This window comes from Neofelis nebulosa, chromosome 18, assembly GCF_028018385.1.
Source record: "Neofelis nebulosa isolate mNeoNeb1 chromosome 18, mNeoNeb1.pri, whole genome shotgun sequence".
NCBI lineage: Eukaryota > Metazoa > Chordata > Mammalia > Carnivora > Felidae > Neofelis > Neofelis nebulosa.
The window spans coordinates 24,559,724-24,846,879 of NC_080799.1; the positions used below are offsets into that span (position 1 = coordinate 24,559,724).

At 46.9% G+C, this 287,156-nt stretch overlaps 3 protein-coding genes, 5 long non-coding RNA genes and 1 other non-coding gene across 16 annotated transcripts in view; 3 read left to right on the forward strand and 6 right to left on the reverse strand.

Annotated features, from left to right (window-relative positions):
- Nucleotides 1–2,201: 2,201 nt before the first annotated feature.
- On the reverse strand, nt 2,202–4,100 carry LOC131501058 (uncharacterized). Its single transcript, XR_009256615.1, has 2 exons — nt 3,364–4,100; nt 2,202–2,781 (listed from the first exon to the last, which is right to left on the reverse strand). It is a non-coding gene; the product is annotated as an uncharacterized LOC131501058 (long non-coding RNA).
- Nucleotides 2,696–5,193, forward strand: LOC131501059 (uncharacterized). The gene is made up of 2 exons (XR_009256616.1): nt 2,696–2,796; nt 2,984–5,193. It is a non-coding gene; the product is annotated as an uncharacterized LOC131501059 (long non-coding RNA).
- A 116-nt stretch (nt 5,194–5,309) lies between these two features.
- On the reverse strand, nt 5,310–137,439 carry LOC131501056 (uncharacterized). 5 transcript variants are annotated; one of them, XR_009256606.1, is made up of 6 exons: nt 137,331–137,433; nt 130,117–130,644; nt 94,306–94,369; nt 9,899–9,958; nt 8,230–8,321; nt 5,310–5,647 (listed from the first exon to the last, which is right to left on the reverse strand). It is a non-coding gene; the product is annotated as an uncharacterized LOC131501056 (long non-coding RNA). The 5 variants fall into 5 exon arrangements; XR_009256608.1 differs by lacking the exon at nt 130,117–130,644 and having other exon boundaries at nt 5,315–5,647; nt 137,331–137,439; XR_009256609.1 differs by lacking the exons at nt 5,310–5,647; nt 8,230–8,321; nt 9,899–9,958 and adding an exon at nt 91,929–92,338 and having other exon boundaries at nt 130,117–130,294; nt 130,369–130,644.
- On the reverse strand, nt 85,382–85,466 carry TRNAQ-UUG (transfer RNA glutamine (anticodon UUG)). Its single transcript has one exon. It is a non-coding gene; the product is annotated as a tRNA-Gln (tRNA).
- Nucleotides 137,440–137,670: 231 nt separating the features above from the next.
- Nucleotides 137,671–157,149, forward strand: ZKSCAN2 (zinc finger with KRAB and SCAN domains 2). The gene is made up of 7 exons (XM_058710755.1): nt 137,671–138,727; nt 139,807–139,993; nt 143,389–143,480; nt 143,831–143,957; nt 146,821–147,504; nt 149,493–149,984; nt 152,522–157,149. The coding sequence occupies exons 1-7, from the start codon at nt 138,323–138,325 to the stop codon at nt 153,442–153,444; spliced, it is 2,910 nt and encodes a 969-aa protein (XP_058566738.1). The 5' UTR covers nt 137,671–138,322; the 3' UTR covers nt 153,445–157,149.
- Nucleotides 157,150–163,031: 5,882 nt separating this feature from the next.
- Nucleotides 163,032–170,542, reverse strand: AQP8 (aquaporin 8; the record flags this gene model as incomplete). Its single annotated transcript, XM_058710757.1, is given in 9 exon segments — nt 163,032–163,482; nt 164,708–164,842; nt 166,658–166,797; nt 166,799–166,873; nt 168,461–168,492; nt 168,495–168,586; nt 170,082–170,208; nt 170,211–170,313; nt 170,456–170,542. Coding segments are annotated over 9 exon segments (840 nt in total), but the record flags the coding sequence as incomplete, so codon positions are not given.
- Nucleotides 170,543–171,463: 921 nt separating this feature from the next.
- LOC131501057 (uncharacterized) lies at nt 171,464–186,227 on the reverse strand. 4 transcript variants are annotated; one of them, XR_009256613.1, is made up of 4 exons: nt 181,629–186,227; nt 180,686–180,825; nt 172,774–174,979; nt 171,464–171,560 (listed from the first exon to the last, which is right to left on the reverse strand). It is a non-coding gene; the product is annotated as an uncharacterized LOC131501057 (long non-coding RNA). The 4 variants fall into 4 exon arrangements; XR_009256614.1 differs by lacking the exon at nt 171,464–171,560 and adding an exon at nt 171,993–172,072; XR_009256612.1 differs by lacking the exon at nt 171,464–171,560 and having other exon boundaries at nt 172,121–172,930.
- Nucleotides 186,228–195,148: 8,921 nt separating this feature from the next.
- Nucleotides 195,149–237,167, reverse strand: LCMT1 (leucine carboxyl methyltransferase 1). The gene is made up of 11 exons (XM_058710756.1): nt 236,973–237,167; nt 220,366–220,457; nt 217,823–217,944; nt 212,805–212,881; nt 210,243–210,304; nt 208,997–209,099; nt 204,903–205,023; nt 201,020–201,121; nt 199,832–199,923; nt 197,542–197,639; nt 195,149–195,361 (listed from the first exon to the last, which is right to left on the reverse strand). The coding sequence occupies exons 1-11, from the start codon at nt 237,080–237,082 to the stop codon at nt 195,339–195,341; spliced, it is 1,002 nt and encodes a 333-aa protein (XP_058566739.1). The 5' UTR covers nt 237,083–237,167; the 3' UTR covers nt 195,149–195,338.
- A 37,817-nt stretch (nt 237,168–274,984) lies between these two features.
- LOC131501055 (uncharacterized) overlaps nt 274,985–287,156 on the forward strand; it is a 14,216-nt gene continuing 2,044 nt past the window's right edge. The window contains exon 1 of the long non-coding RNA XR_009256605.1: nt 274,985–275,097. This is a non-coding gene — a long non-coding RNA (uncharacterized LOC131501055). The remainder of the gene's footprint in view (nt 275,098–287,156) is intronic.

The window sequence follows — 287,156 nt, forward strand, 5'->3', positions numbered from 1 at the left end:
AATCTGGGGAAGGTCAGCCTCGGGTGAATTTGCTGATTTATTATCGGATTCTTGTTCCTCATGAATTGCTGCATTTCAGTATCCCTGCTCTGTATGTATGCCTGTTTTCAAATAATGGTCCATTACAGGTGTACATTAGATAATCTATGATGGGGGGGGGGGTGCAAAGAGCCAATGTGTCCCAACAGCTTACCCTGGCTGGTTTGGACAAAGGGTCATCAGATTCCCCGGTCTCCAGTCGGGTCTTCCCCAACCTTGCCAGAAGATACTGCAACTTTGCACGGGTCCCAAGGTCTTCAAGCACGAGAGCTGGCCTTGCCGGACAAACTCTTGCCAACGGCTGGACTTCATTAGTCTGTTCATTCCCCCCACACTGATGCGTCTGCCTTCCAAAAACAGGAAAGGGCAAGGGAATGGATCCGTCCCCCAGAGCGTAAGCTCACATGGCGAGTCTAGAACCATCTGGCCCCGTACACTTCTCCACAGGTTGAGGAGAGCACAGGGGGACCCCAACTTCTCCTGCTGTTTCCTTCCACTGACAAAGACTCTGTCCTTACCTACGCCGTAGGACAGTGAGATTGTCTCGAATTCCAGTACCCGTGGTGACAGCTGGTGATGCTGAAAGGGCCCCCCACCCCCACCCTGCCAGCGTGATGACAAAGCATAAAAACAACTTAAAAGTGTAGAATAGCCCTAATGAGGGGCAGACAAAAAACAGTGGGCAGGAAGTGGTTCATCAGGAGAATTCAGGCCCTTGCCCCCAATGACGTCTGTAGGTAAAGCTGATTATCTGCAATGACTCAGGGGCAAAGCGTGGCTGAAAAGAGCAGGAACTAAAGCCTGTTGAGAGCCCGTGACTGAGCTGGGTTGAAAGGGGAAGATAAATATGTTCTGAGAGCCACACAAGAAGGGGAAAAGGCCTGCAGAGGACACAAGCCACACAGGGGCGTTCTGTGGGGGGTCTCTCTGACCTCTAGCTGCCTGGGTCCCGGAAGGGAAGCGAGTCACTTTCTGATAACTCATAATCGATTGAGGTCCGTCAAGATTTTTAAAAACTATTTTGTAATTTTTTTTTTTTTTGAGAGAGAGAGAGAGAGAGAGAGAGAGAGAATGCATGTGAGCAGGGGAAGGGCAGAGAGAGAGGGAGACACAGAATCCGAAGCAGGCTCCAGGCGCTGAGCTGCCAGTACGGAGCCCGACGTGGGGCTCGAACCCACAAACCGTGAGATCATGACCTGAGCCGGAGTCGGACGCTTAACTGACTGAGCCACCCAGGCGCCCCTAGGTTACTCCCAGGGTCTCATATTTAGGCTTTTGACTTTCTCTCCAAATAAGGTTAATATACACAGTCTGACACATAAGTAGATATGGTGCAATGATATTTTTTACCTTGAAATTAAAATTTTACCTTTAAAATTAAAACGGTTTACCTTAGAATTTGAAACATTCCCTGTGCTGGATTTCTTCCTCATGCTGCTTGGGACTCCCTCTCCCCTCTTCCCCCTCACCACCACTGCAAGAGGCAAAGCTGTACACACCTCACTACAGACTCCCAAGCCTATGGCCAGGACCAGGGAGAGCTGAACAAGACAGTGAAGGTGCAAATTTTAGGGAGACCCTCGGTCCCAGGTCGGTACAAGGTCTCCCAGGCCCCAATTCTACACTTGCACGGCCCCGAGAGTGAGGCCTTCCTTCGTGTGGATCTCCGGATACCTCGCTTGCCTGGCCCTAGTCCCAGCCCTGCCGGTGCACTCAGCTTTCCAAGCTGAGTTCTGCCCGTGGGGATTCCTGGCAGGAAGTCAGAGAGAGGAAGGACAGGGAGGCCCGGTCATTTATCCCTTGGATCCCCCCCTTCGAGGTCACCTTGGCACAGCTGTTGCCCCTGACAACAGGGTGCAGATGAGGTGGCTTGCTCTACACAGCTCTGTCTCCTTCCATGTGTCCCTTGGAGCCTAGAGGTGGTGACAACTGGCTGCCACCAGCCCAAATTACTGCACTGTCTATTGTGGTTCTCCTACATCAGCACATCTGCAAAGAATCCCTTCATAAATAAGCCTGCCTTGAATAACGCTATTCTGTCACCTTCCTGTGGAGCCCCTGTCGAACACAGGGGCCTCATTAAGGCTCTGACTCTGATAGCACTCTGAATTAATATTTTAGGAGTCCTGTAATTACCTTGTGAATAACCCAACGACACCGCATTGTACCTTTTTACCTTAAAAGCATTACTTATGTAGGTGGGAACATTCCTTTTAAATGCCAAATTTTTGCATGGCTGTTTTGGCCTTGAAAAACGAAAGCTGGCCTGGATTTGCCTTATCCTCATGAGACCGTGATGTCCCCCAAACTTGATTCAGCGGCAGTGAGGTACCATGACCAGGAAAACAGGCTTTGCAGTTCGACAGACTTAGATGCAAAACCCCGGCTCGTCTTCCTTGGCTGTGTGACCTTCGGCAGGTCACTTACCCTGGCGGCCGCAGAGGCTCCCGGTGGTCCTTCCACATGTGGACTCTGGCTCCGAAAACATTTCCCGTCTCAGCGTGTGCGCCCAACACCTATTCCGGGCCACGGCCCCAACCGGGACAGCACCCCACTAGTCGGCATACGGGTATCTTGCACACCAAGCCTGGTCTCTTTAAACGCAAGCTCTTGGTGCCTGGGAAAATCATGTGCCATCAGCTTCCATATTCGTTAGCTCGCACCTTTCCTTGCCAGCACGTAGCAAATTGTGTACATCTGGGGGAAGCAAAGCTGGAGACCCACTCCGTAGGGGCAGGATGTCTGAAACAACAAAACGTGAGTTATTTTTGAAATGTTTCCTTTTCGGGCCCTCCTACTCACCGTAATATCTGGCTGAGGTGTGAATGGCTGACTCCAGCAGGTATCGGGAACAGATGGAAGCGCCTAATTATGTCTCTTACATGGGAGGAGAGATAAAGCTGTTAATCGCTAATTGTACACCTCTCCTGTTTCCCCACCGCAGGGCCGTGGGGCAGAGGCCACCTCCCAAACCGAACACAAACATGGCCTGGGCCCGTGGCTGAAAAAAGAAGTGTTTAAAGCTGTCGCAGCACGTCTCCGAGGCTGCCGGCTCGCTTCCAGGGCTGGCGAGGAAGGGGGTCCAGGAGTGAGGAGGCAGGCGGTCTTGGCGGTCTCCGGCTCCCCGTGCCCTGAGCCAGCGAGGACCCCGCCATTGAAGGCTCGGCCAACGAAAGCTCAGCATGGAGGGTAGCAAAGCGATGCTTCCCCACCAGGAAGTGACATCCGGTAATTGCATCCAGCGTGCTTTGGGGTGAACTGGTGACACCGGAGAATGCATGTGATCACACCGAGGTCTGCAGGCACCAGCTTGCATGCACCTACCTCCTCAGTGGACACGGGTAGTGCTGCCATCTAGAATCTTCCTCCATCTTCCAAGCCGTCAGCCGGTGGCGGGGGGGGGGGGGTCAGAGGCCCCCCCATCTTGCAGGGAGGCACGCCGGCGCAATTCTTGTTACGTGCGAGGCAGCGACGTGGCCGGGTCGTACCTTCCAGGGTGACGAGACACTCCGTTCCCGCAGGCACAGTGATTGGCTCACGGGTGGTCATGTGACACGAGCCTGGCCAATCAGAAGGCTGAGCCTGAAATTCCTGAGAAGGAGGCGTTCTCTGGAATGGTTATCCTACCGGGGATTGTAAGCCGCTGGGGGCCCCGCCTCGTGTTCATCCCGAGTGTAGCAGAAGCTGCTGACGCCGCGCCCACCTGAGTTCGGCTACGGCGGTGCCAGGCTGTTCCCAGCTCAGCCACCTGCTTCTCTTGTTCTCTGCCTGAAGGCTTCCGCTGGCGCCCAGGACCCTCCTCTCAAGCTTGAAGTGAGAGAGAGCTGATAGACTCAGACAACCTTCGCCAACAGGAAACGGAAAGCAGCGGCTTAACGCTAGGGTGCCCCTGCTCTCTGATGGGATGCTCTCTGATGGGACGGTCCTGAGCGCGCCCTACGCGGTCTCTAAGAACATCCCAGGGTGACTCGCCCACAGTGGTCACCGGCTCACCAGTGCCTCGTGGATCGCCGTTTCTCCCACCTCAGTCCCACCTCCCCCGCTTCCTCCCTTGTGCTTCTCTTGCCGGCAGGAGAGTCTGCGCCGTGTGTAGGGAGGTCTCGGTTATTGGATTCCCCAAGAAAAGGTCTGCGGAGGGATCTGTGTTCCCGTAAAGACAGCCGGAAGGAAAGCAGCTAGCATACGGCAGTTTGTTAAGGATAGTATGCTCTCAGGACAGGAGGCTGGGCAGGCCCAGAGGTGGAAACTGCCCTGTGGCTGCAGGGGTCTTGGGTCATGGCCATGGTGACATGGTGGTCTCTAATAGAGGCTGCTTCCAATCATTTGGGGGACTCCTCCCCCTGGTCAGGAGGGGGAGTTTTTGACCCTTTAAGGTTTGTACCAGAACCGACATGGTAGCCTTCCTCCATTGGGGGGCCGGGCGGCGAGGGTAAAACCACAATGCAGATGCATCATAAAGAGTCTAGGGATTACCGCAGGGCAGAGGTGAAGAGAAGAGAGCGTGTTCTGCACCTGTAGCTCTTGGTCTGTCAATCCCGCGGTGCTGGAAGCCATCAGGCCAGGATGTTGAGAGCCACAAAGTCAGGCTGCTGTGCCCCCAAGCTTCTAATGTATAACCTACTTATCACCGCCCTTGCCTCCGGCTCACCTCTAACTAACTGCCTACTCTATCACTTCCTGGGGTCACCTCCTGTGTTAGTTTGGTGCCCCCGAGAAGCACGTGCCCAGATGAGATTAGACATGCAAGGAGTTTATTGGGAGAAGTATTCGTAAAGGCAAACAGGGGAGGAGCTGGCGAAGGCGGGTCTCGTCCTGCAAAGGGGAGAGAAGGGGAGAAGGATGGAGGGGGTAACCAGGCAGGCAGCCACGGGCAGCGGTGCAGTTCCAAGACAAGTTTGGCCAGGCCAAGGAGGGGCTCTCCAGCCAAAGCCATGTCAGGGGAGTCCCGCATCTACCACACGCATGGGCCGGTTTCAGTGGCCTGACGGTGCTCAGGCATTCGCTGGGAGGGGCCCATGGGAAGCGTGGCTTTCACGTGCACATGATGGTGGATCAGGAAGTGTATCCTGATGCAACTGTACTTCCTGCAGCATCGGATCTGAGTGGTGCATTTGCATGGTCACTACATCTCCCAAATAAACTACCTGCACCAGAGTCTGATTTTTTTTTTAATTTATTTTTGAGAGAGAGAGAAACAGAGCACGAGTGGGGGAGGGGCAGAGACAGAGGGAGACACAGACTCCGAAGCGGGCTCCAGGCTCCGAGCTGTCAGCACAGAGCCCGATGACCGGCTTGAACCCACCAACTATGAGATCGTGACCTGAGCAGAAGTTGGAGGCTTCACCGACGGAGCCACCCAGGCACCCCCAGAGTCTGCTTTTAGTGGTGGGAGTGGTGGTAGGTTAACTCAAACTATGATGATAAGAAGGCCTGAGAAGGAACCATATATAGAAGAAAACAAAGCACCTGGATCATTTGGACACCTGGATCCAGCCATTCCTGATGTGAGATAATCCATCGAATGTTGCCGTTACATAAGTCATTACGTTGCCTTTGTTTGTTGTTTTGATCTTTGTACTTGATGTTTCAGCCGGTTGGTGTTGGGTTTCTGTCAATTGCAATCAAAAGGATATTGTCTATATAGACAAGACTCTTAAATTCTGAGAACAAACTGAGGGTTGATGGGGGATGGGGGAGAGGAGAAAGTGGATGATGGGCATTGAGGAGGGCACCTGTCGGGATGAGCACTGGGTATTGTATGAAAGCCAATTTGACGATAACTTATATCTAATATAAAACAATAATAAAAAAAGGATACTGCCTAATACAGATAGCTAGATATCAGTTTTGACTAGTATTGCTCTGAAATTCATTTTGTTTCCTTTGGATTTAGTAAGCCAGCCATGTGAAGATTTTCTTCCCTAAGCCTTCTCTATGGCAATCCTTGGCCCTCTCCCTTCTCTCCGCTCAGAACATTATGGCACAGGGGACCCTAGAACCCGCCATCTGATGCTTAGTTTAGTTCCTTTTCTTGTACTGGGCCTGTCCGGGGCTCTGTGCTGTGTGGGGACAGGAAATGCTGGTTGAATTGAATGAAAGTATTTAAATGTGACTCCCCATAAATTGTTACTGACCCTGGACAAATGGACCTACTGGCAAAGCTGCTAATTAATCCAACAATAATTCTGAGGCAATCAGGCTTCATTAACATGGGTTCTGGCCTCATTTTCAGAAGTGCTTTGGATTGACAACTGTGGCCTGGCAGCTAGAGCAGGTATGTCTAGCCAATGAATCGTGATGCCTTCTGTCACCTCCACTCCCTGGGAATTTAGACAGATCAATCGATCCCTCTTTCGAACCAGCCATCTCTACTGGCAAAGGAAATAGTCTGCGCCAGGGTTTCTGACTCCTTCAGCAGCTTCCTCACCCAGCCGGCTTCTCCTGCAATTTCATGGATAAAGGGAGGCCCTAAGGCCTGAGCGTTTCAGTTCCTTACCACCAATTGCGAAATCCGACGGCAAAGAGTTCTGTGCAAAAGACAGCCAGATGCCTTTGGACACAAAAATTAATCACTTACAGTTCAAAATAAGCGATCTTTATTTTTCAAAGATACAGATGAATTTGAATAAAGAGCATACAGGCATTTTGGGGGGACTTTTCTTGCAATTTTTTGATAAGATTAAAATAAAGAACATGTTTTGAATACTGGAGAAAGTAAGGTGCTTTAAATTTGTCATTTGGCTAAGGTACAAATTTGGGGAACCATTGCTCTGTCTTGTAGAAAGCCCTTATCTGAGCATATGAATAGCACGAATAGCATTTTTCCTTGATTCCTGTTACTCACAGAGATTTTCTCCCATTTTTTAAAACACTTATTAGATGGGGTGCCTGGGTGGCTCAGTTCAGTTGAGCGTCAGACTTCAGCTCAGCTCATAATCTTGTGGTTCGTGGATTCGAGCTCTGTGTCGGGCTCCGTGCTGACAGCTCGGAGCCTGCTTTGGGTTCTGTGACGCACTCCCTCTCTTTCTGCCCCTTCCCTACTTGTACTCTCTCTCTCTCTCTCTCTCAAAATAAATAAACATTAAAAAAAATTTTTTTAACATCTATTTGGCCATTTCAATTACTTGAGCTATCTTGAACTGCGATCTCCCAATGAACAGTTTAGAAAGTGGAGTCTACCGATTAGTAAGATTTAGTTTCTTATCTAGACTAGAATCTGGGATCCATTCTTACCTCTAGGCGTATGGTTCCCGTGAAGATTTTCACTCCAAGAACTTCTTGACCTACTTTTGGCTTCTTGCCACAGCTGAACAGAATGGCTTCCCTCTCTCCATTTTGAAGGATGCACCACCAAACGGGCCACTTGTTAAAAAATAAACATTTCCGCCCAGTGGGACTGATTCAGAGCCTGTGAATGACCACGCGTTTTCCGGCAGTCCGAGCAAAAACACTCTGCCGACCTCCAACCTCCCCAGGTACTCAGGAACAATGTATCTTCCAAGATGCCCTTCTTGTCCCTTCTCCCAAAGTGATTTTGCAGAAGTGACAGTAATTTTAGAATGTCAAAATGCATGACCTGGGCAGAAAATAACAAAGACAGATATAGCTAGCGAACACGGTCTTCCCACGAGAAGAGCTCGTCACCTTAGGCAGCAAAGAGAGGAAGGGTCGCCTTGCCTTCCCTTCATAATTTGTTGAAATATGTATTAGGAACCTGCACTCTGACAAAAATTGTGCCAGGCACATGGGATACAAAGATAATAACATTCATCTCCATCTCCGTCTTTGATAAACACAGTCTGCCAGGTCAGAATCTCCCACAAATCGGTGACAGGTGTGCAGAAAGTTTAATCCCATCAGCCACTGGGGCAGCCAGGAGGGTCTCGGGGTGGGTAAGTCCCTCCGTGTGGTCAAAGCACATGGCAGGCTCCTCCATTGCTCCCAATGTGCCCTTGAAATCACACCATCGTTCATGTGTACCATCACATGGCAGAGATCAGGAAGCACTAGAAGAGTCCGACAACTCGAGAAATAATGACAACTTTCGCCAGTGCTTACCGTGTGTTTGTTTCTGTTCTAAGTGCTTCACACACAGGGCCTCATCATCTCCTCACGACAAACTTCATACGTTAGGTAACAGCATTTTCATTGTTCAGATAAGGAAGCTATGGCAAAGGGTAAGGCACTTACTCAAGCTCACTCCAGACAGTAAAGGACAACCCAGGTTCAAAGCCAGGCTTTCCGGTTCTAGATGCGTTCTTCATCACGACGCCGTGCTGCCTCTTGAAGACGTAACCACGAGTACGTTATGGTAAATCCTGTAACTTTCATATGTAGAAAACACTGTGGGTATCCAGAGGAGGGGGTAACCCTGTCTTCCTGGGAGAACCGAAGCCCTCACCTAAATACCGGCTGATAGGAGATAGCCCTGAACAACATTTCCCGGACTTCAAAACAATATTTGGGGAAACAATTAAAAGTCTTGTCTTCAATTAGAGATCACTGTGATGTGATGGTAACCAAGAATCAGAGTGAGTGAGGTGGAAATAACAGCAGGACCACAAGGCCAGAACGTCAACAGGATAAAGGCTCTCGGGTCCTGGGAGTCAACCTGTGCGCTTGGTTCAGTCCTGAGCTGGTGATGGTGGGCTGCTGGCTTTTCACGAGGAGTGTAGTCTGCATTTGATCTGGGGGATTCTGGGACGTGGGCTGGTTGATTTTGTGCTGGCCTGTTCTCAAGAACTTGTTGGAAATTTTGGCCAGGATTTGGCAAATGGAAAGGATAAGGAATAACTTGCCCCAATTTCTTATTGAATTTATCCATTCTTCACTGTCATTTACGGTAATTTCCTAATTTGAACAGGTTACGCAACGGCAAAACCCTGCAACAGCCCCTCACAATCCACAGGGCGAGGCCCAAGCTCTATTCTTCAGTCTGATGTGAAGGACCCCGTGTGAGCCCTGGTTATCTGGCCAGCTCGATTTATCATCATCTCCTCCGGTCTTCAGCCACACCACATTCCCATTCTTCTCCAACATCACAGGCTACATTCTTACAAGTTTCTATAACAATTTGTATGTTATTTCTTCTGCTTGGAATATCTTTCTTCTGCAAATACAGCTGAATAAAACCTATCAACTATTCATACATTCATACAGAGCTCTAAAGAAAAGTTTTTCAGGATCCCCTTACTCAACGTCTTGAATAAGTTTCTATTAGATTTTCTCTATGCTTCCTTGCACAGTATCTATCTATCTATCTATCTATCTATCTATCTATATCTATACCTATCTATCTGTAAGTCTGTATCAATGTCTTTATTTCTATCTATCTTTCTATCTAGGTAGATAGATCTAGACAGATATAGGGAGAGATCTACACAGGTATCTATAGGATAGATGGATAGATAGATAATTGATAGATAGGTAGATAGATAATGATTGATAGATAATTGATAGGTAGATAGGTGATAGATGATAGATAGATAGATAGATGATAGATAGATGATAGATAGATAGATAGATAGATAATTTTTAGAACATGATATTTGCAGATTGTGAGTTCTTCCTGGAAAAAACTTCCCACACGTCACCATCTCTTAGCACAGAGGTTGATCTGGAGAGAGCATCGATCAATGTCGGTTGAATTAACATTCTATGAAAGCACAAACACAACAGGAAGAAAAAATATACATTACTCTCAGATTAAAAAAAGGGGGCTTAAGGCCTGAGCATTGGGGGTGGGTGGCAGGTGGGCATAAAAACATAAACTAAAATGGAAGAATTCCCTCAAAGCACAAACAGCTGCCCAGTGGAAAGAGGCTGCGAGGGCAGAGAGAGGAAGGCTGGTTTTACTTACCTGAATGCAAGCCTTGGGCAGGAGGAAAACGGCTTGGGGTGCTGGGGAGAAGGCACAATTCTAGGAAGAAAGGAAAAGAAATCTGGCTTTGAAACAAGGGATCCAGAGCGAAAGAAGAGTTAAAATATTTATAACAAGAAAAGCACATGGTACCTTATACGTTAACCAACAGGCCTTGCAGCCTTTGAGCAAATCTCTGGAGAGCAATTTTTGAAGTTCTCTGTGCAAAGGCAGAGTGTACACATCTCCAGGTTGATGCGCAATCTCTCTCCCCAACAAAACTGAAAACTCGCCTCGAACATGGTACATATTTGTCCTTGCCGTATGCAGCAAGGCCTTTTGCTGCGGAGCTAAAGAAAAAAAAAAAAAAAAAGAATGGAAAAGAAAAAGAAATCCTATTTAACCAACTCACAGAGGTTATCTCCTGATAATTGAGCTTGGAAAGAGGCAAGATGCCTCCTCTTTGCCAAGGTCACGGATGACTCTTGGCTAGATATCGGGCAAGGGGGCGGGGGGAGGTTTGGGGGGTTGTGCAATGCAGGAGAAGTGGCTTTCCTCAATCATGGCTGTTTCAGAACCATTTTAAAGAGAATGCCTTCCTTGTGGAATGCTTAATAATCTTCGGAGCCAAGGGGATGACAGCTAAGATTACAAACTCAAAAAAGAAGCCAAGAAAAACCAGCCTGCCCCGGCCCTCGTGTTTCTGTAGCCATTAATCGCAGAGACACCACCTGGGGAAGGCTGGTGCTTGACAGAACAAAAAGAGAAAACCAGGCCCTCGAGTCACTTATTGGAGGGAATGGATGCATGTCAATGAGGCAAATCTGGAGTAAAATTGCAGAAGATCCAGCCCAATGATCTGGTACCTTCCACACAACACTGTGCCCATCCCCCCTCTGTACATGGGTTAACGTGAAAAGAAGGGAAATAATGTTCTTTCAATGTTTACAAAAAGTCTCAGGGACTTCTATATATTTTGTTTCATTTCATTCTTACAAGAACCCTGTCGGGCAGGCATGATTATCGTCAGCGTCTAGTTGAGAAAAATAAGTCTTAGAAAGATTTCCTTCTCAATGCCACGCAAGTAGGACGGAGGGGGCCTGGATGGAAACGCAGACTTCTTCGTTCAAGAAATACTTCTTATTTATCTATATTACACCGTCCTGGGTTCGATTATAAGGATTCAAAATCAGAAAGATGCCATTTGAAAGACTCAGGGAACTAAATAGTCTGGAAGAGACACAGACACATAAAGAATTACGGGCAATGTAATATATTGAGTTAAAATTGAGGTCAGCACGAAGTCCGGGAAACGAGCCTACTTTCCGACAGTGAGGTACCAAAATGGCCTCCTAAGATGCCTCCACCCCACCGTTACGTTCTAACCTAAGTCTTGGGTCTTTCAGTCGAGTATGCACAGAAGCAAACGAGTGCACCGAGTATTTGTTGAGCACTTACTATGAACAGATCCAGACGGGAGGGTGGAATCAAAAAGAGAGAGGACCAAACAGTTGGATCCCATCCTATGTAAGCACGGGCCTGGGATTCACTGCAGAAGAGAGAGAAGGGACAACGCCTCCACGTGCATAACATCTTAGAACGGCCACGCACACTGGTACCAGCCACCCGATCAGATGTAGGGACGCTCAGCAAGAGGAGTATGTCCACTCTTTAAAGGTGGCAGAGCACAGGGCAAATGCCAGGACTGGGAGTAGACTTGCCATCTCCCAAAGTACCCCCAAAATGGAAGCTGGGAGAGGTTCTGTTGTTTGGGAGGGGAGAAGTTCAGGAGCCCTAACACGCTGGGGAAGGTGAAATTTAACAAATGGGGGCAGGAGGCAAAGTTTCAGCAGTGCTAACAGGGAATCACATGGAGTTTCCTCGATGAATTCTTGGGTCCACACCAGCTCCCCGTGCCTTCCTTTTTTCCGGTCTCAGAGCTGCAAACCCCTTCCTCCTGAGGAACAATGACCTCAGACGTGGCCCTTGCTACCAGTGAAGACAGCCCCCACAGGACTCTCTCATTCAAAGGACCTTCCCGATAACTAAATGGAAAACGAACAGCATGAAACTGAGCACCCCCCTCACCAGGGCTTTCCTCAACTCCAGCTGAGCCTTGCCCCAGCTACTCTGCCCTCCTTGTCTCGTTTAACTCCTGTCCTTCGTCCCACCAAACGTGTCTCCCCAACTTATGCCCGAGTACTGTGAACCTGGGATGAAGTAGCTTGTTTCCCGGTGCTATCACGTGCTGGCTGCGTGGCCACAGAAACGGATTCAACCTCTTGGAACCCGGCGCGTCCTCATCCATAGAAGGGAATTGTTTCAACGTAGCCTTTTCTCTATCCTCGATAAAATACTCCAAAACACGGTGGCTTAAAGCAACCGCCATTTCTTAATTCATGGGTATGAGCTGGCAGTTGGGGTTATGCTCATCTGGGCAATTCTTCTGGTCTTAGAGGAGCTCATTCATCCATCCAGGGTCAGCTGCCAGCTGTTTGGGATTGGCAGGCAGTCAGCGAGGACAGCCAGGGGCAGCCGAGCTATGAATATCTCATCATCTGGCAGGCTGGCCTGGGCTGGTTCACATGATAACCCAGGTTTCCAAGAGGAGCAAAAAGACAGGTCCTGGTGGATGAGGACTTTTCGAGTCCCTGCGTGCATCCAGCCTGTTAGTATCCCATTGCTGGAAACAGTCACGTGACTTAACCCAGAGTCTGTGGGAGAGGGCACCACCCTATGGCAGGGGCAATAGACAAAGGCCAATTTTGCACGCACCCCCACCGCCAGGAAATACGTGATAACGTTTGGAGACGTTTATAGTTATCGCAACGGGCGGGAGGGTAGTGCTACCGGCATCTAGCGGGTAGAGACCAGAGACGCTGCTAAGCATCCTACAATGCACAGGGCAGCCCCCACAGTGAAGAATTATCTGCCCCAAGATGTCAATGGTGCCGGAGTTAAGAAATTCTGCTCTAGTGAGTATTGTAGGTGCAATTCAGTATGATGGTTGGTACATGGTAGGTTAGATTCCTAAACGACACTGCTTGACTCCACTCGTGTCACTTTTCATCCCCATGGGCCAGTCCCTCACCTCTGAAACAGAGCTAACAATGGCTCCCACCTCATAGGATCCCTGTGAAGGTGAAAAAAAAAAGTCACTACATATAAAATATTTAGGAAAGTGCTTGGCATTTAGCAAAAGCGCTATAAATGAGCCATTGATGTATTAAGAAGCCACGTGCATTGTAACCGCGCTCTCCAGCCCGTCTCTGAAAACCTTCCCAGCCCCGCTCATACTTCGCGCCCATGATGATCAACCACTGTGACGCCAGAGAGCTTGGGTTCCTCGGCCTGAATCCTGACTGCCAGTTTGGTGGCTTAGGTGACCGGATGCTAGGTGATTAAGGAGAGACGCGGTACATTAATCGTTTCATATTTAGAAGAACCTTATGAACCCGGTACCACTATTTCTCGGGCGAAGCTTTAGAGGGTTCATGCACTTGCCCAAAGTCCCAGCCGGGAAGCAGAGAGTCACAATTCGCACCAGGCCCCGAAGCCTGTGCCTGACACGTCTTAAGGAGCTACCACCTCTCAGCACCATCGCTAATGGATTCGGCTCATCAACCCCTGCCCTTCCATCTATGAAAAGTGAATTCGCAGGCGGGCGTGAAATGCCATGCTACCACTTAGGGGTGGGGGGAATCTGAGAACAGAGCGCAATCCCTCTGAGCCATCATATATAAAAAGACCCTCAACTTCGCTGATTGTCGACATCCAACAATATCTAAAGACCCTGTAACATGGAGGAGGTCCAGCACCTAAATTTCGGGGAGTGAAGATCTCCTTAGAATGCCTTAGAAAAATCCATACGTGAAGCTGGACGTAGTGACTGTGAATAATGTACAAAGGGTCGCTTGGGCATCCTTGAAATTCCTCCCTTTCTAGTCTGACCTTGCCCAGTTATGGGGGTTTACGGAGCAGGGTTGATGGCCAGGTATGTATCTGCAAACTGCCAGGTGGACATCCACGAACCATTCGGCTGTGTCTGGGTCACAGCGCGCGAACGTGAGAGGAGAGAAAAGGTCATTTAATAGGGCTATTGCCCTCTCAGCTCCGCTGGTTCAATACGTTCCTCAGCATTCTCAAGAAGCTAATATTCCCCTGCTTGCTCTCTGCGCTGAACTCTTTGGGCAGCTATGACCTCTTAACTGTTTCTTGGTAGCTGCAGGGGAACCTCACTTCTTCCTACCGTCTTCCCTGGGAGCCTTTCACTTCTCTTTGATTCTCCAGAACCGTGCTGATGTAGAGGAAGCCCTGCTCTCAAAGTAAGAATTCCTGGGTGTAGATGAGCCCTAACGGGGCAACTCTGGAAAATTACTAAAATCCTCTGCGCGATGGTTTCCTCATTCGGAAAACGGGAAGCTCATAATATCAATGTCAAGAGCCAATTTGAGAATAAAATTGGTTTAGGTCGTATTAAAGCGCATTATAATGTATATAATATATAATGTGCTGTTGTCATTCCTTACCTAGGTATCGCTTTGGGGGTCCTTTGTTAAGCCTCTCTGAGGTACTGTGAACGGATAAAGAACGTACATGCATTATCCCATCTCACAAACGACCCTGGGACACAGGACCCATTATTGGCCCCATTTTAGGGCGAAGGAGACTGAGGCTCGCAGAGGTTGAGTAGTCTCCCAAAGCCAGTAAATGGCAGAGCCAGTGCGTGAACATGGGTGTACCTCAGTGTCCAACACCACATTCTTACACCACGATATGGTCTCCCCCAAACAGAAAAGAGGGTGAAAAAAGTCAAGGAGGGAACCAAAGTTATTAGCATTGAGATGACGGTGCCTTCTATCGGGTTTTAGAAAAATGATATACGGTAAGCAAGACAGCGACTGCATAGAGTCTATCAAATTGAAAGGTATTTATAATCTTCACAACAACTCTATGAGGTAAATATTTTATCTCCTTTGGACAGCTGGGAAATCGAGGCTCAGGGGTTTATGAAATATACCTCCAAATAGCAGCACTAGTAAATAAAGGAATCGAGCCTTGAACCCAAGTCTTCTGGGACCAATTCCCTCCATCTTTTCCACTGCTCTGGTATGAATTTGAAGCTTGCCAGCTGTGTGACCTTGGACAAGCTACTTAGCCTCTCTGGGGCTCAATCACCTCCTATTTAAAAGAAAGGCATTTTTAAAAAAAGTTTATTTATTTACTTTGCAAGAGAGAGAAAGAGAGAGAGCGTGAGTGGGGGAGGGACAGAGAGAGGGGGGGGAGACAGAGAGAATCTGTCAGCTCAGAACCCAACGTGGGACTCGATCTTAGGAATCGTGAGATCATGACCTGAGCCGAAACCAAGAGTCGCTTAACCAGCTGAGCCACCCAGGCGCCCCAGGAAGGCATATTTTAAGGAGGATGTCCAGGAAGATAAAGTAAAATGAAGCATGGAAAGTTCCCAAACACAGCAAGCACTCAACAATTGACAGTTGGGATTATTATACCGTGTCATCCCAGTGTGTTAATACCTCGTTTTCGTAACATGATCCTAATGAAAAAATTCAGCTTTTTCCCCTTCCTGTGTAGGCAAACCCCCAGTTCGTTCTTCCCTACTACGACTCTCTTGAGTGTCTCCTTTACCACTAACACAGAACACTTCACTTCTGACACTCCTGGTCGTAAATGATACAGATGAACACCCAGGTGGAAGAGATACGTAGGTCAAGGTCTGGGTCCCGAGGGCAGGAGCTTCTGTCTCTGTGGAGTTGGGGTGCATCTTCCTCCTGGTGTGGATGTGTTCCCAACCTGGATGCTCCCCCAAACCCAACATTATTGGGATTTTATGAAGGCTTCCTCATGTAGGCATAATCAATTATTAGCTAATATCTAGCCCCTCTCTCCTCTCTGGAGGATGGGGGTGGGACTGAAAATTCCAAGCTTCTAATCATGGCTTAGTCTTTCTGGTGACCAGCGCCATCCAGGGACCATCCAGGAGCCCACCCAGAGTCACTTCATTAGAACAAAAGATGTCCCTAGTGCTCCTATCACTTGGGAATTTACAAGAGTTTTAGGAGTCCTGTGCTAGGAACTGGGGGCAGGGACCAATATATATATATATATTTTTTTTCTATTATCTCATAGCAATTAACATCTTACACATTGTGCTTAATTTTTTTCCTAAAGTCTGATTTTTAAAATTTTTAATAGTTACCACCTTCATATGGTTCAAACTTCAAAGGAGTAAAAATGTTCTTTTTCTAGTTTTATTGAGATGTAATTGACATATAACATTGTGTAAGCTTAAGGTATATAGTGTAATGAGTTAATATGTATATATTGTGAATTTTGATTGCTGCAATACGGCTAGTGAACACATCCATCACCTAACAAAGTTACATTCTGTGTATGTGTGTGTGGTGAGAACTTTCAAGATCTACTCCCCTACCTGCTTTCAAGTATACGATACAGTATTGTTAGCTACAGTCACCATGCTAGCTATTACGTCCCCATAACTTATACATTTCGTAACTGGAAGTTTGTGCCCTTCGACCGCTGTGGAGGAAAAAATTTTTTCCCTTTACCCTTCAATTAAATTTAAAACATTTTTTAAAAAGTGGGGGGCACGTGGGGGACTCAGTCAGTTAAGCCTCCAACTCTTGATTTAGGTTCGGGTCATGATCTTATGGTTCATGAGATTGAGTCCCAAGTAGGGCTCTGCACTGACAGCACAGAGCTTGCTTGGGGTCCTCTCTCTCCCTCTCTCCCTGCCCCTTCATTGCTCTCTCGCTCTCTGTCAAAGTAAACAAATAAATATTTTTTAAAGAATCAAATTGACATGAGACAGAATAACAGAAGAAGAAAAAAAAAAACTTTTAATTGTATATGCATGGATGCCCAATAATGAAATTGAGATCCAAAGAAATGACCAAGGCAGGCAGTGTTTAAACTTTTTAGACAAAGAGGCAGCACATCTGTGAGGCTTTGACAGGACAGAGAAAACTTATGCTTGGGAGCTTCAATTAGTCAGGAATGCGAAATAGAATTGGGGCTAGGGTAGAAAATCGGTAAAAGTAACAAGGTTTGTTTATACAGCCTTCTTGGCTCCGAATTCCCTATCTCCCACGAAAAGGAAATATCTTTACCTCCTGGTACGGGGAGCGGCGAGGGGCGGTGGAGGGGAGGTATTTTTCCAATGGGAGGTTTGTATCCTGCTTTCTGGAGACAGAGGGGAGTCACAATGCTTTTCTTGCACCGGCTGGTCCTGAAGTAACTTCAGTTCAAAATAAACAACTTGCCAAAGTGGCACATTTTGGGGTGTCCCTGCTCTTGGCCCCCATACGACTTGCATCCTTTTCTCCCACATACCCCTGCCCCTGGCGACCACCAATCTGTTCTGTTTCTATGAACTGGGGTTTTTAGATTCCACATATAAGTGAGGTCATGCAGTTTTATCATTGTCTGTCTGATTTGTTTCACTTAGTATAATGCCTCGTCAAATATTACTTGACCATATATTCGTGGGTTTATATATAGGCTCTTGATTCTGTTCCACTGGTCTATGTGCCTGTTTTTATGCCAGTACCATACTGTTTTGATTACTATAGCTTTTAATATAGTTTTAAATCAGGAAGTGTGATGCCTCCAGCTTTGTTCTTCTTTTTCAGGATTGCTCTGGCTATTCAGGTTCTTTTGTGGTTCCGTACTGATTTTAGGATTTTTTTTTTCTATTTCTATAAAATACATCATTGGAATATTCATAGGGTTTGCATAAAATCTATAAGATGACTTTGGGTAGTATGGATACTTGGATGACATTAATTTTTTTCAATCCATGAATAAGAGATGTCTTTCAATTTTTTTCATCAATGTCTTATAATTTTCAGTGTAGAGATTTTTCACTTCCTTGGTTAAATTTATTCCTAAGCATTTTATTGTTTTTGATGCTATTGTAAGTGGGATTATTTTCTTTATTTCTTTTTCAAATAATTCGCTTTTAGAATATAGAAAAAAAAAAAACTGATTTCTGTATGTTGATTTTGTATCCCGCAACTTTACTGACTTTGTTTATCAGTTCTAAGAAATTTTTGGTGGAGTGTTTAGGATTTTCTATATATAACATCATGTCTTCTGCAAACAGACAATTTTACTTCTTCCTTCCTGATTTGGATGTCTTTTATTTCTTTTTCTTGCCTAATTTTCTGGCCAGGACTTCCAATACTATGTTAAGCAGGAGTAGTGAGAGTGGGCACTTTTATTTTGTTCCTGATCTTAGAGGAAAAGCTTTCACTTTCACCATCGAGTATGATGTGAGCTGTGGGCTTGTCATATAGGGCCTTTATTAGAATGAGGTATGTTCCTTCTACACCCAGTTAGTTAGGTGGGGCTTTTTAATGTATAAAACGAATGGCTATTGAATTTTGTCAAATGCTTTTCCTGTATCTATTGAGATGATTTTTATCCTTCATTTAATTGTGATGTATCACATTTATCAATTTCCCTATGTTGAATCATCCTTTCATCTCAGGGATGAATTCCACTTGATCATGGTGGATAATCTTTTCAATGTGCTGTTGAATTTAGTTTAATAGTATTTTGTTGAAAGTGTTTACAACTATATTCACCAGGGATGTTGGCCTATAGGCTGTTTGTTTGTTTGTTTGTTTTTATTTGAAACATTCTTACCTAACTTTGGTAACAGGGTAATTTTGGTCTATCAAGTGAATTTAGAAGTGTTCCCTCCTCTTCTATTTTTTAAAAAGAATTTGAGAAAGATTTTTATTAATTCTTTGTTAAATGATTGGTAGAATTTACCAGTGAAACCATCTGGCTCCTGGGCTTTTCTTTAGTGGGGGTTTTTGATTACTCATTCAACCTCCTTATATGATATTGGTCTGTTCAGACTTTTTTTTTTTTATTTCTTCCTGATCCAGTCTTGGTATGTTGTATATCTATTTCTTCTAGATTCACCAGTTGGTTGGCCTATAATTGTTTATAGTGGCCTCACGATCCTTTGTTTGTCTGTGGCATCAGTTGGAATGTCTTCATTTTCATTTATAATTTTATGTATTGGCTTCTCTCTCTTTTTTTCTTGGTTAGTCTAGATAAGCATTTATCAATTTTGTCTCTTTTCAAAAAACCAACTTTTCGTTTTGTTAATCGTTTCTATTGTTTTCCTATTCTCTAGGTTCATTTACTTCTGTTCCAATCTTTATTAGCTTCTCCCTTTGACTAACTTTGGGCTTAGGGGGTTGTTTTTCTATTTCCTTGAAACGTAAAGTTGCTGGGGTCGGCAATCATTCTTGGTAGGGTGCGGTATCAGACTGTGCTCTCCCACCAGATGGTGCCACTGGCTGGACTCTGGGTTCAGACAGGGCTGAAGACAGAGCTTTGCTGTCAGATGAGATTACAGGCTATGCTCTGCAATCGGGCAGGCTTATAGGCTGGGCTCCACTGCAGGGCAGGACTATAGGCTGGATTCCAAGGCTGCCCAAGGTCACTCTTAAAGCTCCCTGGTTAGACAGGGCCAAAGCTTATTCTTAACAGTTGGGCAGGGCTTCTGGCTCGGATTTCTCCCCAAGTGTGGTTGAACCAGGGGCTCCATGGCCTTTGGCAAGGCCTCCTGGATGGCAGCACTGGAGGCTATACTCAGCAATTGGCGGAGGCTGCAAACTCACTTCCCTATCTGGGTGAGGCTCTAGAATGGGCCCCGTAGCCAGTATGGCTCATTGAGGGCTCATGTCAGGCACAACTACCAACTGAGTTCCCCCACCAGAAGGGGTCACCGGCTAGACTACAAAAGAGCAAAACCACTGGCTGGGATCTCTGCTTGGGTTCCACTGCAAACAGAAATGCATTCCACTAAGACCTGAACACTGGTTGCTATAAGTCCCATCTCCCTTCTCTGTTTCTATCTGATTCCGAGTAGTCAAGCCCTGCCAGTGATCCCCATGAAGTGACACCCAAGTGGGCCTCCTGGGAAGTGTTCCACGATGCTGGGGAAGCTGCACCTCCACCTTGGGCTCTTGGTTTTCCCACTGGAAAAACCATAGGCCCAGAGGGGCCCTTTTGGTGTGGTACTGTGCAGGCCTGGGCGAAGGGTGATGTGGTCAGAGTGTAAACACCCTTCTCACCCTTCAAATGTGGTCCTTCTCCCTCCCTGTGGTCTAGGGGGGGTGCTTCAGCCTCACCTCCAGGTTCTAGGGCTTTTGCAGTGGTGATGTCTGTTGTCTTATCTATGGATAGTTGCTAGTTGGTCTTCTTGTGGGGAAGGCCAAAGTCGGAAACCTCCTGTGTCACCATCTTGGTTATGTGACTTACACATTGTGTTTAAAGATGTCATTTCAGCAAGCCTATGACACAAGCAGGGGTTACGGTCCCTTGTTTCCGATGATGACATCGAGATGATGGAGAATAATCACACTTGCTCAGATCACATAAGTAGGAAGTAAAGGATTCACTTACCACTCTTTTGATGTCAGATGAAGGATCATTTCCATGGCACGGTGCCAGACGTTGAACACAATACACATTACCTCTTCGTTCACTTATTTATTCAGTACTTGTGGAGTTATCCCTCAGGTTTGAGAGTGAAAGTTGGGCTCAACTTTCTTCTCACTTAGGGGTCACCTTCTTAGCCAGAAAATGGAGTTTCTTACTGGTGATTGAAGACGCCTCCCCAAGAGGCAAGAAAACCACTGATTAATTTAACAGACATTTATTGAGCACCTACTATAATGCCGAGAAATAATACTAAGTGTGGGAGAAACAGCAAACATGGCCCTTGTGCTCTTGGAAAGCATCCAAGTGCAATGACGTGTCATACCTGCCTCCACACAAGTGCTAGGAAGGAAAAATGAGTCACCAAACTCCACCTAGAGGGTATGGGAAAACATCCAATTCAAATGATGTCTGAGCTGACAGGTGAGTGATAAGTCGATGTCAACCAGGTAGTAGTTGTCCGAGCAAAAGAGAGTATATGCAAGGGAGAGGTGTGGCACAGAGGAAGGGTAGAAAGAATCACTGGAAAGCCAGAGTACCGAAGCAGGGAATGCAGAAAGTTGGCCTAGAAAGGGAAGTAGGGGAGAATACCGCATACTGTATAAGCTGTGCCAAGTTCTAACTTTATCTGAAATCCTTGAGGAATCATTCAGAAATTCTAAGAAAGAGGCAACCAAATCAGGATAGTGGTTGGCTTATGGGTATTATAGGAATATCACCATGGTTGGCCAGAGGACGGATGCACTGGGGTATGGAAAAGACTAGAAAGAGTAAGACAAATTAGTGTTATTTGCAACAATTGAGGCCAGAGTTGACGGTGGCCTGGAGGTGGTGGTGAGGAAGGAAAAAAAAAAAAAAAAAAAAAGGATGGATTCCTGAGATATTTAGGGAAAGACAAGAATAATGACCCGTGAGTTACGCTGGTCACATTTTCATCTCTGCTGCTGCCCCAATATTTGCACGGGGCAAATGAACAGAGTTCAGTCCTTCGCAGAGCTGACTTGGAATTTGGAGAGCCACCAGAAGATGGGTGTCGAGGTCGGCTCCGAGGATCCTTCAAAAAGATGAGCTGTGACTGTCGAGCCGCTTTCCCACCAACCTACTGACAAGCATCCTAGCAAAGGGGCTGGTGGAAAAAGTGTGTAACAGACGCAAGGTCTCTATACACGGATGACAATTGACACATCGGCACCGTTGTAGCAACAGGGCCAGCGGTGGTCCATAGCAAACACCTCGAGCCTGGAATTGGGTAAATTGGACTCCTGACAGCTTCAGACGCAGAGGCAAAGCCTGCATCTCAAACAGAAGAGGGAGAATTGTCTAAATGCTTCGATTCTTGTAATTGAAGCAATCGCACATCATTTTGCATGCCAGCTTCCTGACAGGATAACCAGTTTGAGCTGAGTGTGGGAATTCAATTATGTATCTTCTGTCTGAATCTTTGAAAGAAAACCACCCGACTGGCCTGTCAAATACCCAGCGTGTTTGCCTGTTGGAAATTGCTATCTCCTCCTGACACAGAAAATGTCTCTGCAGAAGAAAAACCTATTATATTTTACAAAGCTAGCATAACCCTATCACAAAACTTGACAAAAAAGCATAAAGAAAGAAAAGCACGGACCAATTTTATCTATGAATATAAATGCAAAATTCCTAAATAAAATATAAGCATATGAAATGTAGCAGGGTAACACGAGAGGCTTTTCCATTAAAAATTGAAACAAAGTAGTATGCCCACTATGACCCTAATTATTTAATATCACTCTAAATGTCTGGCCAATGCAATAAGACAAGAAACATAAATAAATAAAGGACGCAATTGTTGAAGAGGAAATGGCAACGTTTTTCATTATTTGCATTATCTACCTAAAAAATCCAAGCAAATTAACTGGAAGAAAAATCTTAGCACCCATAAGAGTTCATTCATTCCTCTTCTAGGAATCTAACCTGAAGAAATATTCAGAAAGTCAAAGATTTATGATAGAGTCTCATCCCAGTGTTATTTTTATTAGTGAAAAAAAAACTGAATATAATCCAAATATCTAACGATAAGGGCCTGATCAAATATATAACTTTAGATCCAGATGATGAAATATAAAACAATTAAAATATATGTTAAAGAATATTTAAGGGGCGCCTGGGTGGCTCAGTCAGTTAAGCGTCAGACTTCGGCTCAGGTCACGATCTCACTGTTTGTGAGTTCGAGCCCCACATCGGGCTCTGTGCTGACAGCTACTTCAGAGCCTGGAGCCGGTCTTTGGATTCTGTGTCTCCCTCTCTCTCTGCCCCTCCCCTGCTAGTGTGCTCTCTCTCACTCTTTCTCTCCCTCTCTCGCTCTCAAAAATAATAAATAAAACACTTAAAGAATATTTAATAACATAAGAAAATGTTCATACATCCTGGGAATAAGCACAAAATACAAATCTAAATACAGTATGATTACTTTTTTGGAAAATAAACAAATAAATATGTATATGCATGTATTTGCATTGAAAACAGGCTGGAAGGAAGGAACGTGAAATGGTATCACTGTTATCACAGGGGTTTTTCAACTTTTCAACTTTTAGAGAATTTACATGCACCAGTCGTACAAATTACACTATAAATATACAATACGATACACAGTAAAAATTTGGAGGATATTACCAGATGATGTCTGAGATCCCTATCAATCTGCTTCTGGCATAAAAATGACAATGTCTATAAAAATTTGACACTTTAAAACGGAAGAGGATTGGGGCGCCTGGGTGGCCCAGTTGGTTCAGCGTCCGACTTCAGCTCAGGTCATGATCTCGCGGTTCATGAGTTCAAGCCCGGCGTCAGGCAACTGTGCTGATGGCTCAGAGCCTGGAGCCTGTTTCAGATTCTGTGTCTCCCTCTCTCTCTGACCCTCCCCGATTCATACTCTGTCTCTCTCTGTCTCAAAAATAAATAAACCTTAAAAAAAAATGAAAAATAAAATAAAATAAAATAAAACGGAAGAGGATCTGTGATACTATTACCCCCTGTCGATCTGTGTTGGGTTGCCCCATAATGGTAGCAAGTACTTCACTAAGAGATTTTGGGGAGGTTGGCTTCCTGAACACAGACTCTCTCCTTCAACCTTATCATCCAATAAAACCTTTTTCTTTCTGGGCCCCAGCTGGAGCCCAGTTTGTCACCCAACTCCTTGTTGGCCTTACTTGCTGTCTCCCCTGGGCCCCTTTAGGCAACCCTTATCAAAACCAGATAGCAGGACTCCATCTGAGATGAGCTTCCCAGGTGGCTTATCTTCCAGCAGCACTATATCAAAAACCACTTGGATGCCTGGTTCAGGTCTCTCCCTGGGGACATCCACCAAGGGTAGGGTCTTAGATTTACACGAGTCCTCCCTTAATAGGTTCCTTGTCTGAATTTTGCCTTGTGGTGGACCCACAGCAGACTCAACCCAGTCACCAACCAACCTAGCAGACAACACTTAAGTCCCAAGGAGCTAAATTCAAGCAGAATATTTTACCTCCCGAACTGGCCTGGAATGGGAAGACACTGGGGGTTTACTGAGCCCAGAGACTTTGGGAAGAACTAAGAGTCAAATTCAGAGACAGCAGCTGTGAAGTCCCATCCATAAAATGAGAGCAAAACCATAAACCAGAAATGAAATCTAGGATATGGAAAAGTCAGAAATGCAGAGAAGCTTGAACACAGCTATAGAATCTCCAGGATGGCCAGGACTCAGCTTCAGGGATCGGTTGTGGACATATTGTGAACGATTAAAACAGGGGACCCAGGAACACAAGCTCAAATGCCTGAAGAGCCCAGGTAATTAAAAGAGAAGATGGACGGCCAGCAGGAGAGTGCCTGCCTCATGCAAAGAGAGGCAGTCGCTACTCAGGAACGCCGATCCCCTGCTGCCAGATCTGTTCGTTATTTTATTTTTTAAAGTAGGCTCCCTGCCCAGTGTGGGGCTTCAACTTTCGATCCTGAGATTAAGAGCCATGTGCTCTACTGACTGAGCCAGCCTGGCGCCCCCAAATCCCTCAATCTTGAAATGTTGCCATTTCATGTTTTGAATGGTATTCACGCCAAACAAAACGTAGTTGCAGGCTTGATTCACGCAATGGACAGCAATTCATGACTTCTGAGGAAAAGTTACAAAGTTGGAAAAGGAGGAAGAATTAATTGACTCTTACCAGACTGACCCACCCTCAACCTTCCCCAACAGGCTTCCCTTTACAGGAATGGGAGAAAGAAAGAATTATGCTTTCATTGCTCCACAGAGCGACCCATCCGACCCCAGGGTGAGGGCAAGGATGACATGGCCACCCACTGACGCTAGCCCCCGCCTATTTCCCCACACCTAGGAGTCTGTGGGGACAGACCGGAAACCAGCACAGTTCCAGAAACCAGCTGTGAGGCACTCAGAGGCTCAATAGTAATGAGTGTGGAAATCTGAATGCCATTGTCACTTCTATGGGGTCCCACCCACCGATAGCTCCTTTGATGTGTTTCTACTTCAGGATACTTCTGACAAGAGAGTAGGGTTTTTTCTTACACCAATAACCAAATCTCCAACTCTCCAGACACCAGCTAGATGTCCCACAACGTAATTCAATTCTGACACCGTCTATCTGGACATCCACTGGTTAAGGGCAGATGCCAGTTACACCGGGACTTTGGATGCTCTGACTATAAACTCAGGGAGTTCCCCCAAACCCCTCTTCCGGTTCAGGAATTTTCTGAAACAGTTCACAGAACTCAGGAGAGCACTTTACTTACTTTTACTAAGTACGGAAGTTCATTATAAAGGATACAGGCAAACAGCCAGATGAAGAGGTATGTAGGGCAAGATCTGGAAGGGGTCTGAGCAGAGGACTTTCTGTCCCATGGGGTTGGCTGTGCTACCCTGCCAGCAACTGTGTTCACTAACACCGAGACTCCCCAAACCCCGCAGTTTAGGGGTCTCTGATGGAAGTTTCATTACACAGGCGTGGTTGATTAAATCATCGGTTACTCGTAGTTAACTCGGTCACCAGCCCCTCTCCCCTCTCCCAGAGGTCAGGGGGTAGGGCTGAAAGTCTGGAACCTCTAATGATGCCTGGTCTTTCAGGTGACCAGCCCATCTCCCCTCACACCCTCACCGGAGTCCTCAATCTACCTAGGATCCCACCCACTGGTCACCTCATTAGCATACCAAGGACCCTGGGGACAAAGACTAAGTATATTTCTTTCTTTTTTAATGTTTGTGGGTTTTTTTTTGAGAGAGAGACAGAGCACAAGTGGAGGAGGGGCAGAGAGAGAGGGAGACACAGAATCCAAAGTAGGCTCCAGGCTCTGAGCTGGTGGCACAGAGCCGGACATGGGGCTCCAACCCATGAACCATGAGATCACGACCTGAGCCGAAGTCGGACGCTTACCCGACAGAGCCACCCAGGTGTTCCCTAAATGTATATTTCTTACTATACAGGTATCACCCACTCTTCAAAAGTTCACATTTCAACACTTTGCTTTTTACAGAAGACCTACGTTGGTATCTGCTTTTGGTAACCAAAAGAAATCCGAAGAATATTTTTGCTTTTATGGGAAAGAAAAAAAAAAAAACCAGAAAGCAAAAATAGCATTCAGCATTTGTTCGGTGGCAAGTCGTTATAGAGGCAGTGCACATCCCAAGCAGCTAGAGCGGCGAAGCCAAGTCCTTGGTCGGGGAAGGCTGCTATTTTCCCATCTTTTCTACTTTTCATATACAGCCTTCTTCAGTCTCTTGTTTAGACACTGGTGTTCTGTTCTCCGTTTCCCCTCGGGCAATTTTATCCATTTTCCCCCATCTTTGTGTAAGGTAAGAAAAATCCAAGCCAGAACCTTGGATCAATTTCTCTCTGCAACCATATGAAGGCAGGGAGAAGGAAAGTATCATGACCATGAACTTTCGGCTTAATGTACAATGAGCTGCTCACCTGTAAACACGACCTAAACTCTAACCAGTCGGACTACTCTCCCTCCCTCATCTGGGAAGGAATTAAGGACGGGATGTCCGAAGAGAAATGCAAAATAGAACCAGCTAGGCAAACTGACCAGAATGCCAGTTCAGCTTAACAACAGTCACGTCAAGGGAGGTGGAATAAAACTATAGCAGAGCTTGCTGGTTGCCAAAAGTATCCATTCGCCCCTCCTTTGCTAGTAGAACACCGTTTTATTTGGTGTGGCAATGCATTCATAAAACACTACTTTGGGGCGCCTGGGTGGCTCAGTCAGTTAAGCATCTGACTTGGGTTGAGGTCACGATCTCAGGGTTTGTGAGTTCCAGTCCCCCATCAGATGAGCACAAGCCCCGCATTGGGCAAGTAAGACTACTTTGCCCCACCTCCCATGAGGTCACATGTGACCCTCTGATTGGGTTCTGGTCAATGACATGTAAATGAAGTGTTGACTGAACTTCCAGCAAGATCCCTCAAAGGAACTTCTCTCAGTTGGGACATCTGCCCATTTCCTTTCTCTTCTCCTCCTTCTTCCCTAAAATCCAGGCATGGTGTTGAGACATCCAGCAGGCATCTTTGACCATGTGGTGGCCTTGATGATAAAGGTCACACACTTGAACGGCTTACGTGTACCAGGAAGGTAAAAGGAGGTAGTCAATACTAAAGAAGCCTTCCCGGACTTCTGTGCTGGCCTCCAAACTTCTTGCACGGGGGAGAGAAATAAACTTCTCCTTTAAATCAGTTTTAACTTTAGTTTCCTGATACAGGCAGCCAAACCTAATCCTAACTGATACAGAAATTACATAAAGTGTATGTTTAAATCAGCTATAAATGTCTCTAAAGGAATTGTATTCCTTTAAGAAATGTATTTCTAGGGGCGCCTGGGTGGCGCAGTCGGTTAAGCGTCCGACTTCAGCCAGGTCACGATCTAGCGGTCCGTGAGTTCGAGCCCCGCGTCGGGCTCTGGGCCGATGGCTCGGAGCCTGGAGCCTGTTTCCGATTCTGTGTCTCCCTCTCTCTCTGCCCCTCCCCCGTTCATGCTCTGTCTCTCTCTGTCCCAAAAATAAATAAAAAACGTTGAAAAAAAAAATTAAAAAAAAAAAAAAAAGAAATGTATTTCTAAATAAATCTTCCTGGAAGGATCGCAATATGTGAACTGAAATCTGCTAAGAAAAAACGATCATAGAAATATACAAGGTATAAACAATCTCTTCTGTGAATACTAAGTTTGCTGGAAAAGGTGAACGGAGAAGGGGGAAAGGCAGCCAAGGAAGGGGCAAAATTCTCATCAGATAGGTTAAAGAAAAGAAAAGAAAAGAAAAGAAAGAGAGAAAGAAACAAAGCTCCTGCAAGGGGAGGAGATGCTTTGCTCTGCATAAGCAGGGGCTCTTCTATTTTTCTTTCTCCTGAAAGCTTTGATCTTGTGGTCTCTGAAAAGAGATTAGAGAAGAAAAGACAGATACCGCAAGTGTCAGGATCTGCTGAGTGAGGCGCGGTGGGGGGAGGTGAAAGCAGTGAGAGGGGAAAATCTCACCAGTGTGCTCAAAGCTGTGAACAGCCAAGGAGGGGGGTAAAAACCCTAAGAAGGGTGCTGATGAAGATTTTTGGGAGGTTTTGGTGGCAACCTAGCCTGTTTGATGGAAATCTGAGTTAACCCTCAGAGGCCTGGCTACCCAGTTAGGATTCAGTGAGCTTCTCTATTAGGATTGCCCGACTTCAGATCAAACAGACCGGCCCACTATCATGACTTGGTGGTATTACCAAGTATATCCAGGTATACCTGGATTACAGGAGCAAATCTGGTGCAAAGGATTAATTTACAGAGTACGTTGTTTTGTTTTGTTTCCATTTTCTTAAACTGCTCTCAAATAGCGTGCTTGGGGCGACGTGGCAACCAAATTCTGCTCTTGTCTGTCCGGATACCAACATTCATTTCATTTAAATCGTGTTTATTTTTCTTACACTGATGACACGATTACAACTTACGAAGAGCTGTACACACATTATCTTTTCCAATTAGCACAGCATACGTATAAAGTGATCAGGGCAAGTGTAGAGATCTAAGGTGCAGAGAGGTTAAACGACGAGCTAACATCCTTTTATAAAAAACAGTACACCTTATATTTATAAGTTTGTGGCATGGAACTTAGCATTCCCACTAATCCATGCTGAGTCAGGATTAAATGTGGAGGATTTTGATTCTATGTTTCATTGATCATGAATCAGTTTTCCTCCAAAGTCATCTACAGGGATGAACCAGGAGAGAGAACAAACCCCATCAAAGGTGACCTTCTTGGGACATCAGTGATAACAAAGCATAGGCTTCATAAGTGATAGGTTGGTGCTGGGTGAGAAAAGCGAACGTGATATTTCCACCTGCTGTCACTGACCTCATGGTTCCTTCTACAACACATCCATAATACCAGTTAAATCCTCAGACTAGTCTCCTTTTCTTTACCCTTTTAGTCTAAGATTGTTGTTTTTATAAAAATGAGAGATGCCTTTTCCATCACTGCTCACAGAGAAGCTACTGAAATTTCTACTCATTTCCAAACCCTTTTGACTACTTGTTGAACCCTCATCCAAGCCAGAGATTAGCTTCCACTGCCAGAGATTAGCAGAAGCTAATCTCTGAAGGACTGACCATCCAGATTACATTTAGAGCAAGTTACATACATCACAGTTTATAACGCAACTTCGTGTGCTGTGTAACTGAATCCTTGCAATAATCTAGCATCCCAGCCATGAGCATTATCCTCAGTCTGTATCTAAGAAAACCGAAGTGGAGAAAGTTAAAAATCTTACTCAGAACAGAAAGGGATGGAGTTGGAAATTAAATGCAGGAATGTTTTTACCCCACTGCAAATTTATTCTACAATACCCCACTGAATTAAAATTTCTAACTGGCTCCTATACACATCAGAGTTACCACAGGCCGATTAACAAGGAAACAGACAAGGGATACTTTTTTACTTTAGAGTTGACTTCCCCCTGTTTTATAAATTGTTTCAGAGACAAAAATGAATCGTTAAAGGCTAGAATCACCATGAAATACATAGGGTTACTAGTTTTCCTGTATAAAGAGCTTTTTAAAGATCATTAAGAAAACATCTGGGGCACTTGGTGGACTCAGTACAGCAGGCAACTTGATCTCAGGGTCATGAGTTCAAGCCCCATGTTAGTTCAAATAAATAAATATGTAATATATACATAAAGTCATTAAGAAAACATCCTAATCCCGTAATGGAGGGGAAAAAAGATCACGAATAGGCAATTTATATAAAAAGAAATGTAAGTAATATGAATATTCAATGACACTAAAAATCAAAGATATTTTAGGGAGACGTACTCATCTTTCACTTTTAGACTCAAGTGCTGATTGGTTGACTCTCCAGAAAGTCAGCAATGGACAAGGTCTATTAACCCAGCAGATGCTTGGCATAGGAAGGTACAAGTCCTTCTTCTATGAACTATTTGTGGAAGTGGAAATTGGCACAATGGTTCTGGAAATATGTGATAATACGGGTCAAAAGAGTCCAAAAACATTCCTATCAAGGACTTCTGGATTAAAATTAAACAGCCCAATACAAACCCCCCAGGAAAATGTTAGCACTCAACAAAACACCCGAACTAGGATTGACAATTAGGTTAATATCGTTGTAAGGGAAAGTTTTACTGGCCGGTAAGTGTTAGACCCACAAATCTGGATTAAAAAAAACAACTCGTGGCCCCACTGTTCTACGCTAGCAACAGAGACTCTAAACCTTAACTGACAATTAAGCTAGAAAGTTCACAAAGACTCCGAAGGATGCTGGCACACACAGGTGAGAAGACACAGCCCTGAGTTAGGGGTTATGTTAGGGAAGGGTTAAGTCTGGAGAAGAGTTAGAAGACATTTACCAGGAATATTCTAAAAATGGATTACAAGGGGGGCGCCTGGGTGGCGCAGTCGGTTAAGCGTCCGACTTCAGCCAGGTCACGATCTCGCGGTCCGTGGGTTCGAGCCCCGCGTCAGGCTCTGGGCTGATGGCTCGGAGCCTGGAGCCTGTTTCCGATTCTGTGTCTCCCTCTCTCTCTGCCCCTCCCCCGTTCATGCTCTGTCTCTCTCTGTCCCAAAAAAAAAAAAAAAAAAAAAAATGTTGAAAAAAAAAATAAAAATGGATTACAAGGGATGGAGGTGAAGGTCCATTCTTAGCAGATTTATACTTGTTCCATACCTTATGATCATGGGTTGTGCCCTGGCTACTTTGCTTGTCAGACGTTCCCCCAGAGACATCGTGATTTCAAAGCTGATCTTGTTTCAAAAGTAACCCTAATCCTGAGGCCATGTACACATTCACTTTAGGAAATGTTTTTGCCATAACATTCATTCTGTGAAAAGTTTATTCATCCGATGCACATATTATAATAGTAAACTCACTCCCTATGACCTCCTTGACTTTCTTCAGAACATCACTTGCGTTAAGTGCCTTAATTTGACTTATAGATCAGAAACCATCAAGACTTATTGTGTTTCTTTCTCCCATACACCTAGCTGGAGAGAGTGAGGGTGGGGAGAAATTCTCCTTCTATTTCTGGAAAAGACAGGGGAATTTAAGTTTTTCCCATATATTAGAAAAAATGTGGGAAGTTTCCGAAAAAGGTGCCCTACGGTTGTCACAAGAAAACTTCGGAAAATATTAATCAACTTGAAAGTGGCTAGGAAGGCTGTTCTGGAGCCACAGAAACAAGGGTAGCTGGGCAGGAGGGAGCAGGTGGCCAAATAACCCATCAGTCTCTGCAAATGTACAGCTAGAAGCTGATCGCACACTTAAGTTTAATACGTGGTATTGCTACCTAAGTTCGAATCACTGTATTACAACCGAGGTAAGCTTCATCTGCTTTAGGAGATGCTCTGGTGACCAAAGAAATAAAGTCCTGTTCCATTGGGGAATTTGCTTTGGTGTCTTCTAGGTACTCCTTACCAAATTACCTCACATTTTCACATGATTATAATAAAAGTCCCCCTGTAAATGAGGCTGCCCCCGTCTTAGCCACAATTTATTGCTTCACATCTGAGCACTTGATCTAACTGTGTCAATCAAGATCCTTCCTTTTGGAAATGAGACTAAGACTCTTCTCTCTGATGACTGCTCTCTAAATGAGGACAATATTGGCAGGGATTATTTCCAGTCTTATATTTATTACCTATTGTTACAGACAATATTTTTTTTAATTGTTAAACATTTATTTATTTGTGAGAGACAGAGAGAGACAAAGCACAAGCAGGGTAGGGGCAGAGAGAGAGGGAGACACAGAAGCCGAAGCAGGCTCCAGGCTCTGAGCTGTCAGCACAAAGCCCAACGCAGGGCATGAACCCATGAACCGTGAGATCATGACCTGAGTCAAAGTCAGATGCTTAACCAACGGAGCCACCAGGCACCCCAGTTGCTGTGTAAAATATTAGCCCAAAACTTAGTGAATTAAACTGTAAACACGTTATCTCACAGTTTCTGGGGATCAAGAATTCAGAAGGGGCTTGGCTGTATGGTTCTGGCCCAGGCTCTCTTGCAAGGTTGCAGTCAGGATGCTGGCTGAGCCTGTAGCATCTGAACATTTGGTTGGGGCTGAAGAATCCACTTCCAAGATGGCTTCCTCACACGGATATTGGCAGGAGGTGTGAGTGCCTCACCACACGGACCTCTCCGCAGGGCAATGTGAGTGTCCTCGTGACATGGCTTCCCCAGAACAAGTGATCCAAGAAAGAGAGTAGGGAGGAAGCCACAGCACCCTTTATGCCCCGGTTTCAGAGGTCACAAACCCTCATTCTGCCACATTGTATTCATTAAAAGTGAGACAGGAAGTCCAGCCCGTGCTCAGTGAGAGGGGAATTAGACTCCAATTGGAGGAAGGAATCGCCAAAGAATTTGAGGACATATTTTCAAAAGTGCCAGAGAGCATATATACAGAGAGAAACAGAAGTGAGTCAACGAGTCTGCTTGTGTTTCCTGAGGTGGGCTGCATCCCTGCCCTTGGGTTTTGTAAAACACCACTGCGTTCTTAAAAAGAAATCTTCTTCCCTAAGCTGTCTTGAGTTGGTTTAATTACTTTTCAACTAACAGAATCTTAATCACTACATGACTTCCTTCAGTTAAAATCTTTGGCTCTTCTGATGATTTCTGCTCAGCCACTTTGCTCAGAGATCCGGGCACTGATTTTTACACTCGATATCCTCCAGTCTTTTATCCCTCTCCCAGATGATCCTACCTGCCCAAAACTATTGCCATAATCTTGGGTCCCCTCTTACCTCTTTTTCCAGTCCGCCTCAGCCTTCCCTGTTCTGGACACCGCTTGGTAGTATCAGAAGAGAGAAAACACAAAACCAAACAAGAAGCCAAAAGAGAAAATCCTCCTGAGCACATGTGGTCTGGATAGTAAGTATACATGACTTCTGAGAGGCTCCTTCCCATCGCTTCTCGGCCTTTTGGCCAAGATCAAGTGTACTATTAGAGGCTCCTTCCCTGAAAGTTTGAGTTCAAAGTCAAGAAAATGTGACCTTCTGCTTCTGAAGTCAATAAAAAAACCAACGTCCAACGTCGCTGACCTGAGCAATACTTCATAGAATATACTGCCCAGGAGGGGCATCTGGATGGCTCAGTCGATTAAGCGTCCGACTCTCGGTTTCGGCCCAGGTCATGGTCCCACAGTTCATGAGTTTGAGCCCCAAGTCGGGCTCTGTGCTGACAGCGTGGAGCCTGCTTGGGATTCTCTCTCTCCCTCTCTCTCTCTGCCCCGCCCCTGCTCAAGCCCGCTCTCTCTCGCTCCCTCTCAAAATAAATAAATAAACTGAAAAACAAAAAGAAGGGCTCCTGGGTGGCTCAGTCCGTTAAGCGTCCAACTGCAGCTCAGGTCATGATCTCACCATCCGTGAGTTCAAGCCCCGCATCGAGGTCTGTGCTGACAGATCAGAGCTTGGATCCTGCTTCAGATTCTGTGTCTCCCTCTCTCTCTGCCCCTCCCCCACTCACACTCTGTGCCTCTCTCTCTCAAAAATAAATAAAAACACTAAACAAAACCAAAACCAAAATACTGCTCAGGATACGAAAGAGTCTCCAAAATCTCCAACCAGAAAAAAATGTGAGAAAAAATGGCAGTATGTAAATGGTATATGAACAGACCCTCTCCTGATTACCTACCTGTCAAGAGGCTATGGGTCCTGTAGTGACAGATAAAGCAAAGCCGAGGTGAAGGCTTTGTTAGTGTTCATTTTGCACTGCGCAAGGCAAAGAGAGATTTCCAGGGGGTGCAGGGGTTTTGGCTACCAGGAAGGTCCAATAAAGGACGGAAGAGGAAAACCATCCCCATACTCTTCCAAAGTCATTGAGAACTATTTCTCAAGAGGGATAGATAGAAGAAATGCTACGTACTTTCTAGTCCCCTGCCCAAACCTGGAATATGGACGTGCAGTGGATCCCGGGAAGCAACACCAAGACCCCCGCCTCAAAGCCAGTGTAACCCTGCTGGGCATGCCGGCTGCTGGAGGCTCACAGCTCTGCCCCTCATTGGAGATTGCCCTCGGTTATGGGGAGCTACGCTGCCCAAGGTTATACACCCTCTCACGGGATGGCATATGGCCAATGACGGATTGGCTCAAGAGTTCAAAGGCTCAGCCTTTCTCTCAGTTTGCAAGGACTCTGAAGGGCTGTCCCAGATAGAGTTCCTGTCCAAATTCCAGCCCCATTTGCAGCCACATCCCATCTACGCCCTGCCCAGTCTTGCGGTTCTCACTTTCTTGCAAGTGTATCTTCCGGGAAACCTGTGCTCGGAACTCCCCATCTCAGAGTCTGTTTCCAGGGGTTCAGTCGAAAGCAGTACTATTATCTTCTTTATCCAGATGACAAAACCGAGCTTTGGGGAGTGATAGCAACATGCATCTGGCCACAGAGTGCGTGGTGGAGCTCTGATCTGACCCTGAGGCTGTCTCATTCTCAGGTCACACTGTTCCCAGATTAACCCTCCACCAAGCATGCATTCAATAGCTTGTCGATTTTCCAATTACCTTATTGGTTGGGAGAGCATCCTACGGATGGGACCTGAAAATTCTGACCCATTGCAACGCTTTACCCGCTTGCATGGTAACACTACAAATTTGGTTTGTAAATTAGCTTGTGTGTCTAGACAATGTGAGCCTGTGTCTAAAGGGACCTCATTCCAGGGGAATGGATAAAATAGTTTCTGTCACTTTGAGGTCTTGCCTGAGAGTCTGCCCGCCATCACCGGAGCTGACCCCAGCCTTCTAGATCATTTTGCTTTTCCAACGAGACAAAAGCAAACCTCTGATGGCGTTCTCCACTGCAGCAAGTTAACTCCGGGCACGTCATTTGGACTAAGAGGGAGGCGCAGCTCTAAAGAAGAAGGAGACATGTGGAGAGGAGGGCCCAGCTCCGAATTCTGTGAGCTCAGTCCCCCAAGGCTGTGGGCAACAGAGATCAAGACATAGTGGTATCTGGGGAGCCGTAGACACATTGAGATTTGCACCTCCAGACTTTGAATTTCTAATGCAGCCACCAGCAGAGTGATTTATTAGACTGACCCATGGATCTATATCAGACAAATCTCACCTTCGCATTAGGATCAACAATCCCAGGAATTGTTCTCCTATTAAAGAAAAAATATTACGTTTTATGGCCGTCTTTGTGACTCTCATACAACCCATGACAGAAAAACAGTAAGTTTTCTGTAATAGACAATGGAAGGACATTCTCTGGTTGGGCTAACCTCCATTTTAAAGTCTGTTGACTCCTTTGGTTTCATTTTCTTTTTGTTTTTAAATTACCAAAACAATAACGCTGACAGTAAATTTTGTAACAATACAGAAGAATATAAAATAATAAGTAAAACTTCCCTTTTAATCCTCTCCCGAAGCTGCTCTTCCGAGATCACCACTGGGCACGGTTTGAAGTGTGGTGTCTCAGCTTCTTCCCTATGCATTTTCTTTTCTTTTTAAAAAAAAAATTTTTTTTTTTTAATGCGTATTTATTCTTGAGAGACACAGAGAGCACAGGCAGGGGAGGAACGGAGAGAGAGGGAGACACAGAATCCGAAGCAGGCTCCAGGCTCTGAGCTTTCGGCCCAGAGCCTGACGTGGGGCTCAAACCCATGAACTGTGAGATCATGACCTGAGCCGAAGTCAGATGCTTAACCGACTGAGCCACCCGGGCACCCCTTCCCTCTGCATTTTCAAATGTGCATACATATGTGCATAGAAACACGGATGCCTACACACGTACACACGTAGTTGTAGCCTCAATATGATTCTGCTATACCAATTGTGCAGTGTCTTATGTTATTCAAAACAATAGAGTGGACTTTTCCTGTAACCAATGCAACCCAATACCACATAGTTATCAGCAACAATAAGAGTAATGCTGGCAATGAAGCATACTCTGAGCAGGCACTGTTTCAAGTGTTTTCTATCTAGTAACACATTTAGCCTCACGCTTGGCCTATAGATGAGAAAACTGAGGCCCCTGGAAAAGTTAGTAAACTCGCCCCACGGCACACAGCCAATGAGTGGTGAAGCTGGGATTTGAACCCAGGGAGTCTAGCGCCAGAAATCTACTCTCATCATAGAGTGGGGAACATTCTCTCATCAATCATATCAGGAAAGGTTGAGGAGGTGCCCTGGATTCTTCAAAAGCATGGGAGCGACTCACTGCGAAGTCTGTCATTGTATTCTGAGACTCCCAGATGCCCATTTCAGAGACCCGGGAGCCTGAATAGATGCCAGTTTCCCTTACCACGAGAGGGCTGATCCCTGAGGCTGAGTCACAGAAATAAAAGCTGAGAAACGGATTCCAATGTCTCCATATGTTTTCATCTTTATTTTCTTATTTTTTATGTATTTATTTTTTTAAGTAGACTTCAAGCCCAGCGCGGAGCCTAATGCGGAGCTTAAACTCATGACCCTGAGATCAGGACCTCGATGCTCTACTGACTGAGCCACCCAGGCGCCCCTCATCTTTTTTTTCTTAAAGATTTTATTATTTTTTTTAAGTAATCTCCACCCCCGACATGGGGCTCAAACTTACAACCCTGAGATCGAGAGTCACATGCTCTACTGACTAAGCCAGCCAGGTGCCCCCTATTTTCATCTTTAAAGACAAGCACTCCAGAATCTGAATGTTGCTTTGGATTTTATTATGATCTAGAGGAGGAGCAGAGTAAAATAAATTTTAACAATTGAAAACACAGTAGGCATTTAGCCAACGGTAGGTGGACGTCAGATGGATGTGTGAATGAACACGTGGACAGAAAAAGAAACAATGAGGAACCAAAGAGGCTGGCTTGGGTCCTAGAAATGAGCCCTAGTCTTAACGCCTGATAGATTGCTTGTTCCTGGCTCCAGATTCAGGGTGGTTTACTGTTCCAGCAACATTCGTGTATTTCTGATTTGGGAATTTGACTGGCACCACCCAGGCACCATGACCACCAAGCCCCAGACCATTTTTCTGCCAGCTGGTTTCTTGTTTCAACTTTCTCTTCTTCCCTGCTAGCCTTCTTTCTAGCTTCCTTCTGTTTCTTCAGTTTTCCATTATTATTTTTGTTTGAGTTCCTGCTTTTAATTCAAGATGTAGTATTTGCTCAATGTAGCCAGTGAAATAATGCAAAGACGTATAAAGAAATACCTTCTTGGGGAGCCTGGGTGGCTCAGTCGGTTAAGCCTCTGACTCTTGGTTTCAGCTGGGGTCCTGATCTCACAGTTTGTGAGTTCGAGCCCCACACGGGGCTCCGTGCTGCTGACTGCAGAGGAGAGATTCTATCTCTTCCTCTCTCTCTCTGCTCCTCCCCTGCTCACTCGTGCTCTCTCTTTCAAAGTAAATAAATAAGCATTAAAAAAAAAATACCTTCTTGGGGCGCCTGGGTGGCTCAGTCGGTTGAGCCTCCGACTTCGGCTCAGGTCATGATCTCATAGTCTGTGAGTTCGAGCCCCGCATACGGGCTCTGTGCTGATGGCTCAGAGCCTGAAGCCTGCTTCCGATTCTGTGTCTCCCTCTCTCTCTGTCCCTTCCCTGCTCATGCTCTGTCTCGCTCTGTCTCAAAAACAAATAAAAACATTAAGAAAAAAAAATTAAAACAAAAATACCTTGTAATGCTCCTCTTCCAGTCCTGCCTTCTTCAGATAACCACCCCACCAGCAGCCTGGTGTGTATTTTCCACCTCTTTCTCACGCTCACAGAAACATGCAAACATAGAATCATATGTAGAAAAGGTCTTCGGGGTATGTGCTTTTACAAAAATAGAAGCATATTATACACATGATTTTACAACTTTTTTCCCCCTAAGTATATCATGGAGATCCCTCCAGGCCGATAGACCGAATTATAACTTCTTTTTGTTGTTTTTGTGAAGCTTGCTTTTTAAGCAAATTATCACACAGTAGAATTGACCTTTGGGATTCTTTCATACATCTATTCATTCATACAACCACCACCACGATAAGAACACGTAACGTTGCCATCACCTCCAAAAGTTCCCCTGTGCACTTTTAAGATGTCCTTTGTTTTATTAATTTGCTTATTTTTAGAGAGAGCGAGAGAGAGAGAGGACAAGCAAGGGAGAGGATTAGTGGGGGCAGAGAGAGAGAGAGAGAGAGAGAGAGAGAGAGAGAGAATCTTAAGCAGGCTCCATGCTCAGGGTGGAGCCCAACACAGGGCTCGATCCCACAACCCTACGATCACGACCTGGGCTGAAATCAAGAATCGGACGTTCAACCGACTGAGCCACCCAGGCTCCCCGAGATTGGCTTCTTTAACTCAGCATAATGCCGTGGAGATACATCCAAGTTGTGTGCATCAACAGCTCTCTATTAGGGCTATTAATACTCTTACTGTCACACATGTTATAAAAAAATCATACGTGGGAAAGTTTGGCTTTTGATTTTGTTTTGTTCTTTTGCCGGATTTGGTGTTTGTTTTTTAATTTTTTTTAACGTTTTATTTATTTTTGAGAGAGGGCAAGCAGGGGAGGGGCAGTGAGAGGGGGACAGAGGATCTGAAGCGGGCTCTGCACTGACAGCAGCAAGCCCAATGTGGGGCTTGAACTCACAAACCGTGAGATCATGACGTGAGCCAAAGTCGGACACTCAACTGACTGAGTTGCCCCAGGTGCCCCAGGTTTTGTTTTTTTCATGTAGCCACATGTGTCTGTCTTTTCTTTGTGTATTCTGGGTTTACAGTCTTGTTTGATTGGAAAGTCACCCTCTGCCAAAGTTTTAAAAAAATGTTTCAACTGTCTTTCCCCCAAGATGTATTTCCCTTAACATGTCCAAACCCTCTGAGAGTTAACTATGATCATTTCCATCCCTCCTTTCCAGATGAGGAGCACACCAAGTCAGATGCCAAACTGTCCCTGTGCGGTGTTGTCCTTGATCTCCTACAGAGACTGAGCAAACAAAAAAAAAGTAACAATGCAAAAAGAGTGGGAATAAGGGTCTACTGCTTCTCTGGGGTGCATTCAGCATGGCGAGTGATGAGAAATGGGGGAGTCACTCCCTTGGGGGCTTTGTGGAAGCCAAGTACCCAGTGGAAACAGAATGAGACAGGCCTGGGAGAATGGAAATTCCGTGTCTTACTAGCTGAGTGACCTAAGGACAAGTTATTTAACCTCTCTGAGCTCTAAGTCTCTGACCGGTGGAATGGTAGTAACAATATCTGTCTCTTGGGGGTGTCGTTATGATCTTCAAAGAGGCATTTTTCACGACGCCTGGCATGATGAAGGGGGTTATAAAATGTGCTTTTCCCTTCCTTCCAATGCACACACCAAGTCAAGCCCAAGAGAGGGCAGCCGATCTTGCCAACCACGCGTTTCACAAGGTTAAGGAACCACAGTTGTGAATCCGAAAAGCACAGGGACCTATAATCCTTAAGAGGCATGTAGCTCTTTGGCATAATAATAGCTAATATTTACAGGGCTTGCCATCTGCCAGTTACCTTGTCAACTCATTTAATCTTTCCCACAATCCTATAACCTAGGTACTACCATTATTCACATTTACAGTGAAAGAAACGGAGTCCCAGAGAGACTCAGTAACTCATTTGAGAGGGTATATGGCAGAGCTGGGATTTGAACCTGCGGAGTCTGGCTTCAAAACCCATACCCTTAGGTAACGTGCCGTGCAGTGCTCCGCGATACGCACCACACTGTATCACGTGACACCACGCCATACCGCACTATGTTAAACGTCTAGCCAAACACAATACCCTCTGGTATTGTGATCGGCTGGTGGTTAGCTAAAGATAAATAGGGTAACTCTGGGGGAAATGGGCTAGCGGACACATGAGCCATGAGTGAGGGCGGGGTCCTGAGGCCTTCAGCAAACTGAAGCAAAGATTATTCCATGGCATGACACCCTGCCGAGAGGCATCTCCATTTCAAGCCCCGCAAAAGGCCACTTCTTCTGACAGCTTCCTATGGGGGACAGCCGGCACCGTCAGGATGTTTTGCATGCAAGAGGAAGAATCAGCCCTAGTTGATCTAGTAAAAAGGGAATTTGTTGCAGGGATTTATGGAGAAGTTCCAAAAATGGAAGGAGAACCTGGACAAGCAGAGAGAATGTGAACTGGGGCCACTCCGGGCATGAGGAAGCAGTGATGGGTCTCTTCTGGACCCCGCCACCAAGATGAACACATTCCAGGGATCTCCCGTCATCCACACTCCTCCAGATTCCAGAAAGAAGACATCTGATTGGATCAGCCTGGGGCTTGTGCTTATCCAAAGGAGGAAGTGACCCTAGGACAACTCAGGTGAGCGAGAACAGGCGGCCTATGTTCGCTTCTTAGTGTCACGTCCTCCAGCAGCCACCAGACTGCCACCTCTCACGGGTAGGTCTCAGCTTTCTGTATACAGACTTCCCAGTTTGGAATCATCACCCACAGCTTTGTCTGCCCAACAAAGTCAGTGTGAGTCAATTCCTCTTTGAAATCCCCGAGGCCAGAGCGGAGACGCTCAGACAAAAGAAAGTCCGACGCAGACACTCAAATGCGCAACGGGAAGGCCCTGGGGACTTATAAATCAGGTAACACTACTGCTCTCACGGACAGTAAATGGGAATGCATCTCTCCATCTCATCCTCCGTGACAAGCGGGCATCAGATTGGTCCTCATCACCATGCAGACCCTCGGATCATTCCGCAGCATGTCCTGGCAGCTTGGAGACTGTCTAGCCTTAGAGCCCTGGCCGATGGCCATTCAAAGCACAGAATACACTTAAGAATTCGTGACAATAAAAAAAGGACCGTAAAAAATCAGGACTGAAGGGACTGAACTCTGAAATCCTTAGGAATTCAGCAGGAATCTGCCTTGGCCCCTGTCTGATTGTCCAGTATGTGGGTGCTGAGGCTGCTAAGGAAGCTCCTGAGGAAACCTCAGACCCATTCCAAAGAGTGACCAAAGCGTCCACTACTAACCTGGAACACAGATGGCTCTCGGCGTCCAGAAACGTTAATGCCCCCAAACCCAAAAACTCAGACAGATCTAGAAACGAATAATTACGGTATAAGCCATACGCATTTATTCAACAAATATTTATTGAGTTACACTTCTGTTGTATTTATGTGAATTTCTTGCTCCCGTGTCACTGGGGCAGCTGCTTTTTAGCTAATCAAGGCCGGGCTGGACTCAGGTCTGCTGAACTTCCCTGGGATGAGCTCGACTATGATTAGGGCATTTGCATCCCACAGTAACGACAGGAGTGCACAAGAGTCAGCCCCACGACACAAGCACATTCTTTGCCTCTGCCCGTGTCTTGTCTGCTAACATCCCAACGGCCAGAGTAAGATCAAGAGGCAAGGAGGTGCACTCTACCCACGATGAGGCCATGACAGGTGGGTGGATAATACTATCAGAAAGGAGATGAGGATATAGGGCCAATAATTCAATAATGAGGAACAGGCAGTCTTGTGAAGATCAAACTTCTTCTTTCTTCTCCGATCACTGTCACACCTTGGATGACATTGGTGGCGGCCAAGGGAACAATCTCGGGGAAGCAAGACAACTGTTTCAGGTAGGGAGTGGAAGCAGAAACCAGGTCACAGGAATGAAAATCGTGAGGACGCTCTAATTTATTCTGGAATTTATTCCAGAATTTACTAGAAAGGAAACATTTATTCTGGAATTTACTAGAGATAAGAAAGGAGAAAAAGGAAGCGAAGGTTGAAGAATGTACCATTCCGACCTCAAGGCATTTGCCCATGCCTTTCCTTCTACCTGAAATGTTTTTCCATCAGATCTCACAGAGTTGACGCCTCCCTGCCATTCAGACCTCAATTCAACTGTCACCTCCTCAGAAAGACTTACCCTGGGACACCCATCTCCTCATCTAAAGCATTCCTGCTCCACCCCACATCATTCTCTAATATACACCATTATCTTCATTGCATTTATCTAGTCTCTAGATTTTTCTTTTTTCTTGTTGTTTGTTGACTTGTTCATTATCTGTCCTCCTCACTAGGGTGGGTTCGGGTACCTTTGTTCTGTCTTGTTTACTGTGTCCTCAGTGACTTCAATAGTTTCTGGAACATGGTGGGTGCTCAAAGCAATTGTTTTTTAAAAATTTTTTTAAATGTTTATTTCTTTTTGAGAGAGAGAGAGGGAGTGCGAGTGGGGGAAGGGGTGGAGAGAGGGGGACACCCAGAATCTGAAGCAGGCCGCAGGCCCTGAGCTGTCAGCACAGAGCCCGATGAGGGGCTCGAACTCATGAACCATGAGATCATGACGCTTAACTGACTGAGCCACCTGGGCACCCCCCAAAGTAATTGTTGAATAGATGAATTGATGGATGAATCAATGAGTAACTTTGAAAATAGTGAAAAAAAGCACAAACTAGAAATGATGAAAGAATACAGAAAAAAGAGAAGAAGGAAAGGGCGTCTGGGTGGCTCAGTCGGTTAAGTGTCTGACTTCGGCTCAGGTCATGATCTCGCAGTTCATGGGTCAGAGCCCCAAGCTGGGCTCTGTGCTGACAGCTCAGAGCCTGGAACCTGCTTCGGATTCTGTCTCCTCCTTTCTCTCTGCCCTTCCCCTGCTCATGTTCTGTCTCTCTCTCTCTCTCTCTCAAAAAATGAATAAATATTAAAAAATTAAGAGAGAAGGAAGAGTGATAAACCAAAACAATGTGGCAGTTTTGAGGAGAGCATAGGAAGCAGTTAGTGCAAGAGAAAATGAATTTCAGAAGGAAATTGCACCAGGAACAAAAGAGTTAAAATCTGCAGCCGCTGCCCTGATGCTCAGTGTCTGAAGGGGGCGATCAAGGGGAAGAGGGCTTAACAAGGGGCTTGCGGCTCATTTACATCCTTTGATCCATCAAAATCTGACCAGGAGGCATCGAGTTGGAAACTGCCACACACTTTGCATTCTTCCTTTGTGCTGAACACCAGCTCAGTACTAGCCCGGCAGGAATAGGAAGGTCAAAAGACAATCTGTTTCTTGTAAATAAATAATAATAAATTACCATGCTTGACTATACTCAGGAGTCCCACTGTGCTTGGAGTGCCACTTCGGATTAGAGTCCCTTGCTGACAGCCCAGGAGCTGGGGCCCTGAAGGCCCCTGCCATTCTCCCAAACTCCATCTCCCACTTTAGTTCTGGCAAATCACCGCTTCCTCTCCATTCATTCTTTCTTTCCCCCTCCTGACACTCCTACTGCAATTCTAATAAGTAACTTTACTCTCTTTTCTTCCAACGAGTCATCCCTCCCAATTGCTTTCCGGGAGGGTTCATCGACTGAATCCTTCAGCTCACTAATTCGCTCTTCAGCTGTATTCATTATGCCAGCCAGCTTCTCCTTGGACAATATACGTGGCTTTCATTTTTCACAGTATGTTTTTCACGCCCAATGTGGCCTTTATTTATTTATTTGCAGTATATTTTTCATGTCCCAGAGTCACCAAATGGCTCTTCAAAACTTCTTATTCCTATTTTTTGTTCCTAAAATCTTTGGATTTGGATATTCGTTTTCCTTGTTTTAACTTTAAGAAATTCGAACCCAGGGGGTGCCTGGGTGGGTCCGTTGGATAAGCATTTAACTCTTGATTTCAGCTCAGGTCGTGATCCCAGGGCCGTGGGATTGAGCCCCGATTCGGGCTCCATGCTGAGTGTGGAGCCTGCTTGAGATTCTCTCTCTCTCTCTCTCTCTCTCTCTCTCTCTCTCTCTCTCTCTCTCTCCTCTCTCTCTCGCTTTCTCTCTCTCTCCCCTTCTGCTCCCTCCCCCACTCATGCTCGACCTCTCTCTAAAACAAAAAATATATATATATCCACAATAGCCAAATTACGGAAAGAGCCTAAATGTCCATCGACTGATGAATGGATAAAGAAGATGTGGTATATAGATGTATAACAATGGAGTATTACTCGGCGATCAAAAAGATTGAAATGTTGCCATTTGCAACAACATGGATGGAACTAGAGGGTATTATGCCAAGCGAAGTAAGTCAGAGAAACATAAATATCATATGATTTCCCTCATATGTGGAACATAAGAAACAAAAACAGATGAACATAGGGGAAGGGAAGGAAAAAGAAGATAAAAACAGAGAGCGAGGCAAACCATAAGAGACTTTTAAATACAGAGGACAAACTGGGGGTTGCTGGAAGGGAGGGGGTTGGGGAGATGGGTAAATGGGTGAGGGGCATTAAGGACAGCCTTGGTGGAATGAACACTGGGGGTCATATGGACGTGATGAATCGCTGGACTCTACTCCCGAAACCATTATTACACTATATGTTCACCAACTTGGCTTATTTTATTTAAATATAAATAAACAAATTCGAATCCATTATTTCTGCTTCTTGCGGCATAGATTGTTTAAGTTGGTGTGTCGTATTTTCCTAGAACTCAGATTCCTTTGGGACTATTTGATGGCTTGGCTGTGATGATGAAGGCTGGGGGAACAGATGAGGTTGGAGGAAAGACCCTTGATCCACGTTCGTCCTCCTCCCGGTAGGGTTGTGCCGAGGGTTTCCAGGTGTAACAATTTGCCCGCAGTCACTTCCCTTTTTCACCCCTGTCCTTCTCCTCCTCTGGGAATGGGCCGGATTCTAGGCTGCAGACAGTGCTGCTCTTGGCCACCCTCTGCTGGGATTGTCCCAGGGCCAGCCAGCGTCAGTCAGTCCTTGTCACCCGCCCATGACCCCCACAGAACTCCAGGCCTGTCTTGCTCTGGATACAGCTGCCCCCAGTTTCCCTGCTCTGGGATCCATCACAAAGGGCGGGGGGGGGGGGGGGGGTCAGCCCTCAAGTTCTTGCCCCGCCTCTGCCACCTGTGACGCTCAGACCTCCTTTTACCCTGTCATATTGACACTCCAGCACTTTCTCCCTCTGGAAATGATGTGCCTAGTTTTAGTTACGCTCTAGGATCTCTGACTCTCTCTCTGTGTCTTTTGCAGCAGTTCCAGGGTTAGATGCAGGAAGGAGCCAAGAGACTTTATCAATTCTCCACCTCTGCGAGTCTGTTCATGCATCGACTAGCATGCATGCACGCACACAGACGCCCACAATGAAGCATAATACCGGGGACCTCATGTAGGCATATTTGCAGGACAAATTTTCTTTTCTTTTCCAATATATGAAATTTATTGTCAAATTGGTTTCCATACAACACCCAGTGCTCATCCCAACAGGTGCCCTCCTCCATACCCATCACCCACCCTCCCCTCCCTCCCACCCCCCATCAGCCCTCAGTTTGTTCTCAGTTTTTAAGATCTCTAATGCTTTGGCTTGAAATGCTACAACGGTGGATAGGCCAATCTGAAATTTTGATAAAAATTGTTTAAGTGCCCTTCAAAACACCGTACCAATTTGCACTGTCAATCTCGGTGCCGATTTCCCTGCAAAAACTGTATTCGTGGAGTATTACCAAACATTTCAATGTTCACAACAAAAATGTACAGGAAAAAAAATGCATTGTTCTTTCAATGTGCTAGACTTCCGTTATGAGGAACGTTCAATTATTTTTTTCATTTGTGTACTGTACCATTTCCTAAATTAGTGAAAAAGGGCGCTTGATCTGAATACCTACTATCAAAATGATTTGTGAAATAATTTGTGGAACATCCAGCTTACGGGGGGGGGGGCACAACGATTAATACACACAAGGAAAAATGCTGCCACTGCTATTTTTTAAAAATGTGAATTAAAGCAATACATATGATACCATTATTTTTAACTTTGTACAACTGGCAAAGAGCTAAAAATTTCCTAATTCCCATGGTTGGCAATGTCCCAGCACTGCTGTGGCTAGCACTAATCCAAATAAAAGTGATGATCTGTGTCATGTTCTTTTGCCCCAAATTCTGCCTTGCCTACTTTTTTAATTCTTCAAGCTACTCTAAAGGTAGCATTAAAATCTCTTGCTACCTTATTACTTCTCTTACTTCCTCTGAACTAGACACTCACCCTCTCTTAACTCTGGATGAGAAATAGGGAAGAGGGGGGTGCCTGGGGAAGTGGGGGCTGGGTCGGTTAAGCCTCCAACTCTTGATTTCGGCTCAGGTTACGATCTCACGGTTCAGGAGTTCGAGCCCCGCATCAGGCTCTGCGCTGGCAGCATGGAGCCTGCTTGGGATTCCCTCTCTCTCCCCCACTGTCTCTGTTTCTCCCTGCTTGTGCTCTCCCTCTTATAACAAATAAAGTTAAAAAAAAAAAAAAAAAAGATAAGGGGAGAGAGAAATCAGCTGGATTTCCAAGTGCCAGTGTTGACATTTGACACACGAGGGATCACTTGGTGTCTTAATTTGCGTTCCCCCAAAAGCACGCTCTGAGGATTTGGGTGCCGGCAGTTGATTTGGGGTGTGATACCAGGAAGCAACAGTAGGGGGCGGTGGGAGTGAGGCAGGGAAGGGGTCACCATCACTAAAGAGCGGTTCGGACCGGTGACCCCTTGAGAAACAGTACTGCATCTCAGAATTGCCCCTCTGAAGGACACGAGGCAGGGGTCTCCACTGACTCCCATCCCGCACCCCCCCACCCCCGAGCGTCACCTGGGGGTGTGCTAACCTCCCCGCCCCTCCAGGTTGTCCTTCAGAAAAACACACTGAGGTATGGAAGTGCAGCTATGTAGTAGGCACTTGAGCCACAATGCCACCCGCATCCACGGGGACTGTCCTCCAACACCCAAGCTCAAATAGAGGTGGATCGTGGGCACGCGCGGTGCACCCAACACATACACCCAGTCCTTACACCGGCCATCTTGTCTCGTCGCTGTCATGAAGGAAAAGCCTGGATTGACTCCAGTTCCCCCAGTTCTGATGAGGCCTTGCCTTTTCCAACATAGTATTTCCTAAAGTGGCTGAGAAAAATCTCCGCTGACCCCGAGAAAAATGTAAAAATCTCCAACCAAGGCAAGAATCTTGGCTTTTTTTTTTTTTTTTTTTTTAAAGCTCCTGGGAAAGTCTTCATGAGCCCCTCGGATGGATTTCTTCTCTTCCTAACCCAGGTCCTGTGTCTGAGGGGCACCAGGTGAGTTTCTGATGCCACAAATACATGACCCACACCTGCTGAAATCACCTGTAACTACAAAATTAGGTTCTGGAACCCAGGTTAAAGGCCTCTGATGTCCACACCGTAATAAAGTCTTACAATTCCTAGAAACTCCTGCTTCTAAGAGCTGATGGTGGCCTTTAGGGGCCCCATCAGTAACGTGTCCCCAACTGCAAGCCCTCGTGTGGGATTTTTAAGACCTCCCGGCCAACCCTCCGTGTGTTCAAAATCCGGGGACATCCGCCATGCCTTTCCTCCCCATACGGATTCTAACCAGTTTGATGAAAAGATCCAGGGAGCCAGAGGAGCAAAAGCAGAATGGGTTTTACTTAAACAGCTGGATGAGAGAACATTCAACGGCTGCCCTTACAAATTCGCGCTTCGAGAATAGCAGGATCCAGATATCCCCCCCAGGTACAGAAGAGCCTGCCTGGTGAAAGGGACACCAACCCTTCTTATACCTGAGAGGAGATAGGTGCAAGGGAGGAAGGGGGAGGGGGCGCGGAGCAGAAAGGGAGGGAGGGAAAGAGTAAATGAGGGAGAAATGCAGGGAGGAAGACCCCAGACAGAGAGAGGGGGGAAGAATGTAAGAGTGCCCACTGTTATGCCCAACGAGGAGGTAAGCGAAGCCTTGCCCAAGGGCAGAAATCCCCTCCCCTCACTTAGTAGAAAGCAGAAATGCTTACACAACCACCTTCTCTGTGGGCCAAAGTGACGACTAAGGAAAATAAAAACGATGCCTACTTAAAACCTGTTGCTAGTTTCTTTTAGACCTTGAACCTATCCTAACTGGGATGTCTCCTCCAGATGCTGAAGGGTATTACCAACTGTCATTGAAGGGTTTGTACCTAAAGCACCTATTTGTAGAGTTCTGAAATGCCAATAATCCCAGGTGTGAGGTCCCCGGCAACCCGTCTCCCCACGCCACTCCTGCATTCGTTAGAAGATGATGAAGTTTCCTCTCTTGGAAAAACCTAGGCCCACCTGGACATCTCCAGACATCGGGACCCAACTCTGGGCCCCAACTCTGAGCACCAAAGACTGGCTCTAAGAAATCATTATTTACTGCAAGCCTGCTCATGGGGGACATTTGTCACGGCTGCTGAGACACTTGTATTCTCGGCACACTCTCGTGCCTTTGGGAACCTGACCACAAAATGAGTTGATTTTAACTGTGTCTTGCAAGGAATGCACCTATTTTTAGCAATTATCTTTGGAGTCACTGAAATAAAAGCTTCTGAAAATTAATGATTCTCACCAAGGTGTTGGCTCCTTTGTATGCAGAGATGAGCTGCATAAGATTAGAGAAAAGCCAGGCAGAGGATATGAAGGCAAGAGTGGCCTTCCCAAGAAGGGAAATACAGACAGGGTAGTGGTGCAGGATACAGGGAGAGAGCTCCGGACCGACGTGACGTCAGGAAATCAGAGTCCGATTCAGGAGTATGGTGTGAAGTCAGCCAATGGAAGAGGGAAGAAATGCTCAGGAGAGAGGAAGGAATTTCAAGGAAGATAGGGAACTGCGTTAGAAAATAAGAGATGACTAAACAAAATAGCAGTGTAGGTCATGTTTGTCACTTCTAGGATGAAGCGGTGAAAAGCAGAAGCGGAATTATCTCCCCAGAACCGAGAAGGCTCCCTGTTTCCTTTAGAGCCTCCCAGAAGGCAGAGTGCCATCAGCTGGGGCCCCTGAGCCACCACATGGAGCTGGGTGTCACCAAGGTGCATGGCAGCGACACAAGTTTGTTGGATCCAGCAGGTGGAAGACGTGGAGGTTGTTGGTTATGGAGATGTCATCGTTTCTCCTGTTTCTCGCATGAATCCTCCCAAGAACTTTGAGAAAAACTGGGTTTTCTGTTGTACATGGGGTTGAGATTGGTGCCCGTTCCATACCACACTCGTCACTGCTCTCTGCTCGGCAGGGAGGGTAATAACCTCCCAGACTGAATCACCAGGTGTCCCTTACCTTCTGCCTCTTGGTTGGAGGTAGCCAATGGGAGGTGACAGCACTCAGAGCAGGAGGGGAGAGGAGGTGGGGGATTTGTTCCTGGGCCCGTGGCTGGCCCCCTCCTACTTCTAGGGCTCCTTCAGGCTCTGCTAACTCTTCTTCTCCCTCCCTGCCCTTCCCTCTTGGGCCTGAGGGGTGGTAATGGCTCCCCACTTCTGCTATTCCAGGGTGCTTCACCAACTGTCATGGCTCCTTCATCCTTCCCACACCTCTCGAAAGAGAGGATGCCGTGTCTTTTCTCCTGGAACTCATGTTCACAAGGCTACCACTGATTGTATTTAAATTTCAAAAGGCAAGACAAACCCAGCATGCCCCAGGTCGTAGAGGCACCCTGGCAGTTGGCATAAGGGGTACAAATAATTATTTCAAAAAACTGTTCTGGGACATAGGAAACATGGGGCACCTATGGATCTGAGTCTGAAAGCAAGCAAGCTTTTGTTTCAATGAGACACCCTGGCCCTTCACATCTGTCCATTTTCCACTTACTCTACTCTAAAGGAGCCAACTGTCCTCCTGCTGAATTGGGCCATAAATCAAGGCTACTGAGATACATTTGGAAACAAATCTCACAGATTTCATCCTTGCTTTAACAGAGGCTTTTCAGGATGGGTTGGAGGGAACGTGAGGTGACACTCAACTTCTGGGGACATTCTTTCTACTTTCCCTGGAAGTTCTCCCCCAGACTGATAGGGCAGGTGCCCCCCGGCCCCTCCCTCGCTGCCACCTGCCAGAGCCTCAGTGCTGCACGCAGAATCTGAGAATCTCAGAGCTCCCTTTTCTTCCCTTACCTGGAAACCTCTCAGACACAGAGTCAGGCATCCACACCGAGAGCTGGTGGCACCCAGTAGGCAAAGCCAAATCCCTCTGGTTTGATAGAAGCAGAAGTTTGATTTCAAATCCTATTTAAATTTTTGTTTTTAGTAACTTTAACGTAGAGGGAGAAAGAGAGCATAAGCAGGGGAGGGGGCAGAGAGAGAATCTTTTTTTTTTTTTTAATGTTAATTTATTTTTGAGACAGAACCAGAGAGCACATGTAAGCAGGGAGGGGAAGAGAGAGAGGGAGACAGAGAAACCCAAGCCAGCTCCACTCTGTCCACACAGAGCCCGATGAGGGCTTGAACTCGGGAACTGAGGTCGCGACCTGGGCTGAAATCAAGAGTCGGTTCCTTAACCGACGGAGCCACCCAGGCGCCCCGTCACATCCTGCTTGAAGAGGTAGACGGGGAAGTGAGCACCTCATCGGTACCAAGTTAACCCAAGAACTGATGTGAAATGGGAAGCTGGTGCTAATGGGTGAGAATGAGATTTCTCGGCACACAAAGTGATTCCAGGGCACACGGTTCACATGCAATGTGAGTCACGGCGTCCGGAGCTGGGCAAGGCGGGCACTTGTTCATCCAGAGTCCAGAAGCCGGCTGGGCAAAGACGAATCCTTGCAGTTTTTCAGAAAACCGTGGTGGCTGCCTCGGGGCCTCTCACAGACATTTCCCGGGTTGCTTTCAAGGCATGGCTCTGGGAGCCGGGCTTGGGATTCATGGGATTCTGCTGTAAAGCTGGACATTGTAACAGGAGCTGCTACAATTTCAGGTGGGTCGTCAGGCCAGGACACTTCAGCGGAGTTTGCTCAATCCTGTGTCTCTTCCCAATGAGACCAGACAGAGGAAAAGAGTGAAAGTCATTATCCTTTCTGAGATAAGTGACTTTCTGATGGAATTTACAAATATACAACCTAACGTCTCTTTGGACCCAGGGTTCAGATTATTCACTGGCTTTTGAGCATCAAGGGATGGCAAAACATAATGTCTAAGAGCCTGAGAGCTCAGGTCACAATCATGCACCTATCACTCGCTGGGGGACCGCTTCACTTGGACAAACCCCTTCACTCCCATGCCTCAGTTTCTCTATGAAGTAGGGATAATAGGAGTACCTTCTTCATAAGATGGCTGTATGCATTCAAAGACTTTGTAGGATTGGTGCCCAAAATAATGTGAAGCACATGGGAAGAGCCGTGTAGGCACTTTTTATTCTCATCTCTGTCTGGGTGGCCCGTAGGCCGTTCACACTCAAATGTTTGAAATGGAGCTCATCGGGGCACTTGGGTGGCTCAGTCGGGTAAGCGTCCAACTCTGGCTCAGGTCATGATCTCACAGTCTGTGAGTTGGAGCCCCACGTTGGGCTCACTGTTGTCAGCGTGGAGCCTGCTTCAGATCCTCTGTTCCCCTCTCCCTCTGCCCTTGCCCTGTTCATGCGTGTGTGTTCTCTCTCTCAAAAATAAAAAAATAAAATAAAATAATGAAATGAAATGAAATGAAACGAAACGAAACGAAACGAAACGAAACGAAACGAAACGAAACAAAACAAAACAAAACAAAACAAAACAAAATAAAATAAAATAAAATAAAATAAAATAAAATAAAATATAATGGAGCTCATCAATTCATTTCCCTCTGAAACACAAAATTTCCGTTAGGCATACTGAGTTACTGATCTCGTAAATAACTTCACCATTTCCTCAGGGACCAAAACCCAGCCTCTTTAAGACTTCTCCCCTTCTGCCTCTACATACTATAACTGATAACCAAGCACAGCTTTGAAACATCTCATATGCGTCCCTTCCTCTCTGTTACTCCTCTGCCATTGCCTCATTCAGACCCTGAGCTAGATCCCCTGAAACAACTTCAGGATTTATGGCCGCATTTTCGGCTTCGTCCTGCACCCTCATCCCCAACGCCTATCCCACCCTTTATGCTGCTGCCAAGATGACGTCCCTAAAACACAGGTCCCAGTGTGTGTGTCAGGCAGGCGACACTAGGCTATGTTACATAACAAACTCCAGATCTCAGGGGTTTACCACAACGAAGGTTCCGTTTTCTTTACGGTACAACCCAATGGGAATGGGATGACTCTTCTCCAAGCCGCTTCCTTATTTGTAGCTATGCCATCCACACCTCATGACCTGGTGCTCTCGAACTTTGATCTCAGGATCACTTCACAGTCCTAAAGAAATCTGCTTGTGTGGGTTATGACTAGCAACGTTTACCATGTTAGAAATTAAAACAGAAAAGGTTGAAAGCTTTGTCTATCTGGGGGGCGCCTGGGTGGCTCAGTTGGTTAAGCATCTGACTCTTGATCTCGGCTCAGGTCACGATCTAATGGTCGAGCCCCGGGTCGGGCTCTGTGACGAGATTCTTTCTCTCCTTCTCCCTCTGCCCTTTCCCCCTACTCATGCACACATGCTCTCTCTCTTTCTCAAAATAAATAAACATTGTTTTTAAAACCAGTAAAACATGATAATAACTCTTTACATGGTAATATATATGAAGAATAAAATAATAAAAGAAATAGGTAAATAGAATGTTTTGCTCCAAAACAAAAAATTCAGTGATGAGTGGTGTTGTGTTACATATTTTTGCAAATATTTTTAACATATGGCTTAAAAAAAAAAACAGCTGGATTCTCTTATCTGCTTCTGCTTTCAACCTATCGCGATACGTTGTTTGTTTGAAGTTACATGGAGAGTATATAGCCTTCACTGATGTGTGATTGAAAAGAGAACTGAGGGGCGCCTGGGTGGCTCAGTCGGTTAAGTGTCCGACTTCGGATCAGGTCATGATCTCGCGGTCCGTGGGTTTGAGGCCCACATCGGGCTCTATGCTGACAGCTCAGAGCCTGGAGCCTGCTTCAGATTCTGTGTCTCCCTCTCTCTCTGACCCTCCCTGTTCATGCTCTGTCTCTCTCTGTCTCAAAAATAAATAAACTTTAAAAAAAAAAAAGAAAAGAGAATTGAAACAAGAAAACATTGTAATAATGTTCTCAGATAATTGTGGATATTCTTTTTTGACACTATCCCAAAATTTGACAAGTGCTTATTTTCCTAAAGGTTATTTGCAATGTAGACTACGAGATCCTATCAATGAACTTTTCATACTCTGCTACATTAAAATACACCAGTCGATTGTACAGTTTGATGGATCTTTTACCTGCATGATTTTGCAACATCGTGCATGGATCGTTCGGAAAATACTCGTTCACTGACTTATAGAGATCTTCTGTATGTTGGCGCATTACATTATACATTTTTTAAAAATCACATCAATTAATATCACCAATTTCATCAGAAGCGTCTCCAAGAATTGGAAAGCTGTCAGGCTCACGGTAGCAGATACAAATTTTTCAGACTCTAATTTTCTCCTGGGAGATGTACTTTATTGGCTACAACGAATACTATCAGTTGCTTTCCTTAGAGTGATAGGCTCACTCCATTCATTCTCAAGAAAGTTTCAGCCAAATACCCAAATCCAAAGAACCATAGTTGGTCAGTCATTCTTTCAAGTAATCTCCGTCATTAAAAATTACCATATTTTCCACAACAAAAATTCAGTAAGATGAATGGCATCATTTTACACTTCGAAAAATCCATTTAATGTTGTGCCTGCAACTCAATTGCATTTTCTCAAGACAACCATCATATCTTGGTTTGCAGAACTGCTTAATGCATACATCCCCTTTGATCACACAAATTAATAATAAAAAGACGGGCGCCTGGGTGGCTCAGTCGGTTAAGTGTCTGACTTCAGCTCAGGTCATGATCTCACAGTCTGTGGGTTTGAGCCCCGTGTCTAGCTCTGTGCTGACAGCTTTGAGCCTGGAGCCTGCTTCGGATTCTGGGTCTCCCTCTCTCTCTCTGCTGCCCCCCCACTCACACTCTGTCTCTCAAAAATGAATAAATGTTAAAAAAAAAATTAATTAAAAAAATAAATAAAAAGACTTGTAGTCAAGGCTCAGGATCTAACAGAATTAATAATTTTTACTACCACATCAGGACATTTATAACTGAAGGTGGCATTCTCCTTTTTAATGCAAGTGTGTAGCAATGAAGAATAGAGTGACTATCGGCGTCATTTTGGTGCCATTGTCTTGATTCATGCTAAGTGCCAGTTTTATTAAGAAGTTGTTTTAGGTTTATTATGAGATAGGTTTTTTTAATTTTTTTAATGTTTATTTTTGAGAGAGAGAGAGAGAGAGAGTGTGTGTGTGTGTGTGTGTGTGTGTGTGTGTGTGTGTGTGAATGGGGGGGAGAGGCAGACAGAGGAGGAGACACAGAATCCAAAGCAGGCTGCTGGCTCTGAGCTGTCAGCACAGAGCCCAACGTGGGGCTCAAACTCACCAACTGTGAGATCATGACCTGAGCCGGAGTCAGATGCTTAGCAGACTGAGCCACCCAGGCGTCCCATTATGAAATAGTTTTGACTTCAGTTGGATTATGAAAATCGTTTTGTTTTGTAAAGTTTATTTACTTACTTTGAGAGAGAGAGAGTGCATGCACACGTGCATGGGGGAGGGACAGAGAGGGTGAGAGAGGGTCCTAAGCAGGCCCTGCACTGTCAGCACAGAGCCTAACGTGGGGCTCCAACCCCATGGCTCCAACCATGACCTGGGCCAAAAGCAGGAGTCGGACGCTTAACCAATGGAGCCACCCGGGTACCCCGAAAATAGTTTTGAATTTGCAGATCCCCTTCAAGCGTTCCAGGGATTCCCTGGAATCAGTTTTCCACACTTTGATTACCTACTGGCCCACACTCCTCTGATTAATACAGCATTTTGCACCCCTGCTTACTAAGCTGCCCATCCCCCAGGGCAGTGCTACACAACACTGCTCCAGCTCAACTGGTACCAGTCTACAATCCATCACAATATGTAGACATTGAGAGTGAGAACGTAGAAACGTTTATAGAAATTTTATGCCTGCGGAAACTGACAATAAAAGAATAAGGATTTTTTTATGTCTACGCTTTTTACTTCACTTTGTAAACACTATTTTTAAAGTTTATTTATTTTGAGAGAGACAGAGGAGGGGAGGGGCAGGGAGAAAGGGAGAGAGAGAATCCCAAGCAGGCTCCGTGCTGTGAGTACACAGCCCGACTCAGAGCTCGATCCCACAACCCCAAGATCATGACCTGGGCCAAAATCAAGAGTTGGACGCTTCAGCCACTTACCCCAGGTGCCCTGGTATTATAGTTTTAATTTCAGTGCGCACCTGTTCACTGCTGGTATACAATTTATTTTTTTATGTTTATTTTTAACCTTGGAACTTTGCTGATTCACTTATTAGTTCCAGGAGTTTTGTTTGTCTTATTGTAGGATTTCTTGGAAATTTCTATGTAGACTATCACTGTCACCTTCTTTTCCAACCTGTATGCGTTTTATTTCCTTTTCTTGCCATTGCACTAGCTAGAACTTTCAGCATTATGTTGGTTTGTAGTTTGATTCCATTGAAATTGGAGAATATGCTTTGTATTATTTCAGCTCTTTTAAATTTGTTGAGGTTTGTTTTATGGCTGAGGATATGGTCTATCTTGGTGTATGTTCCATGGGCACTTGAAAAGAATATTGAAAAGAGTGTTCTGTAAATGTTGATTAGGTCTCACTGACTGAGGTTACTGAGTTTTTCTATATCCTGGTTGATTTTCTTTCTAGTTTTCTATCAATTGTTAAGAGACAAATATTCAAGGTATCAACTGTAATTGTGAATTTGTCTATCGTTCCTTTCTTTTCAGTTTTTATGTCACATATTTTCCAGCCCTGTTGTTTAGTGCTTACACATTTAAGACCGTTAGGTCTTTTTGTGGATTAGTTCTTTTGTCATTATGTAATGACTTTCTCTGTATGTGGTAATTTTCTTTGCTGGGAAGTTTTCTTTTTTCTTTTATATTTATTTATTTGTTTATTTTGAGAGAATGAGAGAGAGAGAGCATGCGCAAATGGGGAGGGGCAGAGAGAGGGACAAAGAGAGAATCCCAAACAGGCTCCACACTGCCAGCACAGACCCAATGCGGGGCTTGAGCCCACAAACCGTGGGATCATGACCCTCTGAGCCAAGATCAAGAGTCAGACACTCAACGAGCTGAGCCACCAGGTGCCCTCTTATATTGCTATTTTGAAGTGAGGTTCTTATAGGCAGCACATAATTGAGTCATGTTTTTAAATCTACTCTGCCAATATCTTTCTTTTAGTTACTGTATTTAGATCGCTTACATTTAGTGTAATTATTGATATCTTAGGGCTAAGTCCCTTTTATTTGTTGCCTCCTGTTTGTTCTCTCAGTTTTTGTTTGTCAGTTTACTTTTTCCTGCCTTCCTGTGTGTTATTTGAGAATTTTAAATTCCATTTTTACTTATACATAGTGTCCTTTAGTGTATATCTCTTTGTATAGCTTTTTAGTGGTTGTTCTTGGTGTTACAGTGCATATAGATGCATATATACATAACCTACTACAGTCTACTGGGGTCATAATTTTACCCATTTAAGTGAAGTGTGGAAACCTTATTGACACTTTATGTTTCTTTACCTAGCAACAAACAATTTGTAATTGTTTTAAGTATTTCCGTTCCACATGTTTTAGAGCCACATCCCACAGTGTAATAATTTTTGCTTCAACTGTAAACCATGATTTAGAAAACTCAAGAGGAGAAAGAAAGTGTATGTATTTCCCGTATTTTTTCTAACTGGGTTCTTTCCTCCTTCCTGGTATTCCAAGATTTTTTTATCATGTTTTTTTCTGTTTAGAGAACTTCCTTTAGTCATTATTTTAGAACAGGTCTGTTCATTACAAATTCTTTTAGTTTTCCTTCATCCAAAATGTCTAATTTCTCCTTCATTTATCAAGGATATTTTCACTGGTATAGGATTCTGAGTCACCAGTTATTTTATTTCAGTACTTGAAAAATATTGCCGTACGTCTTTCTAACCTCCATGGTTTCTGACTAGAAGTCTACTGTCATTTGAATCCTTTTTCCCCTATAGATAAGTTTTCAGTTTTCTCTGGCTGTTTTCAGGATTTTTTCTATGTTTTTAAGTGTCAAAAGTTTAACAACCATGATATGTTTTGGTATAGATTTCTTCACTTTACCCTTTTGAGAGTTCATAAACCTTCTAGGTTTATGCCTTTTGCCAAATTGGGGAACTTTCAGCACACTATTTCTTCAAGTGCTTTTAAAAACTCTATCCTCAGGTGCCTGGGTGGCTTAGTTGGTTAAGCATCCAACTTTGGCCCAGGTCATGATTTCACAGTTCACGAGTTTGAGCCCTGCATCAGGTTCTCTGCTGTTCACACAGAGCCCACTTTGGATCCTCTGTCTCCCTCTCTCTCTGCCCCTTTCCCACTCGTGCTCTGTCTCTCTCCAACATAAATAAACATTTAAAAAAATTAAAAAATAAAAAGTCTATCCTCTTTTTCCTCTCTTCCTGGGTCTTTGATGACATGGCTATTAGATCTTTTTTATAGTTCTACAGGTCCTTGAGGCTCTGTTCATATTTTTCAGTCTATTTTTATCTATGTAATTCTTATTGTTCTATCTTCCAGTTCAGTTATTCTTTTTTCTGTCTCCTCCATTCTGCTGGTAAACCATTCACTGAGCTTTTTAGTTCAGTTATTGTTTTATAAAGTTCCATTATTTCCATTTGGTTCTCCTTTATGTCTTCTGTTCCTTTGCTAAGACTTTCCATTTTTTCACTTGCTTTGAGCCTTGTTTACCATTGCTCGTTGAAGCATTTTATCATGGCCACTTCAAAGTCTTCGTCAGACAATTCCAACACCAACAGCTCTGTCATTTCAATGTTGGCATCTATTGATTGTCTTTTTCGTTCAGTTTGAGACTTTACTGGTTCCTGGTTTGACGAGTGATTCTCAACTGAAAGCTGAACATTTTCATATTATGTTATGAGACTTCAGATCTTAATCAAACCTTTCGTATTATGGGTTTTTCTGATACCACACTGAAAGTAAAAGAGGGCATGCCACCTCATTCCTGCCAGACAGAGGTATGAGTGCAGGCTTCCCACTTGGTCTTTGTTAACATCCAAGTAGAGTTTTCCTCGTTACTGCAGAGGGTGGGAGTTCCTGTTCTTCATGGTCTCCATGGACATCTTGGTGGGAGTTGCCTGTACCTACCAAGTAATGGTGAAGTCAGGGTTCTGCCTGAGTCTCCTGTGGCATGCCCCAGAGGAGGAGGAGAGAGGCCCTCCATTATGCCCAGGTAAGGGTGAAAGTCCAGGCTCTCCACATGGTCTCCGTTGTTACTACAGGATAAGGATGGGGGAACTTGTTGGCACAGATGAAGTCCCAGCTTCCTCATCAGCGTTCTCTCACGCCACCCACTGGGAGAGCTGGGGTACCCTGCTAGATTCTCGAAAAAGTGGAAGTCTAGGCTTCCCACTCAGCCTTTGCTGATGGGTTGGGAGTGGGGCCACAGTTTCTGTGGTGTTTGGCTACAGTAGAGCGGCAATTAAAGTTTTGTCTCTATTAGGTTTTGCTCTTTTCCTGGTGCTTTGGCTACTGAGGTCAGGCTTTTATGGGGATGGTTTCTTTGTCTGCTCCGTTAGCATTCTGGGTGACTGGCTTCTTCAGCTCCAAGTCCAGAATAGGAAGCGAAGATGAAACCAAACGAGTTTACCAACGTTATCATTCCTTGGTCCCTAGCCTGTCTGCCTTCTTCTCTCCACCTTTCAGAGTCTGCTTATGCTCGTTTTATGTGCAGCGTCCAGGAGTTTTGGTTTGGCTCAGCAGGAAAAATAGGAAAAAGGATATCGACTCCATCTTCTCCAAAGCAGAAAATCCAAAACTAGTTTTTAGGGGGGGGAAAGCTTGGAAAGAAAACATAGTCACTCTTATCCTCTCTCTCCTTTCCTACCTTCTTTCCCACCGAGATTCTAAGTGTTAACAAGCTGGAGTGTCTCCTTCCACTTTTCTCCACACTTATTTAAACAATTACAGACACACACACACACACACACACACACACACACACACACACACTGGGTTTTCCTCATGGTGTTTTGCCAGAACAAAATCGTGTTATGTAAGCTTCTCCGCAACTTGCTATTTTCATTAATAATACATAATGAGCACCTTTGCAGGTCAATAGTCAATAGTCATAGATCTAACTCACACTTTTTATTAGCTACTTAATATTCCATAATATGGAAGGGCCACACTTAATTAAGTTGTTTTTAATTTTATCGCCTCAAAAAATAATTTTATTTATGTAGGCTAGATTACCAGAAGCAGGGCAGGTCAAAACAAACAATATGTGTATTTTGAAGCTGAATAAATACGGCTCGGCTATGCCCCCCAAATGACTCTGATGATTCACATTTCTACCAATGATATATGAGATTACATGTTTCTTCCAGCATCCTTTCCAGCTCTAGGCATTTCCCCTCATTTTTAATTTTTTCCAGTCTGCCAGGGGTAAAACAGTATTTTCTTTTGATTAATATATATCTATTGGCCACTTGGATGATCCCATTCATGCCTTTTTCCATTTTTCCTGTTGGGTGTTAGTATACTGCTCATCAGTTTGTGACAGCTCATTGTACAGTTTTATCTGTCACATGTATTACAAATATGTTTTCTCTGTCTAACTCCAACCTATTGCCAAAGCATTTTGTGAACATTTTCCTTATCACACTTACCATGTCGCATTGTCCTTTGCTGACAATTGCTGTCTCTGCAGAGGCCGTGTCCCTGAGGCTGGGGATCATTTGCTAAGCTCTGGAGCCCCAATCCCAAGCAGTAATTGGCACATAGTAGGTGTCCAAAGGGTGCTGAAATTGATTGCAGAATTTCCATCTCAATAAAAAGGTCCCTCCATGTTCCTTTTCCTTTGTGCCATCTGAGCGACGCATTAATTACAGATGTTCCATCAAATGTCAAGCTAACCTCAACAATTACAACTTGAAGCAAAGAGCCCAGCCAAAATGACAAGGACCCTCATCCCCAGGACTGAGCTGTGGACATGAGGAAGGACAAGAAAATTGCACCATCTGCTTGGATTTAGATAAAAGGACTCAGCTCACACAGGACATTGCATGAGAGGGGAGGGAATGTGCCTATTTGCTATTCCGGCTTATGAAGCCTATTTTCATGTTATGTGTCATTTATGGAACAATCTGATGTTACAGATGGCTTGAAGCTTTTATGCTGCAAGGAGAGGGAGTGAGACAGAGCAGAAAGTCATTTCTCCTCAGTCTTAGGGACTGTCCCCCACTCCAGCAAACTGGGGAGCCTCATGTTCAGCCAAAGCCACCAGAATAAAGTGTGACAGAGTGGAGGGCCGGGTGGAGGATGAAAGGAGAACGGAGGGGTACGTGGAGGACAAGGAGTGGAGGGACGCATGGGGGAAAAAGAGAATAAAAGTGTGTGAGGACCAGAGCGGACGGCAGTGTCTGGGGGAGCCCCCAGAGGTAAAGAAAGAACCCAGCCCTGGAAGTTAGGCCAATGTTAGTTCTAATCTTGCCTGCGTTACTTGCTTAACCCCCATGCTGTCCAAACTGACTGGTCACCTCAATGGCGCAGGAACACACAGCTGCAGGCATCAACCCCTCCTCCACGCCACCTCCCTGTAGTGTTGCCATGGAAAATCTCTCTGCGTTCCAGTCCTCACCGAGTTGCTTTTGTGTGCCTGACGCTGTTGCTGAGTTGGAAGTTTTCTGCTCACCTGGCCTGCAACAAGATTTATCCCTGGTTTCACAGGTCACCCTAATTTACCTGGGATTAAAGGACTAGTGTTTCCCGGATTCCATTTCCATAGCTGACCCTTGCTTCTGCGACCCTGGTGTTAGAAAAGTCCAGATGTCCACGTGACGCTGCCAGTCCCAGAGAGGTCAGGCCTGGCCAGCTTCCACCAGCCTAATTAAATGCTCCAGGAAAGAGGGTCATGTCGTCCTCATATGGCAGTCCCTACAATAACCATGTGACCTGAGTGTGGTGGCTGAAGAGGGAGTGTGATTAACAGTGTGTGCATCCGATCACCTTAGATGAGCATGAATGTGATTAGAATCTCACTGCAAAGAAAAATGAAAGACATACCCCTCACAATATACGTTGCCCAGGCAAACTTTTCATTACCAGTGTGAAAGCACTATATAATGAAAACACCAAAAGACAAAAAGAAAACCTAAGTAAATTGAAATACATGCCGTTCTCCTGATTAGCAAAAGTCACCATTTTAAAGAGAGGCCATCCATCCCCGCTATGGAGTGAACATTTGTGCCTCCCAAAGTTCTATACTGAAGCCCTAATCTCCAGTGTGATGGGATTTGGCGTGGGGTCTTTAGGTGATGTCACAAGGATGAGGTCCTCATGGTGGAATTAATGCTCTTACGAAGAGTGGAAGAGACAGACGTGCTCTCTCTATCTCTCCCCCACATGAGGATTCAGCAAGAAAGTAGACAATTGCAAGCTGGAAAGAGAGGCCTCACCAGGACCCGACCTTGTTGGACCTCCAGCCTCCAGAACTGTAAAAAATAGGTTCCCATCGTTTAAGCCACCCAATCCAAGGTATTTTGTTATAGCAGCTCAAGGTGACTAAGACATTCCCCGAATCCCTATGAATTTGTACCCACTTAGAATTGAGTTCCAATATGTTTTGGAACTTAGTAACTTGAAAAAAACTTTCTTCTGGGGGGGAAAAAACACATGCTTAAGAACAGCTAAGAAAATCTTGCAAAAGAAGAATAATGATAAGGGACCACATATCACAACATATTGTGAAGCTACAATAATAAAACAGTGTGATATTCGTCCAGGAATAGGCCAGTGGATTAACAGAACACAATTTGAGTGTTTAGAAATAAACAGACCAGAATTCAGTGTATGATAAAGATGGAATTTCACACTGATGAGAGCAAGAGGGGGTTATTCAATAAATGGTGTTGGGGTACGATTGTCTATTCATTCAGGGAAAAAATAAGTTAAATTCCAACCTTACACCAGACACGAAAATCAATTGAAACGGAATTAAAATCTAAATGGAAAAAATAAACACCAAAGGTAGCATAACACACTTACTTATTACAACAGCCCTAAAAGATAGCTATTTGATCCCCATTTTGAAGGTGTCAAAACTCAGGCTCAGAGACATAAAGTGGCTTACCTGAGGTCACACACCAGCCACTCATAGAGGATCACAGACACTTTGTTCTCCAGATGCCCCCATTAGGTGAATTTACCTTATGGTTTTCTTTCAACCTAGCTCATAACTCTTAGCAAATGATCTCCACCTCCAGCCCAGGATGGTCAAAAGACCTCCAGTCTTACAACCTGGGTCCTCTCCATGGGAGCCACACATTCTCTGAACAGAGGCCATGGGGGAGACCATTGAGAGAAATGCCAATCAGAATCAGTGGTCTTCTTGGTGCTTCAACAGCATGGTTTAGTGATGGTTTAGTGATGTGGTGGAGACTGTCCCGGAGAAAGATAAGTAGGTGACTCCTGAAGAGACTGGAGAGGCCCTGCTTATCGGTTCACTCTTTTTTTTTGTTGTTTGTTTATTTATTTTCGAAAGAGAGAGAGAGAGAGAGAGAGACAGAGCATGAGCGGGGGAGGGGCAGAGAGAGAGAGGGAGACACAGAATCCGAAGCAGGCTCCAGGCTCTGAGCTGTCAGCACAGAGCCGGACGCGGGGCTCGAACTCACGGACCGCGAGATTGTGACCTGAGCCGGAGTCGGACGCTCAACCAACTGAGCCACCCAGGCGCCCCTTATCAGCTCACTCTCTAATGAAGAGTTTCTCCCAAGGGAGTGGAGGCTCAGCCATTTCAAGCTCCTCACACACCACGTCCCAGGACTGAGAGAAAAGCTCACAGACGGGAGGGGGCAAGAGACACAGCATTCAGAACCGGATGTATCCAGTGCTGTACTGGGGTCTTCATGGGGGTGCTGTAGAGAGCAAAGGGGCACACAAATGACTCTCCCCAACCCTGACCTCTACTGCCTTCCACTTACTTTTAATCATATCCAATTCCCCATATGGTCTATAGCTTCTCTGAGTCTGAGCCTGCACCTCCCCTGGTCCTTCCAGACCTTTCTGTTTCCCCAGTCCCTCCCAATTGCCTGCCTCTCTTAGACCCTCTCAGTCCCTGATTACCTCTGTCTGCCCCATACACACAGTTTGCCCCAGTCACTCCCATGTGCTCCGCATCCAAAACAGCCCCCCCATGTCTCTTCCTTCTTTCCAATTCAAGAAAGGAGGGCCCTTTCGGGAAGGGCTTAGAAGGCTATGTAGGAGTCTCCCAGGGAGAAGGGCAGGAAATAGAATTCCAGGCAAAACTGACAGGGAGGCATCAAAAGAAAACTTTCAGAGTGACCGGAGTGACGTGTGCATTGGCATGGAGGCTTGAGGGTGGACACCAACCAAATCTGAAGGAGCCGATATTTACGCTTTAAAAAAGCCGGCCATAATAAGAAATGGGTGGTCATCGAAAAGAAGGTTCTGGAAGGTACAAGCCCTCTTTTCTACCAGAGTCAGAGGATACAATGGAAATCCATACCAATGGCCTCTTGTCTTGAAAATCCTGATGATGTCAAGAGTCTAAGACCCTCAACTGCAGGTTACTTCAAGTGATATTAATTATGTGAACAGAAATGCATAAGGCGAGTGCCATTTAGTAGTCTCTATTTTTGTGGTACATCTGGAGAGCCATAACTGTCGATCGGTACCTTGCGTGATGCTTTCTTGATACTCTTGTTGGCTTCAGCCCCCTCCTCCAGGCTACTCCCTAAAGCTAATGAGGGACTCAGATCCTGCCTCTGCCCAGGACGACAAACACTGATCAACGACAAACATTGCTGTCATATCCTGACATTTTGACCCTGTGGGCACTTAAAACTCTGACATACATTTGAGAGCTTTGCAAACAATATTCTTCTCTCTCAGTCTCTCTCCCTCTCTCTTTTACCTTTCTTTCTTCACACACACACATGCTTACAAAAATGTTCACAATTTCCCATGAATAAGAAATAAATACAAAGCATTACTATTGTAATTCAATTTGTGATGGGTTGATAACTTATTGGTATAAATAATCAATCCTAAATAAAACCAATAACACCTAAAATTACACAGAACAAACCTTGTTATTGACTACACATTGACAGGAGAATCAAACTTTATTTTCAAAAACATTTAGATCTGCAAATTTTGACCCAGAAAAAAAAAAACGGTCTTGATAAAATTTGATATAGACGATACCTAATCAATACATCAAATGTTTTCAAATTTTAAACGGAAAAGTGTTGAAAATGAAGATGAAAATATTTCAGTAGAAGTAACATTTTTAGAGATGATCTAACTGTTCTATGGAAAAAATTGATAAGGGATTAAATTGACATTAATGGAATTCATTCCAGAAAACACTTTCTGGATAGAAAGTCCATCAAGTTGGTATAATTCCAAATAAAAATCTTGGATTCAAAACAGTTTCAGGGTCAAAAGAGCAGGAACAAGCATCCTAAAGTCAAAACCTAGGGGTCAACATGGTGAGGTCAAAACATCCAGGGGTGCCTGGGTGGCTCAGTCGGTTGAGTATCCGACTTTGGCTGGTCATGATCTCGTGGTTGGTGGGTTCGAGCCCCACGTCAGGCTCTGTGCTGACAGCTCACAGCCTGAAGCCTGCTTCAGATTCTGTGTCTCCAACTCTCTCTCTCTGCCCTTCCCCAGCTTGTGCTCTGTTTCTCTCTCTCTCTCTCTCTCTCTCTCTCTCTCTCTCTCTCTCTCTCCCTCTCTCAAAAATAAATAAACATTAAAAAAAAACAAACCACCCAGTAGTATGGCCACAGATTTAAGAGGACATCGTGCCAGATGACTTCAGTTGGCCTCAAAACAGAGCCTTTGACCATCTTTAAAAAAGTTTTTTTAAACTATATGCCTCTGAAGAAATAAGTCAGGAAAAAAAAAAGTTAGAGAGGGAGAGAGCCAAACCATAAGAGACTCTTAAAAACTGAGAATAAACTGAGGGTGGATGGGGGGTGGGAGGAAGGGGGGTGGGTGATGGGTATTGAGGAGGGCACCTGTTGGGATGAGCACTGGGTGTTGTATGGAAACCAATTTGACAATAAATTTCATGTTAAAAAAAATAAAAATAAAACTCCCAACCAAAAGAAAAAAAAAGAAAAAGAAAATGCAAAAAAGAAAAAGAAAAAAAAAAAAAGGAAGAAAGAAGTCAGTTACACAGAAACATGTGAGTCTCTCAGGTGCCCGGAATATTTGGAAGAACACGGAGTAAGATGTGAGAAAATGGAGAACATTTGTAAATGAGGATAATAGGAGAATCTACTCACAGAGACAAGAGGATGAGACAATCCCCAAAATACATCCCGGCCTAGGAAGAGTGCAACAAATGTTATCTCTGTGGTGGTAGAAAAACAGCAGTACTAATAGTATTTAAGAAGCTATGCAAGAGATTTACATGTTAGTCATAAAACTAAGTTAGATTTAAAGAAACTTCTTATATTTCCTGCTCTCCTCCTCCAACTCAACTCCAACCAGCTCCTACCCCGTTTCCTATACATGCATTGCCTGCGTGTGCAAACACACACACACACACACACACACACACACACACACACACACACACACTACGTGGGAGCATGCAAAGTTCTGCCCTTGTCCCTTTGCCCCTGCCGTTCTTCTTCTGGAATGCCCTCTCTCTCCTCCCCACCTGAAAAATATTCATGTGTCCTTCACAACCCAGATCAAATGTCATTTCTTCTATGAATTTTCTATTGGCTTTCCGCTATGCTTTTAGAGCCTTTTATTCATATTTTATCACCTCATATTATAAAAGTTTGTTGCTATTTCCCTGAGTTCCTTGAGGATCTTTCTCTCCATGAGTCCTCAGCACCTGGCACCCAGGAGAAGCTCAGTAAGTGTTTATTCAGGCCAGGTTTACTAATGGCATCGAAATTAGGATAAATCTTCCCTCTAAAGAGATTCATTAGTGTAATCTGGCCTGTTTTGCAGAGAGAATTAGATTGTGTTGCCTTTGAATAGGAACAATTCTGGTTAGTAAGAGATGTTCTAATGAAATGCCAATTTAATGCTAAGAGAAAGGTTCTGGAACATTCCACACAGCCATGCAAACAAACATTCACTCGTCAAGGTTTGCGACTGCTGTGTTTGCAAGTTTTCTTAATCAGCAGAGATCTCCTTACTGACACAGGCAAGGAGATTCGTGGACTAGCTCCCCTGTAGCCACAGAAGCCACAGAAAGCCACTGACACCCATAATGGACTGATGCTGCCAGATACCACTGTGGCAGGGTAATTTGTTGAAATATCAACGAGTGTAAGAATTACAAACGCAAAAGGGCGTTCTGTGCTTTGGAATCTGAACATCCCCCTGTCTGGGAAGGTAGCCGGGCCTTTGTTTTCTCTGTCTTCAAAGTGTTTTCAGAGCAGACAGCCAAAGTTCCTGAAAGGCAGCCTCCTTCCCTGACATTTGTGAAATCCTAAGACCACCACGAAGATGATGCTAAGCATTGTGGAGGAGGAGTTTAGTGAGTGCCTGAAGGAGGGGAGTAGAAGGAGGAAACACAGAGAGGAGAGAGACTGCATCACAAAAAGAAAGGGATGGGATCCTCAGTAGTAGGATTATTAACCACGCCCCAGCAGAGCCCGGAAGACTTGCCAGGACTTTCAGGGAAAGGACTGTGTGGTGCAGCCAGGAAGGCTGGGCCTTGGTCGCACCCAGATTTCCAGCCCCAGTGGAAATATTCAGGCCCAGGCACGGGATGGAAGTTAAGCTTCCCAATTTCTTTTTTTTTTTTTTTTTTTTGTGTGTGTGTGTGTGTGTTTTACTGGATTTTATTAAATTCTATAGGCAGTTGAGAAAAAAAGTGGCTCTCTCTGAGCACCCAAAGGGCTACAGTGTTTTATTACATTTTGGAAGATTAGAGGTTAATGCCATTCTTTGGCCTTTTATTTTTTATTTTTTATTTTTTCATTTATTATTATTATTTTTTTTAATATATGAAATTTACTGTCAAATTGGTTTCCATACAACACCCAGTGCTCATCCCAAAATGTGCCCTCCTCAATACCCATCACCCACCCTGCCCTCCCTCCCACCCCCAAAGCTTCCCAATTTCAAGGCACCCTATGGGCTTTTGACAGGCGAAGGGGAGAAACTGAAACTAAAAGGGACTTCCCCAAATATTTAACTCCACCTAAAACCCCACCCAAAGCTCCAGGAGGGCGAGTCAGAAGAGTAGAGTGACTTCCAGTAAAGCCAGTAGAGTTTCCCATTGGCTGGGAAGGTTGCTGGTTCACAGTAGAATTTAAGAAGACAAGGAGAAGCGACATTTCCTGCATAACCCGATTGTGGCTGTGAATTCACTGGCTGCATCATCAGAACGCCTTGACAGAGAACATAGGAGCATGTGAAACCTGACTGCTTCCGCTGGAGTCAGGACAAGGCTGCCCTCAACTCCTCAAGGGCGGGGTAAGGACGTCTTTGCCTCCCCATGGCCTGGAAGCAGTTGGGTCAATGTTGAGTTTACCGCAGTATGTTGCCACTAGACCCGTATCAAAATCCTCATGCTTCATAACCAGCACGGAGATCTACTGAACTCCTTGGATACTACTACCATTGAAAGCTCCAAAGCTTTTGAGCGTTATTCCCGTTTTTCATAAATTCCTCGTGGTCGTAAAGTAGTAGTTCATTGAGTCAATAAACGGGCATTTAATGTTTGTTATGTGTCAGGCACTGTGCTAGGCACTGAGGATACAACAGGGCATAGATATTCCTAAATAATGACACTTTCTATTGTATCCTTTTGGGGACTGAATTAACAGCTAGTTTTCTGGAAACCGTACATTATTATGACTTTATTGCAAGAAAGGAAAAGGAGAGAGCTTCCTGTTAGACCTGAGCCTCACATGCCCAGGGCAATGACAGCAAGGACCTCTGAGGTGGGGTGACCTCTGAAACCATGGTAGAGAGTTAGAACACCCGTACAAATCTCAGCACATGACATCACCATCCACCTAGCTGTGTGACACTCAAGGGTGGTGACGAGTGATCAGAAGAATCCCCTGGGAAGCTTTGAAAATATATCAGTGTTCAAGCCCTACCCCAGAATAGGAATTCCAAGTGATTCCAAAGACTGACAGCTGGGGACTCTGCTCCCAGGGATTCTCATTTAATTCACTGGCTTTCGGCCTGATGAGGAGTTTTAAAAGCTCTCCTGTTAGACTGGAATGTGGTCCCTGGACCAACAGTATCCCCTGGGAACCTATTGAAAATGCAAATTCTCAAGCCCCACATGCAAACATACTGAATCAGAAACTCTGGCGGTGGGGTCTGGCGATGTGTGTGTGTGTGTGTGTGTGTGTGTGTGTGTGTGTGTGTGTTTTAAGTTTATTTATTTTGAGAAAGGGAGAGACAGAGAAACCAGCAGAGCGGAGGGGCAGAGAGAGAGAGAATCCTAAGCAGGCTCTGTGCCATCAGAGCACAGCCTGATGCGGGGCTTGGACCCACATCACGTGAGATCATGACCTGACTGAGCTGGACGGTTAACCAACTGAGCCATCCAGGCGCCCCTGGAAATCTGTGTTCTAATAAGCCTTCCAGGTGATTCTGGAGTGTGATGTAAGTTTTAGAACCATCGCTAATAGTTGTCCAAGCCAGAAACCTGGGAGTGATCCTTGATTCTTCCCATTCATTCCCTCCCCACATTCAGCCACGCCTGTCTATTTTAACTCAAAAACAGATCTCAAATTCCTCTCCATTGCCACGCTCCTCATTTAGATGGTTGTCATCCTTGCCTGGGCTTCTGGGACCACCTCCCAAAGCAGTGATTCTCAACACTGGCTGCACACTGATGCCTCGATCCCTCTTTTTAAAAAATACAAAATTAAAAAAATAAAAATAAAATAAAATAAAATAAATATTAAAAATACAAAATTATAAATATAAAATTAGATACAAAAGTGGATAAAATTAGATACTAAAGTAAATACAGGGGCGCCTGGGTGGCTCAGTCTGTTAAACATCCAACTTCGGCTCAGGTCGTGATCTCACAATTTGTGGGTTTGAGCCCCGCGCAGGGCTCTGTGCTGACAGCTCAGAGTCTGGAGCCTGCTTTGGATTCTCTGTCTCCCTCTCACTCTGCCCCTCCACTTGCACTCTCTCTCGCTCTGTCTCTCAAAAATGAATAAACGTTAAAAAACTTTTTTTCATAAAAAAAACAAAAGTAAATACAAAATTAGATACAAAAACACTTGCCAAACCCACAGAATAGTACACCCCAAAATAGATAAATTATAAAATAAATTCTAAAAGAAAGCAAAAATAAGTGCCTGGCACAGGAGTAAGTACTCATTAAATGTGATATTGCCTTACTTCCTCCAAAGCAAAAAATAAATATGTATTAAGAATGAGTAAAAAAGCGGCACCTGGGAGGATCAGTTGGTTGAACGTCTGACTCTTGATTTCTGCTCAGGTTATGATCTCATGGTTTGTGGGATCAAGCACCTCGTCAGGCTTCGTGCTGAGTGTGGAGCCCACTTGGGATTCTCTCTGTCCCCCTCTCTCTCAGCTGCTCCCCTGCTCTCTCTGTCTCTGTCTCAATATATATTTAAAAAAAAAAAAGAATGAGTAAAAAAAAATCACAATAAATTATGTTTTTTTAATCCAGAAAAAAATGTTATAATATTTCTATTTCTTTCCCCATGTATTTTGGTGTATACTCTGATTTCTTCTTCAATATGATGACACTTTTATAACATGGTTTCCTATGGAAAGAGTTAGAAAGATAATTCCGTTTTCCTCATATGGTTAATTAAAAATTTTTAATTGTTCCTTTAAGCTTCATAATTTATTCTTGGTATGTTGAGGAAATTGTTTAAATTTTTTGTCCCAGGGGCGCCTGGGTGGCTCAGTCGGTTAAGCGTCCAATTTCGACTCAGGTCATGATCTCATGGCTTGTGAGTTTCAGCCCCAAGTTGGGCTCCATGCTGTCAGTGCAGAGCCCGCCTTGGATCTTCTGCTCCCCCCCTTCTCTCTGCCCCTTCCCTGCTTACACTCTGTCTTTCAAAAATAAATAAATCTTAAGGAAAAAAAAAATAATAAAAGATTTGGAAGACTCTTCTGTAGAAGAGTTTTTAGCTGTGCACATTGTAAACTTTCCTTCTCAATCCCTGCCCATGTAATTCTGGTGCTGGGTGCTGAATGGCCCATTCCAAATATTGATTCAGTCCTGGCCCTCCACTGCCATATCCTATCACCCCATCAGCTTTCACAGTAGATGGCAGAGGTATACCTAAAAGCCATTTCTATCACGGGATTGCAAGCGATAATGTAGCCATATGTGTAGGTGACTGCAAACTACATAAATTTATTTCATTAACCTCAAACTAAAATGCATCCCCATCTTAGTTATAGAAAATTGCCTGCAATCCGTCCAAAACTACTCAACATAAAGGAAATGCAGTGTGAGGAGGGGGAGGGAGAGTCGGAGTGAGTAGACATCAGTCTTAATGGATTGCACTTAGAATATTTTACTTATAAATTTTATGGGGGAGGGGGGTGCATGCAAGGACAGGACCTTAAAAGCTTTAAGCTTCATTGGCTTCATGGTATGGAAATAAAATAGTAATCTCACGGTCTGATGGAAATGGATACTGTTATTTTGGATGTCCAGCATCCTTCCCCCCTTCTTTGCACAACAGAACCCCTCTTGCCAGACAACAAAATATTCTTCCCTGTGATCTGGAGTGAACATGTGTAGTAGACGTGGTCAGTTCTGGTATACTCCATCCCCTTGATGGTTCAGGGGTGGTCACTTAATATGAAAAAGGCCAATGAGCGTCTTCTCTGCAGTTTGACACATGAATCCTGGAGAATGACGTACTTGCTGCCTCTATGGTTGTGGGTTACAAGGTTAACGTGAACGAGAACTAGAACTTCAATGGTATACAATGCTAAAACAAAACAAAAAACAAGCAAACAAACAACAACCTTTTTTTTTTTTTAAGAAAGAAAGGAAAGGAGGGAAGATGGAGAAAGGAAGGAAAGAAGGAAGAAAAAGACACAAAAGAGGAGGAAGAAGAAGAGAGAGAAGAGGGGGAGGAGGAGAGGCAGCAGAGAAGGAAAGGTAAGACGAGATGACAGGCAGACAAACTTCATGACATAAACTCAGCTTCTAGCTCCACCGTAGTTCTATCCACAAATGCCAAAATAAAATAAAAAATAAATAGAAGATTTGGAAGACTCTTCTGTAGAAGAGTTTTTAGCTGTGCTACAGGGTCTCCTCAGCTACGTGATTCAGGGGATTGCGTTTCTGCTTAAACAAGCTTGACTTGAATATCTGCCCCTTCTTTGCAGGAGAAAGGGTCCCTACCAATTCAGAGAGTGTGTAACAAGAGGATTTGGCCTCATCTCTGGACGAGGAGGGAGCACCCTAAGAAAGTGACCCTTTACACTGAGACTGGAAGGGGTAGGGCTAGGGGGCAGTAACCTCCAAGACTTTTTAATTTCTGAGTAACCCAAAACTGCCTGGGCAGCTTCAGAGTATGATCTAATGAGATTTTTTTTGCTCCTTTTCAGATGAAGAAAGCCTGGGACAGTCAGGAAGTTTCTCTTCTCCACTTGGAAAACCCCAATGAGGTCTTTTCACCATACTAAGAAGTAGGAGAGAGAATTTGCACCTTCCAAAGGTCAGGTGTATGGTTTCACATGACATCTAAGCCTACTGAGGCTCCAGCCTCCACCCTCAGGAACTGAGAAGGCTTGATCCTAAAGCTGATATCCTGTGCTCCAGGCCAAGGACAGAGGATCATGAATTAATATCTCCTACCACAGAAATAAAAATGACATGTACTTTACAATATCCCTGTGCTTTTCAGACAGAGAGCTTTCCTACACGATCTATATTCTCTTACAAACCTAATAACCTTATATATAGCTCATGTATTTAATTTGCATATATATAGCTGTTGTATATAGATTTTTTCCCCCCAAGAATTGAATGGCCAAGAATTATACTTCCTCGTCATTTTTCCTGGGACATAGTTTGAATTTCTTATCCCCATTTTGATGATAAGAAATTGAAGGGACCAAGAATAACAAAACTGAAACTATGAGTAAGTCCAACATGAGACAGAGAAGTTATCTGGCCCAGCATGAAAATGAAAATTGTTCAGAACCTGGTATAATTATTCCTGGTCATAATCACACTTAAAAGAATTATACACACACACACACACACACACACACACACACACACATATATATATATATATATTTTTTTTTTTTTAATTTCAAACATGGAAAAGAACTTGTGGTTCAGCATGGCAGCCTTAGGCTCCCCAACCCTCCCCCATCCCATTCCTTCCAAGAGGTCTCAGTAATGATTTAATTGAGAGGGTAGGAAGGTTGAAAATACAATACAGAAACATTATTTTTTTGGCAACAAGGAGACAATCAGAAACTCCAGGCTTAAAAAAAAATTATAAGGAAGCCATGGTCTAAACATGAAAGTAAATAAATGGGTCATGATTTTAAGTAACTGACGTAAGAATATAAAAATCTTTTAACATTGATGCTTTGACATTCTTATTTGAATGACCCAAGGGTTGTGACTTTATACCCACGGAAAAGAAAATGTAATCCTGGCTCAATCCTAGGTCCAGGCGTAAAGGATAATTACATCATTGTGATAATGAGGGCATTGGTCTGTATTCAACTTTGTTGTCAACCTAATGGCAAAGAACAACTTGACTGTGTTTGAAGAAAGAATGTAGCTGTTAACTGTCTTGGCAACTAAAATAAAAAGGTAGTCCTCAGAAAAGGGGAGGTAGAAGGGTAAGCTGAGACAAAAGGAAAAAGTAAACACTAAGGTCCTCATCTTACAGAGAATGTAGAAAAATAACATTGATAAAACAAGAAATGGGAAGAGAGGAATAGCATGTAAACTATATTATAAAAAGGTATACATGCAATTTTTAAAGAACTAAAAACAGGGGTGCCTGGGTGGCTCGGTTGCTTAAGTATCTGACTTCAGCTCAGGACATGATCTTACGGTTCATGAGTTCAAGCCTGAGCAGGGCTCTGCACTGACAGCTCAGAGCCTGGAGCCTGCTTCGGATTTTGTGTCTCCCTCTCTCTCTCTGCCCTTCTCCTGCTTGTGCTCTGTTTCTCTCTGTCTCAAAAATAAGTCTTTTTAAAAAAATTTAAAGAATTAAAAACAAATATACCAACTATTGGGAAAAGAAGGCAGAAGGAAAAGTGTTCATGTACCCAAACTAAATCTTCATTTTTTATAGAAAAAAAAAAAAAAGGAAATAAAAATTGCTTGCAGTAAACAAGAGATGTGGATGTGTTTCGACAAATACAGAATTGTACTGTATTTTTCTCTTCCTTATGATTTTCTTAATAACATTTTCTTCTCTCTAGCTTCCTTTATTGTAAAAGTACAGTGTAGGATACATATACAAAATACATGTTAATCGACTGTTTAAGTTATAGGTAAGTCTTCTAGTCAACCGTAGGCTAGTGCTAGTTAAGTATTTGGGGAAGTCAAAAGTTATATGCAGATTGTCAACTGCACAGGGGTTCCGTGCCCCGAACCTCCCCACATTGTCCAAGGCAACCGTATATTGTTTAGAGTCTGGTGGAAACAAACAGAAATAGTTAAAGAGTTTCTCCAGAGAGAAGACTACAGGTGGGTGAAAGGCTATTATTGCTTTTTGCCAATAAGTGCTTCTGGATTATATGACTTCTTACCATGTGGATCTATTCCCATGATAAAAAAAATTTTTTTTTTAAATTTTAATAGGTAAAATTCTGGAAATGGATTCTCTGAATCAATGACAATGCTATGACAATATCTTTTGATGGTGTTAAAAAAGAATGGATCCGATTTAGTAGCGCCCTGGGGAGCAATGGTATCCCCCACAATTCAATTCTGCAAACATTTATTGAGTAAATAGATTCTCTGTGACAGGACCTCTACTAAGCCATAGGGAGGATAAAAAGATGAATCAGACATGGCTCCTGCCTCCAGGAGCTTACAGAAAAGTAAGAGGAAAACACGAACACACAAGATAAGGTAGAATGGACTAAAGGCATAGAGTTCCATCAAAACACAGTGGGGCCTGGGAGGAAGGTCCGGCTACAGGATTTAATATAAGGCAATGAGGAAATATCGCTCATGCTGCCAGTGACACCCAGACCCCCTTAGTTCTCTCCACCCCAGTAAATGCTGACAGCATCCCACTGAGAACACCTGTAACTCTTCACATAAAGGTGAAGGACCTGAACAGAAATACCATTATTTAAAGTGACCCTGGGGCGCCTGGGTGGCTCAGTCGGTTGAGCATCCGACTTTAGCGCAGGTCATGATCTCCCAGTTTGTGAGTTCGAGCCCTGCGTCGGGCTCCGTGCTGACAGCTCAGAGCCTGGAGCCTGCTTCCGATTCTGTGTCTCCCTCTCTCTGCCCCTTCCCCACTCGTGCTCTGTCTCTCTCTCTGTCTCTCAAAGATGAATAAACGTTAAAAAATATTCAAAACTTAAAAAAAAATTAAAAAATTAAAAAAATACATAAAGTGACCGTGGACCACAGCGTCTCACGACCACTGGCAAGTTAACAGAAATCCCCTGACCATGGGATTACGGTCTTTTTAAATAAAATACCTCCTGAGTGGAGGCCTTGAACAATGGATAAGATTTGGGCAAGCGAAGATCAAGGGGAAGGACATTACACACAGAAAGAGTCAAAGAGGCAGAGAACAGAAACGTAAGCATGGTTTTGCTTCTCTGTGGGATTCCCTGTGGCCGCTGAATTTCTCTTTTGAAGGATTCATCTGGCACTCTTGTAATTATGTGGTTCATGTCTGTCTTCCCCTCGTGAAACTAAGCATTGGTTTATCTACTAACTGCATCCCCGATAATACCTGACATCCAGAAGGTGTTCAACAAGTAGATGGAATGAGAAATCCCAAAACAAGGAATGGAGAGAGGAGAGGCAGGGTGGTAGCCTCATGTACAAGCCCACTCTTTGCACTGAATGGCTACCCTTCTACCTGTAGAAATGGCGACTGGCGTCTTATAAGAGCCCCGCCCCCCCCCCCCTGTGAACTTTTGTCTGCAGTCATTTCTCCATGCACCACAAGCCCCTGCCTACAACCTGTTTCTGTATGCCCTGGATCCACTTCTTCCTTTCCACCCATCTCTTCTGGGCTCACCTGTGATCTGCGCTCGGATATGTTCATTTGATCAAAAAAATGTTCATTGAGTGCTTATTGTGTACCAGACGCCGGGACGTGAGGAAGAACTACACATACATAATTTCTGCCCTCTCTGAACTTCCATTCTCCTGCAGTAGGCAGATAATCATGCTCAAAAGAAAAATATTACAGACTGTATTTGAGTGATATGAAGGAAATGAAAAAGATGTTATGAGGTAGAATAATAGTCGATCTAAATTAGCCCCGTGTTGCCAGGGGAGGAAGGGAGTTATAAAAGACTTTTCTGGGGAAATGACATTTAAGCTGTGAGGAAATGTTTGAGAGATAAGGCTGGAGAACTTGGACCAAATCATTAAATCATTCAAGGCCTTCCAGACCATATTAAGCTTTGCTGTAGTAATACCAGTAGCTTACAATAGCCATCTGCTTCTAACTCGTGTGATATGCCCATTGTGGGTCTTGTCTCCGCATTGTCTTCAAGCCTGATGGATCAGCCTTTATTGGGGCCAATGACACTCTTACAAGAGAGGGAAAAGAGGGAAGGGAAGAGCCATATATATGGCTCGTAAGCTTCTGCTTAGAAGTAACATATATCACCTTGGCCCACATTTCATTAGCCCCAGCGAGTCACCTGGCTACTTTCGTCTTCCATGGGGTAGGACTACATAATCCCCCTGCAAGGCACATGACCGAGCCTAATATCGGGGAGGCAGGGAATTAGAACCCTTTGCTAGGGAGGGACGTCAAGTATTTTGCACAAAAATATAATTTCCTACATAGATTTTATCCTCAGAGCCATCGAAAGCCATTGAAGTGTCCTTAGCAGTAATAAGACACATTTTTTTAAAAAGATCACTCTGGCTACAGTGTGGAGAAGGCTCGGAGACAGCCCAAAGTGGATGTTGGTTGGTTAGGGTGGTGGTAAAGGTGGGAGAAAAATGATGACTTAGACTAGGGTGATGGCAGCGGAAATAGACATAAGTAGGTGAGTTAGAGAACGTTTTTATGAGAGGAAATCTACAAGACCTGATGATTTGTTGCATATGGATAGTGAGGGAGAGAGGGAACTAACAAATGAGGCTAAGATTTGACTCTCGTACCTTCACATCCTAGCTACCCATGCATTCCTAGACACCTTCTTCCATCAGTAAATAATCCATACCCTACTAAACCATTTCCCTCTCCATTCCAAATGCTGCCACCATCCCAAGCAACTTCAGTATCTATTTGAACAACCCATCCACCACCCGTGCCTTTCGAATCTTGTGCCTTCCCAACTCCATGGCCCTCTCCCCTGCTTCCCTTTGTTCCATGAGTCTCCACGACCACACCTTAGACTGTATAGTCATCCAACAAGAAACGCTATGACTCTGAAGTCTCAAATCCTAAAAGTTTTCTTTGGCAACAGGCTGATAATCATATCAGCTTTGGATATGCTTTGGGATAATTTTTTTTTAATCTTTTAATCCTCTTTACTAATGTCTGAATTTTTCACCTACCTAGGAAAATTCCAACCCTGGGTCAATCCCACATTTGCATCCCATGTATCTACCCTAGGCTGTGAGCTCTGCTGAGAGACAACACACAATCACAAAGAATGAAATCTTTGCAAAATGTTGGCCGGAAAACTCAACAGGACCCCTCCAGCTGCTCTGAATATCTTCTAGGCTTCAGATGCTTAGTCTCCTGAACTTTCTCATCCACCTCTTCTCTGTATACCCTTGGGTTAAGACCTCACCTTCTACTTCCCATGAAAGCAGAAATGCTATATGACCTTCCCTTCAAAGGGAAATTACTCCTCACCGTTCCTACAGTGAGGGTATGGCCAAGACTCACCTCACACGAGTCCATCCACCGTCCAGCCAAACTCAGATCATCCATTGACCGGCCAATAGCCAATCATTTGTAAGCCTGGCTCAGAAAAGTATCCATTCTCCTGCATGTGAAAGGAGAAACTGAAGCTGCTGAATGAAGGCCAGTTGTGTAGCAAGTATGATCTGTGGGTACACAGAAGTTAGCATCAGATAGAGACAAAACGGAAAAGACGAAGCCGGTCAGCAGAGAAAGGAAAACGGAGCAGAGGTACGGGGAGAAGACGGCAATCCTCTACCATCCATTAGAATGGGAGAATCTTCGTTCTCAGTGTCAAATTCTGTAAGGCTGGCTCTCCTTTGGTTGCCTGGGCCCTTAAGAGTCTTCGTGTAGTCTGTGGTAGACCTTGCTTTTTCGCTATCCACTCTTCCTTCTCCTTTCCCCCCTCCCCCCTGAATAACACAACTCTGGCTTTGTTTGGAGGACAGCATGCCCAATTAAATATACTTGCCTCTCCAAACCTCTTGCAGATGGATGGCCATGTGACTTGGTCTGACCAGTGAGACAAACTGTAGTCTATTGTTGGTGCCTCTAGGGGAAAAATTTTTTTATTAAAAAAAAAAAAGCCTCAACTGACATGCACCTTTTACTCTTCCTTCCTGCCTGGAGATAAGGCATGATGCTTGAGGAACAGTAAAACATCATGTGGCCAAGAAAGCAAAAGCTACATGCTGAGTGTGGTGAATCAGGCAGCTAGAAAGGGCCTAAATTCTTCATCATTTTCTTAAGTAGCTGTATCACCCCTGAACTGCCCATCTCTAGATTCTCAATATTTGAGAACCCTTGTTAGACTAAACACCTATACTTGGATTTTGATAATATCTGTCTCGTGTCCAAAGTAGCCACAACTGAAAAATAAAACATCAGATAGAACTTTCTCCTACCTGCCAATTCACCTACAAAGTCCACGCATCCACATCATCCTTTTCTTGCCAGAGAAGGAGGCCCTGGCTGCTAACAGGTCCTCACACATTCTAGACCCTGTGTCTTCTCAAGAACCCTGCTCTGTAATCTGCTCTCTTTCCCTTCTTTGCTCTGGCCCCTGCCTATCAGTATTAAGCCTACTCAACTCTCTCTCATTTAAAATAAATCCTGGTGCAATCCCTGTTGAAATAACACCAGCATTCTTCACAGAGCTAGAACAAACAATCCTAAAATTTGTATGGAACCAGAAAAGACCCCAAATAGCCCAAGTTATCCTGAAAAAGAAAACCAGAGCTGCAGGTATCACAATTCTGACTTCAAGCTGTATTACAGAGCTATAATCATCAACACAGTGTGGTACTGGCACAAAAACAGACACATAGATCCACGGAACAGAATAGAGAACCCAGAAATGGACCCCCAAACAGATGGCCAACTAATCTTTGACAAAGCAGGAAAGAATATCCAATGGAATAAAGACAGTGTCTTCAGTAAGTGGTGCTGGGAAAACTGGACAGTGACACGCAGAAGAATGAACCTGGACCACTTTCTTACACCAGACACAAAAATAAACTCAACATGGATGAAAGACCTCAACATAAGACAGGAAGCCATCAAAATCCTCGAGGAGAAAGCAGGCAAAAACCTCTCTGATCTTGGCCACAGCAACTTCTTACTCAACACGTCTCCAGAGGCAAGGGAAACAAAAGCAGAAATGAACTATTGGGACCTCATCAAGATAAAAAGCTTCTGCACGGCAAGGGAAACAATCAGCACAACCAAAAGGCAACCGACAGAATGGGAGAAGACATTTGCAAATGACATATCAGATAAAGGGTTAGTATCCAAAATCTACAAACAACTTATCATACTCCATGCCCCCCAAAAAACAAATAATCCAGTGAGGAAATGGACAAAAGACATGAATAGACACTTCTCCAAAGAAGACATCCAGATGGCTAACAGACACATGAGAAAATGCTCAACATCACTCATCATCAGGGAAATTACAAATCAAAACCACAATGAGATACCACCTCACACCTGTCAGAATGGCTAACAGTAACAACTCAGGCAACAACAGATGTTGGCAAGGATGCAGAGAAAGAGGATCTCTTTTGCATTGTTGGGGGGAATGCAAGCTGGTGCAGTCACTCTGGAAAACAGTATGGAGGTTCCTCAAAAAATTAAAAACAACTACCCTAAGACCCAGCAATTGCACTACTAGGTATTTATACAAATGATACGGGAGTGCTGATTCGAAGGGGCACATGCATTCCCATGTTTATAGCAGCATATCAACAATAGCCAAAGTATGGAAAGAGCCCAAATGTCCATTGACTGTTGAATGGATAAAGAAGTGGTATGTATGTGCGTGTATATACATATATACACATATATGTGTGTATACATACATGCACACACAACGGAATATTACTCGGTGATCAAAAAGAATGAAATCTTGCCATTTGCAACAACATGAATGGAACTAGTGTGTATTACGCTAAGCAAAATAAGTCAGTCAGAGAAAGATAAATATATTATTTCACTCATATGTGGAACTTTAGAAGCAAAACAGATGAACGTAAGGGAAGGGAAGCAAAAATAATATAGAAACAGAGAGGGAGACAAACCATAAAGGACTCTTAAATACAGAAAACAAACTGAGGGGTGCTGGCGGGGTGTTGGGTGGGGGGATGGGCTAGATGGATGATGGGCATTAAGGAGGGCACTTGTTGGGATGAGCACTGGGTGTTACATATAACTGAAAAATCACTAAATTCTATTCCTCAAATCATCATTACACTATATGTTAACTAACTTGGATTTAAATTTAAAAGTACCTACATACATATATTAAAATAAAGTAAAATTAAATTAAATTAAATTAAATAAATAATAAAATAAAATAAATCTTGGTGCCCTCAACCCCAACTCTCTCTCCTCCTTGCTCCCTCCCTATCTTTCTTGTCTTCTTCAAGGTTCCAGCGGGGATTATCTTCAGTCTCACCTCCCATGTCATTCCCTTTCATTCACTCCTTAAAAACAACTTCATCCCCCCCCCCCCCCACTTCACTGAAAACTCTTTTCTGAAAACAGCTTTCTTGAAGTATAATTGATGTACAAAACACTGCACATATTTAACGAATACAGTGTGATGGTTTTGGGCATATGTATACACCCACGAAGCCATCACTGCAATCAAGGCAATAGACATACTTGTCACTCTCAAGAGTTTCCTTATGTCCCTTTGTTTTGGTCTTTTGTTCTTAGTGTGTGTGTGTGTGTGTGTGTGTGTGTGTGTGTGTGTGTGTGTATGTGTGTGTGTGTGCGTGCGTGTGTGTGCGTGTATGTGTGTGTGTGTATGCGTGTGTGCGTGTGTGTGTGTGTGTGTGTGTGTATGTGTGTGTGTGTTAAAAACACTGCGCAGGAGAGCAACACTCTCAGCAAATTTTTAAGAGCACCATACAGGATTGCTGAGTCTAGGCATTCATCTTGCATTTAAAGAAAACTCTTGAGGGGCTCAGTCAGTTAAGCATCCGACTTTTGATCTTGGCTCAGGTGATGATCTCACAGTTGTGGGATCAAACCCCATGTCAGGCTCTGTGCCCAGCATGGATGCTCTCTCTCTCTCTCCCTCTGCCCCTCTTCTGCTAGTGCTCTCTCTCTCTCTCTCTCTCAAAAAAAAAAAAAAAAAAAAGATTAAATTAAAAAAAAGAAAACTCTTGAAGTCTCCAAGAAAAGAACACACTCTACACCCCCCCATCCACACAATTTACTTGCTATTTACAGAAGATGCCAAGCTGCGTGCCGTCACTTGCCCCCAGACCTCGGCACAGACCCCCGCCCCGGGAAGCACTGCTCATTCTATGCCCCATCTCACCTTGCACTTACCGGGCCCTCTTGAACATGCCCTTCAGGTCTCCACTCAGATATCACCTTTTCCTGGGAGCCATTCCTAAAATACCTTCATGCCTTCTGTTCCCAATTAAATTCTCTGTGCCTCAGTCCCCTCAACTATAGAATGAGATGTAAATAGTACTTACCCTAAAGAATGTTGTAAAAATTAAATGGGTTAATATCTATAAATGCCTCAGACCCTTGGTTAGCACAGGGCAAAACTGTGTAAGTGCTTATTCAATGAGTAAATAAACAATTCACTTGCTAAAATTATTCCTGTTGGACAATTATCACGCTGTATGGAAACTGCCCGTTTGTCTCGCCTTCTAGACTAGTAGTTCTCAACTCTGGTTTCACAAGTGAATCACCTGGGAAGCTTTTTTAAAAAATCTGATCCCTAAACCACATCCAGACCGATCAAGTCAGTATCTATAAAGATGTATTCTTAACACACACACACACACACACACACACACACACACACATACACAACTCCATTGTGTGACCAAGTGCAAGCCACAAGTCTAAAACCATTGATTCTAATCCCTAGCTGCACAAAAAAATTATCTGATGAGTTTTTTTTAAGTACTGATGTCCAGGCCCACTCCAGACCACCCTCAGAACGTCTGGAGGGGCGGTCAGGCATCAGCATTATCCTAAAGCCCCTACACAGTATACAGTAAGGTATAAGAACCATTCTCTAAACCAGAGGTTGGCAAGCTATGGCTCACAGGCCAAATCCTATCCTCCATTTGTTTTTGTAGAGAAAGATCTATCAAGACACAGCCACACTCTCTCGGTCACATAGGTCTGTGGCTGCTTCCACGCTTCAAAGGCAGAGTTGGGTACTTGTACAGAAACTGTATGGCCCAGAAGCCCAAAATAGTTTCCTAAGACTCTTATTTCAACATTACATCCATATTCCCGAACTTGGCATGTGTCAAGCCTTTGAGAAATTACTTATCCACGTTAATATCCAGCCCCCCCTCCCAAAACTAACTGCCAAGATTCTTTTTTTCTTTTTTGCCTTACCTTATGGTTCCATACAACACATTCTGCATGTCTCGGAGACCATGCCCTTCGCGGGAGGTTCCCCTAGCTCTAGGACACTTCATCAAAACAAGGCTCATTTTACTTTTCCACCAGTGAGGGCCTGCAAGCAGAGATTTCTCTCTGCTTCTCCAATAAGCAGTGGTCCTCTGGGAGACTCGACATTCTCCATTTAATTACCAGTAACACAGTCAGATTATTTCCCCTGGGCGTTACCTCATCACAGCCGGGGAAAGCCACTCAACGCGAGCAGAGGGCGGGGTGCGTTCCTTGGGACCCTGCTGCCCCCACCCACCCCCAGTAACAATACAAATAAAGGGAACTTAACGCCCAGCCTTCTTCTTTTCCGCTCATGTCATTTCATTTTCTCCACAAAAACAAACCAGAAACTGTTTCAGCTCATTTGGCTCCGGGTTACCTCAAAAGAATGAGCCCCTTTTCAGCCCGTGGATATAGACACCAAAGGAACAGCTACAGATTTAAAACACGGCATTGTACCTGCTTCCGGTCTTTCCAAACCTTGTTGGAAAGATCACAGTGAATCTGGGAGGAGATACAGAGCCTCTGGGCTGCTGGGAAAGACATTGGTGAGAATCACGGGTTACAATCGTCCGAGGTCCTGTCCCCTCCTTGGAGGTTCAGCCGATGAAAACAGCCACTTTCATGGCATGGTGCGATTTTATTTCTATTAATCTCCCTTGGCTGCCGGGGAGATCCCACACCTGGTTTTGGGGATGCTCCCAGGTGACGATTCAACTACCAACTTACTCTGGCTCCTTAGGAGGATTAGTTGTTAGGCCGCATAATTTAGTTTCTGCAAAATAGGACTGATTTCCTCATGTGTTGTCTATTTGCATAGCAGTGTCCCGAGGAGGAAATTCAGGGAGATGTAGAATTGGATGATGCTGCCAAAGTCCATCGAACCCAATCCCCCCTGTCCAGGCTGTATCGCTCCAGGGTCAGAGGAGTTTAGGACCATTGCTCATTTTCTAAAGGAGGAAACTTTAGTGACCTAAGTCGCTTATGTAACTATATTTCCAACAGCCTATGTGACATCCCCCCGCCCCCCCCCGTATAGCCAATAGGTTTGTCACACCTAGCGCGTCTAGTGTCTCCCGTTTATCACCAACCTCCTTCCTCTCCATATAATTGTGCAGCGCCAGCATCCACTGCCCAGTTGTTCAGGTTGTGCACAACCTGAGGGTGGTGTCTGATTCCTCTCTCTCATCCAAGCTCCACTTCCAGCCCATCAGCGAGCCTGGTCACCTCTGCCTCTCTTACCTTCTGCTACTCCCCTAAACCAAGCCACCACCTCCATTACTTACGGCTGCTAACCCAAAAATCTCAGCTTTTACTCTTGATCTCCCTACAATGCATTTTCCATTCAGCAGTCACAGTTAATCTTCTGAAATGCAAATCCCGTCAGGACATTCCACTGCTTGAGTCGTCTGATGGATTCTCTTTCACTTAGAATAAAATTCAGTCTCCTTTCCTTGGCCTCTAAGGCTATATAGTCCCGTACGCAGAGATCAGGGCTTCACAACCACGGACATTTGGGGCTGGAGAATTCTCTCGGCGGGGGCTGTCCTGTGCACCGGAGGATGCTTAAATGCCGGTAGTATACCCGCACCCCGAATGGTGACCTTGCCCGTCAATCCAACCCATCTGAGGCCACCCCCCAACCTCCAACACTTGCCCTACCCTCGTTCACCATGATCTGACGCCACGCCACGGTCCTGCTTGTTCCCAAATTTACATTTGCCGCTCCTTTGCCTGGAGGGTCCTCCTCCCAGATCTCCGCATGGCCGGCTCCTTCCCATCAACCGGGTCTCAATTCAAGCCGTCACCTCCTCAGAAAGACCTTCCCAACCATCCTGCCCAAGCAGCCCACCCATCCTTTAACCTCTGTCTCATTGCCCAGTTTTATTTCCTTCATAGCATGCATGAGTACCTGAAATTATCGTCTTCGTTTGTTTGGTTCTATGTTGTGGTCTTTTCCTGGACCGTAAGCCCTATAAGACTTCATCCGTCTTGCTCTCCACTCTTTCCCCAGTGACTACCTAAGTACTGCATATAGTAGGCAGTCAATAAGTGGTTGTTATAGGACCCAATGAGTGGACCCATAAGACTACAGCTAACTCACGTCTGCTAGGGCTGGACACGGATGCTTTCCCAGGCCCCAGGGCAACTGGATCTGTTTCAAGAGAATGGCAATCTGTCACAAGACAGATTATCTATCTCTGGTTAAGAATACAGGCTTCTTGGGGCGTGTGGGTGGCTCGGTCGGTTAAGCATCCAACTCTTGGTTTCAGCTCAGGTCACGATCTCACGGTTCATGGGTTCGAGTCCCGCATCGGCCTCTGTGCTGGCAGCATGGATGGAGCCTGCTTGGGATTCTCTGTCTCCCCCACCCCTCCCTCTGCCCCTCCCCTGCTTGTGCACTCTCTCTCATTCTCTCTCTGTCTCTCTCTCAAAATAAATATTTATTAAAAAAAAAAAAAAAAGAGAGAGAGAGAGAGAGAGAGAGAGAGAGAGAATACAGCCTTCCTGAGTTCAAATCCCAGCTTTGCCATTCATCAGCTGTGTGACCTTGGGCAGGACGCGACACTTTCTAACCCTCTGTTTCCTTGTCTATAAAATGGGAAAAATAAAGGCCTCTTTCTCCTAGGATTAGTGCAAAGATTTAAGTGAGATAATAAGTACAAAACACTTAGAGTGGTATTCTATATTTAAACATAAAAACACTTAGAGTAAGTTCTGTGTGTTTGTTGTTGGTCGTTGTGATGATACATTGTTTCACTGAGTAAGAACTTTTCTGGGGAAGGTGACCTCACTGCAAGATGTGAAATCCCACTGCCTCCTCAACCATCTACCCTGAGAGAGGAAAAGCAGTCCCGCGGAACTTTTTATCAGGGACTTCTTCTCCCGAAAGCTATTTCCCTCCAATGCAAATAAATCTGATTTTATCTTGAGCCCAAGCAGAGAACTGCCTATGTAGTAGTAACCTTTAATAGCCCAGAACAATATAATTGCTACTTCTTAGCATTCTCTTCTCCAGGGTAAATAATACTAATGCCTTGAATGCCTACTTGCTTTTCCCACTTTCTGATCTCTTACATTCATTGTTCTCAATTTGGAAAGAGATCTAAATGAAGAGAAAGGAGAGCTGCTGTTGTCATAGCAACTGCAAAGGGACAGACAACCCAGTTGGGATGAAATAAGAAAAGTCGAGTTGTTTATGTTTTGTTTTTTCCATTTTTCTTTCTGATTGAAAACATTCCATTGCTTTGAAACGGAGGCACGTGGCTGACACTGTCATTCTTACCCAGTGCCTCCTGATTCTTCCCTCTCCACCACCTGACAGAGAGGGGGACCTGTCAGAGTATGCTGAGAGAAGGTGCTTGGGGACATCTCTATTGAAAAGCATCCCCTGTTTTATCACCTTTAAGGCTGAGTTTTGTGTTCATCCAACACAGTACACAGCCTCTCTCCCTACTTTCTGTCTTGGTTTGCATTACAGGTGGGTACCTGCCTATTCCCCAGCTACACTGATAAATTCTTCAAGATCAGGAACAGGGCTTATTCCCTATATTCAAAAAAAGATTTAAAAAAATTTTTTTAACTATTTTATTTACTTTTGAGACAGAGAGAGACAGAGCATGAGCAGGGGAGGGGCAGAGAGAGAGGGAGACACAGAATCCGAAGCAGGCTCCAGGCTCTGAGCTGTCAGCACAGAGCCCGACGTGGGGCTCGAACCCACAAACTGCAAGATCATGACCTGAGCCAAAGTCAGACACTCAACCGACTGAGCCACCCAGGCGCCCCATCAAAAAAAGATTTTTTAATCACACAAATAAAAGAGCAATTGTACACTAACTCGAACAATCTACACACACACACCCCTTCATTTCATTTACATTTAATCCAAATGCTAATACTTGAGTTTATTTTCTCCACTGTATTTCATGTTTTCTACTGTTGTCTGTCTTAATTTTTCCCCTTTCCCTCCTCTAACTTTTGTGGGATTGATGAAGTTTTCTTTGCTCAACTTTTCCACTTGTAGAGTGCCTATATCTATATATCTCCAAATATACAGAGAATACTTAGATACAAATTTAAACTTTATTTTTCTCTCCACAGGGATAGTTAATCAATGTTTATACCCTCCTTCTGATGACACCCTTAGCTTTCATTTGTCTCCCCAGCTCTCCAATCCCACTCCCCGTGTGGAAAGCATCTGGGGTTTTTACTCTAAATTGTTGCCCTGTTTGCATTACCCATCAAAATTTGTACCCTTAAATGTTTGTTGTGTTATCACTGTGCCTTTTTCAGGTCCCAGATCTTCCTTTCTCTTTGAATTTCCATTTTCATTTTTGCTGAAGCACATTCTGAAATAATGCTTTCAGAGAAGGGCTCTCAATGATAAAACTCCTAAATATCTGTAGAGAGGACAAATGTCTTTACTCTCCCCATACCTGACTGATAGTTTGAATACAGAATTTCAGGTTCAACACGAGGTTCTCAGAATTTCGAATTCTATTTTCTCTGAGGATCCGAGAAGTCTGATGCTACTCTAATTCTCTTTTCCTTCTTGGAAATCTCGTTTCTTCCCTTCTGGAAGTTTCAAGAATGTTCTCTTTATCTTTGGGGTACTAAAGTTCACCTAATGTGTCCTAGTGGGTTTTTATTGTTATTGTTGACCCTGCTCGGCACTCTGTACATCTGTCTTCAGCTCTAGGAGATGTTCTTCTGCCGCTTCTGTTATCTGTTCCCCCTTTCATTCTCTATCCCCTTTTAGAACAGCTAGTCAACACATTGTGTAACTGTAAGGACCATCTTCCCTTTTAATCTCTTATGCTTTACACTTCTGGATCCTTTATTCCATGTTCTGCAAGAGTCCCTTACTTCCGGTTTTCTAATTCAGTCTTCAGCCCTCTTATTGACTCGAGTTTTGTTTTACAATCCTACTTTAAAATTTCAGGGCCTCTGATTTCCCTTTTTTTTTTTTTTCTTCGTGGCTTTCTACGGTTCTGAGAGACTCCTGAATCTCTCTGAGGAATTCATACTAAGGCCAATCTTTTCTTCCTTCCCTCTTTGATCCTTTCTCAGAAGTTAGTTTCACTGTTTGGTGGGTTCGATACCTCTCTTGTGATGTTGGTTTTTCTCACGTGTCTGGTGGGGTTTTTTTTCCCCCCTTGTATTTTGCAGACAAGGGTTTTGAAGGAAAATATTTGGCGGGTAGACTAAATTTCTTCAGCTCAGGTAAGATCTCTAGTCACCTGGCAGCAAATTCAGGTTTTGATCATGAAAGCTCTCCCTCGGGTGATTTTGCAGGTTAGAGGCAGGGCAGTTACACGTGGTGGCATGGCAAACTTCAAGGTGGTTCCCATGGTCCCTGCCTCTTGACATTCAGGTCATTACCGTATCCCACTGGGTGTGGTGACTGACTTCCACCCAATAGGATATGACAAAGTGATGGCTCCCCTGATGATGTCACATAATGTTAAGACTCTTTCATGCTAGCAGACTCGGGGTCTTTCTTCTCTCTCTCCATTACTGGGTTTGAAGAAACAAGCTGTCATAAATCCCACCGCCACAAGGAAATGAATTCTGGCAACAACCTCAGGGACCTGGGAACAGAACCTTCCACAGTCCAGCCTCTAATAAGAAGCAAGCTGTGGCTGATGACTTGATTGCAGCCTTGTGAGACCCCAGACAGAAGACCAGCTGAGCTATGCCCAGACTCTTGACCCACAGAACCGGTGAGAAACGTGTATGTGTGTTAAGCTGCTAAGTTTGTACTAGTTTGTTATACAGCAGTAGATGCCTAACATAGTGTTTGCCCTCCCGATGTAAGGACTCCCTTCTCTTCTTGGGGACATTGGTTAACTGGGTGTGTTAGCCCACTTCTCATTCCTCAGTGACCACTTGGAGAGTTTCCTTCTAGGACACACACACACACACACACACACACACACACACTGTAAACAGGTATACTCTCAGCTTATCCTGGGGGCTAAGCCTGGAATCAAGAGTTCCAAATCCTTTTTTGCTGTACAAAACAGTCAGACTACAGCACAGTCAAATAAAAAGGAGTGGCCATTTTCATGGTTGAAAATAGATGCAAAATTCCTAGATAAAATATTAGTGAATAGGATTCAACAAAACATAAAAGAATAATAAATCAGGAGCAAGTAGGATTCATTTCAGAAATGCAAAAGACAGCTTAGTATTAAGAAGATTTAAGAAATTATTCATCAGCTTCATCAGAGAATTCAGTATATGATAAGGTAACATTTCAGTTTGGTGGTTAAGTTATAAATTATTAAGTAAATGGTGTCGAGACCGCTGGCTAGCCTTTTGAGTGAATACTTCTAGATCCTCTGTTCATCTTTTATATCATAACAAATCTCAGAAGGACAAAAAAATGTTAAGTAAAAAAAAAAATTACTTGAAACAAAGATGGATTTTAAAATAAATTCAGAATGGGAAATCTTTCCAACTGTGGCACAAAATCCAGAGGCCATAAAAGAAAAGATTAAATACAGATAAATAAATTGACCTCATAAAAAAATTTCAATGTCTGCACAGCAAAAAAATACAAACCGGTGCAGCTGGTCATCTGTTTGGGGAGGAAAGAGAAGGGAACTGAGGTGTAAATAGATGTAAACCCAATGAGCAAAGAGAATGGCCTGGCCTAAATGGAGAGTGATGGATACATCAGAGAAAAGGTAGGTGCATATTGGAAGTACACAGAGGCTGGTGTATTCCTATCCATTACAGAGCATCCACCAGGGACAAAGCACTATACACTTTAGGGGACAAAATGCTCAGCCGCTTGACATCGGTCAGTATCTGTCATAAGCCACCCTAGTCCTGGCACAATGGGTGCATCCAATAACTGACCCACACACCTCGGAAGGGTCATCCACGCATCAAGACTATCTGTAGGGTCAGTGGAGGTCTCTTTTTAAAATTTTTTTTTAATGTTAATTTGTTTTTTGAAAGAGAGAAAGAATAAAAGTGGAGGAGGGGCAGAGAGAGAGGGAGACAGAATCCAAAGCAAGCTCCAGGCTCTGAGCTGTCAGCACGGAGCCAGACGCGGGGCTCGAACTCACGGACCGTGAGATCAATACCTGAGCCGACATTGGATGCTTAACCGATCGAGCCACCCAGGCGCCCCAGCTGAGACCGCGTCTTAGCTCAATTTCTCCCTGTGCCCAATTCTGCTTTCCACCTGTCCTTCTGGTGGGTCCCATTAACGTGCTCTAAAAAAGCCCTTACCCATGACTCTGCCTCAGAATCTGCTTCCTGGGGACCCCAACATACAGCACACACTAATGACATTGAAGAGTGACTATTTCCACACTCTGGCCAACAGTGGGATACATATCACTCTTAATTCCTTCCAGTTTGACATGCCGAAAGTAGTATCTCTTTGTTGCTTAAATTTGGAGGAATATAGACTCTCCCATATGCCCTATCGGCATTAAGAGTACACACCGACCAAAGCACATTTCAGGAGGGCAACTTGCCAAAAATAAAAATTGAACATTATGTAGACCCTTTTTTAACTCGAGGTGTTTTTAAAATTTTTTAATATAGATTTAAAGGTAATTGTAGATTCACACAAAAGAATACAAAGAGATCCCGTGTACTCTTTACCCCAGTATCCCCAGTGAGAATATTTTGCAAAACTAGAGTCCAGTATCACAGTCGGGATATTGGCATTGAGGTTGAGATTTCCCTTCTTACTTGTACGTGTGTGTGTGTGTGTGTGTGTGTGTGTGTGTGTGTGTGTGTTTAGTGCTATACAATTTCACATTTGGACTCACCTATCCCCATTAGGATTCACCACGACAATGAAGATACACTGCACAGTTCCATCACCACAAGGATCATCTCTGTTGCCTTTTTTGACCAGCCCTACCTCCCCCCTGACTCTCCACATCCTATCCCACCCCATCCCTAACCCCTGGCAATCACTGAGTTGTCTTCCATTTCTAAATTGTGTCACTTACAAATGTTATATATAAAGGGAATTACATAGCATGTAACCTTTTGGGATTGGCTTTTTTCACCCAACATAATTCCTTAGTTTCTTCCCAGTTGTGTAGTCCATTCATTTTTTTTTAATTTTTAAATTATTCTAATTAAAAAACTGTTTAATGTTTATTTATTCTGAGTGAGAGAGAGAGACGGAGTGTGAGCAGGGGAAGGGCAGAGAGATAGGGAAACGCAGAATCTGAAGCAGGCTCCAGGCTCCGCGCTGTCAGCGCGGGGCTCAAACTCATGAACTGCAAGGATCATGACCAGAGCCGAGGCGGACACTTAACCAACTGAGCCACCCAGGTGCCCCTGTATCCTGTTCCTTTTTATCGCTGGAGTGTATTCCATGGCTTGGAATGCAAAGCAAACCAGAATCTGCTTACCCATTCACTTGCTGAAAGACATCTGGGCTGTTTTTAATCTAGCAATTCAAGATCTAGACATCTAACCCTCAGATACAATGACTCAAAGGCAAAGAAGTGTTTACAATATTCCTCCACCCCCACCCCCCCCCCCCACCTCGCAAATTGGAAGAAATCAACATTCATCAGTAGGGACCTACTTAAACAAACTGCATTAATTCACCTAATGTATGTGTGCCCATACAGAGATATTCCATGTATATAATCGAGTTACAGAAGAGGAAATATATTATGCTCCTTACGTGGTTTGGGTTTGTGTGTTTGTTTTTTTAAGTGCCACTGACAGCAAAGAGAGCAGAGAGAACTTTGTCTCACGTTTCCGTCAATGCCATTCCGTAAATTCTATATTCCTGTCCAGTATTTATCTCCTCACATTTATTTCGTCCTGTTGCCTTGGGTAGGCCCTCAGTAGCATTGTAATCATTGGTAGTTAAAGCAGGCATCCGTGTGTTGCTTCTTACCTTAACGACAATGTTTCTAAAGATTCACCATTAAGGGTAACATTTGCTGTCTATTAGCTCAGGGAATATAGTGGATGGTATTGTAACAGCATCGCGTGGGAACAGATAGTAGCCGCATAGCATCATGTATACAGTTGTCAAGTCACAATGTTGTACTAATGTAACATTGCGTGTCATTTACACTTCAATAAAAAAAATATTTGCTGGGGCGCCTGGGTGGCTCAGTCGGTTGAGCGCCGACTTCGCTCAGGTCACGATCTCGCGGTCCGTGAGTTCGAGCCCTGCATCGGGCCCCTGTGCTGACAGCTCAGAGCCCGGAGCCTGTTTCAGTTCTGTGTCTCCCTCTCTCTGACCCTCCCCCATTCATGCTCTGTCTCTCTCTGTCTCAAAAAAAAAAAAATAAAAACGTTAAAAAAAAAATATTTGCTGTATATTTATGGTAGATACCCTTTATGACTATTTCTATTTCTACCTAGAAAGGATGTTGCATTTTAGCAACCCTCTCCCCAGTACCCATGGAATGGTTTCCCCCCTTTAATCCCTAAATACAGTCAGGTACATTGATATCTCCATTGATTCCCCAACTTGAATTTCTCAGATAAATCCTACTTGATCAAGATCTATTATTCTTTTAATACACGACTAGATTCAATTATCTGGTATTATTTAGAGTTCTGGCCTCTACATTCATAAGTGAGATTAGCCTGTAATTGTAGTTTCTTGTCTTGAAATCAGAAATACACTAGCCTGACAAAATAAGATTGGTGGGTCCCTGTGTTTTTCTAAGCTCTGAAATGTAAGATGTGAGCAAGCTCCCCTCTGAGATTTGGTAGAACTTGACTTATAACTACAAAAGGCTTGAGTATTGGGTGATAGGGAGGGAGGGGCATATTGGTAGATGGGCCTTTAACCACCATTTCTGTTTTTTGAAAGTGTTTTCTATTGGCTTTCTTGGACCAATTTTTGGTAACTTATAATCTCCTTGACATTTTTGTCCATTTTATCTAGGTTTTCAAATGGATTGGTATAAAGTTATATAGCTGGATCATATCATTCACACATTTATTATGTGAATTTGCTATGTATGCTCTATTACATTTTTTAAAAAATCTTTTTAAAGAAAAGAAGGGAAAAGGGAGCCTAACAATTTAAACCACGTGGATAATTCCTCTTGTCATTCCAGTTAAAGAAGTTATGCCTCACACGAGCAAGACGTGACTGCTATCCACTCGGTCAGTCCGTTTCTACCTTTGAGCATCTCGCTCTGAGGGTAATTCAATAGTTTAAAACATTTTTCATATAAGTCGGCCATGAACCAAAAAAATAACGATGGGATTCAAAGAAGAAAAATCGTTACATTTTTGCAAGAGCATATCTACCTCCAACATCAGCCCAGCTTACAAAAGAATTTCTCCGGCAACTTTCCTTATTTGCGGCTCTTACCTCACCCTCTGACTTCAGCTAGGATGCTGCACGAAGAAGTCTCCTAATTTTAAGAATCTCCTCTGTGTCCGTGCCCTCTCGTCCTGCATCATATCACGTGTGTCTTCTCTCTTTCCCTTCATCCTACGTGCAGGAAGTTGGTATGTGCGTATCATTCTTTCAGAAACTCCAGCTTTGGGTTTTAGTGATCATCTCAACTATTGTTCTTGGTTTGTTTGTTTCATTTATTTCTGCTTTTATTTTTATTAACTTGATCCATCCATTTTATTTGAGCTAATTTCATGCCTGTTTTCTTGTCCCCTGTTGCTGGAGTTCGTCTGGGATTTCAAAATGGAAATGAAGCAGTCCTTAATAAAAAATAATAATAACAGAGCACCTGGGTGGCTCAGTCGGTTAAGCGTCCAACTTCGGCTCAGGTCACGATCTCACAGTCTGTGAGTTCGAGCCCCGCGTCGGGCTCTGCGCTGACAGCTCAGAGCCTGGAGTCTGCTTTGGATTCTGTGTCTCCCTCTCTCTCTGCCCCCCTCCCCGCTTGCACTCTTTCTCTCTCTCAAAAATAAATAAACATTAAAAAAATTAAGCTTAAATAATAATAATAGTAAGGAGTTGGGGGGGAGTAGGCATGCCTGGGTGACTCAGTCGGTTAAGTGTCCAATTCTTGATCTCAGCTCAGGTCTTGATCTCAGGGTCTTGAGTTCAAGCCCCGGGTTGGGGGCTCCAACCCGAGAACATACATTTAAAAAAAAAAAAAAAAAAAGTACGTGCATTCTGAACCAGCAATTTCACATCTCTGCATCTGCACTAGAGAACAATTCACACATTTGTCCCAAGATGCTATATAAGAATTATCTCTTCACCTTATTGTTTATAACAAAAAGGAAGAGCCTAAAAGCACATCAATAGGAATATAACTTACTAACCCATGCTATACTGAAATAGAATAGTACACAGCAGAGAAAAAGAGAAAAGTAGAGCTTCATGAATGCTGCCTTGTCTCTTTTTCTATCCAAACAGCTATCCAGTTGTCTTTAAGCCACTTACTGAAGAGTCTCTTCTCTCACCACCTGGATATGCTATCCTGGTAACATACTAAATCCTCATCCGTTCCTGGATCCGTATTTCCACACTTTATTCCATGCCATTGAGCTATCAGTGCACCCCCTCGGTCTATGTTCTGCTGTTATAAATTTTGTTGTTTGATAATGTATTTTAATATATAATGGAGAAGGTTACTTCTCATTACTCTTCTTCTAGAGAATGTCCCTGGTAATCACTACCAGTTCTGAAAAAAAAAAAAATGCTATTGAAATTTTGATTGAAATTGCATTGAATTTATAGATTTATCTAGTGAAAATTGACATCTCTACAATTTTGAGTCTTCCTATTCAAGTGCAAGGTTTGACACTCCATTGATTCAAATCTTCTTTTATGGCCCTCAATAGAGGTTTATAGTTTTATTCATATAGATCCTTCACAATGCTTGTTAAGTTTATCCCTAGATATTTATGGCTATTGTCTCACAAGAATATGGAATTCAGTATTTCCAAAACTGAACTTTTATTTTTTTATTTTTTTAACGTTTTTTATTTTATTTTTGGGACAGAGAGAGACAGAGCATGAACGGGGGAGGGGCAGAGAGAGAGGGAGACACAGAATCGGAAACAGGCTCCAGGCTCCGAGCCATCAGCCCAGAGCCTGACGCGGGGCTCGAACTCACGGACCGTGAGATCGTGACCTGGCTGAAGTCGAACGCTTAACCGACTGCGCCACCCAGGCGCCCCTCCAAAACTGAACTTTTAATCTACCTCGTCACATTCTGTTCCTTTGCCAGATCCTCCCCGGTGCAATTAGGGCACCTGTATTCACCTGGTGCCGTTGTCCCAGCACCTGAGTCATTCCTGAGCTCTCCTTCGACCTCACGTCCAACTCCTGACCAAATCTAAGGACACCATATCTCAACGCCTTGACCTCTCCTCATCTACACCATCAGTCTCCTTGTCCACGCCAAGCCACCAACTTATTACAATAACGCGATAACTATTTTATGTTCTCTCTTCTTCTTCCGTTCTTTACACAGCAGCATTTTTTTTTTAAAAGGTAAATTGACCAAATCACTCTCATGCTTGAAAGCCCCAGTGGCCTTGCATTGCCCTTAGATGCAATTCAACGTCCTTAGCAAGGCCAGCAAGGCTGTAAACGATCTGGCCCGTACCTATCAATCACTTCAACCTTAAATATCCCACCACTGTCCTCATTCATGACACCCAAGCCCCAGTGGACTTACCTAGGTTTTTGAAATTACTGATGGTGGTTGATTAGGTCATCATGTCTATTTCTTCACTTCCTCCCTGTAATAGAATTAGACGTCTTAGTCTCATTGCTATTGGAATCGGCCATGTGATTTGCTTTAGCCAACACAATGTAAGTAAACAGTGCAAACAGAGGCTTTAAATGGGCAGGCACGGTTTGGCTTGAATTTCTGTCATCTGGCAGGAGAGCACTCTAATTAGCTGCTGGTCTCACATGGAGACATGAGTGGAACAGACCTGAGCCCACCCTGTATGCAAAACTAGCATTCACCAGCGATAGACACTCTGGAGCAGAACAATAGGTATTTATTTTTTTAGGCCACTAAGACCTGGGAGCTATTTGTTACACAGCGTTCATCACAGCAATAGCTAACTAATACACCAGTTCTCTCCTACCTCCACGACTTTGTTTAATGTATGTCCACTTCTCTAGACTGTAAGTTTCATGAGGGTTAAATCTGTGTCTATTCTGTGTCCCTCTATATCGCCAGAGCCTGGCATAACACTCATTATGTGGTAGTGGCTAAATAAACGTTCATGAAAAATAACTATGGTAAACTTTTCATGGTAAATACTATCTCTGATTTTATTAAACTTTGCAACATTGCTTAGGTATATAATTGCTTTTAAAAAAATTTTTTTAAATGTGTATTTATTTTTGAGAGAGTGAGACAGAGTGTGAGTGGGGGAGGGGCAGAGAGAGAGGGAGACACAGAATCGGAAGCAGGCTCCAGGCTCTGAGCTGTCAGCACAGAGCCCAATGCTCAAACTCATTGACTGTGAGATCATGAGCTGAGCTGAAATCGGACACCCAACTGACTGAGCCACTCAGGCCCCCCCCAGGTGTATAATTGTTGTCAACTGCTCTGTTGCCGGTCATTTCACTGAGCTCTCCTATTCTTACTAATTACCTTCCAGTTGATTCTTTTGGGTTGTCTATAACCAAAAGCGTATCATCTGTGGTGGCAGTCTGTTAAACTGTGGTCCCGACAAACCACGCCTCTTGGTATTCACATCCTTGTGTAGTCCCTTGCCATTGATTCTGCACTGGGCCTGTGACTTCCTTTTAATCAATGAACTGCAGTGGAGATGGCACTCCACTGTGCCAAGAATTAAGGAGGCCTAGAAAGTTCTACTGTTGTGCTTTTGTGAGTCTGGATCTACCCTGTAAGAAGTCTGGTTCCCCTGCTGGAGGGACCACATGGAAAGAGACAGGAGAAAGAACCACTCCACCTGGCAGAATCTTGAGCAAATAAAAGGGTTGTTATCTTAAGCCACAGAGTCTTGGTGTGGTTTGTTACACATCAATAAATAATTGAAACATCTGTAAATAACAACTTTGGTGGGGGGGGGGGTGGTAAGAGAGAGAGTGAGAGAGTGAGAGAGAGAGAGAGAGAGAGAGAAACAGAATGTTAACTATAGAGAACAAACTGACGGTTCCGAGAAGGGAGGTGGGTGGGGAGATGGGTGAAACCGGTGCTAGGGATGAAGGAGTGCACCTGTTGTGATGAATACCCAGTGTATGACAGTGTTGAATCTCTAAACTGTACACCTGAGACGAAGGTCATACTGTATGTTAACTAACTGGAATTAAAATAAAAACTTCAAAAAAATAGATTTGAATTTAAAAACAACAACAGCTTCGTGTCCTGAATTGAAACCATTATGCTACTCTACACTCCTGTCTAAGTGCGTTGGCTGGTTCTTTGATCCTATTTTGTAATCCATCTGAAAAACATTATGAGTCTTAGTATTTGCTAAAGAAAGTAAAATTTGGGGAAAAGTCATCAAAACACTCATATCGGTTATTTCCTGAGCATGATATTATGGGAGGAGGGACTTTCAATTTCCACTGTATGTTTCTGTTATTTTTAAATTTTATATATAACATTTATTATCTATATACTAAAAAGATATTAATAGTGGTGACTGTAGGTGTCATTTTTTTTCCCTTCCCTTTCATGTTTTACTGTGAAGAAAAACGACTTTTTTTGCTATGTGTATAAAGGTGTGTGAATTTTACATATTTTGTCGTGTTGGGTACATGTCCATTTTTGTAATGTAACCAAATGTTTAATATCAGCATTGGACTTTGAAATTTATTAAATGTGTTTTTGCATTTGTCTAAATTGGATGGTTTTTCTCCCTTGATTTATTAGCATAGTAATTTAGATAACCTAATATTGAATCATCCTTGCATTATTGATTCTCCGGGTAAAAGAACATTCCTCTTTATGCAGTAGGGGGTCTGCCACAGGTGGATCCCATGAGGAAGGATTAGGGCTTGAGCGAGAAGCAAATCAGTGCCTCCAGGCGCTTCCAGATGGCCCAATAGATAAGGAGTCCCCTTGCCCAGAATGCAAGCATCTTCTGCATTCTTTGAGGAAAACTCAGTTGTCCTTATGTATTCCCACGACAAATCCCCTGTGATCATAATCCACTTTCACTGCCTGAGCCAGTGATTTTCAGTTGCACTGGAAGACCCACACCGATCAATCCAGACAACCCAACAGTTGAGGCAAACAGCATGAAAGAGAGGTAGGAGGCTGAGTAAAAGAGGAACTAACACCAAATGAAGTAAAGTTAACACGGGAATCCAAAGAGAACTCGGACGGAAGTATAGTTAATGAATGTACTAAGAGCTATTTAAGTCGATGTCACATTCTTAAATCAAAATTAGGCTGCCAACCATAAAAATAAGCAGAACTCTTGGAAATTTAAATAATGGCTTGCTAAAATTAAAAACTCGGCATAAAAGCTGAATAACAGGACAAACACATACGAAGACCAATTTAGGAATCTGCAAAACCAAAATAGTTGACTCTCCAGAGAGCAGTGCTAAAGTAAAAGAAAGGATTTTTTTTCTATACCTGACACTCTCCCTCCTTCCACTGCTGCTCTGGAAAATCTGGAAGCAATCTGATGAGTGGGACAAGAGGAGAAGTCTGAACCAGGAGGAGAAAAAGATCCCTGCTTTCTGCTTCCCCAGTGTAGACCATGACCTAGGCTTTCACTTCCCTTGCAAAAATCTTTCAGCTGAATTTGAAGTATTGCATGGGATGTATCTGCTGTAATAAAACTTCTCTTCGGCTTGAGATGAGTGGAGACCTGATTAACAATGACCTGGAACTTCGTGGGGCTTCTCTGGGATTTCCCTCAGGGCTATGGAATGGATTTGAACAGACAGTGGAAAACAAGAGCCAAATTGCTGAGTGATTATCTCCAGAGTCCTGCTGGTCCTGCCTAATGCGCCTAATGCGGCCATGCGGTCCTCAAACTGCAGAGCACATCAGACACTCCAGGGAAGCCTGTTAAAAATAGATCTGGATGCCCCAAACCACAGTCAGTCCCTCCCTCAAGGTGGGGTCCCAGCAATCAGCATTTTAAACAAGGCCCTCCCCTCGGAGGATTCTGATCAAGTTAACCTGCTTGCCACGCATTAAATAATAATACTCTTCAAACCCACTGCTCAACGCACAATCGCTTTCCTCTGTGCCTTAATGCAAGCTCTTCATTTCTCTTAAAAGTCTCTACCTCCACTTTATGGCCTAAAGTGCCATTTCTTTGCAAAGCCGTCTCGGATTCCCTTCTAAACTCCCATTTTCTTCCCTCCCTTGAGCTCTTGTAGCCTCTCTTAAATTTTAGCATTCCAGTTAAAAGCTTTGGAGTAAAACAGACCAAGGTTTGGGTCCCGGCTTTGCCACTTATTAGCTGTGTGACCTTCACCAAATCATCTGAAGTCTCTAAGCTTCCCTTTGCTCACCTGTAAAATGAGAACGGTGCCGGTGGAATGATAGGATGTCTGGAATTTTCCTTTTTCATAACTGAGATGGGGGAAGTGAGCAGGGATATGAACAAATCAAAATAATTATCATCCATCAGTTGATAATGATTGCGGTTGGATGACAGGTACCTAGGAGTTCGTTATATCATTGCGTCTATCTTGTATATGTTTGAAATATCCATAATAAAAGGAAAAATTCATTTAAAAACATTAATGAGGGGCGCCTGGGTGGCGCAGTCGGTTAAGCGTCCGACTTCAGCCAGGTCACGATCTCGCGGTCCGTGAGTTCGAGCCCCGCGTCGGGCTCTGGGCTGATGGCTCGGAGCCTGGAGCCTGTTTCCGATTCTGTGTCTCCCTCTCTCTCTGCCCCTCCCCCGTTCATGCTCTGTCTCTCTCTGTCCCAAAAATAAATAAAAAACGTTGAAAAAAAATTTTTTTTTAATAAATAAATAAATAAATAAAAACATGAATGCCCCATCAGGAAAAAAAAAACTGTATAATCAAAAGGAACTGTTGATAATCCATGAAAAAGATGCAGGCAAATGATTTTAAATGTTTGGTCTTTCTAATAATTTTTTAAAATATTTTAACATTTACTCATTTTTGAGAGACAGAGCGTGAGCAGGGGAGGAGTAGAGAGAGAGGGAGACCCAGAATCTGAAGCAGGCTTCAGGCTCTGAGCTGTCAGCACAGAGCCTGACGGGGGAGGGGGGGTGGGGCTCAAACCCACGAACTGTGAGATCGTGACCTGAGCTGAAGTGGGCACTTAACCGACTGAGCCACCCAGGGGCCCCATGGTCTTTCTTTTTTTTTCAACGTTTTTTTTTTTTTTTTTTTTTTTTTTTTGGGACAGAGAGAGACATAGCATGAACGGGGGAGGGGCAGAGAGAGAGGGAGACACAGAATCGGAAACAGGCTCCAGGCTCTGAGCCATCAGCCCAGAGCCTGACGCGGGGCTCGAACTCACGGACCGCGAGATCGTGACCTGGCTGAAGTCGGACGCTTAACCGACTGCGCCACCCAGGCGCCCCCCCCATGGTCTTTCTAATAATTTTTGAATGTAAATGTTATAAAGATGATACCTCTTACATAATAACCAAATGATATTAAATAAAATAATGGATATTAAGTCCCTATCACAGTATCTACCACATAATTCTCAATAATTGTTATTTTCCTCTCTTCTTTCCATCACGGCAGTTTGTGTATACACGTTACGTCCCCTCCCTGAGCTACACTGGGAACAGCGAAGAGAAGAAACCGTTTCGGTCTCCAAAGTGCCCACAATGCCTCCTACATGCACTTGGCCCAAACTAGGTACCCAGTAAATATTTGTGGAATGGGTCTTATTTATTTAACAACCATTTGCACGACACATACTGGGTGACTGGCGCTATTCTAAGCACTTTATAAATATAAATCTGTTCCATCAAGGACTAGCCCAATGAGGCCCTCTGTGCTAAAGATGAGAAGCCAGAAACAGCAAGATGAGTACCATGCCCAGGGTAATACAAGAAGAAGCGGCAGGGTGGAGATCCGAATTTGGGCGTGCCCTTGACACCGTCCCCTCGCTCGATCACGGCCGTGCTGTCCGTTGTAAATGTTGCCCTCGCCACCGCCCCCAGCTTGTGTTGTGGGAGCCGCAGCCTGTCTGCCTTGTGAATGAGAGCAGGGACTTGGCTTCCCAGAGTGGAGCCTTTGGGAAGGAGTTTCTGTCCACGAGTCCTGAAATGGCAAGTGCCAAAGCAGCAGCCGGGCAGGAGGAGGGAGAGCCCCGTGGGCTGGAAAGAGAACATCGCACACAAGAAATCCAAAGGAGCCAGAAGTGAGAACTGAGTCAGGGCTGCAGAACAGGTTAAGGGTTCAAAGCAGGAACAAGGAAGGGAGAAGAAAGCAAATGCTGGGGTTAAGAGATCAGAAAAGAGGGGCGCCTGGGTGGCGCAGTCGGTTAAGCGTCCGACTTCAGCCAGGTCACGATCTCGCGGTCCGTGGGTTCGAGCCCCACGTCAGGCTCTGGGCTGATGGCTCAGAGCCTGGAGCCTGTTTCTGATTCTGTGTGTCCCTCTCTCTCTGCCCCTCCCCCGTTCATGCTATGTCTCTCTCTGTCCCAAAAATAAATAAAAAACGTTGGAAAAAAAAAAAATTAAAAAAAAAAAAAAAAAGATCAGAAAAGAAGGAGGGGGAGGGGGAGGGGGAGGGGGAGGGGGAGGGGGAGGGGGAAAAGAAGATCAGCAGCAGGGGTGTGAACATCTGGGTGTAGCGCACACACAGCCAGCTCATAGGACCCACGGGGGCCATGGCACACAACTCCCCACCAGATCCGCCTTCAAGAGGCATCACATTGGTGGCTCGAACTCAGCCACGGAGACCGTATTTACACCAGGGAAATCGGCAAACACTACAAATCAGAGCTTTTAATTTTTTTAGCAAGCTGTCTGTCAAACATCTCCCAGCATGCCACTGGGTTCATCCCAGGTGATCAGTTCGTCTTAGCCATCCAAATTTATGAGTTGTCTCTTCTGGTAGGCAGGGTCGTTGCGCTTCGGTAGAACAGGTTTGCTCAAACGGGCCATGAGGAGACAGAAATGGATGAATGCATGCACGAATTTTCCTGAAGGGGTTCCTAATAGGAACTCCTAAAAGAGAGGCATTATAAGCAATTTTGGTAATTGCAGCTTTTCAGGTGGCAAACGAGAGAGGCATCCCCCACAGGCTGCAGTCAAGAACTCAAGCGTCATTATTCAATCATCGACATCTCTCTGCAAAGCACGGTAAATAGACATTTCCAGGAGGTTTGGCAACAAGCCAGGTTTTGCAGCATCCTTCCCCTCTCGGCAAGGAGACTGGGAGAGTTCATGGCGTTCGTCTCCTGACCAAAAGAAACTCGTGAACAAACGTGGATTGGGCTGCTCCAGCAGCTGTCCTGAAGGCTGGCCTTTCCTCCAGGATCAAACACACAAACAGGAAGCGGGAGCATCTCAGACCCCAGCCGTCTCTCCCCCCAAAACCATCTCAGCTGGCTCAATCAAAGAATGCGTTACTACTTTTCAACATCCTTAACAGGAAGTGTTAGTTTGGTACACACTTCAGCTAAGGTTCAATTACAAGTTAGCTTCTGAGAGGGAACAACATACTTTCTGACTCATAACCTGCTGTATAAACCATGTCGTCAGTCCAAGAGTACTGAAAACATGTAAGCTGAAGAAATTCTGGTATATGCTTTAAAAGGGGGGGGGGGAAGCAACCTGTGTTAAATCTTCAACTTATTTTGAATTTTCCAGATCCATATTTGGAGATATCCATGTATAACCTAGCTTAAATATTTTTTAAATGTATTTATTTATTTTGAGAGAGACAGAAACAGTGCAGGTGAGGGGGGCAACGGGGAACAGAGAGAGAGAGAGAGAGAGAGAGAGAGAGAGAGAGAATCCCAAGCAGAGATGCTCTGTACTGCAGAGCCCCACTCAGGGCTCAAACTCACGAAACCACGAGATCATGACCTGAGCCGAAAACCAAGAGTCAGACGCTTAACCGACTGAACCACCCAGGCGCCCCAGCTAATTTTTAATATGTTCTTTAGAAAGCCTGAGAAAATGCGACTCTGTCCTTTAAGAAGATCTGTTATCAGGGCAGCAAGATAATGAAACAGCAGCCACTAGAACCTGCCTCCGTTGCAAGTCGTGGCACCTAACAGGTGCTCAATAATAAATAAAAATAAATAAAATAATAAACAATAAATAAATACTTGGTGTTGAGTAGAGGCAGTGGAGTTATAGGAAGAAAGGCATCGAGATTACGGAAACATGCCTCTCTTCCTTTTCCAGCTTATGCCGATCTGCTGAAAAAGAAAACTTGATTAGTGAGGAATCACTTCTTCTTGGAAAGAAGTCTCAGAGAAGGCAGGACGCTATGGGTACTAATGGTAATTAGAAAATTAGGAAGCAGGTCTGATCTTGCAGTTTGTGAGTTTGAGCCCCTGGGACGGGCTCTGTGCTGACAGCTCAGAGCCTGGAGCCTGCTTCAGATTCCGTGTCTCCCTCTCTCTCTGCCCTCCCCAACTTGCGCTCTGTGTCTCCCTCTCTCTCTCTCTGTCTCAAAAATAAATAAACAGTAAAAAAAAAAAAAAAATAGAAAATTTAGAAGTGAAAGAAATGAAAGGAGGCATCAGAAGCTTTTCGGGAACTAGGATGACAGTCTCCTGTAAAGACTGTTGACTTTATAGACTCTCTGAAGTTCAAACCACAGGAGCTGATTGCAATCTTTTAGAATTTCAGGTTTAGAAACTTATCCTTCTTTTGAGTCCTAGTAGTACAATTAGGGTTAGATTCAATTTCATTATGAGCAGCTTACCTGTGTAAAGAAAAATGCTAAATCATATAAAGGTGTTCATATTCTTTAAAATTTTGCTTTTAAAAAAATATTTTAGGTGTTCATATTCATGATCAGTTCATTGTCATTTATTTTACTTAGAACTTTTTTTTAGCATAACTGACCCAAGAGCCCCTGACCCACCCTCTTCTCTGAGAACTACCTTTTCCCTTTTGGACTTCAGTTAAATTGACTTGCCTACTTGGCCCTGGTTCACAGCATAGTTCAGTGGGTCAGTGCGGACACAGGTTCAGCTTGGGACAGATCTCTTCTCTCTTTGGAGCTGAGGATATTAGGGATAGATGCTAGGGAATATGGGAAGCTGTTTGGATGCTAGACCTGTAACTTGGGAGTTCAGGGTCCACCGGGATTGTAAAAGCAGACAGAGCCAGTCTCTTGAAAAAGTACGAAGCATACATACCGACCAGCAAATAGAGGTGGGAATATGTGACCTGGGAACGAGACAAGAGACAGCTCTGTGGCATCTCAATGACTCGACAGATCCTGCTTGCAGCCTGCCCAGGTTCTAACTGTTCGTTTTTTCTTATGTCAAACATCCCAGTGTCCCTTCTAGGACATTTTTTTCTTAACATAAGCCAGTTGATAGTGGGTTTGTATCACTGGCCACTGGAGAAGCTAATCAAAGTACTTGTCTGACAGCGTTAGCCCCTGGGGCAGTCTCGCTCATCGGTCCAGCAGGAGCCTCCTCTATCTGATGCCACTGGGCAGGCAGGAAACGATTTGGTCCCAGGGTCAGACAACTCCAGGACCCTGGCTTAGCTCTGCCTCAATCCCGTATGTGAGTAGGAGCACATCACATAACGTCACCGTGCCTCAGTTATCCCAAGGCCACCTCTCTACGTTTTTGTGATGTTCTGCATGAACCCCCAGTAGATACTCATTTCTTTCCATTAAAATGATAGTTTAGAAGAGGCACCTGGGTGGCTCAGTCGGTTGAGCGTCTGGCTCTTGATTTCCGCTCAGGTCACGATCCCAGGGTTGTAGGATCAAACCCTGCACTGGGCTCTGTGGTGACAGCTCGGAGCCTGGAGCCTGCTTCAGATTCTCTGTCTTCCTCTCTCTCTGCCCCTCCCCCACTCACACTCTGTCTCTCTCTCCTTCAAAAATAAATAAACATTAAAAAAATTTTTTTTAAAAAGATGGGGCAGGCTGGCTGCTAGGGCTGGGTCTGCTGGCCGTCTTGCTGTGAGACAGGAGAACTGGAGAAAACACATGAAGAGCCATGAACTGGGGACTGGAGGATCTTTATCAGACTCATCAAATGTAATCCGTACAAATAATCACATTCCCATTCTACAAATGAGGGAGCTGAGTCCAGGGTATCTTAGCTACTTCCCCAAGTGACAGGTGACAACTGGGGGGGGCGGCCGGAGCCATCCCCAGGTCTACCCGACACAAAGCCCTGCTCTTAAAGGCTCCACCTAGTTCTCCCACTGCCTCTGGTGAGAACACTTCTTTCTACCTTGACTTGTGCAGACGCTGTCTCAGAGAAGCAACAAGGTGCTGCCCAGAATAAGCTGGATATACTGCCTGTCCTGGACTTTTGTAGCAGTTCAGTTGTCCAGACCTGCTTTCTGTAGTTTTTATGTGGCTCAGCGATCTTCCAGAAAGCAAGCCCACGGGGAAATGAATTACTTCCCCTTATCCGGGTATGAAGTCCCACTGGACCCTGACTGCCTGGTTCAAGTCCCATCTCCATCCCTTGCCGGGTATAGGACCTGAGATAAGTCACTTCACCTCTCCGTGATCTGTCTCCTCCTTGTGAAATGGGTTTCGAAACAGCATCAATAGCAGAGGAGCACTAAACGACACGATCCGTGGGACGCACTTAGCGTAACGCTCGGCAGATAGCGAGCTCGAGAAATGTTAGTTATTAAGAGGAGCGTCTGCTTCTCTGCCTCCCCCTGGCATCCGTGGCACTCTTCACTTTCCACCAGATTTGCACCTTTACTCATTCACTTCCCCAATCCGTAAACACGTATAATGACGGGGCTCTGAGGACCGAGAGATGCACCTACGTCGACCTTCAGGGCAAGGGAAGGTCCCGATGAAGAGGTGACTCAGAGAAATGAAGATGTGAGGAGGTCTGTTGCCAGCAGGGAGAACAATGTCAATCACAGTCAGGATGGAGGAGGAGTTGTGACACATTCTAGGGAACAAATCATTCATTTTTAAGACATGAGTTCAGAGCACATTGCTCTTAGGATCAGGGCAATCCAGTGGTTTTCCATCTCACTCAGGATAACAAAGTAGCTACAATGAAGGGTCTACGAGACCCAATGTGATCCGCCTGAACCCACTCCCTCTCACTCTCCCGTTCTGTTCCAGCCATGTTAGCCTTCTTACCGATCCTTGAAATCACCCCAGGGCCCTTGCACTTACAGCATCTTCCACTAGATATCCACATGGCTTGCTCCCTCACCTTCTTCAAGTCAAGGTTCAAGCACTGCCTCCTCACTGAGCTATTCCTTGAGGGCCCTCTTTAAAATTATGCCGCCCTCACCTGTCACTCTCTACTCCTTTCTTGCTTTCTCTCCATCGTACTTACTGCCTCTGATACACACCATCCCCAATTAAAAAGAAGCCCCATGCCGGGCGCCTGGGTAGCTCACTCGGTTAAGCTCAGGTCATGATTTCACAGACTGTGGGTTCGAGGCCTGCATCGGGCTCTGTGCTGACAGCTCGGATTCTGGGTCTCCCTCTCTCTCTGCCCCTCCCCGTACCCCGCTCACGCCTGCTCTCTTTCTCTCAAAAATAAATAAAATATTAAAAAAAAAAAAAAATGAGCTCCATGAGGTCAGGGATTTTGTTTCTGTTCACCGCTGTATTCCCAGTGCCAAGAAAGGACAGTCCCTGGCACTGGAAAAATGTTTATGGAAAGAATGAATGTGGCCACTCCCCAAATGGCTAAAGCAAAAGGGAAGTTGTCAAGAACCAGATCACATGGAGTCCTGTGTGCTAAGATAAGGCCAGTGAACCTAAGCCTAAATCCTGTGAGGGGCCACGGAGGATATCAGCAGGCCACAATCTGACCAGACTCCTATTGAAGAACACTCTCCCGGGCAGAAGCGTGCAACTGAGACTAAGGGAGCCCGGAAAAAGCAGCAAGACCATTTCCGAAGCGAAAGCCCCCAATGAGAACTTACGAAGGCCTAATGACGAAGGTGACTAGAGGGGTGGAGAAAAAGGAACCGAGTAATGAGCATCTGAGGTGAGAACGTGTAGGACGCAGCGACTGGTTGACGATAGCAAGTAACTAAGAGGGGATGTGTGTCCTAAATGACTCCTTGGGTTCTGTCCTCAGCAACTGGGCCAGTAGCTGTCCCACCACGTTAGGGAATATGAGTGACAGTTTGGGGAGGAAGGAGTGAGTTCAATTCTGTATATATTGAATTTTGCAAGCCAGTGAAGATGATCTGGGTTAGACCAAAGAGTCTCTTCATACAAATGGTAGTTGCAGGGGACCCCGCTGAAATGGTAGGTCCCAGAATTTTAGTAGAAGCCTTGCCGCGGTATCCGGCAGTCGGGGATATGGCAGTCGGTAGGAGTACGGGTGGGAAACAGATTTTACTCTCTCTCCGGGTAGAATGTTGAATGAACTATCCCCATATAACCCCAGCAGTGGTGACTGATCCTATGGGATAATCAGGGATAGCACTATTGTTCACCTACGCTACGGGGTGAATTTGGTCTTGTGGGCTGGCCTGGGAGCCTAAGCACCTTCTGTTGTTTCCCTGCTAAAATGTACACCCGTTCACAAGCTGAGGACTGCGATATGATAAGATGGGAAAACTCCGTATCTTTCCAGTCGTACGTCGTGAATTCTTCCACCTAAAAGACAACCGCTTTTGGAAAATGTGAGTGAAGTATGTTTCTGACTCCCAAATAGGTTGCTGACGCTGAGGAGCATGGGTGACCTATCATAGTTCCAACTCTGAGATAGAAAGAATCCTTGAGGGGAAGAGTATAGAGAAAAGAGGAGAAATCCCAAAACATCATAACAGAACTTTGGGGAGACAAATATCTGAAAATGCACCATAAAACTTGGCAAACATGTTCCTCCGAGTACGGGAGTTTCAATAAAATAACCGGTTGTACTAGTCAGGATTCTTTGCGTTGCAATTAACAGAAACTCAAACTGACTTACGTAAAAAAAAAAAAAAAAATAATAATAATAATAATAACAATAACAATAATAAAAGTATTCAATCAATTTTTAAAAAAATTAAGGAGGGACTACTGTTGGCTCAAAAGGCTGTAAAGTCAAGGGGTGGCAAATACAGCTTCAGGCACAACTGGATCCAGGGGCTCAAATGACGGCTACCCAGTTCAGTTTCATTTCTTCCCATCTCTGCCTGGCTCTGCTTTCCTGTATGTTGGCTGCTTTACCAAGCAAGTTGACCCTTCATCAAAGCATGACGGCTGACGTCAGTTTTGGGTTTAGGTTTTATCCTCCCAACAACCTTAACGGAAAGAGGATACTCTTCCGACAGGAGGCGTGATCACAAGCGATTGGATGAGTTTGGGTCACGTGCCATCCCTAAGTGAACACAACAGCCAGAGGGACTGGAACCCGGATTAGGCACACCTGGGTCATAGGCTACCTGGAACACAGGCTTAGCGCAGGGAAAGGAGTGTTTCCCCAGGGAGAATAACGCATTCTGTCACCAGAAGGAAGAATAGATGGTGGCAGCAATGATGGCAGATGTCTCAGGGGAGCCTGGCCGGGGAAAACCTTCCTCAGGGGCTTCTTTTTCCTCAGAAGGCTCCTTTCAGGGCTGACGCAGGTATGTGTGCGGCCCCAGTGAGCTGGGGGAGTCAAAAAAGACTGCATAAAGCATAGAGAGGATGAATGCTGACTGAGGACATAACTCACCCCGGTGAATGCATCGGCTGTGACCTCTCTGTTCCACTCCCCCCGCTTCTGCTACAGCACCCAACAAGCTGATTTCAATACCCAGCCCTCCCCACTGTCCAGGGTCATCTCATCTCCGCTACTATTTGGCAGGATGATTGAGAAGGAGAAAAAAGGCAACTAAGTTCAACAGTTCATGAGATTGAGGTGGGGTGGAAACAAAGAGCACTTCCGAAGCTGGTGGGTGTGCTTCTACATAGAGTCTCCCCCTCCCTCGCCCCGCACTGTAGTTTCATAATGGGCGTGGCCTCGGAGTATGACCCTTAGGTCACACCTCTGAGAAAAGAGAAATTATTATGCCACGCAGGGAGGTTGAATGAGAGGACTTGCCAGACGCCCTCTTCTAGGTATCAGGGAAAGCGGGGATCGGCCGGGGAAAAGAAGGCCTGGGGTGGAGCCAACTCAGACACCAGACAAGGAACTGGCATCAGCAGTTGGTTTAATAAAACAGGAGCTGGAGAAGCAGTGCCCGTTCAAGCTGCATAGGCCACGGGACGGGTCGAAGATGAACGAGGGAGGTAAAATCCTAACTAATGACTAGGACACCAAGAGAAGGTGAAGTGGAAGCCTAAATCCATGAAGCAACGTGGCCTTCAGGGACCACCATCCGGTTGTTTTATTTTTTTTATTTTTTATTTTAATATATGAAATGTATGTCAAATTGGTTTCCACACCATCCGGTTGTTTGAACAGTCATACGGAAGTTAGGTGGGGAAAGTGTGAGAGCCATTGTGTAGAGGTAATTCGAGGTCGTACACAACAGGAATTAACGAGCAGAGGACGCCCAGCGAAAGCCAGATAGGTACCGAGTTGGTCCGAATGGATTCCTTTAGATAATGCATGGGCCTCTGGGGTAGGTCCAAGGTCATGATGCTTGGACACTGCTCTATAAATCTTAGGGAAGTAGCCTTTCTAAGTTCAACATCTGATATCAACCAGTAATATGTTCAAAAACCCTAAGTCCTACTCTCCTGGGGCCACCTTTATAGCCTGGTGTTGAAATAGTGTTTTTCAATGAATTCTTTATTAAACTTGTTTCTTGACTTACGACCTGTCAACAAAGTGGGTTGTTGCTCCTAAAATATGGATCCAGCTCTTCTAAGACCCACACCTTGGCTGGGCACTCCTTTAGGAGAGGTTTCTCTTTTGATGGATATTTTTCTGCTGAAATAGATCATCAGGTCTTTCAGCCCGTGTTCTTGTCATGTCTGAAGCATTTCTGCCTTACTTAAGCCTTTCATTATAATCAGCTGCCCTTAGCTAGCTACTCCCTGCAAGGGCTCTGCCTCAATCACATATGCATTAGCACAATTGCCCTTTTTTTGCTGTGGATCAAGTTATCTTTGGGGTGCCCTATGTAAATGAGAACACTTCAAAATGCTGATTTATAATGAGCCAAAAGTTGACTGACAGAGTAATAATACTACTTCTATGAGTGGACTGTTGAGAAGGCCACATGGATGGACCAAGAAGGAACATGGCCGGGAAAGAGAAGTGAGATGACCAGAAGAATGGACAGAAAAGGAAAGGAACAAAGAGAGACGCAGGCAGGTAACGACGGCCAGCGGGGACTGGGGGGTGATATTAGGCTGGAGGGGAAAGGGAAAAAGACTCATTTTTTTTTGTGACCGTCATGACAGTAACAGAAAATAATACAAGACATGGAAGTCACTGGGGGAGAAAAAAAGTGAATCCGATAGAGTAACTGATAGGATTGAGCACTTGAAAAAATGATGTGTATGAGAAAGGCAAGTAGTACAAATGAAAGAAAAAAAAAAAGAAGGGCAATAGGAAAATTTTTCAGGAAAAGAAATATAATCACAACACACCTTTTGGCTCTTCGGTGAACAGTATTGGCTAGTGATCGAATTATAAACAGCGATATCGTTATATTAAAAGGATGGGAGATAGGGAGTGTAAGAGAGCTAAACCCTCCACCATTATTTCAGGATGTAAACAGATAATATCTAAAGTTGATACATCAAGGAACAGGTAAAGGAGCTCATTATTTAGAAAATAGCTCAAAAAGGTACAAATGGTTGCCTCCAGAGAAGAGGAAGGAGGTTGTTGCTTCTCATTACAAGCCCTTCAGTGCTGTTTAGTTATTTTTAGTTAGCACGAGACTTAGTGTCAGAAAAAGCTTTACTGAGCATCTGCCCTGCGCCAAGCATTTGACACACGTTCAAGCCTCATTCAAACCTCACAACAAGAACAAACACTTCCCTGGCTCTTCCTGGGTGCGGGGTATTAAGCGCTTTACACTTATCAACTTAGTCCATCTTTGCAACAACTTTATGATGTGGTTAATCTTATTTTCCTCCCTTCACAGAGGAGGAAACAGATGCACAGAGAGTAAGAAACGTGCCTGAGATCACACAGCTGGGAGTGGTGGTGGTGCTGGGATCCGAGCCCAGGGAACCTAGCTCCCAACCTCTGCATCCTGTGTGCCCTCTAACAAAGCCAAGGCACAAGTATCTCAACTTTGGGGATGAGGGAATGTGGGGAAGGCAAAAGCTACTCTTCTAAGATCACACAGGTGGTATCTTGTGAGGCCTGGTTTGACTGTGAGATTAACATTAACACCTATGCTTGGTCTCTCCATGGAACATTGCAGGTTTGCGTTTAAACAAATGAGCTAGTCGAGAACAAGGCTATTGTTCACCACTGCTGTTCAACATAGTGCTGGAAGTTCTAGCCAGTGCAATAAGGTAAGAAAATATAATTAGGAATATACTAATCAAAAAAGAAACAGGGGCACCTGGCGATTCAGTCAGTTAAGTGACCGACTCTTGGTTTCAGCTCAAGTCATGATCTCGTGGTTTCGTGAGTTTGAGCCCCACATCGGGCTCTGTGCTGGCAGCATGGAGCTTGCTTGTGATTCTCTCTCTCCCCCCCTCTCTCTCTGTCCTTCCCCCCACTCTGTCTCTGTCTCTCTCAAATAAATAACACTATTAAAAACAAAGAAATAAAATGGTCTATGTTTGCAGATGACATGATGTTCTACACAGAAAATCCCAAGGAATCCACAAAAAAAACAACTAGCACTAATAAATGAATTCAGCCAGTTGACAGAATACAAGACAAATATACAAAAACCAATTGTATTTCTATGTACTATCAATGAGCACATGGAAGCCAAAATTTAAAATATAACACCATTTATAATTGCTCAAAAAATGATATAGGTATAAATCCAAGTATAAAAAAACATGTTCAGAAATTACATAAAGCTGAAAACTTACAAAACCAAAGATCTAAGGGGCGCCTGGGTGGCTCAGCTGCGTAAGCGTCCGACTCTTGATTTTGGCTCAGGTCACGATCTCACAGATGGGAGCCCAGGGAACCTAGGCTCCCATGCTCAAGCGGGGCCTGCTTGGGATTCTCTCTCTCCTCTTTCTCTGCTCCTCCCACCGCTGGTACTCTCTTTCTCTCTCAAAATAAATAAGCAAACATTAAAAAAAAGAAAGAAAGAAAATCAAAGATCTAAATACACAGAGAGACATGCCATGTACATGAATTCGAAGACTTGAGATAATAAAGATGTCAGTTCTCCCCAAAGTGATAAAGTTTGACATAATTCCTGTCTGGTCTTTTGTGTTGTCTGTTTTGCTAAATCTGGCAACACAACCATGGTCCCTGGCCTCATGGAGTTTATAATCTAGTTGAAGGAGAATACAAAAAGTCTTCAAGCAACAAAATAATAAATAAAGGAACAACAGTTCTATAATAAAGAATATAGGAGACTGATTCTAGGCCAGGATAGTCAGAGAGTGGCTCTCAGGCAAGGTGACATGCTGAGACGTGATAAGTATGGAGTCTAAAAAGACTCAAGTAAGGATGATCAAAGGAAAAGACGTGGCAGGGTCTCAGACGTAGGGGCTGAGTTTGGAGTGTTCCAAGAATTACCAGAAGGGCAATGCAGCTGGAGCAAAGTGAGCAAGACAGAAGAATGACCAAAGGAAGAAGTCTGGAGAGGTAAGTAGAAGCCAAACCCCACAGGACCCCCAAGAGACACAATAAAGTATTTCACACTCGGGAAACAATTGAAGGGGGATAAAATGATCTGGTTCACATTTTTGAAAGCGCATTCTGTAGGGAATGCTCTGGAGAGGAGTGAAAACAAAGGCAAAAAAGAAACACAAACAGACAAAAAACTGGGTTGGAGACCACTGTGGTAAATATACGGGGAAGAGAATGTGGTGGTGACTTTGGCTAGGGTGGTGGCAATACAGGGAAAGGTTTGGATGGATTTTAGAAGGAGAATTGGCAGGACCGACTGATGGACTGGGGGGAAAAAAAAAACGGACAGAGCAAGTGGGGCAATCAGTGGCTTGACCAGTTGGAAGAACAATGATGCATGCTGTTTGCCAAGATGGTAAGATCCCAGGAGAAATGGGTAAGCAGAGGGGAGGAGGTGGGAAATCAAGCTTTCAGTGTTGGACATACTAAGTCTGAAATTGCTGACGGACAACTAAGTGAAAATGGGTATCTTCAGTATATAGATCAGTGGCTCTTGACCCTGGCTACCCAATAATTTGCCTGAAGGGTTTTTTAAATGTGCTGTTGCCCACACCCTACCACCAAATATATATGCATAACACTTTACACCCATCAGATTAGTTTCATATGCAAAAGTCAGAAAATCACAAGCACTGAAAAGATGTGGGGGACACAGCCCTCAGACATCACTGGTGGGAGTTGAAATCTGATTCCCTGAATCCAGAGAGCAAGGCAATGGCATCCAGAAATCTTTAAAAAATGTTCATGTCTCATAACCCAGGAATTTCCAGGTACAGTTCAAAGAGAAACTTTGAATGAGATCTTGCCATTTGCAACTATGTGGAATGGCACTAAAGGGCATTATGCTAAGTGAAATTAGCTAGTCAGAGAAAGACAAGTATCATATGACTTCACTCACAGGAGGAATTTAAGATACAAAACAGATGAACAATAAGGGAAGGGAAGCAAAAATAATATTGAAACGAGGGGGACAAAACACAAGAGACTCTTAAATACAGAGAACAAACTGAGGGTTGCTGGAGGGGGTGTGGGAGGGGGGATGGGCTAAATGGGGAAGGGGCATCAGGGAGGAAACTTGTTGGGATGAGCCCTGGGTGTTATACATAGGGGATGAGTCACTGGAATCTACTCCTGAAATCATTAGAGGACTATATGCTAACTAACTTGGATGTAAATTTACAAATAAATAAGAAAAAAAGAGAAAGAAAGAAAGAAAGAAAGAAAGAAAGAAAGAAAGAAAGAAAGAAAGAAAGAAAGAAAGAGAAGGAAGGAAGGAAGGGGGAAGGAAAGAAGGAAGGAAAGAAAGAAGGAAAGAAAGAAAGAAGAAAGGAAAGGGATATATTTGGGACCAGAGGAATCTTCAATCTTTGGTTCAAACTCCTCAACATTTTGTTTCAACTCCCCTTACTTCTTTGCACCACCCTCACGATGGCCTTCCTCCTTTCTCTTCCAGTATATTCCCTCTCTCCCTCTCCCTCTCCCTCTCCTCCTCCCTCTCTCTCCCACTCCCCCCTCCCTCGCCCTTCCCCCCTCTCTCTCCCTCTCCCTTTCCCTCCCTCTCTCTCTCCCTCCCTCTCTTCTAGAATCCCCTAATCTAGATTCCATGAGTGGGTTTCAGAGAAACTATAAATCCCCTGGCATTATAAGTAAAAATTTGCACCTATGAGTATTTTTCCTGGGGAATGGGTCCATAGCTTTCATCATATTCTCAGAGAGGTCAGAGTCCCATAAGATGAAAATTCAAGAAACAAATATCGTCATGGGATACATGTAATAGCTCCAACACAGTTCCCTTGGTCTATCGTGTCCTGGGAGCAAGAGTTATTTCTCATCAGAAGAAAAAAATCAAAGAGAGAAAATGTAAAGTGATTTGTTCCGACCCTGTTTCCACCAGCCCTGTGCCCTGGGAGAAAGTGCCCTGCCTTTGGAAACATAAACATCTCTATCCTTCCCGGCGTGCTAGGACTCCCATCCATCATTCCAGTCAGGGTCTGGGCAGCCGCGGCCGGCCTCCTTTCCCGCCATTCATGACCCTCTCCATCAGATGTCGGGTCTGGCTCTGGCCAGCTTGTTGACGACTGGAGATTTTCCTAGGCCAGCCAAACAGCCTCCTCACCATCAGAGCTCCCCAGAGCTGGAGAAACTACCGGAGCCCAGGGAGGGACGACCAGGGTTGTAGAGGACGCTCCCACGGAATGCCTGAGCCCATAGGTCCAGCCGTAGCTACAGGGGCTCCCCGAGACCTGAAGACCCTGGGGTCTAAGCGGGCTCCTCTGTCACCCGGCACTGTGGAGTCCCATGGCTCTATGCGTTAAACTCGTCGATCGCCAGGGAAAACCAGGGAGATGGGAACGACGAACACACACACACCTGGAGGGAGAGTCGGCAGAGGAGCAGCCGGGCAGCTCTGCTGATCTTGGCTGGGCCTGCCCGCGTGTTGGTGTGTCGGCCGGCCGTCAGCTGACCAGGACGGCCTCTGCCGGGTGACTGGGCTAAGTCAGCTCTGTGCCAAGTGTCTCTCACTCTCCAGCTGTGCTACCCTGAGCGTGCTCTTGTGGCAATGAGAAAGCTACAAGGGACAGCGAGCACTAAGCCGGTTTGCAGCCTCTGCTCACGTCACATCTGCAAATACTCCTCTGGCCAAAGCAAGTCCAGAGGACTTGGGGCTGAGCCCAGAGTCAAGGGCAGCCCTGGTGCCCCTCCCCACAGTGGGCAGGTACCACAAGCCAGGTGAGAGCCTGTATTTAGAGGTCAGGCTCTGCCTCCTACCAGGGGTGTCTCTTAAAGTCTCTGAGCAAATAACACATTACTTCTCACCTATCTGGTTAGTGAATTCTTTTAATTTTCCTGTGGTAATACAGTCCCGTAATGGGTTGGAGAAACAGGTAACTTAACACACTGCTGATGGAATATTATCTTTTTAGAGGATAACTGAATCACGTTTACTATGGAAGATGGCCAAAATGGCCCCAAATTCTTCTCTTTCCCCTTTTTTTAATGTGTATTTATTTAGAGAGAGAGCGTGCGTACGAACTGGGGAGGAGCAGAGAGAAAGAGAGACAGAGAATCCCGAGCAGGTTCTGCACAAGCAGCGCAGAGCCCAACACGGGGCTCGATCCCAAGGACCCTGAGGTCATGACCTGGGCTGAAACCAAGAGTCGGACGCTGAACCGACTGAGCCACCCGGGCGCCCTTTCTCCTCCCCGTTTCAATGTGACTTCGCAACTCCTCCCGCCATGAGTGTGGGTTGGTCACGCGACCTGCTTAGGCCACAGTGAATGTGACACATGGCAGGTTTAACAGCACTTGTACGCTTGGGAATTGCCTCTGCCAACATGCTTGGAAGCCACTACGGATGAGCCCGAGCCAGCCAGCTTGCTATCGGATGAGAGGAAAGTCGAGGTGGAAGAAGTCAAGGTGCGTCAGTGGCCCTGTGTAGACAGACGCGAGGCCGGCTGCGATCAGCCACGCCTGGCCTACAACAGAAAAGCCACCCAGCAGAGCCCGGCCCACATTGCCAAATCCCAGAATTCCAGAACGAGCGGCTAAAAGATGCCAATTCATTTTATCATATTCTCCTAAGGGTGTCTTTCAGAAGTAAAGCTACCATGGAGTTTCACTCCACAAATATCTCCTATACCCCTACTATGACCTGCCAGGGTTGTTCTAAGCACTGACAACATACCCATGAAAAGGAAAAAGATGAGGGCACCTGGGTGGCTCAGTCAGTTGAGCGTCCGACTTCGGCTCAGGTCACGATCTCGCGGTCCGTGAGTTCGAGCCCCGCGTCGGGCTCTGGGCTGATGGCTCAGAGCCGGGAGCCTGCTTCCGATTCTGTGTCTCCCTCTCTCTCTGCCCCTCCCCCGTTCATGCTCTGTCTCTCTCGGTCTCAAAAATAAATAAACGTTAAAAAAAATTTTTTTAAATAAAAATAAAAAAGAAAAAAAAAGAAAAGGAAAAAGATGAAATGTGTTCCTGTCCTCATGAAGCGCGTATTCTAGGAGTAAGCCAAATTTTAATAATGACCAAGTACAATATGTTGTTTGACCAAGAGTAACAAGCACTCTGGAGACCGAAAATAATAACGTATGACATCATGTTCCGGGCACCATTTAAATGAGGACGGGGCGGGGCGCCTGGGTGGCGCAGGCCGTTAGACGTCGGGCTTGGGCTCAGTTCGTGATCGCACGCTTTGTGGGTTCGAGCCCCGCGTCGGGCTCTGTGCTGACAGCTCGGAGCCTGGAGCCTGCTTCGGATTATCTCCCTCTCTCTCTCTCTCTCAGAAATAAACACTGAAAAAAAAAATTTTTTTTTTAATAAATAAATAAATAAATAAATAAATAAGGATGGGGAAGGGTCCGGGGTGGGGGGGGGGGGGGGGGGAACGGCGTGCATTACATGAGAAAGCCACCAGACCAGACCTCTGTGAGAAGGTGACATTTGAACAAAGATTTGAAGGAGGTGAGGAATGAGTCTCACGGATATCTACAGGAAGAATCTTCCAGGGAGAGGGAACAACAAGCAGTCTGGAGCCAGAGGAGAGGGCAGGATTCGAGGTCAGAAATGTGAAATGAGGTGGGGTAGGATGCTGTGTAGGCCCTGCGGGTCTTATCAGGAGTCTGCTGTAAACTCCCGTACACGTCTAATTTTTTTAACCAAGTGTGTGTGTTCCTTTCAAACAATATTTTTTTATATATTTATTTACTAATTTATTTTGAGAGACAGAGAGCAAGAGCAGGGGAGGGGCAGAGAGAGAGGGAGACAGAGAATCCCAAGCAGGCTTCTCCGCCCTGTCAGCACAGAGCCCCATGCCGGGCTCAAACTTTGAGGGTGGGATCATGACCTGAGCTGAGATCAAGAGTCGGACACTTAACCGACTAAGCTACCCAGGCGTCCCTCAAACAGTAATTTTAAAGAAGTATAGAGAGCAAAACCAAATAGCTCCCAGATTCCAGTATTACTGGACTCTACACGCATTATTGTAATCCGTGGCCATGCAGGCTCAGAACTCCAGGGAGCCTGCAGGAGAGTACCGTCATTTTTGGGCGCAGGCTGCCCTCTGCTGTCGGCTTCTGGATTGGCACCTTCACAAGCGTCGCCTGAAGGAGCAAGGTCGCTGCCCCAGTGAGGAAAAAGATAACCAGTTGACAGAAGCCCCGTTTTCCTTGCCAGTAAGCCCGACTATGTAAGGAAGCCCTTAACAGAGGGGAGAGGAGACCCCTCCCCATCTTCACCCATTCATCGTCTGCCCATATATGCCACTTCTTAAAGGACTCAGAATTTACCCACGCGCTCACAAACCGTGTGGACACTGTTGGCCCATTCTGCAGGTAAGAGAATGGATGCTGGGAGGCTGTGAACCGTGCACTCCATCTCACTAGCCAGTGCATGGTTAAATCAGGACAAAAGTCCGGGCCTCCCAGCTGCTCCAGACCTACTGAAGCCCAACAAAAGGGTAGGTGCCTTTTGCTCAAAGTCACAAATATGAAGCAGCAAATCCAGGATAAACAGCTGTGAGTCGTCACCACCCCAACCAGAACTCCCCTCCTGCCCCTGCTCTGAGTCCCCGTCTGATTCTTTCCCTGCCTCTACCTCCGCTCAGGAAGGATCCATGGATAGCTGAGGGATGGATGGCGGGCCCCCAAGGAGCCCTTGCAGTTTGGCAGAGGATGACACAGAGGCAACCTGGGGACAGATGAACATGAGCCATATTACTGGATGCCAGAGGGGACAGACGAGAGTGGGTGGGTGGGGTCACCAATGCCAAGGAACCTCGTGAGCACCCCTCCCGGGACACCGACACAAGGGGGAGAGAGAACATGAGAGAATTGACTGAGAGTGATGGGAACGGACTGAGAAAAGCTGGAATTAAAAGAACTTAGTTTAAACTGACTAAGATTACATTCCCAGCTTGCGCACAGCGGGACTCAGAATAGAAACCAAGCTGGGGTATAAAGATCAAAGGAGGTGACGTGTTTGCACACTGGAGGGTTGCAGCCCGAGAAAAGTGTACCCGCTAAAAAGAAGAGAAACAGTGCTGAAGTTCAGCTCAAAAGACCTGCCTTCTAGTCCTGCCCACACCCCCCCCCCACACACACACACACACATGGAAGTGGTTTGAGACAAATCCCTCAACCTTGTGGTTTTGGCTTCTTTGACATTCACGATACCTCAAGGGGTTCAGCTGAGGACCCATGAAGCAGGGAATGTGACCCTGCTTGGAAACACTGTCCACTTCGGCCAGCCACCAGAGGGACAAGTGCGACCCCTCTCAAAAAACGATCGGGGTGCCTGGGTGGCTCAGTCAGTTAAGCGGCGGACTCTTGGTTTCAGCTCAGGTCACGATCTCATGGTTCATGGGTTCGAGCCCCACATCCAGCTGTGCAGCTGGCAGTGTGGAACCTGCTTGGGATTCTCTCTCTCTCTGTCTGTCTCTCTCCTACTCATGCTGTCTCTCTCTCAAAAAGAAATAAACTTAAAAAATAATCATATGACCCCACTCTAAAGTAGGTGTTAACCAAAGAACTTTTTTGTTTGCTAATAGCCAACTATTCTCATCGTTCTATACCGGTCTCTGGCAAAGGGGAAGGCAGTACTGATAAATGGCAATGGTTTGCAACTTTGGGCACAAAAGCTAGGAGGGATCTAACTTATCTGACTGAGATAGGGAAAGACAATTCTCAAGGAAGGTGAAAGAAGGGGGGGAAGGGTGGCTGGAGCCTGATGCTCTGGAAGCTTCAGCCCAAGAGAAACAGGCTAGGAGACACCTTGAGGAAAGCATTTTATTTTGAGTTCATTTATTTATTTATTTAGAGACAGAGACAGCATGAGTGGGGGAGAGGCAGAGAAAGAGGAGAGACAAAGGATCCCAAGCAGGTTCCGCACTGCCAGTGCAGATCCCTGATTCGGGGCTCGAATCCACAGAGCTGCAAGATCATGACCTGAGCTGAAACCAAGAGACCAGACGCTTAACCGACTGAGCCACGTAGGCGCCCCACGGAAGGCATTTTTTGAAGCTGTGTGCCGTAGGAAGTGCCGTTGAAAACTCTCTGTTGCTTCCCTATGAGATCTTCAGTGAGATCTGCACGGCTTACTAATGCTTAGGGAAGTGTGATTTCTTTCTCAGGGGATGTAAAGAAACACCAAGTCCTGCTTTAACTGTATCACAAGGTGAAAACTGCAGTGATCCATGAGGAGAAGCCAGTATACAGACTATGGGGGCATCCTTGGCCTGAGGACATTCAAAACTACAGAGAATGGAACGTCTTTATTGCAAAAATCATTAAAATTTAATCCAATAAATATGCTAAAGGCCATTCTACACAGAGCATTATATCACACATTGGCGCAAGTAACTGGCTCTACCTGAGACATTGAGGCACATTTCGCAAGGTAAAACGACAGTCGGACAGACGGAGATGTAAAGAGGAAATCGTTCTGCTAGAGCTAATAGAATCTGCCTCAAAATAGTCATGTCTCTCTAGACTGCTGGGGATAACACAGGAAAAGAGGGCAGAATCTTAGGAAAATGTATTGGCTGAAATGAATGAACAGGCAATAAATTAGAGCACTAAAAAAGAAAATGCAGAGAAAAAATGAAATCATGAGTCGCATCATAACTGTGAGATTGGATTAACAAGAAGAAAGTATTAAACTAAACAAAGAAGTCAATGTTGATGATGACAAAGGTACAACCCACATGCAGATCGAACCATCATAAATGTTTACATACCAAATAACATGCCCTCAGATGCTTACAACAGGAACAGCAGAACTCATAAGGAGAATTAGACAAAAATGCAAAGGCAATAAGCATTCATCCCATTTTCTTGGCCCATGACAGATCAAGCAGATAAAATATAAGTAAGGATACAGAGTTCACAAAAAATGTAGCCAATGAATTTGAGCTTATAAATATAGGCATAAACATGAATATGGATATTCAGTCAAAAGCTGTTTACTGAACACCTACTATGTGCCCAACGTTGTTCTGGGGGCTCAGGCATAAGAGTTAATACAACGGAAATAAATCCCCATGCTTGGAGATTTACAGTCAGTGCAGAAAGATACGATCATTGAGTTAAGGTGACTCTGCTGGGTTTCTCCACTCTAAAGTTACTACTTTTCCTTTTGTAAATAATACATTTCTTTTGGGGAGGTACTCTGAGATGATGTGAAGTGTTCAGTTTCTCATCATACATTTGCTTCCTAGTTTTAGCATCCACTGCTGATTTCTGCCAGAAACAGGACTGTCGCGATTACCAAATGGCGATTACTTAAATTCTCTCAGTGTTTCTACACTTACTACTTGGAATTCAACCGTGAGCAAAAGGTTTCCCGCCTCTCCACTTATTTACTCATCCATGTATGTACTTAAATCTATATGGACACATAGATTCTTATGTAATTCTATTGATCATCATCCATCACTATTTATTTATTATTCACTTTGGCGTTCAAACTATCCCAGGTTTGGCCACTGGGGGCCCCTTAACACGGGCTCCTGAGTCTTTTTGACATGTCCCCATCATTTGAGTTACTTCCTTGTACTTTCAGGGGTGCGTGGGTGGCTCAGTCCGTCAAGCGTCTGACTCTTGGTTTCAGCTCAGGTCATGATCTCACGGCTTTGTGAGTTCGAGCCCCACATCAGGCTGTGCACTGGCAGTGAGGAGCCTGCCTGGAATTCTCTCTCCCTCTCTCTTTCTATCTCCCCACCCCCCACTTGTGCTGTCTCTCTCTCTCTCTCAAAATAAACAAACTTAAAAAAAAAAAAAAAAAGTATTGTACTTTCCTTGCCCTTGCCCTTGCCCTTGCCCTTGCCCTGGAATCAGCCATTTCCCTCAGCCACTTTGACTCCTTTCATTGGAGAATGGTATTTACACGCCACGACATGGGTACTAGGCACGTTCATTGTTAGTGACTGGGGTGTCATTGCTTCCAGCCCACCTCAGAGATACATCGAGAGACAGAGAGACAGGTGGACAGATACACAATATGTCTATTTCTGGAATTTATCTACCAATAGTTAAAACCATGAATTCACACTGCTGGATCCAGTTCCGATTCAACACCACCAGGTTTATTCTAGCCTTTCCTTTTTCCACATTCTCCCCTTTTCTAGCAGTGAGAAATTTCTCTCTCATTATCCACAACACATTTCTTTAGTAAGATACACATAAAATAGTTTCAGAATTGTTCATCTTTTAAAAACCAGACATTTTGAGGAGTTCTGTTTCTGAGACATAAAAAGACTATGGATTGGTCTTTTTGATTTAAGAAAGAGAGGAAAAAAAGGAGAGAAAACGAGAGCCTGAAGAAGGGTCCCACAGGCATAAAAACAGATCTTTCCAGCAAACTGGCAAGAAACCCCAAGTTCACAGAAGAGAACTCTCATTCTTGTTCAAGCAGGAAGAGAACTTGACATTTGAATGCTGGTTTAGGGGAACATAAAATTCTCAGTTCAAAATCATTTTGCCTCACAAATTTGAAAGTGCTGATTGTATTGTCTTCCAGGGAGTTCTGGATTTATCCTTCTTACTTCCTAACTTTTCTCTCAATTTCTTTTCTTTCCTTTTTGTTGTCTTTTTATGCTGCATGCTGGGACAAACCATCACAGATTATATTTGCAATGGTGTCTTTTCAATGACTTAATGCATCTTGAATTTTTTATAGCAGTGTGCTCTTTTTAAGATTTTTAAAAAAATTTTTTTTTAAATTTTTAACATTTATTCATTTTTGAGAGACAGAGAGAGACATAACATGAGCGGGGAACGGGTAGAGAGAGAGGGAGACACAGAATCCGAAGCAGGCTCCAAGCTCTGAGCTGTCAACACAGAGCCTGACGTGGGGCTCGAACTCACAAACTGCGAGATCATGACCTGAGCCGAAGTTGGACGCTCAACCGACTGAGCCACCCAGGGGCCCCTAATTTTTTAATGTTTATTTACATTTGAGAGATAGAGACAGAGTGTGAACGGGGGAAGGGCAGAGAAAGAGGGAGACAGAATCTGAGGCAGGCTCCAGGCTCTGAGCTGTCAGCACAGAGCCCTACTGGGTGGGGTGGGGGGGGCTCAAACCCACAAACCGTGAGATCCCGACCTGAGCCGAAGTCAGACGCTCAACCGACTGAGCCACTCAGGTGCCCCTGCAAAACATTTTCTGAATGTGATTTGTCTAACGACTATTAAAACATGAGCTTTGCTTATTTAAAGGCTTTCTTTTCCATATTTCTTATTTTCCCATTTCCTTGTGTGCTGGTTTTTCAGTTCACTCAAATCGTTATCAACCTTTTAGTAATGTTATTTCCCAAATAGCTGGTGATTCCTGAAGGTGTGCTTATCTTTCAGTTGACAAAAAAGAATAACTTAGAAGCACTAAGAAATTCTGAGAAATAAAAAAACGTAAAACCAGTTCCCACAGAGGGAAAAAATAATTACAACATCAGACTTGTTAAGCACTGAATATCAGAAGGTGGAAAAGAAATGTCCATGAAGTTATGAGGGAAAATTATGTGGAATCTAGACTTCAAGCTCTAGTCTAACCTCTGAAGAAAACCAGTGCCATGAAAGAAAAGCACAATCTTCATGTAAGAGGGGGAAAACCCTAAAAAAAAATTAGTTGAAGAAGCAAAAGTCAAAATTATATACTTGATAATTTCAGAAATATTCAGTAAGAAAGCACATCCATTAAAAAAATCATGTTAGGGGCGCCTGGGTGGCTCGTTGGTTAAGCGTCCGACTTTGGCTCAGGTCATGATCTCACGGTCCGTGAGTTCGAGCCCTGAGTCAGGCTCTGTGCTGACAGCTCAGAGCCTGGAGCCTGTTTCAGATTCTGTGTCTCCCTCTCTCTCTGCTCCTCCCCTGTTCATGCTCTGTCTCTCTCTGTCTCAAAAATAAATAAACGTTAAAAAAAAAAAAGAAAATTTTTTTAAATAAATAAATAAATCATGTTAATAAAAAATAAGTAATTTAATGACTTAGAAATTTTAAAAACTGGGGCACCTGGCTATCTCAATCAGAAGAGCATGCAACTCTCGATCCCAGGGTTGTGAGTTTGAGCCCCACGTTGGGTGTAGGCATTACTTAAAAATAAGTAAATAAATAATCTTTTCTTAAAAAACAAAGAAATTTTAAAAACCATATTTGCTATTGTTTAAGACATTCAGCATCAGGACAGCATAGCATCATGGGGTGAAGACTGAATTTATGATCTCAGAGATCGAGCTGAGAGACTTCCGGAATGGATCACAAAAGGGTCTGAGGTAAACACAGTTCAGAGCCATAGAGAATAAATACAGACCTTCCACCACTGGTTTATCAGTAGCTCAAGAAGAAAGGAACATAGAGAACAGAGGGGGTAAAATAAGAAAAGAGATAATGTGAGCAAATGTTCCCCCAGGTGAAAAAATATACATCTATGAACAGCCGAACTATGCATAAAATGTAATAAAGTTATCTTTCCAGACATTTAAGAATTCAGAAAATTGACCTCTCAAGTCTTCATTCCTAAAAAACAAAAACAGGCTCCAAGATAGAATGGAACTAACCTAAGAGTACAAGAACGGGAGACACCCCCCCCCTCCACCGGCCACTTGGGTAGCACATCGTTTATATCTGAGCTGGGGGTCCGAGGGTAGATGTCTTTAAACAGAGAGAAGGTGGAGTTAGAAATCTCCGTTAGAAATATGATCAGGGTCGCCGGGGTGGGTCAGTCGGTTGAGCATCCGACTCTCAATTTCAGCTCAGGTCAAGATCCCAGGGTTGTGGAATCGAGCCCCACTTTGGGCTCCGCACTGAGTGTGGAGCCTGCTTGGAATTCTCTCTTTCTCTCTCCCTCTGTTCCTCCCCCATTCATACTCTCTGTCTCTAAAAACAATTAAAAATTAAAATAAATTTTAAAAGTTAAAAGAAAGAAATACTGGCAATCTTAGGGAAATCACAAGGACGTGCTTCTTGGTTTGGGGGGCAGAGGGGTGCTGGGGGAGGAAATTAGAAATTCTAGGACCAAAAAAAAAAAAAAGCCATATAAGAAAGTTAGGATCAAATATGAAGCCAACTACAACAGGAAGTGATTCTGCACAATTGATTCATGGATTCTAAGAACAGACTTTTCTACAAGTCCTATCATATCACTTGGCTCTGCAATGAAAAACATTTGTATCATCATAACACTGTTAAGTGGTGTTTATTCATTTTCAATTTCTGTGCTAAACCTATTAGCAAAATGTAAATGTTATCAACCTTGCGACGTACAGAAGGTTGGGGGGGCAGATGGAAGTAAAAAATTGTAAGAATACTAATATCCACAGTTTTGATAGTACCAAGAGATACTGTCTAAAGATAACAGAACAAGAAATTAAATTTTAAAGATCATATTGACTTTATAGGAATGATCGCTAGAAGAACTACAAATAAAAAAGACAGCTAGCTAAATCTGGTGGTGGGATTTTAAAAAAGATCACTTCTTACCTTTCAAAGTTGAGCACCAGTAAATACTGCCTATGTAAGATAAATTAAAAAAGTAAAAGTATAAAAATATTATTTAAGTTAAGGAAGCAACAACCAGAATACTTAAAAAGGGAAGTGGTTAAAAAATAGATTATTTGCGGGGAGTAGCATGAGAGGCCGAAGATTGGAATTGAAAGACTTCCGTTTTTCATGGTATGCCTTTCCACATAGCTCTGCTTTTTGCTTTTTTCTTTTTCTTTTTTCGTATTTGTGCTCTAATTTTGTAATGATTTTTAATGTGTTAAAATATTAGAGCAACCACTGAAAAATAGAATAAGATCTATAATTTCCAAAACCCAATATGGAAAAAATGAGTCAAAGAAACTCAATCAATGCAACACTATGCAGGAGAATGGGGATCAGGGGTGGGGGGCAAAGAACAAGGAATTGCAATAAACAGAAAATATAAAATATCATGGGAGGAAAAGGAAGCAAAACTCTTAAAAAGGCAAATTGATCAAAGGCTAAAATCGACTGCGTTAAAGAAGAGAAATATATTAATGTAAGAAATACATTTACAAAGGGTTGGGATATATTATGTATGTCATGTTAATAGTAATCAAATTGAGTTGGGAATTCAGGAAGGCCCTCGGGAAAAGAGGGAACAGAAGGTTGTATATTCTTGGGGCTACAGGAGTGAGGTGAGCCAAAATCATAGCTGAGTCGAGCAGTGACTGAATGGGCCAGCCCACATCTGACCATTCCGAGAGAGAGTGTCGCGGGCTGAATAGTGTGTCCTCCCAAACCAAATGTTCAAGTTCTAACCCCTAGGACCTCAGAATGTGGCCGTATTTGGAGATGGAGTCTTTAAAGGGGTGAAGAAGTTAAAATGAGGTCATTAACCCAATGCTGACTGGTGTGTCCTTCTAAGAAAAGGGAAGACAGACCGTGTGAAGACACAGGGAGAAGATGGCCCTCCACAAGACAAGGAGACGGGCCCCAGAAGAAACCAACTCTGCCAGCACCTTGAAGTTTCTGTGGTTTAAGCCCCCCAACCTATGGTAGTTTGTTAGGACAGCCTGAGCAAACTGGCACAGAGGGTCTCCTCTTCTTGATAATGATAGTACAATTAGAGACGTCACATGCACATGAAGTGGACAGAATAAACAGGGGTTGTAGGCAGAATTGCACACGGGTCTAGCAGGTTCCACTTTGGCAGGAGGTCTGGGGCATAGTTTGGAAGGTTTTTCGGCCGTTAGCAAAGGATAGGAGTGGCAAATGGACTCGGGGTGTACATTTAAGGGACTGGACGCTCGGGAAATTCTTGACCGCCGCAGCCCTATTTACCTACACTGACATGGGCATGACTTAGGCAGAGAATGTTGGGAAAGCCAGGTTGCCTAATTCTGCCACCTGAAAGCCACTGATCAGTGGCAGGCGACACGAGCACAAGTAAAACTCAGGGCTCCGTCTCCTGATGGGTTTGTGAATTGGCTTCCTAGCACTCTGACAGTTCTCTTGTTTGCTTTTCTTATCCCTCGCTTTTACCGAGAAAATCTGGGCCTGACTTAAAAATTAGGACAATAGAAGGGAGTCAACAAACTACATCAGTAATCTCCAATTAAAAGACAAAGACTCAAAGTAGGGATAGGCTAATCAATGGAACAGAATAGAGTCCAATAGAATCCGGGAAGACTTACAGGTATTCAATCCACTCATTTCAACAAAGGTGCCAAGTCAATGCAAAAGAGAGGGCAGAAGTTTTTTTAAACAAATGATGCTGGAAGAACTGAATATCCATATAGGAAAAAAGTACAAAAGAACCTCCACCTCTACCTCACTGCATACACAAAAATGTGCTTGAAATGGACCATGCACTGAAATGCAAAAGACACAAAGCCCTACTTTTTTAATGGATGAAATACTTGAACAGAAACTTCAAGGGCCAATACGCACATGAAAAGGTGCTCCCTGTCATTAGGGAAATCTAAAAGACAGAGACTCTTTGTTTTTAAGTCCTGTTACCCAGCCCTGGGCCATACGCTCCTAAAACAAAAATACATGCCTCCTTTAAAAATCTGTGGGAAATAAAAGAGATGTAAAGCAGGCGGTGTCCTTCATCATTAAGAATGCTAATTGGCACAGTTTTATGGAGAGCAATTAGGCAAAATTTAACATCATTTTACATGCAATGACCTGTGACAGAGCGCTTTCAATTGTAGGTATAACCTAAAGAAAACTTACTACCCCCCCACCCCACACCCCCCCACCTCTCCCCCTCCCACCTCCTGCCCCCCATGCACGAAGACGCACGTGCAAAAGTGTCTACGGAAGATTTATTTGGAAGAGTGAAAATGTGGAAACTCTCTAAAATGCCCACGAGTATGGGGGTGCAGTTAAGTAACTTATGGTGCACCCAACTCTTCATACGATAGATGGAATCATTAAAATAACAAAGTAGACTTGTATCTACAGACATGGAGAGATCGTCCAAATAGACAGACCTGGGGCGCCTGGGTGGCGCAGTCGGTTAAGCGTCCGACTTCAGCCAGGTCACGATCTCGCGGTCCCTGAGTTCGAGCCCCGCGTCGGGCTCTGGGCTGATGGCTCAGAGCCTGGAGCCTGTTTCCGATTCTGTGTCTCCCTCTCTCTCTGTCCCTCCCCCGTTCATGCTCTGTCTCTCTCTGTCCCAAAAATAAATAAACGTTGAAAAAAAACAAAAAACAAAAAAAAAAACAAATAGACAGACCTATTTCTAAGTAAAAAAGGAACTCACCAAACAATGCAAATGGCTATTTACATCATATTTTTTATGTTTATTTATTTTTGAGAGACAGACAGAGAGGGAGAGAGAGAGAGAGAGAGAGAGAAACAGAGCATGACCAGAGGAGGGGCAGACAGAGACAGAGACACAGAATCCAAACCAGGCTCCAGGCTCTGAGCGGTCAGCACGGACCCCGACGTGGGGCTCAGCCTCATGACCTGAGCTGAAACCAGGGGTCGGGCGCTTCACTGACTGAGCCACCCAGGCACCCCCCACGGTTCGTATTTTAACAACCAGCCCAGTAATGCCAGCGTCTGCTTGTGCCAGACCGAGGTCTGAGTAGTTTTGTTGTTGTGGTTGTTGTTACTGCGTGTTTTCTAAAGGTTGTTCTAAGACGGTCTGCCTGTCAGGCAACTGCTTCACTCCAACTATCTCAACCCGAAGACTGCTTCGTCGGTGTTGGGAGGAAAAGAAAGAGGCTGGCAAGCAGCCTGTGACCCACACCAGGCTGCCCCCAGCAGCTGTTGTGGGCACGGCAGCCCCCCACGCCCAGCTCCGAGGGGGTTTGTCACGTTGCTGATTTCCGCCATGTTTCCCTCCCGAAGTGGCAGCTCCAGTTGTTTCCCCGGTAATTTCCAAGATGCTAATTGCCACCTGCTGATTTCCTGTAAACACTGTACTTTACACGTGTGATTAATCAGAAAGCTGTGGGCTGTTCTGAAGAAGCGTGTGTGCCTGTGTGTGTGTGCACACACGCACGTTTCATTACTGGGGTGAATTTAAATCACAGGCAATGTTTGCTCACAAAGCCGCATTGGCGGAACGGCAGGGAAAACAAAATTACAAAATACCATAAACTGCAAGTTCACAGACCGTATAAACAACAATTCGAGTCAGCCCGACAACTCACTGAGTCAACTCTGGAACGGAGCAAGCAGCAATAGGACATCTCCAAAGGAGACTTTGAATCACAGGTGTTTGTGCTCCTCGGAGAAACCAAAACCGAAAACATTTTCCAAGGTTTTTGGTAAAGAACATCCTCGCAAGTTAGTTTCAAGATCAGCCTCGTACCAGTTCCTAGGTCTTCCACCGACTACCCACAAGATCTGTACAAATTACCTGAACCTCCAAACTGCCATTTCCTCATCTGTCAAATGGCGATAATGGCTAAGTCACCCGAGAGAGCGCGTAAATTACTTATTTTGCATACTAGTCAGAATTGTGTGGGGTGTTAGCGACAGAAATTTAATTCCAAGTGGCTTAAGCAAAGCAAGAAATGTATTGGCTAAAAAAAATTAAGACTAGGGGCTCTGAATTCAGGTGCTAGTGGGTCTGGACGCTCAAATAATGACTTCGGAACTCTATGACACCCTCCCCTCTTCTTTCCTCTGTGCAGACCTCTTTGTCGAGCAGACTCTATTTATGGCAAGCTGGTAGACCAATCAAGAGCTCCACACACAGATCTTCTCTTCCCAGCGACTGCAGAGAACTGGCATGGATAGCATCTGACTTGAAAAACGGCCCGCTAGTCCATTCCCAGATCACAGTATGGGCGCGGTCAAGTGCGGACTCACATAGACCCTGCTCAAACTGCAAAGATATGCACAGCACCAGCCACATATATGAAGACACAGCTGGACATCTCATCTCAAAACCCAAACAAGACAGTCTGAAGGACAGCCAGCCCCACTTGACAGTGCTTGTAAGAGGAAACACTGGGGTTCTGATGTCAGGATCAGAGTTCCAGGATTGGTACTCAATCTTCCATATAAGCAGATGTACTGAGAAATGAGAGAGAGAGAGAGAAGTTTGCTCAACTCAGACAGAGCAGTTGGTCAGCCCTTCCTACACATGCTCACATCTGTTGACTCCATTTCAGGACTTGGCCAACAGGGAAAAGTGGGCGGTTCATAGACCCAAACCCAGATACATCTGGCCAAGGTAACCATTCGCCATTTTCTGTTTCCAAGCCTCTCTGCAGGCTTACGGCATTTCCTACCAGAAATTCTTAATATCCCCACCAGTACTGCTGGTCTTGAAAGTATAGGGCCCATCAGTCTACCTAATCACTTAGCGTTTTTATCCTGCTCTATCCACTACTGGGGCAAGATGGGATCCTCTGCCCCTTCATTTCCACTGGCCCTCCTCCTCAATTTCTCCCCTGCTCTGAAGAGAGTCCTTTAGTGTGATAATGCATCCGTTACCCTAGCAGAGTTGATCAATATTAGCCATAAGGGTTTGATGTTTTTAGGTACTTTGCTCTGAAACATGTGAGAATTCAGGACAAATGGGTCTTATCAGGACAGATGAGAGAATCAAGTGCACAAGAAGGCTGGTGGCTCTTGTTGGAAAAGGATGGGGGGATGGAGATCAAGATCAAGGGGGCTTGCTGATGTCCGTGAAAGGACACATAAAACAGAAAGGAAATGTTGGTAGTAGCTTCTGGACTGTAAATCTCTTCCTGACTGGCTATGAGGAGCATCAAAGTCCTTTCTATAACGAACAGAGCTTAGTTTCCTTTCCAGTCCCTGTGGGCTAAAGGAACAGAGTTCGAGGCAGCACAGAGTGATGGTGAAGAGCACAGACTCTGGATTCGGATCACCTGGATTTGAACCTAGGATCCTACACTCTGCAGGTAGGACACCTTGGGCATGTTACTTAACTTCTCTGAGCCTCAGTTTCCTTATTGGTAAATAAGGATAAAATAATGGCATCTACCTCCCAGGATTGGCCTGAGAAGGCAATTAGTTAATATCCGTAAACTATTTAAAACTGAACCTGGCTCATAATAAACACTGCATATATATTGGCTTTATACAAACAGCAAGCTGGACTCCCTTCCTTCAGGGAATCCCTTTGTTTACATGTACATGGTTGATTGGGTGACTACCCCAGGACAAGCGTTGTTGAGTCTCTCTACAGATTCACAGATGCAAAGTGGGGGTACCCAAGAGGGGTGCAGCTTGCACCCAAGGAGCTTTGATTTGTTCACTTGATTCCGATGCAAAGGGTTTTTTCTTCTGTTTGGCAGTGTTGGAATGAGCCTGCATTGGCTTACTCTGAAAATAAGGAAAGGTCTGCAGTGTACTTTTCTTGCCCTAGGCTGAAAAGACTTGGCACAGTCACTTACAAGGGTGAGCTGGGTTGATCACAGGAGGGCTTAAGTGGACATCAGCCTTTGCTAACAACTGGGAAGCAGCATCACAAGCAGGCACTGGGGTCAATAACAGGTGTTCCCAGAACTCCAAAGGCAAAGGCAAGTTAGAACCCAGATATGAGAGATGAGGGTAGAGATTGCACTATAGGCTGGCTCAAGCATGGTCTGCCTAAAGCGTGGCTGCAGCTATGGTGCCCACGGTCATCTTGTCCAGGTCACCCTCACATTCTGGCATTCCCAACCTCCCTCTCTTTCACCAGTTACCCACTCAAGTCACTCTGGGCCACTATGTACACTCTATTCCCACTCACCTCTAGAATTCCTTTTCCTTATCAAGTCAATTCCTGCTCACTTCTCAAGCATAAATGAATTTCAGTCTCCTCCTTGAGGTTTGCTTTGACCCCTTCCAAAGCCTCTGAGCTGATACTCATTTCCTGATACAATCATGTGGAATTATCTATTGCCTTATGACATCTCTTATACTGGGGCCTGTAGAACAACAAACATCCATTAGTTTTGCCTGGATAGCATCCTTCATTCCTTATGCTGGTAGTAACACTTACCCAATTTTTCTTTGGAGGAAAAAAAGCCCTTCCAAATTCTTGGTCCATGTGGCTCAAAAGGCTCAGCTCCGGGAGTGCACATGTGACTAGGCCTGATGCATCGAGTATTCCATCCCCTGGTCACAATGATTGGTTCAGGGCTGGGCACATGACCCAAATCAATGCTATGAGTTTCAGCTCCAGGATTTTTGCTGAAACTACTGAGAAAGGGGGAGGGAGGAATCTCTCTTTCAAAAGGCCAGCAACTACCATAGGATGGAGACAAACTTCCTAAAACTTAGGCCAATTCAGAAAAAAGAAGAGCCAAAAAAAAAAAAAAGAGAGAGAGAATCAGACGCCTAAGGACATGATCTGGATCGTGTGACACGATAGGATACAGCTATACCTAAACCTCAACATCACCTGGACATTTCAATTACGTGAGACAATAAATTCCCTTCATTCATTCATTCAACAAATATTTACAGAAGGCCTATTATGTACCTGGCACTGCTCTAAACACTAGAATACAAGGGATACACTTTTTTTTTTTTTTACTTAATACAATGTAAGCTAGATTTCTAGCCCTGGTCAATGAAGTCTTCATGTTGCTTAATTCATGAATTGTTATTTAGCATCCTTCATGTGAATGCCTCTTTTTCCCAAGTACACTCATTGAGAATGGAGACCACACATTATATTTCTCTATATCACCAACTGTGATATGTGCGCAGTAAATAATTAACAAATTATTTGTTAAGTCAATAAAGGCTACATTTATTGGGAACTACCACTCGTGGTATTGATTCAAAGAGCATAGCTCAGAAGAAATGTCTAAGGAGCTTTGCCAGTGAGCTCTGATTAGACCCTGGCAGCCAAAAGATGTATGTGCTTCATGAGCACAAACATGGCATGATGATGGAATCAATATTAATCCACAACAAAAGGAATTTATCAGAGGACTGACATGATGTCAGACTGTACGCCAGTGCCTATTTCTGCTCCTAGTCCAAATTCTTGGAAATGACCCAAGAAAAGATGTTGTTAAATAAGAAATATTCAATATTGATGAAAATCAAGAAAAGGTACACAATGGATCTTCTGAACAGAAGGAGAAGAGCTTACTCCTACACGTGCAGGAGGGGATCGGCTATGAAGGGGAGTGGTTCTGGGGGAAGTCCAAACTCAGAAGAGCAAGCAGTGGGTAGTGAATATGGTGGAGTAAATGGAGAACTGAGTTCAGAGCAACTGGATGGTCAACTCGGCTACTGACACTCTTATGCCATGCGGGAGTAGGCAGCAAGCACCTTTTTCTGCAGAATAAAGCAGTGGCTATGGACGCAAAGAAGGAAGGCACAGGATCCTGCCACGGCATCTTCCAACTCCTGGGAGAGACAGGAAACATTCTAACCAGAGGAAAAGCTACCAGCTCACTCTTTCTGGTGGCATACCCACTGCCTTCTAGCAGCTGAATATAACCAAAATCATCATCAAGAGATAGATATGGAATATCTCAAGCACAAGAAAGGGGAGGAGCAAGAATCCCCAAATATACTGCAAAATCTAATCCAATGGCCCTTTCTCTCTCCTTCTCTCATTTAATCTCTCAACAATAAAAACAATAAAAAAAAACAATAAAACAATAACATCTCTCAATAAAAATGGCCACTCCTTTCTTCCTGCAACACATGCTTTCCTTGGCCATCATGACCCCACACTGTGGTGGTCTTCCTTTTATTTCTTGTCATTTTTAATTAGTCTTCTATGTGTTTTCTAGGGCTGCCATCACAAAACACCACAAACTGAGTGGCTTAACAGAACCTTCTCATTTCAGAGCTCTGGAGGCCAGAAGCCTGAAATCAAGCTGCCAGCAGGGCTGTGCTCCCTCTGAAGGGTCTAGAGAAGGCTCTCTCCTAGCTTCCAGTAATTCTTTAGCTTGTGGTAGTGAAGTACAGTCTTCACATGGACTTTCCTCTTTTTATAAGGACACCAGTCATATTGAATGAGGTATCCTATTCCAGCATAGCCTCATCTTAACTTATCTGCAATGACCATAATTCCAAATAAGGTCACATTTTGAGGTACTGAGGGTTAAGATTTCAATATATGAATTGGGGGGCATAGAATTCAATTTACAATTCCCCTCCTTTGCTATCTACTTAACAATGAGCACGGACCTTCCTTCTCTTCCCTTTACATTTGTGTTCTCTCCCTATATGTTTTCATCAAATCTGACGGCTTTAAGTAAATGCTGATGACTTCCAGATTTCTATCTCCACCTCTGACCTCTCCCTTGAGGCATACCCACTGTCCATTTGAACCTTACATATCTAATAAAGATCTCAAAATTACGGCATCCAAAACAGTATTAATAATATTCACCATTACTCCACTCCAACAAACTGGAGTCCATGAGGTCTCCCCACGTCAAAAACTATAGTACCATCAAAGTTGCTGAAATAAAAAACTGAGGATCCCTCCCTTTCTCTTATGCTCCACAACCAAGCAAGACAAGTCCTAACAGCTCTGTATGCAAAATATATAGAACACATCCATTTCTCTCCACCTCTATTGTCACACCAAAGCCCAAGCCATTACCAATCTTTTGCCAGAACTAAATCTGTAGGCCCATATCTTACCATTCTTTACTTTACCTGCCTCCGGTCCACTCTTCAACATCAGTGTGATTTTGAGAAAGTATACATCTGATCACGATACTCAGTAGCTTTAAATCCTTAAATGCCAACTTTTAGAATCAAGGACATACTGCTTACTATGGCCCACAATGCTCTTTCAACATGGTCTTGCCCCTGCCTGCCTTCATCTTTACTCTGGACCCATCTCTCCTCTTGCTCTTTATGTATCAGACATGCTGTCTCCTTGGTTTGTAGAACACATCACACAATTTCTCACCTCAGGGCCTTTCTATACACTTGCTAGTCCCCTTTTCAGGAAAGCTCTTCCATAGATTCTGCACCTATGTGCTTCCTTCTCATCCTTGACACTCCAGCTCAAATATCAATCCTCAGAGGATCTTTTCCCTGATCAGACTTTCTAAAGTAACCCTTGCCCCAGTCACTGTCTGTTCTATCACCCTATTTATCGTCCTTCTAGTATTTACAATAACCGGAAATTATCCTGTTTATTTATATAGGTACTTGTATATTCTTTGTCTCCTTCTCCAAGCTCCGCTAGAATGTAAGGAACCAAGTGTGTCCTTCGCCACTATGTCTTCAGTGTTCAATACTTTACCTGAAACAGAATTAACTTCTATATATGTGTTTAATGGATGGGGAGATGAATAGAAAAATAGGCCTTAGAAACCCTCTTACTCAAATCCCTGTATGCTGAGTATTCTCTTAGCACACTATTTCCAGAAGTCTAGATGAGAGAGAATTCTTTTTCCTAGAGACAGAGAGATGCCCTCACTTTCTTGCAACAATGGGCAAGAACTTTACATTGCCTTCATCGTAAAGTCCAAATTCCTTCCAACCTGTCTGTACAACTTTATCTTCCACCACTTCCTTCCCCTATAGTAAGTTCATGGTACACTTAGCTTCATACCATTACATGAAAATACCACTCATGTTTATGTTACCTCTCTTTGGAATGCCTTTCCTTCTCCTCCTGCCAAACATCCTTCCAGATTCCCTCTATGAAGCTTTTCCTGGTAGCCAGAGAGGCTATTAGCCTGTAGTGTCACAGGCCTTTATACATACCCCTACTATATTTATTCTAACAGGTGACAATCCTAGGACTAATCTTCCCCATTTTACTCTTAATACTTTGAGTAAAAGGATTATGCCTTATACTTATCCCACTAGTGCCTAGCATGGTGCCTCACAGAGATATATACAGAAAAAAAAATTGTTGACTACTACTATATATGAATATATAGTTAAGAATTTTTCATTATGGTATTTCTCAGTGGAGTGAAAGGCACTGGAACATTTTAACAGTTGTTATTCTGTCAGCTATCTGCCCATCATTAATGAACCAGTGGGAGAGGTGATTTTTAATTTGTAAAAAGGAAAACTATTTCCACTAGTTATGGCTTGGTTAATAAACCACAGTTGAAAATTCCGTGTCCAAAACAGGCACACCAATAGACATATTCAACCTCTTCACGAACACTTTTTGATTTTTAAAGAAATGAATTAAATTTTCAGGGCATAAAAGAAATGAGAAGTAACTAGCATTATTAGGATATTCTTTAGCTTGGATTTTTTTTAACTTAGCATAGGCCATAGATAGCACTTCTTGGAACTATTTCATGTATAGTTAATGTTTACTTTTGTGGTAACACTACATGAATCCCATTGACCAAAAGCAAGGTATGGCAGCTAGTGTGGCTGCTGGCCAAAGGGCTGGTGGATCAGCACCACGGACAGAGGAATAGCATGTGAAAGGTCGCTCAAAGGCAGCTTGTAGGACAGCTGTGATATCAGAAAGACTGGTGTGAATGTTTCTCTGGGGATCATTCAAAGACAGCAGCTTATTGTTAAAACTGGAGGGGAGAACATGAGAATTAATTCCACTTTTTTATGTTTGAAAATTTCCATTAAAAATATCCACGTGTGTTACTGAGAGGCCACCAAAAAAAAGAAAGAAAAAATTACTCCTAAAGACCTTAGGATCCTACATGTAAGAGATAATGAACAATAAGCCCCAGTACCCTCTGTTCCAAGTGGAGTTTTGAGAAGGCTAGGCTGTAACTTTCCCATGGACATGAGATTCATCTTGCGGAAGTCGGTGTGACGGAATAGGAAGTTCAGACATCTATAGACGATCCGTTTCTTGAGGAGCAAGATGTTTCAGGAGAGCAGTTTCTAAGAAATGAAACCTCTCATGCACTGTCCCTGATAAGAAGCAGCTGGGGGCCGCAGCCTAGGGTTGCAGGGAATGAGGCTGAGTGTAGGAGGTGGTTGTGAGATTGAGCCCAAGGTCCACACACTGAAGTTCTGGGTGGGCCCAAGGTCAATACACTAAAGTTCTAAGTCAAAACAAAAACAAAAACACTGTTTAAGTGTTAAATGGGCTAGATAAGTAGAGGGAACCGAGATATAACGCCAAGCACATTAGGATGGAAAGGAGCTAAAATATGAAGAGGGTGGAGAGGTACAAAAGGAAGACTCACCTAAACTATTTGGGGGGGGGGGGCACTAGGGACTTTTCATGCAGCAGCCATGTCAGAAGAAAATAAGAAGCCAATAGAGAGGCTGGTGGATAAAATAAGAGAATGAATGTAAGCACACTCATGGTAAGAACCATTCAGAGACTACGGATGGCAGATAACGTTGAGGGCCTACTATGTGTGAGGCACTGCTCTAAGTCCCCAGACAACATGATTGAAAAAAAAAATCCAGCTTTACTGAGCTAACCTTCTGGTAAGGGAGACAAATAAATGTATTTGCCGGGCGTGTGAATTCCAACTGGCTGTTTCATTTAGGCAGAAAATGTGGCTTCCAGTTTGCTGCAGTCCCCACCATTCCCTATTGTCTTGCACTCTGCCGACTTCACTCTTTTATGTCATCTGCCTGAGCTCTGCAGGCTTGTGAGTTTGTGACCCATGCTCTCCGATGCCCCTGGGCTGCTTGTGACGCTTGTCTCTCCTGAAACCAAATGGCCCAACAAGCATATTAAAGACCCTATTCTTAGCTGAATCCATATCCTGGGTTGCCACTAGTCTGAAGTAACCTTGGGTGGTTAGATCACCTCATGGAGATCTCAATGTTCTCAACCGTCAAGTGGAGGCAATGGTATCTGCTTTATGGGATTGCTGTGAGGACTAGCCATTGCCAGCTCTCACTCCGTCTTTGGATCTCCTTATCACTACGTCTTCAAAGAAACCTTCCCAGACGCCTGACTAGCGAGGTCAAATCCCTCTAATCTACACAGCACATTCCTCTTCTTGGTCCTGTTGCAGTCACAATCCTACTCTAGCTCGTGGATTACGGGATTAACGCCTGCCCCTCCCAGCAGGCTGAAAGTGCAACAGTGACGAGGGCTGTTTTCACTCGCCACCTGTCATCACGTGTGGCCCAAAATAGATGCTCAAAAAGTACTAACGAGAAAGAAAGAAAGAAAGAAAAGTAAACTGTGCAAAGACAACCCCTTTGCACACATTGGTTGCCCGACAGATTCTCTCGGACCTTCCCTGTGACGTGGACGCTACTCGTAGCTTCTGGGCTGCTAGGATATGTAGGTTGAATTTTAACTAGATTTCCGCTGAAAAAGAAAAGTCACTAAGCTTTCTTTTCTAATAGGCTACCGACCCCTAAACAGGGATTTTTGTTTTGCCCGCTGATGCATGCCAAGTGCCTAAAACACTGCCCGGCACCTCATCAATAAAGGAACAGATGGATGGGCAGGCAGGCAACGCTCCGAGTTTCACAGAAGTTGGGAGGCGTCAACAGCTCCTTCTAGCACCACAGTGGCGGGTGGGGAGGAGGAGCGGGGACTCTGGGCCAGGACCGCCCCCCCTCCCCCCCCTTCACGGTCAGCCACACCAGATTTTCCCAGAGCGTGCGACAGTAGGACCCCCAGACGACAGGGTGTTCCCGCGCCACCCCTGGGGCCCTGATTGGAGCTGTTTAGATGGTCCCGCAGCGGGGGACAGACGGGGCGCCCCCGCAACACCCTTGGGGGACTTGAGAGGGTGCTCCCGTAGCGAGGGTCAAAAGGGGCGCCCCCGCGACACGCTTGGGGGACTGAAGGGGGCTGCCCAGGTGCTCCCGCAGCGGTGGACAGAATGGGCGCCCCACGACACTTGGGGGCCTGGACAGGTTCGCCCGGACGCTCCTGCAGGAGCGGTTGGCGCCCAACCCACCCCCCACCCCCGGCGAAGGTACCTGCAGAGCAACCCCAAACGCGTCCGATCCCACTGCCACAGACCCCTCCGCCAGGCAAAGGAGTCCCCCGTCTCTCTCCCTTTTCCGCCGCAGAAAGACCTTTGCACCCCCTCCCCAATAGTGTTCCTTCACCTCAGAGACGTCTCCCCGCCTCCCAGATCCACCGCTGAGGGACACCCCCCTTTTCCAGGCAGTTCCGCCGTCTCGCGCAAAATGCCTGCTCGGCCCCCGACTGTGTCCCTCCGCCCCCGGGCAGTTCCTCCGCGCCCCCCTCATTCCTGAAGTCCCTCAGCGGCGAGTCGCTACGCTGCGCGCTCTCGCGAGAGTCCACCAACCACGCAGCCCTCTCCCCCAGCCCCTCGCCCGCGAGGTAGCCTCCCCGGACCCCGCGGCGCGCGGTCGCGGGCGGCGCATGCGTGGCCGCGGCTCCCAGCGCCCCCCGCGCAGTCCGCGGGCGGAGCGGAGCAGGCCCTGCGCGTCGGGCCGACAGCCGCCCCCCGCGAAGCTTCGCTGGGTCCCCGCGGCTTCTCTCCCCTCAGGGGCGGAACCACCTCGCAGCCTTTCCTCGGCGTGCGGAGGTTTCCTGAGGACGGCCGGGACCGATTTGGGCCCGGAAGAGCCCGGCGCTGGCGTCGAACGCCGCCGGCCTCACCGGCTCCTGCAGCGGCCTGGGAGCGCCGCGGGGCTGAGCCTCGAACCCCGATCCCCGGGCCGGGCGGGGCCTGCACATCCGGCCCCACCCACCCGGGGTCTCGCCTCCGCAGAGCCCAGCCCCCTCCCGGCCCGGGCGGCCGCCCCCGCCCACCCTTGCTTCAGTTCCCCAGATTTTCTCCCAATCCCCTGCCCTGGGTCTTGGACACTGCACTAAAGAGATGCACCCCGGAAAACCCCATCTTCTTTGGAGGAGAGGCCGGGTTTGGGACCTTAGGGTACACATTCACCATTTCAAGCGCCTAGGATAGATTTGATTAATGAGCCTGGGGTACCCTGTTCCTGCTGACACTGCCGTTTTTCACGTCCCTACCCTCCCACACTTCCAAAATCATTAAGCAGGGAGCGTTCCGAGGATTGGGTTATTTGCGTCTACTTTGAGCTAGACGTGAGGTTGACCCCGGGGTTAGAGCATGGATGCATCCCTGGACCCTCAGATGGACGCACCCCTGGAGGTTGAGGGATGCTTAATAATGAAGGTAGAAAAGGACCCCGAGTGGGCATCGGAGCCCACTCTGGAAGGATCGGAGAGCTCTGAGTCTGAGACCTTTCGCAAATGCTTCAGGCAATTCTGTTACGAGGATGTGACTGGACCCCATGAAGCTTTCAGTAAACTCTGGGAACTTTGCTGCCGGTGGCTGAAGCCCGAAATGCGTTCCAAGGAGCAGATCCTTGAGCTGCTGGTGATTGAACAGTTTCTCACCATTTTGCCCGAGAAGATTCAGGCGTGGGCTCAGAAACAGTGTCCGGAAAGTGGAGAGGAGGCGGTGGCCCTGGTAATACATTTGGAGAAAGAGACTGGAAGACTAAGACAGCAGGTGAGAGAGGATTTTCCAAATTGTTTTTAGAACGAAGGGGATGGCTAAGGCAGGGGGGCTGGGGTGCCCTGCAGATAGGGCTTATTATGCAGGGATAAATGGTACTGAGAGACTTCTAAAGCGAATCAATTTGAAAGAGGACCAGAATTTCATATTAAACAGAAAAAAAAAAAAAACCTTGGTTAAAATATTATTTTGCAAAGGAAGCTAAACATTATACATCTAAGTGTTTGTATAAATCTCTGGCATTATCGTTCCCAAAAAAATTATATAAGGGAACACCACGTTATGCTTTGCAGGGTTGGACTTTTGTAGTTTGATCCTAAAGAGGGCTATTTTTGCAACAACAACAACAACCAAAAAAAAAAAAAAAAGAAAGAAAGAAAGAGAAAAAAAATGAAAGGAAAAAAGAAAGGACGGACTTCATCAGTTATCCCAGGGCTCTCTCTAGTCCTTTAATATTTCAATGTGTGTTTTCCAAAGTGCCCTCAATGCCACCATCCTTGTCACTCTTGTCTAGCTTAACTGCCAGATCTTTGTTTGGCAGTGGCATTTCATGGTCTTCTAGTCATTTTCAAGAGCCTTTTCATTAACCTCATGAAATCCTGCAAGATTTGCAAGACTTGCAGTTTCACCTTGCACGGGATTTGCATTGTATAAAGACCTGCCTATCAGGCTGCTGTGTTGGTCAGGCATAGACACTACATGTGGAAATTAATTTTCTGTTTTCAGTTCACTAGTGAATTTATTTCTGTTCTGATAGCTTTCGCTTCTCTGTGAACCTAATAGATGGGAGAACTCCATATCTATGCTAATAACAAGGAGGCTCTGTATTTTACTCCTGCTAGATTTCCCCCCTCTGTATACTAATAAAGAGCACTCTCCTGCTCCCTTTCGCCTAGACTCCTGGACAGTACTGTTCACCCAATGCCCTTGGAGGCTCCATTGTGAATGGAGTGAAATTTTCGTTCCTTCTCACATCTTCTTTCCTTCTTTGATATCTTCCTGGGGGAAATTTGGTCCTCTTCGGGCCCTGTTTTCCTCCCTCTTTCCATTATGGCATTGGTTTTATTTCCCAGGTTAGCAGTCCTGTGCACTCAGAGAAGCAGGTACCACTGGGAGCAGCATGGGAGGTAACGGACTTTCAGCCAGAGCAGGTGGAGACCCAACCCAGACTGGTGTCTCTGGAGGAAGCTGGAAGCCTCCGCTCAGGACGGGAGGAGCAGCTGAACTGGAAGAGAGAGCATCGGCCCTTACCCAAGAATGGTGAGAAGGACTCAGAGCATGCCCAGAGCAGAGACCATGGCAGATTTATTTTCTAGCCGTAACACTGTGACTGGTTCAGACTAGGATCCCCTCAGTACATATTTGAGAATAAATTAAATATTTGGGGAGCAAGACTTCATCAGCTTCAAGAGTTGGGAACACATGCAGCATAAGTAAAAGCCATCATAGGGATGGACTCTGGGAAAACTTGGCTTTCCCAGACTGGCCTCGAGGTCTTGCAGTGTAACTTAAGAATCTCCTTTCTGTAATCAGCTTGTGTTTTTCAGTCCTGCTGTGTGTATATGTGTATATGTTCTTGGCTGGCTATAAACAACTTTCAAAACCGTTTGGAAAGGGAAACAAGATATTTACTTTTTAAAAATTCCAGGGGCACTTGGGTGGCTCAGTCGGTTAAGCAAGCGTCTGACTTCCGCTCAGGTCATGATCTCACAGTCCGTGGGTTCGAGCCCCGCATTGGGCTCTGCTCTGACAGCTCGGAGCCTGGAGCCTGCTTCGGCTTCTGTGTCTCCCTCTCTCTCTGCCTCTCCCCTGCTCACATTCTGTCTCTCTTGCTCTCAAAAATAAATTTAAAAAAAAAAAATTTTTTTCAACGTTTTTTATTTTATTTTTGGGACAGAGAGAGACAGAGCATGAACGGGGGAGGGGCAGAGAGAGAGGGAGACACAGAATCGGAAACAGGCTCCAGGCTCCGAGCCATCAGCCCAGAGCCTGACGCGGGGATCGAACTCACGGACCGCGAGATCGTGACCTGGCTGAAGTCGGACGCTTAACCGACTGCGCCACCCAGGCGCCCCTCAAAAATAAATAAACATAATTTTTTTTTTAATTACAAGTAAGGCATCCCAGAAGTGGCATATGAGAGAGGTAAACAGTAAGATTTCATACACAAGGGAACACAGGTTTCATAGCCACCCTGGGCATTAATAAGTCAAGTAGAAGGAAACTAAACACCCTGTCTTTCCCCGTCCACTGTAATCTCACCATCCCTGTAGTCTGGTATCAGGCCGAAAGAGAGGAATGGAAAGATCACTGAACCTACAGTAGGAGGCTTGGGTTTATATCTTCTTGTCTCTGCACCTGTCTCCATCTGTCCTTGGGCAAGTAATACCGAAGGGCGCATTAATGCATAGAGGTGAAGCGATTAGGCCTTAGAGGAAGACAACCCGACTCAAAACCTAGCTCTGCCATTCTTTATCTGTGTGGCCTTGGTCAGGTTACTAAGCTTCTCAAACTTTCCATTCTGTCATTTGTAAAAGGAAAATAATAAGGTGGTTAGTGTAGGTTAAATGAGGCAACGTAAACAGACCAGTACACAGTGGTGCTCAGTAAATGTCGGTTTCCTTTCTCCCGTAACAGCGCAATTATCTTTAAATTTCACATCTGTCTGGCTTACACAGTCCCTCACCAAGTGGCAAGATTCACTACTGTGCACCCAACCTCCTTACCTTTCCTGAAATTCACATTGTGGTAGAATTCATTGCAAATATTAATATTTTCCGAATTTCAAAGTTCACATGGATTACATGTTCTGAGTTACTACTATAGTTGATAAGCTACAGTAAATTTATGGTGTTTCTGGGTTTTGACACCTCAGGGTGATAATTCACAAAGTGGAAAAGTGTGTTCTGGGTTCTGTCGAGGTGCTTACGGGGACAGTGACACTGTGGTCGTGCTACTCCCCCTGCTCGGGTGCACACTGCCTCTGTAATAGCTTGCTGCAGGGGCGCCTGGGTGGCTCAGTCAGTCAGGAGTCAGACTCTTGATTTCCACTCAGGTCATGATCTCACGGTTCGTGAGTTTGAGCCCTGCATCAGGCTCTGCGTTGACAGTGCAGAGCCTGCTTGGGGGTCTCTGTCTCCCTCTCTCTTTGCCCCTCCGCTGCTCACTCTCTCTCTAAATAAATAAGTAAACTTAAAAAAAAAATTTTTTTTAATAGCTCGCTGCAAAACAAACTCCGAACAATATTTGCTTTTCCCCCTTTTTTGGTAAAAGTGAAGATCCTTTTTTGGATTTCTTCCGGTTAGCAAAAATAGGTACTGATGTGTGTCTTTTGTAAAAGTAAAGTGGCATGACATGAACTTTTGAAAAGCAAGGGATACCTGTACTGTGTTTCCAAAGAAGTGGTTCAATTTGCTTCTTTAGAAAGTGGTGGAACAAGCTTTTGAGTTCTTTTTTACCACAGTAAAATCCATTCCGGAAGTTTTCCCTACGTAGTGAGTTGCAGAGTAGAAGTTAGACCACAGACTTTTGAGGGAGTGTATTGTGTGTTTGCCTGTCCAGGACTGTGTATCTATGTGTGCTAACTTGTTTAGCATATTGAAGCATTGAATGACTTATACTAGAGATTGCAAACTGGTAACTCACATGCCAAGTCAGACTACTTTTGTTTCACCTGCAATGTGTTTTTGGTTTGGGGGTTTTATGCATTTGTTTGCTTTTAGTTGTAAGGTTTAAGATTTTTTTTTTAATTTTTTTTAACGTTTATTTATTTTTGAGACAGAGAGAGACAGAGCATGAACAGGGGAGGGGCAGAGAGAGAGGGAGACACAGAATCTGAAACAGGCTCCAGGCTCTGAGCTGTCAGCACAGAGCCCGACATGGGGCTCGAACTCACGGACTGTGAGATCATGACCTGAGCCAAAGTCGGACGCTTAACCGACCAAGCCACCCAGGCTCCCCTAAGATTTTTTTAAAATATTTATTTACTTTTGAGAGAGAGAGAGAGTACGCATGCACCCATGTGTGCAAGCCAGGGAGGGAGAGAGAGGGAGAGGGAGACAGAGGATCCGAAGCAGGGCTCAGACTCACAAACCATGAGATCATGACCTGAGCTGAAGTTGGACGCTTAACCAATTGAGCCTCCCAGGTTTAAGGTTTTTGAGATTTCATAGAAAAGTCCAGATTTCTGGCTTCTCCTGAAAAATATTAGAAGTTCTGACTATCACAGTGAAGCATCAACTGGGACTGGGCATTGGCCACACCTTTTCAGTGGTGTACGTGCTCTCCAGGTCCCCCATTCCTTACCTGGCCCCTTTCATAATCTGCTTTGCCTGCTAACTCCCTGAAAGCGTTTGCATCTGTGAGCCCTGCTTTAGGGTACCCCGGTTTCGGGCATTTGTTCTGAACTCACTGATGAAATGATCAATTTCTATTTACTGGGTTTTTTTATTTTATTTTATATATGTGTGTGTGTGTATATACATACGTATATATATACGTATATGTGTGTGTATATATATGTGTGTGTGTATATATATACGTATATATATGTACGTATACACACACACACACACACGTTCATTTCTTAAAAGGAGAAGCTGCACGAATTAAAGGGCTGGAGCCCGGACCCTAATTGTTTCTCTCTCTCCTTACAGCTCGGCCTTCTCCCTGGCTTCCTGTCCCTGCTACTGAATGGAACAACATAGGTCAGGAAAGAACAACCACACCACTACCTGTTGTGTCTCAGGTAAATTGTAGATCTTCTCTCTGCCTTCCTAGAGTATCCAGTCACAAGGACTTCCGTGCCTTCACTGCCCTCAAACTTCTACACCCCCTCTAAGAGGCTCCCCCCAACCCCCTACCCCCTACCCCTTTTGCAGAGAAGACCGGACCCAGCCTTCTGAGTAATGAGACTCCTTGCTGGATCATCTGTCTTATGATCCTTTATAACATCTGCTTCATCTGGCACATCATACACACTTAGTTCCCTGCTTTTAATTCTCCCTTAGGGCCCTCCCTTCTGTGTTTCCTCCACGACCATTCACCCTTTAAAGACCCACGTGGTTATCTCGGTAGTCATTGCTGTTGTTGTTACAGGGGCCGGTGAAAGATGTCCGCGTGGCGAGAGGCTTTTCCTACAAAAAGAGCGTACATCAGGTTCCCGTTCACAGAGACCTGTACCGGGATATTAGGAAAGAGAGTGCTGGGAACATGGTCTCCCTGGGTAAGGATTCTTTCCCTTTGCACATAAAAGATTTGGGGATTTTTTTATATCTTTATTTCTACCAATAATACAATCATTAAAACGTCAACACTTAAAGGACCTCCATGCTGTCTAATCATTTCTGTGGCCTGGTTTACCAGACCTAGTCCTCTCTTGTCCATGCTGTCTTAACTCATTCATTCATTCCTCCCTTCCAGTTTAGAATATATGCATATTCTTCTAACTTAGGGGTGAAGACATTGGCAAGGGGTTATATAGGACTGTCATATTTGTATTACTTAAATATAAGCTTACAGATACCACTGGACTAATAGTACCATAAAGTCACAAGGTCTTTGTAAGATTTGTTTTTGTTTAACTGTAGCAACCCAACACTTTGCACATAGTGGGACACACGGGTGGGTGCCCAGCAAATATTTGTTGGATGGATGGAAATCTTACAGATGAAAGGAAAAAAGTAATTTCAGTACAATTCAACACAATACAATTTCAATACCTTGGTAGTGTGTTGTGAGTTATTTGAATAGCACAAATTTACAGGCACAAGTAACCACTGAAGTGTCACTTTACAAGCAGACTTCTGAAGGATTATGTCACCTGCATTAGTAGTGGGGACAAGTACAGTTCATTTATACGTAAGCTGAAAGTCGAAGACTGCTTGTTAATAAAATTACAGGCCCGAAATGTGCACTGATCCACACTAGACACGTTATAGATATGTGTTAATAGGGTAGCAGCTATTTAAATTTGTACAATTAATTAAAATTAAATAAAGTTAAAAGTTTTAGTTCCTCAGGGGCAGCAGTCGCAGTTAGGACATTTGATAGCCGTGTTGGAAAGCACAGTTAGAGGTCACTGCTGTCATCACAGAAAGTTCTGTTGGACACACTGCCTGTAGACACTGAAGTATAGAGACTATAAAGTGGACTATGTCAAACCGAATAAAAAAGATAACACCAACAGTTGTTTGTAATCAGAAGGCAACTAAGTCCTCTGAGAATGACCAACATAGGTTGCCACACCCTGGTGGCAAAGCGGTCTTCCCGTAGCAGCAGGCACCCAGCGTCCTGCCAGGGTTTCACGCAGGCCTTTCTTGGTGTGACCTTGGAGCGTGCATCCAGGCCTTGGAGGGTGCCGTGAGAGCCCTGAGTAAAGTGCCACTGGCGGGCTGGGGGTCATCCTCTGAGAATTCAGATTTAGCCAGCTGATCCTTGAACAAGATAGTTTGAACTCCATGGGTCCACTTCTATGGGGATTTTTTTTCGATAAATACCGTCCAGTATCTATCCAAAGTACTCACAGTTAACTTAGTTAATGTATTTTCCCTCCCTTAAGATTTTCTTAATAACCTTTTCTTTTCTCTGACTTACTTCATTATGGGAATACAGTACATAATCTATATAACATACAGAATACATATTAATAGGCTGTTTATGATATCGGTAAGGCTTCCAGTCAACACTAAGCTATTAATAGTTAAGTTTTGGGGGAGTCAGAAGCTATACACAAATTTTTTTACTATGGGGCATTGGTTCCCCCAGCCCCCACTTTGTTCAGGGTCAGTAGTGATTACATGTGGAAAGGCCCAGGCCCGGAGACAGCTGCCCCAATCTTTTATCATAGACTGTAAACGGATGACTCATAGGCCGAATCTAGCCTATACACACATTCTGGCCTTGCACAGAGTTTTAATTTAAAATTAGTTTGTAAATCTGGATTTCCTGTGTATCTTGAAAAATCAAATGTCAGGCACCCCGGGCCCACCTTCTCACATAGCAGCAATCCGCCAGAGCTGAATCAAGGAGCTGGTGCTGAACTGCCACATTTCTCCCTCAGTTGCATTGCCTGCCTGGTCCTTATTGTGGATATTTGAGCTTTCATTATTCCTACACTTCCTATATCAAGTAAAAATAAAGAACTCCATCCCCGGGGTTCTTTCAGAAAGGATTTGCTGTGATGCTCCTTCCCTTGAGAATTCCGTGGAGTTTCTGTGTGTATTACCTAGAGGAAGAAAAGTGAATTTTATTACAATACCTATTGGGCATCGGATACTTCACAGGCGATCATTTATTTAATATTCCCAGCACTTCTGTGAATAGAGGCCATCATTCCCTAGGAAGCTGAAGCTCAGAGATTGAGAAAGTTCCCCTGGCCCAAGAGTAAAGCAGGTGATGGAGCCAGGGTTCATGTTTAAGACCCGTTACCCGTTGATCTCCATAGTGCTGTAATGCAACAGATTGTCGGTATGCTTCCCTGGCCTTCTGTCTCTTCCTATTAACCTTGTCAGATGTATCCACAAATTCTTGCCTTCTCGCCTGTCCTAGCCCCAGTGTGTGTGTGTGTGTGTGTGTGTGTGTGTGTGTGTGCGCGCGCGCGCGCGCGTGCGCATGCGTGCACGTGCGGATTGGAGTAGGGGTATGTGGTGGGCAGATACGAACACACTTTGTTTTATAAGTAACAAATACTGGTTAGGAGCAGACACTGAAACTAATACGACGTTAGACACTGAGAGGAAATCAAAGGTAATAAACTGTATGTGTCTTAACCTTAAAGACTTTCCCTTAAGAACTAGCTGGAGAAAGAGGTGGTGCATACGTGAGAAATAAAATGATAATGTCAGTTACTAGATGGTTGTGACAAAGAAGAGAGGGGTCAGAATAACTATATACTGCACCGTAAGTAGTAGGAATAACTGTACTGCACACTGTCATGGTTGAGGAAGTTTCTAAAAGAGAAGGGGGTTGGACAAGACCTTTCAAGGATAGGTGTGAACAGGTGTCCAGGACATCACGCTATGGCAGCAGATCAGGCTGTGCGGCTATGGCCTCCGTGTTCAGCATGGAATGTATTTCTCTCCCTGTAGGAAGTACCGTGTCCGTGTCTAACAAGATTGCCCGGTTGGAGCAAAGAAAGGAGCCATGGACCCTAGGTGTACACTCTTCTAACAAAAGGAGTATTCTCCGAAGCAACTACATCAAGGAAAAGCCGGTTCACGCGACTCAGATCCCTGCGCGCAGTGCGGGGCGAATGTGGGGCGAGCAGCAGCACTGGGGTTTGGAAGACGAGAAAATAGCAGGCGTGCACTGGAGCTATGAGGAGACGAAGACGTTCCTCACGATTCTCAAGGAGTCTCGCTTTTATGAAACGCTGCAGGCTTGTCCCCGGAACAGCCAGGTGTACGGGGCCGTGGCCGAGTGGCTGCGCGAGTGCGGCTTCCTCCGGACGCCGGAGCAGTGCCGGACCAAGTTCAAAAGTCTCCAGAAGAGCTACCGGAAGGTGAGAAACGGCCACGTGCTGGAACCCTGTGCCTTCTTTGAGGACATGGACGCCCTGTTGAACCCCGCAGCCCATGCTTCAGCCGCTGATAAGCCAAAGGAGATTATCTCTCTCCCCAGACTAAAGAGAGTTGATGTCAATGCTAAAGAACAGACCAGTTTGTTGGAGGAGGAGGAAGCCGCAGAGGCATCCGATGGTGACGAGAGGGGTGTTGCGTTCATCCGGAAGTCTGAGATTCGTGGCGCCCCTGTCTTGTTCCAGAACCTGAGCGGTAAGGACTGTGCTCTTTGCTTTGGGTGTGAAAATGGATGATACGGGTTTGTGGTAGCAGGAGTAGACCAGAGGCAGCCAAACCCGGGGACCGCTGGCCTGCGCCTCTTGCCCCCCATCGCTGAAAGTACTCGGGGGGGGGGGGGGGGGGGGGTAGGGGGGCTGTTGCTGCAAAGGGCCGTTCTTGGGCTAGAGCGCAGCATGGATTTGCGTATTTGGAGCCTGTGGAAGGAAGATAGGTGGAGTCCAAGGACTGTGAGGAATCCAGCATTTGAACCTTATGTAAAGCAGCTAGCAGAATTGCAGTATAATAAGTCAAAGATACGGTGTTGCACTGTCTAGGATAAGTAGCATAAGAATGTATAACAAAAAAACGTGAAAAGTGGAATTGTAGAAAAAGGCAAGAAAGGAAAGAAAAAAGAACACAAAGTAGACGAGTCAAATGAAAAACACAGTAAAATGGTAAATGTAAATCCAAATACATCATTCGTTACAAACGTAAAAGACTAAGATGACCAGTCGTCTAAAAAAGCAATTAAATATAGCCTACAAGAGATACATGTGAAGACCAGAGGCCTTGAAATTAAAAGATAGAAAAAGATACACAACATACCATGTAAACGGAGGCTGGTGTTGAAATCTGGGGACTGGGAACATGCAGAACTAAAGTGGCAGTTAGTGACTGTGTGACAGTAAGCACATCATGTAAGAACTTGGAGCTTCAGTTTTCTCATCAGTAAACTGCAACTGAGGATTCCAGGGTTGTTAGTGTGAAATGAGTTAATAAAAAAAATCGATGACGGCATTCCGCAAATGTTAACTGCGGGGAGGCATTGCCTGGTGTCACTGTTACCAGGAAAGTTTCTCCACTCCGCCTGTCGAAAAGATGGTGAATTCTTAGGGTGGAAAGATAAATCCAGGAAGGAGAGCCGCCGGGGGGGCGGGGGGGGGGGGGGCTGTCCTCATGACCGCATCTGTTCAAGGGAGACAGCTCAGGAAAAGACGGGAAGATACATCGTACCCGTACAGGTGCTCAGCAGTCTGGAAATCCATAGACACGGGGGCGGGCCCAGACTCGGGAAAGCAGTGCCCGCCCTGGAGGAGGCCACCTGGTAAGACTGAGGACAGAAGTGACTTCATCTTACAAAACGCACAGAAAGCACAGTTTAACAAACTGTATTCAGACACGTCCTGAAAAGGTTTACTCTGCTGTAACAGCACAGCGTCTGCCTATCTTGCAGATCATTTCCTCTCTCCAAGTAGAGGACTCAGGGACATCAAAGACTACTCTGGACACAGTTGTACTCTTCAAGGAAGGCTGGCTAAAAACGTGTCCTGATCTGTTATTCTTAATCATTTAGAGAAGATAGCTGTATCCTCAGTTGACCGCCATAGCCATGGCAGATTTGGGGGACTGCGTTCTTACTCTGCCAAGGAAACTTTGAGATCAGTTTATCAATTTCAATTTCGAAATCCCATTGGGATTTAGACCTTACAGATTCATTTGGGAATTGATGTCTGTACAGTTTGAGTCTTCCTATCCAGAAACGGAGTGTCTTTCCATTTTTTTTTTCAACATTTTTTTTTTTTTTGGGACAGAGAGAGACAGAGCATGAACGGGGGAGGGGCAGAGAGAGAGGGAGACCCAGAATCGGAAACAGGCTCCAGGCTCCGAGCCATCAGCCCAGAGCCTGACGCGGGGCTCGAACTCACGGACCGCGAGATCGTGACCTGGCTGAAGTCGGACGCTTAACCGACTGCGCCACCCAGGCGCCCCTTTCCATTTTTTTATAGTTCATTTATGTCTTTCAGTAAATTACAGATTTTTTTTTTTTATATAGACCCTCTCCTTTATTTTGCACATCTTATTCCCAGGCATATCATAGTTCCTATTGCCACAGTGAATGGGATTTGCTTTCTTTTACTCCTTATATTTAGAGGCTATAGACTCTTTTTCTTACCTCTTTGAACTTTATCCTTCCCTGGCAGGTGTGCACTGGGGCTACGAGGAAACCAAGACTTTTCTTGATATCCTGCGGGAGACTCGGTTCTACGAAGCCCTCCAAGCCTGTCATCGGAAGAGCAAGCTGTACGGGGCCGTGGCTGAACAACTCCGGGAGTGCGGCTTCCTCCGGACGCCGGAGCAGTGCCGGACCAAGTTCAAAAGCCTCCAGAAGAGCTACCGCAAAGTGAAAAACGGTCACGTGCTGGAGTCCTGTGCGTTCTACAAGGAGATGGACGCGCTGATCAACTCTCGGGCCACTGCCCCTTCCGCCGACACTCCAGAGGAAGTCCCATCACCCTCAGGGCAAGAGAGAGAGGAGGTTGAGATGGAGTCCCAGGAACCCACAGGCTGGGAACCTGAGGAGACCTCACAGGAGGCAACGGGAGAAGATTCTGGCAGCGAGAGAACGAGTGAGGAGGAAATCGTACACGAGTCGGAATTCCAGGGGCCCCCGGGTCTACTGCAAAGCCCGAGCGGTAAGGACCATCAGGGGAAAGTGGGATTTACTGAGAAATCGGTAGCTCTGGCATTTTGCTTGTGAGTATGTATTCATTCCACAAATATTTGAGTGCCCTGTGTTACATGAGGAACAGGGGATATAGCGAATAAAACAGTCTCTTTTCTCACGGCGCTTCTATTCAGGGAAGGAGCTTACATTCTAGGGATTCAGTCTGTGGGATCTCAGCCTCAGTGTTGGTCTGTACGGGGCCCATGTTTCATCTCTTCTGAAAATCCTGTGCGGAAGAAGAACTTGGAATTACACATGACATATGTGGGAAAAAAACTCAGAGCAAGTAGGCTGAAAACACAGACATCTCAGTTCTCTGTGATGTGCGTGAGGAAGAGTCTAGGCAGCGACAAAACGAGAGACTCTGTTCTGGTTCTCAGCCCCGCAGCCCCACCTGCGTGTTTCCCTGCTGACTGCTGGTACCCTCATGGGCGTCTACCTCTGCGGCGGCCCAGACCTAAAATTTTCAAAACTAAGTCACCGTCTTTCTTCCCACACCTTGGGTCTTTCCTGTGTCCTCTCACATCCAGCCTGAACACATTAGAGATGTTTCTGATGCTTTCTCCCTCATATACATCGAAGCAGATGACATTTTTTTGTCAACGGTTCGGGAACTTCTGTCCCCTCTTTAGTCAGCACAGCCACTGCCCTGGTTCAGCCTTTTTCTTCTGTCTGCGGCCTAGACTTTTGTAAAAGTCTCCAAACCAGGTTCCTCCATCAGTCTTGTGTTAAGTTCCACAGCCATCCTCAGTCTGAGCTCCTCTTTCTGTGCTCACCTGTTACCGTCTTCCTTCCAGCACTCTATGCTTATTCAAAACAAACGCTAGAGAAGGAAAATACGTATGTTTTCTGCTAGTGTTTACGTGGGAAATTGTAGTTTGAAGGCTGAAACCATTAAGCGCGACATGACCCTGGTTTCGATTACTGGAAACAGAGTCCTTTGGTGCCATCCCTCATGAATCTCATGTTTTAAATCGAGCTACAGACCTGTCCATGAATTGTCAGATTCTGTCAGAGCCAACCGTGAGGCTATGACTTCCTCCAAACCCCAGGACGATGTTGGACCCAGTGAGGTTGCTTCAGAAGAACTGCAGAATGAAAGAAGATGATGGCATGGTTAGGGCTTTCCCTTAATGGACCGACTGACGGATGCCCTCCTCTCCCCAACCCATGCCACAGCCACCAAACTTGGGAGGGAGGGATATCTGCAGTTTCAACTCTGTGCTTGAAAGGAGAGGGGTGCGTGCGGGGAGAGGGGTGCGTGCAGGGAGAGGCGTGTTGAAACTGGCAAGTAGAAACAAGGCAGCACAGCAAAGTGCTGAGGAACGAGGGTTTGGGGGTAAGACAAACCTGGACGGAATAATATGATGTCTGGAATTTGATTCAAAATAATCTGGGTAGGGGCACCAGGGTGGCTCAGTCAGCTGAGTGTCCGACTCTTGATTTCAGCTCAGGTCATGATCCCAGGGTTGTGGGATTGAGCCCTGCGTTGGGCTCTGCACTGACAGCACAGAGCCTGCTTGGGATTCTCTCTCCCTCTGCCCTTCTTCCCTGCTCGCGCATGCACGTGCTCTCCCTCTCTTTCCCTCCCTCTCTTTAAAAAAAATAAAATAAATAATAATAATAATAATAATGACCTGGGTAGAGGGAGCAGGAAGCAGGTGGGAATAGAGGTGAAATTAGATTGACCAGAAGTAGGTCACTGTCAAAGCCAGGTGAGTGGTTTGTGGAGGTTCATGTTACATACCGTAGTCTCTACTTTGCTACATGTTTGAATTTTCCATAATAAAAAGTTAATACAGAACCACATAGTTAATAAGTGACCAGGATGCAGTCTGAACCAGGGCTGTGTGATTCCAAAGCCTGTGTCTTTCCACCACCTCACTCTGTCTGTCGAGCAGACTTCCTGGAAAGCTGGCATCCAGGATGCACCTTGCAGTGTGTATGGGGCGTGAGCAAAAGCGTGAGGGAAGGTAATTCCAGTTTGGGGAAGGGGATGGGGAGAATTAAGATTTGAGCCCGTGTGGCCCGTGTGCGAGACAGCCAGAGAAGAGCAGTGACAAAGACCATTTGGGGAGGAGAAAGAAACGTGATCAGATATTGATGAACTTGGAGGTCCATTGAGGAACCTGGGCACTGGACTCTGCTCTGAACACTAGTGCCACACGGGGTGTGTGAGCGCAGATGTGAAATTTTGAAAGCAGGGTGGGAGGGAGTGGAACTTGGGGAGAAAGCTGAGCTGGTCCCGTGTGACTCAGGACATGGATGGGGAATAACAGTTTGCTTTGGAAAACATTTCTGGAAGCCTCCTTTGTACAAGGTGTTGCTGGCTGTGGGTGGAACAGAGTGCAAATAAGGCGTAATGAATCAGAGAAGAGTAACAGGACTTAAGAGGCCCGAGGACAATACAGGGATCCTAACAAAGCCTCGTAGGCCGTGTTGCTTATGTTAATATGGGACCGCTCGGAAATCTTTCTCATCTTTCGTTTCTTTCTTCCTTTCCAGATTTTGAAATTGGACGTAGTATCAAGGAGGATGCAACACAGGTAATCTACAAGGACACGGAACAGCATCGGGCACTGATAGAAAAGTCTAAGAGGGTTGTTTCCCAGAACGCTGATCCAGGTAAATACCGGAAAAGGGAATGCATCTCAGGAAGACAGTGGGAAAGCCTTCAAGCAGCCAGGCAGGGAAAGCTGATGTCTCAGCCTCGAGATTTAGGGAGAGCCGCAGCGCATCCGAGGCCTTTGGTGGGGAGGAGACCCTACCGGCTTCTCAAATACGGAGACGGCTTCGGGAGGAATGCTCGTCTGATGTGCCGGGTCACCCACCAGAAGGAAAACCCTTACCAGTGCGGTGTCTGCGGGAAGTGCTTCGGCAGAAGCAGGAGCCTAATCAGACACCAAAGAATCCACACGGGAGAAAAGCCGTTCAAGTGTCTTGACTGTGGGAAAAGCTTTAACGACTCCTCCAACTTTGGTGCCCACCAGAGAATCCACACGGGGGAGAAGCCCTACAGGTGCGGAGAGTGTGGAAAGTGCTTCAGTCAGAGCTCCAGCCTCATCATCCACCAGAGGACGCACACGGGAGAGAAGCCTTATCAGTGCGGGGAGTGCGGGAAGAGCTTCACCAACAGCTCCCATTTCAGCGCCCACCGCAGGGTGCACACTGGCGAGAACCCCTACAAATGTGTGGACTGTGAAAAAAGCTTCAATAACTGTACGAGGTTTCGCGAGCACCGGAGGATACACACCGGAGAGAAGCCCTACGGCTGTGCCCAGTGTGGCAAACGTTTCAGTAAGAGCTCTGTCCTCGCCAAGCATCGGGAGGTTCATTCCAGAGAGAAGCTTCTGCCACACCCACCGCCCGCCTGTGCCCTGGAGAGCCCGCCTAAGGGAAAGACTGATGACTTCAGGAAAACGTTTTGACGTTGATGTCTCCTCCTCCTAACGTGCCCCTTTAGTCGTTTCACCCGATCTCATCCTCAGAAGCGATCTTTTCTTAGCTCGGGAGGGTGATTCCCGAGGCCAGCTTGACAATATAAATAAACCAAGGGCCTGCCTCGCGTCCTCACCTCTGCCTCTGACTTGAGCTATCCGTTCCTCTCCTTCTGTGCGTCTCAACGTCTCCCTTGGCCAAGTGGGGAGGACATCTGTCAGGGTTCAGAACGGCGGCCCCTTCAGCATGTCAAGGCCTCTGCTGAGGGACTGCCGAGTCCAGCAACATTCAAGGTCCCTCCGCGCTGTGAAAGTTGTTTTCGAGCAGACCCGACCTGCCGAAGGTTTCCCGTTGTCCACTGCGTGGGATCCTGGATGCAACCTGATCCCAGATTTCTTTTGGGGGTAGAACTTTCAGGAGTCTGATCAGGATGACATCGCATGCATCTTGGTTTTGAAGGCAGTCGTTAAGGAGATTGAGCCCCCTTCAGAAGTCTGTTGCAATTGTGCCCTTTTGGTGGCCGGTTGACCCACAGAGCGAGGGTGGAGGTTCTGCCACTGAAACCACGTTACTGCCCCCTAACCCTCCGTGGAGACGAGAGGCAACCCACCACCCACCAGGCTGACCTTTTCTGCACCTGAAGACTGAACCCCTCCGCCCCCCGGCTGCGGTTTCTCCAGCCTCTACGTAATTATCTGGTTCCTTTTACCGTTTCTCGTAAGTCCCACACTTACCTCTTAGTTGTTCCGGGTGCTCTTATCTGACTCTCCTGAACTACCGGGCCCTCTCCAGATTGAACAGGATGCATGCCTGTGGTGTGTGGCATTAACATAAAGTAGAATCTTCATTCAGACATGTTCTGCCCTCCACCTGCTCTGGGTCTTACCTAGAACGTGACTGGCATGTTGGCACATTTTATGCCTCCCAACCCCACGGCTTAGTATGACATTACATAATAATCGTTTTCTAAAACTTTAAGAGGTTAGGGAGGAAGTGAGGTAGAAACCGGAAACATTCTCTAACAGCAGTCAGAACCCTTGGGCCTGCTGTAGATCAGATCCCCACCTCATTCAGAGCACCACCTCCAGGCTGTTTGTTAAATACACCCTCCGTCTCTGAGGCTTCTAGTCCCTGTTCCTAGGGTCATCAACCTAACTGTAGAGCCCGGAGTAATTTATATACTCTGTAGCTTACTGAGTGAAAAGTGGAAAGATGTGCAGAAACTTCCAATCCAGAACACTGTTGTTTTCCTCGTTTACCTGTAGGTCTGAGAAATCTCTTCAATAACCCCCTCACACTAGCCCAACGAGTATTGAAGGAAAAGTCAAAATGGGGAGGTGGGGGTGGGAAGGGAGGTAATTAATTCATTCCTGGAAGTTCCAGGTGAAACCAGGGAACCTGGTCATCCAGGGCTGGTTCCTCCAGGACGAGACCAGTGACATTTATACTCTTAGTACATAGGCAACCTGGGGCGGCTTTGGCTTAGGGAAGGGAAGTCCTGACTTTAGTGGAAGGACAGCCAGAGTCAGGGCTGTGCAGAGATCATACTTTTGATCTTACCTCCTCTCCCGTGTCAGGTGTCCTCTTACTTGGAGACATCTGGAGATCATGTTTTTCCTTCGGGAACGTTTGAATCTTTCCAAGCCTGTTCAGCAGAACACCAAGGAGGGTGGGCGGTGTAGAAAGACGTCGAGTTCGTGGTGCCAGAATAGGGTGTGGCCTGCCGGAAGGCAGGTGACTCAGGTACGCATCGACAGATGTTTCTGATTTACATTGGTTGGAGATGTTACGATTGTTCACACCTCAGTAGGTTGACTTCCTGCGTGTGGTCCGAGTTATAGACTTTTAATGGTGAGTGCAGTGTCTTGTCGGTAGTGTGCCTAGCACAGTAAGACGCGTGCGTGCCCGTGGGCGTGTGCTGATAGTGCGTAGATGCTCTGGAATCCCAGTGCTAGAGAAGATGCACATTGATAGGAATCACCACTTAGCGATGTGTACACAGGACTGGTAACTATATTGAAGCATGATTCAGGAAAGTAGATGATTTATTCACACGTATTTATTAAGTACTGCTATGTGTAAGGCCGTCTCCCAGGCACAGTGAGGGATGCGAAAGTGGAAGAAGACATGGTGCCCATGCTCCAGGAACCTGCAGTCTGACAGAGGAAGTGTCGCGGCAAAAGGTCATTAGTGCCGGTTACCTTCGTGTCACTTGCCGAAGGTCAGTGACTCGGCTGTGAGAAAATCACTTTCACCTGCAAAAGAGTTTTTCCGAATTGCCCCAAATTGCGTCTGTACCTGCGCCTCTCAGACGTGCCCGGTGGCAGGAAGGGTGCAGGATTCATTCCATCTCGAGTGGAACACGCCGGTCCTGTGGAAGTCTCGTACGTCTGGGGTCGCGCAGAGGTGGAACCGGGGTTCCCCTACCCGTATTCCTGATGGTAAATGGGCTGTTTGGACATGGGTTAAACTGACTTCCTGAACTCTGTCTCTGTTCTGAGGAAATAGAAGGTCCCACCCACCATCTTAGGCCAAGACATCTTGCATTCTGTCTTTTTCCAACTGGAGCATGAAAGTCAAAATGAGTAGTGATGTGTCTTGTATATCACATTACATTGCCTTTATGAAGATCCATAGGAAAAGGTTTTTTTCTGGGTCTCGGTACCAGGGAAAGCTCTGATCCTAAGCAGGAAAAAAAAAAAATTACAAACACTGTGATTTTTATAACTTCTTCCTTTTCTCTCTCTGTTCCGGCTGCTGGAAAGCTCAACAAAACGTACAGGCCACCTCAGCCGACTACCTAAAACCCGTATTTGTTTGACCCTACTGTGTTTCTTTAAAAATTATGCCCAGTCCTATTTTTTTAGAGTAGTTTGAATTAGTAGACATTTTATTCTCTGACATCTTATCCAAGGCACTTTGGAAACTGGCTTGTATTCCCTGCCTACACTTGCTTTGTTACCCCCACAAAGACCTCCAGTTCCTACTGGTGATTTTATTACCCATATGCCCTAATTTATTCATAAACCTTCTTTGAAGAGGGAAACTTCACACATACGCTTAAGCCCCTCAGGGCCACCTGCCCCAGGCGACTGAGCATTAGACCAGAAACCAAAAGGGACACGTTTTAGTCTTGTCGCTATCACTGAGTGTCGTGTGACACATCTCTGCCTCTCTGGCCCGTGTTCCTTATCTGGAGACACGTTGAACTTCATCTGCAAGACTGCTCTGGCTCTAATGTTTAGTGAGATGACGGGGCACAGTGTAGATGAGGAAGAGGTCATAAGGCCAGGTGCCCAGCCTGGCCCACCACGGGGTGCGACGTGCAGGCCACACGGAACCGCTGCGTGCTTTGGGAAGAGGGGTGCCGGGAGCCCGCGCGGTGCGGAGAAAGGCCAGGTCACTCGTGTCCACCAGCAGGCAGCCCCCGCGGCTCCCCGCCTCGGTAGCCAGTGGCAGGTGGCTGCGGTGATGGAAGCGGTGTGGGAGGTCTGGCGCCCGGACCGGGCCGGACTGGGCTGTGACGAGTGGGGGCAGTCCCCAAAGCAAGGAGTGCCGGCCGACCGTGCAGCTGTTCGCTCGGCCGCCGAGGGCGTTCCACCTGTCAGCGTGCGTCTCTTCGTTGTTCTGTATCCGCGTTCGCTTAGCTGTCTTCTTGAAAACTTGTCTGTGAAATAAATGTCTAAAATAAATGACTCCCGTTGGTTTTTGCCATCATTTGAAGGAGGCGTTCTATTAAGGGAAAAGAGAACTTACAGGGGTAATAAAAGCAGGTCCCAGTGGCTGTGTCAAGAGAGTTTCGGAGTGACTGCAGCTCCCTGCTCTCCCTGCCCTGAGGGGCCGGGGGGCTTGCAAGGCCACCGCCGTTGGCTGTCACGGTCAGAGAAGTCCCAAGGAATGGCTCTGGTTCCAGGGTGGAGTTCGCCCTGGAGGCCCCCACGCACGGCCTCTCCTGGTGGCCTGAACAAGTATGGACGATCTCCCCAAAGACACAGGGCGGCTTTAGATTTACCGTTTTCCCTGGAAGAGTTCCAGCGGCCTCCGTCTGCCCTTCTTGCGGCAACAATTTCAACTCCACGGTCATAGAGTCAGTGTAGACACTTTGCCACTGGGCGAGGACGTGTTTCTAACTAAAGTCGCAGGCACTGCGAGAAGAGTCCCAGGGTTCGGGAGCCATCCACCCGGACGTGAGGTGGACCGCGTGTGCCTCTGCCCTGTGCTGGACTGCTGGTGCCTGGTGTCCTCGCGAGTTACAACTGCCGAGTCAGGGTCTAAGCATCCCTGGAAATTTTCTGTGTTTTCCTTGAGTAAATGGGCACAACCCTTTGGGAGGAAGTGAAGACGATGGCATCATCCTGTGGCCTCCGTTCCCTCACAGACATTGAGGTCTGTGAACAGACCCAGGTCTGGGAATGACACGAGAGACTTCAGAGCTCTAAGGGGAAAAACAATTCTGTAAGGGCTACAAATCTGCAATTTCTAGAAACGGTTATAATCAACTAGACTTGAAGGGAGGTGAATGAACGTTTTTGTGTTTAAGGACTAAAAGGAACATAGCTGGGGGCCGGGGAGTGGGAGGAATGGGCTTCCAACGATGGAATGAGTACGTCACGGGATGAAGGGCCAGGGAACGTTGTCAATGTAATAGCGTTGTATGGTGACAGGTGGCAGTGTGAATACGCTTGTGAGCACAGCATAAGGACGGAGTTGCCCAATCACTGTCGTACCCTTGAAACTAATATAACACTGTGTCAACTATACTTCAATTAAAAAAAAAAAAGGTCTACAGCTAGTCACACACACACACACACACACACACACACACACCGCCCAAACTTCACAATGAGTCCGAGGACACGAAGGGAAACCGTGGCTTTGGGTTGCACGAGAGGTGGATACCGAAACCCACCTGGACATGGTGGCACTTGAGAATGGAGGAAGGGGGACAAGATCCGAAAGCCCACAGCCTTAAGGCGTAAGGTGCTTGGATACCTGAGCACAGGGCCCGCGGGTCATGCTAGCGTGTTTGACATGGAAGGTGTGGAAGTGGCAGTAAGGGATCCCTCTTCCAAGAAGCTACCCTGGCCCGGACAAGCGCGACTGGGCACGCGCCACGTCCGAGGACCAGCCCCAACAGCAGCACCACGTGGCAGAGAGACACGGGCAGCACCGCAGGCACGAAGACAGACGCTTGGCAGGAGGGTAGGAGACCGGCATTCTGCTCTTCGGGGCTGCCGCAACTCCCAGGGTTCTTGGACAGGCTGATGACAGAGAGTTGCAGAAGAGACTCTTAAATAGAACAAACTGAGGGCTGCTGGAGGGGAGGCGGGATGGACATAAAGGAGGGCACTTGCTGGGATGAGCGCTGGGTGTTACATGTAAGTGATGAATCACCGGGTTCTGCTCCTGAAACCGTTGTTACACTATATGTTACCTAACTTGGATTTAAATAGGTAAGTTAAAAAAAAAAAAAAAAAAAAAAAAAAGGACACTTGGTTCAGCATCCGATTTCGGCTCAGGTCATGATCTCGCAGTTCGTGGGTTCAAGCCCTGCATCAGGCTCTGTGCTGACAGCTCAGAGCCTGGAGCCTGCTTCACATTCTGTGTCTCCTCCCTCTCTCTCTGCCCCTCCCCTGCTCATGCTCTGTCTCTCTCTGTCTCAAAAATAAATAAAACATTAAAAAAAATTTTTTTTAAAGAAAGAAAACTAGACTGTGTGTCCCAAATCCTGGATTCTATTGAGCGCTGCCGTTAGATCGCTCTGTGATTTAGTCAAATTATTCAGCTGCGCCGGGTTTTGGGGTCAGGCAGCCCTGAGTGGTTCCCAACTTCTCCCCCTTTGAGAGGCCCAAAGAAGGTGAAAAAATAGACATGTGCGAAGGTCATTTAGAAGCTCCTTTCTAGACCTCCGCCCCTCACCATGACTCTGGTACCTGCAAAGTCAGAGCCTTTGATTACATCACACCACGTACCACGAGCTGACACGTCTTCCGTTTCGCCTGTACTGGGCATCGTGCGAACGCTCTACAGACGTCAGGTTATACTCCCATGCATTCCGTGGCCCTGCCTCCGCTGTACAGAAAAAGCAGTGGAGAGACGTGAAGTTGCCTTTCTCAAGCTTACGCAACAAAGACGTGAACAGTCTTAAGATTTAAGCTCGGATCTTGCTCAGAATCCAAACTCGTAGCCACTGCATTTTACCGTCATGGAGTTTCCAGCTCTGACCTCCCCCGTTTCCAGTTCCTCCTTGTTCTGAGAAGATGAGAGGTGGGGTGGGGATGATCTGGGTCAAATTTGGATTCTACTCTGGAGGGTCTGAATGACTTTTGAGAGTCATTGGGATCAGCCTGCCTGTGCCATTCTTGTATTTATTTTTTATTTTTATTTATTTGTTTACTTACTTATTTTTTGCCTTTGGAGAGGTGATTTATTGCAATAGATTCCCAGAACATTAGGACTTGGAAAGGACTTGGAGAACTTAATATTACTGTCCTCATTTAAGAATAAAAAAAGAAAAAATTGACAAAATTTAAGAAATTTTCCTTGGTCACAGGTCTAGAAAGTGGAAAAACTAGGTCCTAAATTTAGGGTCTTTTGACCGTAATAGAATTTTTTAAAGTTTATTTATTTTGAGAGAGACAGCACGCGAGAGTGGGAGAGGGGCAGAGAGGGAGAGAGAGAGAACCCCAAGCAGGCTCCGTGCTGCCAGCACAGAGCCCTGTGTGGGGCTCCAACTCACAAAGCTCCTGCCTTGAGCTGAAACCAAGAGTCACGCTCAACCAACAGAGCCACACAGGCTCTCCATAATTTTTTATTATACTACACTAGTTATAATATGTTGAAATTTTTTTAAATGTATTTATTTTTGAGAGAGAGAGAGAGAGAGAGAGACAGAGCATAAGTGGGGGAGAGGCAGAGAGAGAGGGAGACACAGAATCCAAAGCAGGCTCCAGGCTCTGAGCTGTCACTGCAGAGCCCGACGCGAGGCCCGAACTCACAAACCGTGAGATCATGACCTGAGCCGCAGTCGGACGCCTCACTGAGCCACCCAGGTGCCCCAGCTGTGCAGAAGCTTTCTATCTTGATGAGGTCCCAATAGTTCATTTCTGCTTTTGTTTCCCATGCCTCCAGAGACGTGTTGAGTAAAAAGTTGCTGTGGCCAAGATCAAAAAGGTTTTTGCCTGCTTTCTCCTCGAGGATTTTGATGGCTTCCTGTTTTACATTGAGGTCTTTCATCCATGTTGAGTTTATTTTTGTGTCTGGTGAAAGAAAGGGGTCCAGGTTCATTCTTCTGCGTGTCACCGTCCAGTTTTCCCAGCCCCACTTGCTGAAGAGACTGTCTTCATTCCATTGGCTATTCTTTCCTGCTTTGTCAAAGACGAGTTGGCCATCTGTCCGTGGGTCCATTTCTGGGTTCTCTGTTCTGTGCCATTGATCTGAATGGCTGTTCTTGTGCCATAGCCTGTGCCATACTTGCCACCAAACAATGTGGCTCTTGAGAGCTTATGGTCCAGAAATTGTCATGAAAGACCAGGACTCGAAGTCCAGTTGCAAGTAAGCAGTGAGAAGGTACAGTGCGTGTCTTCCTGCCCCCCTCCTAATGGGGACTAACCGGCAAATAGGAGATAAGGCAGGAGACATATTGTCCCTCATTCAGAAACGTCCAAGTGTGATGGCAAAAGTCATGAACCCTACAAACATTCCTGATCTTAGATTTTGGCTCGACCGACGGGCTGTGGGACTCTGGGTGACACCATCCCTTGGAAGCCGCATCTGTCCCCCTGGAAGATGAGAAGGGGTGAGGGTGCTGCCTGTGTTACTTTCCTGGGGCTGCTGTACAAATTACCCCAAACTGAGTGGCTTAAGATAACAGAAACTCATTCTCCCACAGTTCTGAGGCCACAAGTCTGAAATCAGGGTGTCAGCAGCACCAGGCTCCCCAAGGCTGTGAGGGAGAAACCTTCATTGCCTCTTGCAGCTCCCGGGACTCCTGGTACTGGCGTGTGACGCAATGACTCCAGTCTCTGTCCCCATCCTTCTTCCGTGTGCCTTCTTCTCTGTGTCTCTGTGTGTCCTTTTCTGTCTCTTCTAAGGACACTCCCATCGAACTTAGGGCCCCCCTAACCCAGCCTGATCTCACCTTGATTGATCCCTACCTTAATTACACTGCAAAGACCTTATTTCCACATATGGTCACCCTCTGAGGTTCCAGGTGGACATGAGTGTGGGGGGACGCTATTCAACCCACTGTGCTGTACCTCATAGGGTTGTGGGGAGTAAATGAGATAAGGCATAGAAAGCATTATGCACAGTGCCAAGCATGGACTCAATGGTCAGTGTTAGTTACACACGTGTTCATGCATATGCACACATGTGTATACGTATGTGTGTATGTACACGTATATGTACACATGTATGTGTATGTATATATAACTATTTTGTTATTTACTAGATTTACCAAAGGTTTCTTTCTTTCTTTCTTTAAATTGTTTGAATGTTTATTTATTTTGAGAGAGAGAGAGCACAAGCAGGGGAGGGGCAGAGAGAGAAGGAGAGAACCTCAAGCAGGCTCCGAGCTGTCAGCACCGAGCCCCACACAGGACTTGATCTCACGAACTGTGAGATCATGACCTGAGCTGAAACCAAGAGTCAGATACTTAACCAACTGAGCCACCCAAGCATCCTGCAAAGGTTTACTTCATCCCATAAACAAATGAAACGGTAACTTTTCACACTTGTCACTCTTTGTAAATGTTCTAATTTGCTTGTTACTGGTTTTATATTATTGCCTGTTTGTCTTTTTTCCTTTTTTTTTTTTTTTTAGGGTTGTTGTTGTTGTTGTTGTTGTTGTTATTTGTTATTCTCCTCGTCTTCCAAAACTGCTCTGGATGTTTGGGTATGTGGTGTGCCCATTTTCTCACCAGGCAGCCTCAAAGCATATTGGTGATTTTCTCTAAGCGTTTTGTTCATTTTTACTCGGGTGAGCATTTTGCTCATCTCGTAGAAGTGGGTGGGTCTTCATTCGTTGTTGAGAATTACTTTTCCCTGGCCCTTCTTCATGGTGTTCCAATGACCAACTTCCATCGGTGACCCATAGATTGTAGAGATGATGTGCTCTTTTTGGAAGGTATGAGGTTACGAATGTGTCTCCGTATCTTTTTTCAATCCTTCCTTATTCGTGATAGTCATATCTTCCATCGAAACACCACTCTCTCTCCAGACCTATGTTATGCCATGTTATTGATCTCCTTGGGAGATCCTTACAGCTCTGGCCGACCCCCATACTCACTCCCATCCCCAGCCAAGTGGGCTGATCCGTGTCCTAGGTGACACTGGCCACTAAACCAGACCCTGGACCCTGCAGCCTCTGATCAGGGATTGACTCTGAGCTCCTGGCAGGGCTCCAGGATGGGTCTGGCCTGGTGGAAGATGGGCTCTAGGACTGCCCACGTCCTCAGTACCTACCTTGATGCGGACCCTAAGCCAGGCTCCGGACAGCTAAGGCCCAGCCCAGACTTTTGCTTCCTCCCCAGCAGCGCCCATGTCCGAAAATGAAAGGCAAATGCACCCAAAAGGGAATAGTGGACTATTTATTGCAAAGCTAAAGTGGCAGCTCAGGAAGCAGGAAAACCCCCTGAAGGCCCTTCTGTAACAGCGAAGAAGGAGAAAAAGAAGGGGCCGGGGGCAGTGAACTCCTGCGCATAAACAGCCACCTATTCAGCTCCTGGGACCCTCCCTCCTGAGATGACCTCTCCCTCGTGCTGGCAACACGCCCCCCAGGCTGAGGTCTCCGCCGAGCCCAGTGGAGTTCGGAGAACGTAGAGCATCCTCAGAACTTAGCGGCAGTCTGTCTATCTGGGAAGCCAGGCGCACATGGGAGGGAAGCAAGTGAGGGGCTCCTCTGGGCCTCTGCCCAGGCAGGAAATGCAGAAGGTGACCTGTCTGCATTCTGGGTGGGGCCGCAGCAATGCCACCAGGGTCACCGTCCCTTAAATATTAGGCGGGTTTTCCCAACACCAATGATGAACCTACAAAAAAAAAAAAAAAAAAAAAAAAAAAAAGGTCCCATGAGGCCCCCGAGCCTCTGGAGGAGAGACCCAGCCCTTCATCGTGTCTCCAGGCCCAGAATTCTCCAGAAAGATGCTCTCCTGAGCCCTTCCAGCCTCAATAGCCAAATACCCTCAGGGAAAGGGAGAAACTCCTGTTTGCTTTCCAGTAACCTTTCCCTGGAGATGCTCTCTCGGCCATTCCGAAAGCAACAGTGATGCCCTTCATCGCCAACCCGTGGGCTAAGCCGGACTGCAGATGGGCAATGACGGCAAACGCTAGAGACCAGCCCAGCGACTGTGCCCTCCCAGGCTGCGGGAGGTAGGTTCAACGTGTACCAAGTCCAGACCCTAGTCCCTGCAGGGCCTGGAGCAGGGAAAACGAACAAACAAAAAACACACCAGGCCCCTGCAGACCTTCAAAGCTCACAAAAGGAGAGCTCAAGGGGAAGCAGTCAAGCAGATACTATCCTTGTGGTGGCATCAACCTTGTTCCCCACCGCACAAGGCCCGGGAGCTCTGCTCACGTTGCATTTCGTGTCAATGGCATCTCCTGGCACGCGTGCTCTTGGGGGCACCATTTCCACGGTTCTCTCTGTGGATAAGACTCCCCCGCCCCGTGAGGAGCTCCCCTACTCGTGGTCCACGTGGCCGTGCAGGTGAGGCTGACCTCGCCCCAACTCCCGACATAGCCAGGAAGAGTGCCTGAGCCCCGTGGCTACAGGGGTGGATGCAGAGGGGGACACGACCCATGCTGCGCCAGTCCAAACCAGTGAACGTGAGACCCCGGGCTTTTGCTAGAGCTGTTGTTTTATCTCTTCTGGGGTTGTTAAGCTGCTGACATAGAAGCCTAGCTTTTCCGGCGAGCATCTCTGCCTCTCCCGGAGAGCCTCTCGGAGCATGAAGCCTGCCCAGAGGATAGCAGACCAAGTCCTAAAGACACTGAGCACCACCTGAAGCCGGTGCCACGTGTGAACTTCTCATTTATGTGAGTGAGTGAATTCCCCCTTGTGACGTAAACTACGTCGAGATGGATTTCCGTCACTTGGAACCAAAGGTCCTGGAGCCATAATCTTTGTCTCTGGAAAAGACTCCCTCTTCCCTTCTTCAAACCCAAGTGAGATCCCAGCCCTCTAGCCCTGGATGCTCTGGGAACTGACACCAGGTGCCCACGAGAGGGGCCGGTGACCCTGGGTCACGCTCCTACCTGATAAGCACTCCTACGAGGAGGCTCCCCAGGAGCGGGCCCAGCCAGTAGATCCAGTGGAAGTCCCAGTGATTGGCCACCACAGCAGGTCCAAAGGCACAGGCAGGATTCATGCAGGCTCCGGACACAGCACCCCTGCAAACACCCAGCCACGTGGTCGCCAGATCCCAGCCAGGCCCCAGCCCGCGTCAAGGTCAAGTTCATTTCCCCAACTAGACTTAAGTGACACACCACCCAGAAACCCTCTTGAAGCCACAATATTGTGGGGCTCTGGTGGGGCGGGGGGAGGGGGGTGGATCCCAAAGAAGACACAGGCAAAGAGGCTATTAGCACCGGGAAGTGGAAGGCTTCTCTGTCACTCCCCACACGCCCTTCTAGAAGAACAGACAGCAGAGAGTGTTCCGTGGTGACAGGAAGAGAAAACGGGTCCAGGTCCTCGTCGACGTTGAAGAAACCAAGGCAAGCAGTCAGCATCGACCGCATGAACTTCGGAGTGAAGCTGACCTGCATCCGAAACCCAGCCCAGCTCTTTCTAGCTGTGTGCCCTTCGCTTGAGGAGAAAGTACCTATCTCATAGGCTCTTGTCAGGAGCCACTGCGAAAATGCACTTAGGAGCCCAAGACTCACAATATAATTCACGTACAAGCGTTTAATCTAGCTAACCCTTATTAGCCCTTGTTGTGCCACAAGCTTGGGGCCTGGCGTCTCCTACGGGAGGAGGGGGGCTGTTCTCCGGGGCTACCTCTCTGGTTCTGGGGTCGGTATCCTTGCCGCGTTGCTGAGGGTCTCCCGGGGTCCCCTGCCCAGCAGCCAAAGTCCAAAGGATGAATCGTTGGCTTGTAAAGGAACCAACAGCCGCTAGGGGGCAGCAAAGCACCGCCGCGGCTTTACACGCGCTTTCCGCACGCACCCCCCCCCCCCGCCCCCCCAAGCTCCCCAGACTCCACCTCCCAAAGGATGACAGCGATGTGGGCGGCAGAGCCGGGACCGCCTAGACTTGGTTTTGTGTCCAAGAGAAAGAAAGGAGGTGGGCATTAGGAAGGGGCTCCCTCGGGGCACGTGGGTGGCTCAGTTGAGCGGCTGACTTTGGTTCGGGTTTGGTTTATAAGTTCGAGCCCCGCATCCTGCTCTCTGCTGTCAGCTTAGAGGCTGCTTCAGATCCTCTGCACCCCCGCCCCTGCTCCTCTCTCCCTCCCTCTCTCTCTCTCTCCAATAAATAAACACTAAAAAAAAAAAAAAAAAAAAAAAAAGAGGAAGGGGCTTGTCCCCTTCCCTAAGAGATTTGGGCTCTTATCCCAGATCTGTCCTTTAATTTGCCACTGTCCAGTGACCTTAAATAAGTCACGTGTGTTCTCTCTGGGCTCAGTTTCCTCATATATAAAATGGGAGAAACAATCCCTGACCCAAGCTTGTCTCCTTAAACCCCTCCTGCACCCCTGAGGGGCTCACCCTAGATGAGTCAGTGGGTATGGAAGCTCTTTGTGAGGTTGAGGCTAAAACCTGGCTTCCCACTGACTGAACAAACACAGCTCACAGAAATGTTTAACGCTACAAAAAAAGGTAAATTCCCGGGTGCCTGGGTGGCTCTGTCAGTTAAGCGCCTGACTTCAGCTCAGGTCATGATCTCACAGTTGGTGAGTTCGAGCCCCGTGTCGGGCTCTGTGCTGACAGCTCGGAGCCTGGAGCCTGCTTCGGATTCTGTGTCTCCCTCCCCCACTTGCTCTCCATCTCTCTTACTCTCTTTCTCTCCCACAAATAAATAAACATTAAAAAAACTTTTTTCAAAAGAAAGGAAAATTTCACATGAGAAGCCAGTTTTCTGACTTCCCTGGAAAGATGTTAGAAGGGTCATTTGAGGCCCACGTTCCATCACGGCAATAACTTACTAGAGGGGCAGAGAGGTGCCTCCTTGGGTACCCCAACCCCAAAGGCTGGCCCAGGACCGCTCACCCGGCCAGGATGTCCACGGTGACGGCAAAGCCAATGGAGAACGGAGCCAGAGGGCCCTGCGTCTTCTCGTTGATGGCGCCCATGCAAACAGCCAGTGCCAGCAGGGTCGTCAGGATCAGCTCCACCACCACCGCCCCCCCCCACCTGCCCCGGCTCCTGGACCGTCACAAAGGCCGCCCCAGACGCGTTCCAGAACCTGTCTTCAGGACTCACTGCCTGCGGAGAGAAGAGAAGCCACTGGCCTCACCGTGTGGGCAGGCCAGGGGGACGGTGGGCAGCGAGGGGAAGCGCGTGCCCCACAACCGCTGGGGCAGTGACAGGCTCTGTCCAATCCACAGTCACGCATACCCCAGCTTCAGTTTTCACTGAGAGCCACCGGACTTCTCTGAGCCTCATCTGTAAAACGGGATAACCCAGCAGTGGCTGCAGGGGTCAGGGCCCCAGAGCTCATGTAACTAGACGATCCTCTTTGAAAAAAAGAACACAAAAAAACCTTACTCAACAGACTCTGCAAACACATCCGACCAGATGCACCCACTGCCAGCCCCCTTTAAGGCCCCTTTGAAAGGGTCAGGAAACCCTGAGGCTTGACAGGAAGTCAGCCTCAGGAGTCATCAGGGCACCTGGAAAGGGAAGAGAGCAGAGCAAGCTTCTGGACCCTGGACCTAAATCTGGACCCGGCTGCTTCCCGGTTCGGCTGAACCTGGGCCAGCTACCGACTTCGTCTGCGTTTCCTCCTCCGTAAAGCGGAGGTGATGGTAATCAGAGCTCTGAACTCAGGCAGCGAGTGCCCTCTAAGAACCGGCTGTGGCTCATTGTGACGCAGCCGGGAGATTTACCGAGAGAAGCTGCGTGAATTGCTTCGCAGGGAGGGTGTGCTCAGTGACCAGAGCCTCCGCCCTGCACTGCCCAGATTGTGTTGGGCGGGTTTGCAGGTGGCCCGGCTGGAGGGAGAGCCTAGGAACTGCTTTCCATCAGGGATCAGAGCGGGAAGGTCCAGCCCCCATTCTGCAGACAGGGGATAAGGTTCTCAAAGGGGAACACGGGGAGACCCGGGCAGGGAAGACAGCAAAATGGGACTCCAGACCAAAGTCTGCCATGGGCCAGTGCTTAGAGCTACAGGCCGAACCCCAGCCAGGCTAACGGGCGCCCCCTGTTCCAACCCGACCCCACGCCCCTTAACACACTTGCCTACAAGCCCTACATCCTGCAGGGCCCCTGGTTGTACTGAGACTTAACAGCAACAGGAAAGGGAAAAAAGAAGGGAAGGAGGCAAGGAGGGAGTCCATCCGTGAAGTGATGTGTAGGTCTATAAAAACCTGAGTGGCAGGGAGGAGGCGGTAGCCGTCCTGCCAGGAGAAGATTCCAGACATAAACTGATAGTTAACTCCCATCACACGTCGAGGGACTCGGTTTAAAGGCAGGCAAACTGGAGAACAGGCAGAGAAGTTAGTTCAAGGAGAGTTACCAGAGCCTTCCCACACCCTCAGTTTGTAGAATGAACGAATGAGTGAGTGAATGAATTAATGGCAAAACACTAGAAACATTATCCAAAGCCATTCCAAAGCCAGAAATGGTCTCAGGGAGAGAAACTTCAAGTCCCAAATTCTGCTTCCTAGTCTGTCCAGGGGAGAGCTATGTCCAGACACTGACAGAACAGGGTGTGTTTAAGGAGAGCCAAAGGCCCCCTTCCCAGGAGAAAAGGACCCACCCAATCCCAATGAAGGAAAATCCTAGAGGAAAAAAGTGGGGCGCCTCCAACTCCCCACTCCCCTCACTCCAGCCCCCGTGGGGATCACCCACCTTGGCCAAGGCGGCCCCGATCAGCCCCCCGCAAGCTGGGAGATCCAGTAGGGAAGGAGCATCACCAGGTTGAGGCCTCCGATCAGCATGGCCGCCAAGGACACCGCAGGGTTGAAGTGCCCACCACTGTCACCCGCAAAAGCAGAAGGAAGTCTTGAGACCAAGGTCTAGGCCAACACTAGAGCGCATGTGTCCCCCCAGGTGGCCCCCCAGGATGGCTCTGCAGCACCAGAGTGAGCCAAGGACCTTGCCCAAGTAGAAAACAGGCACCAGATCCTGCCCGTTTTCCCTGAGGTGCCCACTGGTGGGGTGAGGGATGTGGGGGACAGCCGGGGAGAAGCGGGCAGCCCCATTCCTGCCCTACACCCAGAGCCCACGGTGTCCAGAGGAAGGGCCTGGTGGGCGACCATCCCTTAACTCCTTCCGGACTCACTCAGAGCTCCAGCCCTCAAGAGATGTGGCCATCAGTCAGAATGAGACCCCAGACTCCAAATTAGGAGACAGAGGTATCCTGGCGTCCCTTTACCAGTGCCCGGGCTCTGCAAAAGAGCTCCCAAGTGGCTGAACTCTGCCTTTCCCTAGGCTGGAGGAAAACCCTATTCTAAATTTTTTTTTTTTTTCAACGTTTTTTATTTATTTTTGGGACAGAGAGAGACAGAGCATGAACGGGGGAGGGGCAGAGAGAGAGGGAGACACAGCATCGGAAACAGGCTCCAGGCTCCGAGCCGTCAGCCCAGGGTTCGACGCGGGGCTCGAACTCACGGACCGCGAGATCGTGACCTGGCTGAAGTCGGACGCTTAACCAACTGCGCACTTGGTGCCGTTTGATTCCCGTGGGGCTCTCAGCGTGGGCTTCCTCCTGGCTCTGCCACTTACTAACCAAGAAACCATGGATGAGTCCCGTGGCCTTTCTCAGCCACACCAGGAAAGTGAGGATAATGATAGCAACTACCCTCAAGGGGTTGTTGAGAACATTCAATGAGTCCATATCTCGAAAGTGCTTAGAGGGGCGCCTGGGTGACTCAGCTGGTTAAGCATCCGACTGCAGCTCAGGTCACGATCTCACGAATCGTGGGTTTGAGGCCTGCATTGGGCTCTGTGCTGATGGTGCAGAGCCTGCTTTGGAGCCTCTGTCCTCTGTCTCTGCCCTTCCCCCACTCAGGCTCTCTCTCCAAAATAAATAAACGTGTAAAAAAATTTATATATATATATATATATATATATATATATGGCAGGCAGGAAGAAAGAAAGAAAGAAAGAAAGAAAGAAAGAAAGAAAGGAGGGAAGAAGGAAGAGAGGGAGGAAGGAAGTGTTTAGAACAGTGCCTGGCACTGGGTTAGCATTGTATATGTGTGGGCTTGAGGAAAAAACTAAAAAATACTCTCTTCTCCCCATGTTACGGGTGGGGCATTTAGGGTTTGGAGAGGGACTTGCCCAAAGCCACAGAGCCCGTAGGCTGCAGAGGTAGGATTTGAACCCGGGCAGTCCGAGTCCCCAGCCCACGCTCCTATGTACAATGCTGGGAAACTCGCGTACGTGCCCAGGCTCCCCGCTGATAGCTTTGCTCCCCGCCTCTGCCCGCCCAGGTTAGCCTAGGCCGATCCCTCGGAGCTGGTCTCACCTGATATTCCCCAGTGTGGCGATGACGAGGCCCAGGGCCAGCCCGTGAGCCGAGGCCGGCTGCAGCAGCTCAGTGTCCGGCCCGTTCTCAATGACCGACAGGCACCCGATGAAGATGAAGAGAGACGGGGCTGCAGGAACCGCTCATACCAGGATTCACGACACCTGCCTCCCACGCTTGGCTGCTTCCCCTTGCCACCGACAAACTCAGCGTCACATACGGACACAGCCGCCTGCAGCGGGGAAAAGGGAGAGCGGACACGGGTGGGAGGAAAGCCCCGAAAGGAGCCCCCAGCGCCCCAGCCTTGTCAATTCTCAGCACCCCTTGTACGGCCAGGGTGCGGAGGCAGAGGCAGAGGCCAGCTGCGGGCTCACCTCCGCAGACCTCAGGGCCCGAGTGACCCGCGCACCTGCTCTTGCCTGAGCTGGCTGGGAGAGTGCACCTGCTGTCGGGCTCTTATCTCAGACCGGGGCTGCTCATTCTACTTCGGGCTCTGCTCCTTTTAAAGGGCTGCGGAGGCTCCCCTAGGGTGCCAAGAAAGCAATAAAGCGCGGTGGGAGGTGGCCCTGGGGCCCAGAAGAGGAAACATTTTCTTTTTTTTTAATCTCCACTGGGCAGGGCAGGGGATGGTCAAGGATCGCTAAGCTTTCTGCCAACAAGGGGAGAAGGCACCGGCTGACCTGCACCACCTGGGGAGTGGGGCCACCACAAGGGTCCCCGCGGCCACCAAAAGGGTCCGAAGGAGACCAGCGTGTGCGCACGAGGAGGGCCCCTCTGGGCTGGGACCGCACGTGGGAGAGAATGGCCAGCGCATTTTCAGTGATGTTTCCGTGGATTCCCTCAGACGTCTCCTCCTCGTATCTGGGGCCTCAACAACTCTCCTCACCCTCACTGCCTGATCCAGGACCGAATGCGCGGAGACGGATGACCGTCCACCCACCGACAGCCAGCGGCAGCCACGGTAACAACGTGCGTCGCGGGAAAGCCTGCGGGCCTCGGAAACAGGCTGCCTGGATCCCAAGCCCGTTTCTGCCGTGAACTGGCTCTGGAGCCCTGTGTTGCTGTCCCCTCTGCGCCGCAGTATTCTCCGCTGTGAAGCGTGAACGATAGCGATGGAACCGACGACATAGGGGCGTTTGTGGTTTGAATGAGTTCATACGACAAAGAGCTTGTGACACTGGCAGACACAATCAGCACAACACCGGTGTCTACTAATGAAGAACAGATATTTACGTGTAACAAGTATTTATTGAGCAATTTCTACAAGCCTTCTACTTGCCAGGCACCGGGCTAAGAACCTTATATGCATTATCTCACTTCAGCAGTAAGCCCGCGACGTAGGTACTCCTACTTTTCCACAAGGGGAGGTGGAGATTCAGGGCCACATAGGTTTTGTGATTGCAAAACGTGTGGGTTGAGTCACAACGGACAAATGCTGCGTGATTCCACTTATAGGAGGTCTCTGGAGTAGTCAGAGTCCTAGAGACAAAAGGAGACTGTGGTTGCCAGGGGCTGGGGGTGGGGGGCAGAGGGGAATGGGGAGTTGCTGTTTAATGGGTACAGAGTTTCAGTTTGGGAAGATGAAAACGTCGTAGAGATGGATGGTTTACACAACAATGTTAATGTAATTAATGCCACTGAAGTATACACTTAAAAGTGGTTAGGGGCGCCTGGGTGGCGCAGTCGGTTAAGCGTCCGACTTCAGCCAGGTCACGATCTCGCGGTCCGTGAGTTCGAGCCCCGCGTCAGGCTCTGGGCTGATGGCTCGGAGCCTGGAGCCTGTTTCCGATTCTGTGTCTCCCTCTCTCTCTGCCCCTCCCCCGTTCATGCTCTGTCTCTCTCTGTCCCAAAAATAAAAAAAAAAAAAAAAAAAAATGTTGAAAAAAAAAAAAAAAATAAATAAAGTGGTTAAAAACGGTAGATTTTATGTTATGTGTATTTTACCACAATTGGAAAAAGAACTTGTGGGTTAAGCCACTACAGTCTAGTATCTTTTTAAGATGGATGGATGGATGGGTGGGTGGATGATGGGTGGATGGTGGATGGACGGGTGGATGGATGGATGGATGGATGGAAAGAGGGAAGGAAGAAAGGAGGGAGGGAAGAAAGGAAGGGAGGGACGGAGGAAGAAAAAAAGAGGAGAGAGATGCATTCCTTTATTCATCCATTCAACAAATATTTAAGCACCTGCCATGGACTAGTTCTAAGAGCTAATTGGAAATGTAGCAGTGAATAAGATGGGCAAAGATTCTTTCAGTGCTCATATCTGTTACCTGAGTATTTTTCTGTACTGATAGAGATCCATAGAGAAATAACGTTAGGGAGAAGAGAATGTAGTGAAGACGTCTCCCATTTACTACTACTGCATATCTAACACTGTGCTGAGCACACTGCATATATTCACAACAACCCCATGATCTCTTATCCCTATCTTCAGGGCACAAAGATAAACCAAGGCACAAAGAGTTGCGGAACTTGCCCAAGGTTGTGTAGATAAAAAGTATCCACTCCAGGACAGAGCGAATCCATCCAGGGTCTGATGGTTTGCTAAAAGCTCTTTTCAGCTGGAGGCTCAGGAACGCAGCCCCTCTTTTGAATATCTGCACATCTCGGAAGGTTTAGCGTTGATTATCTTGAGCCCTGTGCTCTCCCTCCTCTGTACCCACCTCACGCTGTACAAGATGTCTCACACCCTTCCTCCCGTGTCCCTGCAAATGGCAACACGAGGCAGTTGTCCAACCTTGTGCTTCCCCATCTCCTTCACGCTTTGCCCAAGTCCTGCCAAGATCTGCTTCCAGAACATGTCTCTCCTGGTTTCACCCAGGCCTCCATGAGTTCTTGCTTAGTGTCTTGAAAAAAAAAAAAAAAAAATCAAACGTTCAGGATACACCTGCCAGGTTCTAGGCCCTGCACTGGACACCTCACGTGCATTCTCTTGGTTAAGATTTACAATCATCTGATACCTTCCCCGCGTCACAGGCAGGAACTCCCAGCTGGGGTCACTATAGCTCCTCATCTGGTCCCCTTGCCTCACCCAATTTTAATCTGTTCCTCTTGTACTGGGAGCCAGCAGGGCACGGTTCACCCCTTGGGTGCAGGTGGAGATCAGGCTTCTCCACCATCGCCTGCTGGCTTCTCCCTCAGCCCCAGTGTTTTCTTTTGGAGAGGTGGGAAGACGGCGTCCCCCATCCCCATAAGGCTGTCGTGCGGATTAAATGAGACAGTGCCAGATTCAGAGCAGGCCCCATCAAGAGCACCTATTGTTGTGGTTTTCGTCAGAGTAGGCTAACCCATGTAAAAAAGAACCCAACATTTAGCTGGGTTAACATAATAAAAATCGATTCACTGTTGACACAATAGCAAGCCCTTTATGACATGGTGACTCAGGGATCCAAGCCATTTCCATCTTGGAGACCCACGATCTAGGTCCCCAGATCTTCTGCACCAGCCAGCAGATGGGGGAGAGAGGACGTGGGGACGTTTTTACGGGCTAGGCCTAAAATGGCAAATATCCCTTTCCTCCATGTTTGGTTGACCAGAAGTCCATCATATGGCTTCACCTGACCACAAAGGAGTCTGGGAAATGTAGTCTAACCACGTGCCCAGGAGGAAAAAGAAAGGCTTTTTGTGAGCACCAGAAATTTCTGCCACATGACAGATGCTGTTGTTCCCCAGACTATCAACCTCATCACATCCTTCCCTGCGTTAAAACCTTTCAGCCCTTCCTATGGCTTTCAGGGCAAAACCAAACTCCCAGAGCCGGCCACACAGGCTGTGAGTCCTACACTGACTCACCTCTGGTCACACAAACCCTAAACAGTCTGATGAGCCATGTGCCCACTCCCCTCCCTGCCAGCGCTGTTCCCTCTGTTTGAAGTCCTGTTTTGCCCCCTGGGCCAACCTGCACTGCACATTGAAATCTCAGAACGGGTGTCTCTCCCATGACCCCTGGTCAACTAGATGTCACCTCTCCAGACACAGCCTCCCTCGCTAGATCCAGGGACTGTCTTGGTAGCTCCAAAAACAGTGGCTCTCCAAAGAAAACCTGAATGTCATTCAGGCACAACATATTTCCACAACTCAAGATTTCTCGTGTGGACTGCCGTCTCCATAAGCAACACACTGGTCCCCCCGCAAACGACTAGGATAACCGGTGGGCTAGTGAGATAGTGTCTCCTTGAGAACTTGCTTAGCTTGGCAAACTTCTCAGTCTTCCAATCCCAGGTCTGGTTGACATGACTGAGGCCTCTGATTTTTATCTCTGTTTAGATCCTTGTTTAGTTCAAGATGTCTCTGCAGCTGTAGACACCTGTCTGCCCTCCACTACCAGGTCCAGATGGAGTATAAAAGCAGTTCTATGTCATCCTGTCACACTGCTCTTCCTTCCTTTCTCACTTTGATAGCTGCACTGTGGGGCAAGAATGTGATGTTGGTGCCATGGCAGCTGTCTTGAGACCAAGAGGTCCAACTTGTCAGAAGGGTGGATCTTTGATGATATCACCAAGCCACCAGACTAACCCCAAGATCTGACTTCCTTGTTAAATTAACCTGATCTTCTCGGATTGTGTACCAGGGCACCCCAGAGAGCCACGCTGAACTCACAGGGGCTTTGGGGGATTATAAAACTTCAAGGGAAATATAGTGATTCTCGATATCTGTCAAACACCATGTGAATTACTAGCTCAAGGTTGTTCAAGGCTGTAATATCAAATGGCCCTACATTCTCTCCAATAACATCATATCTTTGCAAAGCTGGCTTTATGGGAGTTGCCATAATAAAAAGTACTGCATAAAAATCAACGTGGAAGAGGAAATGTAGGGAATAGGGTCTCCAACCTGACTCCGAGGTCTGGGAAGTTGTGCAGTGCCCCAAAGTACACACATCTCGTGGTAATTAACTGTAGAATTTAATAATGGAAGTCATTTAAGGACTCAATTCAACTGAGTTATGTGTAGTCATCTGAAAATGAAATGAAAATATAAATAAAATACTTTTCAATATATGTGTATTTTCTTTTCAAATGGCTAAGTTGTTAGGACATAAATGCTACATGCTTTTGGACCTATTTGTTTAATGAGAAGAAGCAGCAGGCATTTCTTTTGGCCCCAGGAACGCTGTGAACCCAAGACAGTTTGGGAGCCTGTGAAATGAACAATATACGTCCTGTTTCAGGAAGTGGGAGCTGAGATTTCTATCGCTTGCAGCAGAGAACGTTTCCGGCTGGTACACACTCTCCCAATTGCCTGGCGACACCAGGCTTTCAATTGAATGATTTCTTCTTGAAACCAGCCAGTATTTGCAATGCAGATGCTTGATAATTCAGGCTGATCCTGAGATGGACAATCACAGAAACTAAAAGCAGAACTCTTTGTCTCTTCTGAAACAGTGGCTTTATTTCTATCTAAATAGCCCTGCCGTTGTTTTCAGCATACGGTGACCAGGGGCTTAGGGCAACTTAGTGGTTGGAAAAGAGTCTAGCTTTTTTTTTTTTTTTTTTTTCCACTTTTCTCTCTGCGAAACTGCAGGTTTCATTTAAACCTAAGCACGTCCTTTCCTTGACTGATGCCTTTTGAGTCACTGGTTACAAGACATCAGTCATGTGGGTTATTTCAGAACCCTTTACAGCCAGAGGAGGGTCATCAGACTCAAGAAGCAGCCTGCTAAGTCTCATCAATAAGGTTCACTGTCACCATCTGTAAATGGTGAACAATTAAAACGGTAGAATGACTACTGTTTACTAAGGACCTACTGTGGGCTGGACACCACAAGCTTATTCCGTATCCGTGATTAGAATGTTCTCGTCTTGGTTTTTTTTTTTTTTTTTTTTTTTTTTGGCTTTGGCTTTTATCCTTGTGTCTACTATCCAAATTAAATAACTCTCAGAAGAGGAAAACCAAATGGCCAACAAACATGAAAAGACACTCAGTCTCTCTAAAAGCCAGAAAAAGAAAATTCAAATTAAAGCAACAGGACAGAATTCTTTTTTTTTTTTTTTTTTTTAAGTAGGCTCTGTGCCTAGGGCAGAGCCCAGCATGGGGCTTGAACTCACGACCCAGCAATCAAGACCTGAGCTGAGATCAAGAGTCACATGCTTAACCGACTGACCCACCGGGCCATCCCCAGAACAGACATTGTTTTTTTTTTTAAGTGTTTGTTAGTTTGAGAAAGAGAAAGAGAAAGAGAGACAGAGACAGAGACAGAGACAGAGTGCAAGCAGGGGAAGGGCAGAGAAAGAGGGAGACATCGAATCTGAAGCAGGCTCCAGACTCTGAGCTGTCAGCACAGAGCCGGACGTGGGGCTCGAACTCACAACCACGAGATCATGACCTCAGCTGAAGTCGGATGCTTCATCAACTGAGCCACCCAGGCACCCCATTTATAAAAACAGCAATACTGACTGCGATGGGGAAATAGGTAAACTCCTGTATTGCTGGTGGAAATGTAAATTGCTACAATATTCTGTAACACAATCTTGCAATAGTTATTAAATATTTAAACTCACAGACCCAGCAAGCCTCATATTTGAAAATCAATCCTACAAAAGATAACCTCCAATAGGTAAGAGTATATATACAGGGACATTGATTTCATCGTTTGTTGTAGAAAAATCTGGGAACTACTTGAAAGATCATAATTATGAAAACACTTGAACTAAGCAGGAAATATGTACCCCAGAATGCATGTCTCCCATAGTTCTCTACACCTTCAAGCCTTTGGATGGTCTGTTTCTTTTACCCACACTGCTCTCTAAATCTGGCAAAACCTCTCATCCTTCAAGTCTGAACAAAGATATGAGAATGTTTGTAAAGGTAGCAAGAGAGAAAGTATGGAAAATATAAATCACGGGGGCTGGCTAACAATTAGATGCATGTCACAAAGTGGAAGAAGCCAGACATGAAAAAGCACACGTCCTATATAAAAAGTTCCAAACAAAGCAAAGCCAAGGACAGGGCACGTGGAGATTTCCGGGGCGTTGCCACCTTCTGTCTCCCCATCTGGATGCTGGCAAGGGTGAGTTCTGTTTGTGAAAGGTCACTGAGCTGTTACAGTTGTGTGCTTTTCTGTGTGTATATTACATTTCAATAAAAAAAGTTACAAATAAAACCGGTCTGTGTTTAGGAAGTTACCTTTTGGATAAAACCAGGAGGGAATTTGCAGGCGAATCTAGGGTCCCTGGGAGAGAACTGAATTCAGTCTCTGTGTCCTGGGCTGCCAGGTTTTATGCCCATAATATAAGAATATGCCATTTTAGAAACTGCCTTTAAAAATCAGAAGGCTTTACTCCACACCCTTTAGTATTCCAGTAATTGAAATTGTTGTCAATAACAACAAAAGTTAGGGGTCGAGTAAGATCCCAGACCTCCTACTGAGCATTTAACAAACTTGACCTTGCTGATTCTTCAGGGCAGTCTCATGAGGCAGGTATTGTCCCCATTTTGCAAATGTGGAAATCAAAGTTCAAAGGCCCAGCAACTCAATTAAGGTCAAAGGTAACTGGGCTCAGAATCGGTTTGCTTTCCACAGGTAAACGATCTCAAAATAGAAACCAGAAGGATCTTTTGGATATATTTTTTTTTTTTATCAATTCTTGAGCAGCTTTACTGAGGTATAGTTGATAGATAATACATTACACACATTTAAACGTTGATGTTTTGACATCTGGACACACCATGAGACCTTTATCACAATCAAGACAGCAAACACATATGTATCATCCCCCAAAGTTCCCTTGTGACCCTGTTCTTGTCTGCAAACACTAATCTGTTTTCTTTCTTTTTTTTTTTTTTTCAATGTTTATTCTGAGAAAGAGAAAGAGAAAGAGAAAGAGAAAGAGAAAGAGAAAGAGAAAGAGAAAGAGAAAGAGAAAGAGAAAGAGAAAGAGAAAGAATGAGCGGGAGAGGGGCAGAGAGAGAGGAAGAGACAGAATCCCAAGCAGGCTCTGCACAGAGTCCAACACAGGGCTCGAACCCACTAACCGTGAGATCGCGACCTGAGCCAAAATCAAGAGTCGGACACCTAACCGACTGAGCTACCCAGGCGCCCCACTAATCTGTTTTCTCACACTATGAATAGGTTTGAGTCTTCCAGAATTTTCCATAAGTGAAACCAAGCATCTGGCCTCTTTCCCTGGACATATGTATTTTAGCATCATCCAGGTTCTAGCACGCACGAGGTCCCCTTCCTCTGGTTGCTGTGGATGTCTCCACGGTGTGATCATGCCCCAGCCTCCTCCCCCACTCACCCTTGGATGGGCCTTGTTCCAATTTGGGGATGCTGCCCAAAAAACTGCTGTGAACATTTTTGTACAAGTGTTTCAGTGACACGTGTTGTCATTTCCCTTGAGTGACTACCTAAGAGAAGGACGGTGGGTGTGAATTTAACTTTTAAAAAACCACCAAGCAAGTTTCCAGGTCCTGCCTGCAGTGTATGAGAATTCCGGGCTCTCCAGATTGTCACCAACAGCGGGTATGACCAGTCTTTTGGAGTTCAGATGTTCTAATTTGCACTAATTATGACTCATTTTGTTGAAATTTTTTTTTTTCACGTGCCTATCTTCTTTGCTAAGATGTCTGTTCGAATCTTTCAAGCCCATATGTTAGCTGTTTGGTTGTTTTCTCACTATTGAGTTTTGGGACTAGCATATATACTCCGGATACAAGTCCTTTTTTCAGTGATATGTTTGGCAATATTTTCTCCTCATCTGAGGCTTGTCTCCCGCACTGACAATTTAATATTTGAACCATTTGTAAGCGTGCGGTTCGGGGCGTATGAAGTGTGCTCATATTACATGCAGCCATCATGACATCCACCTACAGAATGTTTTCATCTTCTTAGACCAAAATTCTTTACCCATCAATGACTCGCCATCCCCCTGCCCCCCAGGCCCTCACAAACACCTTCTGCCTCTGAATCTGACTACCTCATATAAGTGGAATCATACAATATCTGTCCTTTTATGTCTGGCTAATTTCACTTCGCATAATGTCCTCAAGGTATGATAGGAAAAGATAGGTAAATTAGGTAAAAAGAGAGGGAAAGGTTAGGGCCTGAGGTCCCTGGATGGGAAAAAACAGATTTTGGAACAATGCTGGGAGCGGCTCATCACAGCAAACCCCCTCCAGCATCAGGTCCCTCTTAAGAATGTAACAGACGCCACCTACACCTACGCCCCTCAGGTTCCCCTCAGGAATCTGACAAAAGACATGACAAAAGATAAGTAGTGGATCATAAAACGTATGACCCACAAGGAATGATATGGCCACAGACCAGTCTGAGCTCTCACACAATGGAGTCGAGCCGGTCAGGACCGCACAGCCCAGCACGTAGAGCTATCCAGCCAGTAAGGGTAGGACCTGAGAACGAACGAGGGGGAAGGGAAGGGAGGGCTGACCAGGACCTTATAAAACAAGGACCCTCGCCTGTAGTCCGTGGGCATTCACTTTCAGATGCCCCCTCTCTGTAAAGAGAGCTTTCCTGCTAATCTTCCTTTCTGATCGGATGCTCTAATAAACTTTTGTCCACCTCTTCATGCTTCAAAGTGGCAAGACAACGAATCCCGGGTATTGGGTAAAAAATCCTTCAATGAAGCTGCCACCCAGGTGGGAGCAGGTGTCAGAACTTCCTTCCTTTTAAAGACCGTATAATAGGGGCGCCTGGGTGGCTCAGTCGGTTGAGCGTCTGACTTCGGCTCAGGTCACGATCTCACGGTCCGTGAGTTCGAGCCCTGCGTCAGGCTCTGGGCTGACAGCTTGGAGCCTGGAGCCTGCTTCCGATTCTGTGTCTCCCTCTCTCTCTGACCCTCCCCTGTTCATGCTCTGTCTCTCTCTGTCTCAAAAATAAATAAACGCTAAAATTAAAAAAAAATAATAAAATAAAATAAAGACCGTATAGTAGTCCATTGCACAGATATGCCACATTTTGTTTATCCATTCATCCATCGATGGATATTGGGGTCATTTCTACCTTATGGTTACTGTGAATAATGCTACTAGGAACATGGGTATAATAATTCTTTCTTGATTGCTAACAAAAAAAAAAGGAACTTCTTTTCTTAAAATTGCAAATGTCTTTTTCCTCTGTGTCAGTGGTCGGCTTCCCTAATATCTCTGTCTCTCTGTATGTGTCTCTCTCTCATCTGCTCTCTCTCTTGCTCTGTCCCCGTAATGGATACCTGGCATTAGTGTCTACTTAAGACCTAATCCCTCTTTCTTTGGGTGATAGCCTCTTGATTTTCCCGGGGAAACCACAGGTCTTCGGTTGGTTCTCTCGGTTCACACAATTTGGGAAGAGCTGACAGCCTTCTGCCACCACTCAGCTCCCCAACCTGTCCTCCCCACCCCTTCAAGGGCAGGACATCCACCTGGGTCGAGCCAGTCAAACACTCAGGCCATCCTGACTGACTTGGGGATGAGCTTATGGTCCAAGTCAGGCCCTGACTTGCAATTCCGGGCATTTTTTCTGGAGATTTTTGGGAACGAGATGTGCTATTCCTCCGGAGTTCCTGGGAAGGGGGTGGCGGTTCGGAGAGGCGGAGGGACCAGGAGTCACCAGCGGCCATCACTGCCACCATGATGGATGAGCCCAAAGAGAACGGAAAACTCACCGAGGAAAAGAAAGCAAACGGAGCACAAGGTGGATGAGCTCGATATTTTGTCTGCCCACCGGGCCCCGAGCCAGCCAGGCTGGATTTTCCCCGGTCAGGTCTTTGTCCTTCTTCAGCCAGTTGGAGCTGGGTTTCTTTCCCTTGCCAAAAAAAAAAAAAAAAAAAAAAAAACAAACTCCTACTTACAACACTCTCTTTTCTTCTCCAGCTTTCCTTTGTTTTTTCAGATTTCAGGATTCTGAAATCTGAGCAAGCAAACCTGTCCTTGTTGTGTCAGGACCACAGACAATTGTTGGTGGGTGGGGGGCAGGGCAAGGCCTTAGTCACCCAGAGGCACACCTGCCTACCCAGAATAGAGATGATTAAGAGATAAGTTCTTGTGAATCAGGGACATGTGCCAGGCACATAAAGAACTGTTACAGAAGGCAAAGTGTGAGGGCAAAAGCCACCTTCCGATGAAGTGGCCTGGAATGGATGGCTGCCACCCTGATGACCTGACTTTGGGCCATCCGACAGCCTCTTTGTCATGACGCCAGGAAGTCAGACAGTAAGAGCAGACATCCGTATTCCCGATCATCCTCTCTGGGAATGTAGACACCTCGGGGTAAGTATCCTCCAAGGGAAGGGAAAGGTGGCGGGACCAAGTGGGACCCCAGCCAGCAGCCCAATCCAGAGGGAGCTCAGAGGACAGGGCGAGCTCTGGATGGAGCAACAAGGTCCCACCCACGCTGGGCCAGGGCTTTCCGGGCTGGGGTGAGAATGGAAGTTGAGTGGCACTAGACTGCGGTGGGTGCAGGACCCCGGGAGCAGTGGGGGAGGGGTGGGCAGGAACAAAGCCGAGGTCAAGGACTCTGCTACATGTGCTGTGCCTTGTTAAATAAAAAAAAACAAAAAACAAAAAACAGAAACCGAGGTGTTGGTGTGAGATGGGAAGGGAGTTTACCTTAAGACCACAGGCGTGAGGGCACTGGGGTGTCAGCGGCTAACCCCGGCCACAGCAGATTACAGCTTTCCTCCAGTCCTGCCAACAGCAGTGTGAGATCGGTGTTATACTTATTAACCCATTTTACAGATGAGAGAGCGGAGGCCCAGACATGGGAAGGGCCGCGCTCAGGACCACAGACTTGTGAACTCTGGAGCTGGAATTTGGATGCAAGGCTGCACCCAAACTGGTGCCTTTTCTATTCTTTAAATTTGGTGAAACGTCATCTTAGGATCATTAACTCTTTAGCATAGAGCAAAACCAAAGGGCCCAAAGCCACCGAGCTGAATGCAAACAGGCTCTTTAGGCGACCCACCCCAAAAGAGCCAGAGGCCCTCACTGACCAGTCACAACCGGGCACAGTGCCTAAGTTCCCAAAAAACAGAAAATTCCATCCGTCCCCAGGCTCCCTCACTCCGCCCTATAGCTGTGACCCCTCAACACCCCTGTATAAGGCAGTCTCTCCTTTGCTGTCCTGCCCGCTGCCCCCCTGCAGTATATTCCATAAACTCTGATCTCTTCTGTTCTGCTCTGGGTGAATTCTTTCACCTCCCGCACCACCGGCTGCCACCCAATCAGAGCACCCTACATTTGGTGCCCCTGCCCCGTTCCGATCGGGACACCCCACATTTAGGTTTGGCGACCCATTGTGCAAACTTGTTCGTGTCTGTAATCGTGGTCACACATACACGCAAAGTATAGCTGCACAGCAACAGTATAGCTGTATTTCTCAATTCTAAATAATTGTATCTGTCCACTCAGGGGACATACAAACAACCCTATCCACCTGAATAATAAGACTTTTATCTTTGATACACAAATTGCCATCAGGTAAAAAAGCTTCCAGTCAAAGATAAGGCATACCTCATTTTTCAAGAAATTCTTCATTTAAAGCCAGAAGTGAATAACTTGCTAGAATCAAAATACTCAGTTCCTTGATATCTGGTGAGTTTTTTCAATGACATTTTTTAGGCTAAATGCATGGAAATTTATAACGGGGTTCAAAATCGTGGATTAAAAATGTCCAAACAGGGGCGCCTGGGTGGTTCAGTCAGTTGGGCGTCTTGACTTCGGCTCAGGTCATGATCTCACTGTTTGTGAGTTCGAGCCCCGCGTCGGGCTCTGTGCTGATGGCTCGGAGCCTGGAGCCTGCTTCGGATTCTGTGTCTCCCTCTCTCTCTGAACCTCCCCTGCTCACATTCTGTCTCTCTCTCTCAAAAATAAATAAACATTAAAAAAAATGTTAGGAAAACTGGCTAGCCTTATTTAAAAAAAAAAAAACACACAAACAAATAAGGGTGAATCTTCAAAATAAATTCTGAATAAACCAAAGGTTAAAATGTAAAAGACAGACCATAAAAGCACTAAAACAAAACACAGGCGAATGCTTTTGTAGTCATAAAAGGGGAGAGGCTTGGTAATGCATACAAGACACTTATTACATAGTAAAAGTTTCTAATGACCTGAACCAGATAAAATATAAAACTTATAAAATGGAAAGGAAAAAAGATTACCAGAAATAAGATAAATGAAAAACTGGGGGGAAAAATATTGCCCACAAATGATGAAGTGTTACTATCTCTATTATGCAAAGAATTGTTACAAATCAATGTGAAAAAATCACAGAGATAAATGGGCAAAATGCACAAAGAGGGAATTCATAAATAATAAATTCACAATAATATGCAAAAAGATAGCCATAGTAAGTGTAAGAACATCAGTGAGACATCATTTTTTCCCACTTATTGGACCGAAAAAATCAAAAGTTTGATAATATCCAGTGTTGATAAGTATGTGGTGAAACAGGAGGTCTTGCACATAACTGATGAGACTGTAAACATAAATGAGAATATTTTGATGGTATGTATCACAGAGTAAAATATCATATGTTCTGACCTATCAATTCTATTTGCAGGAATTTACCCTTTGGGGGTAAATACATTAGTGTGAAGGGGTTTACACACAATGTTGCCACAGTATTTACAATAGCAAATTGATATGGAAGGCCACATCAATGTACATTAACATAAGACTACTTAAGTAAGTAGTTTTTTAAATGAGGATGTGTACTAGTGATTGGCAAACTATGGCCTGTGGGCCAGCTCTGGCTGGCTGCCTGTTATTTTATTGAATAAAAGCTAAGCAGGTCTTTACATTTTAAATGGTTAAGTACCTCTGTAATAATACACTCTGGACCCACAAAGTCAAAAATATTAATGATCTGGCCTTTTAAAACAATTTTTCCAGCCTCTGTATGTAGATCTCTATGTAGTGTTGTACAAATTTTGGAATAAAAATGTAATTTATAGGGGCACCTGGGTGGCTCAGTTAGTTAAGCATCCAACTTCAGCTTAGGGGCTCTCTGCTGTCAGTGCAAAGCCTGCTTCAAAAACCATCCCCTTCTCTCTCTGCCCCTCTCCCGCTCATTCTCTCTCTCAAAATAAACATGAAAAAAACATGCATATTTATAAAATTACAGCATGTGTCATATGATTCCATTTAGGGAAAAGTAAATATGTATACCGTATATGACTGCATGGAGAGATTCCTGAAATATAGCCCCATATATTAATTATCACTATCTTTGGATGGTAAGAAAGATGTTTTAAATTCTACTGATGGTCACAAAAGAAGACCTAATTATACAGAAAGATGTCATGTTCCAGATTGTGATGATACCAGGTCTCTCTGAGTTATAAATTCAATGCCACCCTAAGTAAGACGAGGAGTTTTGGAGAATTTGCTGAAGTGATATTAAAGCCGTTAAAATACCAGGAGTTGCTGTGACACAAACTTTTCATGTCACTGGCTAAACACACCAAATGTGTAGTGGGGTTTTTTGCTGTTTTTGTTCTCACGCCTGAGTGTTCAGCAGGGGACCATCTACGCAGTGATTCAGAGACCAGCTGCTTCCATCCCACGTCCCCACAATTATAAACTTTTGGCTCCCAAGGTTGTCAGAAAAGGAGAACAGAAAAGGTAGAGAAGGAGACCCACTTCTTAGCCCCATCAGGGGCAGCAGGACGCTTATCATTTCCCCTGGCATCCCATTGGTGAGACCTAGTCACATGACCACATCTTAGAGGGAGGGGCATGCTGGGAAATGTAGTCTGAGGCTGGCCAGCAGCTTCTTACCCATCATCCCAACACTGTGGAAGGAAGGAAGGAATGTCTGGGGGATAGTTAACTACACCTGCCAATGAATTTCCTAAGGAAAAGTACACGTGAGAATATCCAGGAGAGAAACAGGAGAAGTAGAGGGAACTGGCTCTACCCGGTTCCAAATAACAACAATTAAAATAGATTCAACGGTTTAGGAGTAGAGAGGAAACAAGCAGACAAGCCATTGGGACTGAATGAAGAGCCCAGGAACAGCCACAAATATTTTTAGGAATTTAGTTTATGATAAAAGTGAGGTTTCAAATCAGTGGGAGTACAAGGATAGTGGGACATTAGGTAACCTTTGGGGCAATAAAAGAAAACTGGATCATTAGCTCTTCCTTACAAAAGACAATAATAACCTTGGGGCACCTGAGTGGTTCAGTCAGTTAGGCATCGACTCTTGGTTTCGGGTCAGGTAGTGATAATCACAGTTGCCGGGACCGAGCCCCGGGTCGGTCTCTGCGCTGACAACTGCCGAGCCTGCTTGGGGTTCTCTGTCTCCCTCTCTGTCTCTGCCCCTCCCCCACTAGCTCACTCTCTCCCTCTCAAACGAAATCAATAAATGTTTTTTTTAAAAATCAAACTAAAATAACCTTCAGATAGAGTAAAAATTTAGATGTAAAAGCATCGAGAAGAATGTAGATTAATTTTTACTATTGAAATGGGGACGACCTGTCTGAGCAGGACATAAAATACATACCATGTACAGAAAAAGACTGACAATTTTGACAAGGTTGCAAAAGCAATCCAAAGGAGAAACCTTTTCAACAAATCATGGTGAAGTAATTGGACATCCATAGGCAACAATAAATAAAATTAAAAAAAAAAAAAAAAGAACTTCAACCAGAGTCTCACGTCTCATAAAAAATGAACTCAAAATTTATCATAGACTTACATGTAAGTTCTAAAACTATAAAACTTCTAGAAAAAAAACATAAGAGAATACCTTCAGGATCTAGAGCTAGGCAAGACAAAGAATTCTGAGGTTTGATACCAATTTTAGCTCTTCAAAAAATTTTGTAAGGGGGTGAAATGACAAACTTCAGCCTTAGGGAAAATATTTTCTTTTCTTTTAATTTTTTTTAATGTTTATTTATTTTTGAGAGAGGGAGACAGCATGAGCAGGGGAGGGGCCAAGAGAGGGAGACACAGAATCAGAAGCAGGCTCCAGGCTCCAAGCTGTCGGCACAGAGCCTGACACGGAGCTCGAACCCACCAACTGTGAGATCATGATCTGAGCTGATGTCAAAATTGTCACTTAAGTGTTATTATTTCAAAGCTAAGCAATAAAATACAAATACCATAGTGACTTTCATATGTACTCGACAACTATTTTTAAAAATATACAGACAAGCTGGCACAAAAACAGACACATAGACCAATGGAATAGAACAGAAACCCCAGAACTAGACCCACAAACGTATGGCCAACTATCTTTGACAAAGCAGGAAAGAACATCCAATGGAAAAAAGACAGTCTCTTTAACAAACGGTGCTGGGAGAACTGGACAGCAACATGCAGAAGGTTGAAACTAGATCACTTTCTCACACCATTCACAAAAATAAACTCAAAATGGATAAAGGACCTGAATGTGAGACAGGAAACCATCAAAACCCTAGAGGAGAAAGCAGGAAAAGACGTCTCTGACCTCAGCCGTAGCAATCTCTTACTCGAAACATCCCCAAAGGCAAGGGAATTAAAAGCAAAAATGAATTACTGGGACCTTATGAAGAGAAAAAGCTTCTGCACAGCAAAGGAAACAACCAACAAAACTAAAAGGCAACCAACGGAATGGGAAAAGATATTTGCAAATGACATATCGGACAAAGGGCTAGTATCCAAAATCTATGAAGAGTTCACCAAACTCCACACCCGAAAAACAAATAACCCAGTGAAGCAATGGGCAGAAAACATGAATAGACACTTCTCTAAAGAAGACATCCCGATGGCCAACAGGCACATGAAAAGATGCTCAACGTCGCTCCTCATCAGGGAAATACAAATCAAAACCACACTCAGATACCACCTCACGCCAGTCAGAGTGGCCAAAATGAGCAAATCAGGAGACTGTGGATGCTGGCGAGGATGTGGAGAAACGGGAACCCTCTTGCACTGTTGGTGGGAATGCAAATTGGTGCAGCCACTCTGGAAAGCAGTGTGGAGGTTCCTCAGAAAATTAAAAATAGACCTACCCTATGACCCAGCAATAGCACTGCTAGGAATTGACCCAAGGGATACAGGAGTACTGATGCACAGGGGCACTTGTACCCCAATGTTTATAGCAGCACTCTCAACAATAGCCAAATGATGGAAAGAGCCTAAATGTCCATCAACTGATGAACGGATAAAGAAATTGTGGTTTATATACACAATGGAATGCTACGTGGCAATGAGAAAAAATGAAATATGGCCTTTTGTAGCAACGTGGATGGAACTGGAGAGTGTGATGCTAAGTGAAATAAGCCATACAGAGAAAGACAGATACCATATGGTTTCACTCTTATGTGGATCCTGAGAAACTTAACAGAAACCCATGGGGGAGGGGAAGGAAAAAAAAAAAAAAAAAGAGGTTAGAGGGGGAGAGAGCCAAAGCATAAGAGACTCTTAAAAACTGAGAACAAACTGAGGGTTGGGGGGGGTGGGAGGGAGGGGAGGGTGAGTGATGGGTACTGAGGAGGGCACCTTTTGGGATGAGCACTGGGTGTTGTATGGAAACTAATTTGACAATAAATTTCATATATTGAAAAAAATATATACAGACAAGCTCAACTTCAGGAGTCGGGAATCTTAACGTGGTTCTTTCAAGGAGTAACTTGAACATCCATTTTCATTTAACTTAACCCCCTCCCCACCATTCCCAGATTTTGTTAAGCTCAAAGTTTTTTATTGGTCATCCTGTCATACCTCTCCCCCTAATAATTACATACTTGAAATATATTATGGTATATTGCATATATTATACATATACGTGTGTATATATACACACATACATACACAGAGAATACTTTTATAAAAGTTCACTGTGACCATTGGCTCTAAAAGTTGATTTTATTCCCTTCTGGATTGAGTTATCATTATAATCATTAGTAGTAGGCAATCAATCCATGTAACCCAATGTACTACAAATGTTGATAATTATTAAACATAAAAACTAAAACTTCATTGGAAATGCATCTTTTAATGGGATGGATAGAGCAGGTTTTACTTATTTATTCAATGAGTTTATATATCTCAAGATGACTCTAGCTTGTTTCCACCAGTCAGGGCTCAACATCAATTCAATTTCCATTTTTCATTTTTATAGATGTAGGCATGGAAAGACCTTTCACAAAAATAAATAGAAGGAGATTGTAAGACGTTTTCTAGAGCAATGCTGCACACTTCTTTGAACACTGTTTGAGTTATATGCCAAACATAACCTAGTGTCTATTCTTATAGAAATGTGGGGTTTTTTTAAGTTTTTTTTTGTTTATTCATTTTTGAGGTACAGAGACAGAATGTAAGCAGGGGAGGGGCAGAGAGAGAGGGAGACAGAATCTGAAACAGGCTTCAGGCTCTGAGCTGTCAGCACAGAGCCCGACACGGGGCTCGAACTCACAGACTCTGAGATCATGACCTGAGCCGAAGTCGGACGCTCAACCGACTGAGCCACCCAGGCGCCCCTTTTACAAATGTTTTAATCCATCTGACAATCCTATCGTATCCCCTTCAATTTTGTTGAAAGCAACAAAACCTTCCCATACCTGCAAAAGGATTTGCTACTTGGGTCACCGTCACTACTCACTTCTTCAATGCCCGCACTAAGCATTTCTAAGTGCTCCCTTATCCCAGGCTTTAATTCCCAGGCTGGATTTGGGGGGAAAAGGATGCTCCTCTGTGAGCTAGGACAGCAGTGGAGAAAGTGAGCCAGGCACACGAGGTGAGGATCTGGAAACAGAGTCCCTTAAGCAGTGTCTCCACCTTTCTTCATTGTCCCCCACCCCCCCATGGAGACTTTCTAGACTTTTTTTCTTCCCAATCTCCCCTCCATCAAGTTTTAATGCCACAGACACACTAAATCTGTTCGTGCACTTTGGCTCTTTGGAGGGCTACAAACCACCCCCAAGAAAGAAGTTTTGCCCCGTTGGAAGCATTATCACCTCCATTGGGAATGGACGCCTTGCAAGGATCCTCATGGACCCCCTGGGAATAATCCGTGACTCCAGATGAAATGTGTGCCCCTTTGAAGCCCCTTTGAGGCTCCTGCCAGGTGGCCATGCTCTCTCTTCAACCATCCAGACTCTCTGACAGCCAGAAACTCTCTTCCTGCCCCCTGGTCCAGGTCCCCCCCACCTGGGATGTCCCTAGCACCTCCCACAGCACCGCCTGGACTTGCCACAAGATACTGAAATGGCCAAGTTCTTTATCAAGGCCGCTGCTGCATGGTTCTCTGCAAGTGCAGAGGCCACATCCGCTGTGTCCACTGTGAAATCTTCATACCTAGCACGCAGCTCAGCACAGAATAATCATTAATGAAAGAACCGATCGACCCATACTTGCCTTCTTCCCGGCAACCCTCACACCCCCACACCTGTACTGGCTAGCTACTGAAGGATAGCCAGCTATCCCCAAGCCCAGTGACTTAAAACAATAACCATTCATTGAGCTCACGATTCTGCAAGTCAGCTGGGCAGTTCTTCTAGTCTGGGCCGGCTTGGTTGATCTCCTCTGAGTTCTCCCGAACATCTGTGGTCCGCTGGTGTGTTGGTTGGGGCCTCCAGGGAGGGCCTCATCTGGGACAGCTCATCTCTGCTCCCACGTGGTCTTCCCATCCCACAGGCAAGCTGGGGCTTATTCACATCCTAGTCACCACATGGTTCCCCAGCAGCGAGAGAAGGAGAACCCCAGTGCACAAGCACCTTCAAGTTGATGCCCATATCCTGTTTCTTATCGGTCCGTTGGTCAAAGCAAATCGCATGGCCACTCCTGATTCAAGCTGCAGAGAGAGACTATGGAAGACTTTATGGCCATTCCTTGGGATCTGCCACCCCTCACCACCAGCACCAAAGCCAAAAGCTGCTGCCCTTTGTGACTCGTTTTCCTACACTTGGTTCCCTGCAGTGTTCCTTTTGGCATGATTTCACCAGGATATTCCAAGAGCCCATTCCCCGATTCTCACCCCTCAAGGACCACCTCCACCTCCCACTCCGTCAGTGGTCCCATCTCCTTACATCTCTAAATTCTCCCCGCTCTGCAAGCCAGGAGCCACCCTCAGGGTTCAGACCTCCCAGCACTCAAACTCAGCCACAATTGGGAAACAGTGGGTGGGTAAACTGTGAACAGTGAGCCTTACCTGAGTTCCCAAAAGCTCTCCCAGGACACTTTATTACTCAACCACTGAGTTTAACAAGTTCTCTGTTTGCAGACAGAGCAAGATGATTTCTCTGACATTGAGCTTAGCAAGGTTTGGATGTTTTCTATCTGCCTTACTCTCTGGGGGCTCAACAGCCATTTGTGCGCTGGCCTGGAGAGGTGCCTCACTTGAATGGTACCACATTATTGCAAGAGTTGTTGTTACTGGAGGCATCTTCCCCCCCACCCCACACTCGTGTGTTGATCTTTAAGTAAAAGCCTACCAGGTGTCACCATATTCATAACCTACTATTAATGATAGTAGCTGAGTCCCCCACATCAGAACTCTGGCGATGTTTACCCAGAGCTATAAATCAAATACCTTGATACGGTAGGATTACATCATCTTTCACACCATGACCACTGAGTCATCAGAGCACTCAAGTAGCACCATAATTATATTATTTATTTGTTCACCTGCTTCACTGTCTTTCAGTGCCTGATACATAGAAGATGCTCGATAAATACTTGTGGAATGAATAAAAATGATGAGAAGCTCAGGAAAGAACCACAAAGACACCAAAGAGGGTGCTGAGATACAGCCACAGGGGAAATTTACACACGGTAATGGGGGAGAACTTTTCTAAGGAGCTGAGGTTTCAACTAAGCCTTAAGGGGGAAGGCTGAGTCAGGAAAGGGAACAGCAGGTGCACAAGCCAGCAGAGGCAGAGTTTGGGCAGGTTAGGGAGAAGAAAGAAGGCAGGGCTAGAAGAAGCGTCATGGGTAGGAGAGTGGCACAAAATGACTAGGAGAGGGGAGGAGGAGCCAGACCACATAGAGTCTTGGGGCTTGTGAGCCATGGGAAGGAGTTGGGCTTCATACCAAGGGGAAGAGGGGGCCTTGAGGGTTTTAAGGGGGGTGTCGCAAACGGCCCATTTTATGTCTGAGGCAGCTACCTTGGAATGAAGCTCTCCCCGCTGTACAGATTCTTATACTCTCTTATGAAGACCTTAGTCCCAGCCCCTGGCTGGCTCTTAAAAACGCTTGGATCTGGACCACTCAGCCAATGAGCCTCCAGGTTTTCTGGAGGGGAATCTTGTATAAAGTGTCCAGCTTTCAGAAATGATGTTGAGGCACGTGAGTTCTGCGGGCCTTTCACTGTCCCCAAATTTTCTAACTTCTACTCTGGAATTAATCTAGCGTCCCAGAGATAGATAATTGGACCGTACGATTTGGGTCTCATGGAGTTTCACATCGGCATTAAGGCACAGGTTTGTGTCAGAGGGCCCTAGGGCAGGCCCTCCATAGCCCGGCCCCCAGCATTCAGAGAGATCCCACTGACGAGGCCCAGGAGAAGCTTCTCGGGGCTCTATGTAGGAAGGGGTGTGCCTCTCTGGAGCACGAGGCTGGCTGTGATTTTCTGGAAGCTGGAGCGTGTTTCTGTCTCTGTGAGGACTTGTGGGAGTCAGATTTGCAGCCCAGCAGTACCTGTGCCGACAATAAAATACGCACACCTGGGGCACCTGGGTGGCTCAGTCGGTTGAGCGTCTGACTTCAGCTCAGGTCATGATCTCACGGTTTGTGAGTTCGAGCCCCACGTCGGGCTCTGTGCTGACAGTTTGTGGAGCCTGGAGCCTGCTTCCGATTCTATGTCTGTGTCTCCCTCTCTGCGCACCTCCCCCACTTGCACTCTGTCTGTCTAAAATAAACATTAAAAAAAATACATACATCTGAGGGCCTTTCTTAATTTTTTAAACTTATGTTCCACTCCCCAAAGTATTTATTTTTGCCGTTTGTGATGAAGGAATTTTATCAGCTGTCTCAATCCTTTCTGTGGAACGAGAAGGGATATAAAAAAGTAAGCTAGGGGCGCCTGGGTGGCGCAGTCGGTTAAGCGTCCGACTTCAGCCAGGTCACGATCTCGCGGTCCGTGAGTTCGAGCCCCGCGTCAGGCTCTGGGCTGATGGCTCGGAGCCTGGAGCCTGTTTCCGATTCTGTGTCTCCCTCTCTCTGCCCCTCCCCCGTTCATGCTCTGTCTCTCTCTGTCCCAAAAATAAATAAAAAACGTTGAAAAAAAAAATTAAAAAAAAAGTAAGCTAAAATTAAAATATTTTACCCACAGAAGACATTTTATACAAAACCGTCTGTACCTCCCCCCCAAAAAGTAAAAAAAAAACCTCTAAAATGAAGATATAGTTTGATTCTGCTTTGAACTTCATAAATTTTCTGATATTATGTAAACATAGTCTCCGTGCAGTGGAACAAACACAATCAAAATGACCCCACACTGGGTGGCCGATGACCTAAAAGCTTTCCAATTTCTTTCTCTCTTGCCCATCTGGGATTATTACAAAAGCCAGAAATCCAGATATTTTATTTCCTAGCCCTTCTTGCAAGGAGGCCAAGTTCCAGGGTGGCCAGATTTAGCAAATAAAAATAGGGGACACCCAGGTAAACGTGAAGTTCAGACAAGCAACATACAACTTTCTTAGTATAAATATGTTCCACATTACATGGGACATACTTATACCTTAACAATTCCGTGTTGCTTGCCTGATATTCAAATTGAGCTAGGCACCCTGTATCTTATTTGGCAATGCTACTCAGTTCCCACCATGAGATATAGGCAACGTATATTCAGGCACATTTGGGAACAAATTCATTCTGAATAAAACGATGGAGACCACTGAAGAAAAGACTCACCTTTCTTCCTACCCGTGAACGCAGCTGTGATGCCTGGCAGTCTAGCAGCTACTTTATGATCATAAGGTAACAAAGAAAAGATTGAGAGTCAACATCTTGATGAAGACAGAGCACAAAGAGCAAACGGAGGTCCTTAATGATATTCTCCAATATTTTATTACTGAAATTGAAAGCATTCCAGATACCCCCTGATGTTTTGGGTTTTTGTTTGACTGGTTTTTTTTTTTGGGGGGGGGCGGGGGGTTGTTTCATTTTTGTTTTTTTAGCCATTTCTGCTACTAGTTATTCAAAAGCCTCACAAAGAACTGTAAGATTTTGGAGAACGGGGTCACTCTTTATCACTGACATCTAGAACGGCCCCCAAATGGGAAACAAGCCAATCTGATAAATGTGGAAGTTTGTCAGGAATAAATGAGCCCTGCTTGGGATTTTCCTTCTCCCTCTCTCTGCCCCTCCCCCACTTGTACTGTCTCTCTCTCAAAATAAATAAACTTAAAAAAATTTTTAATTTAAAAAATGAAATGAAGTTGGTAGGTACTTTAATGGACATTTCATAACACAATGGTCAACAGTAATGGTGTTATCATTTGCCTTGAACAGAAGGTAATCCAAAAAAATAAATTCTAGGGAAAAGAGAAATATAATGGAAGCAAAGCAAGGTGTTTTGAATTTTAGCCAGATTCTGTGGCTGCCTCAGTTCACAAAGTGCTAACACACTGATAAAAATCAAAACCAAAACATTAGGAACAATCTGCCACAGTGCAAATGAAATGTGTCAAAGAGCAATACTCACTTTTCCTACTAGTAATGTGCTATAATATTTTCTATTCTATTCTGCATCTTTCTAAAATAGTGGTTTTGATCCATTACATGGATTCACCACGTGGCTTGGTCCCACAGCTTCAAAACCACTGGATTAATGAATGTTACAGAAGTGTTAAAAACGCACCGGTACCCGGAGCACCTGGGTGGCTTGGTTGGTTGGGTGTCCGACTTCAGTTCAGGTCATGATCTCATGGTTTGTGGGTCCGGACCCCGCGTCGGGCTCTGTGCTGACAGCTCAGAGCTTGCAGCCTGCCTCGGATTCTGTGTCTCCCTCTCTCTCTCTGCCTCTCCCTGGCTTGTGCTCTCTCAAAAATAAATAAAAACATTAAAAAAAAATTTTTTTTCAAACATACCAGTACCAGCCTGAGAGCTTCCCTTGAACTTTATTTTTGAGAAAGAGAGAGAGCACTTGAGCAGGGGAGGGGCAGAGAATCCAAAGCAGGCTCCGGGCTCTGAGTTGTCAGCACAGAGTCCGACGCAGGGCTTGATCCCACAAACTGTGAGATCATGACCTGACCCGAAGTCAGATGCTTAACCGACTGAGCAACCCAGGCGCCCCGTTCTCTTTGAATTTCTTAAGACTCAAAAGATCCCGGAGGTGGGAAGGGGAGCAGCTTCCTCGCTGCCGTCCTGCATGTGCAGGTTCAGGTTCCTGGCCCCAGGCAATAGCCATGGACAGACCTTCTGTTTCCTGACTGGGGAGGCTTCCTGGGCCCTATTCGTCTGTACAACTGGATTAGTATCCTGTGGCTGCCGTAACAAACCAGCACAAACTCAAACACTGGTGGCCTCAAACACTAATATTCTCTTACAGATCCAGAGGCCAGAAATTCGGAATCCACTTCACTGGGCTCAAGTTGTCAGCGACACTGATTCCTTCTGGAAGCTCCAAGAATCTGTCTTCTTGCTCTTCCCAGCGTCTAGTGGCCGCCTACGTTGTCGGCTTTGCCCTTTCCTCATCTCCAAAGTGCACTGCTGTTCTCTGTCTCCACCATCACACCTCCTTCTCCTCCCACCCTCCCGCCTTCCCTTGTAAGGACCCTGTGACTGCACTGGGCCCGCCTGGATAATCTCCCCATGTCGGTCAAGGTCCTTAGCTTAATCGCACCTGCGAAGCCCATTGGCCATATGAGGTGAGACATTCACAGGTTCAAGGGACAGCAGCAGACGTTTCAGGGGCCTTCACCCAGCCTGCTGCAATAACCAAGATAGGCTCAGGCAGGCACGTGCCTCAGCTGGAGGTGGAGGCCGAGGTCAAGGTGCCAGGTGTGACATCAGTTGCCACAACACAAGCACGCGGGAATAACCCCCAAATGGACGCTGGGGTCTGAGCGGAGTCTGACTCACAGGGAGCAAGCCAAGGCTGGAGGAAGATTCGGGAGCTTTGGTTCTGGCTGACGTGGCGGTGAACCAGAGCCCTCCCAGGAGAGCAGCACACGAGCAAGTGCAGAGGACCAAAGGCAACTGGCAACAGAGATTTATTTAAACAGTAAGCCAACGGGCACAGCAGGTGGTGCGACAGCCCTGGGAAGTGAGGTCTGTCAGGGTGTGGGACGAGCCCAGGGCTGGCCACCGCCCAGGAAACGTGGCCAGTCCACTCTGGGAAGGTTGGTGGCAGCAGCTCCCAGCTCGGCCTGGGCTTCCAATAGATTAGTAAGTGATTTCCTTCAAACCTGAGGAGGGGAAACACACAATACTGTTAGCAGACTCACACTGTAGGGCAGAGAAAGCAGGCAGCGGCAGGAGGACGAGGCCCTGCTGGACCCCATGCCCCTGGCGACCGGCTCGGGGGCACGGGCCACACGCCTCGTCGTGGCAGCTCTGGTCTCTGGCGTGGTACGAGATCAGCCGCGAGGAAACAAGAGACTGGACAAGGCTGCGTGTGCAGGGGTGACAAGGGGATTAAGAGAGCACGGTCACAGCTCACGGGCTCTCTGCAGGTAACGCCCAAAGTCTACCCTTTCAGTAATGAACTCTGAGCAAGTGCGGACACGGGGTGGTTCTTCACCTCACACATACAGCACCCGTGTCACAAAGCTGCCCCTGACACAGAGGTGTTCGGTGTATTAAAAAGCTTTATAAAAACTAGAATCAGGGGCGCCTGGGTGGCAGTCAGTTGGTCGTCCAACTTCAGCTCAGGTCATGATCTCACCGCTTGTGAATTCCAGCCCTGCATCAGGCTCTGTGCTGACAGCTCAGAGCCTGGAGCCTGCTTCAGATTCTGTGTCTGCCTCTCTCTGCCCCCTCCCCGCCCCCCCCCCCCGCCCCCGCAACTCGCACACTGTGTCTCTCTCTCAAATATAAATAAACATTTAAAAAATTATAAAAAATAAAAACTAGAATCGGCTTCGCAGTATTCCGGACAAACTACGTTTCCAAAAGTGTGGGAAAGTTGAGTCAATATGGACATAGCCTCAGGACAGAATTTTTATAAAGCTGTTAAAATTATCCTCAGTGCAAGTTTTTCACAGCAAGGGGAGATGGCTGTCATAATACTAAATGGAGAAGATCAGGACTCCAAGTTACACAGCACAGGAAGTCAGTTCTGCTAAAAAGAGCACGTAGCTAGAAAAAGAGTGGAAGGAAAGAGCTACTAGGGTTGTCTCTGAGTGACAGGCACGCAGGCAATCTTCCTCTTCTTTTAGAAGCTTTTCCTCTTACGTTTTAGAAGCTTCCAAAGTCTACTAAGAATCACGTTGTTTTTAAAATTGGGGGGGGAGGGGAATGACAGTATAAAACCCCACTCATAAATCATTTTAAATAAAAAGACACATTTAAAAGGATTTTTTGGGCTGAACTGCTCGGTAAATTTATAAACTACTGGAATGATAAGCCCCAGGGGGAAGACTGACAGCTACATATCAACATGGGATTTTCGCACAGGAGGAAAGTTCTGCCCTCGCTCCGTCAAGTTCTGTGTTTCGTGTGGGCTCCCTGCCTCAGGCTGTATTTCATCGGACCGGCTGCAGGATGACCTCTGCAAGAAGTCTGAAGGGCGGCTACTCCAATCAAGGCCAAAACTGGGATCTAACATGCTCTCCACGAGGCTCTGAGAGATGCCCTAGGGGATGACCCCCCCAGAAGAAGCGAGACCAACATGGGCCCCTTGTAAATGAGGAACTGGGTCAAGACCGAGGAAACAAGAAACACAGAGGTGAGGATCCATGCTCCCTCCACAGCCTTCTTCTGCCAGGCTAGAGGACTTCACCTTAATCATAGGAGGTAAGAGGTGGGGTGCCTAGTGGCTCAGTCAGTTAAGTGTCTGACCTCGGCTTGGGTCACGATCTTATGGTTCATGGGTTCAAGCCCGTCAGGCTTTGTGCCAACAGCTCTCAGCCTGGAGCCTGCTTCAGATTGTGTGTCTCCCTCTCTCTCTCCCCTTCCCTGCTCACACACTCTCTCTCTCTCAAAAATAAACATAAAAAAGAGGCAAGAGGGAGAAATTCGACCCGCAGCTGCAAGGGTTTGCTGGAGACACAGATGAGGACATATCCTCATATGTGTCTAGGTTATGTCTAGCAAACCTGGTTATAAGTTGATTAACGACACAAACAGTGGTTACTTTTATTAAGATTACTGCTTTCAACTCTCAAGGTCTTTTCCCTTCCAACTGAGGAAATGCCACGAGACTGCTAAAGCGTCGTAGGTTTGTTAGTGTGGTCCACATGACTTATTTGAACAATTCACCGGGTTTCTGTGCTATGAAAACACGGAGGAGGGAACAGCTAGTTTTCTGCATAGGCTCATGAACACACACATACGATACTCCAGTTTTTCCAGGCATGTCTTATATTCTTTGGAGAGAAAAAGGTCCCCATTTCTAGGTCCAATCAACAGATGTAAAACCACGTACCTAGTTCACTTCCTCCTTTGCTTGCCCAACAAAGGCAGTAATGTTTCATGAGCTGTTCGAGCAGCTCCATTTCATCCAGGAATTCAAGTGACTCTATTCTGGGGAGAGAATAAAAAACAGTATGAATTTATGCAAATGAAAATGAACATGATGACCGAAAGTTTAGGGATATGGAAAGATGTTCATATTTATACTAAGAGGAAAGAAGGCTATGAAATAGTGCATATGGTATGGTTCCATTTTACTTTTGTTGTACAAAAATATACCATAAGCAAAGTCAAAAGACAAATGAGAAACTAGAAAAAAATATTAGTATACAAATGACAAAGGGTAGATTTCCTTGCCATGTAAAGAGCTGGTACACGTCATGAGAAAACCTTTTATAATTTTTTTTTTAAATAAAAAAAAAATTTTTTTTACGTTTATTTTTGAAGGAGAGGAGTGTGAGAGTAGGGAGAGGGACAAAGAGAAAGGAAGACACAGAATCCAAAGCAGGCTCCAGGCTCTGAGCTGTCAGCACAGATCCTGACGCAGGGCTCAAACTCACGGACTGCAAGATAATGACCTGAGCCAAAGTCGGATGCCCAACGGACTGAGCCACCCAGGCGCCCTCCTTTTTTTTTTAAGTAGGCCCCACACCCAATGTGGGGCTTGAACTCACGACCCTGAGATCAAGAGTCAGCTGCATGCTCTACCGACTGAGCCAGCCAGGTGCCCCCCCCACCCCGCATTTAAAATGTACACCCTTCCACTCAGCAGTTCTGCCTTTAAGAGTTTACCCTATATGTACAAAGATGTACGTTCCAGAATATTGACTGCAGCCTCACAGCTGCATCACAGCTGTAACCGAGGAGAGCTGGGTTCAAGAGGTTATGGCGCACTCACACAACTGGAGGATATGCAGCTATCTGAAAGAATGCGATGGGTCTGTGTGCACCGACCTGGCACAGTCTCTAAGGCTCACCGTGGAATTCGAAAAGCAAACTGTAGAGTAAATAACGTGCAGAGTACGCTACTATCTACGTCAAGAGCAAGTGGGGGACATACGTGCTTCCACACGCGTAGCTCACTTCTGGAAGAACGGGCAAGGGCACTTGCGTCTTGAGAGAAGGTGGTAGACTCGTGGTGAGGGGAGCAGGATGGAAGGGTTGGTCTTCGTACTCTACACTGTCTTCTTCTGTTTTGTTATCATGTGCTTGTATGATTTTTTTCAAAAGAGCATTTAAATATAAGCTTTAAAATCTATACACAAAGAGGCGCCTGGGTGGCTCGGTCGGTTAAGCGTCCGGCTCTTGATTTTGGCTAAGGTCACGACCTCACAGTTCATGGGTTCAAGGCCCTCACCTCGGACTCTGCACCGGCATCATAGAGCCGGCTTGGGATTCTCTCTCTCCCTCTCTCGCTGCCCTTTCCCCACTCGCGCTCTCTCTCTTAAAATAAAAATAAGTTCAAAGAGGGGCGCCTGGGTGGCTCAGTCGGTTGAGCGTCCGACTTCGGCTCAGGTCACGATCTCGCGGTCTGTGAGTTCGAGCCCCCCGTCGGGCTCTGTGCTGACAGCTCAGAGCCTGGAGCCTGCTTCCGATTCTGTGTCTCCCTCTCTCTCTGCCCCTCCCCTGCTCATGCTCTGTCTCTCTCTGTCTCAAAAATAAATAAAAACGTTAAAAAAAAAATTAAAAAAAAAAAAGTAAGTTCAAAGAAAAAATCTGCAAGCAGACTTTTCCCCCTCAGAAGCCCTTGGGCAATGTCATCTCCCTCCTCCAAAACACAGGGATTGTGCAGAATTGCCACCGCACAGGGTGCTCTGGGAGTGCGACAGGTGTGACTGCTCGTTTTGACCAAAATAACCCGCTTTGGCACAAACCCTATCTCCGTTAGTGGCTAATGAGTTCCTCTCAAGGTGCTATGGTTTAGCCTGTATTAGCAGATTAACATGGTTCAAAATATATCTAGTGAGGGTTGGAGGTTTGAGGTTTCTTTTGTGTTTGTGTTTACATTAAAGACCGTTATGGGGGCGCCTGGGTGGCTCAGTCAGTTAAGCGTCTGACTTCAGTTCAGGTCACGATCTCGCGGTCTGTGAGTTCGAGCCCCGCGTCGGGCTCCGGGCTGACGGCTCGGAGCCTGGAGCCTGCTTTCGATTCTGTCTCTCTCTCTCTCTCTCTCTCTGCCCCTCACCCGTTCATGCTCTATCTCTCTCTGTCTCAAAAATAAACATTAAAAAAAAAAAAAAGACAGTTATGTCTTTAATCAATCAAAATTGTTCGCCGTGAAACTAACTCTCACCAATCCGCACCTGCTCGCTTCAGCTTGAGGCAATCTGCTGTAGACTTCCATCATGTTGACGGCTGATGCTGTTTCCCATCCATTCGACAGGAGCCGTTCTTTCTAGAATGTACAGTGGAGAGAAAAGGGAAGGCACAAGGCACCGTTGTACAAATCCAAGGCACTCTTGGAGCACATGAGAATTTCTCTTAGATGACTCCTTTTTCAAAAGCCCATCCCGGCCCCCATCTTTCTTCTTTTTCTTTTCCAATTTTCTACACCGAACATGCATTGTTGTCATGGGAGAGAAGTCACTAATGTATATTTAAAGAGAAATAAAGGTAGGAACTTCTCCATGAGCAAGAGTGTTTGAATGCGTTCGAGGGGTAATGTGACATAAGACATGTACAATCTCACCTATTTAATAGGGGCAGGGCTGGGTGGTGTCTCTTCAGCAAAAAAATAAAATAAAAATAAAAAAAGAAAAAGAAAAAGAAAGAAAACCAAACAAACTAAAAAAAAACAATAAATAAAAGATATTTAAAGTCTCTATTACAGATTCTAAGAAATGTAAGAGATGTGTCAAGTACAAAGTTTGGACCATGTTCAGATCCTGTTTCAAACACACCACCTATAGAATTTTTTTCTTTTTTTTTTAAACAACTGGGGAAATCCAAACACGGACTGTGGAGTAGGTGCTATGGAGGAGTTTCGGCTGCTGTGTGAGGTACAATAATGATGTTACCATTATCCCGGGGCGGGGGGAAGAAAATGCTTACTGGTAGGAGATTAACATGGAACTATTTATGGGGGTAATGCTATACTCTCTGGATGTGCCTTAAAATATTCCAATGACAACACCGACAAAAAATGGGGATAAATAAAACAATATTGAAAGATGTGAGTCACCAAAGTTGGCTGATGGGACATGGGTTTTCGTCCTACTGTTCCCTCTACGTTCATGTTGTTTGAAAATATGCATACTGAAAAACTGGAATAATAGGGTATGGGAAATGGGAATGTGTATTTTCCAAACCAAGATGGCGGCCCAGGTCTTGGACTTCTTTAGCATGACGAACCAGTGGGCCACGTGGAACCCCAGCTGCCCGTTCAGGTGGGCACTCGACAGGGCTTCTCACATTCTCTGATCTGAGAAGGGAGTGTGCCCTTCCCTGGGGGGTTAAGGGTACCAAAGGATGTCCCCGCCCTGCTCTCCGACCTGTGACTCTAACGACTTGCAGGTCTCCACTCCCGCCAGGTCACACTGTCGCCTCCGCAGGTTTTCGATCATGATCTGTCCGAACCGGTCGTCCATGTTCACCTGGGAAGGGAAAGAGGAGGCTGGGCAATGCCAGAACGGCTTCTCGAATACGCAAAATCAGACAACAGTATTCTGTTTCTGAGCCGTCAAGGCTGATGTTTGCTAATACCCAGTGCAGTCAACGGAGTCGGGTGCGGGCACGGCACGCAGGGCTGACGAGAGCGTCGTCTGCTGCCGCCCCCTGCGGGGCAACCGGGCGGTGTGTGCTCGGCCTGGGAGCCAGTCAGACCACTGACCGGCTGCTCCACAGGTAGACTCCCACGTGCACGCCAGCTGCAAGAAGGTTTACTCCGCAGCATGATGTGTAACGGGACCTGTGACGGAAGGACTCACATGCCCATCCGCTGGGGTTAAAGCAGTTGTGGCATGGTCGTTTAATGAAATATCACATTGCCATGAAAACAGCAAAAGGACATCCAAGTAGACGTAGGTACAGACGTAGACATACAGACACAGATACAGATGTGGAATAATGTCAGATAACAGACACTCGAAAAGTACAGTACAGAGGGATGTGCATAACATGCTCCTGTCTGCCCTTAAGAAAAAAAAATCTCTAGCTACATTTATATATGCACAGAATAATTCTGGAATCCGGCAGTGTTGCTTCCCAGGTTGGAGGACTCACTAAGGTCCGGGGTAGAAGAGAGACTTACCTTTCCCTGCATACCCTTTTGTACTATTGGATTTTTTTTGAAGTTTTGCATGTAGTGTTACTTATCTAATGAGAAACCATTTAAAACCCCCTTCTTACGATGTTTATTCATTTTTGAGAGAGACAGAGCATGAACGAGGGGAGGGGCAGAGAGAGAGGGAACCCCAGAATCCGAAGCAGGCTCCAGGCTCCGAGCTGTGAGCCCAGAGCTCGACGTGGGGCTCGAGCTCATGAGCCGTGAGATCATGACCTGAGCCAAAACCAGATGCTTAGCTGACTGAGCCACCCATGTGCCCCCCATTTACCACTTCAAAAAAACCATTAACGTATCTATATGCACAAATGTCACAAAACATACATAATACACCGCGCACTATTGTTACTTTGTCCCAAAACGTCAACAGTTTACTATACGAAATGATTCCCAGAGCTCCTGTGACAACGGTGGCAGGCAAGAAGCAGCATCACTCTCTGTCGGTGGACGTGTGAGGCTTACGTGGCATGAATGGTCACACTGGGTGCCTGTGAGCACGTGCTCCGTCGTCTTCCTGCCTGGGTCTGAATCCTGGCCTGAAACTTACCAGCCGTGAGGCCGTGCGGCCGTGGGCAGCAAGCTGTCCAATCCCTCTGTGCTTGGGTCCCCTCACCGGCCACACCCGCCACACCCTGGTTACGTGACAAGTAGGTTAATACAGGTCACACTCACGGAAGGTGCCTGCTATATAGCAAGCAACTTCTACAAGTTCGCTACCCTTATTCTACCAGTACTGAAATTTGCATCACTCAGGGCACCTCGGTCGGTAAGCGACCGACTCTTGATTTTTGGCTCCGGTCATGATCTCACAGTTTGTGGGTTTGGGCCCCGCACTGGGCTCTGTGCTCACAGCATGGAACCTGCGTGGGATTCTGTCTGTCTCTCTACCCCTCCCCTGCTCGCTCGCTCTCTAAAAAATAAACAAATATTTAAAAAAAAGTTTCTTTCATCATTCATGTGGTTTTTGTCATTTTAAAATACTGATTAGGAAATCATGGAAGGCATGTGAGCAGTTAGTACACCTCAGGAGGCTGATGGTTTGCATTTGTTAGGAAATTGCAGAATTCAGTGAAAACGGACACATCCCCAGGCTTGCTCCCAAGTGACTGGGTCCATGGTCAAGATTCACTTCATCCACCATTGCTATATGATGTTGAATAAGAGAACGCACGAATGAAACGAGGCGAACAGAGCAGGGTGAACACCCACAATGTGTGAAAACAAAGCAGAATTCAGGGGCACCTACGTGGCCCAGTCGGTTAAGCGGCCGACTTCGGCTCAGGTCACGATCTCACAGTTCGTGAGTTTGAGCCCCGTGTCGGGGTCTGTGCTGACGGTTCAGAGCCTGGAGCCTGTTTCAGATCCTGTGTCTCCCTCTCTCTCTATCCCTGCCGTGCTCGCGCCCTCTCTCTCTCTCTCTCTCTCTCAAAAATAAACAAACGCTAAAAAAATAAGATAAATTTAAAAAAGAAAGCAAGCAGAATTCATTTTCCCCAGTCCTGATATCCTGCAAGCAAAGACAGATTCCCAAGACTTACAGAAGCCAGATGAGGCCAGCTACCATTATATCCACTCACCAGGACTGAAGACTGAGTGTGAGGAATGCCCCCATTTACACAGAGGGAAGGAAGAAAACTCAACCGAGAACCACCTCTACGGGAATGTGGCCTGGGGCATGAAGGGGTGAGAAAGTCAACCAAGGTCTAGCCTTAGATCTGTCCATAATTACGTGACACGGGGCAAAGCGTTTACTGCTGTCATCCGTAATGGAATTTAAAAATAAAATGAGATGAAAAAAATAAAATCAATAAAGTTAAAATGAAATAAGCAATAAAATTAGCCGCCATGTATTCAGTCACGTGCCCCCCGCTACACATCATCTCATGAACTCCCATAATAGTCCAGAGAAGTTATCCCTTTATAAACAAAGCCCTGGTGGGGGCACCGGGATGGTTCAGTTACTTGAGCGTCCATCTAACCCTTATTTTGGCTCAAGTCACGATCTCACAGTTCGTGGGATCAAGCCCCGCATCAGGCTCCAGTCTACCAGCACAGAGCCTGCTTGGGATTCTCTCCACCCACCCCCAACCGCCACTCCGCTCCTTCGCTGCTCATGCTCTCTCTCAAAATAAGTAGAGAACTTTAAAAACTTAATCAAAACCAAAAACAAGGACCTGGGGTTCAGAAAGATCCAAATCACAGCTAATACCTGCTCAGCAGCCGGGCAATCCTGAACATGCTCTTGTACAAATTAACTCGCTTACTCCTCACTACACCCTATTAACGTCGGGACTGTTATTATTCTCATTTTCCTGATAAAGAGACAGCACGGAAAGGTTATGAAACTTGTCCCGGTCACACAGCTAGGCAATCTACCTCCAGAGCATGGACTCCCAACCACCCTACAGTTCTGCCTAAGGGCACCCGGCCAATCATAAGAGCCAGGGCCAGGACTCGGACCCACGATGAATAATTCCAAAGCTCTAAAACAGAACCCTTCCCACCACATCAGAAGAGAAAAACAGGCAACCAGCGGGCCAAACTCGGGGATCTTACAAATTAGGAATTTTACATTAAAATTCTACACTGTAGCTTCTCCTGAAAAATTGGGGGCTCTCAACTCCAGGCTCCCATGTCCACATGGGAACAACGAGGTGGCACTGAGCAGGGGTGAACTGTGGTTCACCAGAGTCCCCAGCACTCCTGTCTGCCTTACACCTGGCCAACTTCCTCCACTGCATCACCTGCCTGCCTTGGAAGGAATCAGGGTTCGCTACCCTGACACCCATATGTTAGCCAAAATTCCTTCCATCGCGGTCTATGACTCTATAATTAATACAACGGTAAAATGTGAACTTTACAAAGTTTTTGTAAAGGCCAAGAGAGAAGTTCCAAAAACCCTGGCTGCGAGTTTGCAGGAAGTTAAGAAATCAGGAACGCTGGGAATTGCTAGAATCGATTAAAAAGGCAATGTGTGTGTGGCCAGAGGCGGAAGGAAAAGAGTGAGTGGAAATTTATACTGAGGTTGCTGAGAGAGGGTTAGCCACCACGCGAACGCATACAGCACGCAAAGGTCTTGAGCTTCCTTTTACCTGTTCGTAGTTTATGAACATAGCTGTCTCAAAACTGTTAGCTGCCCACTTGAGAAGGTTGGCCGACTGCTCCGGGGTCATGTAAACCAGCACACATTCCGTTATCAGCAGTGTTGGCAATCTTCAGAGAAGAGAAAAGGCACATAAGTATGTATTCATCAAATCGGGACTCTAATGGCAGCCACGGATAGTGCTGGCAGGGCAGGAAAACCCTGGGGTGCACACCGCAGGAAGAGGAGAAGCCCCGGATAGCACGTCAACTATCAGGGCGGTAAGAGGTGGAGAGCCCCGTCGTGACCCAAAGTTTCAGACCGTAACAACGTGAGCACTGAGCAAGGTTTTGTCTGGCTTGCTACGAATTCTCCCCCGGCATGCCCGCACATGGTGACGAGGTGGCCCTGCAGACCCCTTGCTCCGAGGCAGTCTAGTTCCCTTCCCCTGGAATCTGGGTTAGGCCTGTAACTTGCTGTGGCCAATACAACAGCAGCAAACAAGACGCAAGCGCAAGCTGAAAATCACTTGCACGTTGGCCCTTGCCCTCTTGCTCGGAAGCCTGAACCCGTGTGGCAATGAACCCAAGCTGGCTTGCTATCGGAGGGGAGGCCCTGTGCGTGAGAATGAGGCATCCACATAGGAGGGAACCCCAGGGGACCTCAGCTGCAGCTGGCTCCAGTGGAAGAACCACCCAGCTAAGCCCAGTCCAAGTGGTCCACTCACACAATCCTGAGCAACTTGTGAACTGCTCTGAATTGTGAGTTGTTCGAGACCGCTGAGGCTGCAGAGATTTTGTTACACATCAAAAGCTGACTGATAAAATGCAGAAATACTGCTATCCCTTTAACAGAATCTAATTCTTCTTACACAAACTTTTATCATCAAGAATTAAAAACAACACGAACAGTCTTCAGCAAATGACACATTAGCATGCGGTCTGAGTTACCAGACCCGAAGTAACGAACAAATTATGAAACAGGAAAAGCAATAAACTCCTACAGAAATCTCTAAAAGCTTTACATGTTGGAAGGGAACACAGGCAGCCCTAAATCATGTGAGCTCTGCTGATTTATTCCTGCTCCTTCTGACTCCTTTACTGGATCCTCCTCCTTCTCTGCCCCTTTACGCTGCTGTTCCTCATGGCTGGTTGCTATTTTTCTCACAAAGCAAGTAGGTTACTTTTGCCTATTTTTATTGGCGGGGAATTTCAAAACAAATAAATTGTCTGAACTCAAAATACCCAAGAGATTTGCTGAAAAGAACATCGTGTATGTTAGTGTCAGAATGTAACCCATGCAGTTAGACTCAGTGCCTGGACTCATGATCGCTAGAGAGAAAGGCTACCCACAAATGCTGCTGGCTTTGACCTGACAGTCCCGACTATCCACTGTTACTGTTTATCAGGATTTCCTTTTTTTTTTCTTTTCTTTTTTTGACAAGGAAATGTTGTATAACTCAAGTGACTTAAAAATATACATCCAGGGGTGCCTGGGTGGCTCAGTAGGTTAAGCATCCAACTTCAGCTCAAGTCATAATCTCACAGTCCATGGGTTCGAGCCCCACATCGGGCTCTGGGCTCACCGCTCAGAGCCTGGAGCCTGCTTCGGATTCTGTGTCTCCCTTTCTCTCTGCTCCTCCCCGGCTCGTGCTCGCACTCTCTCTCAAAAATAAATAAACATTTGGGGCGCCTGGGTGGCTCAGTCGGTTAAGCGCCCGACTTCAGCTCAGGTCACGATCTCACAGTCCGTGAGTTCGAGCCCCGCGTCGGGCTCTGGGCTGATGGCTCAGAGCCTGGAGCCTGCTTCCAATTCTGTGTCTCCCTCTCTCTCTGCCCCTCCCCCGTTCATGCTCTGTCTCTCTCTATCTCAGAAATAAAATAAACGTTAAAAAAAAAATTTTTTTGGGGCGCCTGGGTGGCGCAGTCGGTTAAGCGTCCGATTTCAGCCAGGTCACGATCTCGCGGTCCGTGAGTTCGAGCCCCGCGTCAGGCTCTGGGCTGATGGCTCGGAGCCTGGAGCCTGTTTCTGATTCTGTGTCTCCCTCTCTCTCTGCCCCTCCCCCGTTCATGCTCTGTCTCTCTCTGTCCCAAAAATAAATAAAAAACGTTGAAAAAAAAAAAATTTTAAAAAAAAAATTTTTTTTTTAATAAAAAAATAAATAAATAAATAAACATTAAAAGAAATTAAAAATATATATCCAGGTGCGCCTGGGTACCTCAGTCAGTTGAGCATCTGACTCTTGATTTCGGCTCAGGTCATTTTCCCAGGGTTGTGGGATTGAGCCCTGTGTTGCGCTCCATGCTGAGCATACAGCCTGGTTGGGATCTTATCTGTCTCTCGTTTTCTCTACCCCTCTCCCTGACTTGCACATGCTCTCTTTCTCTCTCTCTAAAATAAAAATATATGTATATGTATATACATACACACACACATATGTATGTATATATCTACAAATGCTCTCTGGACCCAACTGGGTCATGGTACAAAGAATGAGAGAACTAAATCCAGAGCATAGACAATGAAGTCCAAGTTGCACATGAAGTTGAAAATCAGAAAGAAAAACATTTAAAAGAAGTTTAAAGTAAGCAATTTTTTTTAACCTAAGTCTAAAACCCCAGATTATATCAATAGAAATGATTAGAAAAAGTGAGTGAGTGGAAAAAAAGTTTCAAAACCTCAATAGGTTGGTAATTAGAGAAAAACAGTTCCAAAAACGTTTTTATTTATTTAAAAAATTATTTAAATGTTTATTTATTTTTGAGAGACAGAGCACAAGCAGGGGAGGGGCAGAGAGAGGGAGATACAGCATCTGAAGCAGGCTCCAGGCCTCCAGGCTCCAAGCTGCCAGCACAGAGCCTGACGTAGGGCTCGAACCCATGAAGCATGAGATCATGAACTGAGCTGAAGTCGGATGCTTAACCAACTGAGCTACCCAGGTGCCCCTCCAAAAACCTTTTTAATGTAAAAGGTACCGATTATTACATACGGTATTACCACATGGGGAAGCCAGGTGAAGAAGGCTACGTGGGAATTTCCTGTATAATTTTTGCAACTTTTTTTACAAATTTGAATTATTTTAAAATGAAAAGTTAAACACGTTTACAATATATTTTTAAGAGGCAGGCATCGCCAATATTAAAAACAGGATTAATACTTTTCAGAAGAGAAATCTAACCGAAGCAAAAACAGCCCACAGAGGAAAACACAGAGCACAAATGAACCCCAGAGAATTATGGATGTAATTCTAATACTTGTGATAGCTGCTGTTCCTTATCCATTTTGTAGATCTCCAGGAGTGAGGCAAACTTGCCTATCAAGAGCTCCCCTGATTAATTTTTTTTAAGTGTATTTACTTATTTTGAGAGAGACAGAGGGCAAGCAGGGGAGGAGCAGACAGAGAGGGAGGGAGAATCCCAAGCAGGCTGTGTCAGCACAGAGCCCAATGTGGGGCTCAATCTCATGAACCAGGAGATCACGACCTGAGCCGAATTCAGAAGTTGGATGCTTAACCAACTGAGCCACGCAGGCATCCCAAGAGCTCTCCTGATTTGTAAGTGATTATTTCCCTGGCCATGTAGCACATTTGCCCAAATGGTGTGTTTCTACGTTCGCAGCGGGTTGCTGCTGGTTACCACTGCAACTGTAATAATCTACAGATTATAGCTTCTGCGCCAATTTCCGTTCAACTGCTTTCACACGCGTACTTAATATAATCTCCAAGCTCTCCGCGCAAAGCCTGACATGGGGCTCGATCTCCCCAACCGTGAGATCACGACCTGAGCGGAAATCAAGAGTTGGACGCTTAACCAACTGAGCCACCCAGGCGCCCTGCAGTTATAGGTTTCTATACGTATAATTATCTTCTCTCAAACTTTATGGTATTAGGCATCAGTATGTTATAAAAGCAATACACGTGATTCTGATGTGAAAACAGGAGAAACATTGCTTCTCAAAGACTTAGAAAACCTCCCTCATAGCAATGAAATGATAAACATTTCAGAATTAAAAACAGAACACGGGTATCATGCTGCACTTTCAGCTGACCTTATTTCACATTCGCATGAAATCGCAAACGCATAAGAGGTTAAAAAAACATCTCACTGTGGATTCATGTTACATTTCTTTAGCTTCTCTTCGAGATCAGGTAAATCTCGGAGATCTGCTCCAATAATGGCATATCTCTTTGAATCCAACAGGTGTCCATCTGGAAAGCCAAGAAGAGATTATCATTTCAACAGAAATTCATCCAGAGGTGATCATTTCAATGGATTTTTTTTTCAAAATTAAATTATTTTTTCTCCATTACAGAAATACATGTCCCACTCCAAAAAGGAAAAAAAAAATCAAGAAGGAGGAGGGTGGAATGAAAGAAAATCACATCTTCCAACTATTAATGTTTTGGTATAGAACATTCCAGTCTTTTTTTCTATACATACAATATAAACTCATACACACAACATAAGCACATTTTCTGTCACACAAATACATACACACACATCACACAGAAAAAAGAAAACAGAGCCAATTCTTCTTTTGAAAACTGCTTTTCCTACTTAACAGTAGTGTTAAGTACAAGGGAAACAAAGGATGGGGGAGATACTATTTTCTGTGGAGTCTGTTCACTAGGAGCGTGATGAGGGCACTGTGCTGATGTAGAGGCCTGTCTAGTTGCCTGATGTTTCTGTGTTATCTGTGCCCACCATCTAAGGCCATCCTCTCTGAGCATGTTTTCTGACCTGAATTATTAATAAGCCCCTTGAACTTCTCTGTCAGACACACACTGAACACAATGGAACATTCTGGAAGAGTGTTTGTGACCTTAGTTTTAAAGGCTTAGAAGGGAGGAAAGAGTTGTTGGAAACACTCATAATGAAAACTTACGGGGAAAAACTGAGCCCCAGGGCCAAGGACCTAATGGAACAGGTGAAGCGGGTCAGGTACGAGACAACAGTGGTGGGGATGTGCATTCCCTCTCAGCAAAGCAGCCATGTAGGAGTCAGGGTCTGAGGCTGCCGGACTGGATTTTTCCAAGGAAAGATTTTCGGGAAAAAGTTCCTATATTTGAAATGTTTGCAACTCACTGAAATGTTTTTCAAAAGATTTAATATTGGGATCTATGGAGATCTAAGAGGGGCCATACAAAAAATTGTTTCAAGTTCCTTCACAGTAGATGTGATGCAGAAGTATACACCCTGTGACGTCATGTGCACACACGCGCAGACTCAGACGCACACGTGTGCGCGCGCACACACACACACACACACACACACACACCATCTTTAAAAAGAAAGGGGAAGAGAAACAGAGAGGTAGCCCATACTGTACTACTTAGGTTAAGGGTACTTGCCAATTTGCAGTGTGTCCTCTGAATGTAATTCTATAATGGGTTGTAGTAAGAAAGGCTTGTATCTATGGGAAGATGGGAAAGAGAGAAATGAGTCAAGTAGCTTAGTTACTGAAAAAACGCAAACACCCACTACCAAAATGGCCAGTAGGTACCGCTACTGCTCAAAGCAAGGGCGACTCCAGAGGGCCTGCTGCTCAATCAAGTCTGACCCTAGGCACACACATGAAAAATTCAGTGGGTCAGGTCTCAGAGTACGTCAGTGAGCGTTACACTCCGAATCTGACATCAAGTCACAAACTGATCATGAAACACTCAAGACGTAGAAATCGCCAAAGATAGGCTAGCGATGTGTCTCCAAACGTTCCAGTGTTTTCCAAGCCGTCTCTCGTTTCCCGCTTCTGCTCACTCAATTAAAAATTTTAACCATTATTGGGGCGCCTGGGTGGCTCAGTCGGTTGAGCGGCCGACTTCGGTTCAGGTCACGATCTCGCGGTCCGTGAGTTCGAGCCCCGCGTCGGGGTCTGTGCTGACAACTCAGAGCCTGGAGCCTGTTTCGGATTCTGTGTCTCTCTCTCTCTGACCCTCCCCCGTTCATGCTCTGTTTCTCTCTGTCTCAAAAATAAATAAACGTTAAAAAAAAAAAATTAAAAAAAAAATTTTAACCATTATTAATCACAGACAACTAAACAAACCGATTCCTACTCAGACCTGACGTCCAGTAACATTTATGTGATAACTCTGCTCTCCTCCAGAATGTGCAAAAAATTAGACATCAGAGAGCCGATTTCAGTATCGCAACCACCATACACACATCTTTCACCCCAGAAACCTCCTCTAGGCTTAAGTGAGAGCCCACCTGCTCTTATTTGACTTGGTGTCCTAACAAGCTAGGTCGTATTCTGTGGCTGCACAGCGTCAGATGCCATAGCGCATCTCAGATGCACACTACGTGGGGCGCCTGGGTGGTCCGTCGGTTGAGCATCCAACTTCGTTCGGCTCAGGTCATGATCTCGCACACAGCTTGTGAGTTTGAGCCCTGCGTTGAGCTCTGTGCTGACGGCTCAGAGCCTGGAGCTTGCTTCGGATTCTGTGTCTCCCTGTTTCTGTGCCCCTCCCCAGCTTGCACTCTGTCTCCCTCTCTCGAAAATAAATAAATACTAAAAAAAAATTTTTAGATAAAATGCACACTCTCTGTAATATACTCTTGTATTTGGAAAAGGGGAAAAACTTGTTTCCATAGGATAAGTTAGAAAAAAAACTTGGAAACTATTTCTAGCTTGTAGGAATTACACATCTTTAAAGGACAAGGTGAAAGTTTTAATGTTCACTAAAATTTTTTTTAAATGTCAGAATTAAGATTTTGTTTAAATGACTAATTTAAAAAGAAGGGGAAAGGGCGCCTGCGTGGCTCAGTCGGTTAAGCGTCTGACTTCGGCTCAGATCATGATCTCGCGGTCTGTGAGTTCAAGCCCCACGTCGGGCTCTGTGCTGACAGCTCAGAGCCTGGAGCCTGTTTCAGATTCTGTGTCTCCCTCTTTCTCTGACCCTCCCCTGTTCATGCTCTCTCTCTCTGTGTCTCAAAAATGAATAAACGTTAAAATAAAATTTTTAAAAAAATAAAAAGAAGGGGAAGAAGTATACGTTAAAAACCACTGAGAAAATCTGACCTTGGGCTTGAGGTCAGGGTTTAAATTTCAGCTCTACCCCTTTGTCAACAGGTAACCTTATGGAAATTAGCTTAACTTCTTTGAGCTTTGGTTTCCTCAACTGCTAATAAAAGCATGTCATTCCTGAGTCGGCTCTGAGGACTCAATGAGATCATCTGAGTAAAGCAATTCACATGGTGCTACAAAAGCTCTCAGCAAAGATTCACAAACTCGTCATCTATAACGGCAGAATTCTTAAAACATGGACTCAGGGTGGCCCCCATACTATCTCATATATAGTAAATGGCCAGTTTGGCCTCCCATTATTCATTCAAACGCTATTTACTACACATCTGCTCTGAGCCAGGCCCCTTTCTACGCTCTGGAGATACAGAAGTAGCCGGAGCACACATGAAAATTCAGATTATTGGAGCGCCTGGTTGGCTCAGTCGGTTAAGTGTCCAACTTTGGCTCAGGTCATGATCTCACGGTTCATGAGTTCAAGGCCCACATCGGACTCTGTGCTGACAGCTCGGAGCCTGGGCCCTACTTTGGATTCTGTCTCTCTCTCTCTCTGTGCCTCTCCCCCACTCATACTCTGTCCCCCCCGCCTCTCTCTCTCAAAAATAAAACATTAAAACACTTTTTTAAATTTCAGATTAAAATTAAACCACTATAGGTCATTTCTATTACGTGTTCAGAGAAATTAGGTTAACGGACAGAAGAGTTGCAAGGGAGGGGACATTTCATTTTGAAGACAGTTTGGAATGGGGATCTTGGGGCCAGAAGGAAGGCGGGAAGGGGGTAAAAGGGAAGAGTCCCCTAAAACGAGGTCTCTGGTGTTCAGACCGGCCGCCTCCTGAACGCTGCCCCTGAATCCTGCCGGGCTCTCTCCTGTGGTCAAAGCCATACTCACTTGATGCTGTGCAGCTTTCTCGTGACTATCATGGGAAAGTCCACTTCAAAATATTTACTTGGGAGAAGATCTTCATCCTGAGGAAAAACACGCAGTAAGCTCTAGAATTATGTATTCACTCCTACATTTACTGACCACCTTCACGTACCGAGCGAGTACTAGGCCCCGAAGAGCATCAGGGCACTTAAGGGTTTGACATCCAGGAACGATATGGGCAGAGATGTATTTTCCAGATTACTGTGGTCTCCACGTGGGGAATGGATGGAGGACGGGCATCAGGGGTTCACAGCTGTCCAGGGAAGAAGTCACGGGGAGCCTGAACTGGGGGAGCAGTGCCTGGGATGGAGGTGGGGGTATGTGGAGGCGCTGGGGGAGTAGGACCTGACAGGATTTTCCAAAAAGCAGATCGAGATGAATCAGAGAGGGTCAGGACACCAATGCTGACCAGCGTTTGAGGGATAAAATGGAATAAAACAGCAAAAATCCCGAAGCATCGCACACAGTGGGGGTGAGTACTGTTTTGTGACACGTTTACTTTTTTCTGTGAGGGGAGGATACAGCGGGTGGTAAAGGGCAGGTGCTCTGGAGCAGGGGACAGGGGTTCGAATCCCACCTCCACCGCCTGTCTGCTGCAAGGCCCCAAAGTCACTCCACTCCCTGGGCCAAGTTTCCCTCCTCTGCGAAGCAGAGACAGGGACAGCACCTCACGGGGTTGTGAGGAGTAATGAGGAAATAAGTACACACAAGGGACACTCAGAACGGGGCCTGCCTTAGTAAGTGCCACGTGTGTGCCTTTATCATTGACTGTCATGGGGACGGGGCGCCGAGGTGGCTCCGTCGGTTAAGTGTCTGACGTTGGCTCAGGTCATGATCTCACGGCTCGTGAGATTGAGCCCCACGTGGGGGCCAGGGCCCGCTTTGGATCTTCTGTCCCCTTCTCTCTCTGCCCTTCCCCCACCGGTTCTCTCTCTCAAGTTAAATAAATAAACTTAAAAACCTTATTGACATGGGTACTTAGAATTAGGTCTTGGCCTGGGGTGTACATTTATCTTTACTGAGGGCTGCAGTAAAAGAGCGTGGCAGACGCGCGCGCGCGCGCACACACACACACACACACACACACACACACACACACGACCCTGAGCCCCCTTCTGCATCCCTGGCCTGGTCTCCCCTTGGCCCCCTGGCCATCCTAGCACATTCTCTGTCACGTCCAATCAATCCCTCAGCCCCGGTGCGTATTCACGAACGCATTCTCTCCTCCTCAGCTCGCCAACTGCACACACTGTAAGGACACCGCTGTCTGGACTCTCAGCGACACCCTGCGCGTTGCCTGCAGCAGCTCCCGATGCCCCTGAGGCTTGGGGAAAGAAACAAGGCGCTCCACAACCTGGTGACCTGCCCGGCGCCCCCCCAAAGCGCTCTTCTAACGCCTCCGTATCCACCTGTACTTACATTCCACAAGTACAGAGCCGCTTACTTAAAGTGGAAAGAAAGACCAAGAAAAAGACACTTGTTGGTGCCCAGAACCCGGTGGTGGGCCTCACAGGTGTGGGCCGGGATTAAGGAAGAGCTGGGGTGAGGATGACACCCCTCTTTCTGACTTGAGCAACTGCGCAGAACACCATTTACGTGCACAGTAACGAGCGATGGACAGCAGGGACAGAGAGGGAGCCGGCCCCGGAGACAGCATGATGGCGGGGGGGTCGTGGGGGGGGCTGCAATCACAAGCAAGCATTTTCCAGTAGGAGGTGACCCTAAGGGCAAGTGTCAGAACTGGGAGAGCCAGCTACCCCTCAGCCCTTGGAAAATCTCAGGGGATCTGGTCTGGGGGACAAAGGGGGAGGGAGGAAGGGGGAGACAGGAAGACAGAGACAAAGACAGTCTCCTGACCCATCAGAAGAGACACGCTCACCGATCTCACCCGTTCTCTCTCGGTGCTGCCGCGCTCCCCTGCCCGTGTGTAGGGCAGGGCCGGGTAAAAAGCTGTCCGAAGATATTTGGAGGAAACGTTTAGAGCATACCAGAAGATGACTTTTGCTAGGAAATTCCAGAACACCCTCTAAGGATTTCGCTCACACGATATGAAGTTAAGGACACGCTAAAATTCCAGAAGGCCTGGAGAACAAAAGCAAATGCAGGACAGCATACGATCCTATGGCTCGTCTAGGACTTCTGACTTTCTAAAGAGCTTTCCCACTCATCAGCTACTTGCCCTCTTAAGAATGCCGATTAAGGGGTCACCATGGAGGGAAAGCTTCCAAAAGGCACACCTGGAGCTTTTAAGGAACAGACATCTTCTTTCTTGCCTTTGGGAAAGGGGCAACAAATGGCTGTGGGACATGACGCTTCAACTTTTTATTCTGGGATTCCCTAAGCCCTTCCGACACTCCACTCGCCAGTAGCTCGCACGTCACAGGAGGCACGGAAGGCAACCGGGACCGTGCATAGCTACCGCAGGGCAGCCGGGAACAACCGTGAGGAAGAGTATCGCCGACCGCTGCACAGGCTGCCATATTGAGACTGACCCCCTGCGTCCTTGATCCTCTGGCCGTGTGGAAATAGAATTCAAGAGACACCAAGAAGCTGAGGTCCCTTAAAGGGTTTCACTCACCCTTTATTCTTTGTCTGGGGTTGTACTGGCTTTCCTGCACCCTACTCTCACCCGCTGCTTGAAGGTCGGAGCCTTCAACTGTCCCAATGGTCTTGGGGCCTGACGTCATACAGAACGAGCTCACACACCAGCGGCAGCAAAGAGCCTGTGACCCACAGCCAAGCCTCTGCTGGTGCAGCCAGGGGACCCTCCCAGGTGGAAGGTGCACCAGACAACAAGACTAGCGGACGAGATTTCCCCTCCTCTTTTACAGAAGCACGTAGAGCTCAAAAACAGGGGTCAGCGAACTTGCTGTAAACAGCCAGTACTCTAGCCTTTGCAGGCCAGACGGTCTCTGCTGTGACTTCTCCACTCTGCTGCCGTAGGGCTAAAGCAGCCATAGGGAAGATGGAAGGAACTGGGAGTTGGCTGTGTTGCAGTAAAACTTTATTTACCGACATAGGTGGCAGCCTAAATTTGGCCCGTTCAGCTCCTGCTCCAGAGAGCAAACAAGCATCATTTTTCTAAAAAGAAACTTAGGTTTTTTAAAACCCTTTAGACCGATGTCATTATCAAAACGAAAAAACTCCACCAAATTTTTCAGACCCTGCACTATTCTCCTTCCTCACTGCTGACAGATAACCTTTTTCTTGGAAGGGGCACATGAGCTTCAGTGTACCTTGCTCAGAAATAAAAATCTCAGATTTAGTAATGATTAACCCACCTACACGGCGGGGGGAGAGACCAAACCACGGGACCACGTTGAAAAGGGTGTCAAGCCCAAAGGAGGAGTTTCTCCCGTGGCTTCTGTTCACACTGCACACATTCTGCCACTGCATTCTCTTCCAGTTCCTTCCACCACACCGTGGTCTCTGAGGCCCAGAGGCACCGCCGACCTATAGCAAAGAGCCCCCCACCCCCACCCCCCGAGCAGCTGCAGGGCTCTCTGGAGAGAACAAGGAGGGAATCTGGACGTGGACGAACTGCAGTCCGTTGTTTGTTCCATGCTCCAGCGCCACTGGCTGTCCGACCTGGGGACGCCACAAGCTCTCGGAGCCCGCCTTGCCCCGTCTGGGTACCACCCCCCACCTGCAGAGCTCTCATGTTCATTCCTGAGGTCATGGATGTGCACGCCCTTCAGAAACGTTAGCTATCTTATCCTGAATGAAGAATGCAGAGGCAACCGGTTAATACTAAGGCTGTGCTGAGGCCACTGATTTCTCGCCTCAGTGAGAGAGAAGCTGGGGGCACCGATGACCAAAGACCTCATCGGGTGAGCTGATGAGGCACAAAATACACACTCAGGTCGCGTTAGGCCCACACACTCTAGTTTATCTTGGTGTACTTCTGCAAGAATCTGGGGAAATGCACGTACCCATGACTGCCACATGACCGACCTGACAGAAGAACCAAGAGAGATCTGTACAAACCTACAAAAAAGAAAACGCAATCAGTGAGATCGTTGTACAGAAAAGGTTTGGTGCTACAATTCCAGCGCGGAATCAAAGACCAGGCCTGTGGTCCGGATTCTGCCACTAACTGGACCCATTTCCTCTTCTGTGATTGAGTGTAATTATACCTGCTCTTGAACCCTAATGAAGGAGGTGAGGGACCAAATCAGAGAATGAAGGGGCACCTGGATGGCTCAGGCAGTTGGGCTCTGACTCTTGATTTCGGCTGGGGTCGCGGTCTCGTGCTCCGTGGGATAGGCCCCGCATCTAAGCCCCACTTAGGATTCTGTCTCTCTCTCTTTCTCTCTCTCTCTCAAAATGAATAACTAAACTTAAAAGGGCTTTGTGTCATGTTACCATCACCCAGCCTTGCAAATCTCCAAACTATACTGAAGACACCATCATGACGACAGTGAAGTCTTTTGTTGTCGTCAAAACGGCAAATGCATGGGCCCCTGGTCTCAGCTACTCCACTGGCAGGGCTCTCGCACACACGCAGAGAATGTATACAAGGATTTGGATCAAAACCCCTGTTTGTAACAGCAGGAGCTAAGAAGCAAGGCACATATCTAGGGCCCTGGTGACATCACGTACGTGGCTGACAGTGGTTGCACAGCAGGTGCAAGCAGATGGGGACAGGGAGGCGAGACAGGCAGTCACCACATTCCTTTTGAATATATTTCTAACATTTAAAAAAATGTTTATTGACTTATTTTGAGAGAGAGATGGGGGAAGGCCAGAGAGAGAGGGAGAGGGAGAGAGTGACAGGATCCCAAACAGCCTCTGTGCCGTCAGCACAGAGCCCAATGCGGGCCTGAACGCACAAACCGAGAGATCATGACCTGAACCGCAATCAAGGGTCGGGTGCTCAACAGACAGAGTCGCCAAGGCGCCCCTGACATTTTTGAACCCGCTGGGAACCTTCACAAAATTAAACAATTGGGGAAACAAGGGGGCGGTATTTTTAAATTTACCTTTAGTCTCCAGAAGGTGGTATCCATCCCAGCCCCAAGATTTAGAATCTGACAGTGACATTCTGTCTTCTGTAGAAATGCCTTTATAAGCTGACTGACGCCATGGACGCGAGCAAAATATCCTGAGAGAGAGACAGAGACAAGCCATGACTCAGTGATGATGGAAATAAGCCTTGCAAAGTTCACACCAGGAGGACAAAACACAACCCTTCTGCCCTTCTTCAGGGGTAGCGGTTTAGGTTATCCATAGACCTTATGGGAGAAGTAATGACTTTAAAATTCTCTTCCTTTTTTTTTTTTTTTTTAAAGCCATTTGAACCAACATAAGCACAATCTATCTAATGGTTGGATCAACTACCTTAAGGAAAACGCAACGCCCCCCAATTCTACATATGAAAGAAAAATATTTTACATCAAAACATGGGATCTAAATGTCCCTCTTAGAAATGTGTCTTTTCGTGGCTAAGTGAAAGCTACTCAGAATTCGGCTGAAACTCAAAATTGGGAGACCGTCTGGAAAGTATTCTGGGGTCAGGAAATGGGGCAGACAAATGTCAAAGCAAAGACAGCCATGTTTCTTAGCGTGCTCCCTTCATCTCCATCCTCTGCGGGTTAGAGCCTGGATGTTTGTAAAACATCACAGGCGGGGTTGGGCGGGGGGCGGTGCACAGGCAAATGGTGCCTAATAAACTGACTTGTTAAGCTCTGGCGTGGGAAGCTGGAACAGAGGAGACAAGAAATAAAAGAGGGTCAAAGGAAGATAAAATTGATCTGGGTTCTAAAGCCCTTCTGCTTATAGTATTACTATTTTAAGAACAAAATTTGAGTGGCATTTATAGACACTTACTGCAATTTGACATAGGGATTTCATGTCTATGGATTCTACTAGTAAATAATTTGAGCTTGTCTTTTTACATGTCTCTTTTGGGGCACCTGGGTGGCTCAGTCGGTAAAGCGTCCGACTTCGACTCAGGTCATGATCTCACAGGCTGTGAGTTCAAGCCCCCCGTCGGGCTCTGTGCTGACAGCTCAGAGCCTGAAGCCTGTTTCAGATTCTGTGTCTCCCTCTCTCTCTGACCCTCCCCTGTTCATGCTCTGTCTCTCTCTCTGTCTCAAAAATAAGTAAACGTTACGTGTCTCTTCCATTTTACTTTTCTAGTAAATCCTTTTTACCGTGGGTTACAGAGTATCATCCACAATGGACTGGACATTGGAAAAATTTTTAAAATGCTCCCCACACGCTGTTTGGGAAGCACTCTCCTACTGTGGGGCCCTAGTCTAGCGATGCCAACCCAGGGAGAGGAAGAAGGAAGGCCGGAGGGCTGACTTGCTGCCCAGGGCCCCCAGCACCCAGGGCACCATGGTGGGGCCCTGACTCTGCAGCGTCTGTTAGGAAAGTGTCCTCAAGAGCATGGGAGGGAGGCTTAAGGCCTCTTAGCCAGGCCTCGTCCAATCTTACTGATGCCTGGTTTCACCCTCAGCTCAAAGTACCATGTCCTTATTCTCAGGAAGCACCATTTTAAAATTTCTTCGCATTTCTCATTGAAACTACCCATAGGATCCATCTTTAGGGCCAAGATGCCCTGCACGCACAAGAACTAGGGTCATTTGGCCAATTTTTCAATCTGGCTGAGACTAAGTCACCCTCCTGTCTCAAATCCTTTCACTGCCTTGATAGAAATGACTTGTACAGCCTAACAGTGTTACTATCACTTTAACAAGGCCAAAAAAAGTCATTCCTTCCATTAACAGACAGTTCACAGTAAAAGATATATAAATGGCTCTTAAACATATAAAATGATCTTGGGGCACCTGGGTGGCTCAGTTGGCTAAGCAAGTGTCTGACTCCTGATTTCAGCTCAGGTCATGATCTCACGGTTCAAGGGTTTGAGCCCCACATCGGGCTCTGTGCTGACAGCATGGAGCCTGCTTGGGATTCTCTCTCATTCTCTCATTCTCTCTCTCTGCCCCTCCCTGCTTGCAAGCAAGTGAACTCTCGCTCGCTCACATGCTCTCAAAATAAACATTTAAAAATATATATAAAAAAAATAATCCTAATGATCTTCAACTTCACCCCAAAATAAGAGGAATCTAAAATAAAATTACTGTAAGATACCGTTTTTCATGGATCAGATTAACACAGATGAAAAGTTTCATAATACACTGTGTTGGTGAGGATGTTGGGAAATAAGCACTTTCATATACTACCGGAGAGAAGGAACACTGCAACTCTCATGTTAAGAATGAATCCCTATGTTACACTGCTGGCTTTGAAATGGAGAAGGGGCCATCTTCCATGGAATGTAGGTGGTTTCCAGAAGGTAGACAAGAAAAGGAAATAGACTCTCCCCTATGGTCTCCAAAAGAAACGGCCCTGATGACACTTTGATGTTAGCCTAGTAAGACCCATGTTTGACTTCTGACCTTCAGAACTGTAAGATAATAAATTTGTATTGTTTAAAAAAAAAAAAAATGAATGAATCCCTAAAACCCCAGGCCTCTCAGCTGATGAGGGAATAGTGAGGAGGGAGGGGGTCACTTGCCTCTGTTAATTTCGGGGGCCTTCCTCTCCTTAGACAGTCTTACAAAATGCTGGATGTAAGGGTCATGCCAGTAGCCAATGCTTACTGCAAACCTGGAAGGGATAAAAAGGAGGCAGGTGAGTAGACGTCAGTAGATTCAGGTTCTCAGGAACCAGGTCAAGGAGGAAAACCATCTACTTCACAAGGCCAACACACTCCCATTTAGCACTCCGTTACAAATGTAAACAGACTCAGCCATCCGCCGAGGTGCTCACTTACACTGCCTCTCACCCTTCCCACGGCGGCCATGTGTCACCTCTCTTTATTCTGACTGCTAATTCCGTTTCCAGGACCCTGGAGAGCATATAACCTCGCCTCATAGCTCACCCAGAAGACGTGCAACCATCTATTCACTCTGCAAACTCACTGGCCAGAACTATTCAGACAACTCTACTCAACCAGAAGTTCTGGGTCCACAGGAAAGGAGATCTAGAATTGTTTTGTAAACATCGCTAATGACTCCCTAAGTATTTCCCCCGGCTCTGTCATTTCTGTCATTTCACGTCCCTTAAGGAGTAAAAGGAAAAACCAGGAACAAATAAACAGAACAGCTACAAACTAGAAAATGCCGTTGTAGCTTACCCTCTCTGGCATGCACTACAACCTGGAAAATGCTACAGTAACCTAAACTCTCCCCAGGCCACACGACAGGGAATCAAAGTTCTAGTGTTCTAAGCCAGGGATCTGAAACCCCAATGACCACTTAAGGTCTCCTGGCAACCATGAGTGGAACCAGCCTTAGGACAAGGACATGTAATGGAAGAAACCTGGATCCTTAAGACCGAGCCACTGTGGGCCTGCACCCCGCTCTACCTCTCAACAGACATTTTGAGAGTTTCTAAATGTCTTTATCGCTTAAACCAAACGGAGTCAAGCCTCTGTTACCTGCTACACCCTGAAGCATCCTAAGTGATATCCTGAGTGTATGAGCTCATTTCCGTGTTTCTTGATGACCAAGCTGAGAGGGGAAGGGGTGCGTGACTGTTACCCAGCTAGAGTCTGAGCTCCCAGAGGGAGATATGAGATCTTCTCTTTACATCCACTGACAAGGCTTACCGCTGCCTTGACTGTGGTCGGTGCTAATCCTGTACAAACCTATCCCCCCCAGTCTCTCTCATGTCCACGTTCACACATCCGCGCGTGCGCACGCACACACACACACACACACACACGGAAGCACATACTTTTGGCTTCTCGAGGCAGCAAGTCAGCACGGAAATGCACAAAGTACTCATTAAGGGACACGATTTGCTACGGGCCCAGACTGTCCAAGTTTTACAAGTGTGAACAGGCTCAGCTGTCTAAAACGGTGCTTTTCAAATGATGAATCATGACCCATCCGTATAATAAAATCAGTGTAGTAGTTTGCAAGTCTCCATCTGTGAAAATGCAGTCGAACAGAGTGAAATAGAAAATATCAGTATGCATTCCACACTGTAAGAGTTAAGACGGTTTTGTGAAGCTTTTGTTGAAGTGGGTGTTTGGGGTAAAATGCAATGAAAAGTCTGTTCTCCGAACACACAAAATAGACTCTTAAACACAGAGAACAAGGTGGTGGTTGCCAGAGGGGGTGGGGGGACGGACAAAATAGGCAAAGAGGGCTTAAGAGGTACAAACTTCCAGTCATATGAGTAACGCACAAAGATGAAAAGTGGAATATAGGGAATACAGTCAATAATACTGTTGTAACAGTACGGTGACAGATGTGACAACACTTAACCGTGGTGAGGGCTGAGTAATATGTAGATTTGTCAAATCACTATGTTGCACGCCTGAAATTAATGTAACATTGTATCTCAACTATACTTCGATAAGTAAAAGAAGAGAGAAGAGGGTGTTCTCCCTGTTGGCAGATTTGAGGAGCCCCGGCCTCAAAGCAATCACCTGGTGCCATCTAGTGGTAAAGGCCGTGTCTGCAGTCCAAGAACCACAGACTAGTGATGCGAACATCAAACATGGACGTAAGGGTTGGAGGGGGCCTTGGAACTGACCTGGTCAGCCCTGACATCCGATGCCAGAATCCTTCAACAACACCAAGCCACTGCCTGACTATGCACCACAAAGAAGGCACTCACTCCAATGCCCAGCAGCCCTAGCTGCTGAAAAGCTGATCGAGTTGCCCCCCTCCACAAGCTCTGCGTTGGACTTACTACCGCCCTCCTCTGGATGACAAGGAGCAGTTTCCCCTCCTCTCAACCGTATCCTCCGTCAAGTTAATACTATTGATTCCATCAAGCCATCTTTGGTGAGTGTCTGCTAAGTGCCAACCATTGGGGATACAGTAGTGAACCAGCCACAAAGATAAGGAAGGGCTTGTGACAGATGAAGGACAACAGCATGGAGGACGGATGGACCTACGTTAGAGAATGTGAGAGGGAAAGCCTCTCTGAAAAGGGAATGGGCTGAGTTGGGTGCTTACAAAACTGGAGAAAGCTGTGTAAAAGGCATTCTAGACAGGAGGAAGAGCAGACAGAAATGCTCTGGACAGGAACCGCCTTGGAATGTTCCAGGAACAGAAAGTCGGTAGGGAGGCTGGAGAACAGCGGAGAATCAGGAGAAACTAGAGAGGCGGGTGGTGGGAGCCAGGGAGAGATCTCTGCAGCCACGTGCAGTGGCCCCAAACCACGGGGAGGTGCACAAACGTAACAGGTGGGGACAGAACACAAACGTATCCAGTCATGAGTCCTTACGACTCCCACTTTCTAATGTTTCCAACATGCGTCTCCTTCTGGTCTCCAGATCTAGAAGACTGCCCGTGGTTTCTGGGAGGAAAAGGATGTCATTGATCTGCCCTTCAGAGTGGCTAACATGAGAAGATTTACAGAGCACTGCTAAGAAGAGTAAGGGTCAAAGAACTAGCGGGCACTGCTGATGGGGAGTTCCAAAGGGAGATGGGCAACCTGTTTCAGAGCTTAGAATTCTGTCACCCCTGGGAGCCCAGCTAAACATGGTGGATCCACACAAGGAACCACTAACCGGTCATCTCAGATATGAACTAGAAGGATCAGACATGCCAAGACGTTCAAGACACCGTGAAGGGAAAAATGTTGGGCCAAAAACCGATGTAGCCAATGTGCCCGTGAACACGTGTATGTGCGTATGTGCGTATCTAAGGACAAGTACTTGGGTACTGGCGATTTCTGGGGTGTGTGTGTGTTTTATCTCTATGTTTTAAACTTTTTCTCCATGAACTATATGCCATATTTCATCTAAGACATTATCAATTATAAGACTGAAAAAAGAAAGGAGAAACACTGCCAGTTAGTTAGCTTAATGTTTTTCTTATTGCTCACAATTTAAATTTTGTGCTTGTTGGAAAAAGCCCGTTTACTTGTTTGTTTAATTAGTTTTCAAGTAGGCTCTGTGTGCAACGTGGGCCTGAACTCACAACCACATCCAGAGTTGCATGCTCTGTTGACTGAGCCGCCAGACGCTCCTGCAAAAGCCCTTTTGTGCTTATTTAAACGGATTGAAAGGAAATGGATGAATGCAGTAAGAGGGTTAAGTCTTCCCTTCTGGGGTATCTGTGAGTTTCCACACAATATTGACCTTCGGGCCGCCAAGGGCATTGGCAAGGCTGCATCCCCAAGAGATCACCATCATCCTCTCCAAGATTTCCTTCCACGCTGCCGACCCTCCAGGTGCAGGTTTTGTTACTGAGCCTTTCTTGATCTCATCAGGAGGTATCCATGGATGGTTCTCCAACAGCATCAGGATTTGTGCTCCTTCTGCAAATGGCCCTTAAAAGGCATGTGGGCAGAAGCACCCAAGAGCTGACGGTGTAGTCATCCGGCCCTGCCGCAAGCAACAATGACCACATCCACTTGCACAGGTAATGACAACTCTAACACGACTTGGCAGTGACTGCAGGACACATCGAGAATAAATCACAGCTGATGGCAAAGACGTAAGAACGTGTGTCACAGCATGGATCAAATACAGTATTGCCTTCACCACATGAGCAACAGTGAGCTTAGATATCATAAGCAAAGTAAAAGGCAAATATTAAGCGATGAAAAGTACCTGTGACATCACATAGTAACATCCTGAAAACATAAAGAACTTACGAATCAGTAAGGAAAAAAATCCTAATATCCCAGAAGAAAGGCCAAAAATGGGCAGATCACCAAAGAGCCAAGTGATCACTGAATATACAAAATAAAGAAACCAAAAAATGCAAAATGAAAGCAGAAACAGCAAGCAGTAAATCTGCTATCAAATCAGCAACAAAACCGTTTAATAGAACCTGGCTTTGGTGAGGATGAGAAAGAGGGCACCTGAGCCGCCAGAACTGTAAACTGTCACTGCCATGCCACGAGGCACTTCGGCTGCTGGTACTCAAAGCTGAAGAGTAATATTTACGCGATGCCCAAACAATCCCACTTCTAGGATTTTACCCTAAGGAAATAGTCAAGAATGAACACAAAAAGGTTTCGGTAAGAACACTGAACCTGGGGTTACGGTGTCAGGTGAACAAAGCAAGCTACAAAATTCTATGTACAGAATGTTCCCAATTCTGTTAGATGAATGCGTACATTCACGTACACGTCAATATACATACATGTACAGTACACATATCAAGACTTCCCAGAGTAGGCACCAAAAGGTGAACAGTGGTCGCCTCTACACTGACGCTGTGCACCTAGCGCTGCTGTCTGTCTGTCCCCACCACAGTCCTCTGTTGCCCAAACCCAGAAAATATCCCCTCTCTTTGTGTATCCTGACTTTGTTTAAAACCCAAAGAATCAAAAATCTCTGATTTGGGAAGACCTATTTCGCAGTCTTCGGTCAATCCCTATTGTTTTTGAAATTTTCATGACATTCACATACCACCTGTTCAGTGTAACATTTCTCTAAATCAACTCGCTTTTTTTTAGTACTCGGGTCTGACGTGCTACCTGGGATTTTCTTCTAACACACGCTAGAATAAATACCTAACTATTAAAATTTCAAACAAACATCTGTGTGCCACCTAAAGTCATTTCACATTCCTTCCGTGGGAAACCCTGATCTGGGCCGACCGCCTACTCACTCGAGAGCATTTACTGACTCTGCCCTATAGGCATGAGTACCACCTGCAACAGGAAAGGGGTGACATGCTCACCGCCAGGGATTTCTTCACCTGAAGGAAAGGGCAGGGGCCCTCCGCGCTCTCCCAGCCAGTGAGGATCGAGGCCAGGTTCATTTTACTTCTATCAACACTCCTGAGAGCTGACTACAATGCCAGGCATCATTCCAAATGCTTGACCGATAGGAACGGAACGACTACAACCCTCATAATGACCCCCCGTGGAAGGCACTGCTTTACACACTGAGGTGAAGGTCGGTCCCTCAAGCTGCAGAACCCTGTAGAAAATTTCATTCTAGGGGTGCCTGGGTGGCTCAGTCGGTTAAGTGGCCGACTTCGGCTCAGGTCATGATCTCACGGTCTGTGAGTTCGAGCCCCACGTCGGGCTCTGTGCTGACAGCTCAGAGCCTGGAGCCTGTTTCAGATTCTGTGCCTCCTTCTCTCTCTGACCCTCCCCTGTTCATGCTCCGTCTCTGTCTCAAAAATAAATAAACATTAAAACAATTAAAAAAAAAAAAAGAAAATTTCATTCTATTGCTTTTCGACCTATTTACCCACCTGGATTTGGATCCCTCCCCCGACACTTCAGTTGCTTAAATGATATCTGTGTCTGTGTGTATACGTGTGTGTTTACGTGGTCGTGTGTGTGTATATATGTACACACACACATATATATGTACATTAAACATATATATGTAACGTATGCACGCATACACATACATACAACGTACTTAAATGCAATTGCAAAAATCAATCCGATACTCTTAGCATCAATTTTTAAGTTTGAAATTTGAACTACATACTGCATACTAGCCTAAGATACTGCTCTACCTCTTATTGTTAATTTTATTGTTCTTTTTTTTAGTCTCATTTTTTTTTGTTTCTATTTCTTGGTAGTTTTATTCTTGGTGATACATGGAAGGCAGGAAGCAAAGTCTTAAGGGCAACAGACTTTGTACCTAAACAGACTTTCAGTTTGTTTCCTTTCTCGTGAGCTCTGTTGCTTTCTTAAGTAGATCCGCAAGGCCTTAAGTGTTGAATCACCTAAAACAAAACAAAACAAAACTGAGCCTCAATGAACTCACATGCTATCGTTTCTTCCCAACAGAGGCTACTGGTATTGCCTTTTGGCTTCAGCTAACACCCAATTACTTTACAAGGGTTAATATGTCCTAAAATCTACTGCCTCCACTGTAAGTACTCATTGACTAGTGGGCAAGGCATTTATGAAAAAGGAACCAACATTCACAAGAGGGTGAGTTAAGCAGGAGAAGTCAATCAGAAAGTTCCCATGGTACAATGTCTCCTATCTGACTTAAGCAAACAAAAAACCCAGTTAATACAGAATATAGTAACAGGATGTCATGGGCCTGAATAATGCTAAAGTTCTTTTGGAAAAAATAAAACACTTAAGCACATGTAGTCTGAATATTTTCTCCCAGTCTGTCTTGCCTGTTCATTTTCTCAGTGCATCCATTTTTCCTTTGTAATTAGTGCTTTTTTTTTTTTTGTTCTGTATCCAAAACATTTGCCTACCTCAAGGTTGTCCACATATGCTCTCATGGTTTCATCTAAAAGATTTATGGTTCTAGCTGTTATATTTCGGTTTATGATCCATCCCAAATTCATGTGTACAGAACGAGGTAGGGGCTAAGGTCCATTTTGTTTCCACTTGAATTTCCACTTTACCCAGAACTATTCGTTAAAAAGACGTCCCTTTCGCCCACTGAATTGGCTTGACAATCTAGGTGACGATCAACCAACAGTCCTTGTGTTTGGTCTATTTCTTGGACTCTTTATTCTGTGTCACTGATCTATCTCTATGCCAAAGACTTTGATTGCTGTGGCTTTACTGCAAGTCTTCAAATGAAGCAGTATTAAGCAGTTTAAGTGCTTCAACTCTGCTCTTCGTTTGAAGACTTTTTTGCTATTCAAGACCCTTCACGTTTCCGTATACATTTTCGAAACGATCTGTTAATTTCTTCTAAAAAAAAAAAGATGGCTAGGATTTTGACGGTGATTGCACTGATTCCACGGATCAAGTCAGGGAGAACAGGAATCTCGACACATCAAATCTTCCAATGCATGAACAAAGCGTATCTCCCATTTATTTCAGTCTTCTTGAATTCCTCTCAACAGTGTTTTACGGTTTTCTGTGTAAAGGTGTTTTGCGTCTTTCATTATATTTATTCCTCCCCACTTTAGGTTTTTGGATGCTATTGTCAATGTTTTCAATTTGAATGTTCCTACCCATGTATGTATACGTACAATGTATCTATCTGACAAAGAATTGCTATCCAGAATATATAATAAACTCCAATGAGTCAAAACCAAAAACCATTAACAACAAAAATGGGCAAAAGACTTGAACAGACAGTTCACGAAAGATGTAGGAATGTCCAATAAGCACACCAAAAGATGCCTAAGATCGCTAGTCACCAGGGAAATGCAATTTAAAACCATACTGAGATGCTCTTTCACCCTCACTGACAATACAGGATGTTAACAAGGATGTTGAACAACTGGAGTTTCAATATATTGCTGGTGGGAAGTGGAAAGCGATAAACGACTTTGGAAATTAGTCTAGCAGTTAAATATATACCCACCCTGTGACTAAGCAATTCTATTCCTAGACATTTATTTGAGAGAAATTGAAGACCTGTATGAGAATGTCCCTTGTAGCCTATTCACAATGACCAACAACTTCGATACAACTCAAATGTCCTATCATTGGAGAACACACGAACAAATCATGGTGTATTCATACATGTATAGGAACAGACTACACTGACAAAGACTCTTTCCTTGACCAAACTCTAGCCAGGTTCCTCGAGCCCTCTTCTCGACTAGGCTTCAACCTTGACTTACTGTATAGAGACTCGAACGAACACTAATGTAGACTTTAACAGCTCAAGGCTCCACCCCTAGGATGATTCCGGTACCCCTTAGTGCCTGCCCGAGAAAACTCAAGGCTGCCAAAAGCATCCATTGTTTCTTCTAGCCAACACTGAAAGATCAGGTCCCTGTCTCCCAGTGAGCAAACCCAGGTGGTTTCACATGAACCAATACCTTTCCTGGCTTTTGTAATTTTTTACTTCTGACTTTATTCACCCCCAACTTTACTCCCTCATTCTCTCTTTAAAATCTCCTCTAGGGGCGCCTGGGTGGCGCAGTCGGTTAAGCGTCCGACTTCAGCCAGGTCACGATCTCGCGGTCCGTGAGTTCGAGCCCCGCGTCGGGTTCCAGGCTGATGGCTCGGAGCCTGGAGCCTGTTTCCGATTCTGTGTCTCCCTCTCTCTCTGCCCCTCCCCCATTCACGCTCTGTCTCTCTCTGTCCCAAAAATAAATAAAAAACGTTGAAAAAAAAAATTTAAAAAAAATAAAATAAAAAAAAATAAAATCTCCTCTGTACAAACTGAAGTTGAGTTTCATTCACTCTGGACTCTTTTCCTTATTGGAATAGTTAATTACTGATTAAACTCTGTCCTCATCATGTGAACTAGTACCTAGCTTTATCTTTAAAAAAATTTTTAATGTTTATTTATTTTGAGAGACTGTGTGTGTGCGTGGATGCACACGCAGAGGAGGAGCAGGGGGTGGGGGAGAGAGAGAGAGAGAGAGAGAGAGAGAGAGAGAGAATCCTAAGCAGGCTCTGCACTGTCAATGCAGAGCCAGACATGGGGCTCAATCCCAGAAAACGTGAGATCATGTCCTGATCCAGAATCAAGAGACAGATGGTCAAGTGACCAAGCCACCCAGGTGACCCTGGCTTTATCTTTGATAACGCAAACAACATGGATGAATCTCAAGGAACACAGTTGAGTGAAAGAAGACAAAATAATACATACTGTATGACCCCATTTCTATGACATTCGAAAACAGGCAGATCTAATCTACCACAGATTTCAAAACCAGAAAATGATTGGTGAGGGTAAGGAGACTAATTAGAAACATATAACAAGGGAAGTTTCTAGAGTTTCAGATATATTTTATATCTTGTTTTGGGCGGTGGTACACAGATATACCGTGTACGTTGACTCTTGAACAACACAGGGGTTGGGGTGTCAACCTCCTGTGCAATCAAAACTTTGAGTATAACTTTCGATTCCCCAAAAACTTAACTACAAATTGACTACTATTGACCAGAAGTCTTAACAGTTGATTAACATGTATTTTGTACGTTAGATTTATTATATATTGTATTCTTTCAATAAAGTAGGCTAAAGAAAATATTAAGAGGGGCATCTGGGTGGCTCAGTTGGTTAAGTGTCTGACTTTAGCTCAGGTCATGATCTCATAGTTCATGGATACGAGCCCTGCATTGGGCATTCTGCGGTCAGTGCGGAACCCACTTTGGATCCTCTTTCTCCCTCATCTGCCTCTCCCTTCCTCATGCACGTGGGCGCTCTCTCTCTCTCTCTCTCTCAAAAATCAATAAGCACTAAAAAAAAGAAAATATTAAGAAAATCATAAAGAAAATACGTTTAGAGTACTGTACTGCATTTATTGGAAAAGCCACATATAAGTGCAGTTCAAACCCATGTTGTTCAAGAGTCAACCATATACACTTGTTAAGACTCGTCAAACTGAACACTAAAGACCTGAGCATTTTATTTTATAAATCATCACCCTCTCACCCCTGCTCTCCCACCTCCATTTTCTTCCTTCCCCTCTCCCTCTGTCTCTTAAGAACACCTGGGGAAATTCTGAAGAACAAGAAAGATGAGCGATATAGCTGACCCTCCCAGTTGCCCATTCAATATCCACTTACCCCTTCCTCCTTACCCCCATTTTGTTTGAGGTATCAATCTGCCCCGTGAGAAATTCTCCCCTCCCACACTTTCTTGCAGCTAGGGGTGAGGTCACCTGCCCAATTCTGGCCAATGAGAAGTATGTAGAAGTCTACAGGGTGGGACTCCCTGAAAAACTATTGCTTTCACAGACTCAAACACATGCTTTGGTTAGTATCGCTTTCTTTTCTTTCTTCCTGGAGTGCAGCTGCTCAAATGAACTAAGGAGATTGTGCTAGTCCCTGATACGACCCTGTTTTACCCCAAGCTAGAGGAGCTCTTGGCAAGTCACGACTAACACTTCGCAAGTCAAAATGTTTATGCATCGAAATGAAAAAACCAATTCCGACTGGAAGTCAAGAATGATCTACGCATTGCTGTGCTAAAGTATACGTAAGAATTTAGTATGTAAGTGATATTTCAAATCAATGGAGGATACAGACCATCAACAGTGTAGGAACAAAAACTGCTAACTTATAACATACAAAATTATAAAGATAGATGAATGCTCTAAGCAATAGAAGCCAAAACCATAAAAGTGCTAAAAGAAAAGGCAGTGATTGAAAACGGTCTCATAAAACGTTACCCAAAAGCCCCAAGCCATAAAGTTAGACTGTCAGATTTGGCACCATAAAGATTCAGAATTTCTGCATCATGAAATGTATGGTACAAGCTCATCTTAAAGACAGCAACAGTTTGAGAGAAAATAATGGAACACATACGTAGGCAAAGGACTACTACCATACATATGACAAGTTCTTACAGACCAATAAAAACATAAATGAAACAAAAAACCAAAAACCCAGTTAGGAAAATGATAAGGAGAAAGGCGTCATGTAAAAAAATATCAGAGATAGTGAAGAACTAAAAATGCTCAGTCTTAGGACGCCAGGGTGGCTCGGGCGGTTGAACGTCTGGCTCCGGCTCAGGTCATGATCTCACAGTTTGTGAGTTCAAGCCCCGCGTCAGGCTCTGTGCTAATAGCACAGGGCCTGCTTCGGATCCTCTCTCTCCCTCTCTCCGCCCCTTCCCTGCTTGCTCTCTCTCTCTCTCTCTCTCAAAAATACACATAAAAATTTTTTTTAATAAAAATACTCAGTCTTACTAGTGAGTATAATAAAAGTTTGTTAAATAAAATAAAAATTTTTAAGAGGTATTATCCACCTGCCAGCTGACAAACAATTTAAGAGGCTGAGAATATTCTGTGTTTAGCATCTCTTTTACCATGAGAACAGAAACGGACACAACCTCTTTCGAGGACCACTTTGCAAAGGCTTCTCCCCTGAAATCCATCTCACTGGAAAACTGAAATGCACATGCAAAGATGTTTATCGCAGCCCTGCTTTAATAGCAAAATCATAGCTACCCAAATAATGAACAGAAGAACTGTCACATAAACTAAAACCATATTGTGGAATACTGTTCACCCATTACGACAACAACAAAAAAAGGAGACAAAAAAATTATATGTACGGTATATTCAAGTTAGACTAATGAGGTGGGGAAAAGTACTCACTTTTGCCCTTTAACAAATTAACCATTAAGGGGCACCTGGCTGACTCAAAGAGTATGTGATTCTTGATCTCAGGGTTGTGAGTTCGAGCTCCACGTTGGGTGTAGAGACTACTTAAAAACAAAATCTTGGGGGTGGGGGGGGGAATCTGGGTGGCTCAGTCAGTTAAGCATCCGACTCTTGGTATCAGCTCAGCTCATGATCTCACATTTTGTGAGATCAAGCCCCGCATCAGGCTCTGCACTGACAGAGTGGAGCCTGCTTGGGATTCTTTCCTTCCCCCTCTCTCTCTGCCACCCTCCTCAACCCCGCGTGCACACGCTCGCTCGCGCACGCTCTCTCTCAAAATAAATAAGCATTAAAAAAATAACAAAAAAAATTTAAAAAAAATCTTAGGGGCACATGAGTGGCTCCATTGGTTAAGCGCTTGGCTCTTGATTTTGGCTCAGGTCACGATCTCATGGTTTGTGGGACCGAGCCCCACACTGGGCTCCACGTAGATGGCATGGAGCCTTTCTCACCCTCTCTCTCTCTGCTCCTCTACCTCCCCCCTCAAAAATAAATAAACAAAACATCAATAATAAGAATGTTTAAAAAATTAAAAAATTTTAAAAACATAATCATTAAAAAAATTAGTATTCTAGATTTGAAATCATTGTTTTTCATAGATATTTTCCAAAATTTAATTTGTTGCTTTTTTTAAAACATGAGGAGAGGGTTGCAGAAAATCCACGATTTACGGGACCTTCCTGATGGGCAAGTTGGGCAGCTAATTTATCCTCGCCAGAATATTCTTTTTTTTTTTTTTTTTTTTTTTTTTAAAGTGATTTTTTTTTTAATTTTTTTTTCAACGTTTTTTATTTATTTTTTGGGACAGAGAGAGACAGAGCATGAACGGGGGAGGGGCAGAGAGAGAGGGAGACACAGAATCGGAAACAGGCTCCAGGCTCCGAGCCATCAGCCCAGAGCCCGACGCGGGGCTCGAACTCACAGACCGCGAGATCGTGACCTGGCTGAAGTCGGACGCTCAACCGACTGCGCCACCCAGGCGCCCCCAGAATATTCTAATTCTAAAGTGACACATCTTCTCTGAGGATGGAAAGCCGCAGCCCCCACCTTCAAATATTCAGATCACGATCTCAAGCCCTGCTCTCTGGGCACGGCTGCAAAGATGCAATCCGTGTGCTGGAAAGGCCTAAGCCCTTGGGAAAATCCGCCTCTCCAGAGAGGTGATCCTGTGACCCACCTGCACCTCAAGGGGGACATTTTTGGATTCGGTTGAAATCCGATTAACTTCTGTAATTTTTACAACAGGATTTCAGTCTTAAAGCCCCTGGCCTGGTTTCTAAAACAGACAGACCACTCAAATCCAGTGAAACACAACAGCAGAATGTGGAGACCTCATCAGGAAGTGCAACCCTGAGCATCGGCATTCAGTTCCTCGTCACTTTGCCGCCTGAGAAATGGGTCTAGCAGGCACGTGGCTAAGGCAGACACGGTCATTCCCCTCACCTTTCTTCTCGCGGGGGCAGACAAACATTCAACACTACACCTAGGCCGCAGTTGGACTGACCACCGCCAAGGACACGCACAGAGAACACGGAAGGGGCTGGGCCTGGTCTGCAGGTGTCAGGGGCCTCCTGGTGGGAGCCGTATCTGAGATGAGCCAGAGGGCTTGGCTTCTTCTTTCAGTCACTGGCCTCACCCACATCCAATCTATCAACACATCCCATCACCTCCTCCTTCAAGACGTACCCAGAATCTGGTCGATTCTCAGCCCTTCCAGTGCAACCATCCTGACCCAAGACATCAGCGCCTCTGTCTTGGAATATTCCATCAGCCTATTAACTGATCTCCCCGCTTCCGTCCTTGCTCCCTACAGGCTGCTCTCAACAGAGAAGCCAGAGTGATCCCATTAAAACCCAAGTCCGGTCACCTCGTTCTTCGGTTCAAAATTCTCCATTGGACACCACCACAAGTCCCTAAGACCCCTTCAGCCCTCCTCCTTCTCCTCAGGCTGGCCTGGTCCTTCCTGGAACAAGTCAGGCCTGCTCCCTCCATGGGGCTTCCTACCCTCTGTGCTCTCTGCCTGGGACACCGTTTCCAGAGACATCCACAGGGCTCCCTCCCTCACCTCCTACAAGCCTGTCCCCACCATTGTCCTTCTCAGGGGGCCATCTCAGGGGAAACTCTAAGCTCTACTCAGAGATACCAGGCTAGAGTGGCATCTAAAGGACAGAAAAAAAAAACCCTCAGGTCCTAAGGAAAAACACCCTGAGGACATAGCAGAAATAAATGACCAAGCAAGGTGGAAAGCAGAGATCGGGGTCGAGAGGGGCCGCGCTGCTCACGCATGAGGTGGTGCGGCACCAGGGCGGAAACGCAGGGTGCCACCGCGGCGATGGTGACAGACATGGATGACAAGAGGTGATCGCTACAGACGAGGCGTTCCAGAAAATGAGTGCCCTGTGAGTAGCCTGGGTCCTCCACACGCACAGTGAAGCCGACTGGGCTGATGGCAAGAAGGTCGAGACAGACAGGAGGACTGTGGGCCAGGCACCCAAGACGTCCACGAATCAGGTGAATAAGCAGGAGAAAACAGTAATGAGGAGGAAGAGAGGATGCTCCGCCTGGGGACCATGGATCTCAAGGAAACGGGGGGTTGGGGGGGGGTCAGAGAACAAGGACACAAATCTTGCACCCCCGATCCTGAAATCTCATACCCCGGGGTATGAGAAAACAGAGGCACCAACTGAGAGGACTTCAAAAAAGGATATCCCCGAGGAAGGACCAGGGTCAAAGCAAAGAGAGGGAACAGATGGCTAAGGAGAGGCTGAGGAAAGAGACGAGGCTGACGATTAAGGAGTGGGAATTTCCCAGGATACAGGGTGGGCCTGGGGAGAGGGGGTCAGGGGTAAACAACAGAGGGAACTGCCTTGGGCGGGCAGCAAAGGACGGGGAAGACAAGGAGAGGGGAGATGGGTAGTGGCGAGAGTTAACGATCACAGCAAGTGCTGGAAAAATACTTGCGGAATCCCATGGAATTTTTAAGCATAAGCCCAGAATGTCCGCTCAGAAGAGTTCTCGCTGTAGGACCGCAGGACTGAGAGCACAGGCCCATGCTGATGGTCACGGCACTGATGATGACGACTGGGACAGTGCTGATAATAACCACCAGTCTCCGACACCTGCCATGTGCCAGGCACTGTGGGGAGCGCGCCACATTTAATCCTGCCGACAGCCGTCTGACACCGTTCACGTCACTACTATCCCCGGGAGGGCTCTGAAAGGAAGGAGGGAACAACCTGCAAGAGAAGTAACAGAACCGCACGAGTCCTGGGAAGCTAACTGGCTCCTGTGTTAAATTAGGGCTTTTATGGCCGTAACCTAAGGCGGGGGAACCAGCCTGATCCACAGGTATGACCTATTCAGTAACTTCAACCAAACAGTGTTCGGAATGGAGGGAAATCAAAACCAGTAGCAACAATTTATTGAAGGCTTCACGCTGTGCCAGATCTTGTGCTAACTGCCTCGTGTCTGTGATCTCATTGAATCCTTACATCCCGAAGGTGGGTTACCATTGTTATGCCCCCACTTCAAAACTCAGACGACAGACAGCCCACGGTTCATGCAAGGAATCCCTATTTAATAACGTGGTCTTTTGACAAGATTGAAGGGTTTAACACATTACGGTGAAGATATCACAGAACTTGAAGGAGAGAGACTTACAACATGTCTTAAAACACTAACTTACGGATTCTCACAATCTTTTTGCATGTTTTTTTCAGATGAGGGAAAGGCCAGTGCAAAAGAAGCTTCAATGAAATGCACCCAGATGGCAAACACGCCCAGTCTTTACAGCCCAGGACCTATCCCAGCAGATTCTGATTCCATGAGTCTAGAGTAGGACGTGAGCATCTGTGGTTTCTTTCTTTCTTTCTTAATTTTTTTTTAACATTTATTTATTTTTTGAGAGAAAGAGACACAGCATGAGCAGGAGAGGGGCAGAAAGAGAGAGAGACGCAGCATCAGCAGCAGAGCCCGATCAAAAAACTTGATGCAGAATGGTTTAGTGGCAGAGCTAGGATCAGCTTGACAGAGCCCGGCCCCAAGGTCCATGTTTTAAATCACTATGCTTAGTGTGCAAGAACCTACAAAAAGTGCGAGCCTTAACCCAAAACCTTGGCATTCCCCACCTCCATTCCCTAGTGGCCCCAGCTTCAAGGGCATTCTATCCATTCCTTTAACAGTTCGCACTCCCCTGCTCTGCCCCAACACCCTCCTATATCCCCGTTTTGCATTCAGCCTTGTGATCTCAGCTTCAACATTATTGCCTCAATGACAAACTCGAATGGCACGCCGTATTTCTCAGCACTCAAGACAAAACCGTAATTATGTATTTCACAGGGAATTATTTGCTTCCTGTCTTTTCCGAGGAGATGGTGCTGCCCTCAGACGCCACGTCAGTCCTTTCATCATGTGTTCCCAAAAACTGAATACCCACCAACCATTCAAAAAAGGCTTTGGCACAACGGATACACTCAATAATTTCTGTGGAACGAATGAATAAAGTACACTCGAGCCTCGTGCTTCCAGGTGTGTGATACATGTCTGTGCTCACGATACTGCCCTCACTACACCCCCAAGTATGTAGACCCCTGTGGCATAGAGGCAAGAGCTCTGGAAAATGCTGGCTCTGCACAGCAACATTATGGGGCCCCGGCAGGCCATTCCCCCCCCCCCCGCCCCCCATCTCGATTGGCCTGAGTTTCAGGGGCACGATGGGGATCGTAATAACCCCCAATGAAACGTAACCTATTAAAGAGGACGAACTTGCACTTCTCCTAACTCCTCAAGACTAGAATTATTTCCTTCACTGTCTGTGAAGTGCAGTCTGTCTCCCAGCAAGACTTGAGCCTCACGAAGGCCACAAGACCCCGTGTGGCTGGTTTAGGGCCGGATTCCCAGTCACGCTCTCCCCAGGCCTGACACACGGCAGAAGTGAGACAATTACTAGTTAAATAAATGAACCGCTGCTCTGAGCACTTCACAGGTGTGAAACCAGGGTCGCCCGAAATTGACGGGTACCTTCCGGCGCACCAGGATGTTCCTAATACGCTGGCATCACAGGCCCGCCTCCCACCTAGGCCCCAGCCCCCCAGGGACGCCGGCCCCTAAGCCCGCGCCCGGCAGGCACCTCTTGCATATAGAAGCATCTTCGCAAGTGCCGCGCACCCCCTCGTCGTCTGGGTCGGCTGAGGAGGAAGAAGAGGCGGAGAAAGAGGGCCTCCTCAGGCTAGCGGCCATGGGCGTGGAGGTTCCGGGGTGCCGTGCCCACCGGGGACATGGAAGCGAGCTCCACAAACGCCCTGGAAAAGAGCGAGCCTCCGAGAAGGCTGGAAAGAGGGGCTGGGCTCCAGCGGCCTCAGCAGGCGCGGCTCAGTGACGCCGCTCACGTCAGCTGCCCCAGCAACCTTCCCGCTCATTGGCGCCTCTGCCCAGACGCTCATTGGACAATTTCTCCGCCCCCTTGGCCCCAGGAATGGCTCATTGGATAGCTCTATTGGTCCCGCCCACACCACCCGGAAGTACGCTGAGGAGGGGAAGGAAACAAGTGGACGCAAAACGAGAGCACCGCAATGCTTTCTGGGAATTGTGGTCGTGGGTGCGCTGGGAGTGCATTGGGTATTCATTTATTTGTTTATTTATTTACTTATTTATTCATTTACTCATTTGTGTGTGTGTGTGTGTGTGTGTGTGTGTGTGTGTGTGTGTGTGTGTGTGTTTATTTATGAGCGAGAGAGAGAAAGAGAGAGAAGACAAGTGGGAAGGTCACGGGAAGGAGAGAGAAAATCTGCAACAAGCTGTATGCGCAGCGCAGAGCCTGACGCTAGGCTCCATCTCGCCACCGTGAGATCACGACCCCAACTGAAATCAGGAGGTGGTCGCTTAACCCACTAAGCCACCCAGGTACCCCAGGCTTTGGGTTTCTTATTGCTGGTCAGAAAATTTTATAACTGTGATTCACGCAGGGCGGGAGAGCTAGCAGGATGCTCAGCTTTGGGTCGAAGGGCAGAGAGTCCAGCTGGAGGAAACAAGTGTTCGTGTTGCAGTTAGTCGGGGCTCAGTCTCATTCGACAATTGAACAAATGTTCACCGAGTGCTGACTCTGCGCCAGGAGCTGTGCTAAGTAAGGGCTTTGCGCACATAATCGCCTTTCAAATGTGGAGGCAGGAACGTGTGGGAAACTGGTACAATGGAAAACTATGTTGCAGTGTAAATGCACCAGAGCTGCCAGTTACAAGCATCACTGGCTGAATTTAAGGACATAATATTCAGTGAAACAAGGGATGTAACACTTTTATAAAGTCCAAACCAAGCAAAACGGATGGTAAGAGATACACACATATATATGATAAAACACTCTACAGAAAAATAAAGGAATGGCGGGGGGAGGGAGGGAGACAGGAATCACCACACTTGTGACCTTAAGAGAGTGGAGAGGATACAACACTGGAAGGGAAGGGTTACTTAGGCCCTTCAATAATTTCTCAAGTTGGGGTGGTTCACATGTGTTTCATTATTACACATACCGAAGACATTCGTTACATATATTTTATACGGGCCTTCTAAAACATTTTCTAGGTAAGTAGTGTGTTTGTATGTTCCATTTCTGTATCTGTCAGGAGCAAACTGTAAGAACCATGGATCACGCAAACACACACACGCGCGCGCAAAATAACAACAAAACCTCAGTGCACATATCTTGGGGCAAAATCATATATCAAAAGCTTGCTTAGTAGTCACTGGAGGGATAAGAGCTCATTGGTACCCAAGGTAGAAATGACAGTGGGGAAGACCGAGGTTAGGAAGGCTTGCCAGGGGGAGTTGTGATGAGATGGAATACACCACTTTCTCTGAGTCGTGCTCTGCCAAGAGGGTAAATGCAAAACACTGAATAAGCATAGTCTCCCAGCTTGGCCGTGTACACATTCCACGGGTGTCATAAGTAGAAAGTGTCATTGGCGAGTAGTACAAGGTGTCAATCCCGTAGGTGCGGACGGTAAGGCTCAGGGTAAGGGGAAGAAGGTGGAGACAGATATCCTGGTACACCTGTGTCGTTTGACAAGCAAAGAGTGTTCTTTGCTGAGCCTTTGATTCAGAAAAAGCTCGCGATTCAGAGGACTTTGTCATTTTTCACCGAGGACCTCCGCTGGGGTTCCTGCAGGCAGGGCCAGTTCATTTCATTGAAGTTCCTGGTTGAAGAGCTAGACCTTTATGACTGAGGAGTGGAGGCTAGAAGCGGCAAGCTTAGCCATCTCAGGCTGTGTGGTGCCTCCAAATATGAGGCTACACCGCGGTTGTCATGAACAACGTCATGGGACAATATCAGAGAAAGTTCACCACCTAATCTGCATCTACTGACAAAGACGAACCTACATTTAAAACCCCTGTGGACATTAATATTGGGAGCAAAAAGCAGGCATTAATCATGAAACTTCTCTGAGAGAGGCTGAAGTAGATATTTGTGTTTGTGTCTATCCAGTATTTTTTTCTTCTATAACAGCCTGAGTTTATTATGGGGAGTTTTCAGTCCACGGGGATCAGGTGAGGGGTGCCTGGGTGGCTCAGTCGGTTGAGCGTCTGACTCTTGATTTGGGCTCCGGTCATGATTCCAGAGTCCTGGGATTGAGCCCTGTGCTGAGGGTGGAGCCTGCTTAAGATTCAGTCTCCCTCCCTCTGCCCCCTTCCCCCGCTTGCACTCTCTCTTAGAAAAAAAAATCAATATAAACCCTGGTACCCTTAAAACACCTGGGATCCCAACACATTTAAAGACGGTAAATATTTTGCTCTTTCTTATAGATTTGGCTGATAGGTTCTGTTCAGCGCCGATTTCAGTGTCCTCTCAGCCACCTTTCCCTTGACCTTGAAGGGGACGTGTTTTTCCTTGATATGAACAGTGCACCCAAACCCTTTTGCTATCACATGTCATCTTTGCAGGCAGGATCTTAACTTACCCATCTTTTTCCGGGAGCACAGGTATGACATCGCATGTCTGACATCCTACCGTGAGGACATTTGTTGGACACGTTTGTTGAGGACATACAAGTCTCAAATCTTGTCGTATTTTTTGGGTCCTGGAGGCAACATATTCCTTGTTGATAAATTTTACGTCAGCCCATTTATGCTGTTACTTGTAAATCAGACCACATGGAGTGGGCCTCCACCCAAACAAAGCGGTTGGAGAATACTCTCCTCCCATGTAGACAAATGTATGTATGTGTCTTCCTTTGGCCACAGCCTCCAAACCCACCAGTGTCTACCCTGGTCAGAAGTAACCACTGTTTTGGGGTGCCTTGGTGGCTCGGTCAGTGTAAGCGTCTGACTTTGGCTCAGGTTGTGGTCTCGTGCCTTGCGATCTTGTGGCTCGTGACCTCTCAGCTCTTGAGTTCAAGCCCCCCCTCTGTCAGCGCAGAACCTGCTTCAGGTCCTCTTTCTCTCTCTCTCTCTCTATCTCTCTCTCTCTCTCTCTCTCTGCCCCTCCCCCATTTTCACTCTCAAACAAGAAAAATAAACATCAAAAAATTGTTGCAAACAAAAGAAGTAGCCACTGTTTTTTTTAATTAAAAAAAAATTTTTTTTTAACGTGTATTCATTTTTGAGAGACAGAGACAGAGCATGGGCGGGGAAGGGGCAGAGAGAGAGAGAGGGAGACACAGGATCTGAAGCAGGCTCCAGGCTTCCAGCTGTCTGCACGGAACCGGACGCGGGGCTCAAACTCACAAACTGCCAGATCATGACCTGAGCCGAAGTTGGACGCTCAACCGACGGAGCCACCCAGGCGCCCCTAAATGTTTTTTTATGTTTATTCATTTTTGAAAGACAGAGAGCACAAGCAGGGGTGGGGCGGAGAGACAGGGGGACACAGAATCCGAAGCAGGCTCCAAGCTCCGAGCCGGCAGCACAGAGCCCAGCGCGCAGCTACAAGTCAGGAACCGCGAGATCACGAACCGCCGCCCCCTCCCACCGGTGCGCGGCCTAGCCGGGGCCGGGAGTCGGGAGCCGCGGTGGCGCCGGGGCGCGGGGCTCCGCGAGCTCGGCGGAGCGGGCGGGGAGGGGGGCGGAGGGGTCTCGGGCGGCGGGGAGCCAGGCCGCGCGCCGCGCCCGAGCCAGGCGCTCCTCTACCAGCCCGGCGCTCCTCTACCAGCCCGGCCCCGCGCGGCCCCCCCCCCCCCCCCCCCCCCCCCCCCCCCCCCGGCGGGCTGAGCCGCTGGAAGTGACGCGCGGTGAGGGCGGGGCTCCGGCCCGGGAGCAGCCCCCGCCGCCGCCGCAGACACCGCCGCCGCAGACACCGCTCAGCCGCCGAAGCAGCCGCCGCCGCACCCGCCGCTCAGCCGCCGCAGCCGCCGCAGTACCACCCGCAGCCGGCGCGGCCGCCGCCGCCGCTCAGCCGCCGCAGCCGCCGCAGTAGCAGCCGCAGCCGGCGCAGCAGCCGCAGCCGCCGCAGTAGCAGCCGCAGCCGGCGCGGCCGCCGCCGCCGCCGCCGCCACCGCTCAGCCGCCGCAGCCGCCGCAGTAGCAGCCGCAGCCGGCGCAGCAGCCGCAGCCGCCGCAGTAGCAGCCGCAGCCGCCGCAGTAGCAGCCGCAGCCGGCGCAGCCGCAGCCGCCGCAGCCGCCGCCGCAGACACCGCCGCCTCAGACGCCGAAGCAGCCGGCGCAGCCGCCGCCGCAGCCGCCGCTCAGCCGCCGCAGTAGCAGCCGCAGCCGGCACAGCCGCCGCCGCCGCCCAGCCGCCGCAGCCGCCGCAGTAGCAGCCGCAGCCGGCGCGGCCGCCGCCGCCGCTCAGCCGCCGCAGCCGCCGCAGTAGCAGCCGCAGACGGCGCAGCAGCCGCAGCCGCCGCAGCCGCCGCAGTAGCAGCCGCAGCCGGCGTGGCCGCCGCCGCTGCCGCTCAGCCGCCGCAGCCGCCGCAGTAGCAGCCGCAGCCGGCGCAGCAGCCGCAGCCGCCGCAGTAGCAGCCGCAGCCGGCGTGGCCGCCGCCGCCGCCGCTGCCGCTCAGCCACCGCAGCCGCCGCAGTAGCAGCCGCAGCCGTCACAGCAGCCGCAGCCGCCGCAGTAGCAGCCGCAGCCGGCACAGCCGCCGCCGCAGCAGCAGCCGCAGGCGCAGCAGCAAGCCGCCGCCGCCGCCGCCGCCGCCGCTGCCGCCGCTGCCGCCTCGGCCCGGAAGCGAAGTAGCCGCGCAAGGCCCGAGCCCCGCGGGCCGCCGCTGCCGCTGCCCTTGAACCGCGTGAAGCAGCTCGCCAAGCAGACCGTGGGCAGGTGAGTGAGCCGTGCCGGGCCGGCCGGGAGCGCGCGGGCCGGGGACCTGGGGTCGGGGTCGTGACTGGGGCCGAGGCGGGCCCGCTGCCCCGCGGGGCCCCGCGCTCAGGCCCGGCCGCCCGCCGGGTCCGCTGCGGGCCAGGGACGAGGGCTGCGCCACGCAGCGGCCTGTCGCCCAGCTCATGGCCGCCGCCCGAGCCCCCGGGAACAGCGGGGCGGGCCGGCCTCCCGGGACGCCCCCCCGCGCGGGTCCCCGCCGCCCATTGTCCCGGCCCCGCTGAGCATCGTCCTCTGGGGTCTGGACCCAAGCTTTCCCCGGGCCTCCCCCCGTCTCCCGGGGCTTTGCCTTGGGCGAAAACTCGGCTATCCGGTGTGCCCGAGGCCGGGCGGGCGCGGTGCTCTGGGGGGCGGCATTCTCAGCCTTTCCGGGTCGCCCGGCCGCTGCCCACCGACCGTCCACCTCCAAGTGCCTGAGGGCAGTCAATAAGTAAGGGGCGATCAGAGCCCATCGGAGCCGCTTAGTGAGACTCAGGACTCCCTTGGAGGCACTTTGGAGGGTGTGCGGTCTCCCAACCGTGGCCCCTGTGGACCGGACTGCTCAAGTTCTTGACCTGTAGACATTTGGAACCGGGAGGAAAGAATTGTGGAAAGGCCTTGGGCAAATGGAAAAACAAAAAGAGGGGGGGCTCTCAAAACAGCTTTTCTCACTTTGGATTGGGGAGCAAATCCTTCTCCAGGTTTCTCTGGTATCGCTTTAATGCTTGACAGGAAACGATCGATTATGAAATGACAGAAGAGACCGGACTTTGTAGTGGTTTTGAGAGCCTCTGGAGGTTGATCATCGTGTGCTGTGTTCTCTGGGGTAAATCTTTCAAGGTCTTTCAGGGCAGTGAGCTGTCCTGTCCCCGCTGACTGTTTATTCTGAGAAGGGGTATGAAAGTGTGACTTTTACATCGCTTTTTCTTCGTCTTTGTTTTCAAGAGTTGAGTAAAAGGGGGCGTTTGGTTTGGCCACAGCACGTGGGGACGCTTCTTTTCTGTGTGTGTCTGAAAATACTTTTACTTCCCCTGGAGCTTTCTGTATTTGCCTTTTACACTTTCGTTCCCCCACCCCCCCCCCCAAGTTTTTGCTTAGTTTTGTTCAATTTCGTTGCTACCCCCACCCTATTATCTCCGTGTGCACTTATCCTGTTTCCAGAGTGGATCCCTGTCCCTAGAGCCTAGCAGTGCCTACTTTTCTGTCATTTGTAGGAAAATGATAGAAATAATGAGTGCCAAGAGGAAGGCAGACGGAATAGTCGTGTGGCCCAAAGCTTCAACCAGGCATCTGTGAATGAGTTACAAGATAACTCCTTAGGAGTTTTCTCCGTCCCCCCCCACCCCCACCCCCTTAGCATTCTCAGTAACATGCATTGTGAAATCAGTATTTAGTGACTCTGAAGAGACATGTGTCACATTGTCGTACTGGTCAGTTTGTACATCTCATGAGGAAAGGGGTGTTTGCTCTGTTTGCACAAAGTTCTGAGACTTTTCAAGCTATCAAGCCACTCAGGGTCTCTTTGGCTCCGGCTTCCTCTGTGGCAGCTTCTCTCTTCACGCTGCCGAATTACAGCCATGTGTGCCTCCTTTCGGTTGCCAGAGGCCGCCGAACCTTCTTCCCTGTTAGCCTCTACCTGGAAGTCTCCAAAGCTCCTTTCACCTCACCTACCCTAGACCTGCCTCCTACTCATTCTTTAGGTGTCCAGGCAAAGGTCACTGCCTCTAAAAGACCTTCTGTGATGCTCCAACGTGGATTGGGAGTCCCTCTCCTGGCCACTTACGTACGTCCGCATAACACCTGTTTTTCTATAATGCAAGGCCTGTTTACTTGTTGGTATTCTCCATTAGACTGAACGCCTTGAGAGTCCTTGCCGTCTTTCTGTTTCATTGGCCAGCTCTGCTGTGGCTCCTGTCATAAGGTCAATTCTCCAGAAACATTTGTCAGTCTAGCACACATCTAGATCGTACCAGATCGCTCCGGTGGTGTGAGCCCAAGAATGGGAAAATGAAAGCTGGATAGAGTAAATGGTGATTCGTGCTAGCAGTGTAATTCTGGCCCTGACCTTTGACTCTGTTTGAAAATCTTTCTTGCTAGATACCAGTGGAAGCAGCAGCTGTTACAGAGCTATTAGGGGTGTGGCCATTTCTGCTCCCAAAGCCAAAACTGTTTCCTGGGGAAGCTTTGGCTTTACTGCTGCTGACTCCCTCGATAAGTTTGTATTTTTTCCACGTCAAGAATTACGAAGGACTAGGGAGGAAAAAGGGAGGTGAGAGAGAGCCTAGAATTGTAATTGTGTGTTATTGGCGTAGGCATCGGGATTGGGATTTGGGGGATATTTGGGTCAAGAGGAAAGCTAGAAAGCAGAGAAGTTACCTCCCCCCCGTCCCCCCGCCCCCCGCCGCAGCCAGGAGTGATATTCTGTGTGTGAGTAGCTCGTCCGTTGTGTCTATTACGGATGCATAGAGTTCTGAGTGGTGTCCTGCGAGGAAGTATTCTCTTCCCGACAATGAGGACCTCGTGAGTCACCCCACAGTGAGGTTCTGTGGGATGGACATGTGGGAGAATTCGTAATGGCTAGAAGAAGTGAGTTCTCATGATGCAGTTTGTGGACAATGGGTGCATGAGTCTGTTTCGGGGGATGGTTTGTGTATCACAGGCGCAAGGACGATGCAGTGGTCTCTTGAGTGGGGCACCCAAAGAAGAGAATTAGGATGCTTGATTCATCCGTTCAAGAGACCCTTCTTGAGCCCAAATTATGTGCCATTGTGGAAAGTAGAAAAGAATCCAAGTGAATACAAACGCGGCTTCTGCCCTGAAGGGGCTCCACAGACTTGTGGAAGAGATAGGCAAGCAAAAATGCTTATACACCATGAGGTAAGTCCTTATAGAAGGATGGCTGACACACTAAGGGAAACTCTACTCTTACTGGAAGGAGAGAGGTAACACAACACAACAAAACAAACAAACAAACAAAAAAAACAGGAGAAAATATGACCAGACCCTTTCCCCTCTATCTTTCAACACTTCTTTCAAACTTCTGTTGTATTGAGTGGGTCCCTTTTTTTTTTTTATTAAAAAAATTTTTTTTTCTACATATTTATTTTTGAGAGAAAGGGTAGACAGAACATGAACGGGGTAGAGGCAGAGAGAGAGGGAAACACAGAATCCGAAGCAGGCTCCTGGCTCCGAGCTGTCAGCACAGAGCCTGACGCGGGCCTCAAACCCACGAACCGAGAGATCGTGACCGGAGCCGAAGTCTGACACTTGACCCAGTGAGCCACCCAGGTGCCCTGTAGGTAGGTCTCTTTTGATTGTCAGTGAACCCAACTCGAGGGGCGCCTGGGTGGCTCACTTGGCTGAGTATCCGGCTCTTGATTTCAGCTCAGGTCATGATCTCACAGTTCCTGGGATCAAGCTCTGTGCCAGTGGTGCGGAGCCTGCTTGGGATCTTCTCTGTCTCTGCCCCTTCCCCGCTCTCTGTCTCGATGACGAAAAAAGAAAAAAACACACGAAACCAAACCGACTGGAATTGTTATGAGCCAAGCTGCGAATTTGATTGGCTCCTATGTGAGGAAAAGAGTCCAAAAGCAATATAGTTGCAGCCAGGGCTGGATCCAGGGGTTCCACTCTTTAGGGAAGCTGTGTCACAAGGAGGAATCGCCCCCCACCCCACCCCTCCACCCCCCGGCTTCCAACATCTTCAGTTCAAGTCCCAGAGGGACAAAGAATACCTTTCACTGTGGCCAGAGCCCCAGGATTGACTGTGAAGGTATCTGATGGGGTCAGTGGCCTTTCCCTGGGCATGGAAATGGAGTCAGCCCCACCCCAGCCACAGGGGCCTAGAATGGGAGAGTGCCGAGCCCCCTCCCCCCCGCAAGGTAACCCAGCAGGAGGCAGGAAGTGTGGTCTTTTCTAGTCCTGCTAAAAGGAAAGAAAGAGCTTCTTGGAAATCCGGGACGCAGAGAATCCAGTAGCTGCGGATGGCCGTTGGCGTGGAGGGTGTGGAGGAAGGGGTGCACCGAGGTGAGGAACCTGAGCGTTTGGTCGTGAGGTCGATGAGTCCGGGAGGACAGGAATCTGGGGGCCTCATAGCAGAGTCGAGTACGCGGGTGAGGCTCTGGAAGGGAGTGTCTCTTTGGATGTGGGATTCTGCCGAGATCGAAGCTCTCCCTGGAGGCCTGAATGTTCTCCTAGATAGTAGCCTTTAGGTAAGTCAGGGTTGCACACTCCAAGCCTCAGGGGGCCGGGCTAATAAGAATGAATAAAGAAAATAAGAGCGACCTAGACCAGGTGAGGGCCGTGGGGGACCCGACGGTGCCTGTCTTACCAAAGGGCCGCGTGAGAATCTGGGCCCGCCGTCGGGCCCGACCTTTGGAGTTGTTGAGAAAGGCCCAACTCCTTCTGGATTTTCATGAAGATTAGGTGGCATTTAATGCCAATTGAAAACAACCACCAGGACCCTGAGCGGGACTAAACAAAATACATCTGTGGCCACAGTTGGTCTGTGGGTCACCAGCGGGCAGTTGCTTGTGTAAAAGGTTGGGGAGGTGGAGATTCCTGTGGTGACTTTTTTCTCCTTTTCCTCCTGCACCCCACCCTCCGATGACTACCTTCCGAGTTCTTGGGTTTGTCGACGAGCTCGTCCTTTCCTTTACAGAAACGTTTCAGAGATCCGAGAGTAGCAATCATCACTACTTGTCTCCTGGTTTGGTTTACCAAGCGCTGTACCGAACCACCTGGCCTGGTCTCACCTGCTGGCGCTTGTTATCATTTCTGGTTTAGAGAGAAGAAAAATGACCTGCCGTTGTCTGCCCGGCCAGCGAGTGGCCGAGGCAGGACTTGGGGCCAGGGTGTGACTCCGGACCCCGTGTGTTTCCGACTGTAGACATTGGGCCGGCTGCCCGCCAGGGAAGGGTTCGTGTGGATGAAATGTCTTTGGTGCTTGCTGACTTGCTGGGCTAGATGCTTTTGAGTCAAGTCTCTCACTGCCTTCTCCACAGCAACTCCCAGAGGTGATGTGCTTTATTCCTGGTTTCATGATGAGGAAGCGAGGCCTCAGAAAGGTCATCGGGCTAGTTAAGAAGAGCGCTGCCGTTCATCAGAAACCGGGGTTCTGCTTCCAAAGCAGATAGGAGTCCTTCCTTCACGCAGGCAACTCTTTGTTTCAGAGACCCCGTGTTAGAATTCTGTGTGACGACGCTTCCACAGAATCCTGGAAGCTAGGGGTTGGATGTTGCTCTCGTCCGGGGGCTCCTGCCAGGGATGGCCCCCGGGGGGACATTTGGCAATGGCCGGAGACAAACGTTTTTGTGTTTTGTCGTGACTTGGCTCGGGCGTGGGGGTGCTCCTGGCATCTGGCGACACAGGCCGGGGATGCTGCTGACCAGCCTACACCGCCCAGGACAGCCTCGCCGCACAGAATTATCTGGTCCCAAATGTCAAGAGTGGTGAGGTTGGTTGGGAAAGCCTGGTGGAGTCCTTTGAGATTCTGGACACGTGAATCGTGACAACCAAAGGTCCGTGACGTTTGCCTGCAGGGTGAAGGTGCGTTCCGTTTGGTCTGTTTCTTACGTGTGGAAGCATTTCTGACCATCATTGGCCCGTACTGAACACTCGGGAGTTTTCACGTGGAAACCTGGGCTTCCTGCTGCTTCTCCAATGTTGCAAGACCTAGCGAAGCCTGGCATCGCGCCCTCGCGCAAGGACACGTCGTCGTAGCTGTAGCTGCAGCCGCGTAGGTGCTGTCCCGTCCGGGTGGGGCATCGACCGTCCAGTGTGCCCGGGTCCCTACCTGGCTTGTCCTGCTGTGGTACGTTCCTTGCGGACCCCTCCCTGCTCACGGATCTCTCAAGGACCTTCTCCAGGAGCAGCGGAGTCTCTGCCTCGCGAGGTAGCCCGTTGCGTTAGGGGCAACGCGAGTCAAAGGCATCTCTGCCCGTGAGTCCCAGGGGAGTCCTCCGGTGCCACGACGCCTGCGTCTCTCTTCCGCGAGACGGCCCTTTCTGTATTCGGCGTCGCAAACCGCACACCGTGTCCTCGCTCTCTCAGCGGTAACATTCTCCACCCCTCACCTATTCTACACCCTGACTTCCTCCGCCTTTTCCAGGGGAGGTGGCTGTGCTTGGTTCGCTTCGGTCTGGGTGGATCCCGTCCAGCCTCTGCATAGAGCAGAGGAGGAAAGGAATGTGTTCTCCCCGCGACTTCTGAATCCGAGCTTCCGTGGCCTGGTCATCCACTTTACCTCCTGTGAAATCAAACAGGGTTGTTTATAGGTGCGTGAAGAAAGCCCACGGTTCACTGAACCAGAATGAACCCTAAACAGATGTGGTCACGTGTGGCCTTATGGCGTTGGTTTTACACGTGAAGGCAGCATGGTATTCTAAGAGGAAATGATGTCTGTGGTCGTGGTTCCCAGTGTGTCCACGGCAGCCCCCTGCCCCTGAGATTGGACACGGGTGTATGGGATAGGGTCCCAGAGTCAGTACGCACACCACGCAGTCTTGTCGGACTGGCGATGTCTGGCCTTTATCATTCTGTTTCTGTGTCTCAAATGTAGGCAGATGCCCTCGTAATCAATCCAAGTATAGATCCACGTACGAATATCATTACGCTCCTACCTGCCGTGTGTGTCTATTTGCTTAAACGTGGATGTGAAAAGTACAGCAGGCCCACGGTCCTTTTTCCAAAACCCTAGGGGCCAGATGCGTTTTGGAATTCAGACGTTTTCAGGTTTTATTTCATTTTTTTTTAATTTCTTTTTTTTTTTTCTTTTTCTTTTGTTTTACGTTTATTGGTTTTGGAGACAGAGAGAGACTGAGCATGAACGGGGGAGGGTCAGAGAGAGGGAGACACACAACCCGAAACAGGCTCCAGGCTCTGAGCCGTCAGCACAGGGCCCGTCGCCGGGCTCGAACTCAAGGACCGCGAGCGAGATCGTGACCCGAGCCGAAGTGGGACGCTCAACCGACCGAGCCAGCCAGGTGCCCCATAAGTAGCCACTGTTTTCAGTTATATTTCTATCCGTATAAACCCTGCTACCCTTAAAACACCTGGGATCCCAACAAATTTAAAGACGGTAAATATTTTGCTCTTTCTTCTAGATTTGGCTGATAGGTTCTGTTCAGCGCCGATTTCAATGTCCTCTCAGCCACCTTTCCCTTGACCTTGAAGGGGACATGTTTTACCTTGTTATGCACAGGGCACCCAAACCCTTCTGCTATCACATGTCATCTTTGCAGGCAGGCAGGATCTTCACTTACCGGGAGCACAGGTATGACCTCGCATGTCTGACATCCTACCGTGAGGACATTTGTCGGACACGTTTGTTGAGGACATACGAGTCTCAAATCTTTGCGTATGTTGGGGGTTCTGGAGGCAACATATTCCTTGTTGATAAATTTTACGTCAGCCCATTTATGCTGTGACTTGTAAATCAGACCACATGGAGTGGGCCTCCACCCAAACAAAGCGGTTGGAGAATACTCTCCTCCCATGTAGACAAATATATGTATATGTCTTCCTTTGGCCACAGCCTCCAAACCCACCCGTGTCTACCCTGGTCAGAAGTAACCACTGTTTTGGGGTGCCTTGGTGGCTCGGTCAGTGTAAGCGTCTGACTTTGGCTCAGGTTGTGGTCTCGTGCCTTGCGATCTTGTGGCTCGTGACCTCTCAGCTCTTGAGTTCAAGCCCCCCCTCTGTCAGCGCAGAACCTGCTTCAGGTCCTCTTTCTCCCTCTCTCTCATTCACTCTCTCTCTCTCTCTGCCCCTCCCCCATTTTCGCTCTCAAACAAGAACAATAAACATCAAAAAATTGTTGCAAACAAGAGAAGTAGCCAGTTTTTTTTTAATTAAAAAAAATTTTTTTTTTAACGTGTATTCATTTTTGAGAGACAGAGACAGAGCATGGGCGGGGAAGGGGCAGAGAGAGAGAGGGAGACACAGGATCTGAAGCAGGCTCCAGGCTTCCAGCTGTCTGCACGGAACCGGACGCGGGGCTCAAACTCACAAACTGCCAGATCATGACCTGAGCCGAAGTTGGACGCTCAACCGACGGAGCCACCCAGGCGCCCCTAAATGTTTTTTCATGTTTATTCATTTTTGAAAGACAGAGAGCACAAGCAGGGGTGGGGCGGAGAGAGAGGGGGACACAGAATCCGAAGCAGGCTCCAAGCTCCGAGCCGGCAGCACAGAGCCCAGCGCGCAGCTACAAGTCAGGAACCGCGAGATCACGAACCGCCGCCCCCTCCCACCGGTGCGCGGCCTAGCCGGGGCCGGGAGTCGGGAGCCGCGGTGGCGCCGGGGCGCGGGGCTCCGCGAGCTCGGCGGAGCGGGCGGGGAGGGGGGCGGAGGGGTCTCGGGCGGCGGGGAGCCAGGCCGCGCGCCGCGCCCGAGCCAGGCGCTCCTCTACCAGCCCGGCCCCGCGCGGCCCCCCCCCCCCGGCGGGCTGAGCCGCTGGAAGTGACGCGCGGTGAGGGCGGGGCTCCGGCCCGGGAGCAGCCGCCGCCGCCGCCGCAGACACCGCCGCCTCAGACACCGCTCAGCCGCCGAAGCAGCCGCCGCCGCACCCGCCGCTCAGCCGCCGCAGTACCACCCGAAGCCGGCGCGGCCGCCGCCGCCGCTCAGCCGCCGCAGCCGCCGCAGTAGTAGCCGCAGCCGCCGCAGTAGCAGCCGCAGCCGGGGCGGCCGCCGCCGCCGCCGCTCAGCCGCCGCAGCCGCTGCAGTAGCAGCCGCAGCCGGCGCAGCAGCCGCAGCGGCCACAGCCGCCGCAGTAGCAGCCGCAGCCGGCGTGGCCGCCGCCGCCGCCACTGCCGCTCAGCCGCCGCAGCGGCCGCAGTAGCAGCCGCAGCCGGCGTAGCCGCCGCAGCCGCCGCAGTAGCAGCCGCAGCCGGCGTGGCCGCCGCCGCCGCTGCCGCTCAGCCGCCGCAGCCGCCGCAGTAGCAGCCGCAGCCGGCACAGCAGCCGCAGCCGCCGCAGTAGCAGCCGCAGCCGGCACAGCCGCCGCCGCAGAAGCAGCCGCAGGCGCAGCAGCAAGCCGCCGCCGCCGCCGCCGCCTCAGACACCGCTCAGCCGCCGAAGCAGCCGCCGCCGCAGTAGTAGCCGCAGCCGCCGCAGTAGCAGCCGCAGCCGGCGCGGCCGCCGCCGCCGCCGCCGCTCAGCCGCCGCAGCCGCCGCAGCCGCCGCAGTAGCAGCCGCAGCCGGCGTGGCCGCCGCCGCCGCCGCTGCCGCTCAGCCGCCGCAGCCGCTGCCGCTCAGCCGCCGCCGCCGCTGCACCTCAGCCGCCGCAGCCGCCGCAGTAGCAGCCGCAGCCGGCGCAGCAGCCGCAGCCGCCGCAGCCGCCGCAGTAGCAGCCGCAGCCGGCGTGGCCGCCGCCGCCGCCGCTGCCGCTCAGCCGCCGCAGCCGCCGCAGTAGCAGCCGCAGCCGGCACAGCAGCCGCAGCCGCCGCAGTAGTAGCCGCAGCTGGCACAGCCGCCGCAGCAGCAGCAGCCGCAGGCGCAGCAGTAAGCCGCCGCCGCCGCCGCCGCCGCCGCCGCCGCCGCCGCCGCTGCCGCCTCGGCCCGGAAGCGAAGTAGCCGCGCAAGGCCCGAGCCCCGCGGGCCGCCGCTGCCGCTGCCCTTGAACCGCGTGAAGCAGCTCGCCAAGCAGACCGTGGGCAGGTGAGTGAGCCGTGCCGGGCCGGCCGGGAGCGCGCGGGCCGGGGACCGGGGGTCGGGGTCGTGGCTGGGACCGAGGCGGGCCCGCTGCCCCGCGGGGCCCCGCGCTCAGGCCCGGCCGCCCGCCGGGTCCGCTGCGGGCCAGGGACGAGGGCTGCGCCACGCAGCGGCCTGTCGCCCAGCTCATGGCCGCCGCCCGAGCCCCCGGGAACAGCGGGGCGGGCCGGCCTCCCGGGACGCCCCCCCGCGCGGGTCCCCGCCGCCCATTGTCCCGGCCCCGCTGAGCATCGTCCTCTGGGGTCTGGACCCAAGCTTTCCCCGGGCCTCCCCCCGTCTCCCGGGGCTTTGCCTTGGGCGAAAACTCGGCTAACCGGTGTGCCCGAGGCCGGGCGGGCGCGGTGCTCTGGGGGGCGGCATTCTCAGCCTTTCCGGGTCGCCCGGCCGCTGCCCACCGACCGTCCACCTCCAAGTGCCTGAGGGCAGTCAATAAGTAAGGGGCGATCAGAGCCCATCGGAGCCGCTTAGTGAGACTCAGGACTCCCTTGGAGGCACTTTGGAGGGTGTGCCGTCTCCCAACCGTGGCCCCTGTGGACCGGACTGCTCAAGTTCTTGACCTGTAGACATTTGGAACCGGGAGGAAAGAATTGTGGAAAGGCCTTGGGCAAATGGAAAAACAAAAAGAGGGGGGGCTCTCAAAACAGCTTTTCTCACTTTGGATTGGGGAGCAAATCCTTCTCCAGGTTTCTCTGGTATCGCTTTAATGCTTGACAGGAAACGATCGATTATGAAATGACAGAAGAGACCGGACTTTGTAGTGGTTTTGAGAGCCTCTGGAGGTTGATCATCGTGTGCTGTGTTCTCTGGGGTAAATCTTTCAAGGTCTTTCAGGGCAGTGAGCTGTCCTGTCCCCGCTGACTGTTTATTCTGAGAAGGGGTATGAAAGTGTGACTTTTACATCGCTTTTTCTTCGTCTTTGTTTTCAAGAGTTGAGTAAAAGGGGGCGTTTGGTTTGGCCACAGCACGTGGGGACGCTTCTTTTCTGTGTGTGTCTGAAAATACTTTTACTTCCCCTGGAGCTTTCTGTATTTGCCTTTTACACTTTCGTTCCCCCCCCCCCCAAGGTTTTGCTTAGTTTTGTTCAATTTCGTTGCTACCCCCACCCTATTATCTCCGTGTGCACTTATCCTGTTTCCAGAGTGGATCCCTGTCCCTAGAGCCTAGCAGTGCCTACTTTTCTGTCATTTGTAGGAAAATGATAGAAATAATGAGTGCCAAGAGGAAGGCAGACGGAATAGTCGTGTGGCCCAAAGCTTCAACCAGGCATCTGTGAATGAGTTACAAGATAACTCCTTAGGAGTTTTCTCCGTCCCCCCCCACCCCCACCCCCTTAGCATTCTCAGTGACATGCATTGTGAAATCAGTATTTAGTGACGCTGAAGAGACATGTGTCACATTGTCGTTCTGGTCAGTTTGTACATCTCATGAGGAAAGGGGTGTTTGCTCTGTTTGCACAAAGTTCTGAGACTTTTCAAGCTATCGAGCCACTCAGGGTCTCTTTGGCTCCGGCTTCCTCTGTGGCAGCTTCTCTCTTCACGCTGCCGAATTACAGCCATGTGTGCCTCCTTTCGGTTGCCAGAGGCCGCCGAACCTTCTTCCCTGTTAGCCTCTACCTGGAAGTCTCCAAAGCTCCATTCACCTCACCTGCCCTAGACCTGCCTCCTACTCATTCTTTAGGTGTCCAGGCAAAGGTCACTGCCTCTAAAAGACCTTCTGTGATGCTCCAACGTGGATTGGGAGTCCCTCTCCTGGCCACTTACGTACGTCCGCATAACACCTGTTTTTCTATAATGCAAGGCCTGTTTACTTGTTGGTATTCTCCATTAGACTGAACGCCTTGAGAGTCCTTGCCGTCTTTCTGTTTCATTGGCCAGCTCTGCTGTGGCTCCTGTCATAGGGTCGATTCTCCAGAAACATTTGTCAGTCTAGCACACATCTAGATCGTACCAGATCGCTCCGGTGGTGTGAGCCCAAGAATGGGAAAATGAAAGCTGGATAGAGTAAATGGTGATTCGTGCTAGCAGTGTAATTCTGGCCCTGACCTTTGACTCTGTTTGAAAATCTTTCTTGCTAGGGGGCGCCTGGGTGGCGCAGTCGGTTAAGCGTCCGACTTCAGCCAGGTCACGATCTCGCGGTCCGTGAGTTCGAGCCCCGCGTCAGGCTCTGGGCCGATGGCTCGGAGCCTGGAGCCTGTTTCCGATTCTGTGTCTCCCTCTCTCTCTGCCCCTCCCCCGTTCATGCTCTGTCTCTCTCTGTCCCAAAAATAAATAAAAAACGTTGAAAAAAAAAAAATTAAAAAAAAAGAAAATCTTTCTTGCTAGATGCCAGTGGAAGGAGCAGCTGTTACAGAGCTATTAGGGGTGTGGCCATTTCTGCTCCCTAAGCCAAAACTGTTTCCTGGGGAAGCTTTGGCTTTACTCCTGTTGATTCCCTGGATAAGTTTGTATTTTTTCTATGTCAAGAATTACGAAGGAGTCGGGAGGAAAAATGGAGGCAAGAGAGAGCCTAGAATTGTAATTGTGTGTTATTGGCGTAGGCATCAGGATTGGGATTTGGGGGATATTTGGGTCAAGAGGAAAGCTAGAAAGCAGAGAAGTTACCTCCCCCCCGTCCCCCCGCCCCCCGCCGCAGCCAGGAGTGATATTCTGTGTGTGAGTAGCTCGTCCGTTGTGTCTATTACGGATGCATAGAGTTCTGAGTGGTGTCCTGCGAGGAAGTATTCTCTTCCCGACAATGAGGACCTCGTGAGTCACCCCACAGTGAGGTTCTGTGGGATGGACATGTGGGAGAATTCGTAATGGCTAGAAGAAGTGAGTTCTCATGATGCAGTTTGTGGACAATGGGTGCATGAGTCTGTTTCGGGGGATGGTTTGTGTATCACAGGCGCAAGGACGATGCAGTGGTCTCTTGAGTGGGGCACCCAAAGAAGAGAATTAGGATGCTTGATTCATCCGTTCAAGAGACCCTTCTTGAGCCCAAATTATGTGCCATTGTGGAAAGTAGAAAAGAATCCAAGTGAATACAAACGCGGCTTCTGCCCTGAAGGGGCTCCACAGACTTGTGGAAGAGATAGGCAAGCAAAAATGCTTATACACCATGAGGTAAGTCCTTATAGAAGGATGGCTGACACACTAAGGGAAACTCTACTCTTACTGGAAGGAGAGAGGTAACACAACACAACAAAACAAACAAACAAAAAAAAAACCAGGAGAAAATATGACCAGACCCTTTCCCCTCTATCTTTCAACACTTCTTTCAAACTTCTGTTGTATTGAGTGGGTCCCTTTTTTTTTTTTATTAAAAAAAATTTTTTTTCTACATATTTATTTTTGAGAGAAAGGGTAGACAGAACATGAACGGGGTAGAGGCAGAGAGAGAGGGAAACACAGAATCCGAAGCAGGCTCCTGGCTCCGAGCTGTCAGCACAGAGCCTGACGCGGGCCTCAAACCCACGAACCGAGAGATCGTGACCGGAGCCGAAGTCTGACACTTGACCCAGTGAGCCACCCAGGTGCCCTGTAGGTAGGTCTCTTTTGATTGTCAGTGAACCCAACTCGAGGGGCGCCTGGGTGGCTCACTTGGCTGAGTATCCGGCTCTTGATTTCAGCTCAGGTCATGATCTCACAGTTCCTGGGATCAAGCTCTGTGCCAGTGGTGCGGAGCCTGCTTGGGATCTTCTCTGTCTCTGCCCCTTCCCCGCTCTCTGTCTCGATGACGAAAAAAGAAAAAAACACACAAAACCAAACCGACTGGAATTGTTATGAGCCAAGCTGCGAATTTGATTGGCTCCTATGTGAGGAAAAGAGTCCAAAAGCAATATAGTTGCAGCCAGGGCTGGATGCAGGGGTTCCACTCTTTAGGGAAGCTGTGTCACAAGGAGGAATCGCCCCCCACCCCACCCCTCCACCCCCCGGCTTCCAACATCTTCAGTTCAAGTCCCAGAGGGACAAAGAATACCTTTCACTGTGGCCAGAGCCCCAGGATTGACTGTGAAGGTATCTGATGGGGTCAGTGGCCTTTCCCTGGGCATGGAAATGGAGTCAGCCCCACCCCAGCCACAGGGGCCTAGAATGGGAGAGTGCCGAGCCCCCTCCCCCCCGCAAGGTAACCCAGCAGGAGGCAGGAAGTGTGGTCTTTTCTAGTCCTGCTAAAAGGAAAGAAAGAGCTTCTTGGAAATCCGTGATACAGAGAACCCAGTAGCTGCGGATGGCCGTTGGCGTGGAGGGTGTGGAGGAAGGGTTGCACCGAGGTGAGGAACCTGAGCGTTTGGTCGTGAGGTGGATGAGTCCGGGAGGACAGGAATCTGGGGGCCTCAAAGCAGACTTGACTACGTGGGTGTGGCTCTGGGAGGGAGTGTCTCTTTGGGTGTGGGTTTCTGCCAAGATGGAAGCTCTCCCTGGAGGCCTGAATGTTCTCCTGGATAGTAGCCTTTAGGTAGGTCAGGGTTGCAAACTCCAAGCCTCAGGGGGCCAGGCTGTAGACCAGCTTAGGTCATGATCTCATGGTTCTTGAGTTCGAGCCCTGCGTTGGGCTCTGCACAGACAATGCTAAGCCTGCTTGGGATTCTCTCTCTCTGCATTCCCCCCACTCACGCACTCTCCCTCTCAAATAAATTAATAAACCTAACCCCCCACCAAAAAAAAATTGCATTTACAACGGCATCAAAAAATAAAATGCTAATTACATTTAACTAAAATAGAGATTCAAAACTTGTACGCTAAAAGTATAAAACATTATTGAAAGAAATTAAACAAGATTTAAATAAACAGACTCGTGGATTGGAAGACAATGTTGTTAAGATGGCAGCACTTCTCCAGCTGATCTACAGATTCAGTGAAATCTTTATCAAAACCACAGCTGGCTTCTTTGCAAAACTGACAAGCTGATGCTAAAATTCATATGGGAATTTATGGAACCCAAAATAGCCAAAGCAGATCTTTAAAGAGAAGGACAAAGTTGGAGAACTCACCCTTCCTGACTTAAAAACTTATTAGAAAGCTACAGTAATCGAGATAGTGTGGTATTAGTGTAAGGAAAGCCATATTGATTAATGGATAGAATTGAAAATCTAGAAATGTACCATCATATTTATAGGCAATTGATTTTCAACAAAGGCATCGAGACAACCCAATGGGAGAAAGAACAGTCTTCTCAACAGTGTGGGGACAGCTGGATATTGCATGCAAAAGAATGAAGTTGAACTTCTACCTCACACCCTATGTAAAAATTAACTCAAAATGGATCAAAGACCTAAATGTTAAGTGCTAAAACTATTAAATTCTTAGAAGAAAACATAGATGTCCATCTTTGTGGCCTTGACACCAAAAACACAGCAGAAGGAAAAAAGCAGGTAATTGACATTATCACAATTTAAAAATGTTGTGCTTTGGGGTGCCTGGCTGGCTCAGTCAGTTAAGCATTTCTTGATTTCGGTTCAGGTCATGATCCCACAGTTCGTGAGATCAAGCCCCACGTCAGGCTGTATGCTGACGGCATGGAGCCTGCTTGGGATTCTCTCCCTCTGTCTCTGCTCCTGCCCCCACTCATGCACTCTCTCTCTCTCTCTCTCTCTCTCAAAATAAGTAAACATTAAACAATGTTTGTGCTTTAAAGGACATAGTTGAAAAGTGAAAAGACAACCCATAGAACGGGAGATAATTTTTGGAAATCATATTTCTGACAAGAAACTTGTCCTAATATAGATACAGAACTCTTACAACTCAAAAACGCAAAAACAAATAACTCAATTTAAGAATGGGCAAAAGGGATGCCTGGGTGGCTCAGTCAGTTAAACGTCCAACTTTGGCTCAGGTCGTGATTTCAGTTTGTGGGCTCAAACCCCACATCTGTCTCTGTGCTAACAGCTCAAAGCCTGGACCCTCCTTTAGCTTCTGTGTCTCTCTCTATCTCTGCCCCTCCCTCCCTCTCTCTCTCTCTCCTCTCTCTCTCTCTCTCTCTGACTCTCTCAAAAATAAATAAACGATTTTTTAAAAAATTTAAAAAGTGGGCAAACAACTCAGTCTAAGAAGATACACCCATGGCCAATAAACATGTGAAAAGATGTCAACATTGTTAGTCATCAGGGAAATGCAAATCCAACCCTCAACAGGATACCACTTTACGCTTACTAGAATGGCTAAAATAAAAAAGACAGATGATAACAAGCATTGGAGAGGATAGGAGAAATAGGAATGTGATACGCTGTTGGTAGAAATGTAAAAGGGTGCAGCCACTTTGGAAAACAGCCTGGAAGTTCCTCAAAAAGTTAAACATCCAGTAATTTCACTCACAAGTATGTACCCCCAAAGAATCAAAAACACGTGCTCAAACAAAAACTTGTACGTGAATATTTGTAGCAGCATTATTCATCATATAAAAAAGGGAAAAAATGCAATGTCCGGTGAATGGATGAAGAGATGTGGTATACTCACATAATGGAATAACTGGGAGTAAAAGAAATGGAGTACCGATGTGTGCTACAACATGGAGGAACTGTGAGAACACGCTGAGTGGAAGAAGCTCATCTTGAAAGACCACCTAATGTATGTATCATTCCATTTATATGAAATGTCCAGAATAGGTAAATCCCTGGAAACAGAAAATAGATTAGTGGTTGCCTAGGGCTGTGGGCAGAAGTGGGATGGAGGAGGGCCAGGAGGGGTTGGGGGAGGTTGGGATGAAATAAGGAGTACTCCTAAGAGGATATAGAGTTTCTTGTTGGAGTGATGAAAATATCCTAAAATAGATTGTGGTGATAGTTGCTCAACTCTGCAAATATACTAAAAACTATGTACATTTTAAGTTGGTACATTACATGGTATGTGAGTTATAGTTGCAATAAAGCTGTTGTAAAAATAACAGTGGTGAATCACTGATACCAGTGAAAATTAGAGTTGGCTAAGTAATTGTTAGTGTGGTTGTTGCACCTGTAATCATTGAGAAAAATACGTTTTGGGAAAAAACAGATTCTTTGTGCAACGATTATCAACATTTTGACAACCTTACTTTGTCTCCTAGCATATATTTGAACACCTTTGATAATCTGGGACCATATAAATTCTTTTACATATTTAGAATACCTATTTAGCATTCTTTTCAGCTGTCCACAGATGAGTAGGAAAAACGCACTCTTCTTGTGACTTTCTCCTTTACTCTCACACAACTACCACACTCACAACACTTCTAACACCAGATGTGTTGTGTTCCCCTCCCGCCCCCTGGTACCAAGCAATTCTCCATGATACTAGCTGGGTATCTTACAATTCAATTCAATTCTGACCCTAACAGGAGTAGCACAGAACCCATAGGTTAAGGGCCCAGTCCCACGAGACTGCCCCCCACTTCAGATGCCATTTACAAGTGGTAGGTCCTCAGATTACCCACAATTTCTGTTGACCTGGTTGCTAGTCAGAGGTTCCCATGACCACCACCACCCCCATTTTGAATTCAGTTACTTGCTAGAACAGCTCATAGGACTAAGAGCAACACTTATTTACATTTACAGAGATCATGTGTGATAGAGCATACAGATGACTATCCAGATGAAGAGATACAAAGGGCAAGTTCTGGGAGGGTTCACCAACCCTGTTCACCAACATGGAAGTTCTCCAAACCCTGTGCTATTGGATTTTTATGGAGACCTCATCACGTTGGCATGAACAACTATTGACTCGTTTTCATCCCTCTTTCCTCTGTGGAGAACGGTCGGAGGGGCGAGGCACAGAGAGAGGTGGTAGGGCTGAAAATCCCAAGCTTCTAATCACAGTCTTTCTAGTAACCAGCCCCCATCCAGGGGCCACCCATTAGCCCATCCAGAGTTCTCATTAGAACAAAAGGCACTGCTATCACCCAGGAAGTTCTGGGGAATTTAGGAACTGTGTCAGGGACTGGGATCAAATATCAAATACTGGAACAAAAGAAGCTCTTAGTGCTCCGATCAGTTAGGAAATCACAAGGCTTTTGGAAGTTTTGTGCAGGAACTGGGGGCAGAGACCAATGAACATATTTTCTATAATTTCATAACAATACTTCTAATGGATTATTACTCACTGAAGGTGGGAATTGTCTTGTTTACATGCTGAATTCTTTTATGACTCAGAAATGTTTTCAGATGCAAGTAACAAGAAACCCAACCACAGTGGTGTATACAAACACGAGGCTACTTTTTTCTTCATATGAGAAATCTGTGAGTAGGCAGCTGCTGACATTGGTTCAGATGCTCAACAATGTCAAGGCAAATGTTTCTGGCATTCTCTTGGCCTTTCTCAACATTAGCACTCAAGACAGGAAGAAGGAGGAAGACGACCAGGCAGCACCAACATCAGAAAAACAGAAGCTTAAAAAAGAAAAAAGAAAAAAAAAAAAAAGCTTTCCTAGGAACCTCACCAACTTCCACTTACATCTGGGTCACATGGCCTCCTCTGGCTGGAAAGTGGATGATAAAAGGAGGGTCAGGGATGAGAAGGGGAGGCAGGACATCAACTGACAACATCTGCTAGGATTCCAAAGTCTATGACAAATGTTGGTATATAGTAGGAGGTGTCTCCACAGTCCTTCATAAGTATCTGTTGAATGCATATGATGGAATGTTTATTCACAGATACTCAGTCCTCCTCCCTTGGGAGGTTGAGACATCCATGCTGTGTGGAACCTTGGCATCTAAACTTCCTTCAGCCAATGAAATGAACACAGAAGTGGCTTTAAGAGCCAGGTTCTCTTTTCTTTGCCCCTGTGATCATGGAAGCAGGTGTCAAAGTGGAGCCTGTATCCGCTCCAGTCCTTAAATGGACATGATGAGAAGAACACCCAGCTTACCCATGTTAGTGAAGGCACTGAGAATATTTAGTTGTTATTGCAGCCTAACCTAACCCATCCTGACTGATAACAATGTACGTACCCAGGCAAAGAAATCCACAACCAATCCCCAAATTCAGATTTTACAAACTATATTTCCTGATCACATTAATAGCAAGACTGTGCCTAAATGAAGATAAATGATAGCCACCTGGAAGTGAAACAAAATAAAAAATAGCTCCTCTGTCAAAGTGGAAATCAATACTGAAAAGACACACTAGACATTTAAGATGATGAGACCACTGTATAAAAATACATACGGGGATGGGACTAAAGTCATTCTTAGTAAAAATTCATGATCTAAAGCTGATACTGCTAACATAAATCTGCTTAAACGTTGGAAGATTGAGAATAATTGGATGAAGAATTCAAAATAAGCTAGAAAATGAACAGCAAAATAAAAAGTGGAAGACATTAATAAAGATAAGAGCCTACATTAATCACAAAGCAAAAAGTCTGTGGAATTGATTAATCGAATCAAGGACCAGAACTCTGGAAGGATAAATCAAGTAGACAAGTCTCTGGGAAATAGGATTCCCCTCAAAGCAGGTAGAAAGAGATAGATACTCAATGTAAGGCATGAGAAACAGACAATATAAATTGGTACCATATTTCTGGTGGTCAGATTGACACAACTGTCAAAATGTAAAATGTGCGTACCTTGAAAATTTGATGGATAAATAAGTGTTAGGTTGAACTGACTGAGGTTCTCAAATGTTGAAGTCTCATGGAAAAATACTACTTTTTTGTAAGAAGGTTGAAACCCCAGACTTGGCGAACAGGGGATAAATGGAACTCCCCTCTCCAAAAGCCTTTGGAGAGGGATGTGTCTCAGTCATTGACCTTGGCCCCATGATTCTATGAATCAGTCCTATACAAAGGACATGGTCCTAGGTAGCCAACTTCCCCTCTTCTCCTTCTGGAAAATTTTCCTGGGTTCTTCTGGGCTCTAACAGCCCAAACCATCCCCAGGCTCCCAGAGCATCCCCAGACTCAAGGGGTGTTCACAATGATGCCTTCTCTACTCACTGAACTGTCTTTATCTGATGCCTCCAGGGAAGCTCCTTGAGTCAACTTGTCCCTTCTCATGCTGTGAAGCGGGGCCTTTTTGAACTCAGGTTCACATCCCCTCCTCCTCCTCCTCCTCCTCCTCCGTCATGTTGCCCTAGGCTTAAATCGGCACTTTTAGCTGGAAGGCTGGGGCTCATTCTGAGCTCTGGATCTCACTCTGCCTTTAGCATCGCCATCTCCCGTTGGAACATTCCTTTATGCCCAGAATCCTAGAATGCAAAGTGCAGATACATCCAGGCTTCTGGCCTAGAGTAGACTCTGGCCATTGGGATTCATGGCCAGAAATGAATGCCTATTCATTCATTTATGCATGTTTACATTTATTTATGTACTCTAGTCACTCAAAAAAATATGTATTTGCACACCTAATTAGTGCTGGACATTTTTCTAGGCACTGACGATTCAGCAGTGAAAACAACAGAGGAAAATCCTTGCCCTCCTAGAGCTAATATCCCAGTAAGGTGGATCAGCAGTAACCAAATAAGTAGGTGAACTAAAGTGTATGTCAGTAGTAAAGTCTATGGAGAAAAATAAGACAGAGAGGGAGGCTAGGGAGTATGTAAGGGGTAGAGGCCCCATTGAATGATGACATTTGGATAAAGGCCTGAGGGAGTGAACCCCGCAGGTTTCCAGGACAGTTCTGTTCCAGTAGAGGGGATGGCAAGTGAAAAGCCCTAAAGAGGAAGCATATGAAGAATATCTGAGTGCTGGAGCTGAATAAGCAAAGGGTGAACGCTAAGAGGCGAGGTTCGAGGGAACAGTGGGGTGGAGGCTGTGGTCAGAACCCTGGCTTTCTTCTAAGTGAGCTGGGAGCCACTGGAGGGTCCTCAGATGGAGAGGGACATGAAAGACCTCTTGCTGCTGTGCTGGAAGCAGACTGTAGTGAAGCTGGGATAGACAGACACAGGTCAGTCAAGAGGCTTCTGTAATGATCTGGTGACAGGGGAGGGTGGTGTGCACCCGGGTGATGGCACGGAGGTGACACCATAGGCAGGGAGAAGGGGGTGTGTGAAGAAAGGGAACTGGAGCGGCTCCAACACCAGCCTTTAGCACCCAGAGCCCGCACCCCCTCCAGGAATCCCCACAGGGTGTCATGGTCTCTGGTAACTCCTCTTCACTCGCCTTCTTCCTCTCTGAGGACCTGCGTGTGATCGTGTCCAAAAGCTTGTTGCCCAGAACTCTGTGATTCTCCCTCCCGAGGGCTCTGTTCCTCGCTGTTGGATGAAAAATGAATAGGACGAGAACACCAAGTGAGCATGGGCTCATCTGAATTCTGCCTCAGCCCCCTTGCTCTCTTCAGTGACAGGAAAAACAACACCATGCAGGCTGCTCAGTGAAAAAACAATATTGAATTAGGGCTGAGAGAGTTAGACAAGTAAACAATGAAATGTTCTATTATGATCGGTCTTTAGCCATTTAAGCTTCAGTTCAAGAAGGAATCATGATAAAGGTCTAATAGAAATGAAAATATAAGGAGGGTAGTTTTGGGTTACGTTTCAACCATTGCCTCAGCCTTGCAGACCCAAAGTCGGTTTGACCGTGGCCGAGAAAGGCTCCCAGCCACAAGGGGACTTACACAGACAGGAAGGAGGTGGAAGGCAGGCATGTCTACCAACTGGCTGGGGTGGAAGCAGGAACCTTTCAGCTAAGAAGGTTTCATCCTGCACAACAGGAGCTTTTTCATTTTATTTTTAATGTCTGAGAAGCAACATGAGAATTCTGCCTGGGAGGCAGGAGCGGCAGCTTACAAGAAGCTTCTGGATGTCTTGTGAGATGCTGGATTGTAGAATAAATACGTCTAATAAAATCCCCCTGGTTACCCAGCTTTGAGGATTTGGAAATACCAGTGGACTGTTTCTTGAAGGAATTGCTTCACTGAAACTGGAAAAATACCTGCTCAGGACACCACAATCACAGCAGAGGACTTTGGAGTAAAGACACTATTCATCACTGAGGTCTGAGTCTTTGCAGCCGAGACACCGGCACATCCTTCCGGGGATAGAGAGAGGCAAGCCGAGGTCACCTCTTCCTTGGATCCTCTCAATGTCTCGTTCCTCTCAAGGAGTTCCCGTCTCTTCTCCAGAATGTCCAGAATCCCAGGGGAGTTCCAGAGTATAGGGTGCTCCAGAGCCCAGGTTGCCCATTCGAGGAGTCCTGCACTGGGCAGAAATGACCAGCCCCTAGGACTGCCATACTTCTCAGTCTTGGCCAAGGACCAACCCACAAAAAGGGTTACCTTGGTTCAAATCTAAGTACCTGGAAGGAGCTGCCGGATGGACGCTGTCAGTTATTCCTATTCTTGCCACGGCAGTTTGCTTCTTTGGAAGGGGAACTCGAGTGCTGTGTCTCTGGGTCTTCCACAAGCCCCCAGATCAAGCAGTCAATGTGAGAGAAGAGGCCAGGGAGGAAGAATTGCTTACCCTGGAGTAGGACCTTGGCCTGCCTCTAAAATGGGCCACACGGTTTAGATTTGGGACACAAGCCTTTCAGTACAAAGTGTGATTTTGCCTACAGTATTCTTTCTCTTGAGCACCCATGGTGACATTTAGCAGATGAATGAGAAGCCAGAGGCCCTGGCTTCTGGCCAAACTCAACGTGGCTACTACACTTGAGGTGAATCAAATTCATCCCCCCCCCCCCCATCGGCAAACTTCTGGTTATAGTTTGGCTTCCCGTGTGGCTTTCTCTACCGTAAAGACGGTGCTGGCCGTTGGGCTTGAATGAACGATTGTATTTCTCATTGTAAATGAATGCTTTGAAATTACACCTTCCATACCGGCCTTTACTTCAGTAAGTCCACCTCAGAAATGGGTCCGATGTCAGGGTCTGGACAATATTTCAGCCCAATAAACTGAGAACTGTATTGTGAACAGAAAAAGCAAATGCCACCCTAGAAGGCTTTTTGGAACTTAATAAGGCCACCTTCCTTAGACATTCCCCTAACTTGTCAAGCTCTTCTTTGGACCTCCTGTATTACAAATGTTTGAGAAGGTTCTTTGGGTGGATGACAGTCAACAAATCCTGTAAAGTGTAAAAGGCCCCATCATTCATCAACATCTGTGTTACCATGAGGTCAGTGCAGTGAGTCCAGGGTACAGGTGGGTACACTGGGGGTAGAGAACAAGAAAACCCTGGAAGGAGCACAGGTTAGCATGAAAATTATTTCTGTGCTGAGGTCCAAGACAGTTGTCATGTGTGGAAAGCCCCATCAGAAACATTGTGACCATGAATTTTTTGCACACGTGCAATAACCAGAAGAGCTGTTGATGATGAAGATTAACCAAAAGAGCATCCTCAAGTGCAGCAAAAGCTATGATTCACCAGATATTTGGGACAACAGACCAAGTTGCAGATAGATTTGTTTTATCTTGGAAAAGGGGAGATGTAAAGAATTTGATAGCATTTCTAAAATTTATTTTTTTTTCATTTCAACATTTTATTTGTTTGTTTGTTTGTTTGTTTATTTATTTGAGAGACAGATCGTGAGTAGAGGATAGGCAGAGAGAGAGGGAGACACAGAATCCAAAGCAGGCTTCAGGCTCTGGGCTGTCAGCACAGAGCCTGATGTGGGGCTCAAACCCATCAACATTGAGATCATGACCTGAGCCGAAGTCAGACGCTCAGCTGACAGCCACCCATGTGTCCTGATAGCATTTTGTTTTAATGAGGAGCGTTCTTTTGAAAATCCTATTTCTAGCTTCTCTTAGAATCTAGGGCTTGAGCAGCATCTGTCTTCTTTAAATGGGGCCTAGGGCTTCATTCACAGGGGGCCACCCGGCCAGCTGCCCTTGTTGATATCCCCAGTCTGGCTGGTTCCTTCTGCATTTATAACTCTCTGTTTTACGGAGAACAGAGCAGCAGGACTTCCCAGAGGACAGAAGTGGGTGTCTTCCTGTGTCTTCCCCGGGTCCTCACAGCCTAGGATAGATCACAGGTACTGACTTGTGGATGGCCAACCGGGAGCCTCAGGTCAGCGGGGTCCTTACACCCTTAGGGGGAGCAGAGCAGTGCTGGCAGTGCCATGACCCAAGCCAGGGGCCACACAAGGCCACACAGGAGGTGGCACCTTCCTGAGGAGTGGAGTGACCCCACCAGCTTTGCAGAATGTTCCATCATCTTGCTAGGCATGAAGAGGCTGGCCGCTGGTATGTGTGGCTCTGAGGCGGGGGAATGGATGAAGGTGCATGTGGGGTCGGCGTGTGGAGGCCCTTTCCCTCGGTGGTGTCGGGCGAGTGGTGTGCGTGCCGAGGGAGAGGGGCTTTGTATCTGCTGGCATCAGAGCAAGTACCTACATGGCGTCTGTGTGGCTGTGACAGATGAGGAGCCTGTGTCTTGAACAGAGGGCATGAAATGTGTGGGCAGCATCTGAATAAATGTGCCTCATTGTTCTCATCACACAGCTCTTTGATCAGCATGTTATTTGTTTAATGGATAGCAGTCCTCCCTCCTCCAGGATAATTCATTCGGGTTGAACATTGAGAACAGAACTCCACCATCCGTCCTCACCTCACAGGGTGTTTGAGACTGATCTCCTGGTCCCGGTTTGCCTGTCTGGTTAGTTGGTTAGCTAGCTAGCTGAGCGGTCATACTTTTAAGTATCCTGAGTGGGTTTCCTGTCTTTTCTGAGCCCCATCTTTGGCTTGTTGTGCGAAGTCACCAAATCCCTGTTCTCTGTGTCAGCTCATTGCTGCAGAATTCTTTCTTCCCTTCTTTCTTCTTTTCGATTTTAATGAGTCTAAGTTATTTCAGAATATATTAGATCATTCTCTCCCTTGTGTTGGATACTGGAGGGGATGCAAGTAAACCGAACATTTATCAGTCCTCTCTTCTCTTAATTGAACGGGGGCTGACTGCTGCGAGGCTTGGTGTTCTGCCCAAAGATGTCCCTGGACATCCACAGCTGGGCTTCTGTCAGCTCTGTAAGCAACAAGGACAGGCCAGGGCGAAGGTGCTTCGGCATTTAGAGCTGGAGCCTCGGCGCGGGAACAAAGCCTGTTTGAGGCACCCCGTTTGAAGCCCTACTGAATCCATGATGGCCGAGTCCTACCTTCACTGGCAACCATCGGCCTCGTCCAGCGATTCACAGGGAGCTCATGCCAGCATTTAGGCAGCTTCCTATTTTGCAAATGATTCGTGATTCATAATGGACAGAAGATTGCTCTTCAGATGACCTGTCAGGGTGAGCCTGATTCGGGGATGGGATCCATAGGAACCTGTCCTCCATGTTCTGAGGGGTAGTAGAGATCTGAGGGGCCACAGTGGTGCAGGGGTGGTCCAGCTCAGGCTTGCTGCCAGCTTATATAATGCCTTTGAGTGGATTTGCAAGATGTGCCCCCTCTGGGTACATGGACACAACCCCATGGCCACACAGCTTGGCAATGGGAGGGCTCCTTCTCGGAGGAAAATGTGTCCCTTTCCCCTGGCACGTTCAGCCCTGAACCAGGGAATGTGCTTTGGTAAGGAAAGCGTAGACTGTATTTAAGGCCCCACTTGACCCCTGGTGCTTTGGGGGTGCTTTAGTGCGGAGCCCTGAAGCAGATGCCCCTCCTTCTCTGGTGGCGACTGGGCGAGCCTTTCCAGTGCTGGTTCTTTCCACCTCGAGAGTGTTAAAGACAAGACAGCATACCCAGAATGGAGTCGCTTATGCTAAGTCCCACTGCGCCAAACTAAGGCTTACCGTGATTACAGTTTTGGCTCTCCCAGGAAGGGAACCTTAAACCCTTGAATAGCCTGATCATCATGAGTCAGGTAATCTGCGTGATAAGCCCCTTCCATCCCCTAAAGGAAAGTAACCTTGCAATAAGCAACCCACCTTTTTTTGACTTCCTTCTTCCCGCTCCCTCCTGCCTAGAGACCTGAGCTCTTTTTCGGACGCTCAACCGACTGAGCCACCCAGGTGCCCCATAAGGAGCCACTGTTTTCAGTTTGGTGAATACCTCTGCAGTCATTAAAAGACAGTCTTTTCGAACATTAAAACTATTTTTATTGAACTTAAACCAAAACTATAAATGTATTGCATTTCGCAAAAGGCCATTTTGTGATAAGGTACACACACATAGTGACTTGGTTTCTTTCAAGTAGTGTCTCCTCTCTGGCTTAAGAATCCTGTATTGCTTTGAAAGGTCTTTTGCCAGGTCAGTCCTCTTCCCAGGTGACAGTATTAATGGTGTCGTACGTGGGTAAAGTGTCAGTCACAGCATTTAGAAGGTGATGCCCACACCCATCCGTTTCCGGTCCAGGTGGACCGATTCTAGTGAATATCGAATTCTAGTGAATCGAATTCTAGTGAATTCGATTCTAGTGAATCTTTTCATCTTACAGCTACATGAGATATGCTTCTTTGGCAACAATTCTATCTGGCATTTTGTGATACTCTCTGTTCAGATTGCCGTTTTCCCTAGTTCTCCTGGAAGGCAGCTAATACTTGTTCTCTTTCCAAAGCATACCTTGCAACTGCTGCTGAAGGTTTGCCACATTCTGGTTGTAGGAAGCCACAGATGTCCTGCTGGGGCGGTCCTCTGTCTCCAAATCTTTTTGCCGGATAATCTGAGTGAGTTTACCGGTCTCATCTTTGGATGGGTGATCGATCAATCTGTTCAGTTAATCAGATGTTCTTTTCAGTGAGGAGTTTATTCTCCAATTCTTTTTTTTTTTTTATGGTTTTTTTTTTTAATTTTTAATCTCCAATTCTTGTCCTTTTGTTCCTTTTACTTAATCTTTCAGTTTCAGCTTTAGATGAATCATGCTTTTCACTTCCGTGTTTCTACAGGAAGATGCTGAATCGTTGTTACTTGAAAAACGTCAGAATGTGTTGTAGGAATGTGCTGGGTTCTTGAAGGATCTGGGTTTTCATTTCCTCTATCGTGTCCTGCAAAATCTTAATCTCCTCATCTTTCGCTGAAAGGAGCTGAGCGTGTTTAACGTTCATTTGCTCATGCTGGCGCGTGAGATCATCTGTCTTCCGTTTCTGGTCTTGTAAAGCACGAAGCCACTGCAGCTTACCCTGGCGTTGATCCTCAATGATGTTTTGTTGTTGTTTGATTTCGTCTTCCAGACGAACTCTTTCTGCATTCAGCTCATACACCTCGCATTCCAGTTCCATGATACGGTCTTGCGTTTGCGGGTCGACCACAGGTACAGTTTGGCCGTCTTCTCGCAGACACTCCAGTTCGTCTTGCAGAAATTCATTCTCTTCTCTCGTGGATGCAAGACGAACGTCTTGCTCCTCCACGGTTTGCTGTAAAATTTCGTTTTCTCTTAAGACTTGGACGTACTTCTCTAATAGCTCCTGGAGCTCTGGCCTTCTTTCAAGTTTTTCGATACAGATTTCTTTGTCTTGAATAAGTCGTGTCAATCGCTTATGCTCCTCCAGAGCAGAGGAGAGCATTTCCTTAGTTTCTCTATGGTCGGCATCCATCTGCTCAACACTCTTTTTGAGTTGTAGTATTTCATCGTCTTTCTCTTGACTGCGTTGAATTAAACACTCCTGCTCTAACTGGGAGGACGACTTAGACAAGTTATACGTGTCGGTCAGTTCTTGAATAGCTTGCTCATACCTGGCTGTTTTCTCCAACAGCTTCTTTTCAGCCCGGCACAATTTTACTATTAACTGTCCTTTTTCTATTTTCAAGGCCCGCGTAATAGACTTTTTTTCCAGAGAATTCTTACGGTTACAGACAGTAGTTTCTTCCAGCCGACGTCTTACGTCTTCAAGCTCCAAAACCAACTTTCCATTTTCCACCGTGAGGTTGCAAGCAGCTTTCTTTAAATTGCCATTCAGCTCTTCCATTTCTGAAAGGCTTTGCTGCAACTTTCTAACCGTCGTTTCCCTCCCCTTAAGTGAGTCATCTCCAACAGTATTGTCAGAGTCTTGATTAAGAGACGGTGCTGGCTCCTTCTCAGCGCTAGCAGATTCCTCCTGCTCTTGTTTCATGTGTTCCTTGAGTTCAGCGTTCTCCTTCGGGATGTTTAAATTACGTATTCGCGACGGATCTGACCGATGCAAATCATTAACGGCCGATTGACTCTGAGGTGATTCTTCGTTTTGTGCATCTAACTCTTTAGCTGTGTCCGTTTGCTCCTCTTCAAATGGACAAGCTCTCTTTTCGTCACTGAGATCGTGTTCCACTTTGCCGTTGATGCCGTCGCCTTCATTTTGTTGTTCTGATAGCTGACCTTTCATCAAAACCCTGGGCCGTGTAGTTTGTTTCTGTCCATCAAACTGCCCCAGCTCTGCTGTTGGGAGTTCCTTCTCGGTCCTACCCTGAGTGGATTTTTGTCCGTCGGCCCCCAAGTCACATCTGAAATGCTCTACTTCTGAATCCAAATTCACACCTCCTGGAGCCGTACCTTCAATCACTTCCTGCTCATGGCTCCCTTTCCAAAGTGCCAGTTGAAGCGCTTCCCGTCCTTGACCTGATGAGTTTTCTTGTTCTAAAACGTAGACTTGCCCTTCAAGTTTCAGATCGTCTCCAATGAGATTGTCACCCTGGGTTAAGCTACACCGTGGCGTCATCTCCTTTTCCGCATCGGACAGCACTTGCCGCGGTCCAGACGCTTCTTCCACTGCTGTACTCTCGGAAAGAACTCTTTCCTTTTCCGTCACTGTATCACTTGGCCTCAACGCGGAAGGCTGCGATTCACGTTCTTCAGTCCTCTCTTTCTTTTCCTCATTGACCCGGTCCCATTCTCTCCTTAAAGCGTCTCTCTCACTTTCTACCGAAGATAATTGGTTATTGATGTATCTTACGGTGTCCTCAAGTTCTTCAATTTTCCTGGTAGACTCCACTTTTTCAGTCTGTAGCACTTGAATGGTGTTTTGCATATCCTCAATGACAGACTCCTCAGCTGCTCTGAGTCCAGAGTCGTCCTTCTCTAACAGATTTTCCAGTTCTTTGATTCTTTTTTCATAGCCTTTTGCCTTTTGATGGTACCTGCGACGTATTTCTGCCAGTGTCTGTTGATAGACGTTCTGCAGTACTGCCTTTTCAAGTTGATGGTCATCCATTGCCTCATTTCGATTCTGTTCAAGTTCCCTGATGGTAACCTGCAGTTTGTAGATTTCATTTTGCTCGTGGCTATTCGCTCCCGGTGCTGAAGTCTGGGAAAAATGCTTCCAGTGGCTAACTTCAGCCTCCAGTCTTAAAACTTCATTTGACAGTCTGCTTATTTCTTGTTGTGACCAAATGAGGTCAGCAAAGTCCAGGTCATCCCCCGGGGAAGCTGAAGCAAAGTAGTTGATACCGTAACCCAAGGAAGGGGACGCTGTGGTTGATCGAAGGGCTGATTGGAGCTTCAGCAACTGGTTCTTGAGCCCTATCTGTCTCACTTTAAGAAGTTTCATTTCTACCTCTTTCTGTTGTAGCTCGTATCGGTAGCTAAGAGTCTGCCGCTTTATTTGAAGCTCCGAGGCTTCATACTTCTCTTCCAGGTGACTACAAAGACGTTTAAGTCTCTGATTCTCCCATCTTAAGGTTTCCCGACTCCCTTCACTCTCTTTTCGGTCAGAGTCAGGCCCTTCTCCCACCTTTTCGGTTCCCTCCATCCGCACATCTTTGATGACCTCAGAGATGCGGTCAGTGAAGGAAGCCACACCGCCACCCACTTGCTCTAGGGAATGGCCCAGGCCACCAAACGAAAAGGACATCGCCGCGGGTCACAGAACTGACCTGGTCCGCTCGGCAAAAAGCGTCCAGCGCAGTCAGACAGTCCCGCTAAGTGTCTCCAAACGGAGGCCTGCGGGAGGCTACTGATCAAATCACAATCAGGCGTTTCTAGGCAACGCCACACCTCACGCGGGGCTGCTAGGGTCCGCGCGACCCCTGCCCATGACCTCCCACCCCTTACCCTCCCCCCACTGCCCCGCGGCCATCCCTGGCGGTCCCCAGGTGCCTGTGAGCACCTGCGGCGGAAAATGCGACCGGCCCTGGACTTTCCGGGAAGTCCAATCAAAGCGCACAGGGCTCTGCAGCTTGTGGTTTCCAGGTAACAATTTCTTGTAATTGACATGAAATGTACACAGTGACAGCACCCATCCACCTGGGAGCGTAGAAACAGGTCTACACCCGCGCGTGGCCACAGTCCTAACGGGGGCATCCGGAAGCTCCCGGGTACCCCAAACCCTCCCGTCTTCCTCTCCCACCATCGCCCCCCCCCCCCACTACCGCCCCCCCCCCCCGCGGGTCCCCGCCCCGTGCCCGGGTGTGGCTGTTCCCGGCCTCCAGGACCGCGGGGTCACGCCACTGGCGCCTGCTGCCCCCTCCCACCAAGGCGGCGCCTGAACGCGGGGCTCCGCTCGCTGGGCGGGGCAGCCCGGGTTGGGGGGGCGGCGGGGGCCAGGCCGCGCGCCGCGCCCGAGCCTGGCGATCATCTGCCATCCCGGCCCCGCGCGGCCCCAGGCGGGAGGCGCCCCTGGAAGTGACGCGGCGAGGGCGGGGCCCCGGCCCGGGAGCAGCAGCCGCGGCAGCCACCGCTCAGCCGCCGCAGTAGCAGCCGCAGGAAGCGCCGCCGCCGCCGCCGCAGTAACCGCAGCAGCAGCCAGGCGGCGAGGGCGGAGCTCCGGCCGGGGAGCAGCAGCCGCGGCAGCCACCGCTCAGCCGCCGCAGTAGCAGCCGCAGGAAGCGCCGCCGCCGCTGCCGCAGTAACCGCAGCAGCAGCCAGGCGGCGAGGGCGGGGCCCCGGCCCGGGAGCAGCAGCCGCGGCAGCCACCGCTCAGCCGCCGCAGTAGCAGCCGCAGGAAGCGCCGCCGCCGCCGCCTCAGTAGCCGCAGCAGCAGCCAGGCGGCGAGGGCGGAGCTCCGGCCGGGGAGCAGCCGCCGCCGCGGCCGCCGCTCAGCCGCCGCAGTAGCAGCCGCAGGAAGCGCCGCCGCCGCCGCCTCAGTAGCCGCAGCAGCAGCCAGGCGGCGAGGGCGGGGCCCCGGCTCGGGAGCAGCAGCCGCCGCAGTAGCAGCCGCAGGAAGCGCCGCCGCCGCCGCCGCAGTAACCGCAGCAGCAGCCAGGCGGCGAGGGCGGGGCCCCGGCCCGGGAGCAGCAGCCGCGGCAGCCACCGCTCAGCCGCCGCAGTAGCAGCCGCAGGAAGCGCCGCCGCCGCCGCCTCAGTAGCCGCAGCAGCAGCCAGGCGGCGAGGGCGGAGCTCCGGCCGGGGAGCAGCAGCCGCGGCAGCCACCGCTCAGCCGCCGCAGTAGCAGCCGCAGGAAGCGCCGCCGCCGCCGCCGCAGTAACCGCAGCAGCAGCCAGGCGGCGAGGGCGGAGCTCCGGCCGGGGAGCAGCCGCCGCCGCGGCCGCCGCTCAGCCGCCGCAGTAGCAGCCGCAGGAAGCGCCGCCGCCGCCGCCTCAGTAGCCGCAGCAGCAGCCAGGCGGCGAGGGCGGAGCTCCGGCCCGGGAGCAGCCGCCGCCGCCGCCGCGGCCGCCGCTCAGCCGCCGCAGTAGCAGCCGCAGGAAGCGCCGCCGCCGCCGCCTCAGTAGCCGCAGCAGCAGCCAGGCGGCGAGGGCGGGGCCCCGGCCCGGGAGCAGCAGCCGCGGCAGCCACCGCTCAGCCGCCGCAGTAGCAGCCGCAGGAAGCGCCGCCGCCGCCGCCTCAGTAGCCGCAGCAGCAGCCAGGCGGCGAGGGCGGGGCCCCGGCCCGGGAGCAGCAGCCGCGGCAGCCACCGCTCAGCCGCCGCAGTAGCAGCCGCAGGAAGCGCCGCCGCCGCCGCCGCAGTAACCGCAGCAGCAGCCAGGCGGCGAGGGCGGGGCCCCGGCCCGGGAGCAGCAGCCGCGGCAGCCACCGCTCAGCCGCCGCAGTAGCAGCCGCAGGAAGCGCCGCCGCCGCCGCCTCAGTAGCCGCAGCAGCAGCCAGGCGGCGAGGGCGGAGCTCCGGCCGGGGAGCAGCCGCCGCCGCGGCCGCCGCTCAGCCGCCGCAGTAGCAGCCGCAGGAAGCGCCGCCGCCGCCGCCTCAGTAGCCGCAGCAGCAGCCAGGCGGCGAGGGCGGAGCTCCGGCCCGGGAGCAGCCGCCGCCGCCGCGGCCGCCGCTCAGCCGCCGCAGTAGCAGCCGCAGGAAGCGCCGCCGCCGCCGCCTCAGTAGCCGCAGCAGCAGCCAGGCGGCGAGGGCGGGGCCCCGGCCCGGGAGCAGCAGCCGCGGCAGCCACCGCTCAGCCGCCGCAGTAGCAGCCGCAGGAAGCGCCGCCGCCGCCGCCGCAGTAACCGCAGCAGCAGCCAGGCGGCGAGGGCGGGGCCCCGGCCCGGGAGCAGCAGCCGCGGCAGCCACCGCTCAGCCGCCGCAGTAGCAGCCGCAGGAAGCGCCGCCGCCGCCGCCTCAGTAGCCGCAGCAGCAGCCAGGCGGCGAGGGCGGAGCTCCGGCCGGGGAGCAGCCGCCGCCGCGGCCGCCGCTCAGCCGCCGCAGTAGCAGCCGCAGGAAGCGCCGCCGCCGCCGCCTCAGTAGCCGCAGCAGCAGCCAGGCGGCGAGGGCGGGGCCCCGGCCCGGGAGCAGCAGCCGCGGCAGCCACCGCTCAGCCGCCGCAGTAGCAGCCGCAGGAAGCGCCGCCGCCGCCGCCGCCGCAGTAACCGCAGCAGCAGCCAGGCGGCGAGGGCGGAGCTCCGGCCGGGGAGCAGCAGCCGCGGCAGCCACCGCTCAGCCGCCGCAGTAGCAGCCGCAGGAAGCGCCGCCGCCGCCGCCGCAGTAACCGCAGCAGCAGCCAGGCAGCGAGGGCGGGGCCCCGGCCCGGGAGCAGCAGCCGCGGCAGCCACCGCTCAGCCGCCGCAGTAGCAGCCGCAGGAAGCGCCGCCGCCGCCGCCTCAGTAGCCGCAGCAGCAGCCAGGCGGCGAGGGCGGAGCTCCGGCCGGGGAGCAGCCGCCGCCGCGGCCGCCGCTCAGCCGCCGCAGTAGCAGCCGCAGGAAGCGCCGCCGCCGCCGCCTCAGTAGCCGCAGCAGCAGCCAGGCGGCGAGGGCGGAGCTCCGGCCCGGGAGCAGCCGCCGCCGCCGCCGCGGCCGCCGCTCAGCCGCCGCAGTAGCAGCCGCAGGAGGCTCAGCCGCCGGAGGCGCAGCCGCCGCTGCCACAGTAGCCGCACCAACAGCAGCCGCAGCGGCAGCAGCAGGTGCAGCAGGCGCAGCCCCCGCCGCCGCAGCAGCCGCAGGGGCAGCCGCAGCAGCAGGCGAAGCCGCCGCTGCCAGAGGATCAGGCGCAGCAGCAGCAGCAGCCGCTGCCGGCGCCGCCGCCGCCGCCGCCTCCTCCTCCGCCTCCGCCTCCGCCTCGGCCTCGGCCTGGAAGCGATGTAGCCGCACCAGGCCCGAGCCCCGCGGGCCGCCGCTGCCGCTGCCCTTGAACCACATGAAGCAGCTCGCCAAGCAGACCGTGGGCAGGTGAGTGAGCCGTGCCGGGCGGCCGAGAGCGCGCGGGCCGGGGACCGGGGGTCGGTGTAGGGGCCCCGCGCTCCGGCCCGGCCACCCTGCCGCCCGCTCTGCGCCGGGTCCGCTGCGGGCCAGGGAGGAGGGCTGGGCCACGCACCCAGCTCGGAGCCACCGTCCGAGCGCCCGGGAACAGCGGGGCGGGCCAGCCTCCCGGGACGCCCCCCGCGCGGGTCCCCGCCGCCCATTGCCCCGCCCCGCTGAGCATCGTCCTCTGGGGTCTGGACCCAAGCTTTCCCCAGGCCTCCCCCCCACCCCGCCCCCTGCCCAGGCTCTGAGCTGTCAGCAAAGGGCCTGTCGCGGGGCTCGAACTCACGGACCGCGAGACCATGACCCGAGCCAAAGTCGGACGCTTAACCAACGGAGCCACCCAGGCGCCCCCTTTTCAGATTTTAGAAAAGTAAAAATATACATATGCTGTTACTGTATAATCCATGGTGTGCGTCAGCAGCCCTTCGTTGAATATGTTAATATTTCTAGAGTGAAAATATAAAGGTACTTCATGCTAAATGGAACACTTAAAGATTGTAAATGGTTTCATATTAGTTCAGGTCAAGTTTTGTTAGCAAATAAGTTGCCAAAACACCTTGTTTTTTAGATTTCAAAATGATGGATAAGGGCTTATGGAGCTGGTTTACTGAGTAGTAATGCTCCTATTGAGAGAGTCTGAGATGGTTTTTTGTTTTTTGTTTTGTTGTTTTGCCTTTTACTCTACGTAATGCCCCCTTACTCCAAAAAGTTAGAAACCACAATGATGTTCTGTAACTAGGGGTCACAGACTCAAGTGCCAGGCAGATAAAATTAATAAGCGAAGGGAAGGTAGATGTAAGGCAGTAGAGAGAGGCGAGGAATAGCAAAACTAGCTCATTGCACGGGCTTGCTTGCTCTTGGCAAGTCTAGCTACCTGTGGACATGGGGAATGTGGGTGCAGGAACACCCATCTTCCCACTTTTAAGGATACTCCAGAACGCTGATCTTTTTGTGAAGTTTATCGATACTTAAGTATCAGCAGTGAAAAAGGAAAAGAAAAGAAACCGCTGGACGTAGGCCAGAGAAAATATATCTGCAAGCTTTATCTGGCCTTGGGCTGCCTGCTCTGACCTCCGGGTGCGAGACTGATTCTTACCGAATGAAAAGTTGGACCGTGGTGTTTTGGTAGTGAACGCTTTCTTGAGATGGGGATGGGACGTTTGCTTTATCATCGTTCGTTGTGCTTTACGTATATGTCACATAATTTTGCAGTCAGATGCTCTATCCCTGAGCTATACCCCCTAGTATATAATTTTGGAGCGTAAAATATTTCAAAAGAAAAAAACACTGGAGCACTCCCTTATTTTCTAGCCAGTGGGAAGTTTTCGTTCTCTTCTGTGAATTTGAAAGTTTAATGTTTATTTATTTTGGAAAAGGGAATGAGAACCCCAAGTGAAAATAGGGCCCTCTTTTTTAAAAAGTTTGAGTTAAGGGGGGTTAGATTATAATGTCCCTGCCTTTCCAGGGCCACAGTGATCTGAAGTGCCGTTGCATGTGCGCCCCCGTATTTGGACTGGGAGGTGTGCCTCATCTTCTGTCCTCTCAGACCGTATCCCTGGTCCTATCCCCATACCTACCGCCACACGGCTGATGACTTTCAACTTGATGTCTTTTTTTTTTAAGTTTATTTATTTATTTTGAGAGAGAGAGCGAGAGCGAGAGAGAGAGAGACAGAGGGAGCACACACAAGCAGGGAAGGGGCAGAGAGAGAGGAAAAGAGAATCCCAAGCAGGCTCCACGCTGTGAGGGTGGAGCCTGACGCGAGGCTCAAACTCACAAACCGGGAGATCGTGACCTGAGCCGAGATCAAGAGTCTCGGCTTAAGATCAAGATGCTTGATCAAGACTGACCCCCCCTCTGGGTGCTCCTTAATTTTATGTCTCTAGTCCTGGCATCTCTTCATCTCCAGATTGATCTTTGCCTTGAACTTCTCTATTGAAATGTCCTGCTGGAATTCAGCTCATGAACTGCATCCTCAAATTGGCCTTCTTTCCCTGTATTCCTTAGGCCGTGGGTCAGCAACCTCTGGCCTGTAGGCCAAATCCTGCCCACTGCCTGTTTTGTGAAAAAGGGTTATTGGATCACAGCCACGCACTGCAGCAGCACAGTCAAGCAGATCTCACGGTGACCGTATGGCCCACGGAGCCCATGCTATTTACCGCCTGGCCCTTTGCAGGAAGAGTTTGTGGACACCCGCCCTGGCGCACTGAATGCCGGAAACCACATCTCCTCTGTCACCTGCGATCCCCCTCTTTCTCCTCCATCTTCTTTATATCCAGGCTCTCCCTGCCATCTGGCAGCTCTGCCTCTGGACCATCTCTGACTTGGTCTCTGCCTCTCGGTGGCCTTAGTTAGTTCAAGCTTGCGGGGTTTTTTCTTTCTTCTTTTTTTTTTTTTTTTTTAATGAAATGTACTGTCAAATTGGTTTCCATACAACACCCAGTGTTCATCCCAACAGGTGCTCTCCTCAAGGCCCATCACCCGCTTTCCTCTCCCCCCCCACCCCCCATCAACTCTCAGTTTGTTCTCCGTATTTAAGAGTCTCTTACGGTTTGAACTGTTTTTTGTTTTTTTTTTTTAACCTGGACTCACAATTGTCTTCCAACCGGCTTAGCTAGCTTGAGCTGGATTTTATCCATACGTGGGACGTCTGGGCCTCCACTTTGGTCCGACATGGCCAATCGAAATTTTAATGGTCATAGCTATTCCTCTCTAAATTATTTTCTTCTGATGACATCATGACGTTCGGAGGACATTTTATGTCGTCCTAGTATTGCTAAATTGTCTGTGAAACGATAGTGCTGTCATTGAGTTACGGTGCGGCAGATAATTTACACTGGATCGTATGTCACCGTGCGTGATATGATGAATGTCGTGTTTCACCGTTAGGCTGGTAACATTAGATGCTGTCTTGTAAAAAATCTACCTATTTTAATTTTTTCTGTTAAGGTTGAAATGAATGTGTCCCATATTTGTATTTCTTGATGAGTTTTCTGTATGTGTTATTTGGTCATTTAATTGCCAGTTGTCAATTTTGTTTTTTAATCGCCAGTTTCGGTTCAACACCTGTCTGCTGAGAACCTGTCAAATGCTGGGGTGAAAAAGATAACGGATTCCTAGGAATTTGAGTGGGGAGAGAGACCTACAAGCAGATAATTTGAATACAGCCGGTTGTACTTATTCTAGCAGGCCTTAGGAAGTATGAGTGCCACATCTTGATTTATTTATACATGACAAGGTAAACAAGTTCACGTTCTTATCCTCAGGTACATTACGTAATGAGTGCAGGGACAGAATCTTGAGGGAACGCATTCACGACTAGGTACAGGTTTGATACAAGATTCAGAAAATAAAGCGGATTCTGTTGAAAATCCGACCGACCCTGTGGTTTATAGAAGAAACTGCTTTTGAATAGGAGGAGCCTCTTTGTAGCCAGTGACACGAAAGCAATATTAAGTTCATCTCAGCTCTCCAGGTTTCAAGACTCGTTTCTGAAGTCTTGCTATTCCCTGTGAATTACAGCTTATTCATTACTTGCCTAGACTCCTTCCTTTTGATTGGTCCCAGCATGGTTCTCTCTGTCCTTTCTCACAGTTCTTTTTTTTAAGTGTCTTCCTTATCAGAGATACTTCGGCCTGGTTGTCCACTTGATCTCTCCATTCATGTTTCATTAGCAGTTTTTCTATCATTTCTGAATGGGTTCGTTAAATTTCTGCCTCCTAAAGCGTTTATAGTAGAAATGGTAGACTGAGTGACCAGGTACTCAAATGAAAATAAATGTTCAGAACTGCACAGAAATTCTTCCAAGCAGTGACCAGCTCCCTGTCAGTGTGAACATTTAGAAGTCTACCAGCTTGGTACCTGCCACATGGTCGCTGGATACTTTGATGCATAGACAGGACTGGCCACTTGAACCCATGCCCGTCTGTACCTTGGGGAAATACACGAAAGTACTTCTACTTCACTAGGTACGGTGGGTGCAGGATAGATGTAGCGTGGGCGCTGGCATGGGGTCGCTGAGACGTGCCCAGGGGTCCGTGAAGCCTTCTCGGACATGGGACACCTGAATAATCTTGAGAACAGGAAGGTAGGGGTGATGGGTGGTAGAGAATTCCCAGGGAGAAGAAAAATTCTCGGGGGAAACCTAACCTAATCTTGTCCTTTAACTTCATGTTTTGTTTGTTTGCTTTAAATTGGAAAAAGGCAACGCTATCTGATTGCTAGCAGTGGAAAAAGTCTGTCCAGCTCTTATTTTCCAATGAGGTAGTGAACTAACGGCTGTTTGTAGATCCATATGTTCTTAAGTCCAGAGCAATTGTGGTGTTTAAATTCACAAGCCTCTGGATGCATTTCCATCCAATAGATAGAGTAAGTTGGTTCTTAAAAGCTTTGAAGCTCTAAAATCAGGGGACTTAGGTGGCTCATAGTTAAGTAACCAGCTCTTGATTTCGGCTCAGGTCATGATCCCACGGTTCATGGGTTCGAGCCCCATCCCGTGTCAGGCTCTGCGCTGATAGCTTGAAGCCTGCTTAGGATTCATTCTCTCTCTCTCTCTCTCTCTCTCTCTCTCTCTCTCTCTCTTCTCTCTCTCTCTTCTCTCTTCTCTCAAAATAAATCAACATTAATAAACAAGGTTTAAAACCAGTGTACCCTTATTTTCTTTGCTTAATAATAACTGACAGCCATCTTTCCCCAAAATAGACAATTTTTAATTTTTTCTGCTAAGGTTGAAATGAATGTGCCCCATATGTGTCTGTGAACATCTGTGGAGGCATCATTTCTCACAGTGAAGCTTCTCATGTCCTTAATTTGCATCATGCTTGTTCATCTCCCCTTAGAACCTTTTCACTACTCTCATGGCTTTTACCTTCTTGGACACGCTAGGATGTGTAACGTTCCTCAGACAACCCCAAGATGGCAGGACTAAAACACACGAACACCTGTGGCCGTGGACGTCGACTCTTAGAGACGGGCAGTATCGATCGGCCTTTGTGCTCATCGGTGGAGGACCATTGTTCGAAAAGCTTCCGGGCCAGTTTTGGGGGATCGTGGTTTGAGGACCACTGCAGTAGAATTGGGGGAGCCCATCTGTGCAGAAGGTTGAGGAAGCCAAGCTGGTGATTGAGGAGGTGTCCTGTGGTGGCAGGTGAGCCAGGACTGTGGAGGAAGGGGAAGGGACACGAGTGAAAGTCGAGTCAGGAAGCAGGAAGCGATGGCAGCAGCCTAAGGGAGAGGTGATGGCCCCCAGAGCAGGACAATGGCATGGGACTGACGTGAGAAACTAGTTAGCACCATGGCTTTAGGGGCGAAGAAGGGAGGGGTTGGCGTGATTCGGGTTATGTCTGGATGTTACTTACTGAAGTCGGTGACGCAGTGATTATTCGCTTTTCCATTCGTTTCAGATGCTTCTCTTTTTTGAACCATAGAATTCTCACACCTGCCTCGACTTTCTGTTGACTTTGTTTTCATCGACACGTGGCTTCGGGTGGGTGTGTTTGTGCGCACCGACACCACACTGTGCTAATAATAACTGTGGGTGTGTAATGTGTTCTCAATCTGGCAGAGCTGGGCTCCTTTGGCTTTCCTTTTTCAGTTGCTGTCTCCCATTTCTGTGTAGAAGTGAATTTTGGTATCGTTTCTAGTTCCTAGAAAAATGCTATGATTGTGATTGGTCGAGAGCACATTAATCCATATATTTAGTGGGTCCCTGCTATGGGGTGGGTCCTGAGAACCCAAAAATAAGTAAATCCCAGGCATTGATGGCCTGGCATATCTGTGAACTAAACTTTGGGGAGGATTGATGTCCTTTCCCATGAGCCTGGCACATCTCTTTCTACACACAAAGGTTTTCTGTGCTTCCTGAGGGCTTTGTTGTCATTGGAAGAGTGCCTGATTAGTTCAGTTGGCAAACGTGAGTGATGTTAATGTCTGTCTATATCTTTATGTACTAAATAAAGATGTGCTAAATTAGTCACAGCTGATCATTTTTGTTACTTCTTTGGATTTCTACGTATGTATTATCTATGTTTTTATTTCTCCTTTTCCTTTTCCTTTTCTTTCAGCAATTTCTTTTTCATCCCTCATGTAATTGGTTAGACTCGAAAATAATGTGTAGCTGTATAATTGTTTCTAGCAATATTGTCTAAAGGGCGTGTGATTTCACCCTAATTAGGCGTTCCAGAAATGTGGTAAGGTGAAGTCGTGTTTAAGTGCGAATGTCCTAATCTGAGTGGTTCTCAGTGGAAATCTACAAGCATTTTCCCTCTGCTTTTGGAGCCACACACCTTGTAGTGTGTCTGATGTTTGAGCCTTTGTTCCAAGGCTCAGTCATAAGATTGGCAGGCGTGTGGCTTAAAGGCAGAATACTGAATCGAGGTAGCCTAACCGTATGGAGAAAACAATCACAGTGCACTTGGACTGAGGAAGGAACTGGAAGAGAAATTTGAAATGGAGCCTATGTGGCAATAGGTTTTTATTTGTTCGTTAGTTTTAATTTTTAAAAGGTTTTTATTTTTGAGAGAGAGAGAGAGAGAGAGAGAAAATGTGAGCAGGGGAGGGGCAGAGAGAGAGGGAGACACAGAATCCGAAGCAGGCTCCGGGCTCTGAGCTGTCAGCACAGAGCCCAACACGGGACTCAAACCTACACATCGCGAGATCGTGACAGGAGCTGACGTCGGATGCTTAATTGACTGAGCCACCCCGGCGCCCCGGCAATATATGTTAACATAACTTCTAAAGAAGTGATCAGCAGGTCACAGGGCAGTGGACTTAACTGCAGCCTTTGACTCTTAGAACAGTCTTTAGGAATAGAAACCTTGCTCCCTGTAGATGTTACAGGGAGGTTCTGACGGCCTCTTCCCCCCCCCACCCCCCAAAATCATCCACACACACAAATTGGCAGAGAATTTCGCGGACTCCACAGACCTCTTCAAGCCCGTGGCCAAGAACCCCGGGCTAGCTCCTGGAGAGATGTGTAGTCACGGCTCCCACGCTAGAAACACATCTGTGGAGAAGCGCCGTTTACAGGTGTCTACCTCCCGTGTAGGTGGGTGGTGTTCCGCTGTTCTCCAGAACACACACTTGACGTCTGTGAGAGCCTTGCCCAGAAAAGCTGAGATGGGCAGCTGTCTCACCTCTCCGTGATGAGATCTGGCGATCCCATGAAATTCCTTTCCCTGAATAATCTGCTTCTTCTGATAGTCAGTCCGTTCCATAATGTTTTCAAAGCTTTTAGGTGAGGGCTTAAGAAAACGAAGACTCCTGTGGGGCAGCTGGAGTCTAGTAAAGAGTAACTGGACTTGAGTCCGTGTGGTCCCCCAGCTCTCTGTCTGACCTTGGCCGCCCGAGCCTCCCGGCTGCGCTCCCACGCTGGTGAGACGGGGCTCCTGCTACCACCTGGGAACCGGCCCTGGGAGATTTAAGAAGGCGCCATGAGGTAAGGAGGCGTCAGAAGACAGGGAGGAAACAGTACGAAACAACAGGTTAGCACTGGAAAAAGCAGGCGGGTTAGATTTTACCTCACCATTAGGGGCCAAAGTCGATTCCAAACGGATGAAGAGTTTCAAGTGAAAACCCAGAACCACAGAATGGAGGAAAAGATGGAAAGTTCTTCATGCTCTGGCATAAAAGTACAGAGAATGAACAATAAAAGATAACCACGCAAATAAAACCACCATTGTGAACTTAAGCACACAAGAATTAAACTTCTGTCTGCCTATCTCATAATTAAAATTATGGCCAATGACTAGTTGGAAACAGGAGCAGCCACCACGGAGCATTAATATCTTCAATGTGTAAAGCTGTGTTATCGATCAGTTGAAAGAAGTGCACGACAGGGGCACCCGGGTGGCTCAGTTGGTCGAGCGTCTGACTCTTGATTTCACCTCAGGTCATGATCCCAAGGTCATGGGATCAAGTCCCATGTTGGGCCCCACACTGAGCATGGAACCTGCTTGTGATTCTCTCTCTCTCTCTCTCTCTCTCTCTCTCTCTCTCTCTCTCTCTCTCCCCCCCCTCCCCCCTCTCTCTCTCTTCCTCCCTCCCTCCCTCCCTCAGTCCCTCCCTCCCTCCTGCTCTCTATCTCTTTCCCTCTGCCCCTCTCCTACACTAACCTTTCTCTCGCTCTCTCGCAAAAAAGCACACTATAGTGAGCAAATACCATGAACAGAATGCTCACAGATGAAATACAGATGACCAGTAAGTATATAAGACTCATTTCAAAATTATAACTAACCGAAGAAACCCAAAGCTCTGAGACTGCATTTTTCACTTACTAAACTGGCACAGCTCAAAATGATGATATGTTGCTGTCTTGGGAGAACTGACAAAGGCCGTCACACAGCCATACACAGGTGGGAATGTAAACTGGCATTCCTTTCCAGAAAGAAATCTGCCTTGGCGTTTTAAGAACCACTTCTAAAATTGGAACCCAAATCGTCCACCTCATCCTCCAGTCTCTTGTCTTTCTGGATTCTTTTCCTGAACAGTCCCCTTCTGTGCTTTGCTGGGTCTCTTTCCTTCTCTGACCTCAGTCAGTCACAGAGGGTGTCTTTCACATCCTTTCCAGCCGTCTGTCCAGCCGGCCTCTTTCCTTCACCTGTTGCGCAGAGCCACAGCCAGGCTCGTTCATCTGGGGCTTCTTCGCGCCTGCGTGTTGTATGTTTGTAATAGCTCTCTGTCGCCTCCCCTCCTTATCCACTGCTTTTGGGCGGCGGGGGGGTGGGGTGGGGTGCTCCTTATTCTCACTTGGATCTCCCATTCTCCCTCCGGTCTCTTCATTCTCAAGTCCTCAGTTTCCCTGCGCACCGGTGTGTCTTCCCTCCCCAGCCCTCCACGCACCTTCCACACTGTTGCCAGAAAGATCCTTCCAAAGAAAATGATTGTAACACTGCTAGCTTACGTGTGTTTGGGTGCTTACCATCTGCCAGGCCTTTTCCCAAGTGCTAGTTTTGTGTTGACTCATTTAATACCAAAATCAGTGTTGTATTATCCCCTTTTACAGGTGAGAAAACAGAGGCCCAGAGAGCTTCAGTTAAGTTGTCCCAGGTCACAGACCAGCAAGTCTATCTGCAGAGTCTACACTCTCAGCCACTTACATCATCACAACAAAAACCACATTTTGAGCTTTCTAGGAATTAGCTCGTTGCGTATATCATCTCTTTTAATCCACTCAGTTCTGGAAGTTGGAAATTCTTAATATCTCCACTTTTCTGACGAGGAAACAGGGGCACAGAGACATGAAGTAACCCGTTCATACTCACACGGCTTTTAGGTGGTGGACGGGGCTTTGACCCGCAGCAGATGTGCTCTGGGCTGTCAGTCTTAGCCACCTCACCCGCCCACAAGGGGCCAGCACCTTCTGAACTCACACTTTCATGAGTATTTTTCTGTTCTTCTGGGTTGTGGGTGGCAAAGGAGGTATACTTGTGTGGGATGTTCATGCTGCTAAGAGTGTGATGAGAAAAGACCAGCGCCTGATCAAGTGATATCCAGATGGAATGGAACGCTTTGCCCAGTAATGCTATTGAATTTCCTGTGCCAGTTGAACATGCTTCATTCTGTTTTCCCTCCTGCCTTTGTAGGCGTTGATCGTATAATTGGGGATTTTTCATAAATCCTTAGGAGCACAACTACCATAGTAATATGTTATAGCACAACAGCTTGTCTCCACCAGTAGGTTCCTGAAATTATCCAGGGTAGGAAAATTCTCTCGTGAACTTAAGACATTATCGGAGACATTTTCGTTTCAGGTGACCGGGTAAATACGTGTGTATTTCTTCTCTCTCATTACAGTCCACTGAAACGTTAGGTATTAAAAAAAAAAAAAATCTGGGAATTAGAAAAGATGGTACTAAAAGCCATTCAGAAAAAGTCCCAGATGACTGATTAAGAAGCAGCTCTGGGGCTGTTTTATTTGTTTGCTCATTGTCCAAGGCAGGACAATAGGATGTAAGAAAATCCTCAGAAAGGCTAGTACATCCATTAAAAAAAAAAAACAAAAAAAAAAACAAGCTACTGAGAAAAAGGTACAGAGTTTTTGGCAATTAAAAAATCTGTCACCAGTTCATAAAAAGTCTTAGGACACTAAGGAAAGAAACGGTCTTTGGAAAAGCAGTGAAGCAAGTTTCTGTGTTCTTTGATTTCTCAGGATATAGGACTCCCCCAAAAGTACATCGTCAGGAATAGCACTCATAAAACAGGCCATTACACAGTCAGAGGAGCGTCCCTCCTCTTCCTGCAAGCCTCCCGTCCTATTAATGTGACGAAGTCACGTTGACGTTCACACGAAAAGACTGCTGTCTTTTAGCCTTCCTGGCAGCCCTAAAGATTTTTTTTTTTTTTAATCCCAGTGGTTCTTAACCGGAAGCAGTTTTGCCGTTCTCCTCACCCCCTGATCTGGCAGTGTCTCCAGATGGTTTTGCTTGTCCCTGCTGGGGAGAGGGGGACATGTTGCCACTGGCTTTTAAGCGTGTAAGGGCCGGGGATGCTGTTAACATTCTACAGTGTTCTGGACAGCCCACAGGAAGGAATTATTTAGACCAAAATGTCAAAAGTGCCAAGGCTGGGAAATAGTGAACCGTAAATTGCCAAGCCTACTTGCAACCAGAACTTTTCCTTAATCTCCCAAGATGTCAGAGACCTAAGAAATTAAAGCTGCAAGCTGAAAGTTGGCAGTCTTCTCTTTATGCTAAACTATCCTCATACTTTACTAGAAAGTAGATAAATCTCTAACAAACACTTCTTATGCCTGATGTGCCCGCAGAGTGAAGCTTAAGGCGTGACATCAAGAATAACATTTAGCCTGGGGGAAAAAAAATATCCGTAGTTGGACGGTTTGGTACATCTTTCCGTCGTCACTGTCAGTCTGTCTGGTTCTCTTTCCCAGGGTGCCCGGGTGCAGTCTCACAGCCCTCCTTTGACCGGGACTGCAGACAGCCGTGACGAGTCAGTGCTGGCATCATCCTTCCCTAAGAGCTGTCCCCACCCAGACTGGTCCGGTATAGATGGCAGATGCCTAGATTCTTTCCTTCTCCGCCTCCCTCTCCCTCCCCTCCGCACAACCGTGCCGTGGTGAGGTCTTCAGGAGATGAGATCTCTTTAACCTTTGTCTCTTTGATAAATGTCATTATTTTAGGGTTGCCTGGCTGGCTCAGTTGGCAGAGCACACGACTCTTGATCTTGGGGTCGTGAGTTCGAGCCCCACATCGGGTGTAGAGATTACTTACAAAAACGTTACTAGTTTTGTCTTCATCTTTGAAATATTGGCATTTGGTGTGCAATTGCAGGTTGACTGGTTTGTTTCTTTTTTTCTTCCTTTAGCACTTTAAAATGCCACTCTATTGTCCCTTGGTCCTAGTGTTTCTGATGATGAGTCAGCCGTCATTCCTCGTCATTCCTGTGTCGCTCCCCTCCACGTTAAGTGCCTCTTTTTTTTTTTTTTTTTTTTTTTCTGTCTGCCTTCAAGATTTTCTCTTTCTCTTTCTCAACACTTCAACCTTGATCCTTTTAGGTGTGTTGTTCTCTGTGTTTATCCTGCTTGGAGTTCTTGGAGTTCTGAATAAGTGGATTGGTATTGTTCATTAAATTTGGATACTTCCCAGCCATTGTGTATTGAGTAGTTCTCTGCCCCACTGTTGTTGGATATTGTTCCAATTTTCTTCCTCTCTGTATTTTCATGTGGATCATTTTTAAAAATTTTTTTCATGTTTTTATTTTCGAGAGAGAGCATGAGTGGGGAAGCGGCAGAGAGAGACAGAGACAGAGACAGAGACAGAGAGACAGAGGGAAACACAGAATCCAAAGCGGGCTTCAGGCTCCGAGCTGTCAGCACAGAGCCCGATGCGGGGCTCAAAGCCACAAACTGTGAGATCATGACCTGAGCCAAAGTCAGACACTTAACTGGCTTGAGACGCCCGGGTGCCCCTCGTTTGGATAATTTCTTTCAACTTCCAAACCTCCGATGAAACCCCTCATCTACTCATTCA

What these genes read in the sequence shown, in the direction of transcription:
- ZKSCAN2 (XM_058710755.1), top strand. Translation starts at nt 138,323, where the DNA reads ATGGATGCATCCCTGGACCCTCAGATGGACGCACCCCTGGAGGTTGAG. An exon ending in CTGGAAGACTAAGACAGCAG is followed by an intron (nt 138,728 to 139,806) that starts GTGAGAGAGGAT and finishes TTTATTTCCCAG; the next exon opens with GTTAGCAGTCCTGTGCACTC. An exon ending in CTTGTTCCAGAACCTGAGCG is followed by an intron (nt 147,505 to 149,492) that starts GTAAGGACTGTG and finishes CTTCCCTGGCAG; the next exon opens with GTGTGCACTGGGGCTACGAG.
- LCMT1 (XM_058710756.1), bottom strand. Translation starts at nt 237,082, where the DNA reads ATGGCCGCTAGCCTGAGGAGGCCCTCTTTCTCCGCCTCTTCTTCCTCC. An exon ending in GATGCTTCTATATGCAAGAG is followed by an intron (nt 220,458 to 236,972) that starts GTGCCTGCCGGG and finishes TATCCCTTCCAG; the next exon opens with GTTTGCAGTAAGCATTGGCT. An exon ending in GGCCCCCGAAATTAACAGAG is followed by an intron (nt 217,945 to 220,365) that starts GCAAGTGACCCC and finishes TCTCTCTCTCAG; the next exon opens with GATATTTTGCTCGCGTCCAT.